The following is a 288,358-nucleotide window of genomic DNA, read 5'->3' on the forward strand; positions in this document are numbered from 1 at the left end:
ATTCTACACATACATCAAGGAGGATGACTAGAGTGAGGGTAGGACTGATCAGGGACAGAAGAGGAAATGTGCTAGGAGGTCCTTAATGAAAATTTGCTTCAGTATTTATCAAGTGAGGTCAGCAAATGTGTTTGAGGATAACGAAAGTCGGTGTTGGAGCTTTTGCAAAAATTCGGATAGATAAGTACCTGAAGCTGGGTGGGATATACTCAAGTTACTACAGGAAGGGATTGCTGGGGTAATGGCAATGATTGTTGCATCCTACCTGGCCATAGGAGCTGAACCAGATGTTCAATAAACATGGGAATTATGAACAAGTGAGTTTTGTATCAGTGGTGAGCAAACCAGAGAGGTTTTTTTACTAATAGGATTTATGAACATTTGGAGAAGCATGAGGAGATAAGTAGATAGATAGAGTGTAGATTTGTTAGCCCGCTACTCTACTCTCCCTACACTCATCACTGTGTGGCTAGTCACAATTCAAACACCATCTATAAATTTGTCATGAACAGATAAAGAGGCATACAGGAGAGAGGTAGATCAGCTGGTTGAGTGGTGTTGCAACAACAATCTTGCACTCGACATCAGAGAGACCAAGAAATTGTGGACTTCAAGAAGGAGAAATAGAGGGAACACACAACAGTCCTCATCAAGGGGTCAGAAGTGGAAAGGGTGAGCAGTTTCAAGTTCCTGGGTGATAATATCTCTGATGATCTATCCTTGGTCCAACATACTGATGCAATCACAAAGAAGGTATGCCAAAGGCCATACTTCGTTAGGAGTTTGAGGAGATTTGGTATGTCCCCAATGACTCCAGCAAATTTCTACAGGAGTACCATGGAGAGCATTCTAACTGGTTGCATTACTGTCTGGTATGGAGGGGCCACTGCACAGGATTGGAAAAGGCTGCAGAAATTTGTAAACTCAGCTAGCTCCATCATGAGCACTAACCTCCCCAACATAGCGGGCACTTTTAAAAGGCAATGCCTCAAAAAGGTGGCATCCATCACTAAGGACTCCCATCACCCTGTACATGCCCTCTTCACATTGCTACTATCGAGGAGGTGGCACAGGAGCCTGAAGAGAGACACTCTATATTTCAGGAACAGCTTCTTCCCTGACAATGGATAGTGAGCTCACAAACACTTCCTCACTCTTTTGAACTATTTATATTTTATATTTCTTAATATAACCTATTGTAATATTTTATATGTTTTGTTGAACTGTTGCCATAAAACAAAGAAATTTACGATGTATGTCAGCAATAATAAAACTAATTCTGATTCTTAAGGGTCTGTGTTCATTTCTGGTCGCCTTATTATAGGAAGGATGTGGAAGCTTTAGAGAGGATGTAGAAGAGATTTACCAGGGCTTTGCCTGGATTAGAGAGCACATGTTATGAAGAAATGTTGAGCAAGTTAGGGCTTTTCTCTTTGGAGTAATGGAAAACGTGAGTTCTACTTGATAAAGGTCTGTAGGTTATGAGAGGCATATACAGTGGACAGCCAGTACCTTTTTCCAGGGCAGCAAAGGTCAACACTAGAGGACACCCATATAGGGTAAGTGGTGTTAGCGGAGATGTCAGAGTGGTGGGTGTGTGAAAGACAGTACCATGGTTGGTGGTAGGGCCAGATATAATGGGGACATTTAGATATAAGGAAAATGGAGGGTTATGGGTTGTGTAAGAGGGACGGGTAAGATTGATCCTTTATGTACTTCAGTTGAACATTGTGGGACAAAGAGCAGGTATTGTACTGTACTGTTCAGTTCTATGGTCTAAATTGTGTGCCACAAGGATTGGTGCTGGGAAGTTTGTTGTTTGTAATAAATAACTTGGATAAGAACATACAGATGGTGGTCTCAATGGTAAGTTTGCTGATGACATTAAATGGAGTGGTAAGTAATGAAAAATGTTGTCCAAGGATACAGAGGGATATCCAGCTACCAAGTTAGGTGGGCCAGTGCCAGATTGAATTTAATCCAGGCAAGTATGACATGATGTATTTTGTGATGTCAAATTCTGGTAGGACATAAATGACTCATTTTGGGTGTTGCCGTAGAGACCCGCGGCTGAAAGTTCATAGTTGCATGAAAGTGGTGACATGGGCAGAAAGGATAAGTGAAGAAGCGATTTGACATGCTTGCCAAGGCACTGAGTACAAGAACAGGGACATTGATTAGACTTTACTTGAAATATTGTGCAGAGTTCTTGTTACCTCAGTATGGGTAGCATTAGAAAAAGTGCAGAAGAGATTCACCAGGATGTTGCCTGGAATGGAGTGCTCTGATCTTAAGGGGTGATTGGATTGGCTGCTGTGTTCTCACAGGAGTATAGGACATTTGGGGGGGGGTGACCCTAGTGCAGTTTATAAGATCGTTGGGGAATAAATAGGGTGCACAAAAATAAAATAGAGTGCAAAGACTTGACCCAAGGGGAGAAATTTAAAGGAAGTTTGAGGGGCAACAAGAAAGCAGCATCCATCATCAAGGACGCCCATCATCCAGACCATACTCTTTTCTTGCTGTCACTGGGAAGGAGTTACAGGAGCCTTTGGACCCACACCACCAGATTCAGAAGCAGTTATCTTTCAACTATCAGTCTCCTGAACCAGTGTGGACAATTTCACTCCCCTCAACTCCGAACTGATTCCACTACCTATGGACTCACTAACTCACGTTCTCTGTGTTATTATTTGGTTCTTTTTTTTGTATTTGCAGTTTATTTTCTATTACACATTGGTTATTTGTCAGTCTTTATGTGTAGCTCTTCATTGATTCTATTGTATTTTTGTTCTACTGTGAATGCCTGCAATAAAATGTACCTCAAAGTATTACATGGTGGCATACTGTATCTAATTTGATAGAGTCATAGAACACAACTGCACAGAAACAGGCCCTTTTGCCCATCTAGTCCATACCAAACCATTATTCTGCTTAATCTGCTTAACCTCAACCTGCACCTGGACCATAGCCTTCCATACCCCTCCCATCCATGTACCTACCCAATTTTCTCTTAAATGTTGATATTGAACCTGTATTCACCATTTGCGCTGGCAGCTCATTCCACACACCCACCACCCTCTGAGTGAAGAAGTTACTCCTCATGGTCCACTTAAACATTTCTCCTTTCACCCAACCTCAGTGTAAAAGCCTGCTTGCATTTACACTATTGACAGTATATCCATCATAATTTTGTATACCTCTATTAAATCTCCCTTCAATATTCCACATTCTAGGGAATAAAGTCCTAACCTATTCAATCTTTCCTTATAACTCAGGTCTTCAAGTCTAGGTAACATCCTTGTAAATTTTCTCTGTACTCTTTCAATCTTATTCACATCTTTCCTGTAGGTAGGTGAACAAAACTGCATCATCCTTGCTTGTTTGCTCTCTTCAGTTACCTGGTGTGGTAACCGTGGCCTTTGACCAGGAGCAGATATTGTTGAGTTGTGTCCAACCTTCACAGAGTATTTCAAGCCTTGACCACTAGATTCTCCAATAGGCAAGTCAACAGTCACTGCCCATCTGCTTCTGACTTCCAGCTCAACTCCCCTTGCCTACTCCATATCCAGAAAGAGGTTCTTTCTGTTTCTTCCTCCATCCTGGACTGCAGAAGGAAAGAAATGTGAAGGGCTCCAGTCTCCAAAGCTCTGCCAAAGTGATCTTGCGCTTGAGAAAATCCCATAATGTCCAGGCGCCGTGTGACCCCCAACTCCACTGCCTTCAATAACTGCCTTTAGTTCTCATGGTTCTGCACCTCTGCCTGGACCATGTCATGCCTATCCCTGGCACTTACACTTTCACCCCCATCGTTTGAAGTGTGCCAAGCCATCCCTGGTGTGGATTGCCTATGATATCTCTCAGTTGCAGGGAGCTCACTGCCTTGTCTATGGCTGAGTTGACGGTCCACTTTCAGCTCAATCTTGTGACTCCTCCTTGGTTTATTCGCTTGTCCCTCAGTGTTAACTCTTCACTTTTCCACCTTGAAGTACAGTTGACAACAGTAGCTGTAACTGGCCTGATCTTATGTAGAACCCCCCAAAAGGAAAACTTGGGGGTTCCCCAGCCACCTCCACAGGTATTTGTTGACTTTCCTCTTGATGCCTTCTACAGCGATCATGGGGAGCTTATACACTATGAAGAGCCAGACCAGCCTTGGTAGAAGACCATGTTGGTACAACCATATCTTAAATTTACCAAGGAGACCAAATTTGTTGATATTCAACCACGCTTCAGTCTGCTTTACAATGTTGGTGATGTTGGCGCTGTCCATCATTGATGCATTAAACTACTTTCCAAGACACATTACTGGGTTGATCTCTATGGAAGGAATGACTTCTCCCTGTACTTGAAGACTGAACTTGGTAGTAACCTTGTCCTTTTTGATCTCTGTGCTTCTGGACTTCCTGGCCTTGAAGCACATCCTAGCCCTGGTAGCTATGTTGTCCACAGTTTCTAATAGCCTACTTGCTTGGACATGGTTACTGTGTTGTCATCTATTACAGGCTGTCAGATCCTGGGCTCCAACACTGGGCCTCGGGTTATGCCTGCTGCTGCTAATATGAAGAGGTTTGTAGCCATGACAAACAAAATGGGGAATATGACACAGCAGGTTAGAATCCATTTTTGGAGCTCTTGGTTGTGAAGTGAGCTGAAGTGGAGCATAGCGTGAATCCTCCTAGGTAGCTGGTGATCACACCTTGTGTTTCTGGTGGGATAAGACAGAGGTCCAGGCCAACCTGAATGAGGACTTGTGCAATTCATCTGTTGGCATTGACTAGGCCTAACCAGACAACTGTTAGGTTGCCTTTCTTCTGTCTGGCCTTGTGGATCAATTAGCTGATTATTGAGGAGTGTTCAAGGACCTAGAAAAACCCAGGATGCCTCCTTTCTGGATGATGTGTTGATATAGTGGTTCTCCATTAAGTAAGAGATCAGCCTGAGAAGAATATGTTGCACGCCACGTTGAGGAAAATTGCCCTAATCTCAATGATTGTGGAGGAATCTTCTTCCTTGGGAACAAAGCATCTTCAGCCATTTTCCCGCTTGGTGGGATAGAGTCTTTGGTCCAAATCTTCCTCATTATCTTCCACAATCTCCCAAGGAGTTTTGGGCATCTTGTTGTGTATACCACCTGGTCTAGAGGCGGCAGATGACTTTGCTCTCTTGATGATATCCTGAACCTTCTGCCTTGTGGGCTCTGCCATGTTCAGCTCATTCGCTGGGATTCTGGGACTTCTGGATTGAATTCTAGTCCCTGATTCCTATGGGGATTACTGTGTGATTTCAAGGTCTTTATCTAGCTTCTCAGGTGGCAAATCTCCCTTTCCCTCCTGTTTTTTTGCCATGGTGGTTTAAGATCCTCTTTCTTCTCCATTGGGCCAAATTGCTCCTTAGCAAATTTGAACACAATGGCTGTGAGGATGATGATTTTCCTGTAGACAGGTCCTGCCAATGTAGCTTCCAAGATGCAATCCAGGTCATCATCAAACTGATTCCAAGATACATTGTCTGATTATCTAACCATCTGATCCTCTCTTTCCTTGATGAATGGATTAGGCTGTTAGAGGGGGCACTCACTTGATCCCTTCTTTGGGGCTGCTCAGGTGCGGAGAGATCTTCAGCTCTGTGAAGTGCTTCCTGGCTGGAGTTCCCCATCGGCTCACCAGGTGTTGAGCCCGTGCGTTGCATGAGTCACCTTTGTTCCATAGCTGGACCTGCTTTGGTGTATCTTGAGGCCTTTGATGTTTTTGCAGATTTTGCCACTATGACAGTTTTCAACGAATGTCTCTCCAGTCAATGTTGTTTGCTTGAGCCTCCTCGTTATCGTATTTCCAGTCCTGGCTGTTGCTGTTATGTCTGTCCTATTGAATCTCTCATCCTCCCCCACTCTCGGGGGCACTGCGTATTGAGTACATCTGTAGCTTGTACAGTGCCCTCTTGTGAGTGCTGCACACAAGATTGCTAGCCTTGTGTGTCCGTACCAGTCTTTCCTGGAGGTCAGCTGCCTTTCTAGCATCACCGACCTTTCTCAGATGCCATCCAGTCTTTCCTGGAAGTCATTTACATCATACACTGCGGTGCTCTGTTCAGTTACCTGATGAGGTAACTGATGAGCTTTTGGCCAGGAGCAGATGTTGTCAGTTGGTGCCCAACCTTCTTAGTGTTTTGACTCTTAACCACTACACTCTCCAGTTGGTGGGTCAGCAGTGGTGACCAAGTCACTGCCCATCGGCTCCGAACTTCCAGCTCAACTCCTCTTGCCTGCTCCATGTCCAGCAAGAGGTTGTTTCCTCCCCCATTCTGTGAGCTGCTGGGTTCTTGCTCTTTTCATCAAAATACAGCGCAAACAGCAACCTTCATGCCCACCTTGCCAGGAATCCTCTACAACCAATCTCCACTGGAAATAGCCACGTCTGCAATCTTTTGTTCCTGCACTCCTGGACAAAGCACCAGTACTTCAGCCCCTTCCTCTCATGAGCCTCCACCCATCCTTCCTCCCATGGTACTGTGAGCTCCACCAGGATGACTTTCGTGTCTTCGGTGGACCACAGTACAAAGTCTGATCAAAGTGTAACCTCCTCCCCATATCAACCCTCATCCCCAATGATTTGGCAGTTTGGATTTAGACCTCTAGCATGGCCCTCTCCTTGATGAAAATGACTGCCCTATTTGCCTCTCTGCCAGCTGATCTTTTTTCTTTACACTCCTACTCAGCAAGGGACAGCAGTAACTTGTTGTGGCACAACCTCTAAAGTCCTTGTGTTAAAGCTGTTTTGCATCCTCACAGTATGTATGCCAGTGAATCCCGCTGACCACAAACCTTGCAGTTAGGGTCCCAAGTGAGGTGCTGTGGTGGCATAGGGACAGTGTTATACATGGACCGCAAGACGAAAGAAATGCAGAAGGACTCCAGTCTCCAAAACTCTGCCCGAGTAGGTGAACAAAGCTGCACACGATAGTCCAGATTAGGCCTCACTAACATTTTATACAATTTCAACAAGGCCCATCAACATCATATACAATTTCAACTTAATATCCCAATTCCTCTGCTCAATGCATTTGATTTATGAAGATAAATGTGTTAAAAGCTTTCTTTATGACCCTATCTATGATGCCACTTTTAAGGAATTATGGACCTGTATTCCCAGGTCCCTCTGTTCTACTACACTCCTCAGTGCCCTACTACTCATTTCCAAGACCTACCATCATTGGTCCTCCCAAAGAGCAACACCTGTCTGTATTAAATTATATTCCAGCTGGTCCAGATCCCACTGCAAGTTTTGATAGCCTTCCTTGCTGTCCACTAAAGCTCAATCTTAGTGTCATCCACAAAGTTGCTGATTCAGTTTACCACATTATCATCCAGATCATTGACGTAAGTGACAACCATGGACCCAGCACCCATCCCTGTGGCAAAGCACTAGTCACAGGCCTCCATCCACTACCACTCTCTGGCTTCTTCAATGAAGCCAATGTCTAATCAAACCGACCGAACCTACCAAGCAGGACCTTTGCAAATGCCTTGCTGAATTCCACTGCTGTGCCTTAATCAACTTTTCTGCTAACTTCCTCAGATTTACCACATTCAAAGCCATGTTGACTATCCCTTTCAGTTCCTATCTAAACAATTATATACTATTTCCAGTCCCTTAGAACACCTTTCAATAACTTCCCCCCTACTGACGTCTGACTTACCAGCCTATAATTTCCTGTCTTATTCTTAGAGCCTTTCCTAAACATCTGAACATTAGCTACCCTCCAATCCTTCGGTACCTCAGGTGTGGCTAAGCTATCCCTGCAATTTCTGCACCTGCCTCCCGCAGAATCAAGCCCTTGGGAATCTATCCACTCTAATTTGCCTCAAAACAGCAAACACCTCCTCCTTTGTAATCTATATACGGTCCGTGATCTCTCTGCTGCTTTGCCTCACTTCTACAGACCCAGTTTTGTCCCTTGCTATCCTTTTACTCTAAATATATTTGTAGGAGCCCTTGACCTTGTCTGTTAGAACAAACTCATGTCTTCTTTTAGCCCTTCTGATTTTCTTGCATTTCCTATACTCCAGTACCTTATTTTTTTGTTACTTGTCAATACCTGCTATGCACCTACTTTTCTTAACCAAGGCTTCAATAGCTCTCGAAAACCAAGGTTCTCTAAACCTGTTGTCCTTGCCTTTTATTCTGATACTTTGAAATTGCTGTCTGCTATGGTAGGGCCACTGCAGAGGATCAGAAAAAGCTGCAGGAAGTTGTAAACTCAGCCAGCTCCTTATGGGCGTTATCCTCCCCAGTGCCTCAAAAAGTTCAAACAGAAGGAAATCTGCAGATGCTGTAAATTCAAGCAACACATACAAAATGCTGGTGGAACGTTGCAGGCCAGGCAGCATCTATAGGGAGAAGTACAGTTGACATTTCAGGTGGTCCAGACTCTTTCTTCAGGATGAAGGGTCTCGGCCTGAAACGTTGACTGTACTTCCTCCTATAGATGCTGCCTGTGTTCCACCAGCATTTTACGTGTGTTGCCTCAAAAAGTTGACATCCATCATTAAGGACCCTCATCACCCAAGACGTGCCCTCTTCATGTTGCTACCTTCAAGGTGGTGGTACAGGAGACTGAAGACACACACTCTGCATTTCAGGAAAAGCTTCTTCCCCTCTGCATCAGATTTCTGAATGGACAGTGAACCGATGAACAGGACCTCACTTTTTTTCCATTCAATTATGTTATACAAGATAAACAGTTGCATCTTGTATTAGCTCAATGTACTGTTGTATTAATCTGTACAAACAGGCAAGTCATGTTTTTCCATTGTGCCTTGATACTTGTGATGATAATAAACTGTTTTTAATTCTACCCTCATCCCACGTGCATTCTTCTCCAAAGATTAACAAATACAGTACTTTCTCCAGCACTCTGTGGAGATACACACCATCAACATTGTCTCACAGGCACACAGGTGCGTGTGCTCTCCATCCTCGAGGCAAGCTCACTTCATTCAGAAATGCAAGAACATTTTATTAACATTCCACTGTAAGTCAGGACCTTTAATACAGTACATGGCAAATGAAAGAAATAAAAAAATGACATCTGAGCAGAACTTCTATCATCTGCAGCTATTACTGCAACAGAAAACTATATGGGTTGTGGTGTTGCAGGTAATATTGGGCAGCAATGCAGAGAAGCTCTCTCTCAAATTCTGGCCAGTAAGCTTCATTTTTTCTCTTCCTCCTTGTCCTTCTTACTATCTTTCGACGTTTGTGATTGCAGAGAGCCCATGGCATTGCGAATAGCTTCGTTGTTAGGGTCAACCCCAGGCAGATTTTCCAACACACTTTGCAAGAACTCTGGGTCCTCCATGACATTGTAGTTATCTTCCTCCTGTTGGGAGATTTGGAGTAGGGTGAGATGGTTTGTGGAGTTAAATATCACAGTCCAAATCCTGCTCGTAAGGACAAAGGCTGAAGCCACAGGCATCAAGCTGGGTGCCAAAATGTGCACGGTAATCAATTAATGGTTCATAGTTGTGATCTGGGCTGGAAGATATGTCTGTGTGTGGAGTGAGAGCGACTAAAATAATGAAATCACCGGACAAATAACTGAGTAAGATGAGTGTTGACCAGCGGTGACCTGACATCAACTCGTATTGGCTGCACTAAGAATCAGGCACCAGGAACTATTTAATGGTGGACAATTCAGAAACAAAGACAGCAGATTATTTGTCACAGCCATTCCCAGTCAATTTACATTTGGAGTTGGGAGTAGAATTGGGGTTGGAAGTTGGCTTCTGGGCTGCAGCATGGGGATGAGGTGAGAGGTTGCACGTACCTTGGCTGTAGCTTCTGAGGTGTCCATGGCGGTACCAGCATCCATGCCCGATAAATCGGCAGCACTCCCAAAATCTAAAGGAGAACAGAAGTTACCCACAAGCATTTTCACAAGCTACTCCTTCCCCTCCGGCACCTTTTTATCCTGGTATCTTTCCTCTTCCCTTCCAGCCCTTAAAGAGGGTCTTGGCCTGAAATGTTGACTGTTTATTCATTTCCATTGATGCTGCCTGACCCGCTGAGTTCCTCCAGCATTTTATGTGTTACATTTACAAAATGTTCCTTGCCAGCTTACAGCAGAGAACAGCTCTGACAAACATCAGGAAAGAGCTCCACATCTAGCTGAAGAGTGTGGCCTCCCTCCGGGGACTGTTTTGAAGAGAGCAGTTCTTCCTGGTGACTTGGAACACTATTTATCCGTAAGACAGTAACAAAGGATAAGGATTGCCTGTTACTCCAGGTGGTTTTGATACTATCTATCTGGGGCAAGCTGGCTATATCATTTCGTACTTTTGATATGCTTCATGGACAGTGAAGTACTTGGCAAAATCCTGAGGTTGTGAAAGGTATGGACAAATGAGGATAGGAATGGGTGAGTTGTAAATGAGACACCATGCTCAGTAAGAATCAGAGTCAGGTCTACATTCAGGGCTCAGGCTCCGATGGATTTGGTAGGACTGGATTGCACGTGTCAAGTGAGGTTAAGTGCTGCACATCATCTTGCACTGTGGAGTTAGAGGCTGCGGCGATTGGGTAAGCGTGATGGGGTGAAGATGTACCGGGTGTCTGGAGAGACATCTGCATGGCGTAGGCAATCTGCTCATCCTCAGTCATGCTGCTTATATCTGGCAGGCCAGTTTCCGGGGACTCCTGCTGGGTTACTGACATCTTCAGAACGGTATCATCTGGCTCTGAAGAACAACAAAGTGCTTCACTATAAATCTTATTCAGTCGTGCGTGCACACACACACATACACACAAATAAAGGAGTGAAAACCCAAGAGAGTGAGGGGATGACAGCAGAAACACCAGTCTTCACAAATGGCTGTTTATTAGCTCCCCAGGACATATCTACTCTTGATCACCCATTAGACACACTGCTAGAGTGTATGCCCTGAGGATTCTGCCTTGCTCTCCTCCTGCAGTGTGGCTGCTAAGAGATGGGCTACGCAACTCAAACCAAATCAGCATATCAACACGGTTCAGAGAGCCACAGAAACTCCACTTACACAGGTGGTGGGAGACGTTTCCAGAAACTATCCTAGACGCCATTTGGGCAGAAGTTTAGAAAAGTTAGATCAATAGCAGAGGGAGGGAGTGGGACTGTGCGACAGCATGCCCCTCCTGCACTGTAAAATCACCAACAATGAGACAAGGAAACAAGGGTAGGAGCTGCTTTCTATGGCCCTGGAGAAAAAGCTTCAAACAGCAGAGAACGAAGCTGGGTTTAATGTTTCATCTGGCTCAGGAAGAGAGACAAGGACTTCTGACTCTATATCAGCATTGTGCAACGGGGGCAACTGACAGGATCAAGAGCAGGGGGCTTTGTCTTACACACACAGCAACGGATCACTGGTGGAGAGCTGCCAACCACCTCCATCAGCAGTGAAAGGCCCCACCTTCACCAGTAGGAGTGACAATTCCTGCCTCCACGGCCGACACAGCTGCTGCTCTCCTGGCCTCCTCCTCTTGCCGCTGCCGCTGTTCCTCCATGGATACACGGAGAGCCTATGGATGGAAAGGACAGGATTTACATTCATGCCTCAGCCTGCTCTTCAAAAGTACACCGAGCAACGTGGTTCTTCTGCAAACAAGCTCTGGCACCAATCTCTTCCTCCCCGGCAATCACAGCCAAATAGAATTAATTTGAGGTATGTAGCACAGGACGTAGAGTAACTCAGTCAGATCAGAATTTATAACTGACATGGAGCAGGAAAGGACGAAGAGCAGGCAGACGCTGGAGAGAGTGTACAGGAGTTCACCTCTTCCATCAGGGACTGCAAGATACAAAGGGCAGAAGAGACTTTCAATTTAATTGCATGAAGAAGAAGCAATCTTCCTTTGTATGACACTCTAAACAAGCCACTGCTCGGAATCCACTTTCGAAGCATTGCTTGGCCCTGCAAACAATGTTCGCTGCAAATCCACATTCTGGGCTGCCCAATCACCACACTCAGGGATAGAGGGAAAGAGCAACACACAGAGAACCTGAAGTCCTGCGTGCAATATTCATTCCCTTACCCATTGGAGTGTAAAACATTCTGACTAGCCTTTCAGGGTGTATGAAGAGAGGATGTTTCTGTTGTCTGAAGTGTCCAGAACAAGGGATAACACAAGATATTCAGAAAGAGATGAGGAGAAAGTTCTTTACTATGAGGGTGGTAAACTTGAGAAATTCCACACCAGAACATCACAGGATAGGGCAAAAACACAGGAATGCCCTACTTAGGTACAGGATAAGCCATGTCACTGATGATAAGTCAAGGATTGATGGTCCATTCCTGCTCCAACTTTGTGTTCAACCAAAGAAAAACAGAAAATAGCTGGTGCTTACCAGGGCCAGTTCAGGATCTGCACTGGGGTCCACACCGAACTCAAAGTCACTGGCTCCAAGTCCCAGCATGGTGCCCCCTTCCCCAGCGAGGATGGGGGAGCTGATGAGCGCATCTGCAAGGCTGGGACCTGGAGGTACCGTCACCAGATGTGAGCCTGTTCCATCCTTTCCATTCAGTGCATTGATAAAGGCTGTTAACTTATCTGTGTTTGCTTCCTGGTGGACAGTGTTGAGTTATTCATTGAGTCATAAAATAAGGAAACAAACTCTTCAGCCCAATTCCCCAATGCTGACCACCATACCCATCTAACCTCGCCCCATTTCCCAATGTCTGGCTCACCTTCCTTTAAACCTTTCCTATCTAAAAGTATTTAGACCCTCTACCACTTCCCCCGGCAGTGACACAGTCATCACCCACTGTGAGGAAAACCTGCGCCTCAAGTCCCACTTCAATTTTTCCATTACCCGGCAAAAAGGACTGGGACTAGTCTACTCTACTATGGCTTATTTTCTCCCTATATTCCACCATGTAGCAGGAACCCAAGGAAAATTAAAGTGCAGAGGGATCTTGGGAATATATCTCCCTCCCAAGCCTCCAACGGCCACCACCTCCCTCAGCAGACACCAGTTTTCCACATTCTCTTCACTGAGATATTGGAAGTTACTCAGGAATTGGAGCTGTCTCCTACATCATTGGACCTGCAGTACAGTTGAAGAAGGAGCAGGGCAGTTTCATTCACGGGCAGGTTTCCCATTGCCACCTTGTGCTCACTGTCGCTATTGTCCCATGCATACACTGACCACTTGTCCTGAGTTAACACGGAAATGATTACATGGGTTATGGTTAACTGAAATGATTTCGTGCAGCAGTGCAGTGGTTAGTTCAGTGTTTCACAGCATCAGTGACTGGGGGTTCAATTCCTGCTGTCATCCGCAAGGAGTTTGTATGTTCTTCCCGTGACCACATGGGGCTCCTGTTTCCTCCCACATTCCAAAAAAGTACAGGTTAATGTTGGCAAGCTGTGGGTGTGTTATTTTGTGCTGGAAGGGTGGTGACACTTGTGGAATGCCGCCCCCCCCCCCCCCCCCATTCTCGGACAGTGTTGTTCGTTGATGCAAATGATACATTTCACTGCATGTTTTTATGTACATGTGACAAATAAAGGTAAGCTTTATCGTTTCGGCATTCCACTCTCTTCTGCCCCAGTAACCTGCCTCCATCCTGAGTTTGAGGCACCCAACAAGAAACCAAAATCCCGTAAAGTTTTCAAACATTCAAATAGACATTACATTCCACCTCCCAGGAACTACAAACCATTTTCTTCTCTGGGTTACATGACTCTCCTTGTTTCTAAACTCCTTGCCCCATTGCCCTTGGCCTAACTCTTCCTCACTTAGCTTTTCCATTCTATCTCTCTCTGCATGCTCTTACGTCCCACAACTCACCTCTTCTCCAAAGTTCACAATATCCACGTTTACTTTTTCCTTCTTCAGTCTCTTGGCCAATTTGATCAACTGCAAGGAGTAGACAAATACACAGCCTTGGGTGAACATTACACTGACAGCGGTCACACCTACAGGGACAGAACTTGTCAAAAACATTGTGCTTCCTTTCTCTCACCCGTCTCAATTTTGCCCTCTCCTGCCTTTTAGTGATTCATTTAGTGTCCACTTGACCAGTGTGGGCTGTTCACAAAGGGACAGAATCACTATGCTATGAAGCAGGAGGCAGCGTTGCAGTTACCTGCCTCAATTACAATGTTACAAGTCCCGTTGTCACTCGGTTAGGGTGACTGGAAGTCCACTCAACCCAGCATCACTGACGTCAGAAGGGGAATATGAGGGAGAAGGCATGCTCATCATGCAACAGTGACACCCACCAGAGAAAGCAGAAGGGGCCTTGGTTTAATGTGGGAAAATGACACCCGAAAGTGCCAGGTCCTCTGTGTTGAGCTGAAGTGACAGGCTGTTTACAGCATCGCTTTTGTGGCAACTGAACTTAGAGACTTGAGGCTAACAGCCAAAAGCTTGCTAAAAAGCTCAGTATCTATCAAACACCAGAATCCACAGGATTCCGTGTAAAGTACTGATAACCAATCACACCTAACCTATCTAGTCATTACTAAAATAGATAATATGAATTTCAGGGAAAAAATTAGGAAGGATTAAGCTGAAGGGAATGAAAATAAACGGTTGGGGAGGCGGAGATAGAGCAGCAGAAACAAGCATGTGGTCACTCACGTCTTTCTCATTGTCTTCAACTGGGCTTCCAACAAATACAATTATCCGTGTTTTGTGGTTTTTCCCTTGACGATGTTTAAGTGCTAACTGGAAAAGAGTTCACACAGAATTACACCACAGATTAAAAATAGTAGATAAAGAGATTAAGATTAGCTCTATTTGGCACACGTGCAGTGAAATGTGTCAACAATCAACACAGTCCAAGGTTGTGGTGGGGGCAGCCCATGAGAGCTGCCATGCTTGCGGTGCCAACAAAGCATGCCCACAAATCACTAGCCCTCACTCATATATCTTTGGAATGCGGAAGGAAACCAGAGCACCCAGAGGAAAACCATACAGTCACGGCGAGAAAAGATAAACTCCTCGCAAGAGAGCGGTGGGAAATGAACTGATTGCTGTCACTGTAAAGAGTTACACTAACCACTAGGCTACCGTGCCACCCAATTCACCATTCAACCCCTCTACTTTGGGCTCTCTTGTGAACCGGACAAGCCTCCTCTCATTACTGTATCTCCCCACTCTATTCATTTCTGCCACTCCAATAGATGACAATTACCAATAAACTCAATTAGGTAGGTGGCAGGAACTCCTTTTGTCAGAGAGCTGAGAATACTAAACCCTCTGCCACAGTGAATATGTTCCATGCTCTCTACATTCTGGCAAAAGAATTGCACGGTCACAGTTGTACCAAATAGAACCTGCCCCTTTGGCCCACAATATCTATGCTGACCTTAAGGACGATCTAACTAATCCCATCTGCCCACATTAGGTCCATATCCTTCTAACCCGGCCTATTTATGTGGCAAAGTGTTTCTAATATATGACCATACCCAACTCCATCAGAATAATGCAGACATCAGCACTCTGCACAAAAAAAACTTTCCCTTTAGACTTGCCCCAGTCGTGTTGAGGGTCTCGGCCCCAAAATGTCGACTGTTTACTCTTTTTAATAGATGCTGCCAGGTGTAGCAGAGTGCAAAGACAAACTTGAGCAGCATCACGGGCAGACAGCATCAGGTAAGCAGCAATTCACAAGAAAACAACTCATAGATAATTATCACAAGAAAAACAACAAAGTCCTTTGGCCACAGACTTATAAAACTGAAGTGATTAGGGTTGTGCTGCTTGGTTTAAGAATGGAATGGCTGGAGGGAAATAGCGGTCTCTCAGCCTGTACCTCCTGCTCATTGGGAACTGTGAGAAGATGGCATGGTCGAGATGGTGGGGATCTTTGATGATGGAATTTGCCTCCTGTAGATAATACTGATGGATGTACTGGGCTGAGTTCACTGCAGCATTCTACATTCCTGCACATTCAAACTGCCATACCAGATCATGGTGCAACTGGTCAAGATACTTTCAACACTGCATCTGTCGAAGTTTATTGAAGTGTTCAGTGACAACCGTAAGAAAATGAAGACAATGGTGTGCTTTCCTTATGACTGCATCTATGTGCTCTACCCTGAATAAGTTGTCAAGACACGTTAACACCCAGGAATTAAAGCCACTGACTCTCACCACCACTGATTCTCTCAACGTAGATTCCTTTCCCTTCCTGAAGTCAACAATCAACCGCTTAGATTTTCTAACACTGAATGAGAGGTTGATACTGTGGCACTACACAACCAGGTGGCTGATCTTACTCCAGTAAGTTAACTCACCACCACCTGTGATTCATCCAACAACATTCGTATACCTGGCAAATTTGAAGATAGTATGTGTGTACAGAGAGAAGAACAGGGAGCTAAGCATGCTGCCTTGAGGTATCCAGGCAGCATTTTGGTAAAACTCTTCTGCACCTTCTCTCATGCCCTTCCTATAACTGACCATAACTGCACAAAATACTGTGTTCTAACCAGTTTTTTGTAAACTTTCAACAAACATCCTAACTCTTAATCGACCTGTCCCAACCTATGAAGACAGCAATGCCAAATATCATCAACTTATCTACCTCTGTTGCACTTTCAGTGAACTCTGCATTTGGACCCCAAGGTCTCTCTGCTTACCTACTGTGCATTTCCTTCCTCTACTTGGACTTTTTTCTTCCCACATTCTTGATTGAATTTATCCATAATTCTAGTTTCTTGGTGTTTGTTTATTCTGGCTTCACCCACAAGTGAAAACATCTCTGAACATACCTTCTCTGTTCCCAGATTACCCCATTCAGTAATTTTACCACTTTTGATACCAATTTAAATCTCACATGTTCTCCACTTCAGAGAATCCAATGGCAACATTCAAATACAGAATGAATGGCCCATGTCTTGGAATAGTCTGCTAAGCATGGGATGAACACCGAACAGCAAATTCATAATGGGGTGCTGGACAATGGTCCAGTGTGTACGTGCACTTTCAAACTGAATGGGTCAAGCCACATGTAGAGTACGGTGAGTTTAACTCTTCCCCCTCCTCCCCTATGTTCAAATCTACAGACTGAGGGCTGCTCTAATACAGCTGTTAAAACATCTGAAGGAACAGGTAGGATAATGTCACATCAGATCCAGACTGGACAGCGGGCAGCAAATTAATCCACTTCCTTTAATGGGATACGAGGATAGTGAAGGGAAGCCAGGACAAACCTAGGCTGTAGGGTGGGAACAGTTCCTCATACAAAGTGTGGGAAATCAAGAACTTTTTTCACAAAAAAGTTGACACTGTGTCAACTGGGAATATTAAATCTGAGATAAAATTTAGCTATTCTGAGGTAAAATGGATCTAGAATGAAGGTGACACTGGGGAGAAGATAGAGCGGTCACAATCAAGTTGAATTGTGTAACAGCCTTGGTGTGGTGGGAGGAATCAAGGAATTAGGCTCCTGGTTTTTCCTTTCCTGATATCACATGTAAACAGTGATCTGCTCTCTGCAGGAATTTGATTGTTGTGTTTCCTACATTAAGAGAGAGCACAGTATGAATGTACCCTGTGATGCCTTGACAACTATTGGAACTGTGGCAGTCTAGAAAAGACTGAGGGTTTGTTCCCCAGTTCGATCACTTACGTGGGCAACCCGGATGCCAGTACAGAAGCTGATTTTCCCAGTGGGCTGGACAGCGTGAAGCTTGGAGAGAATCCGACCTGTGTCAGGGGTCAAGGTCGTGAGCACTTCACAGTTACTGCAAGTAGACCAAGACAGAAAGCTGTTAAAACAGAATGCTGCAGCATTAGCTATAATACCACTGACTCTGAAGTAAAGTGCACCGAGTCAAACGTGGTATACTCACTGTATAACGGAGCTATCAATTGAAAAACCGAGTCCATGAAGCAATGGCGTTAAGAAGGGAATGACAGGATGTAGTGGTGTGTGTGAGATAGCAGGATACAAAGGACTAGCAAGCAGTGCAGCATGTAACAGGTCACTTATAGGGAAGTGGTTTTCAATTTATGCTGGATATTTAATCCTTGGAGCATACAAGAATGACAGGTGACCTCATACAAGTTTATAAAAGCATGAGAGGTATGGATAAGATACTCCATTACGGTCTTTTCCCCAGAACTAAGGAGACTAAAACTACAAGTTTTACACAGATAGAGAAAAGAAATTTAAAAGAGACCTAAGGAGTAATTTCTTTATAGAGATAGTAGAGAGTACCTGGGATGATATGTCAAAGGAAGTGGTCCGGGACAACTGCAATATTTTAAGAAGTGTTACGTCCGTAGCCCCCTCCTCTGTGAGAATCGCAAGATCACCAGTGGGTTGGGTCAAGGGGCCCAGGAAATTAGAATGGGACGTACAAAATGTCTCATTTCCCCGGCAATGTAAAGCTACGGGACATGGCTGTGTCTCCAGAAGACCAAGTTGTGTATTGAGTACTGTACTATTCATTGAAGCCCCTCAGGGGATGACCAGAGTGGGCTGGTTGAGGGATTGCATCATCCCAACCTGATTGACATCGGAGACCCCGTGAGGAACTATAAAAGAGGGTCTGGGGAACAACCCCTTCAGACGCATCAGAAGAAATGTTAAGCGACCACGTAACAGCAGGAAGTCATCTGAAGGAAGCCACGTGCGTTCGATTCTGTGGCTGGAACCACGGGAAAACAGCTTATAGCTAACAACGGGGAAGCCCGCTCCCCTGACTCAACGGATCGGCATCTTAAAAGACCTGGGGCAAGTTTAAACTGCATCACTTTTAAACCCAACAACGCTGCAGCTTGGATGAACTGATAGTGACTGTTACCTTTCCATCGGACAATACATTAACCCCTAGACAACGATAGAGCTATTTCTTATTGGTTATTATTATACCCGCGCTTAGATTTAGTATTGACGATGTATATTATCTGTATGTTTGCATTAATCTTATTTTTGTGCCCTTTATCAATAAATACTTTTAAAAATAGTACCATCAGACTTCAACGGACCTCTCTATCTTTGCTGGTAAGTGATCCAGTTATGGGATTTCGTAACAGAAGCATTTGGACAGGTACGTGGAGAGGAAAGATTTAGAAGATTATGGATCACACACGGGCAACTGAGCCTAGCAAGTTGGATGCTGTGGTTGATAAAGACCAGTTGGGTCGAAAGAAATCTTTCTGGTGCTGCTAGAGAAATTAATGGTACTGAAAGCTGATAGATCCCCAGAAATTGATGAACTTGAATCCTATAGTTTTGAATATAGTTGCTGTTTTCCAAAACTGTTACCACAGCTTAGAAGGAACCACTAAAATGCTGTTATTAAAATAAAGTGGGGTGAAGTAGGTGAAATTATAGAGCACTTAGGATGATGCAAGTAGCATTATAATTCTGGAAATTATGAAGGGTAATGAGGCACTTTGAAAGTAATAAAGGATTAATATAATCTTTTACACCTTTAAGTCAGCACATCTTAGAAATCCTTTACCAAAGAGGACTTGGATATTCATGTAGTTGAGACAGATCAATGCATCTTTAGATATGACAGGAATAGGGGGTGGGGGTAGGGGATATATGGGCTACTCAGGATTCCAGTGCTGAAATTGCCACGATCTTCCTGAATGTCGAATCAGGAATGAGTCAAAAGCTCCTCCTGCTTTGGGCTTTGCTGTTCAATAGGTCTATGATGGGGGTTGGTTCTGTGATACTGTACAAATAATAACTAGCCCAGCTCAAACCAGTTATGTGACAGATTAATCTTAGCCTGAACCTTCAACTCAGGGAAAACCTGTCCAATGGCGGGTGAACAGCAATGTGCAAACTCAGCTGTAGGGCATCAAACAGTACGAAATAACAGCACCCAGTCTGCTGAGCAGCAGAAATGGACTGTAGGTATATTTGTCAGTGAAAAGCTGAAGCACTGGATGCTCAAGGATGGAGGTGCAGAGTGATCACTGTTTGAGACTTCAGGGTTGATAGGCCATAAGACAGTTTGGATTTTGCTGCTGTGGAAAAAGAATTCGCTATTGAGTTGGACAAAAGGTAGCAGAGAGACAGTTACACTTGCTGTCACTCAGTTGTACCGTTGACTTCAGGAGAGCACGGAGCGACCACTCTCCGCTGAACATTGACGGCTTCTCCGTTAAGAGCACCAAATTTTTTAGTGTTCACCTGGCGGAGAATCTCACCTGGTCCCTCAACACCAGCTCCATAGCCAAGAAAGCCCAGCTGCATCTCTACTTTCTGCGAAGGGTGAGAAAATTCCATCTCCCACACCCTCCCATCCTCACCACATTCTACAGAGGATGTATCAAGAGCATCCTGAGCAGCTGCATCGCTGCCTGGTTCGGGATTTGCACTGTCTCGGATTGCAAGACCCTGCAGCGGATAGTGAGGTCAGCTGAGATCATCGGGGTCTCTCTTCCCGCTATTACAGACATTTACACCACACGTTGCACCCGCAAAGCTAACAGTATTGTGAAGGACTACACGCACCCCTCACACAAACTCTTCTCCCTTCTGCCATCTGGCAAAAGGTACTGAAGCATTCAGGCTCTCATGATCAGACTGTGCAAGTTTCTTCCCCCAGGCCATCAGACTCCTCAATACTCAAGAATCTAGACTGACACCTACATCATTTATTATTATATTGTAATTTGTCCTCTACTATGCCTATTGTCTTGTTTATTAACTATTGTACTGCCCTGCACTGTTTTTGTGCACTTTATGTAGTCCTGTGCAGGTCTGTAGTCTAGTGCAGTTTTTAATGTTGTTTTTACGTAGTCTAGTGTAGCTGCTTGTGCTGTCTTACATAGTCTAGTGTAGTTTTGTGTTTCATGTAGCACCAGGGTGCTGGAGGAACATTGTTTCATTTTTACTGTGTACTGTACCAGCAGTTTATGGTCGAAATGACAATAAACCTGACTTGACTTACTGACTATAGCCACAGCATTCAAGTGGCATGTTGGGTTTTTGAAGCAGGCTGGGCCTTGATGCTTATTTTGATGCTGCTGCCAGCTTTCTGCCTCGCTTTGTGCTTTTCCGTCAGATTTGTTGTTGGATTTAATGAGGCCAAACTTGATTTTTCTAACACTGAAGCCTGCTCCATAGATAATCTGGCTGCATATATTCTTCCTGGCAGAATTTCCCAGCGATTTTAGACTAGGTGTGGGCGCAACTCCTGTATCAGGAGCTCCCACCCAGAAACATTGGATGCTCAGTCCCACAAAGGCTCCCTCTCATTGGCTGCATCAGTTCCACAAAGGCTCCCCTCATTGGCTGCATCAAAGCAATGAATCATAATGACTGAAATAACATCAAAAGATATTAGGACAAGACCAAAAGCTCAGTGCAAGAAAGTGGAGAAGTTTAAGGATTGGTAAACTGGTGGTGAAGTGACTGAAGAAGAAACACTTACTTGGCCAACGTGATGAGCCCAACATTGTTCTCCGGATTGCTCCGTGTTTTGGAATGGCACACGATGTTGACGGCATCCTGCTGTGCCTGCAGTCGGGTTGGTAGGAAGTCTCCATTCCTCATATATTCACTATTGTCAACACTGCAATGAACCAAAGGAGATGGTTCTCAGTAAGCAGCAGGTGGTAGTGCATGCTAAGCTCAAAGGATCACCCACTCACAACCCACAATAGTTCGTGTCTCTCTATGTATACCCAAGTATTCTCATTGCGCTGCACCTCCACCCTCTTACAACTTCTTGTATATGGTAGATATCCAGACCCTTAGAAGCAGGAATGACAGAGGATCTTCAAGTTCATGTACATAGCTCCCTGAAAGTAGATCACCCTGGGACAATGAGCTGTAAAATCAGGAAATCTGGTCACAGCTGCCTCAAACATTGGTCTTGCCACATTTACACAGAGCCAGTCACGTTGACAGGGAGGATCTGAGAGCTTTGGAGAGAGTTCAGAATAGCTTCACCACGGTGTGCGTGAATTAAAGGGCATGAGCTACAAGGAGAAGCTGGACAAACCTGTACTGTTTTCCCTGGAGTAGTGAGGCTAAGGAGTAACTTGATTGAAGTGTATAGATAGGGTAGATGTCTCTCACCCAGAATAGAAATATCACACACCAAAGAACAAATCTTTAAGGTGAGAATGGGAATGTTTAAAGATTTACAACAGAGTGGTGGGTGCCTGGAAAGCGTTGCCAGGTAGTAACTGTAGCAATGTTTAAGAGGCAGTTAGTCAGGCTCATGTAACAGATAAATGGGAATGGGTTGGTACAGGCAGGACCGGTCAAAGGGCCTGCTTCTATGTAGCCTAAAAGAGAAAGAAGCTGCACAGGCCTAGAAAACTGTTTTACCGATCTGAGGTCATGGACAATCTTTACCCAAATTTCATCAGTCCACTTTTCCTCCTAATCCCAAGAACTATCGCAATGTTCATTGAAGCCCATGGTCCACTGCCAGTCATCACAGGCAGATCTCCATACTTCAAAACCAATGTGAAATATCACTTCCTGACTGCACCAGTGGCTACAGCAAAATGAAACTCCATATAAACAGTTTTTATGAAACATCTGATCCCACTTCTCAAAGTAAAACAAAATGGCATCCACCTTGATGTCCAGTTTCAATTCCTTGGAATCAGGACCTTTGGCTCAACTCATCCATAACAACTAATCTGTCTTCCTGAGCTCATCACATGTGTCTGCATTTGGCACACATCCTTCTAAACCTTTCCTATCCATGTGCCTGTCTAACAGTCTTCTAACACTGTAATTTTACCTGCCACCAGCAGCTCGTTCCATATACACACCATTTTATGTTTACCTTTAAATCTTTCCTTTAATATATGCCCTTGAGTTTTAGACTCCCTACCCTGGAGAAAAGGACAGTGACCTTATCTATGGTCTCATGATTTTATAGGTCTCTCTAAGATCACTCTGCCTCCAATGCTCCAGGAAAAGAAGTCTTAACTCATCCAGCCTTCTTTAAACTCAAGTTTTCTGGTCGCAGTAACACCTTGTGAATCCTTCTGCACTCTTTCCAGCTTAATAACACTCTTCCTATACCTTAACAACCAGAACTAAGGACAGTACTACAAGTGCAGTCTCACCAGTGTCCTGTATAGTGCCCTGCCTTATTGGTAAAGAAAAGCATGTCATCCTGTGTTGGCACTGTCAACCATGTATTGTACCCCTAGGTCTCTTTGTTCTGCCACATTAGGTTCTGACCTTTTAAGCTACACTAAGATTAATCTAAGCCTTCTCTCCCACAGAGCTCTCCATTTCTCGATCATCCATGTGCACATCTATAAGTCTCTTAAATGTCCCAGGATTTCCAGTATTCCAAAGCCCTAACCAGCTTTGGTCTTTCCCAATGCTGGTAGATCCAATCTCTCAGAATCCCTTCCAATAACTGATGTTGGGCTCACTGGCCTCCAGATCCTTGAATCAACCTTGCAAACTTTCTTAAGTAAAGGTAAACACTCACCATCATCCAATCTGCCAGATCTCACCTGTGCCCAATGACGATGCCACAATCTCTGCCAGGGTCCTAGAAATTTCTTCCCTGGCATCCTTGGTCAGGCTCCAGAGGTTTATATACCTTTATGTGCTTTAAGATCACCAGCACCTCCTCTTTTGTAACGTGGAGATGTTTCAAGACATGCTTACTCTCTTCCCTAAATAGCCTCAGATCAATAACCTTCTCCACAGTCAATGCAAACAAGGAATATGCATCCAAATTCTTGCAGCAGGTTAGTAAAATAGATGTTCACCTGTCAATGCCAGTGTAAACATCATGCATAAAATCAGTCCAGTGTATCCAGGAATTCTGGAAACAGTGTGTACTGAACATAACTAATACAGAACAATTCAACAATACAGCTCTGACGGAAACCTGGTGGTGTCGGATTAGAGATCAGCTGTTACTTAATTAATACCTCAACAGTGTTTGCTGACTTGATTTTACACTCCAGTGAAGCTAGCAATTTTGAAAGAAGGGCAGATAATAGAATCAGGCAAGTTTAACGACAGCATGGAACCGGGTCCTGGAAACTGAGCTGAGTGCTGGAAAGAGGGTCCGACAAGTATTAATTCAAATCTCAGCTAGTGAGTCAGATGCTTATCATGTCAGCTTTAAACAAGGGAACGGGAAATTAATAGGACCATCTCATAAATTAAAAAGCTAGATTATTGCAAGCAAATTTTGGAAGGCGTTAGAGAGGGAAAGGCTGATTTAGAGAGTCTGTGGAGGGGGAGTGGGAGTGTGGAGAGCTGAGTGGGGGGAGGAGGAAGTGGGATGTTGTGGGAAAGGGGGACAAGCGGGCGGGTGTTGGTCCGAGCCTTAACCGACTGTAACCCAATCCACCGTCTACGAACTGTTGTGGCTCGGCCCCGGGCCCAGATTCTCGGTGCTGAGTCATGGGCCGAGCCCAAGATGAGCGGCGGATCGGAACGAGGAGGAGCCGGCGGGCCTGCCGGTACTCCCTTCCCCATCCCGAAGCCCGGCACCTACCCCCACCCCCAAGACCAAACCCGGAGCCCAACCGCCCTCACCAGACCATCGTGCTCTCCAGAACCATCTTGACGCGTCTCCGACAGCCGGCCGTCGGCCTTCACCCCGAAGCCCATTGGTTGAAGCTCTCACCAATCAGCGCCCGCCTGTACCTCGGGCCAGCAGACTCCGCCCACTGGTGACGCATGATGGGAATTGTCTGCGAGTCGGGAATATCAGTGCAGCGCTCTCGCCTCACCACAGCGAGGCGCTCCCTCTTCGTACTCCTGCATCAGTACGATGTTTTCGTGTCGGCTCTGTGTCACAACATCGTAACGGGGAGGGTGAGCAGCCTCACGTTGGTACCAACGACAGAGATAGGAAACAGTTTGAGGTCTTGAAGGGAGAATTTAGGAAGTTGAAAAGCAGGGCCTCAGGGGTAGAGGTCCATGAACTGCTGCCAGTGAGGACAAGAACAGGATGATTTGGCAGATGTCTGAGATATTGGTCCAAAGGACAGGGTTTCAGATTTGTGGATCATTGGGATGTCTTCTGGTGAATGTATGACCTATACAAAAAAAAAGCCGGATTACACCTGAACTTGAGGGGAACCAATATCCTTGCAGGCAGACTTGTTAGAGCTATTGGTGAGGATTTAGTGTAGTGTGGCAGGGGATGGAGCAGTTAGTCTACAGGTAGATGCAGCATGTAAAGTGTGATGGATTCAAGTATGTCTATTTTAATGCAAGAAGTATCAAGAACAAGTGTGATGAACTTGCTTTACCGGTACCAGTATGCTTTGGTACATGGAACTATGATGTGGCCATTACAGAGACTTGGCTGTCATAAGGGCAGGATTAGTTGCTGGATGTTCCAGGATTTAGATGTTTCAAAAGGTATGGGGAGGGAGGTCAAAGAGGTGAGGGAGTAGTATTGCTAATTAGGGATAATATCAAAGCTGCAGAAAGGGGGGAGGACGTCCTGGAGGGATTGTCCACTGAGCCAGTGTGGGTGGAAGACAGAAGGGAGAAATCGCTCCCTGGAGATTTCTATAGGTTTCCCCTCCCAATATCAACAGAGACACTGAGGAACAGATGGGATTGTAGATTTTGGAAAGGTGCAAAAATGGCAATGAAGTTGTCAAGACTTCAACTTGATTAACTCGTCCTTAGTGCAAAAGGTTTGGATAGGGCAGAATTTGCTAGGTGTGTCCAAGGAAGGACTCTTGACTCAATATGTGGACAGACCGACTAGAAGAGAGGCCATACTGGATTTGGTGCTGGGTGATGAATTAGGTCAGGTGTCAGGGTTGATTGGCGGAGGGTAAATTATGATGCCATGAGGCAGGAGTTTGGGAGCATACATTGGGAACAGCTATGCTCAGGGAAATGCACAACAGAAATGCAGACATTGTACAGGGAGCACTTGCTAGAGGTTCTGGAAAGGCTTGTCTCATTGAGGCATTGTGAAGGAACTTTGGGTGATGAAATGTGGAACATCTGGTTAGGAGGAAGAAAGAAGATTCCTTAAAAGTTTAGAAAGCAAGGATCAGACAGAGCTCTAGAAAGTTATAAGGTAGCCAGGAAGGAGCTAGATTTACGAGAGCTAGAAGAGGGCATAAGAAAGCCTTGGTGAGTAGGTTTAAGGAAAACCCCAAGGCATTACACTTATGTGAAGAACAGGAAGATGGCTAGAGTGAAAACAGGGCAAATTGGATAAAACAGGAAATATGTCTAGAGGTGAAGGGAGGTAGGTGATGTCCTTAATTAATACTTTGCTTCAGTATATACCAGGAAGAGGGACCTTGACAAATGTGAGGAAGGAATGAAACAGACTGAGATGCTGGAACATGCCAACATTAAAAAAAAGAGGATGTGCTGGAAGTTTTGAACAACATTAGGATAGATAAGTCCCTAGGGTCAGACAGCATATACCCTAGGTTACCATCAGAAGAGATTGCTGCACTTTGGTGATGATCTTTGCACCCTCACTGACCACAGGAACAAAACAAGATAACAGGAAGGTGTAAAATTTTATTCATTTGTTCAAATAAGGGAGTCGGGATAACCCTCGGAATTACTGACCAGTGAGCATTAGTGGTGGGCAACGTGTTGGAGAAGATTATTAGATGTGACCAATGAGCATTTGGAGAGGCATAGTTTGATCAGGGATAGTCAACATGGCTTTATGAGGGGCAGGACATGCCTCATAAGCCCAAGTGAATTCTTTGATGATGCACATTAATAAAGGTAGAATGGATGTTGTGTATGGATTTTAGTCAGGGGTTTGATAAGCTTCCTCATGGTAGGCTCATTGAGAAAGTCTGGAAGCATGGGATTCAGGGAAACTTGGCTGTGTGGATTCAGAATTGGCTTGCCCACAGATGGTGACCAGTGGTGTTCCACAAGGATCTGGTCTGGGACCCCTACTCTTTGTGATTTTTATAAATGGCTTGAATAAGGCAGTGGAATGGTGGGTTAATAAGCTTGTAGATGACAAACAGGTTGGTGGAGTTGTTGACAGTGTGGAGGGTAGTCCATAATGGGGCATTAACAGGATCCAGTGCTGCACTAAGAAGTGACAGATTGAGTTCAACTTGGAGAAGCACGAAGCGATTTATTTCAGAAGATTGAACTTGAAAGTACAACACACAAAATGCTGAAAAGGTTGACTATTTACCCTCTTCCATAGGTGCTGCCTGGCTTGCCAAGTTCCACCAGTATTTTGTGTGCATTGCTTTGAATTTCCAGCATCTGTATATTTTCTCATGCTTTTGAAAGCAGAATACAGGATTTATGACAGTGTGGAAAAATAGTCAGATATTGCTGTCCACATACATAGATGCCTCAAAGTTGCTGCGCAAGTTGATAGGGTGGTTAAGAAACATACGGTATATTGTTGGCCTTCATTAGTTGGGGAATTGAGTTCAAGGGCCACAGGGTAATGTTGCCGCACTATAAAACCCTGGTTAGACCACACTTGGAATATTGTGTTCAGTTCTTGACATCTCATCATAAGAAAGATGTAATAGCTTTAGAAAGGGTGCAGAGATTTACCAGGGAGCTGTCTTGATACGACAGCATATAAAACCATAAGACAGAGGAGCAGAATTAGGCCACTCAGCACATAAAGTCTGCTCCATTATTCCATCATGGCTGATTTACTATTTGTCTCAATCCTGTTGGCCAGAAAGAATGACAATCTTCAAATCAGTGAATTCAAATGAATCAAGGACAGTGGAAGCGGTCTTTGTTCTTGCCGTGTGCTTGGGGGATGGAGGCTGCCATTTTGTGAAGACACTTGTTACGAACCCCGTAACTGGGTCACTTACCAGCAAAGATAAAGAGGCCCGTTGAAGTCTGATGGTACTATTTTTAAAAGTCTTTATTTATAAAGAGGTTATAAATAAGATTAATACAGACATTCAGATAATATACGTCGTCAATACTCAATCTAAAAACGCGGGTATAATAATAATCATCAATTAAGCAATAGCTCTATCGTTTGTCTAGGGGATATTGTATTGTCCGATGGAAAGATAAAAGTCACTGTCCTTTCAAGCTGCAGCTCTTTGGGTTTAAGAGAGGCGGTTTCAAACTTGCCCGGGTCTTTTATGAGGCCAATCTGTTGAGTCGGGGGAGTTGGTTCCCCGTTGTTAGTTCCGAGTCATTTTCCGTGGTACCAGCCACCAGCCCCCAGGCAAGGGAACCGAACACACGTGGCTTCCTTCAAAAGGCTTCCAACTATTACGGGATCGCTAGCGTTTCTTCTGGTGCATCTGAGGGGCTGTGCCTACAGCCCCTCTTTTATCTTAACTCGCCGGGTAGTAGATGTCAATCAGGTTGGGGTGATGCAATCTCTCTCTCAACCAGCCCACTTTGCCCGAGGGCTTGCACGTAGCATAGTCCCCAATCCACAAACGTTGTCTCCAGGAGACAATGGCCATGTCTCTCTCTCATTTCCTGGGTCCTCTGACCCAACCCAATAATGCTCTTGCGATTCTCACAAAGGAGGGGGCTACCCCTCACCCTTCGGCCCCTCAGAGCTGTGGTACATTCATAACACACTCAATTCTCCATTTTGTGAGCTTGACATGCTGGACTTGATTAGTGTTTTAGAGAAGGCACAAAGACTCTTCAGGTAATCTGCTGGACTGGAGGTCATTTCCAAATAAGTCGTCATTTGTGAGGTGTTCTTTAGTTGGCTATAACATGCAGGAGTGTGAATGCCTGAGGCGATACGAGCTCATTGCTGACTGAGAACAAAGAGCCATGAGTCAGCAACAGTCCCTTGATGGGAAGAGGACAATAGAACCAATGACCAGGTGTTAAAGGCCAGACACATGACCTGCGGCCAATGACATGGGAATGCGACATTTGAATTGATAAGAAATGGATATAAAAGTAGATGCTTTGTGGGAGCTGGTGGCGGTAACTTTGAAGAATAACCATCACAGATACAAGCGAGAAGAACCCTGCGTGAAGCACATGGAGAGTGAATCGGGACCACGAGGAACAAGGAACGCCTGGTCAGCGTAAATTCCTCCGCCCGATTAATACCTTTGCTATTCTTTGACTATCCAGGAGAGTCAGGGATACTTAGCAGGTGTGCGCACAAGGTATTTAATGTATGAATTCACGTACTTGTTAGCTTGAACAATAAATTGTCAGTAAATACAGATCTCTCTGTGCCTCTCTTTTTTCCAACAACCCCATTCTCCTACCGTTTCCCCAGAGCTTTTGACACCCTAATCAAGAACCTATCAACCTCCACTTTAAATATAATCAATTGTCGGGCTTCAGAAGTAATTTGTGACAATGAATTCCATAGATTCACCACCCTATGGCTGCAGAGACTCCTTCTCATCTTTATTCTAAGTGGACCTCCCTCTATTTTGAGGCTGTGGCATCTGGTCCTAGACTAACCCTCTATAGGATACATCTTCTCCACATCCACTGTAGCTAGGCCTTTAGATATTCAATAGTTTTCAATGAGATACACCCTCATTCTTTTAAACTCCAGCAAGAACAGACCAAGAGCTGTCAATTGCTTCTCAAACATTAACTCTTTCATTCCTGTGAATCTCTTCTGGACCCTCTCCAATGCCAGCACATCATTTCTTAAATAAGGTGCCCAAAACCGCTTGCAATATTTCAAGTCTGGTCTGAACAATTCCTTATAAAACCTCAGAATCAAATCCTTGCTCATATATTTTACTCCCCTTGAAATGAACGCTCTTGAATTGCAGTTGCCTTCCTTACCACCAATTCAAACTGCAAGTTAACCTTTAGGGAATCCTGCACAAGGACTCCCAAGATTTTTGCCCCTCCAATTTTTGAATGTTCTCCAAGTTTAGAAGCTAGTCTACACCTTTATTCCTTCTACCAAAGTGCATGATCATGTATCATCTGCCACTTCTTTGCCTATTCTCCCAACCTGTCCAAGTCCTTCTGCAGCCTCCCTGCTTCCTCAACACTACCTGCTCATCCACCTAAATATGTATAATCTCCAAACATGTCTGCAAAACCATTAAATCTGTCATCTAAATCATTGACTTGTAACATGAAAAGAACTGGTCCCAACAGAGACCCCTGCAGAGCATCACTAGTCACTGGCAGCCAACAAGAATAGGCTCCCTTTATTTTGATCCTGCCAATCAGCCAATCTTCTATCTTTCCTGTAATATCATGGGTTCTTATCTAGTAAAACAGCTTCTTGTGTGGCACCTTGTCAAAGGCCTTCTGAAAATCCAAGATCACAACATCCACTGACCCTTATTTGTCTATCCCGCCTGTTATTTCTCAATGAATTCCAACAGATATGTCAGGCAAGGTTTTCCCTTAAGGAAACCATGCTGACTTTCTCCTATTTTAGCATATGCCCCAAGTACTCTGAAAACTCATTCTTAATAATGGACTACCATATCTTCCCAACCACCGAAGTCAGGCTAACTGGCTTATGATTTCCCACCTTCTGCCTCTCTCCCTAGAGTAGAGTGTCATTTGCAATTTTCCAGTCTTCCAGAACCATTCCAGAATCTAGTAATTCTTGAAAGATCACTACTAATGCCTCCACAATGTCTTCAGTTGCCTTTTTCATAACCCTGGGGTGTAGTCCATCTGGTTTTGTTGACTTATCTACCTTCAGACCTTTCAGCTTCTCATGCATCTACACTCAGTTCTGCCCCTGACACATTCAAGTTTCTGGCATACTGATAGTGTCTTCTATAGTGAAGACTGACAGAAAGTATTTATTAAGTTTGTCCTTCACTTCTTTGTCTCCCATTATTACCTCGCCTCCCTTTTATTCTTTATAACTCTGAAACAACGTTTGGTAGCCTCTTTGATATTGTTGGTCAGCTTAGCTTCAAATTCCATCTTACCTCTCTTTATTTTCTTTAGTAACTTCCTGCTATTTTTTGCTATATTACAGAATACAACATCACTTTGGCTTTTATGTTGGCTTTGATGTCCCTTGTCAGCCATGGTGGTTTCATTCAACCTTTACAATACTTCATCTTCTTTGTGATGTATCTGTTCTGCACCTTCCAAATTGCTCCCAGAAATTCCAGATTTTGCTTTTCTGGCATCACCCCTGCTAGTGTCCCCTTCCAAATAATTTTGGCCAGCTCCTTCCTCATATAATTCCCTTTACTCCATTGTACTACTAATATATCTAACTTTAGCTTCTCCCTTTCAAACTGCAGGGTGAATTATATCATATTATGATTACAGCCATGGTTGCCTCATCCTCCCTTAAGAATATTTCTTCATCTTTGGGATGCATCTATTCTGCATCTTCCCAAGGGCTCCTTTACCTTAAGCTCCCTAATCATATCTTGGTAATCACATAACATCCAATTCAGAATAGTCTGTCCCCTAGTCGGCTCAACTACACACTGCTCTAAAAAGTCATCTCATAAGCATTCTTCAAATTCCCTCTCTTAAGATCTGACACCAACTTGATTTTCCCAGTCTACCTGCATATTAAAATCCCTAATGACAATAGTAACATCACCCTTTTTACATGCCTTTTCCATCTCCTGTTGTACTTACTCTCCCTGACTCCCTGTTCGGGCACCTGTATATTACTCCCTTACAAAGATTGGCTGAGGGAGCTAGGGTTTTTCCGCTTTGCAGCGAAGGAGGATGAGAAGTGACTTGATAGAGATGTACACATTGATACTGTAAGAGGCTATGGCATATTAGATTTTGTAAAACAATGAATGTACGTCTGTCAGGTCAAACGACAACAGCTGTTTCTGATCTTGCAGCATGCGAGGTATATATATTACTAAATGTTATTAATGTCTGTAGAATGTTGGCTTAAAGCTGGATTCTTCTGGCTAACACGCGGAAATCTGCAGATGCTGGAAATTCAAACAACACACACAAAATGCTGGTGGAACACAGCAGGCCAGGCAGCATCTTTAGGGAGAAGCGCTGTCGACGTTTCGGGCCGAGACCCTTCGTCAGGACTAACTGAAAGGAAAGGTACTAAGAGATTTGAAAGTAGTGGGGGGAGGGGGAAATGTGAAAATGATAGGAGAAGACTGGAGGGGGTGGGATGAAGCTAAGAGCTGGAAAGGTGATTGGCAAAAGTGATACAGAGCTGGAGAAGGGAAAGGATCATGGGACGGGAGGCCTCAGGAGAAAGAAAGGGGGAGGGGGAAGCACCAGAGGGAGATGGAGAACAGGCAGGGTGATGGGCAGAGAGAGAGAAAAAAAACAAACAACCAAATATGTCAGGGATGGGGTAAGAAGGGGAGGAGGGGCATTAACGGAAGTTAGAGAAGTCAATGTTCATGCCATCAAGTTGGAGGCTACCCAGTTGGTATATAAGGTGTTGTTCCTCCAACCTGAGTGTGGATTCATCTTGACAGTAGAGGTGGCCATGGATAGACATATCAGAATGGGAATGGGACATGGAATTAAAATGTGTGGCCACTGGGAGATCCTGCTTTCTCTGGCGGACTGAGCGTAGGTGTTCAGCGAAACGGTCTCCCAGTCTGCGTCGGGTCCCACCAATATATAAGAGGCCACACCGGGAGCACCGGATGCAGTATACCACACCAGGTGAAGTGTTGTCTCACCTGGAAGGACTGTCTGGGGCCCTGAATGGTGGTGAGGGAGGAAGTGTAAGGGCAGGTATAGCACTTGTTCTGCTTACAAGGATAAGTGCCAGGAGGGAGATCAGTGGGAAGGGGTTGGGGGTGGGGAACGAGTGGGCAAGGGAGTCGCGTAGGGAGCGATCCCTGTGGAAAGCAGAAAGAGGGGGGGAAAGCAGAAAGAGGATGCTTGGTAGTGGCATCCCATTTGAGGTGGTGGAAGTTATGGAGATTTATACATTAGACCTGGAGGCTGGTGGGGTGGTAGGTGAGGACAGCAGGAACCCTATACTGAATGGGGTGGTGGACGGATGGGGTAAGGGCAGAGGCGCGGGAAATAGGAGAGATGCATTTGAGAGCAGAGTTGATGGTGGAAAACGGGAAGTCCCTTTGTTTAAAAATGGAAGACATCTCCTTCATCCTGGAATGAAAAGCCTCATCCTGAGAGCAGATGCGGCGGAGATGGAGGAATTGTGAAGAAGGGATGGCATTTTTGCAACAGACAGGGTGGGAAGAGGAATAGTCCAGGTAGCTGTGAGAGCCTGTAAGCTTATAGTCGATATCAGTAGATAAGCCATTTCCAGAGATGGAGACAGAAAGATCAAGAAAGGGGAGGGAGATTTTGGAAATGGACCAGGTAAATTTGAGGGCAGGGTGAAAGTTGGAGGCAAAGTTAATGAAGTCAACGAGCTCAGCATGCGTGCAGGAGGCAGCACCAATGCAGTCATCAATGTAGCAAAGGAAAAGAGGGAGATAGATACCTGTATAAAGTTGGAACATGGACTGCTCCACACAGACAACAAAAAGGCAGGCACAACTGGGACCCATGCCAGTGCCCATGGCTACACCCTTGGTTTGGAGGAAGTGGGAGGAGCTAAAGGAGAAATTATTGAGAGTAAGAACTAATTCCGCTAGACGGAGGAGAGTGGTGGTAGAGGGGAATTGGTTAGGTCTGGAATCCAAAAAGAAGTGAAGAGCTTTGAGACCGTCCTGGTGGGGGATGGAGGTACATAGGGACTGGTCGTCCATGGTGAAAATAAGGCGGTGGGGGCCAGGGAACTTAAAATCATTGAAAAAGTTCAAAGCGTGAAAAGTGTCACGAACATAGGTGGGAAGAGATTGAACAGGGGCGGGGGTAAGACAGTGTCAGGGTATGCAGAAATGAGTTCAGTGGGGCAGGAGCAGGCTGAGACAATAGGTCTATCTGGACAGGCAGGTTTGTGGATCTTGGATAGGAGGTAGAAATGGGAAGTGCGGGGTGTGGGAACTAGGAGGTTGGTGGCAATGGATGGGAGATCCCCAGAGTTGATAAGGTTGGTGATGGTATAGGAGACAATGGCCTGGTGCTCCTTAGTGGGGTCATGATCAAGGGGTAAATAAGAGGAGGTATCAGAGAGTTGTCGCTGTGCCTCGGCCAGGTAGAGGTCAGTACACCAGACAACAACAGCTCCCCCCTTATCAGCGGGTTTTATAGTGCAGTTGGGATTGGTGCGGAGGGAGCGGAGAGCAGAGCGTTCGGAAGGAGTGAGGTTGGAATTGGAACAGGGTGTGGTGAAGTCAAGATGGTTGATGTCCCGTCGGCAATTAGCAAAAAAGAGATCCAGAGTAGGCAGAAGACCAGAGGGGGTGTCCATGAAGAGGAGGAGGGTTGAAGACGGGAGAAGGGGTCATCGGTGGGGGTAGGAGAGTCCTTGTCAAGGAAGTAGGCTCGGAGACGGAGCCAGCGGAAGAAGAGTTCAGCGTCATGGCGTATGCAGAACTTGCTGAGGTGTGGGCGAAGGGGGACAAAGCTGAGGCCCTGACTGAGGTCAGAGCGCTCTGCCTCAGAGAGTTGAAGGTTGGAGGGAATGGTGAAGACCCAGCACGGATGAGAGATGGGATCAGAGGGGGGAGGGAGGCTGGTAGTGTCGGTGGAGAGGGAAGGGTTGGGGGGAAAGGAAGATGGAGCCTCTGAGGGCCCAGGAGCTGACGAAGGGATCTGAGGGAGAGGGGATTGCAGAATGGTGGTGGGGGAAGGGGAGACGGTAGTCACAATCACAGCCTGTGAAGACCCGGCCTGGAGTTCAAGGCTGGAGTCGCAGTCAGTGGTTGCACAATCGCTTTGAAACTGTCTATGGTCGCTGGAACACACGGTGATGGAGCTGGAGTCTGGGTTTTCACAATGCCCTGGGTTGCTGGGGCAGCCGAGATCAACGGCCGAGGCCAATCCATGGTCGCTGGAACCCGCGTTGATGGAGCTGGAGTCCGGGTTTTCAATATGCCCTGGGTTGCTGGGGCAGCCGAGATCAACGGCCGAGGCCAATCCATGGTCGCTGGAACCCGCGTTGATGGAGCTGGAGTCTGGGTTTTCACAATGCCCTGGGTTGCTGGGGCAGCCGAGATCAACGGCCGAGGCCAATCCATGGTCGCTGGAACCCGCGTTGATGGAGCTGGAGTCCGGGTTTTCAATATGCCCTGGGTTGCTGGGGCAGCCGAAATCAACGGCCGAGGCCAATCCATGGTCGCTGGAACCCGCGTTGATGGAGCTGGAGTCCGGGTTTTCAATATTCTGGCTGATCACTTATATGGAATCATTAACGCCCTTCACAAGTCCATGGAATGTTGCATCTAGACATTGGCGGACTAATGAACGAGGGGTGACCATTAAAATATTTAATAGATTTATGAGGGTATGGGGAACACTGTGTTAATAAGAGAGATGTTGTTTGATTGAAAGAAATGAGACTGAGTTAATGGTATGAGAACAGAAAATAAATCAAACAGCTTGTCTGTCTCACCATTGCTTCATGCTTGTGAAACTTGTGCATATATCAGGCTGTGTTTTGGATTTTATTTGTGATCAAACTGGGGCTGCAGATTGAGATGAAGGCTGTGCCCAACAGGTGGTTTTACAGGTTGAGTCAGAAATTAAAGTTCCTCCGACAACAGCAACAAGCACCTGTTGACTGAGAACTGAGAGCCCAGAAATCTTTGGAAAACATTGTGACCCACTACATCATATTTTGTGTGGTTTATTTGTATTTTCTATTGTCATAATAACTTAGGCTTAAGTTACTTGGTTCTGCTTATACACTTATTACCATATTTTCTGGGCAACCGAAATGTTTATTGTGATTAACCCAACTCATTACACTTTGGCACTGCGAGTAGGGTACAAGAAAGTGTGGAGGTTGACAAGCAAGTCGAGTGACCTGTACCGAGACTTATTAGGCCCCCAGTTGGATGGATAACTGGGGGGGTTTGGATCGCTGTTCTGAGTAAATGGGGTTCTCGCAGATGTTGGGAGAAAGCTGAATTATCTGACGTTACGCTTCCGTGTGTAATATCACAATGCCTTAAGCACCTAGCTTTTCCCACTAAGAGGGATTCTCTGCCTCAGTTAGGGTGGGTTTTTATGTCTGTATCGCTGCTGTTGAGTATTGAAAAAGTTGAGCTATCTGAGGGAAAACAAGCGACTGCAGCACGAGTTGGTCTTTGAGTTCCCAGAACAGTTTACTAAGTGAAGTCCCGTGGGCGTGGCAAGAGAGCATCCCGCCGTGGTTGACGGGGGTATCTGGTATGATGATGATTCGATGGGGACGAAAGTAATGCAATCTAGCTACGACTCTCCGGCATGTATAAGTTAAACAGGAACGCGGAGCTGACGTAGAACATCAAACTCCAGCAGCCGTCCCTATCAGTATCCGTGACCACCGAGTTACAGGATTTAGCCCAGCAGCAGTGTCCGCGACTGGGGAGTCCTTGACCGGCCGGCTCACCCGCCTATGGAATTTAGGAGACTCCCAACTGTTTTTTTTAAAAAAATGCGCATGAATTGATTCATTTGTGGTTATTAACCAGGGACCCACTGGTGCTGGGTGAATTGCGGCCGCTCAGGCTGACGGAGCTGTGGGTTGTGGTCATACGAGCTGTCCATACTCAATACGCGACCCTGTTCCTCTGGGATGCGTCTCCCAGACCATGGATTCTCCCCACCCTCCCAGGTTATTTCACGCCTCCTCGATAGGTAGCCCAATCTGCCATTTATAATACTACCTGTAACAACCCCGAGGCTGTCTGTCCCCTCCCCCCCCCCACACACACACGATTGGTGGAATGGAGAGGCATCTTGTTGGCTCTGTTAGCTGAGTGTTGGACTGTTGCAGAGAGTAGCAGTCTACAGTCTATTGGCCCAACTTGAAGGGTCAGATGTAAATTGAGACCAGGTCCAGGTTAGAGCTGCGTTTAAATCTCAGCAGCAATGGAACTAGGATTACCTCAAAACAGCCGATGACTCTGCCTCGACAGTCGGAATCAGAAGCCCCTCTTCCCGTCGTAGTAGAAGGGTGTTGCAAGGACGAGGCACGAGGCTGAGGACGAGCCCAAGTGCAGGACACAGGCACGGAGGCAGAGTCGTGAGGCGTTAGCACCGGCGCGAACGGGGAACTGGTATCCAGGAGAGACTTTACATGGAGACAAGGTTTACGTAGAGTATCCAGGAAATGATGCGGAGCTCAGAACTGCCAATCCCAAGGAATCAGGAAATGAGGTTTACTCACACTAGAGTCGACCAACGAACTGGCAAAGCGTGGCTGTGATGCCCGAGTTTTATCCCATGTTCGTTAATGCGAACCAGGTTTGCTGTAATTAGTGGAGCTGGGAATGACTGGAAATCAGACGAGGGTATAGCAAGATGGGGAATTGCCACCCCAATGGAAACCTCCAGGCGATCCTCCTGGGTTGTCTGGATGGTCCCGATGGAAATCTTGGATGAGGAGAGGGTCCAGGATGAAAGAGTGGGGAACCCAGGGACGCTCCTCTGGGCCGTACCCTTCCCAGTCGAACAGGTATTGGAGACCCCTGCCCCAACAGTGCACATCTGGTAGCTGCTGGATAGTGTATGCCAGATGGTTGTCGATGATCCGGGCGGGTGGAGGGGTTTCGGTTGGACGACACAAGGGGCTGATGGAAAGCGGTTTTAATTGGGAAACATGATAAGTAGGTGGATGTGCACAGAGCTTGATAGACTGCTGTGGGGTTGAGGACACCTTCGACCTTGAACGGTCCCAGGAAGCGAGGAGGGAGTTTCTTAGGCTTGTTTTTGAGAGGGATGCCTTTAGATGAAAGCCACACCATCTGCCCCGGTTGATACTCAGGCGCAGGAGTCCAGTGTTGATCAGCAATCCTCCTGTTGCCATCAGCTGATCTGAGCAGGACCGTGCGTGTGTCCTCCCAAACCTTGTGGCACCGATCAACATGGGCCTGAACGGACGGCACTGCAATCTCCTCTTCTTGCACAGGGAACAGTGGGGGTTGGTACCCAAGGGAGACCTTCCGATGGCAGTGCTAACCAGAGAGTTGTGGGCGTACTCTACCCATGCGAGGTGGTCACTCCAGGTAGACAGGTTGTTGGTTGTAATGCAATGTAGTGTCGCCTCCAAGTCTTGGTTGACCCGTTCCATTTGCCCGTTCATCTGGGGGTGGAAGCCGGATGACAGGCTGACCGATACACATAAGGCCTGACAGAAGGCCTTCCATACCTGCAAGATGAATTGGGGACCTCGATCGGAGACAACGTCTGCTGCGATTCCGTGGAGGCGGATGAGAAGCTCTGTGGTTTCCTGAGCAGAAGGGAGTTTAGGGAGGGCTACAAAGTGCACTGTCTTGGAGAACCGGTCTACCATGGTGAGTATGGTGGTGTTTGCGTGTGAAGGGGGTAGACCAGTGACGCAATCTAGGGCAATGTGCTCCGGGCACAGATGGAACATGTAGAGACATAGGAACAAGTATCCGCCTCCACGGAAGGCCACCAAAAGTATCTTTTCAGGAGAGCCAGGGTCCAATCACTCCTGGGGTGGCAGGCAAACCAAGATGTGTGCCCCCACTGGAGAACCTGAGATCTGATGGAATCAGGCAGAAAAAGGCAATCGGCAGGTCTGTTGCCGGGGTCAGGGTCATCCCGTTGGATTTCCTTTACTATGGACTCAATCTCCCAGGTGAGGGATGCCACCACACAGGCTGGCGGGAGGATAGTCCCTGGGCTGGAAGTGTCCTCTTTGGAGTCATATTGGCGGGAGAGCGCGTCCGGCTTCCCGTTCTTGGACCCTGGACGGTATGTGAAAGAAAACTTGAACCGTCCAAAAAATAATGCCCAATGGACCTGGTGGTCTGAATATATCCCAGGTTCTTATGGTCAGTCCAAACAATAAACAGGTATTCCGCCCCCTCCAGCTAGTGCCTCCGCTCCTCCAAAGCTAGCTTGAATGCCAGGAGTTCCCGATTCCCCATGTCATAATTCCACTCGGCAGGGGACAGTCACGAGAAAAGAAGACACAGGGATGAAGCTTTTAGTCTGGACTTGATCGTTGGGACAGGACTACTCCTACCTTAGATTCAGAGGCATGAACCTCAACAATGAATTGATGGGAGTGGTCGGTTGGACCAGGATGGGAGCGGTTGTGTCAGGTCAGTGAATGCCGAATCAGCCTCAGAGTCTCAACAAAAAGTTGTTGCAGGCGAGGTCAGTCGGGTAAAGGGCGCCACACCTGACTGTAATCCCTGATAAATTAGTGATAAAAGTTTGCAAACCCCAAGAACCGCTGAAATTGATTGCGGGTCATGGGACTGGGCCATTCTTCCACCGCCCGGATCTTCCCGAGATCTGCCCTCACCTGCCCGCTCTCGACGATGTGGTGAATGTGTTTCTGGGGGCTGCTGGAAGATATGATATTATCTAGGTTGACAAACATGAAGCAATTAATAAAGTCCCTCAGCACATCATTGATTAGGGCTTGAAAAACATCAGAGGCATTGGTGAGGCCAAATGGCAGGACTAAGTAGTCAAAGTGGCCCAAAGGTGTATTAAAGGTTGTCTTCCACTCGTCTCCCTCCCTCATCCTGACTCAATGCTAGACACTACGAAGGTCCAATTTCGTGAAGATGGTGGCTGCGTGAAGTGGTTCAAATGCCGAGTTAATGAGGGCTAGTGGGTACTTATTTTTAACTGTTACTGTATATTGTTTAGGCCTCGGTAATCAATACAGGGATGAAGCAACCCATCCTTCTTCTCTACAGAGAAGAAACCGGCGCCCACCGGGGAGGCCTCCAGAGGAGGTTATTGGCTCCCAATGTATTCTGGCTGGGGAGGCTATGTCTTCGTCCAGCAGATTTCCCTTGGCACCGGATAGGGACAGGGACTGTTGTTGATCTGCATCCAGGTCTGGGGGACTGAAGGGAGTGTCATCCAGCTCACCAGGATCCCCCTTTCTACTGGTGAGCCCTCCCTTTTGGCCACAGAGGACAGGTATCCTGGTAATCTCCCACTGGCTGCAATAGTAACAATCCCCAGCTCTCCGCCTCCGAAGTCGTTTGGCAGGAGAGAGACGGTTCCGTCCCAGCTGCATCGGCTTCTCCCCCAGGGTAGTGGGGATGGTAGTGGGCAGGAGCTATACTTGGAGCGGCTGGGGAAGGGAGGCTGGCTGAAGATGGTAAGGTAGGATATGGGCTGACCTGAGGAGCGGGGCGACTGGTCTTTTCTCTCAGATGCTCTTGAAGTCAATTATCTAGCCTGGTGGCTAGAGAGATCAGAGAGTCCGGGCTGTCCGTGACATCCCTCGCTCCCAGTTCATCTTTTATCTTATCTGAGAGGCCCTGTTGGACACTTCCCGTAGTGCCTTATCATTCCACCCAGAGTCGGCCGCTAATGTTCAGAACTCGATGGAGTACTTTGTGATGCTCCACGAACCCTGGCAGAGAGTTAGTAAGCGCTTACCAGCATCCTTACCGCAAATGGGCTGTTCAAGGACCTTCCTCATTTTGGAAATGAAGGAGGGGAAGGAGGAACAGACCTCTGGTCAGTTGTCCTAGGCCGCGGTGGCCCATGCTCGGCAGCCCCATGATGCATGTACGTGGCTGTTGCTCAAAGACCAAACAGCATGTAATAAGAAGGCCCGGTACTTCCCTAGGTCCCCAGCGTAGGGTTCTGGTTCAGGTACGTACGGCTCCCGAGGGATTGTGTTGCCCATCCAAGGGGCGTAGACATCCCAGGCTGTGTGGTTTGGTCAGTCGGGGTTCTTGGAAGGGCAGAGTAAGGGAAGTGGATACCCCGTCAACCTGCTCACTGACCTTCCTCACATTCATGGACAGCACACGAAGGTTTTCTGTAACCTCTCTGAGCAGTTGGTCGTGGGTGGCCCTGGCTGGCTAGGACCTGTTGCACGGGGTGTGCCCGCTGGGTTCATTCTTGGCCAGTTCGTTCTGTTTCAAGGACGAGGCTCAGGACGAACTCAAGTGCAGGACACAGGCGCTGAGGCAGAGTCATGAGGCGTTAGCACCAGGAGAGTCTTTACACAGAGACAAGGTTTACGTAGAGTATCCAGGAAATGATGCAGAGCTTAGAACTGACAGTCTCAAGGAATCAGGAAACAAGGTTCACTCACACTAAAGTGGACCAACGAACTGGCAAAGCATGGCTGTGATGCCTGAGTTTTATCCCATGTTCACTAACGGGAACCAGGTGTGCTGTAAGTAGTGGAGCTAGGAATGACTGGAAATCAGACGAGGGGATTAAGGCCCAATTAAGAAGGTAATAGCAAGATGGGGAATCACCAGATGGAATCATGACAAAGGGAAAAGTTTCTGTCCCTGCTGAAGGCAGTGCTGGATAAGGAAAAAATTGCCGGTGTATAGACTTATGTGTTATACCCCATGAGCACTGTGACCCTGGTGTGACCCAGAATTCAAAGTACACACAGCATGTCACCATATACAACCCTGAGATTCATTTATTGGGTATACCCAATAAATCTAATGACCATTATAGAATCAATGAAAGACCACACCAACATGGTGGACAACCAGTGTATAACAGTCCAAAAAGAAGTGTGCAAATACATAAAGAAGAAAAAAGGAATAAATAAATAGAAAAAGAAGCAACACTATCAAAAACATTTGATGAAGAACCCTTGAAGATGGTCCTTAGGTTGTGGTAACAGTTCAGTGATGGGGTAAGTTGTCAAGGTCCAGTCCGTTGATTTCTCATTTCAGTTAATTTCCTTTTCCCCATGTTCTACCGGGCTCCTTGATTAGGGCACCTGATCCTCATCTGAACCGACAGCATAAAAACTCCGGCTTACAACTACTCAGTTACAAGGGAGCGTTGGGAGCAGACCCAAGTGCAGGAATAAACAGAACTATTGTTTATTGATAGTTACTAGGAAGACCAGGGAGCCAGGACTAAATGTTAACGTGGACGTAAACTTTGGATAACAAACCGGTAAAACCTGGACTTCACCTGGACTCGGACCTGACACTCGGAACTGGAACACGGGGCTTGGAACTGGAACACGGCTTGAAGCCTAACTGGTCACAACTCGGAAACTGGACTTGGACTAGGACCATGAGGAGACAGAATATCCAACTCGGAGTAGCGACAAACGGCCGGACCTACTCAGCTGGACTGCAGGCTCTTGACTCAGGCTTGGAACTAGATTTGACCCCACAACTCGACTCAGGCTTGGAACTTGACTCGACTCGGACTCTGGTTAACGAAGACAGCGTCTGTGTTGCTGGAGTCTTTGTTTGGCTGGTCCGTACTGTTACAAGGGAGCATTGGGAGCGGATCCAAGTGCAAGACTCAGACACGGAGGTAGTATAAACAGAACCACATTTATTGATAGTTACTAGGAAGGCCAGGGAGCAAGGACAAAATGTCAACATGAACGTAAATGTTGGATAACAAGCTGGTAAAACCTGGACTTCACCTGGACTCGGACTTGACTCTGACTTGGAACTTGGGTCTTGACTCAGACACAGAACTTGGAACTGGAACACGAAGCTTGGAAATGGAACATGGCTTGGAGCCTGGACTTGGACTAGGACCACGAGTAGACAGAATACCCAACTCGGAGTAGTGGCAAACGGCCGGACCTACTCAGCTGGACTGCAGGCTCTCGACTTGACCCCAGGAACTTGACTTGGGCTCAGAACTTGACTCGACGCAGGAACTTGACTTGGGCTCAGAACTTGACTGGACGCGGGCTCAGAAGATGGTCCCTTATTCCCAGCGGCTTGGAACATGCATACCGCACCAGCTACAATGAGCAATTCTCAGATGGACATGAAAACGACAGGATTCACATCCCGACTCGGAGTTGCAGCAAAATGGTTGGCAACTCAGCTGGATACATAAACGAGTGAATTCACTAAGCAGTCACAGGCACCGAAGCAACTTGGAGTTCACAATTCTCAGCGGATGGTACAGAGTTCTCGGCAGCCTGCACCGTGGATCGCCAGACTGGCTTCTGGTGAGGGTCCAGCAATGAGTAGTTGTAACCCGGAGCCTTTTATGTTGCTGGTTCGAGATGAAGATCAGGTGCCTTAATCAAGGAGTCCAACGGAACACGGGGAAAAGGAAATAACTGGAATGAGGAGTCCATGGATTGGACCATGACATGCTCAGTGCTGGACCGTCACCTCAGCCAGAGCGGCAATGCACGTTCTGGGCTGCCGAGAATAGTGGACTGTAAGTTGCTTTGGGAATTCTGTCGTCTTGTGTCCAGCTGAGGATTGCAGGCCGTTTGCCGCTCCTCCGATTCAAGATATGAATCGTCTGTCGTTGTTTGGTTTTGTCCGAGTCCTGGCTCCGAGACCAAGTCAAATCCGAGTCCGTCTCTGTGTCCAGCTCCCTCCTGGTTGCTCTGCAACGTTCAAATCTGTGTAAGTATCCTAACCCAATCTCCATGTCTGTGTCCTGCACTTGGGTCCACTCCAGTCGCTCATTGCAACAGAACGGTCCAGCCAAGCACTGTGTTACAAATTCTCACTAACCAGAGTCTCCTCCTGCCAAACCAGCCCCCCACACCCGCCTGGGTCGTTGAAATTCCGGTAAGCCTGTTGGGTCGCCTGGAGGCTCCCATTGAGGGGGGGGGGGTATTGTCGCGGTCCGGTCCATTGATTCCTCATTTCAGTTAAATTCCTTTTCCCCATGTTCTACCAGGTTCCTTGATTCAGGCACCTGATCCTCATCCAATCCGGCAACATAAAAACTCTGGCTTACAACTACTCAGTACTGGACCGTCACCCCAGTCAGAGCGGCAATGCACGTTCCGGGCCGCTGAGAATAGTGGACTCTGTTGCTTTGGGAATTCTGTCGTCTTGTGTCCAGCTGAGGATTGCAGGCCATTTGCTGCTCCTCCGAGTCAAGATATGAATCACCTGTCGTTGTTTGGTTTTGTCATTATAAGTCCGAGTCCCGGCTCCATGTCTAAGGTTTGAATCCCGGCTCCATGTCCAAGGTTTGAGTCTCAGCTCCATGTCCAAGGTTCGATCCCAGCTCCACATCCAAGGTTTGAATCCCGGCTCCTTGTCCAGGCTCCGAGTCCAAGTCAAGTCCAAGTCCGTCTCCGTGTCCAGACTCCGTGTTAAGATCCCTCCTGGTTGCTCTGCAATGTTTAAATCTGCGTAAGAATCCTAACCTGATCTCCGTGCCTGTGTCCTGCACTTGGGTCCACTCCAGCCCTCATTGCAACACAAGTGAAATTATCCCATATAGCTTAAGAGCCAGATGGTGAAGGTATAATAACTGATCCTGGACCTGATGGTGTGAGTCCTGAGGCTTCTGCACCTCCTTCCTGATGGCAGTAGGGAGAAGAAAGCATGATCTGGGCAGTGGGGACTGCTGATGATGGATGCTGCTTTCCTGTGATAACCTCCATGTAGATGTGCTCATGGTGGAGAGAGCTTTACCCAGGATGGACCGGGCTGAATCTGCTACTCTTTGTAGGATTTTCCGTTCAAGGACATTGGTGTCTCTGTACCAGACTGTGATGCAGCCAGTCAATATACTCTCCAGCACATATCATAGAAGTCTGCCATAGTTTCAGATGTCATGCCAAATCTTTGCAAACTCAAAGTAACAGATGCACTGTCATAATTGCATTTATGTGCTCGGCCTGGGGCAGGTTCTCTGAAATGGCAACTGGAGGAATGTAGATTACCCTTTCCACCTTTGATCCCTGATGAGGACTGGCTCACAGACCCCCAGTTTCCTCTCCCTGAAGTCAATGATCAGCTCCTTGGTCTTGCTGACATTGAGTAAGTGGTTGTTGTTGTGGCACCACTCAGACAGATTTCAACACCCCCCCCCCCCAATCCTGATTCATCACCGCATTGGATTTGGCCTAGGACTGTGGTGTCGTTAGCAAACTTAAACGTGGCATTGGAGCTGAGGTTAGCCACACAGTCACAGGTGTAAAGTGAATACAGCAGGGGGGCTAAGCACGCTGCTTTGTGGTGGAGATTATGGAGGGTACGTTGATGCCAATCTGAATTAACTGGCGTCTGCAAGTGAGGAAATCGAGGAGGCCAAGTTTTTGAAGCTTATTGATTTGTTTTGAGGAGGTGATCATATTGAATATCGAGCTGTAGTCTCAGACAAAGGGACAGGTTACTCTGAGCTGTAATGTTAATACCAAAAAGCAGAATGTTCCTCAGCTATAACCGGACTTGAACAAACTGGACCCTGGATGGCGGCTTACCCAGCCCATCGCCAACTCTTATTTCCAGCGTCCAGGAGATCTGAGGCCATAAGTACCTATTGGTGGTCACATGACAATAAGTAGCGGTGAATTGCCCTGGTGGGAAGAGGGGCTGAGGTTGTAGGGTAACGTAATTGGGAGGAATGCACATAATTCACAATAACTGACATTGAGTTGGGGGTTCACTTTAAGAGGCTGGTCTGATGGCATGACGTTGTTACGTAAAGATTTTTAGCGTGCTTTTGTGTTTAGGTTTTGGAGTTCAATAAAATGCGTTACGGGTTTCATTAAACAAAAACGCCTCACTTCGTTCTATTTGCCAAAACCAACTTTGGTGACGTCGATGCTCTAGATTCCAAGAGTTATTGAACATGTTGGCCTCAATGGTTGCTTTGAAAGTGCCGGAGTTTTGAGGACAAAATGCTGTCACTTGAACTGTACAAGTTGAGGCCGGTTTTGCGTTGCGAGAAATCACCACCGACGACACCAAATTCTACTACGTGGTAATGTCGCCCGGGAACTCCACGGCTGCGAGAGTGGTGCAGCTACTAGACCACCCACCCGAACACGATAAATACTGATTGCTGAAGATAGTCTTCTGGACTATCGCCTTCAGTCGGCAGCTCTGCAGGAAGTACAGCGCGTTTGACCGGGAGCTTCTCGGTCTCTATCGTTTTCTATTACAACGTCGCCGATTGCCTCTCACAGTCAGCCGCTCCTACGCATAGGAGTTGACTATGCCGGCATGGCAGCCGACCTAACTACCGACCCAGAGGTCCGGGCTTACCGAGTAGCAGTCACGGGCTTGCGGTTGTCTGTTATTAAATTCGGGGAAGCTGGGATTCCTCTCCTGTGCGATGAATCAACCTAACGCCCTCACCTTATAATGCCCGTAAACATGGCCTCAGAAAGCTGGTGCGTGACAGGAGAGCCAGCAGGCAAAAACTAACGTTCACGCTCGGGCGCCATTGTTACCTTTTGAGGTCCCTGAGCGACGGTTTGACGATGTCAAAGTGGACCTTTCAAGGCTGTTCTGAGGACTTACCTGACTGATGAGAGTTGGCCTAAGTGTTCCCCAAGCTGGTGCTCAGAACTGCGCCAAAAGAGGACCTGCAGTAGTCCGTGGCAGAGTTGGTACGCGGCAGCCGTTGAGAATGCCGGGTGATTTCACTGCTGAGGCCACGACCACCTGGTCGGCCTCTCGGCAGCGTTCCACCCTCCTCAGTACATTCAGTTCCTTTTCGCCCATTCCTACCTCCCATCATGGCGTGCAGCGCTCCTCGGCTCCTGCTGGCCTACATTCCTTCTCACGGTGGCCCGATCTGCGTTTCGTAATGGAGAGAAAAGCTTTTATCATAGATAAGAGGGGTGAAACAGAACATATTTCAACCGAGCCACCAAGATTTGGAGTATCCCTTTGCCATGCCCCTGGCGTCTTAACATGACAATGGGCGAGTCACCGCACCTCTGGGCGAGTCAGATACGCTTGCGGTTCCTCTACCCATTGAACACAGGACCCAAGCTGGGCGCTTGTCCCAGCTTCAGAAAGGCTCAAGATGCTGGTTGTAGTGAATTGTGGTGGGGTTGCTGTGTAGGGTGACGTAATTGGGAGAAATGTACGCAATTCACAACTACTGCTGTGAATTGAAGATCTCTTCTGCTGTAATTGTTGGGGTTTCGCTTTAACAGTCAGCTGTGATGTGATGACGTTTTACGTAAAGATATTTAGCACGCTTTTGTATTTATGTTTTGGAGTTTAATTAAGGGTGTTACGGGTTTCATTAAACATAAAACGCCTTACTTCGTTTTATTTTGGAAAGCCTACGAGGTTACCTTATTATGTGGGAATCCGGATCTATATACCAGGGAGTGAATGTGTATTCAGGGACATGGGGATCGGTCACGATGTGTACGAACAAAGGCCCGTCTTGCTTCAGGCAAGGGACCTCCTTGGTTTGTACTGGGCTCATCTCCACATTTTGGGAACTGATTTTTTAACGAGACTTCTACCAAGACACCCTTTGATAAATTTGCTATTGGTATTAGGAAGCTGTCCATTCTGGCAAAAATGGGAACTCTCACCATCGTAAATAGTAATTGCCAAGCAACGTTGTATCTTGGGAGAGCATCAGAAAAATCGATGTGCAGTCGAGTCCCTCCTAAACTTTGGGGGGGGGGGCGGTCCTCATTCTGCCTTATTCCTGTATAATAGCTCCCTTTGGGCGGTTTGTAAACCTGATGGCGAATGACCATTAATTATCGCCAGACCGATTAACTCACGCTGATTTGAATGTACTCTATATTACATTGACTGTTCTGTTTATTTTAAATTATTATAAATTACTCTGATTGTTACGTAAAGATTTTTACTCCTCATATATGTGAAGGATGTAAGAAATAAAGTCAATTCAATAAAATCGGTTTGTCCCTCCACTGGCCATACCAGGCCTGTAGACCCTGACTGAGTGCCTTTCTAGCGGGACTGACAGTTACTATGCTGCTGTTATTGTTTTGGCAAATGCTTTCTTCTCAGTCCTCCATTGCGGAGCGGTCCCAAGATCACATGGAAAGGCGTCGGTGTACTTTTATACGGCTTCCACGGGGTTATGTCCACAGTCCTATTGTTTTTTATAGTGTGGTGGCACGGGATTTGCATGAATGTGTCCTCTTCCCCAGCGGGAAAGTAGCCCACTATATAGACCATGTACATCCTCTGAAGAGATTTCGGAAGTTCTTAATGCTTTGATCGATCACAGGCAATCGAGCGGCTGGGAAATTAATACCGATGAAGCACAAGGCCCTGCTACAACTGTAATTTTCTGGGAGTACTATGGACTAAGGGCGACAGGATAATTCCCGACAAGGTTGGAAGAGATATAGCACCCCCGAATGACTGCACATGAAGCCCAACGCTTTGTCGGACTTCTGGGAGACTGGCGGCACATTACACTCCGTTCGACAACCACCCCCGAAACCTGAACGCTGTGATTAGAAAGAAATTTACTTTTGTATGGGGCCCGAGCGACAATCAGCTGTTGGAGCTGCGAGGGAGGCCTGATGCCTGTTGAGAGGGCCTCCCCTTTCAACAGCAAGTTTCTGTTAAAGAAACTTGTGTCTGTCTGGAGCCTGTAGCAGAAGTAAGGAGGATGGAATATGTGCCCGGGTTTCTGGCTCCGAACGCTTTCTGCTGGCTGCCACTAGATACACTGCGTTTGACAAACAACTTCTTGCATGCTACTGGAGACTTAAATACAGACTGTGTTTCTCGTCTTTCTCCACCCTGATCTTCCCCTCTGACACACACGCCCATAAGGTAGGGCGTGTACAACAGAGTTTAATTGCCAAGTGGAAATGCTTTATTTCTGAACGAGCGTCAAAGAGACCAGAAGGAATTAGTACATGAACTGGTAGCTGAGTCCCCTCAGCCTTCGGCACCCACGCCTGAATTTATCCTGTTATAGAAACATAGAAAGCCTACAGCACAATACAGACCCCTCGGCCCACAATGCTGTGCCGAACAAGTACTTTAGAAATTACCTAAGGGTACCCATAGCCCTCTATTTTTCTAAGCTCCGTGTACCTATCCAGGAATCTTTTAAAAGACCCGGTTGTATCCGCCTCCACCACTATCGCCGGCAGCCCATTCCACGCACTCACCACTCTGTGTAAAAAAAACTTACCCCTGACATCTCCTCTGTACCTACTTCCAAGCACCTTAAAATTATGCCCTCTCGTGCTAGCCATTTCAGCCCTGGGGAAAAGCCTCTGACACTCCACACGATCAATGCTTCTCATCATCTTATACACCTCTATCAGATCATCTCTCATTCTCCATCGCCCTAAGGAGAAAAGGCTAAGTTCACTCAACCTATTCTTGTAAGGCATGCTCCCCAATCTAGGTAATATCCTTGTAAATCTCTTCTGCACCTTTTCTATGGCTTCCACATCCTTCCACATCGAGGCAAGTTCTGGTGAGGCCAGAACTGAGCACAGTACTCCAAGTGGGCTCTGACCAGGGTCCTGCAACATTACCTCTCGGCTATTGCTGTCATAAGGGGACAGGAGGCTGGACCCAAGTGCAGGATGTAGGCACTGAAGTACTAGGGGCAGGACAGGAACAACTAAATGATAGACAAGATGTGGTGACTGTGGTGTGCGTGAGGAACAGGACATTCAAGGTGATTCTGGGGTTCTGGGAGAGTCTTAGAGTTCAGGCAGGCAAGGCAGGATCCCGGAGTTCACTGGGAGGGCCACATAACTCCTGGGCAAGGCCCAGTCCTCCCAGGCAGGAACACAGGGGCCTGAGCAGGTCATGGGACACCTGGTTAGGTAGCGGGGCACAACCCGTCATCAGCAAGGGATACGTAGGGGCAGAGACCTCTGAGCAGGCCACATAACTCCTAGGCAGGGCCCAGACCTCCCAGGCAGGAACATGGGGGCCTGAGCAGGTCAAGGGGCACCTGGGTAGGTTGCATGGCACAACCCATCAGCAGCGAGGGATGGAAAGGGGCAGAGTCCCCCACCAGGCAATGGCAGTCCAGCCAGGCTTGCCCAATGAAGGCAAGAGATAGGAAGGGAACTCCAAGCCAGAGAGACCAGAGGAGCAGGACATCCAACTCCACTCAGTCCCAGAGCCCCCTATATACACCGCCAGCTGATGGGCATCAGGTGCGCCTTCTTGAGCCCCAACAAACACGATGATCCACAGGTGTGACTAAATGGGCTCAAGGGTGAAAGGAGGGATGGCTACAAGACCCAGAGTCCGGAGTCCGCGGACCGGATCAAGACCTGGAATGTGGGCTCCGGACCCGACCATAACAATTGCACTCAATCCCACGATTGATGAAGGCCAATACACCTTCTTAACCACAGAGTCAACCTATGTAGCAGCTTTGAGCGTCCTATGGACTTGGTTCCCAAGATCCCTCTGATCCTCCACACAGCCAAGAGTCTTACCATTAATAGCATATTCTGCCATCATATTTGTCCTACCAAAATGAACCACTTCACACTTATCTGGGCTGAACTCCACCTGCCACTTCTCAGCCCAGTTTTGCAGCCTATCGATGTCCTGCTGTAATCTCTGAAATGCCCTCCACACTACCCACAACACCCCAACCTTTGTGTCATCAGCAAATTTACTAAGCTATCCGTCTCTCATCCAGATTATTTATAAAAATCATGAAGTGTCATGGTCTGGTCCGTGAAGTCCGCATTCTGATCCATTGTTCCTTATTCCAGGTTTTCTGGTTTTCCCTTGTTCTGTTAGGTGCTCTAATTGAGGCACCTGATTCTCATTTCAAGCTGGATACATAATTAGCTCCTGGGTTCAGCTTCATTTGCTGGACTGTTCCCTTCCCCCTTTGCCTGAATTGCCGTCAAGTTCTATTGCCAGAGCAAGACTGGAGCCTTGCTGTGTCTAGATAAGAAACTGTCTATCATTATTTGGAACTGTCTCTATGTCTGTGCCTTTGCTGGGTAGGACTGGCTGTTTGCTGCTACCTTGTGTTGGGAACTGTCTCTCTATATTCTGTGTACAAGTCCTGGCCCTACCTCCTGCTCCCTAGGAAGGGTCCTGACTCTGTGTAGAGACCCGGCCCCAAGTCCTGTTTCTAAGGAGGGGTCCCGGCTCTGTGTTCCTGTATCTCTAGGCTCTGTGTTCCTGTTCTCTCAAGACCAAGGCTCTGTGTTCAGTTGTCCCAAGATCGCGTCAAGGTTCTTATCCTGTCCATGTGCCTCGTCCTGTGCAGGAGTTCCATGTCTAGTCCTATAGCCAAGCCTCTAAGAACCCAAGCCCTGTCTAATCCTGCAAGAACCCAAGCCCTGTCTAATCCTGCAAGAACCCAAGCCCTGTCTAATCCTGCAGCCAAGCCTTGAAGAACCCAAGCCATGTCCAGTGCAGAGAGAAGGAAGGCTCTGATGGAGTCACTACGCAGAGCTTGTAGAATTGCATACTGTCACAATACAGTACTGTACATGAAACCGAAGAACCACCATATTTATACTGATTCTTGGGCTGTTGCTAGGACTTGTTCTCTGGTTTCCTTGGTGGACCAGCAGTCAGATACTGTTGTGGGCCATCCCTTATGGGGAGCGGAGTTATGGAAGGACACTTGGAGCCGATCATTGCATGTTGCCTTTACAGTTTATCATGCTTACTCCCATTTGAAAGATGCCTTGCCGATGACAAGATTTAACATTGCTGAGGAACTCGCTTGTGCTAAGAGGTGACACCTAGCCCTCAGCCTCAAAAACCACTTGCCACTTTCTTGGTGGGCTTATAAGTCTTCTGATTATTTGGGAGCACAGGCTACAGTGGAGTGGTCTGGGCAGCGGGGATTATTCCTTCCCACCGATATAGTTTGCACCATGGTAGGGGATGGAATTGTTAGAAATTAAGGACCAACAGCTTTTAAAATAACCCGTGGCTGCTTTTTGCAGTGCGTGTGCTCTTGCACAGAATTAGCAAAGATCATGTTGGTTCCCTTCCAGCCCATACCTTATCTGGATGGTTACCTGTTCTTCTCTCTGTGTTGTAGAATTTGACCAATCGCACTTTGATAGGAGGCATTCACTTTTGGTTAATGACAAGGAAATCTATTCTTTTTGTTCCTGATGGACTGACTGAACATGCTGATAAGGAGCTGATTCAATTCTACAAGAGGGACATACTCGTCTTTCCCTCTAGTGGAGGGTGAAATTATAGCCAGTGGACAAGGAAATACATTCTGGGTATGAGGGCAGACCCATCCTGTGTGTGGAGAAGTGCCAACTGACTAGGGGACTGAAAGCATATTTCTAACTACCTCCACTTCACTTTATAAAGGTTCCTGATGGAGTGTTGCTTTGTTGGGTCTGAATGTGTCTTATGTTTTGTCTCATGCCGGACTTCTATCGAGACCCGATAAACCTTGTGACTTGTGAGTTATATTATTGTTTCAGGAAAAATATGTGCATTATGTGATAAAACAAGAGAAATTCTGCAGATGCTGGAAATCCAGAGCAACACATACCAGATGCACGAAGAATGTGGCGTGTCAGATAGTACCTGTGGAAATATAAAAACAATGGACGGTTCGGCCCACAAACCTTCTTCCTCCAGCATTTTGTGTACTTTATGTGATATGTGCTAACTGGAAGTACAGAATGTTGTACAGCTACAGTGACTGGTCTCAGACGAGTATTTCTGTGAAACAGATTGCAACTTAACTCTTGCATCTTCGATCACAATGTATTATTTGTAAATCTTACTCATCCTGTTCAAATTGCTAACAAGATATTCTGAACGACCCCCCCCCCCTTTAGTGATAAGGACATATATTTTAATATGAATGGTGAGGTTAATTTTTGGATCTGTATAATTTCTCATATTTCAATAATCATGATAATTTTAGTTTTAATCATTCAATAGATATATGCATTCTTCGTTTTAAGTAGAAGGAAGAGTTCAGTGTGTCTAACCTAAACAGACATTCAAGGGGAGAATGGAAAGGAAATGGGCAGCCAGTGCTGAGTGCCACATTGTCCATTCACTTTAATAAGTACTGTATACTGCTTCAGTCTCTGGCACGAGGCCTGGAAGGGAAGAAGGAGAGGGGAAAAGAGGACTGCAATAGTGATAAGGTATTCCATAGTTAGAAAAGTAGACATGAGTTTCCGTAGACGCAATACACACTCGGATGGTATGTTACTTCTCAAATGCCAGGGTCAGGGATGTCCTGGATCAGGTCCACGACGTTCGAAGGGGTCAGGCTGAGCAGTCAGAAGTCTTGCTACATATTGGCATCAATGATATAGGTAGGAAAATGGATGAGGTCCTGAAGAGAGAATGTTGGGAGCAAGTTAGAGAGGAGAAATGCAGGACTGCACGTAGTAATCTCTGGATTGCTGCATGTGCCACCTGCTAGTGAAGTTAAGAATAGGATGATTTGGCAATGAACGTGTGGCTGAGGAACTGGCGCAGGGGGTAGGGTTTCAGATTTCTGGACCATTGGGATCGTTTCTGTGTAAGGTATGGCCTGTACAAAAGGATGGTTTACACCTGAACCTGAGGAAGACCAATATCCTTGTGGCCAGATTTGCTCGAACTGTTGGGGAGGGTTTAAACCATCTTATCAGGGAGATAGGAAACTGATGGTGCCAAGGATGAGGCAGTTGGTATGCAACTAGATGCACTGTGTAGTAAGGAAGGACATGCAGATCGGACAAAATTGCAAATAGTGCAATATGTTGCAGTGTAACGGGGGACAACATTGAAAAGGGTGAGGTATACGGGACTGAAGGTATTATATTTCAATGCACACAGTATATAAAATAAGGTAGATTATCTTGTAGAACGGTTAAAGATTGGCAGCTATGACATTGTGGGCATCACTGAGTCATGGCTGGAAGATTATAGTTGGAAGTTTAACAACCAAGGATACATAATGTGTCAGAAGGACAGGTAGGTAGGCAGAGTGCTGTTGGTAAAAAATAAAGAAATTAAATCCTAGAAAGCGTCACATAGGATTGGAAGATACAAAATCGTGGGTACAGTTAAGGAACTACAAGGGTAAAAAGACCCTAATGGAGTTATATAGCAACTTTCGAGCAGCAGCCAGGATGTGGGCTACAATAGTCATGAGGGCTTTCAAAATGCAGGTAGATTGGGAAAATCAGGTTGGTGCTGACTTTGGATCCCAAGAGAGGGAATTTGTAGAATGCCACAAAATGGCTTTTGAGAGGATCAGCTACCCTTTATTGGGTGTTGTGTAATGAACCAGATTTGATTACAGAGCTTTGAGTAAATGAACCCTGAGGCAGTGATCATATGATAGAATTCACACAGCAATTTGAGATGGAGAAGATAAAAGTCAGATGTATCAGTGTTTCAGTGGAGTAAAGGGAATTACAGAGGCATCAGAGGGGAGCTTTGCCAAAGTTGATTGGAATGGGACTGTAGCAGGGTTGACGGCAGAACAGCAACGGCTGGAGTTTCTGAGAGCAATTCATAAGGGGCAAGATAGACACATCCCAAAGAAGTGTTCGAAAGGCAGGATGACCATAGCTGATAAAGGAAGTTAAAGCCAACTGAAAAGCAAAGGAAAGAGCATATAATACAGCAATACTTACTGGGAAGCTTTTAAAAATTAACAGAAGGCAACTAAAAAACCTGTAAGATGAAACATGAAGGTAAGCTAGCCAATAATACAAAATAAGATACCAAGTCTTCTTCAGATATATAAGCAGTGAAAGAAAGGTGAGAGTAGATATTGGGCTACTGGAAAATGTTGCTGGAGAGGTGGTAATGTAGGACAAGGAAATGACAGACAAAATGAATAAATTATTTTGCATTAGTCTTTGTCGTGGAAGACTAGCAGTATGGGACCACTGTTTTTACTAAGGCTTCATCATGCACTGGTGAGGCTTCACTGGAGTACAGTGAGCAGTTCTGGATTTTCTTGGTGGTGGCTGATGGAGTAACAGCAATCTGCTTTTGCTCCAACTCTAATTATCTTACTATTTCCAACCTGTCTTGAAACTTTTTTAAGTGTGCTATTCTTTCATTATGGCTACAAGGGGTGCCAGAGGTACTAAAAGGGATGGTCTCCCTGCTTCTTTGGATTCTATTATGGATTTGTTGCAAAGTAATACATGAGAAGACTGAGAAGTTACAACAATTCAGCTCTGAATTTAAACAAATAGATGGTAAATTGGATTCTATTCAACAAACTCTTAATGAACACGATAAACGTATAAAAAATAATGAAGCAATTTTGTTGTCTCTGGAAACGGAATTGCAAAAACTTTGTGAAAAGCAATTGAAGTCCAACAAAAAGTGAAGACAGAAGAATATCAACCTAGAAAATAAAAGCAGAAGAAACAACCTACAGGTTCTGGGTCTTGAAGAATTAAACAAAGGTAATCATCCTATGGAAGTTTTTGCAAACATTTTGCAAGAATTATTTCTGGAAATGTTGGTGTCTTTGACTATGATTGATCGAGTTCATGGGTCTCCCGTGTTTAGATCTCCTAAGAGACAGACCAAGATCAGTAATAATCTGTTTTCATGAATTTAAAACAAAAGAACTGTTAATTTGCGAATCTCTTTGAAGAGGCATGATTGACTATAATGGTTGCAAGATTAGAATTGTCGAAGATTACTCGGCTGAGGTTATGCAGGAACGTGCTAAGTTCAAAGAAGTTGTGCCTGAGTTTTTTAACAAGGGGTTCAAACCTTCCCTTTGCTACCCAGCTTGACTCAGAATCACATTTAAAAATGGATGTTTCGAATGGTTTTGTTCGACTGTTGAAGTACAAAGGTTTTTAAAATCTGAAGGATGGCAGTTTAGTTTGTCCTTGCATGAAGACACAAGATTAAATGAGAAACTTTTAATTCGCAAATCCCATCAAAGGGGCATGATTGGTTATAGGGTAGAACATTAATATTCTTGAAGACTTCGCTTGAGGTTGTGCAGGAATGTGCTGAATTTAAACAAGCTTTATTTGGAATTTTTTAAACAAGGGTTTCAACCCTTCCTTTGCTACCCAGTTTGACTGAGAATCTTATTAAAGATGGATCCTTTGAATGGTTTTGTTTGAATGCTGAAGCACAATTTTTTTTTAAATTTGAAGGTTACCTGCTTAGTCTGTTTTTTTTCATGGAGATATGATTAAATGTTTAATGTCTTTCTGTATGAATAATTGTATCTTTCACTTTTGGTAAACTGATTTTTTTGTATTTTTGATGTGTGAGAATTGAATATCTTGTTTGGATATTGTTTATTCTAGGTTGGAATGCAAGTAAACCTTGAAACTAATTGGAGCGATCAACAGGTTTTTTGGGGGGTTGTCTGTAGTTGTAGATGCCGACTTTCTATTGGTCAGTCTTCTTTCTTTGGGAGGTGGGCAGGGGTATGGTTTTTTCTCAGAAACTATTTTTGAATGTTTAGCCAACTTGTTGCTTGGTTACCATTTTTCAAGGTTTATGGGTTGGTTTGAACTTACATTTTAACCCTTCCTTTAAATAATATTAAAAATGGACCAAACTATTAATTTACTGTTTAACGTGAGAGAGTTAAATCACCCTGTTAAACATAATAAGAATTTTGTTTATATTAGGAAATTTGAGGTCCCTATTACTTTCTTACAAGAAACTCACATACGCAAATATGATAATCGATGTTTTATTAGCCGTTGGAATGGACTTTGTTTTCATTCTTCTTTTCCGGCCAAATCTAGGTGTTTTGATTATTACAGATAATACTTTGTTCAACATAAAGTAGTGTCTGATACTAATGGATGTTTTGTCATAGTTTCAGGAAAACTAGATAATAAATTAATAGTATTTGCCAATGTGTGTGCTCCAAATGTAGATGATCCAGGATTCTTTGAGCATTTTTTAAATCAGATCTGAGTCTTTATTCTTTGGTGATGGGAGGAGATTTTAACTGTTGGCTAGACCCAGTTTTAGACCGATCATCTTCTAAACCACCATCTCTTAATAAATCAGCTTTGTTTATTCAATCTTTATTGAAGTGTGGTATTGTTGATGTTTGCCGTTTTTTACATCCTTTAGATAGGGAGTACTTGTCTTCCCCCATGTTCATCAAATATATTCCAGGATTGATTACTTTTTTATTGATAGTCAACTGATTTCATCAGTTTGTTCCTGTGAATATAAAGAGACTGCTGTTTCAGATCATGCTTCTGTATTTCTATCTTTAAATCTACCTGGTCTTCCTCAAACAGATTTTGGCATCTTAATACAACTTTGTTATCTGTTAAGGAATTTTAAAAATTTCTAGAGAGGCATATTATTTTCCTTTTTGAAGAGAATAAAAAGGTAGACTTCGAATCTTATTGTATGGGATACTTTCAAGGCCTATATTAGAGGACAAATTATTTCTTACACTGTGAGTGTTAAGAATAAAGCTAATAAAGAAAGAATTAATTGAAACAATTTGATCAAAAATATGCTATAGCTCCAGATCCTGTTTTATAAAAGATGTGTTGAAGTTAAAACTAAATATGATCTCCTGTTAACATATCCAATTGAAACTTAACTTCTTAAAGATAAAACTCAATTTTACATTCATGAAGATAAATCAGGCAAGGTGTTAGTCAACCAATTAAAAACTTCTATAGTTAAAGGACAAATTAAAGAAATTTGCAAAACTAATGGTGATAGGACAACTGATCACTCTGAAATAAATGATACCTTTAAAGAATTCTATTCTAAACGTTATAGTTCTGATTCCCCTAAAGATAATACTGTAATGAATAATTTTCTAGATCAATTAAATATCCCTGCACTTTCTGAAGATAATTGCAAACAGATAGATCAACCCATTTCTTATGAGGAAATTGCCGAGGCTGTACGTTCATTACACTTGGGGAATGCTCTGGGTCCAGATGGAATTTCTGGAGAATTTTATAAGGCTTTTTTCTTCATTAATTATATCATAGTTACACTTAGTCTTTCTGGATTCTTTCAAATTGGATTCTTTCAGATTGCCTCAATCTTTCTATGAAGCCTCTATTTCACTTATCCTAAAAAAGAACAAGGACCCAGCTGAATGCTCTTCACATAGGTCAATTTCATTACTCAATGTTGATACTAAAATCCTTTCTAAAGTTCTGGCTCGTCGGATTGATAATATTTTACCTTCTATTATTTCTGATGATCAGACTGGATTTATTAAAAACCAACATTCCCATTTTAATATAAGCCATGTATTAAATGTTATTTACTCTCCTTCCCAGGAGATATCGGAATGTGTGATATCCTTAGATGCTGAGAAGGCCTTCGATTGGGTTGAATGGAATTATTTATTTAGAACCTGAGAAAAATATAATTTTGGACCAGATTTTATTCAATGGATTAAATTACTTTATCTATCTCCTTCTGCTCGGGTTCTTACTAATTTTCAAAATTCCAAACTTTTAAACATTTAAACTTCATCGCAGAACTAGACAAGGAGCCCTTTGCTCTTTGATCTAGCTTTAGAACCCCTTGCCATTGCTTTTCGAGAATCTAATGCTATCTGGGGTACTTTAAGGAGAAGTATTACTCACAAAATCTTGCTTCACACTGATGATGTGTTGCTTTTTATCTCTAATATTGAGATCTTGTTACCTTGCGTACTTTCTTTACTCTCCTGTTTTAGCCAGTTTTCAGGACATAAATTGAACCTACATAAGAGTGAATTATTTCCTTTAAATAGACAACAGGTGCAGAATAATTTGGTATCAATTAATATAAATCTCCCTTTTAAAGTTGTAAGGAATCAATTTACTTATTTGGGTGTAACAGTCACTAAGAATTACAAACACCTGTTTAAAGAAAACTTTCTTACTTTACTGAACCATGTAAAAAGGATATCATTAAAGTGTTCACCTCTTTCAATATTGTTGATTGGACGAATTAATTCCATTAAAATGAATATTGTACCTAAATTTATATATCTTTTTTCTGGCTTTACCTGTTTTTATTCCTAAATCCTATTTGATTCTATTTTATCCTCCTATATATGGAAAAATAAATGTCCTTGTTTAAATAAAGTTCATTTTCAAAACTTCTGGAGGTTTAGCCTTACCTAATTTTAGGTTTTATTACTGGGCAGTTAATATATGATATCTTACATTTTGGCTATATTATATCAATCATGTAGACTGTCCAGTATGGGTCTCTTTAGGAGATAACACTGTTAATACATTTTCTATTATTTCTCTTCTTGGATCCAAACTTCCTTTATTTGTAAGTCAACTAACTGATAATTTAATAGTTAAACATACTTTGAGGATCTGGATACAATTTGGAAAATACTTTGGTTCATTGAGATTTTCCCTTTCAAGTCCCATTATAATTTTTTTAAACCCTCCATGATTGATTTAGTTTTTAAAGAATGGGACAGGTTGGGTATTAAGTGTTTTTTGGGATCTGTTTGATTGAGGAAATCTTTTTTCATTTCAGCAATTGTCAGCTAAATATAGCTTACCCAAAATTCACTTTTTTAGATATCTATTGAGACTTTCTAAGATCTCAATTATGCACATTTCCTATAACCTCAGATAAGAACTTACTAGACATAATTTTTTATTTAACACCTTTTTATAATGGTTCAATATCTAATATTTATGGTATGTTACTGGAGATGAGGAACGTTCCTTTAGACAAAATTAAGACTCTCTGGGAACAAGATTTACAGACATCAATATCTGAGGAAACTTGGAATGAAATCTTTAAACTGGTTAATACTTCATTGCTATGTGCTTATCATTCCCTCATACAATTTAAAGTGGTACATAGAGCTCATATGACTAAGGATAAGCTATCTCGATTTTATTCGGATATATCTCCCTACTGTGACAGATGTAATAATGGAGAAGCTTCATTAATTTATATGTTTTGGACTTGTCCAAGTCTTGAAAAATATTGGAAGAAAGTTTTTCAAACATTTTCCTTACTTTTCAAAGTCAATTTTAAACCTAACCCTCTGACGGCCCTATTTGGTATTGTTGCAGGACTAGATATTAAGCTGAAAGCATCCGATTTACACATTTTGGCCTTTAGCTCTCTTATAGCTAGGAGGGTGCTTTTGTTTAAATGGAAAGATGTTTTTCCTCCTACTCATGCTCAAAGGTTATGCTACGTTATGTCATGTTTAGATTTAGAGAAGATTCATTGTTCAATTTCTGATTCTCGTCAAGACTTTCAAACAGTGTGGGGACCTTTCCTGAATTATTTTCAAAACCTTCAATTTGTTGTTTAAATTCAGATGTTGGCTATTATTAATTTTTATTATATGAGAAGGCATTCTACCTTTTTTCTCCTTCATCAACAGCTTCAGTCTTGGTAGGGGTTAGATTCTTTTTTTGTAATAAATTAGTATATTTCGATATAACTATTGATGAACTTACATGAATATGGAGTAATGAGTAATTGTATAGATATAATGTAATTGGTAGTTTTAAAAAAATCTTTTTTGACCTTTTTATATATACTTTCTTATACTCTGTATTCTTCTATGTAGGAAACTAATAAAAATATTGGAAAGAGCAATTCTGGGCCCCTTATCTAAGGAAGGAAGCTGGCATTGGAGAGGGTTTGAAGAAGGTTCATGAATATGATTCTAGGATTGAATGACTTTTAATCCTCGCACTTGATGGCTACGGGTGGAATTTAGAAAAATGAGGGATCTCAATGAAACCTATTGAATGATTTAAGGCCTCAATACAGTGGATGCAGAAAGAATGTTTCATATGGTAGGGGATTCTAGGACCAGAGGGCACAACCTCAGAATGGAAGGACATCCATTTAGAATGGAGATGAGGAGGAATTTCTTTCACCAGAGGTGATGGTGAATCTGTGGAATTCAGTGGCTGTGGATGCTAGGTCATTGAGTGCACTTAAGGTGGAGGTTGATAAGATTCTTGATAAGTCAGGGCATAAAAGGTTAAGTGGAGAAGGAAGAATAGGTGTGAGCAGGAAAAGGATCAGTGATGATCAAATGGCAGAGTAGACTCGATGGGCTGAAAGGCCTAATTCTGCTGCATTGTCTTATGGGTGGAAAGTGGCTTATTTGACTTTATACACCAATGAATGTGTCTTTCAGATCAAATGACAACTTATCTCTTTTTGATCTTGCAGCATGTAAGGTCTATTAGTGATGAAATCTCTGTTGAAGGCTGGATTTTTTTTCTTCAGGATCATCTCTTGTATGTAATCATTCAAGCCCTTTTTAAGTTCAAGGAATGTTGCATCTGGACTTTGGGGATCTAATGAATGAGGAGTGGTCACTAAAATCTCTAATCCATTTAAGAGTGTTTGCTGAACACTGAACTATTTTGCTGTTTTGCACTTGTGAAGCTTGTGCATATATTGGGCTGTTTCTTTGGATTTCAAACAGGATTGGAATTATGATTGGTGCTCATGACAAAGGGGTGTTTGTTGAGCAAGTTGGAAATCTGTGTTCCCTCGACAATGGCAACAATCAAATGGTGTCAAAGAATCGTGAGCTCAGAAATCTTTGAATTGCTGCATAGTATTTTGCGTGGTTTATTTATACTTTTTTTTGATAGTACATTAGGCTTGTTACTTTGTTGTGCCTGTACGCTTATTACCTCTCCTAGACTCTCATATTGTTTGGATCTGAAATACCTATCCCATTACAGAGGCATAGATAGAGTGGATAGCTCAAGACATTTCCCCAGGGCAGAAATTGCTAATACAAAATCGCGTAATTTTTTCACATGGGGCTGCTGGGTATATGCAATGAATTGTCAGGGGAAGCAGGAGCCACAAATACATTTATGACTTTTCAGTTCATTTGGACATCAGTAGGGAAGGTTTAAAATGGGGGTTCCCAATCTTTTTATGTCGTTGACCTCTACCTTCAGCTAAGGGGTCCACTAACCCCAGCTTGGGCACTGGTGGTTAAGAGAGATAGGGATTAAATGTGGACCAACAGGACAGCGACTTAGGCAACTTGGTGGACATAGACGAGTTGGGCGAAACCACGCTGTATGGTATGAATATGAATCAGGTTTAGTTGGCGAGAAATAAGCAGCACGACAATTCAGAACTGTTTTGCTCATTGCGGTTTCAAGCATTCCATCTTAGAAATGGCCAAAAGTGAAAATAGAACAATTTCATTACTTCAACAAGTTAGGAACTATGAAAAATTTGAAGGATTGACAATCATTTGGAATGCTACAATAAAAATGAAGATTTGGAGGATGCAATTGGCGATAGCAGTGTATGAGGGCAGTCCATTATATGCTGTAGGTATCTGCCCTGACTTTGCTCATTTGGTGGTTCTTTATAGTTTGCTGAATCTGACCTTTTGAACTGTACAAAATTCTTAATTCAGACTAGGTGCCGAAACCATTATTTCTCTGACTGAGAGGACTGGCACAATTTGAGAATAAGGAATAGGCTGTTAAAGAACTGAAGCCAAGAGAAAATTCCAAGGATGATGAATCTTTGAGGTTCTCCACCCTGAAGGGCCACAGAAGCTCAGTTTTTCCCAAAGCAGACTGATTTATGCTGTTGAGAAATCTATCAAAGGCGATGTGGATGATAGTGGAAAACAATGCTCAGACAGAAGATCCAATGTGGTCTTCGTGAAGACACGACAGTCTTCAAGGGCCATATCTATTTGTACTATTGCTTACAATCTCACAAAAGAGAAGCTAAACAAAATAAACAGAACAAAAACAAAAGCAGTCATGGACAAAAATTACTGATTGACACAATTAAAGTGTATAATATAATTGGTATGATGACCAAAATTGGGAGCTAAATGTTCTAAGCTACTCAACATTTAGAAGGGACAGGCAAAATGGAATTGGGAATATTGTAACACTAGTTCTCAAGGGAGGAGATTAGTGCAATGATGAGATATGATCTTGATAGAATACAACATTGAACCAGAAACTTCAAATAACTTTGCATCAATTCAAAAAAATAGCAACAGCAGAAAAAATTTCACAAGAAGTTAATTATACAGATCAGCAAAAAGGAGTGGAAATGTTGAGCTTGGGAAAAATAAGGACTTTAGACAAGCAGAGTAGAAATTAGGAGGGTCTTTAAACTACTTGTCAATCAGACAGAGGTAAGATATGGAGGAAGAATTTATCAATGTATACAAGATGCTTTCATAGATCAATGTGAAACCAACCATATCTATTTTGGATCTTATTTTGTGCAATATGAAAAGGGTTAATAGATTAGATTCAACTTTGTCATTGTGCTGAGTACAGATACAAAGCCAAATGAAATGCAGTTGGCATCTAACCAGAAATGCAAAGAATAGTGTTATTTACAAAATAACTGCAAATAGAAAGTAAGTGTTACAGCACACAAATATTCAAGTACTGAGACAGTCCAATATGGGTGCAATACTGCTTAGCGCTGTGATGTGAGGTTCAGTATGGTCACAGCCTCAGGGAAGAAGTTCTTCCTGTGCCTGCTGGTGCGGGAGTGGAGGCTCCTGTAGTGCCTACTGGATGGGAGGAGAGTAAAAAAAGTCCATGGTTAGGGTGAGATACATCTTCATAATGCTTTTTGCCCTGCCCAGGCAGTGTTTATGGTAGATGTTCTCAATGGTGGGCAATTGGGTGCCAATAATCCGCTGGGCAGTTTTCACCACACACCAGAGTGCTTTGCGGTCTGATATAGGCCAATTGCCATACCACACTGAGATGCAGTTGGAGAGTATGCTTTCAATGGTACAGCAGAAAAAGTCCATCAATATCCTGGGACAGAGGTGAGCTTTCTTGATGCTTCGCAGGAAATAAAGGTGCTGTTGCACCTTTTCGATCAGAATGGTGGAGTTCAGGGACCAGGTGAGATCCTTGGAAATGTGGACATCAAGGAATTTGAAGCTTGATACACCCTCCACTACAGCTCCATTGATGTAGATGGGGACATGAGTGTGGCTCCTAGCACGCCTGAAGCACACAATGATCTCCTTAGTCTTCTGGGTGTTAAGGGCCAGGTTGTTATTGGCACACCACATGTCCAGGTGCTGGACCTTGTCCCTGTAGGCTGTCTCATCATCCCCTCTGATCAGGCCAATCACTGTGGTGTCATCTGTGAACTTGATTATGGTGTTGGAACGCAGTCACAGGTGAAAAGGGAGTATGGAAGAGGGTTCAGCACACGGCCTTGAGGCACGCCGGTGTTCAGGGTGAGAGTGGAGGAGGAGAGTTTGTCTAACATAACAGATTGGGATCTGTTAGTCAGAAAGTCCAACTGCAGAGGGATGAGCTGATACCAAGCTGGCAAAGTTTGGCGATCAGCTTGGAGGGTGTCACAGTATTGAATGCCGAACTAACGTCAATGAATAGCATCCTGACCTAAGAGTTGGGGCTGTCCAGGTGGGTCAGGGCAGTGTGAAGTGCCGTGGAGATGGCATCCTCTGTTGACTTGTTGGTGAGATAGGCAAATTGATGGGGGTCCAGGGTAGTGGGCAGACAGGATTTCAGATATGATAAAACCAGTCTCTCAAAGCGCTTTGCAATAATGGGGATGAGTACAACTGGGTGGAAGTCATTTGCCTGGAATGTTTTGGCACTGGCATGATGGTGGCAATCTTGAAGTCTGTGGGGACAACTGCCTGGGCCAGGGACAGATGGAAAATATCTGTGAAGACTCTGAATACATGGCCAGGTATTCCATACGGACTAGCTGCTTCCGTATGTTCACCCTGCTCAGGGTGGCGCAAATATTGGAGGTGGAAAGTGAGAGAGGCAGTTCACCAGGTGGGAGACCCACTTTAAGGGTGACCTCCTTGTTCTCTCGGTCAAAGCAAGTGTAAAAGTAATTGAGCTCATCAGGAGGGAGGCAGAGCTGAAAGGGGGCACAGTACTAGGTGGTTTGAAGCCTGTAATGGCCTGTATGCAATGCCACATGCACCGGGGGGTCCAAGGAGTTGAAATGCTCCTCGATTCTGTTTGTATATGTTTAGTCTGAGAAATTCCCCTTCTCAGGTTGGCCCTTGCTGAGCTGTAAGCCTCCCAGTCTCCAGACCTGAAGGCTGAATCTCTGGCTTTGAGCAGGAGGCAAACCTCTCTGTTCATCCATGGTTCCTGGTTGGGGAATATACAAGTCAATGTCAATCTGAGAGTCTGTGATGGCATGCGCAACAAACGTGCTCCAGTCTGTGTGCTGGAGTTGGTGCTGAAGAGCAGAGTCAGCACCCTCCAGCCAGATCTTGGTGCCAAACAAGATGAAGTTTGACTACTTTGTCACAGAATCTGAAATTGGGTTTGAAATAGTTCAATGCAAAACTAGGGTCTTAACCCTCAAAGCATTCATTATAGACTCTTCAGCCCAAGATATTGTGCCGACCTATATATCTTATCACCATCAAACGAGGTTCACAAAAATGATTCCAGGATTGAATGGATTGTCATATGAAGACCTTTGGATGGCTCTGAGTATGTAGCTGCTAGAATCCAAAAGAATTCAGTGACCGAATTGAAACCTATTAAACGGTGAAAGGCCTTGATAGAGTGGACATGGAGAGGATGTTTCCTGTAGTGTGAGAATCTAAGACCAGAGTACACAGCCTCAGAATAGAGGGGTGTTTTTTTCAGGGCCTCAGACAGTCCTTCCAGGCAAGGCAACACTTCACTTGAGTCTGTTGGAGTAATCTATTGCATCCGGTGCTCCTGGTGCAGCCTCCTATACATCGGTGAGATCCGAAGCAGATTTGGGGACCGCTTCGTCAAGCACCTCCGCATCGTCTGCCACAACAGACAGGATCTCCGAAATGTTGACTGCTTGTTTCCATGGATGCTACCCGACCTTCAGAATTCCTCCAGCTTGTTTGTACGTGTTGATTTGACCACAGCATCTGCAGTTTACACTTCGTGTTTGATAGATTCTTGATTGGTCAGAGCATGAAGGGATGCGGGAGAGGGGAAGGAGATTGAGGCCAAGAGGAAAATTAGGTCAGTCATGATGAAATGTCAGACTCTATGGGACAAATGGCATAATTCTGCTCCTATATCTTATGGTCTTATAGACCTACTCCACAATCAATCAAACCCTTCCATAATACCATAAAACACAGGAGAATTAGGCCATGTGGCCCATCAAGTCCGCTTTGCCATTCTATCATGACTGATTTATTGTTGCTCTCAACTCCATTTTTCTGCCTTCTCCTTGTAACCTTGACTGACACACTGACTAATCAAGAACCTATCACCATCTGCCTCAAATATAAATTAATGAATTGGCCTCAACAGCCATCTGTGGCAATGAATTCCACAGATTCACTACCCCCTCTCAGTTCTAAATAGACATCCCTCTATTCTGAGGCTGTGTCCTCTGGTTCTAGACTTCCCCACTATAGAAAACATCCTCTCCACATCCACTCTATCTAGGACTTTCACAGTAAATTGTTTTTAATGAAATCCCCTTTCATTTTTCTCAACTCATTCATCATATCAACCCTTTCATTCCCAGAATCATTCTTGTGAACCTCCTCTGGATCCTCTCCAGTGCCAGCACATATTTTCTTACATAAGGGTCCCAAAACTGCTCACAATACTCTAAGTATGGTCTGACCAATGCTTTATAACTTAAATTCAATGTAGGTTTCCTTCAGGTGCTCTGGTTTTCTCCCACATTCCAAAGAGACAAGAGTTAGGGCCAGTAAATTGCGGACATGCCACATTGGCTGCCCCATTACATTTGCTGTGCATTTCAGTATATCTCGATGCTCTAATACAAGTGTGACAAAACTTATTTTTTCCCCTAAAGGCTTGAAAAATGTTGAAGGACATGAGAATAGAGGTGTTCATAAACATGGAAGGGAATTTCTTAACCAGGGCCAACTTTATATCAGAGAGTGTGGCAATGATATGTGATGGAGAAATGGTTTTGATTTAGGGAATGGGTAGTGATTTACAAAGACTCAGTTTATCATATGCCTAGAAGAGCATTGGTGTATCCTTGTCTGGAGATGACATAACATATGAATTAGAGACAATAGTTCCCTCCTACACAACCTAATTAAACCTGAATTTTTCTTAAATCTATGTGCCCAAGAGCCTTTATAAAATGCTCCAACTGTACCAGCCTCTACTACATTCCAGACACCACATACTGTGTAAAAGAACCTACCCCTGACATCTCCCTTAAACTTTCCTCCACTCAACTTACAGATGTCTTCTAATATTTGATTCCTTTTGCTCATCTGCACTGCTAAAGATCCTCCCGTCAATCCTGTACCCAGACTTCAAATGAATCACCTCACATTTTCCCAGATTGAATCCCATCTGCCACTTCTCAGCCCAGTTCTGCATCCTGTCAAGGTTCTGCTGTAATCTATGACAACCTTCAACACTATCCACAGCTTCTTGGTGCCATCTGCACTTATTAACCCACTCCTCCACTTCCTCATCCAATAAAAATCATACACAGCAGTAGTCCCAGAACAGATCACTTAGAAACACTAGGTACAGACCTTCAGGCACAATACCCTTCACCGACAACCACCCTCTCAGCTTTCTGTGGAAAAGCCAATTCCGAATCCTCCTGACTTTCTGGATGATCCAACATGGAGAACCTTGCCAAACATTAATCAAATCATATATACCACATCAAACAATCTACATCAATTTATTTATTTTCTCAGAGGCACAGTCTGTACTTCACAAAGCCATGTTGACCATCACTAACAAGATTATGCTTCTCCAAAGGCTTGTAAATCCTGTCACTAAGAATCCTCTGCCATAGTTTGTTGATGTTAGACTCACTGGCCGAAAATTCTCAGGATTATCATATTACCCTTCTTGAACAAAGGAACATTTGCCATCCTCCAAACTACTGGTACCACACTTATGGCCAGGGAGGATGCAACAATCATTGTCAGAGGTGCAGCAGTCTCTTTTCTTGCTTCCCCCAGTAACCAGGGGTATATCTTATCTGGCTCAGAGATACATCTATCATAATGTTTCTCACAAGCTTCAACACTACGTTTCTAATCTCAATATTAGCCTGTTTTACACTGACCTCAGTCATCAAGGTCCCTCTCTTCAGTGAACACTGAAGCAAAGTATTCATTAAGGAAAGCTGCCACCTCCTCCACTTCAAGGCATGTTTCCCTCTATGCCTGATCAGTCCTACCCTCACTCTAGTTATCTCCTGTGCTTCATATGTAGAATGCCTTGGAATTTTCCTTAATATTACTTGCCAAAGCCTTCTCATGCCCCCTCAGGCTCTACGGCCCTTCCTGGCCAACTTATAATTCTCAAGACCTTTGCTGACTTTTGTTTCCTAACTCTTTAAGTAAGTTTCCTTCTTTTTCTTGACTAAATGCTCCACCTCTATTGTCAACCAATGTTACTTCATGTGGTCATCCTCTCCATCCCGGACTAACCTACCTCGGACACCATGCATGTGGCTCCTAAACAACCGCCACATTTCTCTGTTCTTTGAGAACATCTGCTCCCAATTTATACTCCCATGTTCCTGCCTAATACCCTCATAATTAGCCTCCTCCCAGTTAAATACTTTAACCACAATGTCTCCTCCTATCCTTGTCTAAGCCAATTCTAAAGGTCAGGAAATTGTGGTCACAGTCTCTGAAATGCTCACCTACCAAGAGATTTGACACCTGAGCAGGTTCATTGCCTGGTACTGGATCCAGCATGGCCTTTCCTTGGTCAGCCTGTCCACATATCGAGTCAGGAATTCATGGACACACCTAACAAACTTTGGTTCATCCAAATCTTTTGCACTAAGGAGGTGCCAATCAATTATTAGAGAAGTTGAGGTCACCCATGACAACCACCATAGAAATTTGCACCTTTCCAAAACCTGCTTCCTGCTTTGTTCCTGTCTGGTTGGGGGGGGGGGGGGGGGGGAGAGATGAGGGTCTACAGAATACTCCCAATAGCGGCTGCTCCCTTCCTTTTTCTGACTTCCAACCACACTGACTCAGTGAATTTGAATGAATTGACTATTTCTTACATCCTTCACGTACATGAGTAAAAATTTTTACATCACGACAATTCCTCCAGGATGTCCTCCCTTTCTGCAGCTGTGATACTATCCCTGATTAGTAATGCCACTTACTTACCTCTTTTACTCCCCTTCTTGTGCCTTTTGAAACATCTAAACCCCAGAATATCAAAATCCCATGTACTGATCCAAGCTCACTCTTATTCTTAATGCTATTCACATTAAACAAATTTCAACCCATACTATTGACTACACACTGTCCAAGGAAACTTTCCTGAACACACTTAAACTTCACTCTATCTAAACCCTTTGCTCCATGGCAGTCCCACTCTACATTAGGAAAGTTAAAAATTACGTACAGTACAATGACATCCTATTACCCTTACAACCTTCTGCCATTTACCTGCATATTGTTTCCTCTAGTTCCCATTGCCCATTCGGAGGTCTACAGTACAATCCCAACAAGGTGACCATCCTATTAAGTCTCAGCTCCACACATAAAGCCTCACTGGATGACGTGTCCATAATTTCACCTTGGACAATTGCTATGAAGTTCTCTCTCCTTCAACAGTAACTTGGAGCATTTAGATGTTAGTTTTGTCCCTCTCTTAGTCATGTTATCTGATCCAATTTTCAAGCACCTCCTTATTTGAATTTGACTATGAAGAATCTATTTCTCCAAGTACCCCAGATTCAATATCACCAGAGCAAGAACAAACTTGCAGGATTTTTGAGCACTGATATGCTTGCAATGAAGGCAATCAGTCCATTCAACTGTTGAACGATTGGGGAGCAAGGTGATTGGAGGGGGTTTGAAAAGATCCCAAAGGACAATGGCTTTACTGAGAGGGCAAATATGCATACATGGACTGAGTTGCCAGAGGAAGTGGTTGGAGCAGCTATTATAGCAACATTTATTTGGATAGGAGGGGTTTTATATGCATAATGGACTAGCTTGTAGTGCATCATGGCTGTCATAGCTGAGTCAAACCAAAGGGTCTGTTTCTGTGCTCTATTACTCTGTGACTCTGACAGGATGATGGAAAAAGAAACAGCACGTGCATAAGTAAGGAGCAATGGGAGAAATAGCCCTTTGCTGCTCCCAACACCACCTTAAAATAATAAACTTTTACTGAAGTCAGAGGCCTCATTTTCTTTGGCAACTTCACTCTAAAGTACTCCAGTTTGTTGTATCCCCATTAAAGTCACACAGACACAAATATTTGGTAAACTTTCCATTTATATACAGATAGATACAAAGTTGATGAAAAGTTAGATATTTCAATGTTCAAAAACTAAACAAACAGTACAAATTAAATATGCTTTGCTGTTGTCTCACTGTTGAGGAATTGGGCGGTGGAAAGAATGAAGGAAGCCACATACTGGCCCAAGTCAAAGACAATTTTCTGTTACTTAGAGGCACTGTTCCTCAAGCCACACGGGCACCACCGCTGCAACATTCACTGTGAAATGAAAGAGGGCCCCACAGTTACGGCCCCTGACCAATGCTTCCCTCCTCCTCCAGGTTAGCTTAGACATTGGACACTGAACAAAAATGACCCTTTTCCCCCTTGAATTCAGGTGCATACTGATCATTTCCTCTCTCCAGCCTGCCCAGCAGAAGCCAAGTTTGGTAATGACAAGGGAAAAGGAAGAATCTACATTTCAGAGCTTACTTGCAGGGCTGAATTAGAACCCTATCCAGCAGGGTTGTCAGGTTCAGACCCTGGCTCTGACAAATATTCCAAAAGCTCCCCACTGACATGTTATTGATATATTTCATCCATAGCACACAAACTAGGACTTTTCACATGGAGGTGAGAAACAGAGTCCCTTTCTCCATTCCCGGCAAGGTGGTGGTCAGGTGTCCGGTTGAGTACCCCCAATCACCATTCCATTAGTAATAGCACCTTCTGCAAAATCTCAGAACTCCAGATTTACTTAGCTGCAATTAACTCTAGTGTTCCACACTGACATATCACAATACCTTCCGAGTAGAGAGCTGACATCAATCTGAGCTGGAGATGAAAACCTCCCCCTCTTCTCATTAACTGGGTGAAAAAGATAATTCTCAACAGCTGCCAAATATCTAAAACATCCCAGGAAATACACAAGTGTTAAAGTAAAACATTCATAACCAACACCATCACTGGAGTTTGTTACATTCATAAAGTGGATAGAACGTTCTGAGTTGTGAAGATGTCCTCATGCCAAACCACTCCTCCAGTGCATAGCCAGAGAGGCAACGCAGCTTCCTCTGTAATCTAAACTGCAAAGGCACTCTGCACAACTTGTATACCAGTGGCTACAATTTGGTGCCATGTGTTAGAACTAGGCAGAGTTCACAGTTTATGGAATGCTGTATTACAGGGGCCATTCAGCCCATCATGCCTACACTAGCTCCCCCAAAATACTGATAGAGCATCTGGGAAAAGGCAATACTAGAAAACATGTCAGGCATCCCAAAGGCAGGTGGGAACAGTTAAATGCTACTGCTAACCCAGTAAGATTAGCCAAACTCTCAACCCTGCATCGCTGGGATGTCTCAGATCTGTGAAGTCACTGAAATATTGTAGGAAATTGTAACAGACTATTTTTGCATAGCCAGATCCCAATAGCAACATTGTGATGAAGGGCAAGTAATAACAAATCAACACTCCCTTTTGTGCTCAAAGTGTTTGATCAAGAAAGGCATATGGTCCAGAGTTGCCTGATCTAAATCCTCACATTCATCCAGAAGTTTGAATAGCAACTCTATCACACCACAAAGTGCAAGTGTGAGTCTGACTGAGGAACTGAGATGTAAATGTGTCAAAACCCCAGCATGTGTGCACCCTTTGGAATAATTTAAAATGTGAGGGGCAACTGCCATCTATACATTGGTCTTCAAGAAAATACCTAGCCTGTTGCCAGCTTTGCTACCTTCTCCATACTACTGTAGCTGAGGTTTGGCAGACATCTTGAGCTTCCCACCAACACCATACTGGCCAGGTGACTAGCCAGCCAGGTAAAGCTCAAAAAGAGTCCCAGGCCAGGACTAAAAACCCATATTCCAGTGTTTCAGGTGATTGCCAAATGACCACTCTGGAGCAAACCATGATCAGTTTGTGGAGACCAGATGGCCAGAGGCCAGTCTCGGCAAACCCTGGTGGACCAGCACATCAGATTAACAAGGATTCTAGATTGGACTGGAAATGGTCTTCATCTAATTAACCTGATGCAAGTTTAGACTTTTCACAAGCCAGTTCAGTTATGAAAGTCCAGCAACCATGAGGTTAAACTGTGATTCTGTTGACAATAAAAGCAAAAAGAGTCACACTCCTGCAACCAGTTACCACCCCTGCACCCGAAGATAAATAATGGCACAAAAGCAGGACCTGGCACCATACTGGAATCAACACCACACAGGAAGTTGCTAAGATTTTGAGTACAGAATAGTTACGACAGCTAGTTTACCCAACAGCAGCTCCTTCACGTTCAGAATACACCAGTGGGCTCCACAATATCCCTTCCACTCAGTGCAGAAAGGATGATCAATCAGCTGCTGCTCTACAGCTAGGTGTTTACCTGCAGCCAAGGAAGAGGAAGGTCTCAACTAGGTCAAATCCCAGGTCCTCCAGTCTGCCCTTTAAAATAACAAGGTGCTGGTTTGAAACCTTGGCCACAATAACAGCACCTGAAGTTCAGTATTCTTTCACAGATGGCCACGACACTAGCCCATTAATAACTAAATCTATATGTAACACACTTGAGCACCCTGGGCTGGGGTGGGGGTGGGGGAAAGGAGAGATTAATTGCTTCTCAGTGCTGGATGGCTTGCGGCAAACAGCTGACAGGCCAGCGTGAAAATTATTTGATAGCGGCAACAAGATAATTCCTTCACAAGACAAATTGGCACCAACACAGTCCAAAAGGTTTTACAACTTTTGCATATATAATCGAGAATACTGCAGCAAGTCAGTACATGTAGGAAAATACACTGGATTCCACAATGTCCACTCTTTCGTTTTCAGGCACCCAACAATTTCCTTTTCCATTTAACAAAAAGGAACTATTAAAAGTCTTCTAAAGGCAAATTTCTCTCTGGCTCAACAACTGAAAAACAGTTTTTTTAAATATGATGTCCATAAATATTAATTCAGGAAAATGCACATACACACACGTCTGTAAAATAAGGCAGTAGGGGACTGTGGGGTTAAAAAAGTGTCTAATATAGACATTTGAACAGGAAAAGAAGAGATTTTTGGCAGGGGTAACCCAGCAGGATAATAAATCTTGGCTCCTTCCTTTGTTCAATTAGTAAGGAGCAAAATGTCCCAAGCAATCCTTCACCAGCATCTGGAAAAAGGAATTAAACTGCTTATACAAAGAATTCTTACTCACTGCTACCCCCAACCCTAAAGCTGAGCTGCCTGCTTTAGCAACAAGAGCACATGGTGCCAAGGCTGCTCTGACTGGCATCAAGGCCAGGAAGGTAGGGGGTGCTGTGTATAATCTCACCTCCCCCATTAGAAGTGTCCTTTAAAGCCTCCCTTAGTTCTGTAGTTTCTGGGCACTTGCTGCGATATATAAGAAGAACTGACCCAGGCAGATGGGAATTATTAGATGTAGTTCATACTCCATCCAGATCACTGAAACAGAATAAATAGAGAATTAGTTTATTAGAAAAGGGCATTTCTACCCCACCTGCCAAAATACAGACAGTAACTCTAGTGCTTCATTTCCCTTAAGTGTCTAGCAATAACCCCAGACAGAACACTTATTTGCAGTCTACACACATCACCTGCCAACACCAAGACACATACTGAAGGCAGAGGTTAAGATGCTATTGACCTGTCTTTTAAATTACACATTTCAATAGTTCACCAATTCCTAGTAAATGGAATAAAACTGCTTTTCACCAATCACCCTTCAGTAACTACTGCCATGACTCACTGCCCTTCACCCAATAACCCACAATGGACCATTTAAGTAAAATGAGCTCTCTAACTCTGGTCTCTAGATCACCAGGATCTCCACGGCCAATTGTAACTGCTGACCTGGGATTTCCTGCTTAAACCTTTTGGCTCTTTTACAATGCTCCATGAAATTCCCTCTCTGCACAAGCTTTTGGGTTACCTGTCATATTTACATTTACAGTTCACTTCTTCGAGAGTTCCTCAAAAAATGCCTTGGTAAACTTTTAAAAAAGGTGTATGATTTGAGGCTGCAGGTGTTGCATGTGCTACGGAATTTTGCCATGCAGAAATGCAAAGACTTTAAATGAAGACGTATAAGCAGTGGATTGGGCTTTGTGTTAATGGGCTTTGAACAAAGAGTGATGGCTAGGGCAATGGTGTTAGTGTATGGAATGGTGGCCAAGGGACCTCTCAATCCTTGCCCTAATGGAATGCTTCATCCAAGGGAAGGCAGCTGCACAGCAAGCAGAGACTTGCTCAAAATCTTTGAAATGACATTGCCCAGAATATAAGCAATTTCCCAACATGGTGACCAGCTGAAAATGGATGTTGGGAGAGGGAGGGTGGGAAGTGGGATTGGGAGGGGACAGCCCAAATGGAGCAACTCTACATCAGGGTGGAGTTTTACAGGAGAAAACTTACTTTGACATCCTTGCTATTAGCCTCTGGAGGCTTTGGAAGACATGGGGGCCGGGGAAGTATGGGTGATGAGCAAATCCAATACCTTCCCTCCAAGAACTGGTGCAGAGTTAGCACAGCGAGGCAAACCACCAAAAAGAAAAAAGGGCAGCATGGAAAGCAGCAGAGAGAAGAATAGTTAGATGTTAAGGCAATTTATAAGCATCAGCAAGGTCACAATTAGGAAGTCATCTTTTCATTCATTATTGAGGAAGTCACAGAGTTTATGCAGACAATACCACACATAACATGCATTGTAACACTGCAGAACCACAAAGGATTATCCTTCTGACATTACTTTCTAGTTAGTTAAAAAGAGAAGCAAGACTGTTGTTACACATCTAGATATTTATCAATGCAATGCATTGTAAAATGCCAAGAATGTAGATGGACGACAAGAGGGTGACTGCCACGTCAGGTTAGGGACAAAGAAGAATAATACATGGTTGAAAATACCAATAAAACACAAAAATACAATCCACTTAGTCAATTGCATTAAACAGTGAATACACAATGAGTTATTCACTAATCAAAACACAGAATGAGGACCCATTGGGTAACCAAGAGGTCATTCCCAAGACTACAAATTAAATTCTCCACATCTTTGGAATATAAAACAAATCTGAAGCTTGTGTTCTCCTAAAACCTGCTGACATTTAACAGATTCAATGCACAAGGACAGACAGTTAGGTTTAGCTTGTACAGAAGAGAGTATTTACATGTCTGTGGTGAATTTATGCCCTACACACATCCCTTCCAAACCCAGTTAGTGCAAGCTGCTCTTAAAACTTTCCACTATTCTCAACCTCAACCACCCTGCTGGAGACAAGTTAAAGACTTACTCTTGAATGAAGAAAGATTATCCGTGCATTCCCACCTGTCAAACATTTATAGCTGACAGATTGGGAATTTCTCAGCACCCCTTTACCCATTGCAATACTCCAACTTTAAGGCTTCAGCTACAGTACATCCAGATAAACACCAACTGCCTCAGCGTAATAGCTCAGGAATTTTTGGGGTACAGTATGGTGCAGAGGGGGAAAGAGATGACAAATGCTATGTGGACAAGAGTAGAGAAATCCACTGCTCCAATCCTTTCATGAGGGAATACCCAAGACTGTGGGGACATAAAGGCCAGGGACGGGAGAGCTGCTGAAGGCCCTGGTTCCAATGGTGGAGTCAGCAAGACCTGTGGATGGATATACAGGTCACTGTATTTCACCAATTTCTTCAATAACTGACCAGAAGAAACTGACTGCAAGAAAGATGTAGATAGGTTACACCAGTTACACAGGGCCTAGATAAGATCATATCTGTAAAACTGTATATAGTGATGGTTTCATTTAAAGAAAGATGTTAATATATTGTAAGCAGTTAGTGAAGATGTATTTGATAAATAACCAGTCTTGATGAGATGCCTGCTGAGAAAATATTGGGAGAGGCTATGTTTACATTCTCTGGAGTTTAGAAGAATGAGCAAGTACTGATTGCTCCCTTACAGACAGGATGTGAAGGTTTTGGAAAGAGTTGCCTGGATTAGAGTGTATTGGTTATAAGGAGAGATTGACATACATGGATTGTTTTTGCTGCAGCATCAGAGGCTGAGGGAAAACATGGAAGGTTATCTGTGCTGTGGAGACCAAGTCACAGAGTACATTTAAAGTGGAGGTTGATAGGTTCTTGACTACATAGAACACAAGAAATAGGAGCAGGAGTAGGCCATCTGGCCCATCGCGCCTGCTCCATCATTCAATAAGATTGATCTAACCATGGACTTATTTCCACCAACCTGCCCTCAATTCCCCTACTGTATAAAAATTCATGCAACCTTGCCTTAAATATATTTACTGAGGTCACCTCTACTGCCTCTATTAGTCAAGGCATCAAAGGTTATGGGGAGAAGGCAGGCAAATGGCATTGAGAGGGATAATAAATCAGCCATGATGGAATGGTGGAGCAGAGTCAATGGGGGTAAGTGGCCTAATTTTGCTGTCTTATGGTCTTGCAATAGAGGTGTAGTCAGGGTAGACCTGTCAGATACCAAAGAACATAGCTTAAAGGTGAGAGGGGAAGTTTAAAGGATGTGAAAGGTATGTTTTTCATTTTTTAAAAAAATATACCCACAAGAGATGTAGGTGCCAGCAAGTAGGGAATAGTGATGTTTAAGCGACATTTAGACAAGGATCTGAACATATAGGGAATGGATGAATATGGATCATGTGCAGGCAGATAGCTTTAAGAGATTAGCCACCCTCAGGTTGGCGGAGCAACACTTCATATTCCATCTGATCAGCCTCCAACATGAACTTTGATTTCTTCAACTTCTGGGAATTTTTCCCTCCTCCCACTTCCCACTCTGGTCCCCATTACTCTATCACCTCCAGTTTCTTACTTCACCCACTTTCCTGCATCATCTATCACTTTCTATCTTGTTCTGCTTTCCCTCCCACCACTTTATTGCTCCAGCCACTTCCCCCTTCCTTTCCAGTCCTGATGAAGGGTCTTGGACCAAGACATCAACTGTTTATTCATTTTTATAGACAGATGATGCCTGACCTGCTGAGTTCCCTCAGCTTAACTTGTCACCATGGTCAGCACTGACAGCATGGCTGAAGGTCCTGCTGAGTTGTACTGTTCTAGTTGTCTTGTGGAATGAAGTAGAACTGGGTGGTGGGGGTTCATTACTTAAAAGAAAGATAATAATTTTTTCTCTTAAGATTGCAAGACTTTTGGGATACTTCCTCAAAGATTGGTGGAAGCTGTGGCTTGCTACATTTTAAAATTCATGATAAGGATTACTGGGGAATGCAAGGTAGGGTCACAATTTGATCAGCAATGAACTTAACTGGCATTGGGAATTTGAGTGACTGAGTGGACCATGTCCGTTCGTAAGTGATGCTGCAACTCTTTATAGGTCATTAATGAAATGACTGTCAACAAATGTGGGAGCTTGGATAAGTGGACTTTGCAAGTAGAACATTACAAGAATACAACTTCCAAAGCTGAGAAACAGCAAGATGACCATGATGATATGAGTAAAGTACAGTTTGTGCAATGGGAAGGAGTGGGAAATTTTGACCAACTTTGGGAGATCTAATTCTAAAGCTTTGTTAACTTTTAAATGAAGATGAAAATGTCACCCAGTAAAGGACCAATCTCCCTTTCATTTGGGATCCAGCTACTTGCAGTGCACAGGCGCTCAAAACCAAACAATTCTGTTGTCTGCTAATGAACAGTTGCTCTCTGAAAAGCCTATGTCAGGAAGCAGCCCCTCACCTCACTGCTAAAGCCAGCCACCCTCTCCATTCAACTCCACCATGGTACTTACGAAGCAGATTTCAGTTTCTAACAGTGTGTCATGACACCGGTTGCCTTCCTCTGCTTTTGACGCAACAGAGAGCTCTGAAAGAGGGGTCCCCGAGGCTGGCTCTGAAATAATTGGAGGTATACTGTGGAAGGGGAGGAGGGAGTGAAGAAGTGGAGGAAGAAGAAAGACAGGCAATAAATTCCTTCAAGATTCCATTCTTTCTACATGAAGGCTGGAATAATAGGACCAGTTTAAGAGCTGACCCTACCTGACGTTGGCAACACTAAAGACTGTAGTCAGTGTGAAATAGAAGCTGGATCTCAAAGTGCGAATGCAGAAATCTCACCATGCAGGTAAAGCTTTGAGAAAGTGCCCAACCCACTGAAATAGCTACTGGCAGGGCAATGTACTGTGCTGACACCAGATAGTTACAGCACTCTACCTCAGTGCCCTTTGCACAGACAGGCTCTTCTGGGGGAAGGCTGGAATTTAAAGGAGCAGTTTGGACCCAGTTCTGGTCTCAGGGCACAAGGACACAACTTTGGAAAATTTACTTTGACCCTTTACTTCAATTCACTCCCATTTTTGAACCCCATTGACTCCTTTTCCAAGAATTGCTCTATAAGTGATGAGCACAGCTCCCCAAGTGAAGGGAGTGAATGCATGTTTCTCTCCAAGAAATTTCTCATCATACAGTCACACAAAAGTACAGCAGAGAAACAGGCCCTTCGGCCCATCCAGTCCACCAAGCAATTTAAACTGCCTAATTCCATCAACTGCATTGGTATCGTTGCCCTCCATACCCATGTATCTACCAAAACTTCTCTTAAACGTTGAAATTGAGCTTGTATGCACCACTTGTGCTTGCAGCTTGTTCTACACTTTCACGGTCCTCCAAGTGAAGTATCCACTTAAACATTTCACCTTCCACCCTTAACCCGTACCTCTCGTTGTAGTCCCACCCAATCTCAGTGGAAAAAGCCTGATTCCATTTACCCTATCTATACCCCTCCTAATTTTGTATACTTCTATCAAATCTCCCCTCAAACTTCTATGTTCCAAGGAAAAAAGTCCTAACCTATTCAATCTTGCCTAATAATTCAGGTCCTCCTGAATTTTCTCTGTACTCTTTCAACCTTATTTACATCTTTCCTGTAGATAGGTGACCAAACCTGCACCAACACTCCAAATTAGGCTTCACTGTCTTATACAACTTGCAACACCTCCCAGTTTTCTGCATTAAATTCCATCTGCCATTTTTCAGTCTAATTTTCCTGCTGGTTCAGATCCTGTTGAAAGCCATGATGGTCTTCCCTCGCTCTCCACTGCATCCCCCATTCTTGGTGTCACCTACAAATTTGCTGATCCAGTTAACCACATTATTATGCAGATCATTGATATAGATGATAAAGAACAACTGACCCAGCACCAATCCCTGCAGCACTCCACTCTATGAGGCCACCATCTACTACCACTCTTTGGCTTCACCAACAAAGCCAATGTCTAGTCCAATTTACTACCTCATCTTGAATGATGAACAACTGAATCTTCTTGACAAACCTCCCATGCGGAACCTTGTCCTAAATGTCTCACCTTACACCAAACTGTCCTGGTTAAGTTCACCAGCTAGGAGGAATCTTCACGTCAAGCCCCCTCTAAATTTTACTCGGCATGATTAATGGGATCACCTGCTAAATTACACTAATGATACAGGCAGATTTCAACAATCCTCAAAACCAGGAGTTTGCCATGCCAGGACCAGTGCTGTTAAACCCATAACACCTTGAAGCAGAAAGAGGTAGTGAATTTTTGGTAATTACTCCCAAGCAAATGAAGGCATTAAAAATAGATATCGCCATCAAAAGAGCAATTTCAACACAGACATAACACCCAAATCACCAAAATCCTAAGACAATGGTGGGAGATTGGATCTTCCATTATCTCATCAACATCATGCATCAACCATTCAAACAATAGGCAAATACCACCAAGAGACAGATAGGTTAACTATTTCAATCCATTTGTAAAACTTGGAGCACCCCATCTCTCCAATCCTAATTGCACAGGAGAAATAATAGTTGCACCATCAGCAATACAGTGCAGCAACTGTAGATATTGCCACGTTTAGCTGAGCTTTCTCCCTATTCAGGTTTGATGCTCCACAATGTACCATGGCATCAGTCTTGTTCTATCCCTGTACTCTCACCTTTCTACGCTGCTGGCAACTAGTTCATTTGGATGCTGTTCAGTCTCATCGGTGGTGTGCTCGTCCAATCCTATAGGCCTGCAACAAGAACAGGATCCAAGGTCTGTACTCATTATAAACCAGATATTGAGTTACACAAATCCTTTCGCAATTATACTGGATTAACTTCACAAAAATACCCAAGGTCAGGCAGAATTCTCCAGTGACTCGCATTGGGAAATCAGGCCACGTCACCACTAAAAGCTCAAGGGTGCTGGAACTGAATGTTTAATTGTAATTTCCTTTGCAGTTTAACAATTACCTGCTTGTATATTATATAATTATTTATATACTTAATATGCTTCTGGTGCCCTTAGTATGTATATGCAAGTTCAGTGTGTTGCCCTAGTGGTTATACAGAATATAATTCTGGAAAGTTCTGGAAGCATCTTTGTTCTGCATTATTTGAATAAGAGGTATCTCATTGGTTAGCTCTCATCTACAAATTTGAATGGAATAGTATAAAAGCTGCTCCATGCTGGGTGCTATCCTTTTAGATCTTTTTGTTTCATTATCCCTTTGCTTAGCAGACCTCTATCACTGTCCGTATCAATTTTTCCTTTGTTCTATCAATCCCTAATAAAACGACTGTGAAGCAAAAACTTTTGTGTCTCTTTCCTGGCTTCTGAAAGAACCTCGGATTAAAACATAGAATCCAACAGGAAGAAGCTTTAAGAAGATGGACGAGGAAAGCCAGAAGCGAGTCCAGGGGCCAGGGTTCAGGCAGATGTTGGAAGAGCTGCCAACGAAGCAGCAAATATTTTAAAACCAGCATCATTGGACTGCAAAGTGAGGTAGGTCAATGAATACATGATGATAAACCGATGCAAGAACACAAACTGAAATTTGTGTAACTTTTATGAAGTGTAAGGCTGGTCAGGAATGACCTTTGACTGTCGGATGCTGAAGCATCAATACATTGACCTTAGGAAAATATTCCGATAATCACTACTTATGGGATTATACTGAAAGAACAGGGCAGGTATCTAGCACAGACACAAAAGGGCCAAACCACCTCTTTCTACAGTATGTAATTCCAACAAGAATTGACCTTGTATCTGGGGAGTTAGTTCCTGTGCCATCCAGTGCTCCAGGTTCAGCAAGGGAAGAACTGGACAAAGTTGTGGCAGCTGAATCACTAGCAGCCTCATCAAGGGGTGGGGTTCTGGGTAGGATGTCAGGCCGACCTTGATATGCTCCTGAAATAAAAGACAAACAATGTCATAAATTAATGCTACCTTGAGCAGAAAGAACCCAGAGGACAGTGAAAGTCAAACTGCTCTTACTTCCCCATTCTTCCTCTTTTATTCAGACAAATACAAGTGTTATCAGCCTCATCTCAGTGGCTGCTACAGCACAATTAACCTGTCAGTGAATAAGCATTAAGCATTAAGGCTGAGAGTTCAAATATCACCAAGGAAGTTGGGAAATTTAAATTTAAGTAACAAACAAATCAAGAATTGAGAACAGTGAATCTCAGTTTGGTGACCTTGAAACCATTTGACTGTCACTGAACTCAGCTGGTTCACTAACGTTCTTGAAAGAAGGAAATACGCTGAAAATAAAAACTACACATGCTGGAAATCCAAATCAAAAACAAGTCAGATTGCATCCAGAAAGAGAACCAATTTAGGGTTCAGGTTGAAGAGACTGTCAGAAAAGAAGACATGTTAAGGTGCATGGAGGATGGGAGGAGGAAGATGTTTCAGAGGATCAAATCGATATGCTGTAAATAAAGTGATCTGATCAATGGGTGAATGGGAGCTGTTAAAGAAAATGTAAATAAAAGAATGTAGGAGTTGTGAAATGAGGAAATGCAAAAGGAGAAAATATCCAACAAGCTGAGTGAGTATCCCCAATGGATAACTGAGATAGACCGAAATCAACCCATCTGAAATTGCAGAATTCAATTTTAAGTACAGGACTCCAATCTGGCAAGATGAAGCATTGCACAACCTCTGATATAGCATTTCGTCAAATGCTTTTGAAAATCTAAATGTACTACATGTACAGGTTTCCTTCAATCAACATTCCCTGTCACATCGTCAGAGTTCAAATCTACATAATTATTTTTCTTCAAGCCACCTTGACCAAGTTTGATCATCTTCACCTTTCCAAAATAATTAGTATTTTCTCCTTGTTTGGGATGTCATTCACAAAACTATGAGATCAGAGGCATGTAAGAGAACAGAAATAGTGCTGAGTGTGACTGTTTTTGAGCAAGACATTTTTCAAGATGGCGGGCTAAGCCATGAAGGAATTTGAAAAAATTACCTGGTTCTATTATTGCTTGAGTGATCTCCCTGGTAGGCACCTGGCCTTTACCTTCCTCATTCAAGGATGAGGGTGGCTGCCCAGAGCCACCTGTCGTAGGCCGCCTCATTGATGTCATACCGAGCCTACTTTTCTTTGACGGGGAAGGTTTCACTAAATTAATTAAAAAGCAATAGTATTAAAGGCACAAACTAGCACACAAATACTTATCACTTCCACCTCTATAACACATAGATTGGATATGCAGGATAACTTCCTACCAGTAGCCCACACTGCCTGAACAATTTTGTTTTCTTGGTTTTAAGGTTGGAAACAGCTTGAATTCCACCATAAAAATAGAGAACCTTGACTCGAGTGACAACAAAACTTCCTTTTCTTTCTTTATTCACAGATGGCAATTAGACTTTCATAATAATCTACTGGCTTCCAGGCAATTGTTACTGAGAATAGCTCAGAGTGCAACAGAAGAAATTCTCTGATTTCTGTATCTTAGCTTGTGATTTCAGGATTACAGAATAAACTGGCTGTACCAAGTGTGGTGTTAAAGTGTCAACCTGTACACTATTAACATGCCTCAGAACTTCTACAGCACCTTAAGGATATGGTACCTCTAGAGAAGCACTTTGCAAAGTAGGGAATGCAATAAATACTTCAAGTACACTAGCTCCCGGAGTCAAATGGCAATGAACAGAATAAGTATCAGGACTAGTGGCTGAAAGTTAAACATTAGCACCAGGATACTGAAGGGCCAGACACAAAAACTGAGTTGAAGAAAAGGGTGAACAGGGAAAGTGACTTCTTAAGACATAAATAGGACACGATTAAAACTGAGGGCAAGCACTGGAAAAATAGCTAAAGCGCCTGGAAAGGAGCTGCACTCAGTGGTTTAAGTCAAGGGAAGATGAGATTACTACAATTGGTTACTTAGCTTACTTATTCCAAGTGATTCAAGGATCAAACTATTCAATGCTGGCTCATCCTTCTTGCACTAAAAGGGACACTAGGAACCTAAACCATCTCCAGGCTACTGCTATCACTTAATATTTACAGTGGTAAAACTCAAACTTGATATCACCTACTTGCTCTATCTTATCTCCTTTCCTACTGTTCTCAGAAATGGTGCTGCCCTACACTTAAGAGCTTGGACCCATCCCCTAGGTTATTCAATAAAAACATTTAACAGACAGAAAAGTAGTAAAGGATTGCATCTCTTTACAGCCCTTTACATCTTCCCAACATCCCAACTATAATTTAGAAAATACAACAGTTAATTGATATGAGGTGGACAATTTTAGTAATATTGGTTGATGGATAAATACTAGACCCAAGCATTTTTTGTTTGCATTACTCCCCTCACATCTTTTTATTCCTTCCTTTCCCAAGTGATATCCAATATTCTCAAATTCATCTCTATTTGCTATAACCATCCTAGTACTCAATGGGGAATGACATTTCCAGTGCTCTATGGGGAATAATATTTCTTGCAAAGTTATTAATAGATCCCACAAGTAGTGTTTTATGCTTATGTCCCTAGACCTGATCTTCCCCACCAAACTTTCTTCATTTACAAACAAATTATTTACTGAATCTTTTATCAGATATTCAGAATGACTGCGCCTTTGTGGTGACATCAGGTTGTGTCTCACCAAATGCAGACAGTACAGAAGGCCCTGGAAGTGTTTCATTTCAAGGAATTCAGAAATGAGAAATCGCGTTGAACTCCAAACTAAATTTAACCTTCTGTCCAGTCAACCTGTTGAACGCCAACTTCTCGAAAGCAAGAGTCGCTTTTACATTCATGGGGATAAGTCTGGTAAATTCCTAGCCAATCAGCTGAGGCGTTCCAAAGCCAAACAACATATTACAAAGATCCAGAAGGAGAACGGAGACTTTACATCGGATCATTTAGAAATTAATGACTCATTTAAAAATTTTTATTCTCGGCTTTATTCCTCTGAATCTCTGAATGACAATATCTCTGTTGATCAATTTTTACAGAATCTGAATATCCCCTCACTTTCATCTGATTTCAAAGCCAAACTCAATGTGCCTATGTCATTAGAAGAAATATCTACTGCAATTTCTGCACTGTCCTCAGGGAAATCTCCTGGACCTGATGGGTTCCCTCTAGAATTTTATAAACCATTCTCTTCTTTCTCCTCAGTTACTTTCAGTATTATCTGACTCGTTTAATTACGGCAAATTGCCACTCTCTTTCAGTGAGGCATCTATTATTCTTCTTTTAAAAAAGGGCAAAGACCCAACAGAGTGTTCCTCGTATAGGCCGATCTCTCTGCTCAATGTTGATGTAATGATCTTAGCTAAAGTTTTGGCTCATAGATTAGAAACCGTCATTCCCTCCATTATCTCTGATGACCAAACAGGCTTTATTAAAAACCATCTCCCTTTTTTTAACATTTGGTGTTTATTTAATATCTTATACTCACCTCCAACTGGGATTCCTGAATGTGTTATTTCCCTTGATGCGGAGAAAGCATTTGATCATGTAGAGTGGAACTACCTTTTTGCAGTTTTAGAAAAATTTGACCTTGGCCAAAGTTTCATCTCTTGGATCCATTTGCTGTACCTGTGTCCTACTGCCTCTGTTTTAACCAATTTTCAGAAATCCCAAGTATTTAATCTCAAACGTGGCACCCGCCAGGGATGTCCCTTAAGTCCCTTTCTCTTTGATTTGGCTATGGAACCTCTGGCGATAGCATTTCGAAACTGCCCTGAATTGACTGGGATTTGGGGAGGGGGTGTTGAGCATAAAGTTTCTCTCTATGCTGATGACTTATTACTCTTTCTCTCAAATCCGTCTACATCCTTACCTCTAATGTTTTCACTTCTTGACCAGTTTAGCCAGATCTCTGGCTATAGACTTAATTTACATAAGAGTGAACTTCTCCCAATTAATAAAGAAGCACAAGAACTAACATTTCGTGATCTCCCTTTTAAAGTAGTCCATAATCAATTTACTTATCTCGGAATTACAGTCACAAGGAAGTTTAAAGATCTCTTTCGTGAAAACTTTGCCAATCTTTCATATGCTATAAAACAGAGTCTGGTACAATGGTCACCTCTATCTATGTCTTTGGTAGGTCGTATTAATGTTGTTAAAATGTATGTTCTCCCAAATTTTTATACCTATTTCAATCTATCCCAATTTTTATTCCTAAATCTTTTTTTGATTCCTTAGACTCTATTATTTTGTCATATCTGTGGCAGAATAAGCGCTCTAGAATTAATAAAATCCATCTTCAAAAATCTAAAAAAGAGGGTGGCATGGCTTTACCTAACTTTCGCTTATATTATTGGGCAGCTAATATACGTTGTGCTACCTTTTGGTCTTTCTTCCATGGCCAACCCGAGTGCCCTAACTGGGTGGCGATGGAGCTGAGCTCCATCAAAGAATTATCTATCTCTGCACTTCTTGGCTCTGCACTCCCTAGTAGTCTGCCCAGATCAATAGCTAATCCTCTTGTTAGACACACTTTGCGTATATGGGCTCAGATCAGGAAATGCTATGGTTTCCAGGGGTTTTCCGTGTCCAGCCCTGTTGCTCATAATCACCTTTTTTTTTACTACATACGATTCAGCATTCCAGGTTTGGTATAGGAAGGGCATTAGACATTTTGAAGATCTTTTCATTGATAATCGCTTTGCTTCTTTTCAGCAGCTCTCTGTTAAGTTCAATCTGCCCAATGCTCATTTTTTCAGATATCTCCAAATACGACACTTTATTGCTCCTTTAATTCCTAACTTTCCTGAAATGCCTGCGAAAAATGCTATGGACCTATTTCTTTCCATGAATCCATTAGGTAAAGGCTTAATATCAATCATCTGAGATAAACTAGCAGCCTTACGACGGGCCCCCATGGATAAAATCAAAATGGCCTGGGAGCAGGATTTAAATATCTCCTTATCTGAGGAGAGCTGGGATTCAGTTCTCAAATCGGTTAACTCAACCTCTCTTTGTGCTCGCCACTGCCCTTTACAGTTTAAGATTGTTCATAGAGCCCATATGTCTAAATCTAAACTATCTCGATTCTACCCTAGCGTTAGTCCGCTCTGTGATAAATGCAAGAGGGGCGTGGCCTCTCTCATCCATATATAGTGGTTCTGTCCTAGCTTGGAGAAATTCTGGAAAGATGTCTTCACTACTTTATCGTGTATTCTGAATCAGCACCTAGAACCAAACCCCTTAATTGCTCTGTTCGGTTTTTGGGGCGAGACAGATTTATGTCTGGGTCCGACCAAATGCCGAATATTATCCTTTGCCTCTTTCCTGGCTAGACGCTTGATCCTCCTCAGATGGAGAGATGTTGCCCCGCCCACTCATGCTCAACGGCTTAACGACATCATGGCCTGCTTGGACCTCGAAAAAATTCATTATTCAGTTCTCAATTCGGATCTAAAGTTCCATAAGGTCTGGGGACCTTTTATCGAGTACTTTCATAACCTTCCTCTTGACTAGGGTTTTTTTTTTCTCTTCGGTCCCTTGCTTTCAGCTCCTTTTTTTTCTGGTAGAAGGCATTATTATCCTCTGTTGCTGAGTGTATTCACAGTCTGGGAGTTTGGCTGTCCTGACTTATACACTCTATATTGTGTTGTGGTTGGTCTGGAGTTGCTGTTGTTTTTTTTCTTGTGTTGTGGGGCTTGGGGAGGACACTAAGCCTACTTGTCTTTAATTTAGGTGCTTTTTTTTTGTTAAATTCTCTTCCTTTGTAGCATATTGTTATTGTATGCTTCATTTTGCACTGTTTTAATGTTCCTCATTGGGATTTGGGGTTTTTAATTTGTAAAATGTTTTGAAAAGCTAATAAAAAAATTAAAAAAAAGAAATGAGAAATCTTCAACACAAGCCATCTAAAGCAATAATAACTGGATACTTACGTGGTATTTTTTTGAAAACTGTGTTGCACATAAATCGTTGAAAACGCTCAGCATAGAAACCAGGTCTGTGCACAGACACTGTATCCTGTGGAAGATAAAACATAGATTTGCATTTACACTGGGGAGCAGCAAATATTCAAAAAGCACACTTTAGCTCTATTCTACCAGGCTCATTAATCACAACAGGGGGAAAGAGCCCTCTAAGCCTACACCACCATTCAAAACCATAATCTCCTCAGTACTAATCAACGAGCTTCAAAAATTGGGCCTTTGTACCTCCCTATGCAACAGGATCCTTGACTTCCTCAGCAGACCATAGGCAATGTGGATCAGAAATAACATCTTCTCCTTGTACACCTCAAGGATGCGTGCTTAGCCCGCTTCTATACTGCGTACAACCATGACTGCGTGGTTAGGTGCAACGTAAATGTCATCTCTAAATTTGCTGATGAGACAAAATAAATCAACTGGTTGAGTGGTGTCACAACAACCACCTTGCACTCAACATCAGACATTTATTGAGGACTTCAAGAAGTGGAAGTAGTCAAGGGAACACACAGCAATCCTCACCAAAGGATCAGCAGTGGAAAGGGATAGCAGTTTCAAGTTCCTGGCTCTCAACATCTCTAATCATTTACTGTGGATTCAACATACTGATGCAATTACAAATGCCAGCAGCTATATTTAATTAGGAGTTGGAGGAGATTTGGTATGTTATCAATGACTCTAGTAGAAATCTGACTGCTGGCTCTGTAGGGTCTGGAGCACAGAAACTGCTGCTTCAGCTTCCCCCACCCTACCTGCCATGTCATTGCAGATCATCATTACACATGCCATTTACTAGTGGAGATAGCACAGGGTGTGAAGGGAAAGACTTAGGACTTGAAAGCAGGTATCAGACTGGTGAATTTCTCCAACTTCTTCTGTAGGGTCTCAGCATTTGTCCTTGCAGGACTTGACACAGTAAAGGAGATAGATGTCTGCCCAGAAGCATGCAAACAGCAAAGCTCCTTTCACTAGTGCAACACCCTATTCTTTGTCTTTGTACAAATACAAGGTTCTTGGTAATAAATAAACTTTTCAGTGTCAACACAAATTTAACAGGGGGAGAGGAGATTTTTGTTTTGTTTTAAATGCAGCATTTTGTAATGATCCAGATTGAGGTGTCTGAAATGACAGCTGAATCAGATTCAATGGGGCTTTCAACTGTTCTTAATTAAAAGCCTTGAGCTTCAAATACTGCAAAATGACCTGAGGCTCCCCTGCAACTCTTGCCTCTACAGTCTCAATATTTTCCCATGTTCTGGTAATCAGAACTGAACACAGTACAGCCTTTTATTGCACAACAAATTAAACTTGATAATGAGCACCCAACAGCTACCTTGTAAGTGGTCTAAAGGCTGATCAAAGTGAATGGTAAAGAGTTGGAGGGCAAAGAGCTCAGGACCCATACAACTGAGGTTACAGGCTGCTAATGGCAAAATATAGGACTCGTAGATAAACAATACGAATAAAAGCAGGTGGCTACATATTTGGCCAAAGAGATTGATTTTAGGGAATGTCTTAAAACAAGCAGTGGTTTAGGGAAGCAGTTTCACAGCTCAAAGACTGGGCTGCTGAAGGTATAATCACAAATGGCTGAAATGAAGAGAATGGCAAGTTGAGGGAACACACCAGTCCTTGTCAAGTGATTAGCTGTGGAAAGAGTGAACAGATTCAAGTTTTAGGGTATCAACATCTCTTAAGGTCTATCCTGGGCTCAACATATTGATGCAATTACTAAGGCGACAAGACACTGGCTATATTTCATAAGGAGCTTGAGCAGACTTGGTATGTCACCAAAAAACTCACTGTTTTCTACAGATGTACTGTGCAGAGCATTCCAATTGGTTGCATCATTGTCTGGTATTGAAGGGCCACTGCACAGGATCAAAAAAAAAGCCGCAGAAAGTTGCGAACTTAGTTAAGTGGTCTTCAAGCACCTGTACCAATGAGAAGAGAGCATGTCCTCCATCATGGGCACTAGCCTTCCTGAGGATATTTCAAAAGTGAATACATCAGTAAGACAACATCTATCATTAAGGAGCCCCATCACCAAGGATGTGCCCTCTTCTCATTGGTACAGGTGCTTGAAGACACACACTTAACATTTTAGGAACAGCTTCTTCCCCACTGAATGGACACTGTACCCATGTACACAATCTCGTTTTTTTCCCCTCTTTTTGCACTACTTAATATAAATTTCTTTTTGTAATTTATAGTTTTAAAATTATATATTGTAATGTACTGCTGCCACAAAACATTTCACAACATATCCCAGTGATATTAAACCGGTTTCTGATTAAATTTAGTGATGTGCTAAGCAGCAATTTAAAGGAACAAAGGTGGAAGAGAAAATATAAATAATAGAACTTATTCAAAAGAATAACAGGATTAAAACAGAGCAAATACGGATGTGAAATATTAGCTTGCTTTTTCTCTATCTTCGTACTGATGAATGGTCTTTGACCTGAAATGCTAACTGTAAACATCTCCATCGAGACTGCTGAGCTGTTTACAATTCCTATTTTCAGTAAAGGACTATGTTGGACTAATCTATAAAACTCTTTGAGGATGTGGCTAGGAGATTTATGGGGAAGTTGGTGTCCAGTCAATATATTTTGATAACCATTTTTGATAATGTCCTCCACAAGAGATTGGCTAACAAGGATGGGAGAAAACTGAATTGAGGATATTGCTGAGAAGTGGTTAGATTGAGAAACCAGAACAGATCATGTCCTCAGAGTTACACTGAGATAAATGCTTGAGTCATAGCCATTTCACAACCTATATCAACACTGTTAAGGCCGCATTGAGAAACTGCACAGTTCTGGTCAACCTGCTATTTAGAAAGATGTTTTTAAACTAGAAGAAGGAGTACAATAAAAATTACAAAGATGTTACTGGGAATGGAGGACTTTAGATACACAAACCTGGATAGGCTGGGACATTTTTCAATGGAGTTAATGTGATCTTACACAAACCCCATTTCCAGAAAAGTTGGGATATTTTCCAAAATACAATAAAAACAAAAATCTGTGATATGTTAATTCATGTGAACCCTTATTTAACTGATAAAAGTACAAAGAAAAGATTTTCAATAGTTTTACTGACCAACTTAATTGTATTTTGTAAATATACACAAATTTAGAATTTGATGGCTGCTACATGAAAAGTAAGACTTTCTTTTATTAACAGGAAAGGACCTCCCAAACTATAACATGTTTAAAATTGGAAAACATTAGGAGCGGAACTATCGACCCTTCGGTTAAATTTCAAGAAACTTGGAGGCCATTTATTCAACATTTTTCATATGATGTAAGCTGACCTTTTCCAAATCCTTCTCAATAACTTTTTGTTCATGTATAGAGGAGCAGAGTTAATGACAAACAAATTTTAACCAATGAAACATGGCAACCCAGGTTTTGTTTTGTTTGATTTTTATTTTTTAGTTTAGGGGGACTTTTTTTCTTGTAAAAAAACTTTTTTCTTTGAATCTTTATCATGTTTAGTTACTAAGAGATTGGGAGGTTTAGATTACACGTTACTCGGAGTCTGTTTCTGTATACGTTAACCGTTATTAATGTAATCCTGATCTCTTTGTATCATTACCATTATTATGTTTATCTACTCGAAACTCAATAAAAAAGATTGATAAAGAAAGAAAGGAAGGAAAGGACCCTGTAATTCCCAATCTCTGTCTCCTACCAGTCAGCCAATTTTCTCTCTATGTCAGTATCTTTCCTGTAATAATATGGGCTCTAATCTTATTCAGCAGCCTCATGTGGAGCACATTCTGATAATCTAAGTACACAACATTGTTATTTCCTCAATGAATTCCAACAGATTTCCCCTTAAGGAAACTATGCTGACTCAGCCTATTATATCACATGCCTCCAATATCATCTTCAATAATGGCTAACTGGCCTACAATTTCCTTTTATCTGGCTCTTCTTAAAGAGTGGAGTGATATTTACATTTTCTCACTCCTCTGGAACCATGCCAGAACATGGCGTTTCTTGAAGGATCATTACTAATGCTTCTGTAATCTCTTTAGTTACCCCTTTCATAACCCTGGTCCAGCTGACTTATCCACCTCTAGACCTTTCAGCTTCCCAAGTACCTTCGAATCAGGTTTAATATCATTAGAAGTCATGAAATTTGTTGTTTTGCAGCAGCGCATTGCAATAAAAGCAATAAAAACAATAAAATTAAAGTACTTATCAAAAAAATTAGTGCAAAAGGAAAAATACTGAACAAATGCTCATGGATTTATTTACATTTAGAAATCTGATAGTGGAGAAGAAGCTGCTTCAGAATTGCTATATGTGTGTCCTTAGGCTCCTGCACCTTTTCCTTGAAGGTAACAATGAGAAGAGGGCATGCCTCGGGTGATGGGGATCCTTAAATGATGGAACTGGCTTGAGTTTACAACTTTTCTGCTCCAGAGCAGAGGACCCTTCATATTAGATAGTGATGCAACCAGTTAGAATGCTCTCCATAGTACATCTGCATAAATTTGCTAGTGTTTGGGAACATACCAATTTTCCTCAAGCTTTTAATGAAATATAGCTGCTTTCACTGGTTCATTGGTAACACCGAATTTGGAGTATTGTGTACAGTTCTGGTCACCGAATTAAAGGAAAGATGTCAATAAAATAGAGAGAGTACAGAGAAGATTTACTAGAATGATACCTAGGTTTCAGCACCTAAGTTACAGGGAAAGGTTGAGCAAGTTAGGCCTTTATTCTTTGGAGCGTAGAAGGTTGAGGGGAGACTTGATAGAGGTATTTAAAATTATGAGGGGAATAGATAGAGTTGACGTGGATAGGCTTTTTCCATTGAGAGTAGGTGAGATTCAAACAAGAGGACATGAGTTGAGAGTTAGGGGGCAAAGTTTAAGGGTAACACGAGGGGAAATTTCTTTACTCAGGGAGTGGTAGCTGTGTGGAACGAGCTTCCAGCAGGAGTGGTAGAGGCAAGTTTGGTATTGTCATTTGAAGTAAAATTGAATAGGTATATGGACAGGAAAGGAATGAAGGGTTATGGGCTGATTGCAGGCCAGTGGGACTAGGTGTGAGTAAGTGTACGGCATGGGCTAGAAGGGCCGAGATGGCCTGTTTCTGTGCTGTATTTGTTATATGGTTAAATGATAGTGGGGGAGCTGCATGCCCTCGATTGTTGAGTGGACCAGGCCCTCATGCCCTGGGATTGCCTGTTGTGGCTGCCAGGAAAGGAGACACTACAGCTGGCTATCTGCTGGGCTGGAGGTTGTGAAGTGTAAAGAGTGAGCATTTTCAAGTTTCGAGGTGTCAACATCTCTTGAGGATCTATCCTGGGTCCAACATACTGATGCAGTTACAAAGGTGGCACAGGAGCATTAGGAGTTTAAGGAGACTTGGTATGTCACTGAAGACGAGCAAATTTCTGCAGATATATCATGCCGAGCACTGACTACAGCATGGTCTGGTATGGAGGTGGGGGCTACTACACAGGATCGAAATAAGCTGTGGATAGCTGTAAATTTACTCAGCTCCATGACAGGCACTAGTCTCCAGTGTCCAGATCATCTTCAAGGAGCGATGCCTCAAAAAAAGGTGACATCCATAATTAAGGACCCCACCACATGGCAAGCCTGCTTCTCACTGTTACCATCATGGAGGTGGTACAGGAGCCTGAAGGCACACACTCAACAATTCAGGAACAGCTTCTTCCCCTCTACCATCTGGTTTTTCAAGGGACATTGAACCCATAAACACTACCTCAGTAGATAAATTTTTTTTTAATTTCTATTTTTGCAATACTTAATTAATACAAGTACTTATACAGTACTTGTAAAAGGTATTCCCCCCCCCACCTTGGAAATTTTACAACAATGAATCACAGTGGATTTAATTTGACTCTTCTGACACTGATCAACAGAAAAAGACTTCTGTGTCAAAGTGAAAACAAATTTTGACAAACTGATCTAAATTAATTACAGATAAAAAATGCAAAATAATTGACTGCATAATTACTCACCTCCTTCGAGTCAGTATTTAGTAAATACACTTTTGGCAGAAATTACAGCCTTGAGTGTGTGGACAGGTCTCTAACAGCTTTGTACATCTGGACACTGCAATTTTTTCGCACTCTTCTTTACAAAACTGCTCAAGCATGGGGCTCACATGGGGATTGTGAGTGAACAATCTTTTTCAAGCCAGTCACAAATTCTCAATTGGATGACAGCCTGGACTCTGACTTGGCCACTCCAGGACATTAACTTTGTTGTTTTGAAACCATTACTGCGTAACTTTAGCTTTATGCTTGGGGTCATTGTCTTGCTGGAAAACAAATCTGCAGACTGCATCAGGTTTCCCTCCAGGATTTCCCTGTATTTTACTGCATTCGTTTTACCCTCTACCTTCAAAAGCCTTCCAGGGCCTGCTGCAGAGAAGCAGCCCCCACCACACTTCACGGATTTTGATGATATGCAGCGTTTGGTTTATGCTAAACATAGCATTTAGTCTGATAGTCAAAAAGCTCAGTTTCAGTTTCATCAGATCACAGAACCTTCTTCCAGCCAACATCAGTCTCCCACATTCCTTCTGGAAACTATAGCCAAGATTTCATGTGGGTCTTTTTCCCAACAGTGGCTTTTCTCTTTGCCACTCGCCCATAAAGCTGTGAATGGTGAAGCGCCCAAGCAACAGTTGTTATGTGCAGTCTCTCCTAGAGCTGCCACTGAAGCTTGTAACCCCTGCAGAGTTGTCATAGGTCTCTTGGTGGCATCCCTCACTAGTCCCATTCTTCACAGTTACTCAGTTTTTGAGGACTGCCTGCTTTAGGCAGATATACAGCTATGCCATATTCTTTTTGTTTCTTGATGATTGATGGAACGACGGTGCCTAACAGCAACTCTTTTGCTTGCACCTACGGAAACAGCTCTATTTCTATCTTTAATATCTCTAAGCTTCCTTTCAGGCTTCTTTTGAAGACCCTGATCTGGAGTTACAAGCTGACTTAGGTTCTTTGTGGGACCATGACCTGTTCTCGGGGTCTCACAACTGGCTGCTATTCCATATGCCAAGGACATGGCCTAGAAGACCAGCACACCTTCAGGGTTCCAGGAATTTGTGGCTCTGGAGGTGGGCGGTCTCAAAGTCGGTGCCACTACAGGAAACTGGTGTGTCGTGGGAGATGGAAGATCGAAAGCAGCAAGCTAGCTGCGTGCCCAGAGACCCGAGTTCTTTGGGCACAGAGCACAGAAGAAGCGACGTAACAGACTTTTAACACTGTTAACCAGCGGATTGTTTGTCACTTATGGGGTGGGGGAGCAGGAGAGAAGGGGCGAGCCTGTAGTATGTTGAATTACCAGGTGAATGAGTAGTCTTTGGGGGTACTGCAAGTCTGTGTCTTTATTGATGCTTTGCTGCAAGCTCGAGTGCTCAGTGGGGGGTATAGATGCTTTTTTGCTGGTGGGGGGTGTCGTTGCTTTGCTGCTGCCTCTGCGTGGGTGGGGGAGGAGCTGGGGCAGGGACTTTGGGATTCTAACATTTAACTACATTCATTATTTGGGGCACTGTTTTCGTGGACGTTTGTGAAAGAGAATTTCAGGATGTATCTTGTACACATTTCCCTGACATTAAATGTACCTTTGAAACTGTACTCCGAGGGATATGCAGTGACTTGGAAATTTTCTTGGATCCATCTCCTGACTTGTACTTTTTAATAGCCTTTGCACAGAGTTGCTTGAAATGTTCTTTTGTCTTCATGGTGTAGTCTTTGCCAGGATACTGACTCAGCAATTGTACCTTCCAGATACAGGTGTATTTTTACTACAATCAATTGAAACACCTTGACTGCACACAGGTCTCCAAAAACAGATCTCAATTTAATCATGTGACTTCTAAAACCAATTGGCTGCAACAGTGATGTCATATTCAGGTGGGGGGTGTGAGTACTTATGCAATCAATTATTTTGAGTTTTGGAAGCATTAGTTCATCCATCATTTCTTTATCCCCCATTACTACCTCTCCAGTGTCATTTTTCAACAGTCTGATATTGTCTTACGTTATTGGCTCACTCACCTTCATATTTAAAATTTTCTCTCCTTTTTGCTTTTTAGTTGCCTTTTTTGTTTTTAAAAGCTTTGCAACGCTCGAGCTTCCCACTAATTTTCCTATATTGTATACCTCTCTTTTGTTTTATGTTGTCTTTGACTTGCCTTGCCAGCCAGTTACCCCAACCTCCCTTTAGAATGATGCTGATTCTTTAAAATTAGGGTGACAAGATGCAGTGAGAACAAATTCAAGGGTTTGAAGAGGGAAACAAGTGATTCTGGGAAAGAGTGGGGAGATTGAGAGGACCAATGTAGAACTATTCAGCTGCTTTGTTCAAATTTAGTGGACAGACAGACGGGTTGTCACAAAGCAACAAGAACTCAACTTCACACTTAGACATTCAGAATAATCAGATGTGACGCAGTTGAAGACCCCACGCCAGTGGTTCCCAACCCTTTCTATGCCCCACACCCCTAGGAAATGTTTGATTAATGTTCGCACCCCCTACAAAAGTAATATCACATTTGAAGATGAAGTCGAATTTCTAATTTTTGAATGCAGAAATTGAACCGAATACAATACCGCGGGTGAACAAATTGAACTTAAAAAAATAAGCTTTTAACTCAATGCATAAAATGCAAATATAAATTGAGCAATTAGATTCTAATTTATTCAGAAAAAATTGTACGCAGTAAAAATCAATCCCAACTGTGAACATAAAATTCAAAGACTTCTTTGTTCCTGATTCTCATTCATGATTTTGTCAAAATATGTAACTTTCTTGCTGTCTGTGATCCGCAGGTCTGCCTGTGGATTCAGGCGATTCCTAGATTTTGTCTTGATTGACAAAAGAGAACTGAATCCAGATTCACACAAGTATGTTGTTGCAAATGGAGTGAGGACATGGTGTCTTGGGAACATATCCAGTGCTGCACACCAAAACTCCAAAGTCTTGCTTTCAAATTGCATTTCAAGAGCTTGATTTGTCCACAAATCAATAAGATCTTCTTTCAGCTCTTCATCATCTGACATTTTCTCCAAATTGTAGGAATATGGATTCATGTTCCATTCTTCTGAAATCTTCAGGTCTCCAGCAGCAAAATATCCATCGAACAATTCTGACAGCATTTCCAAATGAGCCACAATTTCTTCATGTACAACAGGAGTTATGGATCCAGCATCATCAACCATCTCTTCTAGTGAAGGAAAATTTGAGAGACTGCCTCTTTCCATCCTTCGATGCCAAAGACTTAACTTTTTTTTGAAGGCATTCAACTTTTCTCAAGCCTTCAATATGTTTATCCCTTTTCCTTGAAGAGCAACACTCAGGTCATTCATATGAGTGAAAATGTCAGCTAAGTAAGCCAGCATTTGGGCGAATTCCTGTGATTCCATTGCCCCAACCAGATCATGTTCATGCTCCTCCAGAAAAACTTTGATTTCTTCCTGCAGTTCAAAGAAGCGGGTTAAAGCTTGATCTCGTGACAACCAACGGACTTCTGTGTGGAAAAGCAAAACTGAATGCTCACTTCCCAGATCCTCACAAAATTATTTGAAGATGCGATGGTTCAAAGGACGCCTCTGATCCAGTTATGATCTTCACACAAGTATCAAGGACTTACAGTTTAAAATTTGGAGGCAATGTTTTTGATGCCAAAGCATGCCAATGAAGAAAACAATGGGTAACTTGCAAGTCTGGAATCTCCTTTTTCATTAACGCAGAAAAGCTGGATATATTTCCAAGCACTGCAGGTGCCCAGTCAGTGCACACAGAACCAATGACTTTGATATCTAAATCATGTTTGGCAAAGAAGTCTTTCACCAGCTGCATCACATCCTTTGCAGTTGTGTTTGTTTTCAGATCTTTACAAAACAGGAAATCTTCCTTCGCAGCACCATCATTGACATACCTCACTAATGTGATGAGTTGACTACAACTGGAGACATCAGTTGACTCATCCAACTGAACAGAGATTTTAAGAGGACTAGCACTGACATCTGAGATGACCTGGTCCAAAATATCTTCACTCAAATCACTGATTCGGTTGTGAATAACAGTATTTGATATGGGTACCTGTTCAAATTTTTTTCGTTTCTTTGCCCAGGATAATTGTTGCCATTTCCAGTGCACATGGCTTGATGAGATCTTCCGCAATTGTACGGGGCTTCTTGGATTTGGCCACTTTATATGCCACTTGGAATGAAGCAAGAAGTAGTGGTTTTTCAACAGAAACGAAACCTAATTTTGTAAGAGCTCCTTGTGAATCAAAACGAGCTCTTTTGATTTTCAATGACCCAACATCATGTCCTTCAACATCCTTGTAGCACATGGAGTAAGTCGCATTCCTAGCGGCTCTCTCTCTTTTAATATATTTTATATCCCACTAACATATCCTTTTTAGTTTTGATGATTTATTACTTCTACTGAAGGATTTACGACTTAATTACAATGGCCGAGAAAAGTCGTTCAGGTGGAAATGTTACAGGGACGCGACATGACTCAGGCTACTCTACTGAATTTACACCCCAATTTCTGATGATTACCTGAGATAATGAACTCCCATCACATGATTCAAAGGCCTCAGTGCTATCCATGATACCACAACTAACTCAATTCAAAATTATCAACGATTCAAGAAAAAAACCTTTTAAGAGAAAAAAAACCTTTGAAATTCAAAAACTTCTTCAATGCATTGAGACAATTACGAATGAGTGACTTCAGCTGCTTTTTATCAAAATGCAGCTTTAAAAATTATAATTGAATAATTTACCTACTGTCTGCGGGTTTAGTTTTAATGCAAAATCGTTACTCGATGGTTGATTTGGGATGTATATTGATTTTGGCATTAAGAGATGATTTTTAACTCTGAGATGTAACCTTCTAGCTGACATTGATGAGACTCCTCAACTCTGAGGTGTAACTCCCAGGTAACACTGATGAGAATCCTCAACGCTGACTCGAGCAGCGGGAGACTGCAGTGAGTTTACGTCTCTCTCAACTTGGGCAGCAGGAGACTGGAGTGTGCTTGGGACAAAAGTTACTACCACTTCTCAAGACACTGGCAGCTGGCTGAGTGATGACTCGTGACTCGTCACTCAAGGACACAAGCCACTCTTTGTCGCACCCCCTGAAATTCCATCTCGCACCCCTGGGGGTGCGGGCACCCCAGGTTGGGAACCCATGCCCTAAGCTATGTGGACACAAGCTGTCCTTGTTACTTACTCCATCGTGCACAAGGGCCTTCCAAGAATGTTCCAACCTCTTTATAAACCTAAAACAGAAGTGAAAGAATGTTAAACAGGCATTAAAATTACACCCACATACTGGCATTTCTACATGTCACTTAGGCTATCTACTGCATGGAACATCAAATTAAACTTGGCAACAAATGTTACAGGCAGCTAACTGTAGGGAAGGCTGAAGGGATGGAATCTCAGAGCTCAGGGCCCAGTCTGTAAAGGGAACTGCTGTAAAGGGAAATGCCAGAATTGAAAGATGTACAAGAATGGAGTTTGGAGATCTGAGACGGGTGTAGCAGCAGGGAAGGAGCATACAAAGATGTGAAGGTGTTAGGGTTAGGCGACAGAAAGAAAAGGTAAGTTACCCAAGCACGTAACATGTCTAAGAAGTGGTCAATATTATGCAGAGTAGGAACTTTTCTGAAAATAATTCACTGGAGAGAAAATCTTATCAAAATCTGCCACTGAGTGAATTAAACAATAATTGGATAGGAAATCAGAAGCAGTGGCAAAAGGGGAAGTTTTGAGGAAACTTTTTTTTTAAAAAGGGAGAAAGGTAACAAGGTTTATGGAGGGAATTCCAGAACGCAGGATTAGAATGATGCAACCAACAAAATTGGAGAGCCATGGGAGGCCACAGAGAGAAGTATGGCAAGGTCATATGGAAATTCGAACACAAGGGTAAGAATTTGAAATGGATGCAGAGCCAATTCAGGATGCATGCAGATTCAAGTAAGCAGAAACATGGTACGAATTAGCAGTGTTTTACCTGTAGGACTGCAAAATGTCTATAATGCCAATGTACAGCATGAGGCGTTCCCCCTTGGAGTTCCGAGCTGGAATACCTCCCATCCTAAAAGTGAGCACATAAAACTGTATTTATTTATTTATTAAAACAGCCCTCTCCTGACATCTTGCTGTTTCCTGGGCACCAGACACAGGGAAAACACTGGATCAAATACATAGCTTTTCAAGCATTACTAAAACCTTGTATGAGAGCGAGACTAGGAGTGAGAAACAGAACATTTTCACAATACCTCAATGTACTTAGTAAAGCACTTTCACTGTTACACTGGGATCATTTAATTGCGACCTTAACACCAGCTAATGGACAAATATTGTGCAGAACACAAAAAACACTTCCCCAGAAGTTAAATGTTGTTGAATTCAAACTGAAAGAAAAAGGACTTCTTTTCCAGAAGTCAGCATGCCAGCCTGGATTTCTGTACACATCCATAATAGACTCACTTGTTACTTGTTCAGAGGGGATGGGTGTCATTAACATGACTAGCATTTACTTCCCATCCAAAACTACCCTCTTAAGAGAATAGTTACCTCCATTTCAGAGGGTAGTTAAAAGTCACACTGGCTTTGGACAAGCAATGGCCATGTTGGATTTCACTTCAATCTATTTCACTGTCATTATGACTGTTCACTACTTTCAAATTTACTGTGTCACAGTGACCTTATTTAATCCAATTCCTGAGTTGATATGATGGGTTTTACAACCCAATAATCCAGCCCATCTGAATCAGTCCCATAACTACGGGGCTACCAATACATTAACCCACAAGCCTGTCATTTAAGAGTACTTGCTGTATTTTTGAGGTGAAGCCAACAAAATATTGTCCAATGCCAATACATACAGGTTACACGGTCAAACCAGACTTACTGTTCATCAGTTTCACTGGTTGCTCCAAGGCGTGATTCACCTTGGATGGCCTCCACCGCTGTTGAGTAAAGGGAGCGCTGGCCCATTGGTCTTCGTGCATCTGATGGTCCAATGCCATCTATGCTAGGTTGCTGACCCTCAGTCTCCCGCTCCCGGCTGGCTAGATCCATATTATGAATTCCTACCAGCAAACTGTAGTCCATGATTTTAAAACTCTGTAATACCTATGCAGTAAACATGAAGAGGATCAATTTTCTGCTCAGATACCAGCTGCATTTTAAGGTAACATGCAGAATAAAAATGTAAAAACAAAAATGTAGGCAATATTTGTGGAGTAAATATGTGGAATCAGATATCTCCCTGTAACTATGTTGTTTTCTCTAGATGCTCCTGTTCCCTCACACAATACAAATTGTGAATGGGTGATAGTATCTGGAGAATAGAATGGATGTGGAAAAAGGTTACAGGAAAGTAAGTAGGGGGAATGCAATTGCTTTGACCTTACTTCGTATTTGTACAAAGATTCCAAGGCAGGGGAGTTGATGCAGGGACTCATCCAGAAACTTACTGAATGACTAGAGCACAGAAAAAAAACTGATTTACTGAAAATGCAAGACTAGAGCCACTTTACAACAATATTGGACAGATGCACAGCACATCAGTGATTAAATGCATTTTGTGCAGCACCTGAGATGAAGGGTGGAGAGATTCTCAGAGCCAAACTTATTAATTGACCCACAGACAACATAGCTGTCAACAGCCATTCAGTTGCAAAGCCTGCGACACAGGAACTGAAGGGATTCAGTCTCTGAAGCTGTGTACACAGAAACAGCAAATTAGAAGAGGAAGTGGCCACGTGAAATTAAGCCTGCCCATTCAGTAAGATTGTTGCTGATCCAAGTTTTAACATCAACTTCACTTTTCTGTCCACTCCAGCATCACTCAATTCCTCGGGAGCTCAAGCATTAACAACAAACTTAATTGCTCAGCAATTCATTGTGCACACACACCTGGGAAAGAATTCAAAGGATACATAACCTCAAGAAGAAATTTCACCTCTGGTTCAGTCTGAAGTGGGAATCCCTAGTCTGGATTCTCAAAATTGAAACACATTCTCAGTATCTATCCACCTACACGAGGGCAATCTATCTACCGATGTCTTTGGATCGTGGAGGGAATATGGAGCATCTGGAGGAAACCCACACCATTTCAGAAGATGCAAAATATACACAGCAGAGCCAGAGAGCACTACAATACAGAAACAGACCCTTCAGCCCATCTAGTCTATGTCAAACTAATTCTGCATGGTACCACTGACCCGTACCTGAACCACAGCCCTCCATTCCTGCACATCCATGTACTTATTCAAGCTTCTCTTAAATGTGCAATTGAACCTGCATCACCACTTCTGCCAGCAGCTCATCACATATACACCACCTTGAGTCAAGTTGTTCCCCCTCAGGTTCCTCTTAAATAGTTCAACTTTCACCCTTAACCTATGACCTCTAGTTCTAGTCTCGCCCAACCTCAGTGGAAAAAGCCTGATTACATTTTTCCGATCTTAACTTGCCCCATCACTGGAATGTTCCTATAACCCATGGACTAACATTCAAGGACTCTTCATCTCATGTGCTCAATACTTATTGCACATTTATTACTATTTTTCTTTTTCTATTTGCACAGTTTGTTGTCCACTGGTTGAATGCTGAAGTTGCAGTGGTCTTTTAGTGATTTTATTATGGTTATTATTGAGTATGCCTGCAAGAAAATGAATCTCAGGGCTGTATATGGTGACATTGATATCAAATTTATTTTGAACTTTAATCAATCTTTCCCTATAACTCAGGTTCCTGGCAACATCCTTGTAAAATTTCTCTGTTCTTTCATCTTGTATCTTTCCCGTACATAGATGATCAGAACTGCATGCAATACTCCAAAATTTGGTTTCACCAATGTCTGATACAACTTCAACATAATATCCCAACTCCTGTACTCAATACTCTAATTTACGGAGTCAAGTGAATCCAGGATGCCCTTATCCTCCTATGCTCCAGGGAAGACAGTTCCAGTTTATGTCTCCTAACTGAAGCAGTTCAGTGCTGGCAACATCCTTGGGAGTGAATCCTTTTTGCACTATCTGTCCTGTAGCTAGGTGACCAGAATGACACTCCAAGCCTGAGCTCACCAATGTCTTGCATAGTTGTAATATGACATCCAGTCTCTTGTACTAAATGTTGTGTACCTGTGTCACCATTTTAAGGGAATTATATGTGTACCCAGGGTATATTATTCTATAGTATCCCTCAGGATCCTGCCATTTACTGTGTGTACCCAGCCATGGCTTAATCTGGGACAGTACAGCACAGGAACAGGGCCTTCAGCCAATGGTGTCTGTGCCAGATTAGACCAAATCTTTACTGCCTGTATATGACCCATATCACTCCAATCCCTGCATATTCAGGTCTATCTAAAAGCTTCCCAAATGCCACTATTGTGCTTCCACTAGGAACCTGCCATTCTGTGTAAACAAAACTTGCTCATATTTGTCCTTTAAACTACCCTCGCCAAGCATGTCCTGAATACTGATTGTAATCCTCTTCCCTGGGATAAAGATTCTGATCATCCACTACATCTGCCTCCTTTAGTTTTCAGATCTCTGCTTTTGATACTCGAGAAAACAACCCTAGATTGTTCAACCTCTCTCTCTTTATACCTCATACCTTCTAATCCAGGTAGCATCCCAGTAAATAACTTATGCACCCTTTCCAAAGACTCCTATAATGGAGCAAACACAACTGCAAGCAATACTCAAGACAGTCGGCACACTCTCTTCCATAATCTGAATATGATCCATGACTTCAATATTTTAGCCTCAGTTTTATATATTTGCTTTGCTGTCGCTTAAGTAAATACAGATGCAAAAAATTAATTTAAGACTTCCCCGTCTTTCTTGGCTCTGTGCATAGATGACAATGTTGATTTCCAAGACTAATTTTGTCCCTTACTATCTTTTTCCACTTAACATATTCACAGAAGCAGTTGGGTTCTCTTTTACTTGTCGGCCAGAGCAACCTCATGTCCTCTTTTAGCTCTCCTTTTAATTATTCTCTTGCATGTCGTATATTCTACAAGTGTCTCTTTTGATTCTAACTACCTATACTTGCTTGTGATGAGACTTGGGCGAGGATGGTAAGGACCCAAGGGCCAGAGTATCAGACTAGAATTGAGGCACAAATTCAACACTGAGACAAGAAACGGGGTTCTTGACTAGATGCTAAATGAGAAGCCAAACGAGACAAATCCAAATCACAATTGCAAACTGACCAAAGTTGAGCTGGCAATTGAGCAGCAAACCCGAGTTCAGGTGCTCTTTAAACATCCAAATACTGGTGCCACAACATGGCCGCCAATTTGTGGAGCAGGCCAGAACCTTTAAAGGGGCCGTGTCAGCCAGGCACACTGAAGAATTGGATTGTTTAAACCCCAGAAGGTGGAGTGGTTGGGTGCATAGTGCAAGAGGATCCCTTCCCCTATGGCCAACTCCTGATGGATCTGGCTTGGGGTGATATTGAAGGTAGTCTTGGATCAGAGCTAGGTCCAGGATGCCCTTTTCTGGAACCCAGCGCTGTTCCTCCAGTCCAAACCACTCCCCCCGCAGTCAATGAAGAACTGCTGAACACTGAACAGTTCATGAATCCAATAGTTTCCTTTTGGTTAAAACCTGTTCCCCATCGAGGGGTGGCAGTGGGTCGAAAAGACTAGTACTCACAGGTTTCAACTTGGATACAAGGAAAGTGGGATTGATTACACGTATGCGTATACACAGATTTACTTTAATTCATTTCTCGACATATGCAGATGATATCAAAATGTGATTCTGATTGAACCGGTTGAAGAGAAGAGACCACCTGACCTGCCTTTTGGTCTCCTGAATACAAGCCACGTTTCTGTAGCCCGTCCACACAATAAAAAAGTTCTTGGCTTCCTCAAGCCAATGATTCCTTCAAGGCCAACTTGACCATGAGGAGCTCTCCATTTCCAACATCATAGTTTACATAGATGCCTGGAGGAGAAAACATGTGGTTGCAGCTTATTGTCCGAGGGTGTCTGTTGAGACAATACTGTACCCACTCCGATGGCTGAGTCGTCCACCTCCATGAAGAAGCTGGGAGCTGTTGTGAATCACTTTTTTTTCCTTAGTTCTGCAAAAGCAGCCTATGCGTTGGTAGTCCAAACAAAAGGGCCCATGGATCATCTTAGTACCATCAGCAGAGCCACCACTGAGCTGAAGTTTATGAAATTTTTGTAAATGCCGGCAAATACCAGTAATCGTTGGGATTTGTTTCATACTGGATGGCTGTGGCCAATCTCTACTTGCATTTCAATAGGGTCCACCTTGAGAACGTCATTAGAGATGATAAAACTCAAAAATTAAACTGTGGTCATATGAAATTCAGATTTTTCAATATTCACCAAGTCAATGATCTAGAAGCCTGTTTAAGATATCTCTGACGTGAGCGATGTGCTCCACCACAGACTTGGAGAAAATTAGGATGTCGTCTAAGCAGACAAAGGCATACTTATGGACAGCATCCTGGAGTATGTCGCTTATGAAGACCTGGAAAACTACTGGCACGATAGCAAGGCCAAAAGGCTTAACCAGGTACTCAGTGCCCTGTTGGTACATTGAATGCAAACTTCAATTTTTCACTCTTCTTTATGCAAACCTGACTCTACACACTCCACAAGTCTAGCTTCAAAAACACTATTGTCCCCTGGAAGGCAGCAGAAGGGGGTAACAATTCTTGGCCATTATGTGTTTCAGCTCTCTATATTCAATGCAGGGCCTCAGCTTCTTTCCCTCTTCTGTATGATGAAGCCTTTGGCAGCTGGTAAAGTGTAGGAATGAATGAATCCCATAGTAAGTGGCTCTTCTATGTACTCCTCCATAGTACGTCTCTCTGGGCCACAGAACACATACAACTGACCTCCATGGAGGACAAGTACCAGGCAATAGGTCTATTGCATTTGCGGGTCAGTGCGGTGGAAAAGTCGGGGCTTTTCCTTGCTGAAGACCTCTTCCAAATCCTTGTAGGAAGAAGATACTTTGACTAGCTTGGGTGTTGCAACTACCCCGGAACACCCCTCTGAGGGTGACTCCGGAGGCTCGTTAGTTAGCAGGGGCAATTCAGCAGACCCCAGAGGTTCACTAGAATCCTTTATCAAAACAGAGTCCAAATCTTCATTTGTAACCTCAGACAACAGCAACGAGGCACTACGAATTGTCTTTGTCCTCCTGAGACTAGGTTCCATGTTTAGGAGCCTTTCCATTAATATGGGACATAGCGACTGGCTCACTTATGCTTTGCTGCTGGGGCTCCAGAATTGTTGGGCACTTCCCTGGCAGCTGATGGACTGTCCACAAGTCCAGGAAATTACCAGCTGACCTAGAGTCCACAAAGGCATTCACTCTTCGTCAGTTCTTTCCCCAAGACATGTCTTCAGCATTACACCACAATCTGTAGGGATGGGAGTAATGGCTGCTACAGTCACCAGTCCTCCTAACACTGGCCAGTCTTAGTTACCCAACAGCTGCAGCTTTGGACATTAGGCACATAGTAGCAGTAGCAACCTCGGCTCCGATGCCAGGACTTCTCATTGGCGGTGTACTGTCTTGACAGGATCCTGTGCAGGAGATGGGATGGTCATTGTCCGAGGTTGGGAAGTGGAACTATGATGTGATGAGGTTGGGTTTAGGCTAGCCTTCTTCAACCTCTTGATACTCCCACTTTTGCTCCGCCAAGCAATTGAGGCAGATGGACTGATCAATCAGCGCCTAAGTTCTCTACCAGCTCTCCTAAAGTAAGGGCATCTTTTAATTCGCCTCAAAGTCTGTGGCAGTACAGAGTGGCCAAGGCCTCCTCATTTTAGTCGCACTCCTCAGCGAAAGTCCAAATCTGAATTGCATAGTCAGCTGCTGACTTGACACACCTAACATCTTGTCAGAGCTAACAGATCCTCAGATCCCCGTCTTCCCAAACATTTTACCTTTCACCCTTGACTTAGTAACTCACAGTCCAGACTCACCCAAACTCAGTGGAAAAAGCCTGCTTCCATTTACTTTATCTACACTCTTCTTAATTTTGTATAGATCTATCAAATCTCCCCTTCATCTGCTATAGTCCAGGGAAGAAAGCCCTAATTTATTTATCCTTTCCCTATAACTCAGGTCCTCAAGTCCTGGAAACAAGCTGGTAATTTTTCTCTGCACTCTTTCAATCTTACTTACATCTTTCCTGGGGGTAGGTTGGCTGCTGGTGACTAGTGGTGTTCCACAGGGATCTGTGTTGGGACTGTTTTTTACGTTATACATCAATAACTTGGATGATGGAATTGATGGCTTTGTTGTAAAATTTGCAGAGGATCTGAAGTTAGGTGGAAGGGCAGGTAGTTGAGAAGAGGTAGAGAGGCTACAGAAGGACTTGGATTAGGAGAATGGGCAAAGAAGTGACAGACGGAATAGAGAATCGGGAAGTGTATAGTCATGCACATTGCTAGAAAAGTGAAACGTTTGATTATTTTCTAAATGGAGAAAAATAATCAAAACTCTGAGGCACAAAGGGACTTTAGCAGGATTCCCTAAAGGTTAATTTGTAGGTAGAGCTGGTTGTGAGGAAGGCAAATACAATGTTAACATTCATTTCAAGATGACTAGAATATAAAAGCAAAGATGTAATGTTGAAGCTTTAAAAAGCACTTAGGCCTCACTTGGAGTACTGTGAGCAGTATTGGGACACTTATCTTAAAAATGTTTGTGCTGTCACCAGAGAGGGTTCAGAGGAGGCATTTGAAAATGATTCCAGGATTGAACGTCTGTCATATGAAAAGCAGTTAATGGCTCCGGGCCTGTAATCACTGGAACTCAGAAGAACAAGGGGATGACCTAATTGAAACCTATAGAATGTTGAAAGGCCTCGACAGAGAGCATGTGGATAGGATATTTCTGATGGTGGGAGAGTCTAGGACAAAAGGACACAGCCTCAGAATGGAGGGGCGTCCTTTTAATGGGGGGGGGGGGGGAATCATCCATCTTTAACCAGACAGTGGTGAATCTGTGAAATTTGTTGCCGCAGGCAGCTGTAGAGGCCAAGTCTATGTATATTTAAGGCAGATTCTTGATTGGCATGAAGGCAGGAAAATGGGGCCACGGGGGAAAATAGAACAGATGTGATAAAATGAGGAAGCAGAGTCAATGGGCCAGATGGCTTAATTCTGCTCCTATATCTTATAATCTTAATATAAATGCAGAAGCCCCTAGGATTCTCCTTCACCTTGTCTGCTTTAACAACCTCATTACTCCTTTTAGCCCTCCTGATTTCCTTCTCAAATGTTCTCTGGCATTTCTTCTACTCAAATACTTACTTTTTTCATGCCTGCCTATACTGGTATGTATCTCCTTTTTCTTAACCAGGGTCTCAATATCTCTTGAAAACTAAAGTTCCCTAAACCTGGTTTTTATTCTGACAGAAACAAACTCTGCTCTAAAATTTCACTTTTGAGAGCCTACCACACTTACCAAGTACACTTTTGCCAGAGAACAACCAACCCCCATCCACACGTGCCAGTTCCTTCCATCAATTTAGAATCTCAACCCAAGGAGAAGGAGACCTATCCTTTTCCATTATTACCTTGAAACTATGTATTATGATCACTAGATACAAAGTGATCCCCTACACAAACTTCACATCCCCCTTCACACACACTGTCACCTGCTCTATCTCATTCCCTGATAAAAAGATAAAGTTTTGTACTTGCTCTAGTTGGCACCTCTATGCACTGATTAAGGAAACTTTCCCAACACAGTTGACAAACACTTTCCTATCCAGCCCTTTTACAGCATGGGAGTCCCAGTCAATGTGAAAGTTAAAAATTACCTACTATCACACATTCTTATGTTTCTTGCAACAGACTGTGATCCCTCTACAAATCTGCCCTTCTAAATCCTGTGGAATGTTGGCTGGTTTATAATATAATCCTATTAATGTGGCACACCTTTCTTATTCCTCAGTTCCATCCATAAAGCCTTACTAAACAAGCTCTTCAGTCTGTCTGACTGAGCACTGTTGTGACTTTTTCCCCTGACTAATAACGTCACTTCTCCCCTTATAATCCCTCCTGCTCTATCACATCTAAAACAAGGGAACCATGGAACATTGAGCTGCCAGTCCTGCCCTTCCTGCAACCAAGTCTCACTAATAGTTACAATGTCATAAGTCCACGTGCTGATGCATACCCTAAACATGTTTTTTGCAATACTCTTTGCATTGAAATATACACAGCGCAGACCATTAATCCCAACATCCTTGACCTTTCAATCGCTGACTTTGTATGCAGGCATAACAGTATCTATCTCCACAGCCATTCCAGTATCTGTTTTGCTGCTCTAGTTACACCCCCCCCCCCCCCACCCCACAGTATAGTACCAGCAAACCTTCCTGCTAGGATATTAGTCCCCCCCTCCCCACCCCTCAGTTCATGTGCAAACCATTCATTTTGTACAGGTCACAACTTACTAGGGCTTAGATATTTGTTGATAACCAAGGTTCTAGTTTAGTCTTGCCTTTTATTCTGCCAGGAACATACAATACTGAACTCTCAATATTTCGCTTTTGAAGGCCTCCCACTTACCAAACATTGCTTGGCAGTAAAGAGTCTATCCCAATCAATACCTCAAATGGTATATCTGAAGCCATCAAAATTGGCTTTTCTCCAATTTAGAATCTCAACCTGAGGACCAGATCTGTCCTTTTCCTTAATCATCTTAAAAGTGATGGACTTGTGACCACAAGATCCAAAGTGCCCCCTTCACACTCTTCTGTCACCCGCCCCGTCTCATTTCCTAATAGATTCAGTATTGCACTCTCTGGTTGAGACCTCTACATTAATGAAATTTTCTCAGACAGATTTGACAAACTATTCATCCAGTGTTGTTTTTTTTTTAAAAGTATGGGAGCCCCAGTCAATATGGAAAGTTAAAATTACCTATCACAACCTTATGTTTCTTGCAACAGTCTGCGATCTCCCTGCAATTTTTTTCTCTAAATTCTGGTCTGCAAAATAGTCACTCCTCAGTTTCACCCAACCTCAATGCTATCCCTTCACTGATGTTATGTCTTAACCCCAAAGATCGTTAAGAAACAGCTCTGAAGTATCTTCAGAGGTTATGTAGTTAATGAAGGGTAATTACCATATTCAAGAAATAATGGTAGATAATAAATGCCAACCTATCACAAGAGATTAAAACTAAAAGAAGCTTGTTTTAGTAGGTCTATGATATAATTCTCTAAGAGCCAAATAAATTCTGTGAACAATTTGACTTGACTGGTGCAAGTAAAGATTCGAGGATCTCAATTACTGCATTACCAGTCTTCTAAACCCCAACTTCTGATTGATCCTGTGACCAACAAAGATGCAGGGCATTAACATAGTCAGCACCCCTCACTTATCTTAAAATTTATCACAGGAGAGGAGAACACATTTAAATGTATGAACCAAGTATACTGCCATTTCAATAAAAGATCAGAAAAGATACTAACCAAACAGTCTCTCTGAATTGTTTTACATAAGGCACTATGCATATCAGCATCGAGGAAAAGACCATCGGGAACATCATGCAGGAAATCCAGATCTTTGAATGTAGGCCGTGACTTCTCACGTTCTTTCTGAGAGGCTCTGCGCTTGTACGTTGAACCTTTCAAGTCATACTTCAGGTGCATTTTCATTACCCGAGGCAGAAGGTTGTTCATCACTACCAGTCGAATATTGTTGCCCCCAGATTGGATGCAATAGAGCCCAAAGAACTTGGGCAGCAAAGTCCGTGGGTTCTGGTTTAAGTTCTGAGGGCAAGACAGAGAACAAGAGGCAATTACCAACGAAGCAAACTAACATGCTTTAAAACAACTTTCACGCACCCATTAGGCACATTTAAAAAGGTCAGAATAAGAGGTGTGTCAAAGGGGTTTAAGGGAAGAGGATGGTTTTAAAAAAAAACTGCTCCCTCTGGCGAGTTGGTCAGTCACCTAGATTTAAGACCATTTCTTCATGACCTTAACATCTAGAAAATGTCCCTTGAAAATGTGGCAGAAACCAATTCTACAAGTTTTAACAATGTCAGAGCATTCACAGCAGACAATAAAGCAGTAGTGGGTGGGTGGGTAAGAATGACTAAATGTGTGAAGATCTATTGTGGCAACAATGGAACAAATGGCATCCTTACTGTCTTGTTTCAAAACATTAAAAAGTGCAGATTTCAAAGTTCCCAGGTAACTGGATCCAAAAAAAATGCAATAACAGGAAAAGTGTTGGAAAAGAATACCAGATAGCAATGGAGATGTTTCGTGGGAGAGGGAGGATTTATGGGTGGTGGAAAATGTGGGGAAAGTGTCAAGAGGTACACAAGTTATCAGATTTGGATATCAGTTTGAGGTTACTTGATTTCTGACCAAAAGAAATAAGGGATGGGTAAGATAGTGAAAGGTAATGAAAACAATCATTAAATAAACCTTTGCTACACAAAGCAACGAAACTGATGAAATACAGTAGACCACAGGATAGGCCTTTTGAGCCACCATGTCTGCGCCAACTACAAATGGAAACTTAAAACTAATCTCAGTTGCCTGCACTTGTCCTGAATCTCTCTGCTCCCGATCTGTCTAAATACCTTTATCATTCACCATTCTATCTGATTCAACAACCTCCCTGATAAAAAGTTTAAGCGTAGTTTTTAGGAGGAAATGATGAGGCAAGAGAGGTTATAAGATGGATTTGGTAAGTAGCATTAAAGGTAATTCAAGAGTTTTTTCAGTTGTGTTCACAGTGAAAGTGTAAATAGACCTCTGGGCTGTTTCTATCTGGTACTACAGGTTATGGACAAGATTTATAATGCACATTCAACTCACTGCTTACTAAGGAGAAGATGCTAGGGCATTAGGTTGAAGGGTCTCGAAGTCAAATGTCTACCGACCTAGCAGATTAGAAGAAACAAGAAACAAAGCCATTCCCCTTCTACCAGCTTTTACACACAATACCAGTAGAAAACAGAGTGGGCTTCAATGCTTATGCTTCCCACAGTCAAACAACATACAAATAAAACGGCACAAGGTAACACCATTATGAGAGGAAACCTCCCAGACCTGGGTGAAAGCTTAAAATATTAATGAACCCAGAATTGCTTGGACTTGTTGGTTCCCTTGCTAAATAGTTTGGGACTATGGGACTATGAAAATATAACAGGTTGGTGCTTTGATGATCAAATGCAAAGAGATGCTAATGAAAACCAAATACAAAGGAAAATCCTGTTTGGAAAAGTACTAGTGACTGAGAGAAAAAAATTGATGAATGAAATAAGACTCACCATGTAATATCCAGGGAGCAGCTTCTGCAAGAACTCTGCCTCCTTGTGCTGAACCGTTTTAATAATAAACTCATCGTCAGCAGACACATAGAAAACAGAACCGCTAGCACCTGGGTTACTGAGCTCAAACAGTGGTTCGTTACACAACGAATACTGCAGAGCAGAGAGAGGGAGAGAAAATGGGGGTGGGGGTGGGCAAAGGGAGAGAATTTAAACACATACAGTAATGTAAATTTCTGAATCCATATGTATTGGAAGATTACCAGTGTCACAGACCTATCATCACTGGGCCTAATTGCTGGAATTCCTTTCCCAACAGAATCATGATTAAACCTTCGCCTGAAGGCTGCCTTTTAATATTTCTTTCCAAAGGCCAAGTGACCTTGCCAATGATACCATTATCATGAGAAATAATTTAAAGCTGTGAAAAGAAAATCTAGTCAATTTACCACTGAGGCTCACTGCAAAGCATATTAAACAGGTCATTAATCATGTACATAAGAGGTAAACAGCAGAAGGCTGATCAGCTCCTTGGAGTCCAGTCTCACTACTCAATGAGCTCACAGACAATCCAGCCTTAAACCCCAGCACTTACTTTTCCGCCCTTCACATATTTCATGAATCACTTCCAGTTTAAGTGTCTGCATTGCACATATTCAATGATGACAATACCTCTCTATTTGGAATACAGAATTCCAAAAATTCCCAACTTCATGCCAAGTCGCTTGTTTGAAGCAGGTAACCCTTCATTCCAAAGCAATGCCCCTTAGTTTTATATAATCCTACTAAAGAGGAAAATTCTCAGCACTGACCCATTTCAACATCCCTCAATCAGATTTCAGTAAATTCATCTCACTTATCAATACTCCACTAAGGAAAGTAGGCACAACCTTTTCAGCTTTTTTTCATTTGACAATCCCCTTCATCGCAGGAAATCAACTTAATCAACCTCTCTGCACTGCCTCCAATGCAAGAATATCCACTAAACAGTGGGGCACTGTAGTTTGGAGTTCAACCCCAGCGTCCTCTGCAAGGAGTTTGTGAAAATTGTGGATTTCCCTGTCCCAGCTAGTAGGTTAATCAGTCATTGCAAATTGTCCCGATTAGGTTAGGGTTAAGCCGGGGGTGGCTAGATGGTGCAGCTCATTGGTTGGAAGGGACCAATTTGCATTTTATTCCTAAATAAATAAATAAATTCTCTCGGGCCCTCAAAACCCAAGAAACTTTGATGGATTACGATCAGTGAATGCACCATCTCTGAAGCCAATTTCTTCTAAATCTGAGCACAAGGCCTAGGTAGACCTCTTTTCAACTAATTTTAAACTATCTATCGATGTCACATTACATTCCTTCTTGCATCGTATTTTGCCTCAGTAAACTATTGCGGTGTTAAGAGTTTCTTCTTCCTATCACCAGAGATATTTCAATCATCCAGCCAGTCAAAGTTCAGAACAACCAACAGACTTACCAAATAGTCATCTGGTCGAATACCAAAGAGCTCCCGAAAATACCGGAATGCCACAGGAGCGTAGGTTTTAAATCGGAAATCCGAGTAGTGATGGGCTGGTGTCAAGTTACTCCCTTCACTAAGAATCAAACAAACAAGATTTTATATGAACAGCTGAACACAAAAGAGACAAGGGATTGTGAGAATATGAAGAGAGAAGTAAGCATTCTGCAGGAAAATAAATCAACTTATAGGAAAATAATCACAGGGCTGCCATTCCCCAATTCTCCTTAATAACAAGTACAGTATACAGACATACTTTATTAATCCCGAGGGAAATTGGGTTTTGTTACAGTCGCACCAAGAATAGTGCAGAAATATAGCAATATAAAACCATAAATAATTAAGTAATAATAAGTAAATTACTCCAAGTGGAAATAAGTCCAGGACCAGCCTATTGGCTCAGGGTGTCTGACACTTCGAGGGAGGAGTTGTAAAGTTTGATGGCCACAGGCAGGAATGACTTCCTATGACACTCAGTGTTGCATCTCGGTGGAACGAATCTCTGGCTGAATGTACTCCTGTGCCTAACCAGTACATTATGAAGTGGATGGGAGACATTGTCCAAGATGGCATGCAACTTGGACAGCATCCTCTTTTCAGACATCACCGTCAGAGAGTCCAGTTCCACCCCCACAACATCACTGGCCTTATAAATGAGTTTGTTGATTCTGTTGGTGTCTGCTACCCTCAGGCTGCATACTGCTTTTTGTACTGTGAGATGAGCTATCAGAGGAAAGCCACAGTGGTCAGGTCTCTGTGGCACAGACAGGATAATCTGGGGTGTGACAAAGACTCTCAGGTGGCATGTTGCCTTCCAGGTTCTCGGTCAGAAATGTCTCAGATCAGGTCCACAGCATTCTTAAAGAGGAGTGTGAGCAACCTGAAGTAATGGTATATATAGTAATGACATACCTAGGAAAAGATACAAAGTATAGGAAATATAGGAAGCTAGGTGGGACACTGAAAAGCAGGACCTCAAGCATGGTAAACTCTGGATTGCTGCTTATGCCACACACCACTGAGGGCAAGAAAAGGGTGATTTGGCAGATAAATGCATGGCTGAGGAACAGGGACAGGGTTTCAGATTTCTGGATCATTGGGATCTCTTCTGGGGAAGGTACAACCTACACAAAAGGTAGTGGCCAGACCTGAACTTGAAGGGGATCAATATCCTTGTGGGCAGGTCTGCTAGAGTTGTTGGGATGGGTTTAAACTAGCTTGTCAAGGGGATAGAGCTAATGATAGGTCATAGGATGAGGCAGTTAGTGTACAGGTAGATGTGGCATGTAGAAGGATAAGCAATAAGAAGAGCAATCAATTAGACTGATCAAATGTGTTAAATGTGAGAAGTATCGAGAGCAAGAGCAATAACTTACAATCTTACGAACACTTGGTTGTCACAAGCGCAGAAATGCCTGCAGGATGTTGCAGAGTTTAGAAATTTCAAAAAGCACAGAGTGAGGTAAAAGAGGTGCGCAGTGTCATTGCTAATCAAGGCTAGTGTCCACTGATACAATGACAGGATCAGCGACCCACTGAGTCAGTGTGTGTGGATAGTCAGTGATCTATCCCCAGAAGATCAATCACTCTATTGGGGATATTCTATAGATACCCCCAAAAGTAGCAAAGACACTGAGGAACAGAACAGGAGACAGATTTTGTAAAGGTGAAAAACTAATAGGATTGTTGCGGTGGGTGATTGGGACATTTTCAGTGCAAAAGGTGGAATTTGTTAGGTCTGACCATGATGTATTCCTGACACAGAATGTGGGCAGAAAACCTGGTCAGGTGACAGATCTCTCAGTGGGTAAGTAATTCGGAGACAGTGACCACAACTCTCTGACCTTTACCATGGTCTTGGACAGGGATAAAAGTATGGAGAAGTATTTATTTAGAGGGGGGTGAATTATGATGCTGTTAGGCAGGAACTTGGGAGCATAAATTGGGAATGGAAATGTACAGTGGAAATGTAAAGGTTGTGTAGGGAACACTTACTGAGGGTCCTGGGTGGGATTGTCCTATTTAGGCAGGGAAAGGATGACGGAATCATGGTTGATGAGAGATGTGGAACATCTAGTTAAGATGAAGAAAGAAGTATGGTTAAGATTTAGGAAGCGAGGATCAAGAATCGAAATACCAGGAGCTGAAAAATGGATTTAGAGCTAGAAGAGGACATGGGAAGGCCTTGATGAGGACTAAGGAGAACCCCATTGTATTCTAAACATGTGAAGAACATCCTTCTCTCACCCTACCATCCCTGAATACCCCAAACTTCCCTTCACTTCAGACACTACCAACCTCCTTCCAATCCCAGCTCTCATTCATGCTGGGTCTTCACCAGCCCTCCGAACATTCTGTCCTCAGTGAGGGCCTCATCTTTGTCCCGTGCCCACACCTCAGTGTCTTCCGCGCCTGCAATGACACTGAGCCCTCAAATTTATTGGGTACATTTCCAACACCCCTTTCCCTTTTCTCAATCTCTGGAGACAGCTTATCTACTGATGTCTATTATAAATACACACTCTGACAGCTACCCACCCTGTTACTTGCAAAAATGCCAACCCCTTCTCTCAATTCCTCTGACTCCACTGCATATGCTCAGGATGAGGCTTCTCATTCCAGAATGATGTCGTCCTCCTTCTTCAAAGAAAGGAATTCCCTTCCTCCACCATCAATGCTGCCCTCAACTGCATCTTTTCCATTTCATGCACATCTGCTTTCACCCCATCGTCCTGCCACCTTACCAGATAGGGTTCCTCTTGACCTCACTTACCACCCCACCAACCTCCACGTCCAGTATGTAATTCTCCGCAACTTCTGCTATATCTAATGATATCCCACCACCAAGCACATCTTTTCCTCCCCCCCCCCCCACTTTCTGCTTTCCATTGGGATAGCTCCCTACACAACACCGTTGTCCATTCATCTCTCCCACTGATGTCCCTCCTGGTATACACCCTTGCAACTGGAACAAGTGCTACACTTGCCCCTACACCTCCTCCCTCACCACCATGGAGGGCCGCAAACAGTCCTTACAGGTTAGGCAACACTTCACCTGAAAATCTATTGGAGTTACATACTTGTGTCCGGTGCTTCCAGTGTGGTCTGTATATTGGAAAGACCAGACACTGAGCATCTATGCTAGAACAAGTGGGATCCCTTGGCCACCCATTTTCAGTTCTACTTCCCATTCCAATATGTCCATCCATGGCCCCTTCTACTGTCATGATGAGGCCACACTTGTGTTGGAGAAACACCACCTTATATTCCGCCCTGGTAGCTTCCAACCTGATGACATGGATGCTGATTTCTCGAACTTCCAGTAAAGGCCCCCCCCCGCCCCCCCACCATTTCCATCCCCTTTTCCCTCTCTCACTTTATCTCCTTGCCTGCCCAATTGCCTCCCTCTGGTGCTTGTTCCCCTTTTCTTTCTTCTATGGGTTCTGTCCTTTCCCATTAGACTCCTCCAGCCCTGTATCTCTTTCACCAATCAACTTCTCAGATCTTTACTTCACCCATCCAACCCCCAGTTTCACCCATCACCTTGTGTTTCTCCCTCCACTCGCCCCACCTTTAAATTCTACTCATCTGTTTTTCTGCAGTCCTGCTGAAGGGTCTCAACCCGAAATGTTGACTGTACTCTTTTCCATAGATGCTGCCTGGTCTGCTGAGCTCCTCCAGCAGTTTGTGGGTGAAGAACAGGGAGATGACTAGATTGTGGGTAGGACTGATAAGGGATAAAACAGGAAACATGTGCCTGCAAGTGAAGGACATTGAGGAGGTCCTAATGAATAACTTGCTTCAGTATTCTTGAGGAAGAGGGACATTGATGAATGTGAGGTCAGTGCAGAACAGGCTGATATGCTGGAACAAGCTGATGTTAAGTAAGTTGATGTGCTAAAACTTTTGAGAAATGTAAGTGAAGGAAGAGATTGCTGTGCCTTTGGCAATGATCTTTGTATACTCAATGGCCACAGGAATAATGACAGAGGATTGGAGGGTGGTAGATAGTATCAATTTGTTCAAGAAAGGGAGTAGGTATCATCCTGGAAATTATAGACCAGTACGCCTCATGTCAGTGGTGGTCAAACTATTGGAGAGGATTCTTAGATTTGATTTATGAGCACTTGGAGAAGCATAGTCTGATAAGGGATAGTCAACATGGCTTTGTGAGGGGCAGGTTGTGCTTCACAACCCTGAATGAATTTGAAGATGTGACAGAGCACAATGATGAAGGTACAAAAGTGAATGTGGTGTATATGGATTTTAGCAATGCATTTGACAAGGTTTCCCATGGTAGGCTCATCCAGAAAGTCAGGAAGCATGGGATCCAGGGAAACTTGCCTGTGTGGATTCAGAATTGGCTTGCACACAGAAGGCATACAGTGGAAGCAGATGGAGTGTTGTCACCCGGTGGTTAGTGATCAGTGGTGGTTCGTAGGGATCTGTTTGGGGACCCCTGCTCTTCGTGATGTTTATAAATGACTGCGATGAGGAAGTGGAAGAATGGGTTAGTAAGCTTGCAGATGACAAAGGTTGGTGGCGTTGTGAATAGTGCAGAAGGATTCAACAGAACACTGACAGGATGCAGAGTGTGGCTAAGAGGTGACAGATGGATTTCAATCCAGGGAAGTGTGAAGTGATTTACTTTGGAAGGTTGAACCTGAAAGCAGAATACAGGGATAATGGAAGGATTCTCAGCAGTGTGGAGGAATAGAGGGATTTTAGGGTTCATCAGTAAATCCTTCAAAGTTGCAATGCAAGTTGATAGGGTGGTTAAGAAGGCTATGGTACTTTCATGAGTCGGGGTGACTTGAGTTCAGGAGTTGCAAGGTAATGTTGTAGCTCCATGAAACCCTGGTTAGGCCATACTTAAATAATGTTTTCAGTTCTGGCTGCCTCAGTATAGGAAGGATATGGAAGCTTTTGAGGGTGGAAAAGAAGATTTACCAGGATGCCTGGAATAGAAAGCATTCATCAATAGGTTTCAATAGGTACATTTATTGTCAGAGAAATGTATACAATACATCCTGCATGTCGTATGAGGATAGGTTGAACTAGCTTTAGCCCCTCTCTTTGGAGAAGAAGGAGGATGAGATGTGATAGAAGTGTATAAGAGGCATAGATTGAGTGCATAGCCAGAGACTTTTTCCACAGATGGATATGGCTAATGCAAGGGGGTATAACATTGTGTTAGAAAACTACCTCTGACATCCCCCTATAATTTTCTCCAAGCAACTTAGGGTGCTAGGTATATGGAATGTGCTGCCAAGGGTGGTGGTAGAGGCAGATACACTTGGGACATTTAAGAGACTCTGAGATAGGTACATGGAGGGTTATGTGGGAGGGAAGGGTTTGATTGATCTTGGAGAAAGTTACAGGATCGGCACAATATCATGGGCCAAATGGCCTACACTCAAACCATTTCTATACATGAGAACATAAATTGGAAGAAGCCAGTCAGTTTTGAATATAAACAAGTGTAATTATGCTGATGATTTAAACAATAGCCACCGAGATGGAGGAACTGATTATGGAGGAGATGCAGAAACAAGGGCCATCAGTGTGAGAGACACACTTCCTTAGTATTGATTGCAACTTCCTTAATACAAAATGCTTTAGGACCAGGATTTATTTCAGATGTTTTGTTGGACAGTCCAACTACAGGTGAACATATTGAACACAGTAGCTTTGGGAAACGAGCTAGATGAGGACAGACCTCATAGTGCGTGAACATTTTGGGGACGTGACCACAACTCATGTTTTAAGACATTTATGAGCAAGGATAATATTGTATCTTGCAGGAAGGTACTGAACTGGAGCTGTGCAAATTATGAAAAAATGCAGGAACAAGTATGTGTTGATCAGGAGCAGCTTCTGTCAAACAGGCCCATACCTGACACAAGGAAGTTACTTAAGGCCAAGCTGATCGAAGTTCAGGATCTGCATGTTCAATAAGTAAGGAAAAGGATGGCAAAGTGAAGTAAACTTGGATGACCCAAGTAGTCCTACATTTAGTCAAGGGACCAAAAAAAAAGCATAGGCAAGATTCAGTAAGGTAAAAATCAGACTGGGCCCTTGTCGGATATAAAGATAGCAGGATTGTGCTGAGGCCGTCAATTCGGGAGGCCAAAAGGGCTTATGAAGTGTCCTCAGTGAATAGAATGAAGAATCCTATGGCAATTTATACTTACATTAAGAAAAGGGGGGGGGGGGGAATAATGAAGGAGAGGAGATGGATAAAGAAAGGTGCTTGGAATCACTGGAAGTAGCTGAGATGTTAAATGAGTACTTTGCATCTGTACTTCCCAAGAAGGATTTGGAGGTCCTCTGTAAGTATCAGTACTGGAACCTCAATTTTTTGTGATATAATCAATGATTTGGATGGAAATGTAGATATGTAGATTAACAAGTTTGTGGATGTGATCAAGACTGTAGTACACCAGGAATATAGAGCAGTTACAGATTTGGGCAGAGAAGTAGCAGATGGATTTAATTCAAGCAAGTGTGAGGAGATGCCTTTGGAATGTCAAAGGAGAAAGCATATCGTTAATAAAGGCTTCGTAATAGCACCGAGGTACAGAGGGGTCCTGGGGTTCAATAACTCACTGAAAGCGTTTTCACAAGTGGACAAGGTGGTAAAGAATGTGTATGATGGTAAGCATTCTATTGGTAGGAGTGTCAAGTGTACGAGCGAGACAGTCACGCCACAGCTACATAAAACTTTAACTACACCACTTTTGGGAGTAGTGTGTGCAGTTCTACTCACCCCATAGTAATTATGTGAAGGCTTTGGAGAAAGTGCAGAAGAGGTCTCCAGGATGCTGCCTGGATTAGAGGGTATGAACTGTGAGGAAAGTCGGCAACCCACTCCACTTCTTTAAATAAGTAAGTGGAGTGGGTTACCAGGGATAGTAGTGAAAGCATGCAGTTTGGTGGAGTTTCAGATGCTTTTAGACATATGAATATGAAGAGAATGGAGTGATATGGATGACACACTAGAGGATATTTAATATAAATTAGCACCAAGGTCAGCATAATACTGTGCTGCTGCTTGTCTGGTGATATACCTACTGCTCTAAGCTCCATTTGCTTCAGCACATAATCTAAATTATTCCACAGACTGTCAAGACTTCAATAGGTGAGGAAGGAGTCTGCAAGTATGAGTGGGAAAGGCACAAATACCCTCCCCGTTGGTCAATTTTTGCCGCTCCTCTGCTTTAAAGAATGAATCACAAATGTTTCTTCATTAAACACCAACTGTCTGGGTGACAAAGTGGATTCTTAGATAGTCAACTCCAAGGTATAACAGCCAAAAAAAAAATATTCAGTGGGCTTAATGTTTAAAGTGGTTTAATGATGAGAAATGTAGGTTAACAGGAAGAACAACTGAATTTGTAAACCTGTGACAGAATCTTACCCTGGGAAGAAGATGCTTTCCACTACATAGAAATCCTGCATAAGGACATCTCGCTCAGGCTTGGTACTGAGGCTTCCCACTGTGTGAGTAATCCCTAGCTGGATTGCACCTCTGAGGGCAGAGGAGGTGGTCTGAACAAAAAGCAAACATAGACAAGGTCACAAAATGAGACAGTAATTCAGGATGTGTCAAAAACATAGCCCTCCATAAATAGTTTGAAACTTCAAAGTACCAAAGCAGAGAACCTCAGTGGTCCCGGTTGTAAAAGAGGGGTTAAATAAAAGGTAGTAAGCAGAAAATGGAGTGCTCCAAACATCGCACTTTGCTATTAACTGAATCACAATCAACAAGTTGTCCAACTTCCCTGCTTCTTCCCAAAGCTATGCACATACTTTCCCCTCTTCCAACTCACAAGCTACTATTTTACCACACTTGTGCAGAAGGAGGAATGTTTGCAGGTGACTATAAAATGTTCAATTTCATTTACAACTCTTCAGCCTATACTTATACCACCTAGACCATCTTCAACAAGATTCTATTAACAGAAACACCTTCCTCTTCCCTCCATTTACAGCCTTTCAAAAAGGACTACTGCACTTGCGACTGCCTCGTCTACTCCTCCAATTCTTTTTCATGACAAGAGATGCAACAACTGTCGTCTCATCTCTTCCCTTCCAACCATCTGAAGAGCCGCCAAGGTGGCGCAGAAAAGTGGTGCTTTTTGCATGTTGTTCTGAAGTGAATCATCAAAGCGTTTGGGATGACTACAGCTACAGACTACTAAAACATTTGTTTAAGGTGAATCGGTCTCAGCAGATAGGGGACAGCAGACTCAGATCAAGAGAGCAGTTTCCCTTTAAGAAAAAGGAAATGCGGAAAGTATTGCAGAGCTCAGAACAGTGATCAGTAATCACAAAACTGTGCACCCTGATGCACTCCCAGTCATTGTGGGGGATTTCAATTAGGCCAGCTTGAAGAAATCTCTGACCAACTACCAACATATCAACTGTGGAATTAGAAAAGCATACACTTGACCACTGCCACACCACAATCAAGAACGCTCAAGGTGCCATTCCATGCCTGCACTTTTGGAGTAATAGTACAGCCAGGTGATTTGACTTGTCAGTGTACAGGTTGAAACGGAGGGCCACAGCACCAGTGGTGAGGGCCATGAATGTATGGTCCAAGGGAGGCAGAAGAGCGCTTACAGGACTTCTTTGAATCTGTGGAGTGTACAATATTCAGGGATTCAGGTTCAAATCTAAATTAATATAACATAGTTGTCACTGACTTCAAGATGTGTGGCTGGGTGTGTGCTTTCAAGAACATGCTAGAGATACCACAACCAGAAGCCGTGGATGAACCAGGAGATTTGCAGTTTGCTGAGAGCAAGATCTGTGGTATTCAAGACCGATGATCAGGGCTCAACAGCTAGTCCAGGCATGACCTACGGAAGGTTATTTTAAGGTTGAAAAATCAATTCCGATTGAGGTCACAGATGGAATTGGATGTGTGTCAGCACTGGCTGGGTTTGCAGGCCATTACTTTTTACAAGGTGAAACTTATCATAGATGTGATGGGACTCTCCCAGATGAGATCAATGCTCCTTCTAATTTGTAATGACAAGTGTGCACAAAAATCTTGTGCTGTGCAATTTTTTTGCCCAGAGACAAAGTGTGCACTGAATAATTTCTTCAATAAAAGCCGTATAAATAAGCCAGTTCTAAAATCTGCAGACAAATGATCACAAACTCCACATTGTGAATGTGTACATTAGTGAAATTTACTTAACATGTCAATGAGGCAGAGGGTGACAATCTTTTGCATGCAGTTTATATTCCTTTGTGATCTAGTAGCAAAAGATGTGCACACACACAGCCTTAAGAGGGAACATTGGAAAGATCCACAGCTTTTACACATGCTTTGAAAGGGAAAATAAAACTGTGCCTCTGTGAATCCCTGTAGCCTCTGGGGACCCTGTGTTATCGGTCTCAGAGGCCAACATCACAACACATTTCAAGAGGGTGCCAGGCCCTGATGGTGTACCTGGTAGGGTATCAAAATACTGCGCCAATCAATTGGCAAAAGTGTTCAAGGACATATTCAATCTCTCACAGCTACATTAGAGTTCATAGATTCCCACCTGCTTCAAAAGGGCATCAGTCATACCAGTACGCAAAGCAGGGCGAGCTGCCTCAACAATTATTGCCTGGCTGCATTCACAAGTGCTTTGTCCTGTAATTAGACTAGTATATGGATTAGTAATGGACAGAAGTACCTTCTGCCTAAGCAAGGATCCAGACCCACTGCAATTTGTCTACCACCCCAATAGGTCTACAGCACGTGCAATCTCATTGGCTCTCCACTTGGACAATAGTAATACCAACTTCAGGCTGCTGTTTACTGTTACAGTTCAGCATTCAACACCATCAGGCCCACAGTATTGATCAAACTTCAAAACCTGGACCTTTGTACCTCCTTTTGCAATTGAATCCTTGATTTCCTCATCATGAGACCACAGTCAGGGCAAATAGGAAATAACATCTCTTTTTCGCTGGCAATCAACACTGGCGCACCTCAAAAATACCTACTTAGCCCACCATCTACAACCATTGGGTCCCATGGCACTGCAGCAGTTAAGGCTATTACAGCAAAGGGCGCTGCAAAATTCAGTTCCAGTGCTGCCCGTAAGGAACTTGTACGTTCTCTCTGTGAACTGCATGGGTTTCCTCCCAAAGCCCAAAGATGTACTGGTTAGTAGGTCACTGTAAATTGTCGTGTGATTAGGCACCGTGGTCAAGAGGAACATTGTTGTGTTTGATCGCATATACGTAGTCAGATGGCAGTAAATTTGAAGTTAATGTAATTTATAGATTTTTATGTATAGCAATGTACAACTGCAAAATAAAATTCACACCATACAGTACTGTGCAAAAGCGTTAGGCACAGTAAAAAAAATTCTGTAAAGTGAAGATCCTTTAAAAAATAATGAAAAGTTTCTAATTATCAAAAAAATTACTATAAAGAGCAGTAAACTATAAAAAACTAAATCAAATCATATTTGGTGTGACCGCCTTTGCCTTTAAAACCATTCTCTCAATACACTGTCATGCAGTTTCATCAGAAAATTGGTAGGCTGTTCCAAACGGAGAACTTGCCACAGTTCTTCTGCTGACTTTGCTTGCTCTGACTCTCCAGATAATCCAAGACAGCACCAATGATGCTGGGCTCTGGGATCAGGGCTCTGAAGGCCATGCCGTCTGAAACTGTATAAAAGATCTAGGGTGCTCAAGACTTTTGCACAGTGCTGTATGTCAGTGACATTAAATCTGATTCTTATTCTGACCCTACAGCTTTCCCAATTGAATACTTTTTCTCTGGATGAGTGCAGTGTGAACAACTTACAAAAATCTGAACAGCAGTATCAATGACTTCATAACATTCATTCACTCCACTACTATTTCACAACAGCTGCCACATGTAACATCAACAAAAGGCACCATAACTATTTACCCAAACTACTCCAACAATACTCCAAACCTTCATACTCGACCACCAAGAGCAGGGGCTTCACCCCTGTAGGTTCTTAAGTTGTACATCGCCACAACTTGGAAACACTGTTTTGGTCCTTCGTTGTCACAGGGTCTAAATTCTCAAACTCCAACATCACTGTGATGCATGCTCACCAGAATGACAACAGATATTCAAGGCAGCGCAATAAAAAATGGCTTTGTTAGCAATACCCAACTTTTAAAAGAATGAATCAAAATCTAAAAGCTGAATTCCACAACCCAAGTCAGAAAATGTGCCAGGTAGAAAGGGGAGAATTTTCTTTAGTAAAATGGGTGACACAAATGCTGGAAATCTTGTCAGATGTGTTTCCTAAGGAAGGACAGATAATGGCAATCATGTTAACAGGCACCAGTACAATGAATAAAGACTGATCTTTTGATGGCCACATCTACTCCTGCCTTCCTTGGCTCAGAGAGGTCACAGAATCATTGCCACTCACCTTCTTGTATGTAGTTTCACCAGTAGAATCCACTCCTCGGTGACCTATCTTTTTCAACTGCATGCTATGGGAAGAGCCAGCCATCTGTAAACAGGAGATAAGCAACTGAAGGTCACCTCTCGGGCTTTGTGGACATTTATTTCACAGAACGCAGAACAGACTAGCGCCAAATGGCCCAATTCTGCTCCTACGTCTTATGTTCTTATTAAGACAAAAGCTACAAATCCAGATGCCAGAAATTGCAAGTTCATTCAACATGTTACTACCACTACTGGGAAGTCACTCTCTACTTAGCTAGACTTGTTAAAACAAGAATCTCATCAATGAGGTCATTCATTCAGGTTCGCTGATCTGAGTGGAAATGGCAACAACCTGCAGTGGTTTTGGAGCTTTAAGCAGCAGCCAATCAGCATTCAGGATTGGTTAGCAAGAGCAAATTAAAGTAAGGTAGGGGCAAGCAGAGCGGCCCATCGGAGTGGAGATTTTGCAGCATTAGTTCTTTAAGGCTTCAGTCAGAGAATGCCAAAGAACAGCAGGTAGGGTCTTTCCCCTATTTTTTTCCGATTTTTCCATATTTTTTTCCGATCCCAATCCGCAGTAACCTATGCACATTCTCCTGTATACTTTAAATCATCTCTAGATTACTTATAATATCTAATACAATGTAAATGCTATGTAAATAGTTGTTATACTGTATTGCTCAGGGAGTAATGACAAGAAAAAAATGTCTGTATATGCTCAAACAACAAGCGCTGCAGAGAGAACTTCCGGGTTTCCCCGATCCGCGGTTGGTTGAATCCATGCATGAAGAACCCGCGGATAAGTAGGGCCGACTGTACAAGGCCTGATTCTGGATAGTTGGCATGGCTTCGTGCATGATAGGTTATGTCTAACCAGAAAGTTATCAGGAAAGTGGATGAAGTCAAGGCAGTAGATATTGTCTACATGGACTTTAACAAGGAATTTGACTAGGTCCCACATAGGAGGTTGTTCAAGAATGTCCAATGTCAAGAATGGCAATCAAGATGAGGTAGTAAACTGGATTATACACTGGCTTAGTGTTAGAAGCTACAGCGTGGTAGTAGATGGTTGCTTCTCTGACTGGAGGCCTGCAACTAGTGGAGTGCTGCAGGGATCAGTGCTGGGTCCATTGTTGTTTGTCATCTATATTAATTATCTGGATTACAATGCAGTTAACTGGATCAGCCAATTTGAGGATCACACCAAGGCTGATGGTGTAGTGGACAGCTAGGAAGACTATCAGAGCTTGCTGCAGGATCTGGACTAGCTGGAAAGATAGGCTGAAAAATGGCAAATGGAATTTAATGCAGAAAAGTACAAGGTGTTGTAGAACAACCATATCTGGGAAAACAGGTCCATGATTCATTGAATGCAATGTCACAGCTAGACGGGGCCGTAAAGAAAGCTTTGGCACAGCGGCCTTCATAAATTAAAGTATTGAATACAGGAAATACAATGTTATGTTGTATTTGTACAAGACACTGGTGAGGCCTAATGTGGAGCATTGTGTGCAATTTTGGTCACCTTCCTATAAGAAAGTTGTAAACAAGGCTGAAAGAGTACAAAGAAAATTTACAAGGATGTTGCCAGGTCTGGAGGACCTGAGTTATAAAAAAAGATTGAATAGGTTAGGACTTTCTTCCTTAGAATAAGACTGAAAGGAGATTTGATAGAGGTATACAAAATTATGAGGGGTGTAGATAGGGAAAATGCAACCAGGCTTTTTCCATTGTGAAAGGTGAAAAGTTTAGGGGGAAATGAGGGAAACTTCTTCACTCAGAGGGTGGTGTGGTGCAAGCTCTCGATCTCCATAAATCTATTAATTTGTGTTTAATGAATTAAATGACCAAGTTTTCAGAGCTCTCTAGAGCAGTCAGGAAAAGGAGAATTCAATTCTCCAAAGATTCACTAGCATTGGCTTTAGTATCAACAGATCACAAACAAGAGAAAATCTGCAGATCCTAGAAATCAAAGATCACACACAAAATGTTGTAGGAACTCAGCAGGCCAGGCAGCATCTATGAAAAAAAGTACTGTTGACATTTTGGGCCAAGACTTCTCAGCAGGACAGTTTCAAGAAATTTCTCCTCACTCAGTCCTAAATGGCTAAGCCTTCATATGTTGAGACTGGAAGCCAACGCTAGACGGTTCCACTGAGGGGGTAATATTTCCCTGCACCACACTTATCAAACCCCTGTAGCATTTTGAGGTTCAATGATTGTGCCGTGGGTTCAGCCAGACCACTTGCTCGCTCAAGGCTGTGACCATTAGACCATCATCACATCTGGGCTAGGAAAAGAGAGTGGGGAAAGGGGAGCTTCATAATGGAGAATGAGGATTCTGATCCTCAGATGGGCTATATATCCCAACACTAGGGGAAAACAGAATCAACCTCTTCCAATAAACGCAATGTTGCAGTCATTTGGTCCAATGCCGACACGCCAAATTGTGAGCAATAGTGAAATGGTCAACAACTCCATAGAATGCACAATAAATACTTGACAGCCACATTTCAAAGAATAAATAACTACAAAGCCCCAAGAGAGGAAGCGAATTACAGCAAAGCCTTGGACAATATGCTTCCATTTGAAGGCTACACCCATGCCTTGGCTGTCCAACACAAGAACAATTAGCCAATAGATTACATTAAACAATTCCACACTATCAGATTTCACATACCTCAGAAGATGGTGTCCTTCTGGAAGTTAAACCTGCAAAGGAGAAAAAAAACAATCAGTACACCGATCTGATGGCTTGCCTAGAAAGGAATTATTTGCAGATTATTGCAATATCGTTTAAAGTCCTTGTACATCCCAGCAAAGACTGATTGCCAATTTACTTAGCATGCACAAAGCAGTCAACTACTTCTCCAGTGCGAGAGACATATTGCTCGACGGCAACATACAACTACAAACAGGACTTCACTGAATTAAAGATTCAGATCATAGACTTGATCTGCGTATATCCTAGGAGCTTCAAAGTCAGTGCTAAGGGGTATTCTGGTCTCCGGGTCCCTGCAACCAACCAACCTTCACTTTCTCGCTCACCAAAAGACACCTGGAAAATACGATGGAGGTTAGCTGGGGGAGGTGTGGAGGGAAACAAGGAACAGAAGCAGTGAATACAATGGTGTTTTCATAAAAACGAAAGTGGAGTATATGCAGAACAAAACTCAATTATTATTGTTTAAGTGCAGACATAGCTGCATACAGCAATGCACTGAATAAATCTGCACTATTTTAAACAATGTCCAAGATAGGGGCAGATGCACTATAAACTAGAGGTTCAAAAACCTGTTTGATTATTATACTTTACACTGGAACCTAAATTCAACTCAGCGAACAGACTGCAGGGGTAGAGGGACTTATCAACTTACAGTGCAATTTACATTTAGCCTTATAATGTAAGGGTTTTTTCCTATCTCTTTAATTTTTAAGGATGCAAATCCCATGCTTAATCTTAGTGGCAGAATTGGTAGGAGTTATATGACAAGACTTATTTCATGTCTTGGTTCCACTGACCCGATAATAAGATCAAATTTCAGCATGGTGATCCGAGATTTATAAATAAAATTAACTAAACAAAACCAGAATGAGAAACTAAACCTACTAAAAGCGAAACTCCCAATACATCAGAGAACCCATTTCATAAATATCTTTCCAGGCAAAAAATTCAGTTTCTAACCCAATTTGAGGATACATGCAATTTCTAACAGTCGGGCAAATTCTTCAGTTCAATAAATTAATAATGGAAAATAATTGCTATGAACCTAGGAAGGCCCAGACCCTGAGAAGGAATACAGAATACAAACAATCTGGATCCTGACACTGGCTGTGAAATAAATTGCCTTCCAAGTAAATTCTTATTTAATATGCATTTAAATTGCATCACTGAACTGAAGCATTAAATTCAACTCCATACGTTAATTACATCTGAATATGATTAATCCAGGTTAATTACTGCTGGCCATGTGCTGATAATCAATTAGGCAACAATGTTAATGACATGAAACAACGCAAGCAGGAAATAAGCTACAATTTTAGAGGAACATGGTCCCTTCACATCTCTGCTCAAATTTTCTTAGCTTTGTGACAAGTGTGACATATTTGAATGGATCTTTATCACTTTCCAGGCAGTCTAGATATACAAGGACGAAGATTCAGTAGTGTACTAGACAACGGGGTGACCCATTGAGGAACCCTTTCAGATAAGGGTAGTGCAGTTTGATGTGACCAGAATGAACATTTAATTTTCCTGAATGCTATTAGTATCACTTTGCTTTGGAAATTGAAGAAAACAACAGTTTATTAAAGAAGAATGATGTGTAGCAAGGCAAATATAACTCCTCCTCGTTTAAAGGAGGACACTTTTGATGACATCATTTTTGATTGATCTGCCACCTTTGTGCCTCTCGTTGTCATTCTGGAGACGTGCAGTCCTTTCATCCGCCGTCTCTTCATCTCTTCTGCTGTTTGTTCTTTGTCTCTGATCCTGGAGAAGTGCATTTCTCAGCTCCTTTGTCTCTTCCTCTCTCCTCCTTCTGTGCCTATTGTTGTCATTCTGGAGACACACCACCCGTGCATCCCCCATCTCTTCTGCTGTTTGTTGTTTGTCTCTTACAGCTATTTTTGGGACTATTTCATTGGAAGCAGGATATATTCCTGCTTCCGCTCAGCTGATGATAGCTTTTTCAAGCTTATTGGCCAGGAAAGTCATTTTACTTAAATGGAAAGACCCTAACCCTCCTACCACCTTTTATTGGCTTTCCTCTATCATGTCCTGTTTAAGTCTAGAGAAAATAAGTCGTCGGACATTGGATACATCCTTTAAATTTGAAGAAATCTGGTGACCTTTTATTCAATATTTTATATGATCTGGCTTTTGGACTGATTCTCTTCCAGCTATTTTCTCAGAACCTTGGATTTGATCAGAGAGGGTTTTTCTCTCCTGAGGGTTTTTCTCTCAGGATGAACTGCCCAGTCCTTTTTTTTTCCTGTTTGGAATAGTTTCCCCCCCCCCGCTTTTCTTTTATATATAAAAAAAATTCTAATAGTCCTTCCTTTATTTATAAATTGTTAAGAGGAGAATTATACATTCTATATCAAATTTGTACTTTGTAGATCAACACTATGTGTGATTCTGGTATTGTTTATTTTACCTACTGTATGTACTGCTATTGACATATATACCACAGGTATTCTCTAAAAAGTTTGAAAAAAGTAAAAAGTTGTTTGTCTCTGATCTTGGAGACGTGCATGCCTCTCCTCCTCTGTCTCTTCTTCTCTCATCTTTTTTGTCCTGACTCTTTGATCCTGATCGTGCGGCCCTGGCCTCATCCGATTCTTGTTCTCTCCCTCTCCTTGCTGCTTCCCGACAACGTGTGGCGTCATCTCTTGACCATAATGTCCACCTTCTCTTTCCACACTGCATGATTACAAACCCCATTTCCAGAAAAGTTGGGATATTTTCCAAAATGCAATAAAAACAAAAATCTGTGATATTTTAATTCACGTGAACCTTTATTTAACTGACAAAAGTACAATGAAAAGATTTTCAATAGTTTTACTGACCAACTTAATTGTATTTTGTAAATATACACAAATTTAGAATTTGATGGCTGCAACATACTAAACAAAAGTTGAGACAGAGTTAAAATAAGATTGAAAAGTGCACAGAATATTCAAGTAACACCGGTTTGGAAGACTCCACATTAAGCAGGCTAATTGGTAGCAGGTGAGATATCATGACTGGGTATAAAAGTAGCGTCCATCAAAGGCTCAGTCTTTCCAAGCAAGGATGGGTCGTGGCTCACCCCTGTGTGCCAAAATTCGTGAGAGAATTGTTAGTCAGTTCAAAAGGAACATTGCCCAATGCATGATTGCAGAGAATTTAGGTCTTTCAACATCTACAGTACATAATATTGTGAAAAGATTCAGAGACATCTCAGCGCGTAAAGGGCAAGGTCAGAAACCACTGTTGAATGCACGTGATCTTCGAGCCCTCAGGCGGCACTGCATAAGAAACCGTCATGCTTCTGTGACAATTCTAGTCACCTGGGCTCGGGAGTACTTCAGAAAACCATTGTCACTTAACACAGTCCATTGCTGCATCCAGAAATGCAACTTGAAACTGTATTACGCAAGGAGGAAGCCATACATCAACTCCATGCAGAAACGCCGGCGAGTTCTCTGGGCCTGAGCTCATCTCAGATGGACTAAAAGACTGTGGAACCATGTGCTGTGGTCAGATGAGTCCACATTTCAGATAGTTTTCAGAAAAAACTTGTGTCGAGTTCTCCATGCCAAAGATGAAAACGACCATCCTGATTGTTATCAGCGAAAGGTGAAAAAGCCAGCATCTGTGATGGTATGGGGGTGCATCAGTGCCCATGGCATAGGTGAGTTGTATGTATGTGAAGGTACCATTGACTCTGAGGCATATATTAGGATTTTAGAGAGACATATGTTGCCATCAAGGCGACGTCTCTTCCCGGGATGTCCATGCTTATTTCTGCAGGACAATGCCAGACCACATTTTGCACGGGCTGCAACAGCGTGGCTTTGTAGACACAGAGTGCGTGTGCTTGACTGGCCTGATGCCAGTTCAGATCTATCTCCTATTGAAAATGTATGGCACATCATGAAGAGGAGAATCAGACAACGGAGACCATGGGCTGTTGGGCAGCTGAAGTCTTATATCAAGCAAGAATGGACAAAATTTCCAATTGCAAATCTACTACAATTAGCTTCCTCAGTTCTAAAACGATTAAAAAGTGTTATTAAAAGGAAAGGTGATGTAACACAATGGTAAACATGCCTCTGTCCCAACTTTTGTTGAGTGTGTTGCAGCCATCAAATTCTAAATTTGTGTATATTTACAAAATACAATTAAATTGGTCAGTAAAACTATTGAAAATCTTTTCTTTGTACTTTTGTCAGTTAAATAAAGATTCACGTGAATTAACATATCACAGGTTTTTTGTTTTTATTACATTTTGGAAAATATCCCAACTTTTCTGGAAATGGGGTTTGTAGGCTGACCATATTTTTTTTACCCTAATGCTGGATAGAAGATACAAGGCCTCCATGATGCCGATTATTCTTGATGTGGTTGGCACTCTCCTAAATGGACGTGATATAGTCACGGTTGCCCTTTGACTGCAGCAAAGGGTTTGATGGGTGCCTGGAAGTACATCATTACAATAAGATTTAATTATCTCTTATTGATGCGTGGCAGTTAGATCTGTCCCAATCCTGCACATGCTGATGGTGCTTAGCAGAATGTGACCACTCGAAATAGAGCTGCCCTCCCCTTTCGCTCCAGTTGATGTCACTGGTGTGAGCATCGTGAGTTGTTTCTGAGGCTGCCCGTGCGCATACATTGCGGTGTCACGTTGCGGTTTCCATCATAGTGGACATCGGCTCTCGGGTGAAAGTGGGGCTGTTGATGTTGGCAAGCGTGCAATTTTATACATATAACCCCAAACTTTGCCTGCATTCTGTAAGTTAGCGTATTGATTTAGCCAAAAATAGTGCTGTTGTAATGCACCGTTTGTGCTAATTGGAGGTCACAAACAGACAGAGCATGAGATTTTAGTAGTATATAGATTGTGTTTTTATCTGGTATAAGATCACATTTGCCCTTTCGTGACAATCATTGGACACAATATATAGTGAAAATTAGTATTCTGGTGTTGGATGGGTTGCCAAGTGGGCTATCAGGCTGCAGATAACTGAATGGAATACAAGGTGCTGTTTTTCTGGACTCTTTTGCCTGGATGGTCTATAGCACGGACATTAATTTCTCCTGCTCCACCCATTTCTTCTACAGTGACTTCAGCACCCCCCCCCTCCATTTCCTGGTTCTTTCCCTTTCATCACCCCATTCTGTTTGTCCCTCTCCCTTGCATTCCTCCCACTGCGCCCATTTGTCCTTTCTACATCCTTCACTTGATTCCACATTCCATTTTTTCCCCTATCAGATTCCTTATATTGAGTTGTCAATTCCTCCTAACACAACTTTTGGTGTGACTTCCCTCATCCATCTGATTATACCTCCACACAAGAATCCATCTACTGCTTGCCAGCAGTATCTCCTTTCCATCTTTTGATCCCAAAAAAAAAGAGTCTTGACTCAAAATGCCCACGACCCATTTCTTGCTACAGATGTTTCCTGACCTACTGGGTTCCTCCAGCATCTTGCCAGTTACTCCAGATTCAGCATCAGCAGACATTTGTGCCTGTTTTAGAATAGTTGAGAGGAAGAAGCAACAGTTCTACCCACAAGTTAAAGTCTTAAATTGAGGAGGAATTTATTTAGCCAGAAGGCGGTGAATTTGTGGAATTCTCTCTCACAGACAGCTGTGGAGGCCAAGTCATTGGGTACATTTAAGGCAGAGGCTGATGGGTTCTTGTTTAGCAAGGGTGTCAATGGTTACAAAAGGTGGCAGGAGAATGGGGTTGAGAAGGATAATAAATCAACCATGACAGATTAATGGAGTAAATTCAATGGGCCTAATGGCCTAATTCTGCTCCTATGTCTTATGGTCTTAAATTGGGTCAAGGCTATTCCTGAAGGCATCAGACAGAAATTTGCAAAATTTGACTGGGTAACACTGTTTGGAGTAAAGAGACAATTGGCAAGTGGGAGACACAAGATTGAAAGTTGAGAGATTTAGGAAGCAAATTCCTGTCAGTGACAGCAAAGGATAGCAGGACAATCTATTTGATCAGGGATATTAGGGCTCTTGGTATTAAAAAATTAGGCATATTTTGGGTATAACCAGCTGGAATCAAGAAACTTCCTCGATTACAAGAGATGCAGGAGGGCATTTGAGGGAAACTGGGAAGTCAAAAATACACAAGACATCTGTGGCAGACAGGGTAAAGAAGAATCCCAAGAGATTTTGTAACTATTATGAGGGAAAGGGAGAGAACACGTCCCTTAAGGATCAACATGATCATCTATGTGAGGAGCCACACAAGGACAAGGTCTTAACATATTTTTATTTTTGCGTGTGTATTTGATACACAGAAGATTACTGAAACTAAGGAATTGAGAATATGGATACCAAAGAACTGGAACAGATCCACATTATAACACAGATGGCAGTCCTGGCAATCATAAGGCATAGCAAGATGGATAAATCTGAAGGGCCTGGCAGAGATTTAAAAAAAAATCATTTGGCACAGACATGTAGGTAGTTGCAGATGACACCAAAACTAATAATATAGTGGATGATTAAAGTTATTTAAGATTATAACAGATCTGGATCAACTGGGAAAGTGGGCCAAGATAGAAAATGGAGGCATAGATAAGGCAGATGATAAGTCATTCCTCCAGGATAGAGGAAGCCAAAACAGAGGCAAAGATTTAGGGTTTGAAGTGCAACTTCTGCACTCAGAGAACAGTGAGCATATGGAATGAGGTAGGTATATTAGTGTTATTTAAGTAACACTTGGCTACATGGGGTTGGGGGGTGGCTTAGAGGGATATGGGCCAAAAGCAGGAAATTGGGACTCGCTGAGTGAGCATTGTGACTGGTATAGATTTGTGGGGCTGAAGTATCTGTATCTATGCTGTACTGCTTTATGACTCTAAGAGCAGGTAAGCCATATCTTTGGTATACAAGATGTTGGTTGGTAAGACCACACCTGCAGCACTGATTGCTGTTGAAGTCACCTAACTTTAGAAAGGATATGATTTCAGCTAGAGGGTACAAGAACAGATTCACAACGATATTGCCAGGTCTGGACAGAGATCAAGGTATTTTCCTTGTGCAAGTATATGAGGCTGAGGCTGAGGTATATAAAATCATGAGGGGCATAGCTAAGGTGGATGTGTATCCTTTATTGCCACAAGATACATAAAATCTAAAAACTAAGGGTATAGATTTAAGGTGAGAAGGAATAGATTGAAAGGGGACTTAAAGGGCAACTTTTTCCAACAAAGTGGAGGGTGCAAGGAATGAGTTGCCAGTGGTGGTAGAGGCCAGTACCATTACATTTAGAAGACATTTAGTCAGCTACATGGAGGGATATAGGCTAAACACAGACAAATGGGACTAGGTTAGTGGAGATAAATTGATTGACATGGATAAACTGGGATGAAAAGCCCGTTTTGTGACTGTGATAACTCAGGCTAATCTTCACACATGCAATGGGGAACTTTGACATCTCCACCCTTGCTTGGATATGTTTAGTTCGGCTCACTGAAGCAACAAGGAGCATTCCAACAAGTCAGTGCAGACTAAAAATATCCAGTATCAAACAGTCTAATTAGCAGGGAGTGTCCTGAGTGCGGCACCCAGAGGGTTGAGCTGCTTTTCAATTCAGAATTCCTTTTGTTCTGCCTTACTCTTGGTTCCTTCAGGTTGTCACAGCCGGGGGGTGGGGGGTGGAAATGGGGAGAAGCTACTACTACCTATATTAAATGTTCCCAATGGCATGCACCTCAAATAGCCAAGTCCACCTCCTCGCCTTCATGTGTGGCTAGCTAAGCCTGGCAGAACCATTTCTACTGAAAGGAGAAGAGACAAAGGTGGTTACTGGTGCCTTAAAACCAGTCGCTTTGGTCAGCCATGGTTGACAGCTCATCCAGGAGAAGGAAAACTCTGATCTCAAATCTCTGCTGCCTTGCCGCTATACCCACTCATGGGGAAGGCTTTGGAAAATCTGGAGCTGAAGTCCCCAAGACAATCCTATGTTGAGTTCAAGATTGACTGGCAAGTTCTGCGATGCTGCTCGTACCAAACTATATCAGTTTCTGCTGTTCTTTTGGGTTCATCAGATGCATGGAGACAAGGAGCTTGCTATATGGGCAACAGCTTGCTTATAATGTTCAGGCATGAGTATGCTAAGATGAAACATCCAAGGTTGACTTGGTCTGATGGAGGCCTCCACCACTTGTCTGCTAATATCAGTTTCATCCACCCCATATCTATCCATTTTTGTAGGAGTAACTTCATTCAATACACAATATCTTCCCCTCAAATTGAGGTCCTGCAGACCAAATAATAGTGTGAAGTTGCTGCCAGTACCAGGGGTTGGTGCCCAGTCTAGTAAAGCCTTAGCTTACAAATTTATTTTTAAAATCTCTTCTATGAATCCATCCTTCTGTGCACCTTGGAGATACAGGAGGTTGCAGATACTAGAATCTGGAACAACAAAGAACACTGGAGGAAATCGGGAGGCAAGGCAGCATCTCTGAAGGGAAAAGGATAGTTGACGCCATCCAATCCATTTCCCTCCACAGGCCCTTCTTTCAGCGTTTTGTGTATTGTTTCATTGAATCCTTCCTTCTTTCCTTAATTCCAGTGTTGCCCCTCTCATGGGTTCCTTCAGATGCTACATCCTGATCTCTGCAACTTTCTGCTTATTTTTCAGCTGCTTTTTGTAAACCCTTCCCAAATTGTGCACTCAGCAAATAAATGGGATCAGCTATTTATGACATATTTATAATTATATTTAAGATCTCAAGTTACAGCCACAAGTATACATTCTGAGTGGTCAATGTTGTACTGAACAAAATTCCCACAAGGATCAGCACAATAATCTATCTCAGTAACATGAGTTGAAAAATACAGGGCCAGGATGCCAGCAGAACAGTTTTCCACCATTAGCAGCCATAGGATTTTTGTTTACTTGCACCCAGTAATAGCTCAAGATAAATATGCAGTTTTATTGCTTGTCAGGAGCAAGGCAGATCTGTGTCAGCAGCCAATTCAAAACCTGATGAACTTGTCTATCTTCAATTCAGGGTGATTATGTTAACAACTCAGCTCAGAATAGGTAATGACGCAGTTGAAATAACAAAATTCATGTGAGGATAATGGTTTTTCCCTTGACCCAAACTTTAATTGTTGATCAACAATCATTGTCATCACAGACTGATAAATATCTGGAGCAATGAGAAAAAATGCAGAGTATGCAATGAAACAAATCTGAAGTATTACACACGCATTAACTTTGTAAAACAAAATATAGTTTGCAGAATCAGAACTGACAATATTATGCTAAATTCACAAAGGCCACACACTTATTATGCAGAAATAAGTTTCTAAATAAAGTTAATCAAGCACAGATGCAAAAACATTTATCTAGGTAACATCAGAACAAAGATTAAGAACGCTGAAAAGCTGTTTGCACCAACGGAGAGGGCCTCAGACAATGGGTCAGAGATTTAGGAATAATGATTTGAACAGAAATGAGGGGAAAGGATCTCCACCTAGACAGAGGTGGCCAGCTGAACATATTGAGAGCAGAAATCAATAATTGGGGAAATACTGGATCCATGTAGCGTAGTGAAGAGGGATAGAATCACCATGATTTTCTGGAAGGGCAGTACATCAGTAATTATATTTTATATTCTTATAAGCATTACGACAAAACAAGCTTGGGCTCTTTTCTCTACAAAGGGAATGGCCAGAAAGGTTAAGTCTTTGCAACTGCTAGGCCAGCAAGGCATTTCCATTTGTGGGGGAGACAAAGACTTTAATGCTACACAATCACTAATAAGTATGACAGATTACAGAAATTCTTTCCCCAATGAGTGGAAATGTAGAACTCGCTCCCATGGGGAAGGGTCAGAGAGAAAGAGGTACAAGAGGAAGGAAGGCTGGTGACTGAAGGAGATGACGGTGATTTTTTTTTGGGAAAAGCAGATCTGTTAGGATGAATGATTTGGTTCTCTAACATCAATTCTATAGGAGTACTTGCAATGTCACTAGCTAAGAAACAGGAAGCACTCAATATTTCACATTTTGTATATAAAAAAAAGTCTACTTGGCAAACAGCTACTCTACAAATCAAAAGCACATTAACATAGCTAATAAACCACACCAGTCACGACCAAAGCAGTTCTCAACAAGCAACCCAAAAGCTAGTCCTGTATCAGTGCACTGGCTGCAACATGCTCTATACACTCTACCACACAGCAGGAGCACCTCATACATTACCTCGTACTCGCTCCAGAAGCTGCCAATACCAAAGGCGCAGCTCTACGCCAGAAAAGAAAGACCCAGTGAAAGGCAGCACATTAAACCAGAGATGACTGTAATAAGAAAGGTTAGAGACCACCCAAACAGCCAAAGCTTTCACATCTTTGCACTTTTTAAAAAAAAAACACACACTCCCTTCTACAGTTTCCAGTTCAAGAGTTGCAAACACTCTGGAATGTTTTGACCTACTAACATCATATGGCACTGTAGCAGGTTCTGAAAGACTTATTTTTCCTTAACCAGACTTACAAAATGATGTACTATCCCTCAGAATTAATGTTGAATGAAGGTTTGATGACGAAACTTAAGGCGTAGGTGGTGATAATGCAGCCCAAAGTAAATTTATCTTTTTGTTTATTTATTTAGTGATACAACATGGAATAGGCCCATTGAGTCACACCAACCCAACAAGGCACGACAAACCCTAACCTAATCACGAACCAATTAACCTACCCAGTATTTCTCTGAAGTGAAAAGGAAACAGATGACCTGGAGAAAACACACACATTCCATGGGGAGGATGTAGAGATGCTTTACAGAACGGTGCTGGAATTGAACTCCAGAACACTCCAAACTGTAATAGCATCGTGTCAACTACTATGCTACCATGCTGAGCCACACAGCTTAATCCCATTTGCTAGCATTTGGCCTGATGTTTGTCATGGCTCTTCTAAACTTTCGCATGTTTTTAATTTGATGAGGCTTTCTGCACTTACCACTTACTCAGCCAGTCAGCTCCTGCCAGTCAAAAAAAAAAGTCTCCTCATCATCTTCTAGTCCTTCCATAAATTACATGACATGGCTCTGCCAAGGTAAACTCATCCTATGTTTGTCATTTAGGCTCTGTTCCAAAAAAACAGGTTATTTAATCTTTTCTCATTTTTCAATCTGACATCCATTCTCCTTTGCAACCTCCTGAGAACAAAGTTTCATAAAACTGAATGCAAGCACCAAGTGTTTATACTACTCTAGTTTCAACTATTCTTAAAAGCAAAATAGTGCACATGCTGAAAATCTGTATTAAAGACAGAAATACTGGAAGTATCAAGTCATTAACAACGATGGACAGCAATAAACCCTACTCTCGCACAGACCTCAGAACCATGGGCACACTACATTTCAAAGCACTGTAGAACCACCAAAGCAAAACAAACACCATCTCTATTGAATCTTCCAAATCTATTGTCAGTACAAGCAACTAATGTCCATATTTTGACATGACCTTGCATTTGGATCAATTAATCGGCATGGAAGCTCCAAAGAACCTCCACTACATCAGGCAAGGCCCATGGCTCCCAAAAATCACAGTCTAATTTAGTCTAAAACTAAGTGAACAGAGTTCTTAAAGCCTCCATTTAAAGGAAAAAAATGTATTATCTTGACTAACTAGTGGTGCCTTCATACATGCTCAATTGAAACAGAGCAGCAGTTTCTGGAATGGGGCAGAATATCAAATTGCTTGATGGAAACACAAAATTACAGATGAGAAAAGTCTTAAGCAAAGTAACTGGAAGGAGAATAGGAATGATCTGTGACAGCATGGGCTGAAAGAGGGTAGTTATGTTGAGGGGTGTGAATAAGAGACACATCAACACAGCAATGGAAATCTGAGATAAGAAATTCAACTGAGCCCTGAAGATTTTATCAAGATTTAAGGTGAGATGTTGACTCTTGAGCTTATAGCTGACTGGTGGTGTAATGGCATCTACACCGGACTTCGAGGCAAGTGCTGCCAGGTTTGAATCCAGCTGGCTCCTTGCACATTTTCCACCCAAGTTGGGTTAAGTGTCAAGCTAGCAACTTGGCCTCGTAACACAAACAGAGAAATGCTAAAGAAAATGGCAAGGTTGTCACCTGTTACACCACAAGGCGCAGAGAGGAACAAAAATTTTATGCTTACAGATGGCAAATACGCACAGACCCTTCTGTTTCCTTGGTCAGTTTCAGAATTAGAGCCAGGTTTAGTATCACCAGCTTATGTCATGAAATTTGCCTTTGCAGCAGCATTACAAAGAAATTCAAACAGATGTGAATTAAGTATATATTAAATAGTTAAATTAGTCCAAAAATGTAGTGAGATAGTGTTCATGGGTACAATGTCTATTCAGAAGTCAGATGGCAGAGGAGAAGAAGCTGTTCCTAAATAGTTGAGTGTGTGCCTTCAGGCTTTAGTACCTCCTTCCTAATCGTAGCAACGAGAAGAGGACATGTCCTGGGTAATGGGTTCCTTAATGCCAGGTGCTGCCTTTTTTGACAGACAGACATACTTTATTGATTGCACCAATCAAGAATAGTGTAGAAATATTGCTTCTCGAAGATGTCCTGAATACTATGGAGGCTAGTGCCTATAATGGAGATGACCAAGTTTACAACTTTCTGCAGCTTATTTGATCCTGTGCAGTAAACCCCCACAGCAGATGGTGATGCAGCCAGTTAAAATGCTCTCCAGATTACATCTGTAGAAATTTGTGTCTTTGGTGACATACCAAAGCTCTTTAAGCTCCTAATGAAATGTAGCCACTGTCGTGCATTTTTTTTTAGCTGCATTGATATGTTGAGTCTAGGATAGATCTTCAGAGAAATTGATACCTAGGATCATGAAGTTGCCCACTTTTGTACACCTTCTCGTCACCATCTGAAATTCTATCAACAGTCATATAGTCATTTGAGATGTGTCTGGCTACACAGTCATGGGTGTAGAGAGAACAGAGCAGTGGGCTAAACACACATCCCTGAGGTACGTCAGTATTGATTGCCATCAAGGTGAACATGTTATTTCTGCACAGATTGTGCTCTTCTGGTAACGAAGTCAATGATCCAGTTGCAGAGGGAGGTAAAAAGGCCCAGGTTCTGGAGCTTTCGACCAGAACTGTGGGAATGATTTGACTGCACTTGGCCCATATGTTTCTAAGTTATGGGTTCCGAACCTTTTTTATGCCATGGATCCATAGTATTGACCGAGTGGTCTGTGGACCCTAGGTTGGGAACCCCTGCTCAGAATCTTTCTATTCATGATCCCGTCTGAATGTCTTCTAAATTTCGTAATTGTACCCACCTCTACCATATCCTCTGGCAGCTTGTTCCAAATATCCGACATCTTCCTACACCCAAGTTCTTTACTCTTAGACATCACTACACTGGGACAAGGATTGAATAACCACATTATCTATCCCCCTCATGATTTTATATGCTCTACACTGTCTCAGCTCATCATCCTTCATTCCAGGGCAAGCCACCCCAACCTATCTGATCTCTTCCCATAACTTAGTCACATATTTCTAATAGCACGACAACCAGAACTGCATACAATATTTTAGATGTAGTCTCACGAACTCCTTACTCAGCTGTATCATGACTTCTCATTTCTTTTACTCAGTGCTTGTCTGACGAAAGTAAACATGCCATTTCATTCACCTTCACTACCATCCATCTGTGCTGCCACTTTCAATTATTTACTTGCACCCCTAGGGCACTCTGTTCTGCAACACATCAGTCCCCAATCATTGACTTGCCCTGATTTAACTTTCCAAAACGTATCCCTTCTCATCTGTTAAGTTAAACTCCATCTGCCATTCTTCAGTCCACCTGTCCTGTTGATACCTCTGGTCGCCTTAAATTTTGGTGTCATCCTCAAAATATACCTACATTCCTATCCTAATCATAAATATATGAAACATTGCAGGGTACTAAGCACCAATCCCTGTGGCACACCACAGGCTCCACATATCCAATCTGAAAATACACCTTCTGAGGTGGTGAGAGTGCAAGTGGGTAATAGTCACTGAGGCATGGTGAGCTGCCTCAATGACCATCACTCAGCTGCACTCACTATTCTATGATGAGTGCTTTGAGGGGTTAGTCATGGTTAGAATTAACTTCTGAATAAAGAAGGACTTGTACTTGCTGTGATTTCCCTACTGCTACAACAGACCTACAGTTGGCTCTCCTCAGCCCCAGACCACTGGAAACAGCAATACATATATGAGACTGGCTGTTTATTGATTACATTCAAGGACATTCCCTCTTCTAATTGCTGCTATCAGAGGTGGTACAGGAGCCTGAAAACATACACAACGTTCTAGGAACAGATTCCTCCTCTCTGCCACCAGATCTCTGAAAGGACAATAAACCCATAAACTACTTATTTTTTTTACAGTACTGTGCAAAAATTAAATAAGCAACCAAATGTAACACCCTGGCACAATTATTTTTACTACTATGCTGTTGGTATTTCATTTTAGTGGTTCTGTAAAAGCAGTCTTGTTCTGCTTTTGGGCCGTTTGGGTTTGAGTTGAGATAAGAGGTTGAGGAATGTGGTGTCAGCCAATCAGGATGGAGTAATTGGGACAATGTTCCGGAGAACGCTGGGTGGAGAAGTTTTGTGAGGGCCACAAAACTTGTTATGGGTTGAGGTCCTTTTATGACGGAAGCTGGGAAAAGACAGGAGGGAAGATTCTGAGGATGTCATTCCTGTTGCACAAGGTGCTTCAGGGAGAAAGGATCAATGATCCTGTGGGAGAGCCTATTTTTTCGAGATGGATTTCAAGTAACATTTGGAAGGTGGTGTGTGCTTTTTACGCAGACTGATGGTCTGGCGAGCGAGTGACAGACAGTACAGAATGGGAAGCAACAAACATTGCCTAGAACAAGACTTGTTACCCTGAAATCAAAGCAGAAGATTTCTAAAATTTTCACTACTAAGGATGTACAGTCAAAGAACTTGGAAAATCTCAGGATGATAAGGAGTCAGAGTTCATACAGTGGAAATGGCATTTGACAAGCATAGCCATTTTCTTAAGGTTGCAAATGCTGGGGATATGAAGCATTTAAAGAAAACGCTGAAAATAATCTGCCTGCTGCTTCTGAAGGCAGAACTCATCACAAGTGATTAAAATTTTAAACTACACTTATTTTCAATAGCAGGGAAGGAGTAAGGATTAAGAGAGAGCAAAGAAGTATCTGTGTTGGGAACAATGATAATGGCAGTAGGGTTGGGAATTGTGTAACAGGTAAGTAAAATGTGAAACAAGAGAAAATCTAAAGATGCTGGAAATCCAAGCAATACACACAAAATGCTGGAGGAACTCAGCAGGTCAGGCAGCATCTATGGTAAAAAAGTATAGTCGATATTTCAGGCCTAAACTCTTCGGCAGGACTGAGGAAGTAAAAGCTGAGGAGTAGATTTAAAATGTGGTGGTGGGGGGAAGCTACCAGGTGATAGGTGAAACCTGGAGGGAGAGGGATGAAGCAAAGAGCTGGTAAGTTGATTTGTGAAAGAGACAGGCCAAGGAAGAAAACAAAAGGGGAGGGGGAGCACCAGGTGATGGGAAGTGGGTGGGGGTAGGGGCTGGTGGGCATCACTGGAGGTTTGAGAATTCGATGTTCATGTCATCAGGTTGGAGGCTACCCACCATCATCTACCATGGATTACTCCCTGGGCTCCTCCCCCAATAGTAATCACATGATATTTTTAGCTCTGTTATTTGCGAACAGGATAATTATTCACATTGAAGAACAGATGCCTGTACTAAGAGTAAACTGGAACAACTTGGTGAGAAGTAAAGCTCGTGATGGAGCTCAAGACTTCCAGATTAATGTTCCATTATGAATCATACCTCCTTCATGTCCCTTGATTCATCTTTCCTATTCCCACCCCACCTGCTTTCATTTATCCATTATTTCCTCCTACATCTATTCCCACACACTAACTACCATACACACAACCTTATTCCATCTGCCCATCACTACCACCCCCCCAAATCTGGTTCCACCTATTGCATGCCAGCCTGTTTTATCCCTCACTCCCACTCCCATAAGTTGGCCTCTTCCCTCTATACTCCAGTCCTGATGTCTACTTAAAATGTCGACCATCTCCTTGCTTGCACAGATGCTGCTTGACTCAGTTTTTTTGGCAGTATTTTGGTTTACAACCAAGATGATGCCTTCCCACAGTTATTAATGCACTTGTGCTCTCAACATTTTCTTGATATCAGATGATTAAGCTGGATTGTGTGCTGATAGGGATTTCAAGAAATCAAATTTGGTTGCAAATACTTCAGCTTTGCTTTTAACAATGTATTCCACCTTGAAGATATATGATCTTGGAAAACCCCATTTCATTAGGTTGTCAAGCAAACCAGCAACTGGACTTGAGTCTCAGGATCAGGGTTGCTCTGTAATTGCTTATCAATGAGAACTTTTCAGTCCTTTGCATATGAAGAATTTCTGACATACAAGTTTTCAAAACCTCTGCTTTTACAATTTCTTGATATACTTTTAAGCAATGACCCTCAATCTCCAAATTCTCCCACAAAAGGAAGCAGCTTCACATACCTTAAAGTCCACGGGAACTTACATGTATCAATCAAACCTCTTTTCAGTCTTCTCAATTGCACCATATACTGTCCAAACCTTCTTCATAAGACAACACATCCATTACAGGTATCAATCCAGTAAACTTACTGTCAACTGCATCCAGGAACAATTATCACCCTACAACCATTCAGCTCCTGAACCAATGTAGATAATGTCACTCACAACTCTGAACTGATTCAACCTACAGGACTCGTTTTCAAGGGCTCATTACAACTCATGTTCTCAGCATATTTTTTTATTTGCACAATTTGCCTTCTTTTGCACATTGGTTTAATGCCATTGTTTATGTATAGTGTTTTTCATACATTCTATTGTATTTCCTTACCTGTAAAAAAAAATGCCTGGAAGAAAATGAATCTCAAGGTTGTATATGGTAACATATACATACTTCCAAAAACTTTGATTTTAATATGTCTTCTTTACCACCATCAACCTGTGCAGCCACTTTAGGGAGCCATATACCTGGATTTTTAGATCCCTCTGTTCATTAATGCTATTAAGGATCTTACCATAAACTGTATCCCGTCCCTTTAGGTTGCATTTTACACTTGCTCAGACTAAACTCCATCTGCCACTTCTCCACCCATATCTGCAACTGATATATAATCACACTGTATCCTTTAGCAAGCTTCTATGCTTCCTTTTTCTAAGAGCTGACTGTTGAAATAATCTAGTATAGGTGGTTATCTCAAATTGCCGAATTCATTGTTATGTACTTAGGGCTGTAATGTCAATGAAGCACATGAAGTTCACTAGAACTTTGAAAATAAGAGAGTGCAAAAGTTTATCACATGAAATATGATTGAGAATTGGTGGTGATATATAAACAAATTAATTTACACAAAAAAATTCTAGACGATCTTAAGTCTAACTTGTGGGGTGCTGCAAAGATGTGTTGTGTTGCACAGAGCTTTTTTACAGCCCTTACCAATAATTTAAATAAGTGGTTGGTTGTAAGATCAGTTTTTGCTTCTGTTATAAAGCTAGGTGAGAAAGTGAGAATGCAGAAAACCTGAAGAGAGATGGGTTAATTTAGTTGACACAGATGTGGCAGATGGAGTGTAATGTGTGAAATAGTAATGTTATTCATTTGCGCAGAACTCTAAAAATATTTAGGCCAGATGGTAGATGTATAGAGAGGAACAGATAAAGTTTCAAATTAATCAGAATCAGGTTTAATATCAGGAGCATGTGTCATGAAATTTGTTAACTTAACAGCAGCAGTACAATGCAATACATGATAAATAGAGAAAAATAAATAACAGTAAGTATATATATATATATATTTATAAAATTGTTAAATTAAAAATAGAGCAAAAACAAATAAGAAAAAAGTGAACACGAGGAAATCTGCAGATGTTGGAAATTAAAGCAACACACACAAAATGCTGGTGGAACGCAGCAGGCCAAGCAGCATCTACAGGAAGTAGTATAGTCGACGTTTCGGGCCGAGACCCTTCATCAGGACTAACTGAAAGAAGAGACAGCAAGAGATTTGAAAGAGGGAGGTGGAGGGGGAAATCCGAAATGATAGGAAAAGACAGGAGGTGGAGGGTTGAAGCTAAAAGCTGGGAAGTTGATTGGCAAAAAGGATACACAGCTGGAGAAGGAAGAGGATCATGGGATGGGAGGCCTAGGGAGGAAAAAAAGGGGGAGGGGAGCACCAGAGGGAGATGGAGCAGGCAAGGCGTGATTGTGAGGGGCAGAGAGAGAAAAAAAAAGGGGAGGTGGGGAAATAATAAATAAATGAGGGATGGGGTAAGAAGGGGAGTGTGCATTAACGGAAGTTAGAGAAATCAATGTTCATGCCATCAGTTTGGAAACTACCCAGATGGAATATAAGGTGTTGTTCTTCCAACCTGAGTGTGGCTTCATCTTGACAGTAGAGGTGGCCAAGGATTGACATATCAGAATGGGAATGGGACATGGAATTAAAATGTGTAGCCACTGGGAGATCCTGCTTTCTCTGGCGAACAGAGTGTAGGTATTCAGCGAAATGGTCTCTCGGTCTGTGTCGGGTCTCATCAATATATAGAAGGCCACACCAGCAGCACTGGATGCAATATATCACACCAGCCAACTCACAGGTGGTGAAAAAAGTGAGGTAGTGTTCATGGGCTCAATGTCCATTTAGAAATCAGATGGCAGGAGGGAAGAAGTTATTCCTGAATTGCTGAGTGTGTGCCTTCAGGCTTCTGTACCTCCTTCCTGATGGTAACAATGAGAAGAGGACATGACCTGGGTGCTGGGAGTCTTTATTAATGGCCGCTGCCTTTCTGAGGCACCGCTTCTTGAAGATGTCTTGGATACTACGGAGACTAGTACCCATGATGGTGCATGAACTTAAAATTTTAAGTTCTCAGAAATTGTTATCAATCCAAAATGATCAGTTTTTTTTCTTACCCCAAGCACAAACATTTATTTAAAAGGTGTGCGCAAGACATTTTCCTAGGATTTGACAGAGGACAGAAAGGATGAATGAATGAAATAAGCTTTAGCTTAAATTACCAAGATAAATTATATAAAGGAACAGCCATGATTGAATAGAATGGAGTGGCCTACTAGTGTTATCTTCTACCTCTCCATCTCTTTGACACACATTAATGGCTAATGAGGTAGATACTGAGAAGCTGCTTTCTTGACTACAGATTTTAAAGGACAAATTCCATAGATATTGAAAATCCACAGCAAGACACATAAAATGCTGGGAGAACTCAGATGATCAGGGAGCAACTACGGAGAGGAATAAGCAGTTGACGTTTCTGGCCTAATGAAGGGTCTTGGCCCAAACATCGACTGTCTACTCATACCTATAGATGCTGCCTGACCAGCATTGTGTGCAGGTTACTACGAAACCTAGAACCAAATTACTTAAAAACTTGAAAATTAGGTGGTTGACCTAAAGAAATGACAAATGCCTTTTAAATACTTAAATGATTAATTGGTTCAATATCTTCTAATCTTACGGCCAATACACATCTGTGGTAGAAGTTTTAAGCAGTATTTTACACAATTCTAAATTTAATTTAAAGCAAAGAGGATATTCTCAGAATTCTGATCAATATTTATTACAAACCCCATTTCCAGAAAAGTTGGGATATTTTCCAAAATGCAATAAAAACAAAAATCTGTGATGTGTTAATTCACGCGAACCTTTATTTAACTGACAGAAGTACAAAGAAAAGATTTTCAATAGTCTTACTGACCAACAATTGTATTTTGTAAATATACACAAACTTAGAATTTGATGGGTGCTACACACTCAACTAAAGTTGGGACAGAGGCATGTTTACCATTGTGTTACATCACCTTTCCTTTTAATAACACTTTTTAATCGTTTTGGAACTGAGGAAACTAATTGTAGTAGATTTACAATTGGAAATTTTGTTCATTCTTGCCTGATATAAGACTTCAGCTGCTCAACAGTCCGTGGTCTCCATTGTCTGATTCTCCTCTTCATGATGTGCCATACATTTTCAATAGGAGATAGATCTGGACTGGCAGCAGGCCAGTCAAGCACACCCACTCTGTGTCTACAAAGCCATGCTGTTGTAGCCCGTGCAGAATGTGGTCTGGCATTGTCTTGCTGAAATAAGCATGGACATCCCAGGAAGAGACGTTGCCTTGATGGCAACATATGTCTCTCTAAAATCCTAATATATGCCTCAGAGTCAATGGTACCTTCATATACATGTAACTCACCCACGCCGTGGGCACTGATGCACCCCCATACCATCACAGATGCTGGCTTTTCACCTTTCACTGATAACAATCAGGATGGTCGTTTTCATCTTTGGCATGGAGAACTCAACACAAGTTTTTTCTGAAAACTATCTGAAATGTGGACTCATCTGACCACAGCACATGGTTCCACTGTCTTGTGGTCCATCTGAGATGAGCTCGGGCCCAGAGAACTCGCCGGCGTTTCTGCATAGAGTTGATGTATGGCCTCCTCCTTGCGTAATACAGTTTCAAGTTGCATTTCTGGATGCAGCAATGGACTGTGTTAAGTGACAATGTTTTTCTGAAGTACTCCCGAGCCCAGGTGGCTATAATTGTCACAGTAGCATGACGGTTTCTTAGGCAGTGCCGCCTGAGGGCTCGAAGATCACGTGCATTCAACAGTAGTTTCTGACCTTGCCCTTTACGCGCTGAGATGTCTCTGAATAGTCTGAATCTTTTCACAATATTATGTACTGTAGATGTTGAAAGACCTACATTCTCTGTAATCTTGCATTGGGAAATGTTCCTTTTGAACTGACTAACAATTCTCTCACGAATTTTGGCACAAAGGGGTGAGCCACGACCCATCCTTGCTTGGAAAGACTGAGCCTTTGATGGACGCTACTTTTATACCCAGTCATGATACCTCACCTGCTACCAATTAGCCTGCTTAATGTGGAGTCTTCCGAACCAGTGTTACTTGAATATTCTGTGCACTTTTCAATCTTATTTTAACTCTGTCCCAACTTTTGTTGAGTGTGTTGCAGCCATCAAATTCTAAATTTGTGTATATTTACAAAATACAATTAAGTTGGTCAGTAAAACTATTGAAAATTTTTTCTTTGTACTTTTGTCAGTTAAATAAAGGTTCACGTGAATTAACATATCACAGATTTTTGTTTTTATTGCATTTTGCAAAATATCCCCACTTTTCTGGAAATGGGATTTGTATTTAACCCGACATTAACTAAAACTGACATTTTTTATGTTGTACTCCAACTAGTTCCTGTATTTGCAACATTACAAAAGTGAATAAGCTTGAAAAGTTACTACCTTGCTTGTTTTATAACATCCTGAAGTATGTTGTGGAAATGCAAGTCTATTAATTATAGGTTATGCACCAAGAGGCAGTTAACAAGAAACTGTGCCCACCCAATTTCACTTTTGTATGTCAAACCTGTTTCAGTCATTCCCAACTCCTAGAACAATTGCTCCCCACACCCAACCAAGTCTGTATTGCTATTGTTGATAAGCAAATCTAATTGACGTCTTCATCTTAAGCAATATGTTTACACAGCAATTGTAGCATTTCAATTCTTAGCTGAAATAAAAACAATTCTGAATGTCTTTTCCCCCCACTTACAGCACCCATATTTCTATAATATCTCACCAGTTCTCAACATCCTACTGTGACCTGCCCCAGTTTGTTCAGATGAAATTGACCTGTATCTATTTCTGCACCAGAACGAAAAATACAGATGACAACTTGGTGAGCCGGAAGTCAAGAAACAGAGAAAGACACAAGGTCTCCAATCTAATATCCAATACCCTATCCTCCTGAGTCAATGTGAGTAAGTAACTATGGCAAACATTTTTTGTTCCATTCAAAGCTAAAATAAACTTTGTATGTGGAAGATTAACTGTACATCTTGCTCTATTCATTACTCTAGGAGTTTGATACCAAGGTACTTATTAGCTGAGGGCAATTTAGGATGTCCTGATTGTTCCCCTCTTGGCCAAAGAAAAAAAAACTTTCTGAAGTGCAGTCACTAAAAGTTAGACCTGGCAGCCTGCATATTGATCTTTTTACCAAGATAGAACACCCATTCTCTACTGGTTTTAAGGGCAGAGAGACATGAGGTCACCAGGACAAGACAGGAACCTGCAACTAAGAATGAAAATTTCATTTTCTATTTATATACTCCCCCACCCTAGCACGAAGACTAATGGTTGCTGCTGCATTTTCACTCCTCCTTCAGGATGATTTCAATACCCTTGTCATGGGACCTTACCCATTATTCTATCAACAACGCCTAAAGGGACGGAGATCAGCTGCAGAAAGCACACAACTGGTTAGCTTTCAGCACGAGTTTTGAATAATACAGAAGCTGGCCATCATTCTAAATAGTTCATGCTCACATGCAACCCTTCAACACTTCTTAATTTAGCATACCCTCTTAAATTAACCTCTGCTAAGGCCACAGCAACACCATATGTACAAAGGTCCACATTCTCACCAGTGACTAGAAAATCCAGGATCTTTCCTGATACGTTAATTATAATTAATCAATAAAGCATTTAGTTTTAGTTTGTTTAATCTATCCCATCACAATTCTTCACATTAATCTAAGCCACCAGTTAACAATAAACAAATAATTAAATTTAGGAACCAGACACGGTGAAAAAGGGACAAAATTAAAACTACAGACAAATGGATGTAAAGTGAATGGAAGTGTTCAGCAACAGGAAGAGACATCAGCCAGAGAAATATATCCTTGGAAATGGTCCTTGCATTTCCTGTCATCATACTGATGAAGTAGAGAGCCTTATCAATCGACAGGTGTGGATGTAAAAAGAACAAATCTGAGACATTTCTGTTATTCGGTTAAGAGGATGATATGCAATATATTCAGGATGAAGTAGTTGCCTAGTGTGGTAGTCAATGTCAATGTGAGGAGCTTAAAGGGAGGATAGATACAGTATGAATGGGCAAGGACACAGCAGATAGATTATACAGGAAAAATGTAATGTCACCCATTATGCTCTGAAAGTAAAAAAAAACAGAACTAAAAGGTGCTGGTATACTGAGAAACTCATGTCTTGGTTTATAAATTACTCAAAGTTGACAGACAGGTGCAGCAAGCAAATGGAACACAAATGGCACAATAGGCTTTATTACAAAGTTAAGCATCCTGCTCCAATAATATGGAACATCAGAACACATCTGGAATAGAGTGTCCAAAGTTGGTCTCCCCACCAAAGCAGATACACTTAACTTCAAATAAAGGCATTGTATTTAAATTTATCAGATCGTTACTAGAATAGGAGGAACTGCTGGAAGACTCAACCTATACCTTTGAGTTTATGAAAACAAGAGGCGATAACATTAAAATATATATTCAGTCCTTCTTATCCACGAAGGACTTTGATCATCTGCTATGTAAAAGGATTTACATGTGAGATCACATGCTCCCTAATCTTAGGGCTGGAAGCTGTGAACACTGATGGTACTGGGAGTGAGAATTTCTATAAAGCACATTAATGATATCTGTAAATCAAAGGCTTCTCAAATCCCACAGGACCAATTCATTCCTGTGACAAGTTGTCACTGCTCATTTACTCTTGGAGTTGAAGCCAAGACACTGTGACTGTCACTCAGAAATCAATCATACTCACAGCTACCTATCTAGGTCTGCTCCAAATGCGGGAGGCTAGACACATAATCCTGTTTCCTGAGGAATCTCAGGCAGAAGTCACACTAATTCACCCACACACAGTAGATTTCACTGTATATTATATGTTTACCGATATTCCTAGTCATATATGGGACACCTGGTGTAAACTGAGCAGTTAATGGGGTCTCTGAATGTATATATAATTGATATACAGCATGCCAAACTGGAACAAAGCTACTTTCCATAGCTGGCTGTTCAGAACTACAAGGCTGGAATCTAGAATTCTCTACCTAATGAGTTGTGGAGGCCTAGTCATTTAGAATGATTACATTCATGGATGTTATGGAACCAAGGAATGCAGGCTTAGTGAAGGAAAATGACACTGAGGTAGATCAGCCACAATCTTATTCACTGACAGAGCAGACCAAGGAGCTGAATACCTATTCACCTTTCTGTGTGCCCTCACAGATGGTTACAAGAGCTGGTCAAACTGACAGAACAGGCCATCATTTCTTACAGAAAACAGGATGGCAAGAGGTGTAGTCAAAGTAGCCATGGAATAAATGAACATTAATTATTAATACTTCCTAAGATGGAAGTATTATTTGATGGAAAGGGTAATATTATCGACCCGAAATGTTGACCGCACATTTCCTTTAACAAATGTTGCCTGACCTGCTGAGTTCCTTCAGCAAACTGGTTTTCTCCAAATTCTGCCACCTTATCTCATCTCCAAAACAAAAGAGAATGCCAGAGATAGACTGCTAAAGGGAGAACAAGGAAGACGTAGATAGGAAAGATAAAGAAAATTGAGCTCCTAAAAAGAGTATCTAGCAATTGAGTCAGTGATGTACTGTAAGAGATCAGTGTAGGGGCCTGACATACTGATTGACACACCCCATGAAGATAAAGGATGATATGGGGTCCCATAGCTACACTCTTGATTTGAAATTAATCCATGTAGTTAAGAAAAATGTACACCACTTCAGGCAAACAAAAGATGGTGCTTAAGTCTTCAGTTTATCATAGGAAGGGATGTAAAAGGACTGGAAACTCACAGTAAAAATAAGCCACATGGGACCAGCAAATTGCCAACAAGATGCAGACGAAGTGAGAATAGACTTACTTTCACCAGAAATACTGTCTGTAGCATTTTTAAAAAGATAACATTAACCAAAATTAACAAAGTCGCCACATTAAGTTGCACACTAGACAAACAGATTTGCTGCATGCTATCTCAGACACCAGAATGTGAGAAGATCCCTGACCAAAGGGAATCGTTGGAATGCTCAACCTTAGAGGGCACTAGAAGCTTCCCCCTACCATAATCTTATTTTAAATAGGACAAACTAGAAATGGAGGTTATGTGGCGATCCATTTCCTAGCGTACTTGAACCGGCTCACAGATAGCCAGCTCGCTGGCATAAAGGCCAGTCCCAAAAGGGCACCAGGTCTGCTTCACTAACAAAGGGAAAAGCCTGCGCGGGACTGTGAATACGTGCCTCCTACAGCATCCGCGCCCGGGGAGGGCGGGATCAGGGAGGCTTTAAAGCGAAGCTGTGAAGTTCGAATAAAATCTTCTTTAACTGCAGTTTACTGATTCAGTGTCGTTATTTCAGCGCTGCGTGTAGAACACCGCTACAGTTAGCCCATTTCTGTGTGTTACCTCTGCTCAACTTCACAGCTGACCTACACATGTTGAATCTTCAGACATTCTTCACTACCTGCAACTTCTTTGTTTGTATAACCTCATGAAGGCCTGTGATTAACACAATTTTTCTTCAAAGAATCATACCACACATACCACTGTTCTCCATTCCATTATTGACAATGTACAGTAATCCCATCTGCCTGCATTAAACCCATATCCTTCTATGCCCTTCCTATCAAACAGATTTGCTGCATGCTACCTGACCTTTCAAATACCATCTCCTTCTACCTTGTTTTTTGGCAGCTGTTTCCAGTAAACTGCTCCCTTGATGTGGAAAACTCTTTACTTGGATCTTCTTCAAATTCCTTCCTGTTCATGATAAAGTTATACCCTCCAGTTATAGACTCCTCTGTCCCGGTGAAAAAAGACTGCCACCGTCTACCCAATCTATACCCCTACATTTGGTAAATATCTAAGAAGTCACCCCTTAGCCTCTGACATAAGAGTCATAGAACAATATAGCACAGAAAAAAAGGCCCATCTAATCTGTGCAAAACAATTAATCTACCTAGCCCCATCAACTTACACACAGAACACAGCCGTCCATACTCCCCACTCCCCCATCAATGTACCTATCCACCCCTTGCACAGGGAGCTTGCTCCACACAGTCACCACTCTGAGAGGAGTTCCTCTTTAAACTTTCCACCTTTCATCCTTACCCATGACTTCTGGTTGTAGACTGGCCCAACCTCTGTGGAAAAAGACTGCTTGCAATTACCCAATATATACCCCACAATTTGGTATCTGTCTGTCTAGGTACCACATCCGATGCAGACGTTGGTGACTGTGGTTTTCAAATACAGATTTGTCCCTTGTTCTTTGGATGACTTCCATTTCCTCTATGTGTAGCCACCCGGCTAGGCATTTGATGTACATAAGCTGAGGTCTTCCTCTAGGTTTGCTCCCTTCGACCTTTCCAGAGTGTATGAGTTTTTCTAGTTTATCTTTCCACATGATGTGTCCTAGGAATCTGAGTGGTCTTTCTCTTATTGTTGGTATGAGTGATCTAACTGCTTGGGCTCTTCTGAGAACTTCTTCATTTGATGTGTGTGTAGTCCATGATATTTTTAACATTCCCTGTAGAACCATAATTCAGCTGCTTCTCGTCTCTTTTCCATTGCTGGGGAAGTGGTCCAGCAATCACTTCCATAAGTCAGGATAGAGTAAATGTAGCACTGCAGTATTCTGTTTTTAGTGTACATGCTCATCTTTCTGTGTTAATATGGTCTTCATTTTCTGGAAAGCTTCTTTCGCCATTGCTATTCTGTATTTGATATCTGTGTCACACCTACCATCACTTGTTATTTGGCTGCCAAGATATCTGAATTTGTTGACTTGTTTGATGTTTTGTATTTCCAATCTTGATCACACATTGTGGGATATTTGACCATGCTTTCTGTCTTCCTGGTGTTAATTAAGAGGCCTCTGTGATTACTTTTTGCTGCCATTATAGTGAGTAGTTCTTGAAGTTTTGTTTCTCAGTCAGCCAATAGTATGATGTCATCAGCATATGTGATGGTATTTATATTATGACCTCCAATTGTGAGTCCTTTGATACTTCTCAAGATATTTTCACTATACAGGTTAAATAAGTCAGGTGAAAAGACACAACCTTGCCTGACTCCTCTCATGATATTCACATACTCACTCACTTCTCCTTCTATTCTGATAGATGCTGTCTGGTCCTCGTATAAGTTTCTTAAGAAACATATCTTTCCCATCTATGTCAAGATCTTGAAATTTTTCCAGGACATCTTGGTGTCCGACAGTGTCAAAAGCTTTTGTATAGTCAATGAAACATAGGTAGATGTCTTTTTGTACCTGGATGGCTCATTCATAGATCATCCATAGCATGAAAATTGCGTTTCTAGTTCCAGTGTTTTCCATAAAGCCGCATGTTCTTTTCTGATATCTGGTTTTATAAGCATCTTACTCTAATCATGATTACTCTGAGAATAATTTTTGCCACGTGGCTCCTCAGGCTTATTGTACAATGAAACTCACATTCTGTTGTTCCCTCTTTCTTTGGAAGTGTGATGAACACTGAATTACTTAAATCATCAGTATCTCCCCATGATCGTAGATTTCATTTGCTATTTCTGTTATTTTCTCTATTCCAAAATCTTCTAAGGCCAGTATAATTTCAACAGTGATGTTGCCTGGACCAGTTGCTCTGTTATATTTTGTTTTATTTACGGCTGCTTGAGTTTCTGATTTTAGAATATCAGGTCCTTCAAGATTCTTCATGTTCAGTTTTTCTCCTCTTTGGTCTTCAAAAAGTTCTTTTATATATTCTATCCATCTGTTTAGGATTTCCTCTTTGCTCATAATTAAGTTGCTGTCTTTTGCCTTGATACATCCCAATTCAAGTCACTATTTATTGTAATTTCGACCATAACTGCTGGTGCAGAACGCGGTAAAAAAGAGACACCATTTTTCAGGACCACGGTGCTACATGAAACACTGAAAACTACACTGAACTACGTAAAAACACAGAAAAAACTACACTAGACTACAGACCTATTCAGGACTGCATAAAGTACACAAAACAATGCAGCCATTACAATAAATAATAAACAAGACAATAGGCACAGTAGAGGGCAGTAAGTTGGTGTCAGTCCAGACTTTGGGTATTGAGGAGTCTGATGGCTTGGGGGAAGAAACTGTTACATAGTCTGGTTGTGACAGCCCAAATGTTTCAGTGCTTTTCCTAGTTGGCAGGAGAGAGAAGAGTTTGTATGAGGGGTGTGAGGGGTCATTCATAATGCTGTTTGCTTTGCGGATGCAGCATGTAGTGTAAATATCTGTAACGGCGGGAAGAGAAACCCCGATGACCTTCTCAGCTGGCCTCACTATCCGCTGCAGGGCCTTCTAAACCAGGCAGTGATGCAGCTGCTCAGGATGCTCTCAATGCAACCTCTGTAGAATGTGATGAGGATGGAGGGTGGGAGATGGACTTTCCTCAGCCTTTGCAGAAAGTAGAGATGCCGCTGGGCTTTCTTTGCTATGGAGCTGGTGTTGAGGGACCAGGTGAGATTCTTCACCAGGTGAACACCAAGAAATCTGGTGCTCTTAATAATCTCTACCGAGGAGCTGCCGATGTTCAGTGGAGAGTGGTCACTCCATGCCCTCCTGAAGTCAACAACCATCTCTTTTGTTTTGCTCACATTCAGAGACAGGTTGATGGCTCTGCTTCACTTGCTGAGCAAGGTAATTTCCCCATTAGCTCTTTAATCTTATTGTGCATCATTTTTGTTCCAGAGTTAATGGGTTTGTAGCATTTCTATCTCTGAGCATTTCTCATTTAGCCATCTGTTTTCAGCTTCTCTGCATTTTCTTTTTATTGTCTTATCAAGTTCTTTGCTGTCTCTTGGTTTGATGGGCCTGTTTTTGTTGTATCAATTGTTTTATATCTTCAGTTATTCACTTCTTCTTACTTTTCCACTCTTTTCGTGGGTTTGTCTTGGAGCTTCAATCATGGATTCCCTCAGTATGCTCCAGGAAGATTTGCCTCCTTCATCCCACAGCAATTGAAAACTGTTTTTCACTTTGATTGTATATTCTGTTTTCAGATGAGGGTTGTTTTGTAGTTGTTGATAATTCAGTGGTTCTGATCTTTTTGGTTTCTTTAATTTTCACATCTTTATTTTCACTTTGCAAATGACTGGTATGTGGTTGCTCCCATAGTCTGCTCCAGGGTAGCTTTTGGATTGAGTTATCTAATTTTTGAATCTGTTATTGATTGGTTTGATTTTTGTCATTCCCATCTGGGCTTCATCATGTCCATTTCCTTCTTGGATGTTGTTTAAACCAAGTGTTGGCGATTATCTGTTTGTTTTACACCAGGATATAAGCTTTTCTCCTCTTTCGTTTCTTTCTCCCAATCCCTGGTCTCCAACAACATGGTCTTCTCTTCCCTCACCAACTTTTGCAATGAAGTCACCCATGACTATGATGACTTCTTGTGATTTGCATTGTTCTAGTGCTTTGTCTAGGGAGTAGCAGAAGGTATCAATTTCTTTAAGCTTGTCGTTGTGGGTGCATATACTTGAATGATACAGATGTTGTTTTGTTGTCCTTTTAGTTTGATTAGCATCATTCTGTCTGAGATATGCCAATATCCTAGCAGGCTCCTGGATGTTCTTTTTTTTTTGTCTAAGATGACAGCAACATCCTTTTCATGTTTATCTCCTCCACGCAATATCATCCTGGGTATGAGGATAAACTACATCTGGCTGTGAAGCATTTGCTTTGGGTAACGAGGTTACCATTAACCACAGCTACCTCCAGGACACCCTTATGCAAGGTGTAGCACCTGTCAGCCTCCCTTCTTGGGTTACAGTGAAGCCACTGAATCCAGATGGTGGATGAATCAGAAGGCAAGTTGTGAGTAACACAATCAATGGTTCCTGCTTCACAGACGCTGAGCAGAAGATCCTTTTAATACAACAATGGTCAGGGTCACCCGTCCTGTAAAGACACCGCATCTGAAGCAAGCATGGGGAAGCTACTTCTTGTATTTCATCCCTAGTACAACCACGGTTAATACGTACACAAATGTAAAAGACAACAGCGTAAATGGGAGCCAACTACCAAAGAGTGTGGACACCTCACTCGGTAAGGGATATCATATAAACAGACAGGTAAGCCCGGATTGTCTTATCACTGCTGTCTGCAAGAACAAGAGACTGCGAATTGCCACTTGGAATGTATGAACCCAGCACCAAGCTGGTAAGCTAGAAAACAATTTGGTATACCTATACAAAATCTCCTCTCAATCTTCTATGCTCCAAGAAATAAAACCCTAACCTATTCAATCTTTCCTTACAACTCAGATCCTCAAGTCATGGCAACATTCTTATAAATTTTCTCTGCGTTCTTTCAATCTTATTTGCAGTGGGAGATAAGGAGTGGGACAGCTATAGTGATAAGGGATTCGATTGTAAGGGGAATAGATAGGTGTTTCTGCAGCCGCAAACGAGACTCCAGGATGGTATGTTGCCTCCCCGGTGCAAGGGTCAAGGATGTCTGAGGGGCTGCAGGACATTCTGGAATGGGAGGGTGAACAGCCAGTGGTCGATGTGCACATAGGTACCAATGACATAGGTAAAAAAACAGGATGCGGTCCTACAAGGTGAAGTTAGGGAGTTAGGAGATAAACTAAAAAGTAGGACCACAAAGGTAATAATCTCTGGATTAAAACCAGAGCCACGTACTAGTCAAAGTAGAAATAGGAGGATATTTCAGATGAATACATGGCTTGAAAAATGGTGCAAGGGGGAGGATTTAAATTTCTGGGGCATTGGAACCAGTTCTGGGGGAGTTGGGACCGGTATAAACAGGACGGTCTGCACCTGGGCTGGACTGGAACCAATGTCCTAGGGGGAACATTTGCTACTGCTGTTCAGGAGGATTTAAACTAATGTGGCAGGGGGATGGGAACAAGGGCAGAGAGGCAGAGGGATGTAAAATGAGGGTAGAAGCAAAAAGTATGAAGGTGAAAAGTAAAAGTGACAGGCAGGCAAATCCAGGGCAAAAATCAAAAAGGACCACTTTTCAACATAATTGTATAAGGGCTAAGAGTGTTGTAAAAACAAGCCTGAAGGCTTTGTGTGTCAATGCGAGGAACATTCGTAACAAGGAGGATGAATTGAATGTGCAGATAGTTATTAATGAATATGATATAGTTGGGATCACAGAGACATGGCTCCAGGGTGACCAAGGATGGGAGCTCAACATCCAGGGATATTCAATATTCAGGAAAGAAAAGGAGGTGGAGTAGCATTGCTGGTTAGAGAGGAGATTAATGCAATAGAAAGGAAAGACATTAGCCTGGAGGATGCAGAATCAATATGGGTAGAGCTGCATAACACAAAGGGGCAGAAAACGCTGGTGGGAGTTGTGTACAGGCCACCTAACAGTAGTAGTGAGGTTGGGGATGGCATTAAACAGGAAATTAGAAATGCGTGCAGTAAAGGAACAGTAGTTATAATGGGTGACTTCAATCTACATATACATTGGGTGAACCAAATTGGTAAAGGTGCTGAGAAAGAGGATTTCTTGGAATGTGTGCAGGATGGTTTTCTGAACCAACATGTCGAGGAACCAATTAGAGAGCAGGTCATTCTAGATTGGGTATTGAGGAAGGATTAGTTAGCAATCTTGTCGTGCGAGGCCCCTTGGGTAAGAGTGACCATAATATGGCGGAATTCTTCATTAAGATGGAGAGTGACATAGTAAATTCAGAAACAAAGGTTCTGAACTTAAAGAAGGGTAACTTTGAAGGTATGAGACATGAATTAGCCAAGATAGACTGGCAAATGATACTTAAAAGGTTGACAGTGAACATGCAATGGCAAGTATTTAAAGATCGCATGGATGAACTACAACAATTGTTCATTCCATTTTGACAAAAGAATAAACCAGGCAAGGTAGTGCACCTGTGGCTGACAAAAGAAATTAGGGATAGTATCAAGTCCAAAGAAGAAACATATAAATTAGCAAAAAAAAAAGCGGCACACCTGAGGACTGGGAGAAATTCAGAGACCAGCAGAGGAGGATAAAGGGCTTAATTAGGAAAGGGAAAAAAAGATTATGAGAGAAAGCTGGCAGGGAACATAAAAACTGACTGTAAAAGCTTTTATAGATATGTGAAAAGAAAAAGATTGGTCAAGACAAATGTAGGTCCCTTACAGTCAGAAACAGGTGAATTGATCATCGGGAACAAGGGCATGGCAGACCAGTTGAATAACTTTGGTTCTGTCTTCACTAAGGAGGACATAAATAATCTTCTGGAAATAGTAGGGGACCAAGGGTCTAGTAAGATGGAGGAACTGAGGGAAATACAAGTTAGTAGGGAAGTGGTGTGAGGTAAATTGAAGGGATTAAAGGCAGATAAATCCCCAGGGCCAGATGGTCTGCATCCCAGAGTGCTTAAGGAAGTAGCCCAAGAAATAGTGGATGCATTAGTGATAATTTTTCAAAACTCCTTAGATTCTGGATTAGTTCCTGAGGATTGGAGGGTGGCTAATGTAACCCCACTTTTTAAAAAAGGAGGGAGAGTAAAACCAGGGAATTATAGACCGGTGAGTCTGATTTCGGTGGTGGGGAAAATGCTAGAGTTGGTTATCAAAGATGTGATAACAGCACATTTGGAAAGAGGTGAAATCATCAAAGTCAGCATGGATTTGTGAAAGGAAAATCATGTCTGACGAATCTTATAGAATTTTTTGAAGATGTAACTAGTAGAGTGGATGGGGAGAGCCAGTGGATGTAGTATATTTAGATTTTCAAAAGGCTTTTGACAAGGTCTCACACAGATTAGTGTGCAAGCTTAAAGCACACTGTATTGGGGGTATGGTATTGATGTGGATAGAGAATTGGTTGGCAGACAGGAAGCAAAGAGTGGGAGTAAACAGGACCTTTTCAGAATGGCAGGCAGTGGCTAATGGGGTACAGCAAGGCTCAGTGCTGGGACCCCAGTTGTCTACAATATATATTAATGATTTAGACGAGGGAATTAAATGCAGCATCTCCAAGTTTGCGGATGACACGAAGCTGGGTGGTGGTGTTAGCTGTGAGGAGGATGCTAAGAGGATGCAGGGTGACCTGGATAGGTTAGGTGAGTGGGCAAATTCATTGCAGATGCAATTTAATGTGGATAAATGTGAGGTTATCCACTTTGGTTGGAAGAACAGGAAAACAGATTATTATCTGAATGGATTAGCCGATTAGGAAAAGCGGAGGTGCAACGAGACCTGGGTGTCATTGTACACCAGTCATTGAAGGTGGGCATGCAGGTACAGCAGGTGGTGAAAAAGGCAAATGATATGTTGGCATTTATAGCAAAAGGATTTGAGTACAGGAACAGGGAGGTTCTACCGCAGTTGTACAAGGCCTTGGTGAGACCGCACCTAGAGTATTGTGTGCAGTTTTGGTCCCTTAATCTGAGGAAAGACATTCTTGCCATAGAGGGAGTACAAAGAAGGTTCACCAGATTGATTCCTGGGATGGCAGGTCTTTCATATGAAGAAAGACTGGATCGACTAGGCTTATACTCTCTGGAATTTAAAAGATTGAAGGGGATCTTATTGAAACGTATAAAATTCTAAAGGGATTGGACAGGCTAGATGCAGGAAGATTGTTTCTGATGTTGGGGAAGTCCAGAACGAGGGGTCACAGTTTAAGGATAAAGGGGAAGCCTTTTAGGACCGAGATGAGGAAAAACTTCTTCACACAGAGTGGTGAATCTGTGGAATTCTCTGCCACAGGAAACAGTTGAGGCCGGTTCATTGGCTATATTTAAGAGGAAGTTGGATATGGCCCTTGTGGCTAAAGGGATCAGGGGTATGAAGAGAAAGCAGGTACAGGGTTCGGAGTTGGATGATCAGCCATGATCATACTGAATGGTGGTGCAGATTCAAAGGGCCGAATGGCCTACTCCTGCACCTATTTTCTATGTTTCTATATCTCTCCTACAGGTAGGTGGCCAAAACTGCACAAGACTCCAAATTAGGCCCAACAACATCATTTACAATTTCAATTTAACATCTCAACTTTTGCACTCAATACATTTTATTTACAAAGACCAATGTGGCAAAAGCATTCTCTTTGACCCCCATCTACTCGTGACGCCACTTTCAAGAAATTATGGATTAATATTCCCAGATCCCTCTGTTCTACCACTTTCCTCAATGTCTTACTACTCACCGTGTACAACCTACCCTGGTTTATTCAGAGCAACACCTCACACTTGTTTGCATTAATTCCAAGTGTCATTTTCAACCCAACTTTTCCAGATCCCACTTCAAGCAGTCTTCCTCACTGTCCATTACATGGCCAGTCTTGATGCCATTGCAAATTTGCTGATCCAGTTCAGCACATCATCCGAATCATTGATATAGATGACAACAACGGACCCGGATTTGATCCCTGCTGCACACTAGTCACAGACCTCCAAAGAAGAAGCTATCTACTACCACTCTCTCAAAATGCTGGTGGAACGCAGCAGGCCAGGCAGCATCTATAAGGAGAAGCGCTGTTGACGTTTCAGGCTGAGCCCCTTCCCCTTCGTCAGTCATTTCTATACTAGTTTCCCACAGGGTCAGAGGGAACACCTTGTCAGGCCCTGGAGATTTATCCACTAATTTGCCTCAAGACAGCAACACCACCTCCTCTAATCTGTATGACCTTGCTGCCATATTGTTTCACATCTGCAGACTGTGTCTGTCTCCCGATTAAATACTGTTGCAAAAAATCCGTTTAAGATCTCCCCCATCTCTTTTGGCTCTACTCATAAGTTACCACTTTGATCTTCCAGAGGACCAATTTTGTCCCTTGGTATGCTTTTATCCTTCTTCTAGCCCTCCTGATTTCCATCTTGTGTTCTCTTGCATTTCTTGTACTCAAGTACCTCATTTGCTCCTGCCTGCCTATACCTGCTATGTATCTTTTATTTCTTAACCAGGGCCTCAATATCTCTCGAAGTCCAAGGTTTCCTAAACCTGTTAGCCTTGCCTTTTATTCTGACAGGAATACACAAACTCTATACTCTCAAAATTTCACATCTTTTCTGATATCAACAAAATTAGTCTTTCACCAATTTAGAGTCTCAACCAAAGGACCTGACCTATCCTTTTCCCTAATTATTTTGAAACTAATGGCATTATGATCATTTGATGCAAAGTGTTCCCCTACACAAGCTTCTGTCATCTGTCTCACTCGAACTAGTGTTGTACACTCTCTTGTTAGGACTTGTATGTACTGATTAAACAAACCCTCCTGAACACATTTGACAAACTCTTTCCCATCCAACCCTTTTACAGTATGGGAGTCCCAGCCAATATGTGGAAAGTAAAAATCACCTATCACAACCTTATGTTTCTTGCAACAGTCTGTGGTTGAGCACTGTTGCGATATTTTCCAACTAACAGTGCCATCCCTCCCACTATCACGTCTAAGACAACGGAACCCCAGAACATTGAGCTGCCAGTTTTGTTCTTCCTCCAACAAAATACACTAATGGTACAATATCTTAATTCTACATGCTGATGCATGCCTTGAGATCTTCTGCCTTTTCTACAATACTTCTTGCATCGAAATATACACATTAGTCCCACATTTCTCGACCTTTTTGATTCTTGACTGTATGTAGACTTAACAGGATCTTTCACCACAACCACTCCATTAGTTCAGGTGTGCTGATTCCCAAACCCATGCAGCACCAGCAAATGTTCCCACTAGGAGGATATCAGCCCCTTTCCAGTTCAATGTCAGAGAATGTTCGCAGTATACAACCTGAAATCCTTTCTCTTTGCAGACATCCATGAAAGAGATTTAAAAAAAAACCCAAAGAATGAATGACAGAAGAATATTAGAACCTGAAAGCCCCCCCTCCAACGCAAAAACAGCTGCAAAACATCAACCTTCACGCCCTCGCGTGTTCCAACAAAAAGCATCGGGCCTCCCCCCCACCCACCCCAGCAATAACAAGCCCCCAGAGACGATCAGAACTACTGTCCATCCCAACACTTCGATAGCTCAACAGCTCTTCTCCTACTAACGAGGGAAAGAGATATTGCTCCTGCCACAGCAAGAGGAGAGGCCAACAGCTCGCTGTTTCCATGTTACAATCTACAGCTTCGCTTATTTTGAGTTCCCCCTTCTGTATGGATCCCACATTCCCTGGAAGAGAGCCCAATGATACAATAACCTGAAGCCCTCCCTCCTGAACCACTTCCTTGGCAACATGTTAAACTGTATTATCTTCCAATTTCTGGGCTCACTGTGATGTGGTATTGGGAGCAGTCTTGAAATTACAAGCCTGGAGGTGCTAACTTAAAGGACAGTACCTAACTCCCTGAACTCACTTTGCAGGACCTCGTAACTCTTCCTATCTGTGTCACTGGTAGTGACACGGACCATAACTTCTGGGAGCTCATCCTCCTACTTATGAATAAATGTTCCAGTAAGAATAAACCCAATATACAACTCCATCTCTCTATAGGTAAAAACATCATAGTGAACCTTTTCTGCACTCTTTCCATTGAACCACAATCTTCCTTCAGTGTAGTGATCAGAAATGTATGCAACACTGCAAGCGTGGTCTAACCAATGTTATGTAGTGCTTCAACATTGCATCCCAACTCTCAGCCTATAAAGGCAAACATACCAAATGTTTGCTTCACTACCGTATTCACCTGTATTGTCACTTTCAGTGAGATATGGACTTGCACTAATTTCTCTATCACATCAGTACTGCACCTTGGCCCTGGAGCTATGCTGCTTCCTTTGACCGAACTATGTACAATAATTAAACTCCATACATCCTACTAAAATCTCACTTACACCTCTGGATTAAACTGTATCTGCCGCTTTTCCACCTAACTCTCTAGTTGATCTGTACCTACTGTATCTTTACTTCACTAACCGTAATCTTTTGGTTCATATAATTTTAGTACACTTACTAGTGCTAAAACAAGAAAACAGCTCAACATATTCAAATACACCTGTAACACATAGAGTTAAACAAAGGATTCCTGTTGAAATGTGACCCTAATATGCCAGAAGAGTTGTTTCTTTTCCCTTGAGGCATGGTGGAGATTCAGCTACAGGAACACTTCTCTTATATAGTTAATTACCTCTTGGACATTTGTGTCAAACCTGGTATTTTTGTTACTGGAGCTTGAGTGGTTATTCACCAGTGTAAAGATCATTTTGTAGAAATGATGTTGGCATCTCTCTTAAGCTTTACGATATCAGATATAGGTAGTAGCTGAAGGACGTCATATGGCAGAAATCATTACTGCCTGGTAAACCCCAAGTTTTATATATATAAAAAATAACTTGGCACGACTATCAAACATTCATTTTCATCCAGCATTGCCCAGCTGTGGCTCATGACATGCGAGAATGCCGTTAGTAGAGAAGCTTTCTTCCAACAATTTTGAGGTACATCCCATCATATCCACCCACCCTGCCCCAAAACCTCAACTCTACTCCCACTCCACTCATTTCCCCCGTACCCCCTCCTAACTCTACGCCAACTCCAATTAATTCCCCTTTATCCCCTCCTCACGCTCCCCCACCCAATTCCCCCGACTCCCTCCTCACTCTCCCTTCCACTCCACTCAATTCCCCCTTACTCCCTCCTCACTCTTAACTCCCACTCCAGTCACTTTCCCCTACTCCGCTCATTTCTTCCTCACTCTTCCCCCACTTCACTCATTTCCCCCTACCCTCCTCACTCCCCCTTCCCTCACTAACCTGCCGCTGCGCCGCTCCCCTCCGCCGCCATCTTGCGCCAAGGCCCAGACGCCGACTCCGAGACCGCACTCTACATGAGTTGCGCCATAGGCGCCCACCCACTAGCAGTAGAAGGGATCAACCGTGGATGAGAGATCGTTTTCTGGTGAGCTCCAGTAATGGATTGCAGCAAAGTGGCGTTGGACTCGGACCCCAGGCGGCCGCCTACTCAGCTGCCTCTCCCAGACACCGCCATAGAACCATCACGCATGCTCCGACTCCACAGAAGCCGGTTCTGCCGGCACGCCAACACTGCGCATGCTGCAAGCTACTGTTCACGTGATCACAGTCAAGGCCGGCCGTTAAAGAATCGCCTACTGCGCATGCTCCACCATCCAAAGCGGCAAAACTCCGCCTTTTCCCTCAGACGCCAGCGCTGCCCTGCTGAGTGGGCAGGGCTTTGTCCAGCAGAATGGACGAAACGTAATCAGTGAGGGATGTTGCGGAGTGACGCCCGTGTCCCACAAGAAAGCGTCTAAACACACACAGTGGATGTTCAGTGACATCGTTATGGCTGGCGACCGCCTAAGCAGTCTTGCGACAAGAATTTAGGGAGCTAACTGGCAGATTGAGGGGCAGGACCACTTAAAGATTCAAGATTGTTTATTGTTATTTCCTGTCCACAAATGCAAGCACAACAAAATAATTGTTACTGCATATCTGATGTAGCACAAAAAAACCACAAAAGATAAAGAACACCATAATAATAGCAAAACCACAATAAATATAAATACGTAGATTGATTGTATGCCCATAAAGCGACAGCAGGCTGTACATAAGGTGACTGACAGGAAATGACAAAGTACTGTAATGGTGAGACAGTGGGTGGAGGTGCTGATCAGCTCGTGGAAAGTAACTGTTTTTGAGTCTGGTGGTCCTGCAATGGACGTTAGGTAGCCTCCTCCCTAATGGGTGTGGGGCAAGCAGTCCATGAGCAGAGTGGGCACTATCCTACAATACGTTGCGCTCCCTTTTCTGATATTGTATGTATGTCCTTGTTAGCAGGTAGGCTGGTGCCAGTGATGCATTGGGCAGTTTTGACAAGTGCAGTTCCTGTACCAAGCAGTGATGCAGCTTGTTAGGGTGCTGTCTGCCGCATGATGGGAATATAGATGTGCACAGACCAGCTCTCCTGAGTCTCCTCAGAATGTAGAGGCATCCTTGACTGTGAAGGATGTTTAGGGTGCTAGCGACGTGCACTCCCAGGAGTTTGAAACTGCTCACAATTTCCACTGTTGTGCTGCCGATGTAAAGTCGGGTGTGAGTGGTGTGAATTTTCCTGAAATTCATAACCACCTCCTTTGCCTTGTTAACATACGGGAAGCGGTTATTTGCCTGGCAGCAGGCCTCAAGCTCTTCCACCTCTGTAGGCCATCTCATCATTGTTGGTGATGAGCCCCACCACTGTTGTGTCATTGGTGAATCTGATGATGTGATGGCTTGGGTGTTTGGCCATGAAGTCATGTGTGAGTGGAGTGTACAGCGATGGGTTCAGCACACAGCCCCCGGGGGCACCCGTGTTGATAGATGATGCGGAAGGAGGAGTGCTTGTGTATTCTGAATATCTGAGGTCTGTTTGTTGGGAAGTCCAACATCCATTTGCACAGTGGTGTATTTAGACTTAGGAGTAGGAGTTTGTTCAGCAAAGTCTGTGGGACAATAGTATTGTATGCCGAACTGAGATCCAGAAACAGCATTTTGACAAGTGACTTTGTTTTCTCGGTGTGTCAGGGCCAGGTGCATGGCAGATGCTATGGCACCTGTTCTATAGTAGTTGTGTTGGTAAGAATGCTGGTGAATGTCCAATGATGCAGGAGTGGAGTTTTTGATATGTGCCATTATCATCCATTTGAAGCACTTCATGATCAAGTTCAAGTTTAATTGTCCTTCAACCGTACATGAATACTCATTGAAACACCCTGGTTTCCTTGGCTACAGAAGTGTAAGGAAGGCCTCAAGTGCCGCCAAACTTGTGAGATTGAGAAAGCTCACTCACCCCAAACTCTGGTTTGTGTGGATGCTGCGTAATTTGCTACCTTGTTGCAAATTAGTGCATGCGATTAAAGGAATTATATTTATGAATTGTAATTTCTCTAAAGGGTTAGTAAAGAATAACAAAAAGAAAAGGCCCATTCTAATTAAACAGTCAAATGTGCACAAGTTGGAGCACATCTTGAACTTCTCTGTCACTCACTCGCTGGGCCCTCGGTCAGTGTGAAAGCACACACCACCTTCCGAGTGTCGCTTGCAATCTGCCTCAAACAAACGGGTCTCCCACCGGATCGTACGCTATGACCGGTTCTCCCCAGCGCTCCTCTCTCCGTCTGCTGCCAAGCACAAGCCCAAGACCAACCTTCGTGTCCCTCGCCAGTGAAACCTCCCTAATTCGACCATCCTAATTGGATGGCATACATTTTTCACAACAGTACCTCTTTCACCTCAGATGGTTGAGGAAGTTTGGCATGCCCCCCCCCCCCAAAAAAAAATCCTAAGAACTTTCTACAGCTGCACAATTGAGAGCATCCTGCCTGCTATGGGAACTGTACTTCCCTTAGTCGCATGACTCTGAAGAGAGTGATGCCCAGCGCATCTGTAGTTGTGAACTTCCCATGGTTCAGTACGTTTACAAAGACAGGTGTGCAAAAAGAGTCATTAGGTCACCCCAACCGCAATCTATTCCAGCTGCCACCATCTGGGAAACAATACCGCAGCATGTAAAGGGACCAACAGGCTCCAGGACAACTCCTTCCACCAGGCCATCAGACTGATTAACTCATGCTGATTTGAGTGTATTTCTATATTACGTTGACTGTTCTGCTTGTTTTAGATGACTATGATTGCACATTGTACGTTTAGATGGAGATGTAACAAAAGATTTTTACTCATGTATGTAAAGGATGTAAGATATAAAGTCAATTCAATTCAACAATAACCCAAACAAACATGAAAACAGAACAGACTGCTCTTACAGAACTGCTAAATGAAATACATAGATCATAACAGTAAAAATATGAACTAGGGCATTATATCATGAATACAGGCAAATGAAACAGTGTTACTATGAGGCCAAAGCAGAGTACCAACGGTCCTATGCAGCACAAGCACACGCAGGGTCAAAATCACTTTATTGCCAGTATGTGAAACATACCAGAATCAATTGTGCTTCAGTGCCAAGCATAAACCACAGGGCAATACCACAACAGACAAAACAACAGCAACCAACAATCTAGAAACATAGAAAAACTACAGCACAATATAGGCCCTTCAGCGCATAATGCTGTGCTGGACATGTACTTACTTCAGAAATTACCTTCTATTTTTCTAAGTTCCATGTACCTATCCAGGTGTCTTTTAAAAGACCCTATCATATCTGCCTCCACCACCATCGCCGGCAGCCCATTCCACGCACTCACTACTCTCTGAGTAAAAACTTATCATTGACATTTCCTCCGTAGCTACTTCCAAGGACCTTAAAACTATGCCCTCTTGTGATCTTTAGTCAAATCCTCAAAAAATTCAATCAGGCTCAATAGGCAAAGCCATGCTGACTATTCCTAATCATATTATGCCTCTCCAAATATTCATAAATCTTGCCTCTCAGGATTTTTTTTCATCTTTTCCATCAACTTACCAACCACAGAAGTAAGACTCAGTGGTCCATAATTTCCTGGGCTATCTCTACCCCCTTTCTTGAATAAGGAACAACATCCGCAACCCTCCAATCCTCCGAAACCTCCCCTGTCCCCATTGATGATGGAAAGATAATCGCCAGAGACTCAGCAATCTCCTCCCTCGCCTCCCACAGTAGCCTGGGGTACATCTTGTCTGAATCCGGAGACATATCCAATTTGACACTTTCCAAAAGCTCCAGCACATCTTCTTTCTTAATGTCTATATGCTCAAGCTTATGTGCTGTAAGTCATCCCTACAATCGCCAAGATCCTTTTCTGTAGTGAATACTGAATAAAAGTATTCATTAAGTACCTCAGCTATCTGCTCTGGTTCCTTATACACTTTTCCACTGTCCCACTTGATTGGTCCTATTCTCTCATGTCTTATCCTCTTAGTTTTCACATACTTGAAGAATGTCTTGGGGTTTTCTTTAATCCTGCTTGCCAAGGCCTTCTCATGGCTCCTTCTGGCTCTCCTAATTTCATTCTTAAGCGCCTTCCGGCTAGCCTTATAATCTCATAGATCTCTATCATTGCCTTGTTTTTTGAACCTTTCATAAGCTCTTCTTTTCTTCTTGACTAGATTTACAACAGCCTTTGTACACCACAGTTTTTGTACCCTACCATCTTTTTCCTGTCTCATTGGAACTCCAATATGCAGAACTCCATGCAAATATCCCCTGAACATCTGCCACATTTCTGCTGTACATTTCCCTGAGAACATCTGTTCCCAATTTATGATTCCAAGTTCCTGCCTGATAGCTTCAAATTTCTCCTTACTCCAATTAAACACTTTACTAACTTGTCTCTTCCTATCCCTCTCCAATGTTATGGTAGATAGAATTGTGATCACTATCTCCAAAATGCTCTCCCACTGAGAGACCTGTCACCAGACCAGGTTCATTTCCCAATACCAGATCAAGTACAGCCTCTCGTCTTGTAGACTTCTCTACATGTTGTTTCTGCTTTCCACAGGGATTGCTCCCTACGCGACTCCCTTGTCCACTTGTCTCCCCCATCCCTTCCCACTGATCTCCCTCCTGGCACTTATCCTTGTAAGCAGAACAAGTGCTACACCTGCCCTTACACTTCCTCCCTCACCACCATTCAGGGCCCCAGACAGTCCTTCCAGGTGAGGCGACACTTCACCTGTGAGTCGGCTGGTGTGGTATATTGCGTTCGGTGCTCCCGGTGTGGCCTTTTATATACTGGTGAGACCCGACGCAGACTAGGAGACCGTTTCGCTGAACACCTACACTTGGTCCGCCAGAGAAATTAGGATCTCCCGGTGGCCACACATTTTAATTCTACGTCCCATTCCCATTCTGATATGTCTATCCATGGCCTCCTCTACTATCAAGATGAAGCCACACTCAGGCTGGAGGAACAACACCTTATATACCGGCTGGGTAGCCTCCAACATGATGGCATGAACATTGACTTCTCTAACTTCCGTTAATGCCGCTCCTCCCCTTCTTACCCCCATCCCTGACATATTTAGTTGTTTGTTTTTTTCTCTCTCTCTCTGCCCATCACTCTGCCTGTTCTCCATCTCCCTCTGGTACTCCCCCCCTTTCTTTCTCCCGAGGCCTCTCGTCCCATGATCCTTTCCCTTCTCCAGCTCTGTATCACTTTCTCCAATCACCTCTCCAGCTCTTAGGTTCATCCCACCCCCTCCGGTCTTCTCCTATCATTTCGCATTTCCCCCTCCCCCCCACTACTTTCAAATCTCTTACTATCTTTCCGTTCAGTTAGTCCTGCCGAAGGGTCTCGGTCCAAAACGTCGACAGTGCTTCTCCTTATAGATGCTGCCTGGCCTGCTGTGTTCCACCAGCATTTTGTGTGTGTTGTATGTATTTCCAGCATCTGCAGATTTCCTCGAGTTTCCTCTCTACATATTGTGTCAGGAAACCTTCCTGAACACACTGACAAATTCCACCCCATCTAAACTCCTTGCTCTAGGGAGATGCCAATCAATATTTGGGATATTAAAATCTCTCACCACAACAACCCTATTATTATTACACCTTTCCAAAATCTGTTTCCCTATCTGCTCCTCGATGTTCCTGTTACTTTTGGGTGGTCAAGAAAAAACACCCAGTAGAGTTATTGTTCCTAACTTCCACCCACAGAAACTCCATAGACAATCCCTCCATGACTGCCTCCTTTTCTGCAGCCATGACACTATCTCTGATTAGCAGTGCCATGCCCCCACCTCTTTTGCCTCCCTCTCTGTCCTTTCTGATCATCTAAAGCCTGGAACTCCAAGTAGCCATTCCTGGCGCTGAGCCATCCAAGTCTCTGTAATGGCTACAGCATCATAGCTCCATGATACTCATGATACTCCTTGCATTAAAATAGACACATCTCAAACAATCAGTCTGAGCATAACCCTTCTTTATCACCTGACTATCCTCCCTCTCACACTGTCTCCAAGCTTTCTCTATATGTGAGCCAACCACCCCTTCCTCCGTCTCTTCAGCTTGGTTCCCACCGCCCCAGCAATTCTAGTTTAAACTCTCCCCAATAGCCTTATCAGACCCCCCCCCCCCGCCAGGATATTGTGCTCCCTCGGATTCAAGTGCAACCTGTTCTTTTTGTACAGGTCACACCTGCCCCAAAAGAGGTCCCAATGATCCAGAAATCTGAATCCCTGCCCCCTGCTCCAATCCCTCAGCCTTGCAGTTATCCTACACCTCATCCTATTCCTATACTCACTGTCGTGTGGCACAGGCAGTAATCCCAAGATTACTTTGAAGTCCTGCTTCTCAACTTCCTTCCTAACTCCCTGTAGTCTGTTTTCAGGACCTCCTCCCTTTTCCTACCTATGTTGTTGTTATCAATATGTACACAACCTCTGGCTGTTCACCTTCCCACTTCAGGATATCGTGGACATGATCAGAAACATCCCAGACCCTGGCACCTGGGAGGCAAACTACCACCCGTGTTTCTTTTCTGTGTCCACAGAATCACCTGTCTGACCCCTTAACTATAGAGTCTCCTATTATTGGACAATAGTGCAAACAGCCCTGAGCAATCAACAATCAGCAGAATGGTCACATGTGCAGACATCGATAATCAAACTTAAATAAATGTGAACATTTGAACAGACTCAATGATTATCAACAGAACAAGGAGACAGGAAGCACTTAACAGATGTTGTGCTGGGACCGTTAGGGTATTACACCTGAGTGAGTTCTGTTGAGTAGATGGGTAACTATTGGAAATAAGCTCCAGAAATGCTGTATAGTCCTGGTGGTGATAGACTTAAGCATCTCCCTGATGGCAATTTGGCAAATAGGTGACTGCTAGGGTGGGTGGAATCGGCAGTAATTTTTCATAGCATGTATAAAACAGCTGTTAAATATAGTCACACACAAAAAAAGTAGTCCAAGTCACTGAGCCCATGAACATTACAGCGGTCTGCAGTTGAACACGATACAATCTTGTCTTGATGATTGATGTCAGTGCCACTGGGTAGAAGATGGAAATGGAAGTCCATAGGAGCAGAATTGGGCCATTCAGCCCATTGAGTTGGCTCCACCATTTGTTCTGGATGATTTATTTTCCAATCAACCCCATCTTCTTGGCTTCTCCCCATAACATGTGACACCTTTCTTAATCAAGAACCTATCCACTTCCACTTTAAATATACCAGGTAACTTGGCCTCCATAGCTGTCTCTGGCAATAATTTCCACAGATTCACCATCCTCTCCCTAAAGAAATTCCTCCTTATGTCTGTTCAAAAGAGATGCCTGTTTTTAGATCAGGATTTTGCAATCTAGTGTCCATAGACTCTTTGGTTAATAGCAATGGTCCATGGCATAAAAAAGGCTGTGCTCCCCTCAGTCCTGGACTCTCCCATTGCTGGAAACATCTTCTCCACATACACTCCATCCATGCCTTCCAATATTTGATAGATTTTTATTAGTTTCTCCCCTGATCCTTCAAAGCTCCAGTGAGCACAAGCCCGGACACATCACTCACTTGCTAACCCTTTCATTCTAAAGCTCATTTAGACCATCTTCAATGCCAGCACATCCTTCCATCTGCTCTGGTTTCCTGCCACATTCCAAAGACGTAAGAGTTATTAAGTTGTGGGCTTGCTATGTTGGTGCAGAAAGTATAGTGACACTTGCGGGCTGCCCCAGCACATCCTCAGACTGTGTTGGTTGTTGATGCAAATGATGCATTTCACTGTGTTTGATGTAAATGTACAAATACAGCGTATCTTTAATATCACAGGTAAATGAGAATAAGAAGTCACAAACATTTTATATTCAGAGCAAGACAGTAAGCAGGTTAAGAATAGGGTCCATTAAAGACTAAGCCACACATTTATGCATGAAGCCTTAGGACCCCCAACCACCTCCACACTAACTTTTCTTGCCAGTGACTTTATGTACAGACATTCCTGTGCTTAGAGTCACTCTGTGGATATACAATCAGTCTATGTATAAGTTATCTTATGTACCTATATTTATTGTGTTATTTTTTTGTGCTGCATCGGATCCAGAGTAACAATTATTTTGTTCTCCTTTGCTGGAAAAAGACATTAAACGATGTTGATTTTACGTGACATCTTTAATCTCATCTGATTCCTTAAGGAGATCATTGTGGTGGTGGGAGGGGATTCACGTTTCACATCAGAAAGGAAGCAATATTAGAGGTCTTTGTGAGTTTATCAACCCGCAGACCCATTGAAATGTAACCTATGCTGTAATAAGAGGCAAGGGAGGAGACTGCTGGGATCCTGACAGAGATTTTTAAATCTTTGTCAACCACAAGTGGTGACGAAGATAGCCATCACTAAAAGGGCAGCGAGATAAACCAGAGAATTGTAAATCTGTGAATGTGTCAGGGAATTTAGAGGGTTAATGATAATGTGTGACTGCTGAATGTTCTAGTGGAAGGGAACAGAAGATGTCGGTAAGATAAAAAGGAGTGTGGAAAACCAAGTATTATTAAAACATACCAGCAAGTCGTTGAGCTAATTGCTAACCACCTTCCCCCAGTTGCGGGGCTTATTGTGAAAAGCTACTTTTATTCAGTCTCACAAATGCTTGGATTGTTACATCTGTTTACCTTATTAGGAAACCTTGACTTGAGGCCTGTAGACAATGGAATATCTGGGTCCGAGCATTGTTTTGAATTCCCCGTCAAAAATTAATATTTGAGTCCGAATGTTATTTGATTTGCTCTGACAATATTGGCAACGAGGATTGGATCCCTTTAAATGGGATATAACAAACCCCTGACAGAGAAATTGGCCCCTCAGAAGGGAAAGAGGCCCCTGTGAGATAGCCCTGAAAGACGGGATTCAGGACCGGGACTGTGTCAGACAAGGTTGACACTGTGCCTTACTGGCCGGTGACCTCTATTCCTGAGTTCTGGTAAGAACAAGACAGAAACTGGGAGAAGGGACAGGGAACCTTGAAATTTAAAATTGTATTAAAATAAAACTGATCCTTTTTGGGACCTAGATGTTCACTGTCATAATCAGCTGATTTATACACAGAGACATGGGAATATATCAACAACTGTTAAGTAAGATTTAAGACTGAAAAAGATGGGCCATTGTCCTGGTAAGTTGGTGGTGCCCTCTAAAGGTAAACTGACAAGAAAGGTGCCCCACGTGCGATGCCCGATTGATCCTAAAACGAAAATACCGGTAACGGACACCACGACGAAGAAAATTGAAAAATACAAGAACACTAAGAAATTGCTGGACAACCTTCTGGTTCCTCCAGGATCACCCGCCGATAAGGTTTGTTTTGTAATAGGACAGCAGGTACTCTGTTGCATTTTCCAGTGATTTGTATGGTTGGAGTCAAGGGGAGGTTCTTTCAACGTGGTAAAAATAAAATAGTGGAAGGGGACGACTGATTCAGGTAGCGGGTATCCTATTTGGGACTTCGGTTACATGATGCGGTGTTTTAACAAATGGGAAGAAGTGGCCAAGTGACACCAACCACCTAAAATGAATCCTAAGAAAGTACCACCCACAACTCAGCAGGCCAGGCAGCATCTTTGGAAAGCAGTACAGTCGATGTTTCGGGCTGGGATCCTTTGGCAGGACTGGAGATTCTTCCAGAATCACCGTTACTCGCTCGGTGTAAATTGAACGCCGTAATCCACTGGACCCCCGAAGGCTTGTTTGTGAGTTATCTGATAAGAAGGTCCCCGAGCTTCGCACTATGATGTACCAAACAATAGGGGCCCCTTCCTACTAAGGGTGCATTATATGCCTGACACGTAGAAGGTCTCCCATGGGGAAATTGGCTGTGGCAGGATATACCAATGCAAAAAAAAGGGAAAGGGCATGGAATTTGTAAATCCTTGACCTGAAACTCCCATTTTCACCCAAAGACCTGGGGCCCACGGTTAAGGGAGTGTGAGCCGGCATGTCGCTCGGCCATCACCTAGGAAGCAGAATTCCTTACTCCATTTTCCGGAATCATAGTGACAACTATGAGGTGTGGGGGGGGGGGGAGAAGGAATATTCTTACCTTGTCAGCCCCCACCCCCTGACCAGTGGACGGAGCCAACAGACCCCAGTTGTGTAGATCCAGAACTTTGGGCAAAACACAAAAATCATGCTGGACTAGTCAAGACCGTGGCCCCTCATCAAGTAGTCCTCAAGCGGAACTGCCGCCTGCCTTCCATCCATCAGTATCAGTTGTCGCCATAAGCCTTGTTAGGAATTAAACCAGTGGTGGAGACCCTACTCCAATACAAAGACCCTGCAATACACCCATTCTGCCAGTGCCGAAACTGGGGTGACCTGAAGAGTGGTGCTTCGTCGAAGACCTGCGGCCCATTAACCAGACAGCACAACCCATCTCGCTGGTGGTGTCAGATTTCAATGTTCTACTGACTTATGCTCCCTCGCAGAGTCACGAGTAGATGGTGGTTGACTTGTGTTCTGCCACTTCTCCATCCCCTTGCACGAGGATAGCCAATATCTTTTGGCTTTTACCTATAATGGACAGTAGTACACCTGGACACATCTACCCCAAGGATACACAGAAAGTCCAGCAGTTTATGCGGCAGCTGTTCATGATGACCTGGCTGATACGCCCCTTTAGGGGGAAACGGTGTTGTTGCGGTAAGCCAATGACCAGTTGCTGGTTTCCACGTGCCTGCATGTTTGTAGACAGGACTCAGTCGTTCTTCTGAATCACAAAGCTGCAAGAGGTCACTGTGCTTCTCTATCTAAACTTCAGTACTGCCAATCAACGATTACGTAGGCTACATACTCCAGAGAGGCTTCAGAAAACTTGGGCTGGAGTGCACAGTTACTATCACCCAGGTACTTCAGCCCTTGACAAAGAAGCTGGTAATGACCTTCCTGGGCATGACTAACTATTGTCGTCAGTGGGTCCGGGAGTATCGAGCCCTTGATGCAATCCTCCGAGGGGTATTGGCTCAGGAGGTGCCAAACACCATTCAGTGGTCTGAGGAAAGGGAGCCTGTTTTCACCGCACTACACCAAGCCCTGCTTCATACCCCCCACGGTTGGTCTACCAGACTACACAGAGCCTTTTCAGCTTTATATGAATGAAAAGGAGGGTTTTGCTAGTGCTGTCCTCAAGTAGAAACATAAAGGACTTCGAAGACCCATTGCCAATTACCCGACGCTCCTGCCCCCTGTAGTCTGCGGAATGCCCAGATGCCTCTGAATGGTGGCCACCATGGTGCTGATAGTTGAGAAGGCAATTTTGTTAATCCTTGACCACTCTTTCATGGTTTTGGCACCCTAAGTGGTGCTGCTACTACTCAATTCAGCAGCATCCCCACATTTCACCACAGCCTGCCGGATGGGCTTGGAGGTCATCATGCTCTTCAGTAAATCCAATCTCGCATTTAAGCATGCCCCAGCACTTCACCTTTCTACTCTGGTGCCCTATCCTGAACTAATTGAGCCCCACAATTGTTTGGAGGTAGTTGAGAAGGTAACCTCACCCCAACCAGACCTCCACTCCACTCCATTAGACAACCCAGAGCTGATTTTTTTACAGATGTGTCCTCTTATAAGCCTAACGACAGATCTATTCTGGCAGGGTATGCGATGGTAACGTTCTTTGAGATGCTAGAGACTGCACCTCTTCTCCCAGGAACATCTCTCTCTCTCTCTCTCTCTCTCTCTCTCTCTCTCTCTCTCTCTGTATATATATATATATATATAGCAACTCAGACAGCAGTAGAAGACAGCTGCATTTCATAACGCTGTATTCAGTCTTTCTCTCTCTCTCTTTCCTTAAAGGCATAGTCCATAATGAATGAAACTTAAGATCCCATCACACCTCCCTCCTTTCGGGAAAAAATTTGATCAAGAAGCAAAATTTTTTCCAACTGTAGATTATAAAGCGTGAAGCAATACATATGTAATTACCAGGTGACATAGCAGAGGCATATACAAACTGTAACTTAACACCTGGACCAACAATCTGCTATAATGTTTTTGGTATCTTTTACATGTTTTATTTCCATGTCATATTCTTGCAAGATCAGACTCCAGCTTAACAACCTCCTACTCTTATCCTTCATCTTACTCAGAAACACTAATGGATTATGATCAGTGTAAATCACAAGTGGTTTCTGTGCAGGACAAATACAGGCATCAAAATGTTGCAAGGCCAAAGTGAGTGATAGCAACTCTTTTTCAACAGTGAAATAATTCTTCTGATACTCATTAAATTTCTTTGAAAAGTAAGCTACAGTATGTTCAATATCATCACCCTTTTGTAACAACACTGCCCCGGCAGCTACATCACTGCATCTACAGCTATAGAAAATGGTTTTGTAAAATCAGGTGCTTTGAGCACAGGTTGATAACATAGAATAGTTCTCAGTTGTTCAAATGCCTCCTGACAAGGCTCTTTCCAAACCAATCTTTCATCCTTTCTTAGTAGTTCTGTTGGGGAAGAGCGATATCCACAAAGTTTTTACAAAACTTATTATAGTACCCAACCTTTCCCAAAAACCTTAGAGCTTTCTTGCCCTTCAGAATGGGAAACTCAACAATGGCCTGAACGGGAGCCAATTAGCCCTGACCTACTATGTAGCCAAGATAAGTAATAGTGGCATGGCCAAATTCACTTTTAGCAAGGTTGACAGTATGGTTGGCCTTGGAAAGCCTGTCAAACAGCTTTTCTACTGCCGAGATATGTTCTTCCCACATGCCACTCCTTATGAACAAATCATCAATATAAGCCTTTTTATTTTCTTATCCTCGACTCACAGAATGGCCACAGAATCACAGAATCTTTGGAATGGCCCTGGGGCATTTTCCATTCCAAAGGGTAAAATGTTATACTCATACAGTCAAGGATGTGTTACAAATGCAAAGATTTCTCTGGCCCTCTCTGTCAAGGGAACACACCAGTATCCTTTCAACAGGTCAATCTTCATAAGGAATTTAGCCTTTCTAACCTTATCAGTACAGTCATCCACCCTAGGAATAGGGCAAGCATCTGTCCTTGTCACTGCATTTACTTTCCTTTAATCAGTACAAAATCTCACGCTGCCATCAGACTTAGGCACAATTTCAGAGGGTGAAGCCCAATCAGATGTAGATGGCTTAATGGTACCATTTTTCAGCATGTATTCAATCATTTGTTCAGCCATTTTATTCTTTTCTGAATTCATCTGATCAGGGTGCTGCTTAACGGGGTCAGCTTGACCTACCTCTATGCCATGCACAGCAGCTGTGCATTGTTTAGGTACATTGGGAAACAAATTCTCATACTTGAAAATTAATCCCTTCAATTGTTTTTTGCTGCTCAGGCTCCAAATGATTTACCTTGTTATCAATGTTTTTCAAAACAATAGAATTCATGAGCCTTGTAGGGACTATGGCTTGTTCAAATTGTCTACTACCCCTTCCTCAGACTCCTCGGCCTCATGTGTTTTCATAACAATACTCATAGGTGCTGTCTCTGGACCATAATAACACTTTATCATATTGACTTTAACCACTTGAGTGGCCTTCCTGCGATCGGGTGTTCCAGTAACATAATTCAAAGAGTTAATTTTTAAAATTATCTGGTTTGGTCCACTAAAATTCGCTTGAAGTGGGTCGGTCAAAATTGGAAACAGAACCAAGACCTTATCTCCTACATGATATGTTTGTTCTCTGGCTCATTTATCATACCAGACCTTCATCCGTCTTTGAGAACTCTGAAAGTTCTGCTTTGCAAGGTCACAAACCTTGTTAAGTCTATTTTTGAATTCCAAAACATAGCTTAGCACACTGACACATACTTTCTGATCAGACCACCCTCCCCTGAGCAAGGTTAAAGATCCTCTGGCCCTGTGAGTTCAAACGTGCTAAACACCAATGATTCTTGGATTGAGTCCCTTACAGCAAACAAAAGCAAATACACCCCCTCATCCCAGTCTCTTTCATTCTCAACACAGTATATTTTAATCTTTGTCTTCAAGGTGGAATGAAATCTTTCTAATGCTCCTTGGGATTCTGGGTGATATGCAGATGATACAACTTGTTTAGCTCCCAGTTCATAAACTATCTGCTGGAATACCCTTGAGGTAAAATTACTGCCTTGGTCAGATTGAATCTCTTTGGGCAGACCAACCACAGTAAAAAACTTGATGAGAGCTTTCACTACAGTTTTAGCCTTAATATTTATGAGAGGGATCACTTCGGGGAACCTAGATGCAGCACACATAATTGTTAACGATTGAAGTACATACACAATGCCAGACCTTGGAGAAAGGTTTTTTGTCAGTCGAGAAATTAAGTTGGTACCTCCTTGCTGCCATCTCTTCCTCTCGAACTCTCTGTTTTTCTGCCTCTCTAGCATTATACTGCCTCTGTCTTTCTGCTTCATCAGCCTCAAGCTGTTTTAGTTGCAACTCATGCTCCCTCTTTAATTTTTCTAACTGGAGCTGAAGCTCAATCTCAGTAGGTTTACTTTCAGCAAACATTTCCAACACATCCTTTTCAAACTTTCCCTTGGATATATAATACTGTGCTATTAGCATCTGTTTCTGAGCTTTCCTCATTTTAGTGTTCACCTTAAATGTTAACTTTTGAGCAATTCCCAACAGCACAACCCTCTTAGCGTCATCCAATGCTTCAGGGGTTGGTTCTGCCAGAAACCTTTCAACCTTCATCGCTGCTTATTTTCTACTCAAACAAATCATAAGGGGATTTCCCCAATCAGATCGATCATTAATCGATCAATTAAGCCCCCAAACAATTTAAAAATGGCTCCAAACAATATGTTCATATCCCAGACAGGCCCCCAATTATGTTACATACATGCAACCCTGTAGAAGTATGGCAGAAATAGAACACACCTGGAGTCTGGTTTTGCTGTTAACAATCATTGTTTTATTAGTAACGACATAATATAGTACGTAATATAGTTATACCATGTAAACCAAGTGTTAGCAGTGTTATGTATATGTAGGTGTAAAAATAAAGTTTCCAAACTCATTCAAGCTCAGGTGGCAAGAGTTACAGTCTTACAATGGTATGCAAGAAAGTTCAGTTCAATCCATGGAATTGAAGTGAGAGAGAGTTATTTGTAATCCAAATAAACAGGTGTCGTCGATCTTCCCATTGTCCTCCAAATCCTTCACGTTAGTCAAATGTGACTACACTAAGGGTACCATCTTCAAGTGGTAAATCTACCTACACAGGTGAGGGTTAGACACACCAGTAGTTCCCACAGGGTCACCCTTTCACACACTGTGATAGCCACTAATCGATCTTCCTTGATCAATCCTCAACCCACCCTTTTGGGCACACAAAGAGCTCATTCAGTGACTCTTTCATTACCAGCCTCTGTGCGTCTGTGAGAAAAACAGTTGACCTTGTTTAAATACTCACGCGCTGGACACCAGCTGCCCATCATGTAGCTCCTCCTCTCTCTCTCTATCGCAACTCAGACATCTAGCAGTGGAAGACAGCTGCTTTTCATAATGCTGTATTCAGCCTCTCTCTCTCTCCTTAGAGGCGGAGTCCATAATGAATGAAACTTAAGATTCCATCACAGTAGAAAGAATGAATGGTGTATTAAAAGAAACCTAGACAAAAACCTGTCAGGACAATTGACTAAAATAGCCTAAGGCCTTACTGGTAATCGTCAATACCTTGGGAAAACATGTCAACAGGACCACTAAATTAACTGCATTTGAAGTCCTTATGGAATGACCCATGCCTGAAGGTCTCAACCCCCCCATAGGAGGAGAAAATACACCCTTACTCTGAACTGACAAGGAAACTTTAGAAATGGTAAAGGCCCTTGGAGAGGCAGGCAGGGAGAACCAAAAGCAAGTAGAAGCAGTCTTACCTCAGCCGGGTGAGGGAAACACCCATTCTTTTAAGCCAGGAGACATGGTGTATGTAAAGATGATGAAAAAGAATTCTTTCTCCTAGGTGGAAAGGGCCGTTACAAGTGCTGTCAGTCACCGGAACTACACTCAAACTTGAAGACCTGATTGGATCCATGGCACCCAATGCAAGGCAAAATACCCATTGATTTCCAGCCAGAATCAGGATCCACCTGCTGATACTGACTTGGGGGGAAGTGGGGTGGAAAAGGGAAACACAGCACACCCACTACCTAATATGTTCATGCTTATACATGTTGCAAAAAATTATTGAGTTGCTGGATCTGCATGGTCAAATACACCCACTCTGGTTCTGCCATACCATTAGAGCTCATCCCATTTAATCAAAATGAGACTAAAGACTATCAGTCCCTTATGAAAGAGTATTTTGGAAAAAAACAGGAATGCATCACATTTTGGGACATAATATCAACCTCCAGTATCCCCACATCACCTACAAGGACCCAGTAATGCAAATGTTAGCCTTCCCCAAGACAATCAGTTTGAGGGATGGTGGTTTCCCCTCTATAATCTGACTAATCCCACACCCTGATGTGTTACATACCCCGTGGGTATCTTGTGACTGTCTTATGACCATGATGTAATTGAGTATCTTGTGAGCATGATGTAATGGTCTTTAGATGGTGGGGTGATGTAATTTTCCCGTTGGTGTAAGGTCATATGATGGCCTGTTCCAACAGGTATAAAACGAGAAAGTCCTGCTGTGCTGCAGGAGTTTTTGTGTTGGTTGGTTCATCAGTTACTCTGTTAGTTTTTAGTTTTGCTGCTCATGATGCAGTTTTGTTTTAAAACGGAGTTTTACTTTAAGGTGCAAAGATCGGTGCTGGTAGTTTTGCCAATCGCCGCCAGTTGTGTGTTGCTTGTGTGATTTTTCCTTTACAGTCCAGGATTGGAGAGTGAAGAAAGAAGTGGGGAAAGTTGATGTTGTTCAGCGGTTTTAGAAAGGATCAACCTTATTGAATCTTCGTTCAAGAATAATGGCCTGCATCTGAGATAACCTCTGCAAGAGCAGGAAGGTTTGGTGCAGTGTCTATCCTCCAGAATAAAAAGGTCATTTCCTTTAGACAGTTTTATTTCCTTCATCGTGAATTCTTCAGACAAGGCATATTTCACTTGGGATCAGCAGTAACATCACTTCTTTGATGAATTCTTTACTAATTGACTGAATAAATCACTTTGACTTTCAAATTTACCACTTTAAGACTGTGTTTGAATTTACCACTTTGAGAACTGTTCTAGATTGACATATAGCAGTTAACTTCCAGTTAAGTTAGTTTTTTGAATACTTCTCATTATTGTTGAGCAGAGTTTAATAAATGTTTATGTTTGTTTATAAAATCCTGATGAAATTCTATATTCTATATTCATTGTTGCTGATTACATAACAGATGTTACACATAATCCTGCAGAGGGTGGCCATTGTTGGTGTAAGGGAAATGGAAGCAGTTTTATGGGCTGAAGTAAATGTGCTCTGCAGAGTACCAATTGGGTTGATGGATCAATACTTCCATGTGGGTCCCAAGGGCTTTGAATAGTACTCTTTGGATATGTGGTGTTTGGGCATACTCTTGGCTTCCATGGAAATGTGGGGTTGGTGCTATATTGGGTATGTGGTACCCTATCTACATCTAGCCACCTCCCTCAAGCACAAAGACCACCACGATGAATGGAATCACCTAAACAGATGGGGAAAGAGGAAGAGGGCTATTTCAGAGGCTGAACAATTTTAATGATTATGCTCCCCCCCCCCTTGGGAAACAGGACAAATAGCCTCAGAAGTTATAAAGTTAGTCACAGCCCTAGAGAAAATAGCTAATGATACCACCTCAGCCTTGGAGCAAACACAGCAACAAATCGGGGAACTTATGGCCGAGGCAGTAGCAGTATGAGAAGTCGCCCTGCAGCGGGATGGCCTTAGATTTTATACTAGCTGAGAAGGGGGAAGTGCGCACCCTTCTAGTTCAAGAGTGCTGCATTTACATCCCAGATGAATCTGAAAAATATTACTCATTTAACAGACCATATACAGTAAAGTGTAGAACAATTCCAGTAAACAGAAACAATTTTTATGTGTCAATCATTCCTGCCCTCATCCACAAAGGGGGATGGTGGCCTTTTGGAGGAGTGGTGGGCCATGATAGCACACAATGGGTTAATTCTACTTCTAATAATCCTGGTAATAAGGCTACTGTGGTGCCTAGGACCTTCCCTTGTTTCCTGCCTTTTCCTGCAAACCGTCCAGGGCACAGATGTTTCCCCAAGGTACCAAAGTTCCCCGGATAGAGAATGAGACGTATGACTTTGAATATGATGAGGAAGCTTGTCTTCCTATGTGACCTTTCCCCACCTCTTACCCACCCTTTCAAAAAATTGATCAGGGTGTTCAAAAAAGAAAAGACTATGAGGTAATTTAGAGGGTTAATGACAATATGTGCCTGCTGAATGTTCTAGTAGAAGGGAACAAAACAATGTTGATAAGATAAAAGGGAGTGCGGAAAATCACATATTATTTAAACATATCAGCAAGATACTGAGCTAGCTGCTAACACCTTCCCCAAATTGCAGGGCTTGTTGTGAAAAGCTACTTTTATTCAGTCTCACTAATGCTTCAATTGTTACATCTGTTTACTTATCAGGAAACCTTGACTTGAAGTCTGTAGCTGTCTTAAAAGGGAGAATTATAGACTGTACAATTCTGAATCGTCGCTCTCAGAGAGATGATTCTCATGTGGCCACAGAAGTAAAAGACAATTGAATATCTGGATCCGAGTGTTGTTTTGAATTCCCTTACAATGTCAATATTTGAGTCCAAATGCCATTTGATTTGCCCTGACAATGTGGAACATCAGTGCTAGGGAAGCCATTGGAAAAACTGAGGGCTTGAATGATTGCACATGAAAAGGTAAGGATTAACCAATGAGAGTTAGTATTGCCATGTTAGGACATGATCCTCAATGACCAATTTGACTGAGTTTATTGATGAGTTTAGAAAGAAAGTGATTGATAAGCAGTGCAGCTGATATTGTCTCAAGTAAGCCAGTAGGATTGGAGCTCAAGAATTAGGGCAAGATATGTAAATAGATCAACTTTTTGGGGTTAATTGGAGGCAAATTATGATGGTGGAGAAATGCCTTTGTGGTTGGAAGCTCCTGGTGAATAGTGAAGCATAGGGATGAATCCTGGCATCTTTACTGTTTCAGTGTACATTCATAGTTTAGGTACAAATCAAATGTTATTCAACATTAGAATCAGGTTTAATATCACTGGCATATGTCATGAAATTTGTTGTTTTGCAGCAAGAGTACATAGCAAATAATTCATAATAAAAGCTATAAATTACAATAAGTATATATAAAATAAATTAAATAAGTATTTAAAAGAGAGAAAATAGAGAGATAGTGTTCATTGTCCATTCAGAAATCTGATGGCAGAGGGGAAGAAGCAGCTCCTAAAATATTGAATGTGTGTCTTCAGGCTCCTGTACCTCTTCCTTGATGGTAGCAATGAGAAGAAGGCATGTTCTGGGTAGTGGATGCCACCTTTTTGAGGAATTGCCTTTTGAAAGTGTTCTTGATGTTGGGGAGGCTGGTGCCTATGAAAGACCTAGCTGAGTTTACAACTTTCTGTAGCTTTTTCCAATCATTTGCAGCGGCCTCCATACCAGCCAGTGATGCAAGAAGTTAGAATGCTCTCCACTGTACATCGTAGAAATTTTTAAGTGTCTTTGGTGGCATATGAATTCCCCTCAAACTCCTAATGAAGTATAACTGCTGTTTTGCCTTCTTTGTAATTACATCAATATGTTGGGTCCAGGAACTTCAAACTGCTCACCCTTTCCACTTCTTTTCCCCCGATGAGGACTGGTGTGTAATCCTTCAATTTACCTTCCTGAAGTCCATAATTAAACCCTTGATTTTATTGACATTGAGTGCAAGGTTGTTCCTGAGAGACCACTTAATGAACTGATCTATCTCACTCCTGACGTCTCCTTGTCACCACCTTAAGTTCTGCTACCAATAGTTTTGTCATCAGTAGATTAATGGATGGTGTTTGAGCTATGCCCAGTGTTACGAAATTCCCGTAACTAGATCACTTACCAGCAAAGATAGAGAGGTCCGTTGAAGTCTGATGGTACCATTTTTAATAGTATTTATTGATAAAGGGCACAAAAAGAAGATTAATGCAAACATACAGATAATATACGTCGTCAATACTAAATCTAAGCGTGGGTATCATAATAACTGATAAGAAGTAACTCTATCGTTGTCTAGGGGTTACTGTATTGTCCGATGGAAAGATAAAAGTCACTGTCCTTTCAAGCTGCAGCTCTTTGGGTTTAAGAGAGACGGTTTTAAACTTGCCTGGGTCTTTTATGAGGCCAATCCGTTGAGTCGGGGGAGTTGGTTCCCCATTGTTAGTTCCAAGTCGTTTTCCGTGGTACCAGCCCCCAGGCAAGGGAACCGAACGCACGTGGCTTCCTTCAAATGACTTCTCGCCATTACAGGATCGCTAGTGTTTCTTCTGGTACGTCTGAAGGGGTTGTTCCCCAGACCCTCTTTTATACTTCCTCAAGGGGTAGTAGATGTCAATCAGGTTGGGGTGATGCAATCTCTCTCTCAACCAGCCCACTTTGCCCGAGGGCTTGCACGTAGCATAGTCCCCAATCCACAAATGTTGTCTCCAGGAGACAATGGCCATGGCTCTCTCTCTCATTTTCTGGGTCCTCTGACCCAACCCAATAATGCTCTTGCGATTCTCACAAAGGAGGGGGCTACCCCGCACCCTTCGGTCCCTCAGAGCTGTGGTACATTCATAACACTAGATATGCAGTCATGAATGTAGAGAGAGCAGAGCAGTGAGCTAAGCACAAATCCTTGAGGTGCATCTGTGTTGATTGCCAGCGAGGAAGAGATGTCACTTCCAATCTCCACAGCCTGTGGCCTCCCGGTGAAGAAGGATCCAATTGCAGGAGATATAGAAGCCTAGATTCTGGAGCTTTTTGACCAGAGCTGAAGGTATGATTATGTTGAGTGCTGAGCTGTCATCAATAAGCAGCAGCTCAAGATGATGCCAATAAGGGGCAACTTGTTGCATGTTTCTCTGGTGGGAATGATCAAATATTCCTATTTGGGACTGCTACATTTGAAATCCATAGTCATACACACCGATACTTCGGTAAGCAACACCGTTTTAAGATGTTTAAAAAAATCTATTGGTACTCAAAATCGACGGATCCTGGACTGCAAACTCAGGTTGCAAGTGCAATTTCCCTTTAACAAAGAGGAAGTGAGGAGAGCAAGCTGGGCTGCAAGTAAGATTGAAACACGAAGGCTTTAGACCCCTACTCTTGACTATTGTTCTGGCTAATGTCCAGTCTCTGGAAAATAAGTCTGAAAACCTCAGAGCAAGATTGCTGTGCAGAGGGACATCAGGAACTGTTGTATACTTTGCCACTCCCTTGCACTTTCGGATGCAGTGTTGCAGCTCAATGGCTTTACTGTTCACCTTAGAAACAGGACAGCTGAGTCTATTAAAGGCCCAGGAGGTGGAGTATGCTTTATAATTAACTCAGCGTGGTGCAGAGATGTGGCTCTCTTAGTCCTGCTCATCCAACCTGGAACAACTAGTGACCAGAAGCCCTCCTTTTTATCTGCCAAGGGAGGTTTCTGCCATCGTCCTGGTAGCAGTGCACATTCCACCTCAGGCCAGCATCAGGCAGGCACTGGAGGGGTTCCATAATCAACAGGCATGAAATTACAGACCCTATGCCTTCCCTGTAATTGTGGAGGATTTCAACCAGGCCTGTTTCAAGTCTCTGAACAACTACCCCCCAAAAAATCATCTGTGGAACCAGTGGCACCAACACATTTGACCAATGTTATACCAGCATCAAGGACACTTACTGTGCTATCCCTTGCCTACAAAGTCCAATCACCTGTCAATATTTCTACTGCCTGTGTAAAGGCAAAGACTAAAGACCAGTGGCGAGGACCAAGAAGAGAGTCAAGGAAGCAGGAGGAGCACTTACAGGACTGTTACGAGATGGTGGACTGGACAGTATTCAGGGATTGATCTTCAAGTCCGAATGAAAATGCCACAGTTGTCACTAACTTCATCAAAACCTGTGTGGATGCCTTCAAGAACATACCAGATGTACCCAAATCAAAAGCCATGGATGAACAAAGAGATTCGTAGTCTGCTGAGGGCTAGCTCTGTGCCATTCAGGATCGGTGATCCAGAACTATACAAGAAATCCAGATTCGACCTATGGAAAGCAATCTTAAGAGTACAAAAATCATTCCGATTGAGGCTAGAGATAAAATTGAATGCATGTCAGCTGTAGCAGGGTATCAGACCATTAGTTCCTTCAAAGTGAAACCTAACATGAATGGCTGTTGTGCTCTGCTCCCATATGAGCTTTTATGCATGCTATGCTCCAGTTTAAGATGGCACTGGTGAAGCACAGTGATGACTTGCTGGCAGCAAACACAACCATGAATGACTTTATGACTCACACTTTTTCTGGTAAACAATCACTGCAACCAATAGCCTGTAATTTCCTTTTTTTGGGGGATAAAGCTTTTGAACTGCCTGTACAACCTGGCATTTTTGCAGTATGAACTGAAGTTTCGAAGGTGTAGGACGGTTGCAGCATGGTGTGCGTGGGCCCAGTCGAGGCGGCAGGTCCCAGGCCTGAGCACAGGTAACGAGCCAATGTTTGGTCATTGCTGAACTGGACTTTGAGGCAATTTAAAGCAGCAGCACTGAGGTGAAGCAGAATCGAGGTGGTGGGGCACAGGCCTGACAGCGAGGAACAACCCATTGTTTGACCAATTCAAGTGCCAGGTCTGATTGGCAAGGTTGGGTATGGGCCAAATCAAACCAACAGGGCCCAGACCTGAGGGTGCATTGAAGTGGCAGGGGCCTGGTCTGAAAGTGAGGTATGACCCGAGGTCTGGCCGATTTAAGTATCAGGATATTGTTATCCCCATTTCTACCTCCCAGTATCATTTTCCAGCAATCTGTATCCACTCTCACTTCTCTTTTCCACCTTATGTATCTGAAGAAACTTCTGGTATCCTGTTCAGTTTTACTGGCTGGCTTACTTCTGTATTCCATCCTTACCTTTTTAATTGCTTTTTTAGTTGCCTTCTGTAGTTTTTAAAAGCTTCTCAATCTTCGAACTTCCCTTTAAATTTTGCTCTATTAAACACCCCCTCTTTTGCTTTTATGTTGGTTTTGACTTCTCTTGTTAGCCACAGTTGTGTCATCTTGCCTTTAAAATACCACTTCCTCTATGGGATGTATATATCCCATTCCTTCCGAATTGCTTCCAGAAATCCCAGCCATTGCTGATCTGCTGTCATCCCTGCCAGTGTTCTTTTCCAATCAATTCCTTCCAGCTTCTCTCTCGTGCCTCTGTAATTCCCTTTACTCCACTGTAATATTGATATTTCTGACTTAAGCTTCTCCTTCTCAAATTTTAGGTTGAATTCAATTGTATTATGATCACTTTCCCTGAAGGGTTCTTATACGTTAAACTCTTTAATCAATTCCAGTGCATTGTACAACACCCAGTCCAGAATAGCTGACCCTTAGTGGGCACAACCATGAGCTGCTCTACAAAGCTATTTCATAGGCATTCTAGAAATGCTCTTTTTGGGAATCCAGCTCCAACCTGATAATTCTCCATGACCATTGAAACATTGCCCTTTTGGAATACATATTCTATCTCCCTTTGTAGTTTGTAGACCATGTCCTTACCACCATTTGAAGTTCTGTGTACAACTCCCATCAGGTTCTTTTTACCCTTGCAGTTCCTTAGCTCTATCTACAATGATTCAATACCTTCCAACCCTATGCTACCTCTTTCTAATGATTTAGAACATAGAACACAGAAATTTACAGCACATTACAGACCTTTCGGCCCAGAGTGTTGTGCTGACCATGTAACCCACTCTATAAAATGTCTAGAATTTCCCTAGTGCATAGCTCTCTGTTTTTCTAAGCTCCATGTAACTATCCAAGAGGCTCTTGAAAGACTCAGTTGTATCTGCTTCCACCACTATCGCTAACAGTGCATTCCACAAACCGACCATTCTCTGTGTGAACAACTTACCCCTGATATCTCCTCAATACCCATTTCCAAGCACCTTAAAGCTATGCCTTCCCATGTTAGCCATTTCAGCCCCAGAAAAAAGCGTCTGGCTAGCCACACGATCAATGCTCCTCATCATCTTATACGTTTCTGTCAGGTCACCTCTCATCCTCTGTTGCTCCAAGGAGAAAAGGCCTAGTACACTCAACATATTCTCACAAGGTACGCCCTCCAATCCAGGCAACATCCTTGTAAATCTCCTCTGCACTTTCTCTATGGCATCCACAGCCTTCCTGTAGTGAAGAGTCCAGAATGGAACACAGTATTCCAAGTGGGGTCTGACCAAGGTCTTATATAACTTCAACATTAACTCATGGCTCTTGAACTCAATCCCACAGTTGCTGAATGCCAACACACCGTGTGCCTTCTTAACAACACTGTCAACCTGTGCAGCAGTTTTCAGTGTCCTATTGACATGGGCCCCAAGATCTTGCAGATCCTCCACACTACCAAGGGTCTTCAAATTGGACCTGCCAAAATGAACCACTTTACACTTATTTGGGTTGAAGTCCATCTGCCACTTCTCAGCCCAGTTCTGCATCCTATCGATATCCCGCTGTAGCCTCTGACAACCCTCCAGACTATCCACAACACCCTCAGCCTTTGTGCCATCAGCAAACTTACCAACCCACTCTTTTACTTCCTCATCCAGGTCATTTGTAAAAATCACAAAGAGGAGGAGTCCCAGAACAGATCCCTGTGGAACACCGCTGGTCATCGAACTCCATGAGAATATGAACCATCTACAATCACCCTTTGCCTTCTGTAGGCAAGCCAATTCTGGATCCACAAAGCAAGGTATCCTTGAAACCTCTAACTCCTTACTTTCTGAAGGAGCCTTGCATGGGAACCTTATTAAATGCCTTACTGAAATCCATATACACTACATCCACTGCTCTACCTTCATCAATGTGTTCAATTTCATTTTTTTTTTACTGACAGAGCCATCCCCACTGCTTCCTTCCTGTCAGTTTGATATAATGTGTATCCTTGGACATTAAGATCCTAGCTATAGTCTTCTTTCAGCTATGATTCAGTGATGCCTACAACACCATACATGCCAATCTGTAACTGTGCTACAAGTTCATCTACCTCATTCTATATGCTTTGCATATTTAAATACAACACCTTTAGTCCTGTATTTGCCCTTTTCGATTTTGTCCACCTATTACATTGTAACTCATTCTGTTGACTACAATTTTGCCCTGTCATCAGCCTCTCCTCACTGCACATTGCCTCTGTAAACCAATTACCTCATTTTCAGTACTATCACTCTTGTTCTCATCTTCCTGCCAAATTAGTTTAAACACTCCTAGACAGCACTAACCAATCTGTCCGCAAGGATGTTGGCCCCCCTTGGGTTCAGGTGTAACCCGTCCCTTTGGTACAGGCCATCCTTTCCTCAGAAAAGATCCCGATGATCCATAAATCTGAACCCCTGCCTCCTGTACCAGTTCCTCAGCCACATATTCACCTGCCAAATTATCCTAATCTTCCCCTCACTGGCACATGGCACAGGCAGCAATCTAGAGATTACTACTCTGGAAATCCCGTTTCTCAGCCTTCTATCTAGCTCCCTAAAATGTCTTTTCTGGACCTCTTCACCATGTCTAGCTATGTCATTGATGCCAATATAGGACTTCTGGCTGCTCAGCCTCACCCTTGAGAAAGCCACCCTATCCGAGATATCTCTGATCTTGGCCCCAGGGAGGCAACGTACCATCCAGGACTGCCTCAATCACACCCACAAAGCCTTGTCTCTGTTCCTTTGACTATGGACTTTCCTATCAAATCCGTGGTCCTCCTCACCTCTCTTCTCTTCGGTGTCACTGCTCTAGACTCAGTGTCAGAGACCCAGTCACTGTGGCTCATCACTGGTAGGCCGTTCCCCTCAATAGTATCTAAAGTTATGTAGATATTATTGAAGGGAATCGCACAGGTGTACTCTGTATTAGATGTGCATTTTCCCTCCTTCTGACGGTCACACATTTACCTGTCTCTTGCAGTCTAGGGATGACAACCTCACTGTAGCTCCTGTCAATCACCTCCTCATTCTCCCGTATGAGTTTGAGGCCATTGAACTGCAGCTCCAGTTCCTTAATACGTTCTCATAAGCTGCAGCTTGGTGCACCTGGTGCAGGTGTGTTTATCTGGGAAGCTGCAGGTATCCTAGACTTCCTACATATAATACAAAACACTGCTCCTGGAGCTGTTGTCACTGTACTCTGCACTAATAGACAAGTAATGAATAAATAAGAACAGAAAGAGAGTTACTTACCTCACCCAAGCCTTATCTTGCCTAAGCCTGATGAGCCAAAGCCTCCGTAAAGTCTGACACACTCAAAAGAATGGCCACTTCACCTGCACTTGAATTATTCTTAACGGTCTTTTCTAATAAATCCCTGTCATTGCTTGGTCGCTCCTCAAGTCAGAGAGACTGGTGTGAAGCTCTACCTTTAAAATCTCACTCACCGCCCTGATTAAAAACGAGCTCTTTTTTGCACCACTGATGTTGATTGTCCAACTCAGAGAAAACTGCCTCGAAGTTCTGCTTTTGAAATCTTAAACTCAGACCTGACTGAAAGGTAGCTGTCGTTTTGCACCATGTCTTGCTAATTGGTCACCCCTGAACTCAGAGAAACTGCCATGAAGCTCTGTCTTGAAGGCCATCCTGATTGAAAGCTGGCTCTTTATGTGCACCCCTGACTTTGATTGTCTAATTATTTTATTGTTAGACTGTGATGTTTGGGAACATTGTGCCTACATCTAATTTTGCATAGACCTGTTAAAACTTTGTAGGATTCAGTGAAACCCTCCCCTTCCCCACACACATCCTTCTGAATATATTAAATCCTAACTGAAACAGGCCACTGTATCAGTCCTGCCATCCCAGGAATTAGCCTGGTAAACCACAGCTGAGCTCTCTTCACACTAGAACATAGAACATAGAAATCTGCAGCACATTACAGGCCCACAATGTTGTGCCGACCATGTAACCTACTCTAGAAAATGTCTAGAATTACCCTCCTGCATAGCCCTTTATTTTTCTAAGCTCCATGTACCTATCTAAGAGGTTCTTAAAAGACTCAATTGTATCCGCCTCCACCACCATCACTGGCAATGCATTTCACGCACCCACCACTCTTTGTGTGAAAACTAAGAACATCCCTCTTCAGATATGGAGGAAGAATACACAGTACTCAAGGAGCGGTCTCACTAAGGCCCTGGCACAATTGTTTGTATTGACTAATTACCATGGGGATGCAGGGAGTGACTGAACTCCCACAACAACCATTGAGAGGAGAGGTGCATGTGAATCCAGCCACTGATGGGTTTCCTTTCAGACTGCATACCATCCTGACTAGTAACTTCTTCCAACCTCCTTTATTCCCTGGGTGTAAATTCTGAAATTTCCTCCCTGGCAGTGTGGTGATATTCAAGATCGAAGATTGTTTAATTTCAGTTCCTGTGAACAAGTGTAAAGGAGAACAAAATAATTGTTACTCCAATGCAGCGTAAAAAAACAACTCAATAAGCCAAGGAACACAATAATAATAAATACTGTAGCCAAAAATATAAGAATGTAAGATAGCTTGTATACATAGACTGATGGTATGTCCATAAAGTGATGCTAGGCACAGGAGTGTCTGTGCATAGGGTGACTGACAGGAAATGATGAAGTAGTGGTGGTTTGGGATGTGGAGGGAGGGGTTAGTAGGTGGAGGTGTTGATCAGCCTCACTGTTTGGGAAAAGTAACTTTTTTTGAGCCTGGTAGTCCTGGTGTGGACACTACATAGCCCGCTCCCTGATGGGAGTGGGACAAAAAGTCTATGAACAGGGTGGGTACTATCCTCCATGACATTGTGCTCCCTATTTCTGATACTGTACGTATGTCCTTGATGACAGGTAGGTTCGTGCCAGTGGTGCGCTGGGCAGTTTTGATGTCCCATTGTAGAGTCTTCCTGTCCATCACAGTGCAGTTTCCAAAGCATGCAGTGAGGCAACATGTTAGGATGCTCTCTTCTGCACATCTGTAGAAGGGTATGAGTATGGATGCACATAGTCCAGCCCTCTTCAACCCCCTCAGAAAGTAGAGGCATTGGTGAACTTCCCTGATTGTGGATGATGTGTTCTGGGACCACAAGAGGTTGTTTGTGAAGTGTGCTCCTAGGAGTTTAAAACTGCTTGCATTTTCCATTGCTGTGCCATTGATATAAAGAGGGCTGTGACATCAATAACCATCTTTTTTGTTTAGCTGACATTGAGGAAGAGGTATTTGCCTGGCACTAGGGTCTTGAGCTCTTCCACCTCCTCTCTGTAGTTTGTCTCATTGTTGTTGGTGATGAGGCCCTTCATTGTTGTCATCATTTTATCTTTACCAAAGTGGCTAGGGTTGTTCCAGGACACAGCTCACCAGCACTTTCAACTTCAATTAGAGATAGGCAATAAATGCTGGCCTCATAAATGAAGAAAGGTCTTTATTTGGGATGCTGAATATGGCCCTAACATCCTTGGGTAAAGCAGGTTCCTTCTGGGAGTTGCCTGGTCATCATGCAGCTTATCTGCTGATATCCTGTCCATCCTCAAGTAAACTGGCTAGAGATTCTGGGGAATAAGTCTATCTTCCCAAGCATTTGTTTCAGCAAGGAAAAGTGAGAAAGCTACATTGATTTAGTTATCTCAAAGTTCAATGGAATTACAGCCTTTATTATCCCTTTATTATGCTTTTGCATCCCCTTTCTCAACTTTATGTTTGATAACTCCAAAAAATAAAACTAATTGAAAGCAAGAACACGGATCTGGGAATGCATGTCTTAGTTTCATTTTTACTTTAACGAGACGTGCACTTATTATGTGGTGGTGTAATAACAGATGCCATTCACAGACTTTTACATATAACCCATTAATCAAACAACATAACATATTTACACTGTTACTGCAATATTAAATGCACAACACACACCTTGGGATAGTTTTGTCAAAACAGCATTGCAAATACGAACAAAATAAAATAACAAGCAGCTGGAGGAACTCTGTGGTTCAGACTGCATCTGTGGAGACAACGGGATATCTGCCATTTGGGTCGAGACCTTTTGTCAGGACTGAGAATGGAACAAGAGAGATAGCAGTTTTAAAGAAGAGAGAGGGAGTAGAAAGGCAAGAGCAGGCAATTGACAGCTGGATCCATTTGAGGAGAAGCTGAGAGATGGAGTCATCTGACCCGAGGAACCTGAGGCATCTATCCGAATGGTGTCACTGGCCATGTCTTTAGATCCATGTTTCATTTTTAAGTTTGAAAGTTTTAACAGAGACATTTTTTTAAATTTTTTAGAATCTTTTTATTGATTTATAATCTTCCACAGCCACAAAATGATACAAGACTTCAGCAAATTGATATATATACAATCAATAAAGCTGAAAAAAAGCTGATTGTAATATATGAAAATGAAAAAAAAATTTGTAAGGAAAATAAGGAAAAAAAGAGAACCCCAACTAAGTGAAAAAACCCCACTAACTACAAAAAAAAAAGAAAAAAGCCAAAAAAAAAACATTAGGAATCAACCCCCGGAGCGATATGTCTTACCATCATCTAAATAAATAAAGCAAAAGAATCATCAACCACCAATTCATGTTTATATACAATAAAATTGGAAGGGAACCATATAAAATAATACAAATTAAATGATAATATTTGGCAAAAGATCCCCATCTTCTCTCAAAATCGAATCGAGGATCAAAAGTTCTACTAATTTTTTTCCAAACTGAGACTTAACATTACTTGAGAAAACCATTGGGTTAATGTAGGGACAGAGGTATCTTTCCATTTTAATCAAATAGCTCTTCTTGCCAACAATGTAACAAATGCAATTACATGTTGATCTGAAGATGAAATATTCTGAATATGATACTGAACTATTCCGAATAGAACAGTCAATGTATTAGGTTGTAAATTAATTTTCAGAGCTTTAGAAACTGTAGAAAATAAAGATTTCCAAATAGATTTTAATGAAGAACATGACCAGAACATATGTAACAAAGTGGCTACTTCAGTTTTACACCTATCGCAGTAATTGCCTATGCCAGGAAATATTTTGGATAGTTTCTCCTTTGTTAAATAATAACGGTGAACAATTTTAAATTGAATTAAACAGTGATTGGCACATATTGAAGAATTTACCATTTTCAGAACTCGCAACCAATCTTTATTAACAAAGGTCATATTAAGTTCTTTCTCCCAATCTTGTTTAATCTTTAATGAGAGGTTATCTATTTGTAGTAAAATAAATTGTAAATTCTACCAATGGAATCTCTTACTAAAGGATTCAAAATGGTATCCAACAAATCAGATTCTTGCATATATGGATACATAGATAAGTATTGTTGTAAGAAATGACTAATCTGAAAATATTGCAGAAAGTGTGTATGAGAGAGAGGATATTTGCTAATTAACTCTTCAAGTCATCAATTGACCTTTACAAAATAAATTTGTAAAAGAACGGATCCCCTTATTTCTCCATAAAAGAAAAATGGGATCCGTTATTGAAGGTTTAAATAAAAAATTTTGATATAGAGAACTTAAGTTGTTTAAAATTTAAAAAATTGCAAAACTGAAACCAAATCCTTAAGGACTGTTTAATAACAGGGTAGAGATTTAAATTTGGAAATTTAGAGAGCTGTAAAGGTAATGGAGCTCCTAATAATGAGGTTAAATAAAATTGTTTGACAATTTTTAATTCCAAATCAATCCAAACTGGGTTTTGACTCTTGTCAAGCCAATATAAACAAAAACATAATTGTCAGATATTAACAGCCCAATAATACAGTCTTAAATTAGGAAGTGCAAGTCCACCATCTTTTTTAGATTTTTGTAAATGATACTTATTAATTCTTGGTCTTTTATTGTTCCAAATAAAGGATGAAATTATAGAGTCAATTTGATCAAAAATGTTTTAGTTAAAAAGATAGGTATATTTTGAAAAATATATAAAAATCTAGGTAAAATCATAATTTTCATGGCATGGATATGACCTATTAAAGAAAGAGTAAGTGGATTGCATCTAGAAAATATTCCATTAAAAGAACTACATTAGCCTTATAAAGATCTTTATATTTTTTAGTAATTATAAACCTAAATATTTAAAAGAATTAACAATTCTAAATGGAATATCATTATATATAAAAACAGGGACATTTAATGGAAACAATTCACTTTTATTCAAGTTAAGTTTATATCCTGAAAATTTTCCAAAAGCTTTTAGTTTTTCCAAAAGATTAGGAATTGATTCCTGAGGGTTCAAAATAAAAACCAAAAGATCATCTGCATAAAGAGAAATCTTATGTATGGCCCCATTCATAGAAATACTATGAATATTTCTAGCTTCACGAAGTGTTATGGCCAAAGGCCATACGAGATTAAATAATAAAGGGCTTAATGGACATCCCTGTCTAGTACCACGTGAAAGTGAAAAAAAGAGGACCTGAAATGTTTAGTAATAACTGTAGCAATAGGATTCTTATAGATCATTTGAATCCACCTATTGAAATTATTACCAAAACCAAAATTTTCTAATACTTAAAACAAATATGACCACTCAACTCTATCAAATGCCTTTTCTGTGTCAAGAGAAGTAACAAATTGGGGTTCCTTAGATAATGATGAATATATAATGTTCATCAATCTCTGAACATTGGAGAAAGAGTAATGGCCTTTAATAAAGCCTGTTTGATCCATAGATATAATTTTAGTTAACATATTTTACAAACGGTTAGCCATTATCTTAGAGAGAATTTTTGCATCCACATTTAATAGTGAAATAGGTCTATATGATGAACATTCAGTAGGATCTTTATCTTTCTTAAGGTTTAAGGAAATAGAAGCTTCATAAAAAGAAGAAGGTAAACTACCCTTCTCAAAAGATTCATGAAATATTTCCAAAAGGTATGGAGAAAGTAATCTTTCAAATTATTTGTAAATTCCTACCAAATAACCATCAAGTCCAGGAGCTTTGCCTGATTGCATTGACAACATAGCCTTCTGAATTTCATGCTCAGTAATTGTAGCATCAAGCAGCTATTGACCTTTAACAGTAATTTGAGGAAATTTAATCTTTTGTAAAAAAGCCTTCATTTTGGAGGAATCTGCAGGAAATTGAGATCTATAAAGATCAGAATAGAAATCCTGAAAAATATTGTTGATGTCTTCATGATTACTTGCTATATATCCATTTTCTTTTTTTAAATTCAGAATTGACAATCTTTATTTACATCTGGAAGCCATAATGACATCATAACATGGAATCATCTTCCACTGTCTTCCTGGCTTGCTGACATCACAATCCAAAAATAAAGCAATGCAGATGCTGGAAATGGGCTGCCCTTCCACATTCTGTCTCCGGGCGCCTGCCAAATGCTTCATTCGCCGATCCTGAAGCCTCAGCTCCCTCCTAGCAATGCTGCAGGCTCGGCCATGATGCTCCCTCAAAATGCGTGCGCAGCCGCGTTGGATTCTGGATGTCATATATCCATTTTCTTTATGAATCTTTAACATTTGTATTTTAGCTCTATATGCCTTTAATTGGGACGCTAGGAGCTTATTATTTTTATCCCCAAAAATACAAAACTGATTTTTCAATTTAAGCAAATATCCTTCAACAGGATGTTAATAATAAAATATATTATGATTGTAGTTCCACTCTTCTTTTAAACACATCAACATTTGGAGAGGTTGCATTGATGTTATCTAAGTCTCTAATTTGTTTAGAGATTTTATCTAATTCCATTCTTGTCTGTTTCTACAACTGAGCTATATATGAAGTAATCTGACCACGTAAATAGGCTTTTAATGTATTCCAAATCACTAACTTTGAGACAGTTTTGTATTCTGTTATTGTATGGCCAGACTACCCTGAGCACTGTGTAATGAATTGATGTATGAACAGTATGAAAGATGAGCATTTAATTGTACCTCATTATGGGTGTGAATAATAAAGCAATTCCAATTTCAATCCCACTTCCATTTCTAGGCTCAGCACATATGCAGATGGATCCATGAGGGAAACATGCAAATACCTGTGCTAGAAATCAAATCAGGTTTCAATCGAATTGTATTGAATTGACTTTATTTCTTAATCCTTCACATATATAAGGAGTAAAAATCTTTATGTTATGTCTCTGTCTAAATGTGAAGGGCAATCATAGTAATTTATAATAATCTATAATAAATAGAACAGTCAATGTAACATAGAAATACACTCAAATCAGCACAGGCTAATCAGTCTGATAGTCTGGTGGAAGAAGCTGTCCCAGAGCCTGTTGGTCCTGGCTTTTAAGCTGTGGTAACATTTCCCGGATCGTAGCAGCTGGAATAGATTGTGGTTGGGGTGACTCAGGTCCCCAATGATCCTTCGGGGCCTTTTTTCACACCTGTCTTTGGAAATGTCCTGAATCATGGGAACTTCACAACTACAGATGTGCTGGGCTGTCCACACCACTCTCTGCAGAGTCTTGCGATTAAGGGAGGTACAGTTCCCATACCAGGCAGTGATACAGCCAGTCAGGATGCTCTCAATCGTGCCCCTGTAGAAATTTCTTAGGATTTTGGAGCCCATTCCAAACTTGCTCGGCCGTCTGAGGTGAAAGAAGTACCACACAGCTGGTGTGTACAGACCACGTGAGGTCCTCGGTGATGTGGATGCCAGGAATATAAAGTTGTTCACCCTCTTAACTCCAGATCCATTGATGTCAATAGGGTTTAGCCTGTCTCCATTCCTCCTGTAATCCACAACCTGCTCCTTTGTTTTCATGACATTGAGGTTGTTTTCTTGACACCACTGTGTCAGAGAGATGACTTCTTCACTGTAGGCCACCTCGTTATTGTTTGAGATTAGGCCAATCAAAGTAGTGACATTGACAAATTTAATTAGCAGATTAGAGTTGTGGGTGCCGACACAGTCATGGGTATACAGGGAGTAAAGGAGGGGACATAGTACACAGCCCTGAGGAGCTCCTGCGTTGAGAGTGGGAGGGGTGAAGGAGTTGACTGTTCTATTTATTATAAATTATTATAATCTTAACACTTGCCTGCAATCTGACATGAAGTCCAGGATCCAGCTGCACAAGGCAGGGCCAAGGCCAAGGTCTCTGAGCTTCCTGTCGAGCCTGGATGGAATTATGGTGTTGGATGCTGAACTGTAGCCCAAGAACAGCAATCTCAAATGGTATGTAGACCTGTGGTTATTGCGTCATCTGTTGATCAGTTGTCAGTAGGTGAATTGTAGGGGGTCCAGTGTGGGTGGTAGCAAGCTGCAGATGTAGTCTCTAACCAGCCTCTCAAAGCATTTGCTTATTATTGAGGTGAGTGAGACAGGATGCCATTCATTCAGGGATGTTACCTTGGTCTTTTTTGGTATAGGGACAATAGTGGATCATTTGAAGCAGGAGGCACTCTACACTGGGAGAGGGAGAGATTAAACATGTCTGTGAACACATGTGCTGCGCACATCCTGAGTACCCGCCCTGGGATGCCGTCCGGTCCCGCAGCCTTGCGGCTGTCCACACATTGGAAATATTTACGTACTTCAGCCTCAGAGATGATCAGGTTGCAGGTTGTAGTGGTGGCTTTCCTCGGAGATGTCAATCCGAACGTAAAAGCCATTGTGCTCATCTGGGAGGGAGACCTCTACGTTTCGCTTTGAGGTCTGCGATGGTATGTAACCTTCGCTACAAGTTACTATTCGTTATGAAACTTGACTCAGTCTTGTTCCTGTATTGTTTTGCAGCTTTGATAGCTTTGTGCAGATCGTAGCTGCTTTTCTTGAGCTCCTTCTGATTGCCAGCAGGTCCCGGGGTAAGTGCTGCTCGCACGGAACTATTGATCCAAGGTTTCTAGTTCAGGAAGACCCTGACCGACTTCTGGGGGACAGTATTGTTGATGCACTTCTGGGTGAAGCACATGACTCCACCCGTAAACTTGGAGACATCCACATCGTGGAAGACGTTCCAGTTGACATCGTTAAAGTAGTCGTGCAGCATGAATACGGAATGGTCGGAATGATAGTGGATTGTTTTAACTATGGCCGTCTCTTGCTTCAGCTACTGCCTGTACGTCGGCAAAGCAGGATCAAAGATTGATTTGATTTTCCAAAAGCTGGCATATTGGTATATGTCATGAAATCTGTTGTTTTGCAGCAGTGAAAAAATCCTCCCCTCCCCCTACTTGCAGCAGCAAAAGCACCCCCTTCCCCCCTCCCCCCAACTAAGGAAGCAATAGCGTAGCAAAAGCCCCCAAAGCAGCTATCCCAGTTAGGCGAAGTTTCATGGAAGTAGTTAGAGAATAAAAAAAAGACGAACTACCATTTAACAGAGTAACACATTATGTATTTAAATTAAATACAGAACAAATTAGAACACTACCAATACTACTCCAGTAGTATAAACAAGTGTGAGACATCAATTCCTAATAGTTATCAATGGAGTAATTCATCCAGTGTATGTGTTCTTTTGATTGATAAACAAAATCAACATGGACTCCTAGTATAGATAGTGGACTGGCTGCATACAATGCAATTGATGTTTGCTGCTCCAGATCTTCATTTTCATTGCAGCATTCAAGGTGATTGTTGATAATTGATTAACTGATGGTCCAATCCACTGTGCAAAGTATAAAGATTAATTAGGTAGTGCAAAAAGAGAGCAAACATAGTGAGGTAGTGCTCATGGGTTGGTTCATTGTCCATTCCCCTCCAATATGATAGTGGAGGGGAAGAAACTATGCTTCAAACTTTGAGTGTTTGTCCTCAGGCTCCTGTACCTCCTCTCTGTTGGTAGTAATACAAAGAGATAATTTCCTGGTGATTGCATTCCTTAATGAGCTTATTGCTTAGTACTGAGGGGATGGTAGTGTTGAACACTGAGCTGTAATCAACAAACATCAGCATGAGTGAGGTATTGCTATTGCCCAGGTTGCAAGGCAGTGGGGAGCCTATTGTGATGGTAGGCAAATTGCAATGGGTCCAGGTCCTTGTTTACTTACTTTCTTTTAGTGTCTCCAAGACTACCAAAGACAAACAAACTTGTACAGGTGTACAGTAGGAATGAATCTGCTGGTTGAATTATGGTCTGGTATGGATAGAAGATTGGCTGACTGGCAAGAGGCAAAGAGTGGAAATAAAAGGGTCCTTTTCTGGTTGACTGTTGGTGACTAGCGGGTCATGTTGGGACTGCTTCTTTACATGTTGTATGACAGCGACTTAGGCGATGGAATTCATGGCCTTGTGCCCAAGTTTGCAGACAATACGAAGACAGGTATAGAGACAGGTAGCGTTGAGGAAGCAGGGAGTCCTAACCCTAACTTCTTCAGCCATAGTGTGGTGAATCTATGAAATTCTTTGCCATGGACAACTATGGATGCCAAGTCTTTGAATATATTTAAAGCGGAGTTTGATAGGTTGTTGATTAGTCAGGTCATCAAAAGTTATGGGGAGATGGCAGAAGAATAGAGTTGAGAGGGACAATAAATCAGCCATAATGGAATTTCAGAGAGATCTGATGGGCTGAAATCTACTCCTATGTCTTATGGAAACTCCAATGGTTCAATGGGCTGAATTCTGCTCCTATGTTTTATGGTCTAATGGAAATTCCAATGCACAAGAAGTGACAGAGCGTGGTGGATTTCACAAGAACAGCTCTCCTCACCAGTGAGAGCAGAAGCAATGTCCTCATTATTAAGGACCCACTCAATCCATTAGAAGCCTTTATTTTGATGCTGCTATCAGGCAGGAGGTACAACAACATGACGACCTGCATCTCAAGGTTCAACAACAGTTTTCTCCCTACTGTCATAAGTTGTTTAAACCCAACTGAAAACCCCTACACTTTCTCACAGTAACTTTTTCCGCAACTTTCCTGAATGTCATTATGTTTATTTTAGTTTATTTTGTTGTGTGAGTTTGTGCAATTTATGTTAATTTTAGTTGATATTAACTCATGTTTGCCCAACCTTGGAATGTACTGTTCTGCTGAAAAAAGCAAACTGTCATTGCATTTAAATTCCAGGTATATACAGTACACTCTATGGTTATTTTCTTAGATACGCATGTACACCTGCTCATTAATACAAATATCTCATCAGCCAATCATGAGGCAGCAACTCAATGCACAAAACCATGCTGACACGGTCAAGAGTTTCAGTCGTTGTTCAGACTAAACATCAAAATGGGGAAGAAATGTGATCTAAATGACCTTGACTATGAAATGATTGAACTTCCAGATGAGCTCAAAGCCTTCCATGCTTGCTTTGACAGTCAAAAAATGTATGAAACATCACCAGCATCTAGAATCCCCAACGATCCTGTGATTTCAGTCTCTGAGACTGATGTACAAGCAACCTTCAGGAGAGTGAACTCACAAAAGTATCTGACCAAAACAGGGTACCTAGCCAAGTACTAAAGACCTGTGCTGAACAATTGGCTGGAGTGTTCACTGAGATCTTTAACCTCTCACTTTGGCAGTCTGAGGTACCCACTTACATCAAGGACGCTTAAATTATACCAGTGCCTCAGGCATTGAAAATGAGTCCATGGCAGAAGGAAAAAAGAGAGTATAAGGGAGCAGTAGTGCTAGGGGACTCAATGGTGAGGGGAATAGTCAGCGGATTCTGTGGATGTGATCAGGACACCCGGATGGTATGTTGCCTCCCAGGTGCCAAGGCCAGGGATGTCTCAGATTGCATCCACAACATTTTGGAGAGGGAGGGAGAGCAGCCAGATGTCTTGATACATATTGGTACCAATAACATGGGAAGGACAAGAAAAGAGGTTCTGAAATGAAAATTTAGAGAGCTAGGAAGAAAGCTGAGGAGCAGGACCTCCTGGGTAGTAATTTCTGGATTGCTGCTTGTGCCACGTGCCAGTGAGGGTAGAAACAGAATTATTTTGCAGATATATACGTGGCTGAGAAGCTGGTGTGGGGGCAAGGCTTCAGGTTCTTGTATCATTGGGATCTCTTCTGTGGGAGGTATGCCCTGTTCAAAAGCGATGGGTTGCAGCTGAGCCCGAGAGGGGACCAATACTTTTGTGGGCAGGTTTGTTAGAGCTATTGGGGAGGGTTTAAACTGATTTGGCAGGGGGGTAGGAAGGGACTCAGGATAGGATGGATGGTAAAAAAGTAAAGATAGCTTGCTTTCAGACTGACAAGAAGGGCAGGCAGGTGATGTGATTTAGTTGCAGCCAATAGGCTGAGTATCAAAACATTAGGGATGCAGAATCAGAAAGGATAACAAATATGGTATTCAAGGTGTTGTATCTAAATGCAACATAGTATAAGAAATAAGGTGATGTTCTTGTTGTACTATTACAGATTGCCAGGTATGATGTTGTAGTCATCACTGAATTGGGGCTGAAGGGTGGTTGTTGGGAGCTGAATGTCAAAGGTTACACATTATATCAGAGGGATAGGAAGATAGGCAGAGGGGGTGGTGTGGCTCTACTGGTAAAGAATAGCATCAGATCAGTAGAAAGATGTGACATAGGATCGGAAGGTGTTGAATCCTTGTGGGTTAAGTTAAGAAACTGCAAGGGTAAAAAGACGTTGATGGCAGTTATATACAGGCCTCCCAACAATTGCTGGGAGGTGGACCACAGGTTACAACAGGAAGTAGAAAAGGCGATGTCAAAAGGGCAATGTTATGGTAGTCATGGGAGATTTTAACATGCAGGTTGACTGGGAAAATCAGGTTGTTAATGGATCTCAAGAGAGAGAGTTTGTTGAATGCCTAAGAGATAGCTTTTTAGATAGCTTTTCAGCCTACTAGGGGATCAGCTTTTCTGGATTGGGTGCTCTGTAATGACCTGGATGTGATTAGTGAGCTTAAGTAAAAGAACCCTTAGGAGCCAGTGATCAGAATATGACTGTGTTCAACTTGAAATTTGATAGGGAGAAAGTAAAGTCTGATGTTGCAGTATTTCAGTGGAGTAAGGGAAATTACAGTGTATGAGAGAGGAGTTGGCCAAAACTGGAAGGAACTGCTGGCAGTGATGTCAGCAGGGCAGCAGCAACATGTGCTTCTGGGAAAAATGAGGAAGGTGCAGGACATATGTATTCCAAAAATGAAGAAATACTCAAATGGTAAAATAGTACTACTGTGGCTGACAAAGGAAGTCAAAGCTACTGTTAAAGCAATAGAAAGGGCATACAACAAAGCAAAAATTAATGGGAAGATAGAGGATGGGAAGTTTTAAAAAACCTACAGAGAGCAACTAAAAATCATCAGAAGGGAAAAGATAAAATATGAAAGCAAGCCGGCAAATAGCATCAAAATGGATAGTAGAAGTTTTTTCAAGTACATTAAAAATAAAAGAGAAATGAGAGTGAACATAGGACCGCTAGAAAATGAGGAGGGAGAAGTAATAACAGGGGACAAGCAGATGGCTGATGAACTAAATGAATATTCTGCATCAGTCTTCACTGTGGAAGACACTGGCAATATGCCAGGTGTTGTAGTTTGTGAAGAAGAGAAGTGTGTGCAAGTACTATTACAAGAGAGAAGGTGTTCAAAAAGCTGAAAGACCTAAAGGGGCATAATTCACCTGGACCAGATGAACTGCATCCTAGGGTTCTGAAAGAGGTAGCATTAGAGATTGTGGTGGTATTAAAAATGATCTTTCAAAAATCATTAGACTCTGGCATGGTTCCAGAGGACTGGAAAATTGCAAATGTCACTCCACTCAGTAAGAAAGGAAGAAGGCAGCAGAAGGGAAATTATAGACCAGTTAGCCTGACCTCAGTGGTTGGGAAGATGAGTCAAGTGTTAGGGATGTGGTGATGGAGTACTTGATGACACAGGATCAGATAGTACAAAGTCAGCATGGTTTCCTTCAGGGAAAATCCTACCTGACGAACCTGTTGGAATTCTTTGAGGTGATTACAAGTAAGATAGATAAAGGGGGTGTAGTGAATGTTGTATATTTGGACTTTCAGAAGGCCTTTGACAATGTGCCACACATGAGTTTGCTTACCAAGTTAAGAGCCAGTGGTATTACAGGAATGTAACTAACATGGTTAGAGCATTGGCTGATTGATAGGAGGCAGCGAGTGGGAATAAAAAGATCCTTGTCTGGTTGGCTGCTAGGGGCTAGTGGTGTTCCACAGGGGTTGGTGTTGGAACCACTTCTTTTTATGCTGTATATAACTGATTTAAATGATGGAATAGATGGTTTTGTTGCCAAGTTTGCAGATGATATGAAGATTGGTGGAGGGGCAGGTAGTGTTGAGGAAACAAGTAGGATGTACAAGGACTTAGACTGATTCGGAGAATGGGCAAGAAAGTGGCAAATGAAGTACAATGTTGGAAACTGTATGGTCATGCACTTTGGAAGTAGAAATAAATATGCAGACTATTTTCTAAACAGGGAGAAAATCAAAAAATCTGAGATGGAAAGGGACTTGGGAGTCCTTGTGCAGAACACTCTAAAGGCTAGCTTGCAGGTTGAGTCAGTGGTGAGGAAGGCAAATGCCATGTTAGCATTCATTTCAAGAGGTCTGGAATACAAGAGCAAGGATGTAATGTTGAGCCTTTATAAGGTATAGATGAGGACCTGCCTTGAGTATTGTGAATAGTTTTGAGGAGGTTCACAAAGGTGATTCCAGGAATGAAAGGGTTATCATACAAGGAACGTTTGATGGCTCTGGGTCTGTACTCGCTGGAATTCAGAAGGATGAGGGGGTATCTAATTGAAATCTTTCGAATGTTGAAAGGCCTAGACAGAGTAGATGTAGAAAGGATGTTTCCCATGGTGGCAGAGTCTAGCACAAGAGGGCACAGCCTCAAGATAGAGGGGCCCCTTTCAAAACAGAGATGCGGAGAAATTTCTTAAGCCAGATGGTGGTGAATTTGTGGAATATTTTGCCACATGCAGCTGTGGAGGCCAGGTCATTGGTTGTAGTTATGGCAGAGATTGATAGGTTCTTGACTGGACATGGCATCAAAGGTTACAGGGAGAAGGCCGGAAACTGGGGTTGAGGAGGAGAGGAAAAAAAGGTCAGCTGTGATTTAATGGCACAGCAGATACAATAGGCCAGATGGCTTAATTCTGCTCCTATGTCTTATGGTCTTAAGAATGTGGTGATCTGCTTCAATGACTATCGTCCAGTAGCACTTACATAATATCATAAGACATAGGAATAGAATTGGGTTATTCAGCCCATTGAGACTGCTCCATTATTCCATCATGGTTGATTCTAGATCCCACTCAACCCCATACCCTGTGCTCTTGCCATAACTTTTGATGCCATGACCAATGAGGATAGCTATCAATTTTTGCTTCAAATATACTCATGGTCTTGGCCTCCACAGCTGTCTGTGGCAGACCATTCCACAGCTTCACTACTCCCTAGCTATGAGGACAAATCCTCCTTACCTCTGTTCTAAAGGGTCATCCCTCAATATTGAGGCTGTGCCCTCTAGTTCTGTATACCCACCACCATAGGAAACATCCCCTCCACATGCACCTTATCTAATCCTTTAAACATTTGGTTTGAATGAGATCCCTCCACATTCTTCTATGTTCTACTGAGTACAGGCCAAAAGTTGCCAAACACTCCTCATATGTTGCAACACATATGAAATGCTGGAGGAACTCAGCAGGCCAGGCAGCATCTATAGAAAAAAGTACAGTCAACATTTTGGGCCAAGACTCTTCGAAATGTCGACTGTAATTTTTTTCCATAGACGCTGGCTGGCCTGCGGAGTTCCCCCAGCATTTCATGTGTGTTGCTTGGATTTCCAGCATCTGAACATTTTCTCTTGTTTGTGATTTGCTCCTCAAGTGTTAACCCTTTCATTCCCGGAATTATCCTTGTGAATCTCCTCTGGGCTCTCTCCAATGACAACACATCCTATCTGAGATATGGGGCCCAAAACTGTTGGCAATACTGTAAGTGTGGCCTGACTAGTGTCTTATAAAACCTCAACATTATCTCCTTTTTTTATATTCTATTCCCCGTGAAATAAATGCCAACAGTGCATTTGCTTTCATTACCAGAGTCAACATGCAAATTAACCTCCTGGGAGTCCTCCTGCATGAGGACTCTCAAGTCCTTCTGCACCTCTGATGTTTGAAGTTTCTTTCTATTTAGATAATAGTCTGCACTTTACAGTGAGAGGTTGCCGATGAAACATACCAATTTCTGCCTAAGAAGCAACCTGGATCCATTCCAATTTGCCTACCAGAGTAACAGGTCCACAGCCAATGCCATCTGTTTGGCTCTTCACTGAGCCTTGGAACATCTGGACAGCAAAGGTGCATATATCAGGATGCCCTACATCAGTGGTTCCCAACCTTTTCTATGCCCCACACCCTAGGAAATGTTTGATTAATGTTCGCACCTCCTACAAAAGAAATATCACATTTGAAGATGAAGAAGTCTAATTTCTAATTTTTGAACCACAAATTGAACTATATACAATACTGCGGGTGAACAAGTTGAAATTAAAAAGTAAGCTTTTAGCTCAGTGAATAAAATGCAAATATAAATTGAGCAATTAGATTCTAATTTATTCAGAAAAAATTGTAAACAGTAAAATCAATCCCAATTGTGAACATAAAATTCAAGGACTTCTTTGCTCCTGCTTCTCATTTGTGATTTTGTCAAAACGTGGAACTTTTTTGCTGACTGCGATCCACAGGTCTGCCTGTGGATTCAGGCGATTCTTAGATTTTGTCTTGATTGACAAAAGAGAACTGAATCCAGATTCACACAAGTATGTTGTTGCAAATGGAATGAGGACACGGAGTGCTTTTCCACCAAGTCTTGGGAACATATCCAGTGCTGCACACCAAAACTTCTCCAAAGTCTTGCTTACAAATTGCATTTCAAGAGCTTGATTTGTCTGCAAACCAATAAGATCTTCTTTCAGCTCTTCATCATCTGACATTTTCTCCAAATTGTAGGAATATGGATTCATGTTCCATTCTTCTGAAACCTTCAGGTCTCCAGCAGCAAAACATCCATCAAACGATTCTGACAGCATTTCCAAATGAGCCACAATTTCTTCACGCACAGTAGGAGTAATGGATCCAGTATCATCAGCCATCTCTTCTAGTGAAGGAAAATTTGAGAGACTGCCTCTTTCTATCCTTTGACGCCAAAGATGTAACTTTTCTTTGAAGGCATTCAACTTTTCTCAAGCCTTCAATATGTTTATCCCTTTTCCTTGAAGAGAAACACTCAGGTCATTCATACGAGTGAAAATGTCAGCTAAGTAAGCCAGCATTTGGGTGAATTCCTGTGATTCCATTGCCCCAACCAGATCACATTCACGCTCCTCCAGAAAAACTTTGATTTTTTCCCACAGTTCAAAGAAGTGGGTTGAAGCTTGTCCTCGTGACAACCAACGGACTTCTGTGTGGGAAAGCAAAACTAAATGCTCACTTCCCAGATCCTCAGAAAATGATTTGAAGATGCGATGGCTCAAAGAACGCCCCTGATCCAGTTATGATCTTCACACAAGTATCAAGGACTTTCTTCAAATTTGGAGGAATATTTTTGATGCCAAATCATGTTGATGAAGAAAGTAATGTGTAACTTGCAAGTCTGGAATCTCTTTTTTCATCAATGCAGAAAAGCCAGATTTATTTCCAGGCATTGAAGGTGCCCCGTCAGTGCACACAGAACCGATGACATTGATATCTAAATCATGTTTGGCAAAGAAGTCTTTCACCAGCTGCATCACATCCTTTGCAGTTGTGTTTGTTTTCAGATCTTTACAAAACAGGAAATCTTCCTTCGCAGCACCATCATTGACATACCTCACTAATGTGATGAGTTGACTACAACTGGAGACATCAGTTGACTCATGCAACTGAATAGAAATTCTAAGAGGACTAGCTCTGACGTCTGAGATGACTTGGTCCAAAATAGCTTCACTCAAATCACTGATTTGGTTGTGAATGACATTATTTGATATGGGCACCTGTTCAAATTTTTTTCCTGCTTCTTTGCCCAGGATAATTGTTGCCATTTTCAGTGCACATGGCTTGACGAGATCTTCTGCAATTGTATGGGGCTTCTTGGATTTGGCCACTTTATATGCCACTTGGAACGAAGCAAGAAGTAGTGGTTTTTCAACAGAAAGGAAATCTAATTTTGGAAGAGTTCCATGTGAATCAAAACGAGCTCTTTTGATTTTCAATGACTCATCATCAATGTCTTTCAACATCAGCTCTGCCATGCTTGTTCTTGAAGTGCTCTTGAAGCTTTGATGGCTTGGAAAACACAACGCTACAAAGAATGCATTGGGGTTTTTGCAAGCCATCATTTCCTGTTGTGCAAGTGAAACCAAAGCACACATAGTCATCATTCTACTTCCATCTTTTTGACACGATGAAGGGTTAATGAAGGGTTAAGGGTAAAGAGAAAAATATGAGCTAATATGAGAAAAACTATCTGAGTAAGTCAGGGATGACTGCTTTACTCAACCAGACATGCCTATAGCAAAGTAACACGAGAAATACGCTTTTGAATATTATATTACGATATTATCTGTGGTTATGCCAAGATAAATCGTCAGGTGGAAATGCTACAGGGATGTGACACGACTTATTAGGCTACTCTCTACTGAATTTACACACCCATTTCCGATGATTACCGGAGATATGAACTCCCATCACATGATTCAAAGTCCTTGGTGCTAACTATGATACCTTGTCAACTAACACAATTCAAAATGATCAACGATTCAAGAAAAAAAGCCTTCTAGGAGAAAAAAAAACCTTTGAAATTCAAAAACTTCTTTAATGCATTGAGACAAATATGAATGAATTGCTTCAGCTGCTTTTTATCAAAATGCAGCTTTAAAAATTTTTATAATTGAATAATTTACCTACTGTCTGCGGGTTTAGTTTTAATGCAAAATCGTTACTCGATGGTTGATTTGGGATGTATATAGATTTTGGCATTAGGAGATGATTTTTAACTCTGAGATGTAACCTTCTAGCTAACATTGATGAGATTCCTCAACTCTGAGGTGTAACTCCCAGGTAACACTGATGAGAATCCTCAACGCTGATTTGGGCAGCGGGAGATTGGAGTGAGTTTGCGTCTTTCTCAACAGGCAGTGGGAGACTGGAGTGTGCTTGGGACAAACGTTACTACCACTTCTCACGGTACACTGGCAGCTGGCTGAGTGATGACTCGTGACTCGTCACTCAAGGACACAAGCCACTCTTTGTTGCACCCCATGAAATTCCATCTCACACCCCCTGGGGGTGCGGGCACCCCAGGTTGGGAACCCCTGCCCTATATCAACTACAGCTCAGCATTCAATACCATCATCTTCTCAAAGCTGATCAATAAACTCCAAATCCTTGGTCTTAAAACCTCCTTGTGCAATTGGATCCTCAATTTCCTCATTTGCAGACCCCAGTCAGTTTGGATTGGCAACAACATCTCCTCCACGATCTCCATCAGCACAGGTGCACCACATGGCTGTGATTTTAGCCCCCGGTCTACTTGCTTTACACATCTGACTGTGTGACTAAGCACAGCTTCAAGTCCATATTCACGTTTGCTGACACCACAGTCCTAGGCCGAATCAAAGGTGGTACTGAATCAGTTTATAGGAGGGAGAATGAAAATCCAGTTGAGTGGAGCCATAACAAAAATCTCTTACACAATATCAGTAAGACAAAGGAGCCAATTATCACCTTCAGGAGAAGGAAGCCCAAGGGCTATGAGCTAGTCCTCATTAGGGGATCAAAGATGGAGAGGATCACCAATCTTAAATTACTTGGTGTTATTATTTTAGAGGATCTGTCCTGGGTTCAGCAATTATGAAGAAAGCACAACAGTGCTTCTACTTCCTTAGGAGTTTGCAAAGATTTGGCATGACATTTAAAATTTTGACAAATTCTATAGATGTGTCATGGAGAGAACACTTACTGGCTGCATCACAGCCTGGTATGGAAATACCAGTGCCCTTGAATCCTGCAAAGTGTCGTGGACAAAAAGTAGTAGATGGCCCAGTTCATCACGGGTGAAGTCCTCCCAACCACTGAACACATCTACATGAAATGCTGTCACAGCAAAGCAGCTTCCATCAGCAGGGACACGTTCTCTTCTCGCAGCTGCAATCAGGAAGGTTCAGGAGCCTCAGAACCCACACCGCCAGGTTCAGGAACAGTTATTATCTGTCAACCATCAACCTCTTGAACCAAAGGAGATAACTTCATTCAACTTCACTTGCTCCATCCTATGTTCCCACAACCTATGGACTCACTTTCACGAACTCTTCATCTCATGTTGTCAATATTTATTGCTTATTTATTTATTATTATTGTTTCTTTCTTTTAGTATTTGCATAGGTTGTTGTCTTTTGCACACTGAGTGAACACCCAAGTTGGTGTGGTCTTTCATTGATTCTGTTATGTTTATTATTCTACGGATATATTGGGTATGCCCACAAGAAAATGAATCTCAGGGTTGTATATGGTAGCATATATTGCTACACTTTGTCACTTCAAAACATTAAACTAATTCAAAGAAAGGCACAGGAGTCAGGGGATATGGTCTAACTTTAAGTTTACTTTAAGTGACTCTCATATGTATCACACAGTAACATGATAATGTATGCTATTCACGCATTTATACATACAGTATAACCTGCAATCAATTCTTTAAAAGAATGCTTAATCAATCAATACATTTATGATTACTCAAATATTACTGAAATATTAAATACATGACACTCCTTCCTTCTGAGCTGTAAACTCCAACTCAATGTAAAATGCATCTCAATTACATACATAGTATATTACTTTAAACAACAACCACAGCATAGTAAATTTTAAATTCTCCCATTCTGGTCTAAAGATTTAATCGTTGTGTAGGATTTCTTCTCTTGTGGGATAACATCTTTCCTGACAATTGTGCTTGGCAGGAAAAACTTGTAGCTGTGAAAACAATCGCAGGTTCTAGGGTCCCTTCTATGGAGGTTGTCGGAGTAGTGTCTGAGTCTGCAGAAAGTGGTTCTGACAGCAGTAGCCACCTTTCTTCTTCTAGTTTGTTGATCTTGATCTTGGGAAGGTTCACTGGCGTATTCTCTAATTAATGTTTCTATTGCTCCCTTTACAATTTGATCTCTCCTCTTGGTTTCCTCATCCACAATATCATCTGACAAATCCCCTGTTTTCATAGCTCCATTAACTCCTTTGAAAATTAATGGAGTTTGAAAGTCTCATTGTGCTTCAACAGCTTGGTAGCCATCTTGCGATCATTTTAAAAATACCTTGTCACCAATGTTATGTTTGTCACTTCAAAACATTAAACTAATTCAAAGAAAGACAAGGGAATCCAGGGATGTAGATCTAACTTTTGGTTTACTTCAAGTGAGGCATGTGATGACATATGCAATTCACATATTTATACATATAACCTGGAATGAATTATTTTAACAAACAGAAATGCTTAATCAAACAATATATTTACAAGATTAACCAAATATGACCAAAATATTAAATACACAACATATATGTACTTTAGTAATAAATTTACTTTAAACTTTGGTGCCAGATGGTGTGGTTTGAATATCTCAAAAAGTGCTGGTCTTCTGGAATTTTCACACACAACATTCTTTAGAATTAACAGCGAATGATGTAAAAAAATCCAGTGGGTGAAAATACCTTGTTAATGAGAGGTCAGAGGAGAATGGCCAGACTGGTTCAAGCTAACAGAAAGGCAACAGTAACTGAAATAAATCACAGTACAATGCAGAAAAGCATCTCAAAGTGCACAACACTTCAAACCTTGAAGGAAATGGGTTCTAGCAGCCGAAGACTACAGACATGCACTCAATTCAGGAAGTACCTAATAAGGTGGAACATAAACATGAATGTCACTTGGAAAAACACTCAGATCCATGAAACATGATTTCTCCATGTATGATCCTATGCAAATAATCCCTAAAAAGTCTCTTCCAAATTCAGATAGATCTTTATCTTCAGATTTCCTCCAGTAACTTTCCCACCACTGATGGTAGCAGGTCTGTAGTTCTTTGACTTATTTTGTACCTCTTCTTAAATAAATACAACCCACTGTGGAAGACACTAGCAATATACCTGAAGTTACAGTGTCGGGGGCAGAAGTGAGTGGAGTTGTTATTATGAGGGAGGAGGTGCTTGGGAAGCTGAAAGGTCTGAAGGTAGATAAGTCATCTCGACCAGATGGACTATATCCAGGGTCCTGAAATAGGTAGCTGAAGAGATTATGGAAGCATTAGTAATGATCACTAGATTCTGGGATGGTTCCAGAGGACTGGAAAATTGCTAATGTCATTCCGTTCCTTAAGACGTGGGGGAGGTTGTAAACATAAAAGATGGTAGCTGGTGGAATTTGAAATTAATTCAGAAAGGGTTGAGTGCACTCTGCTTGGCGAGCAGTGTGTGTGGAAAGAGGAACCTGACATCTTTCTGAGAATAATTCTGAGGAAAGAATTCTGTCCTGAAACGTTAGTGAGTTTCCCTTTCCACAAATACTACATTCCTTGCGCACACATATTTCCTATTCTTGTTGTATCCCTCTGCTGTGTATTGTGTGCACTAACGACCAACGCGACTAAAGCTGACGTCCTGCAGACAGTTCATGAACCAACTGCTTCTAATTATACGTCTACTGCTAATCTGTTATTTGAGCATGTAAATTACATTTTGATCATGCGTTTTGAGCCGGCTGAGAGATATGGCGCTTTTTGCTCTCTCCAAGGGAATTTGGTGTGGTTGAGAGCGAGGTTAGGAATAGAGTGTGCAGCTTAATGGTGGAGTGCAAACTCATAATATGCCCCAACACTTGATCAACTTGTCCGTTAAAGCTTCGAGCAAGACTGAAATCAATAAGGATGAGAATGGAAGGTGAGTGGGTGTTGAGCACCATCTGCCTGGGTTTGACTGGTCTCACTCTCCCTATCCCTCTCAATTGTTGTTGCTGGAAGAAGGTGCAGGAGTTTTGGGTCATGGGCAAGGTTTGACCAATGCCGGTTGTGGACTGGACTTGTTTTTAGAGGATCTGGTTTCTGGTTGGTCCATTTTTGTTGCTATTTTGAGCAACTTTAATTGGGGTTCCCTGGTCTAATGCTTGCAGTCAATGAACAACACAGCACTAAACTGAAATGAGCTGAACGAAACTGAACGTTCCCAGACTCTGCAGTTTGATGTTTAATATTCCACTGATGTTATTTGCATTGGTGTTTTTTGGCATTTGTTTTGCCTGTTTGAAGTTTGAATTTTTTCTCTGTAAGGGTTCCATGATGTTTCTTTGTTTTGAGGCTGTCTGTGGGGAAGTCGAATCTCAGGGTTGTATACAGCATATATAATTTGACAGTAAATGTTATTTGAATCTGTGAATCATTGATCTCTCACAGTCAGGGAGCAGCGAGGATGCTGGCTATAGAGTCATGGAGCAATGTTGTCTAGAAGAGCCAGATTTATCCCCACAAATTGCTAAAGGAAAAGCTAATACATCCGTTCTTGGTTCTAAGGAAATCGATACCCAGATGGTCCATCTCTGCCAACTCCAATTTCTCCAATTTCCATCAACAGGGTACTATCCTTCTCCAGGCATGGTTAAGTTTGTATGGCACTAGAAGCCTCATCTATGCTTCATCTGCACTGTTCCTCTCATGGCCTTTTGCATGATAGCATGAGACAATATTTCCCAGAGAAAGGCAGCTGTGATTATAGGGACACTGAATGTTCTTGGCTGTTTAGAAAGGGTTGCATGGTACTTTACATACAGACTTTGTGAGATAATTTATAATGTTCTCTAAGATTGCAAGATTAAACTGAACCAAGTATATAACTCACTTTTATGCAAATTTAATTTATATCCAGAAAAACTACAAAATTCAGAAAATGTATATAACAAAGCAGGAATCGATTTCTTAGGATCTGAAATATATACTAACAAGTCAGCTGCATGCAACGAAACCTTATGCACTTTATCTCCTCTCTTAATACCTAAAACCTCATTGGAGTCCTGAAGAGCAATAGCAAGAGGTTCTAGAGCCAGATTAAATAACAACGGACTAAGAGGGCAACCCTGCCGGGTACTGTATATAACCTGAAATAAGAAGATGTTTGAGTATTAATTATAACTGCTGCCAAAGGGGCTTGATAAATCAATTTAATTTAAGAAATAAAGAATGGACCAAAATTAAACCTCTCCAAAACCTGCAATAAATAGGGTCATTCTACCCTATCAAAGGCTATCTCTGCATCAAGAGAAACAACACATTCAATTTTTTTAGATGGAGAGGAATGAATGATATTCAGTAATCTCCGAATATTAAAATATGAATATCTATTCTTAATAAATCCAGTTTGATCCTTAGAAATAACCTTAGGTAAAACAATCTCAAGCCTGTTAGCCAAAATCTCAGAAAGAATTTTGGAATTAACATTTAATAAAGAAATTGGTCTGTAAGAGGCACATTCAAACAAATCTTTTCCTTTTTTAGGAATTAATGAAATTAATGCCTCATAAGAAGTTTCTGGGAGGGTCCCAGAAGATATAGATTCAGTGAAAAACTGGCAGAGATGACGTGTAAGAATATCCGTAAATGTCTTAAAAATTCTACTGTAAATCCATTCAGTCCCAAAGCTTTACCTGATTGAAAAGAAGATATAACTTTTACTATTTCCTCTCAATTAATGGGTGCATCTAAAGTATTCATATCTTGGGTAGAAATTTGGAGTATATTCAATCTTTGCAGAAATTCATTCATAGAAGTAGAATTGTCTGGAAAATCAGATGTATAAAGATTAGAGTAAAAGTCCAAAAAAAACCTTATTCATTTCATGACAATCAGATGTTTCAGTTTTGACAGATCTTTGTACTTTCAAAATCTGCCTTCTATCCATAGTTGCTTTGAGTTGAGCAGCTAACAGTTCACCTGATCTATCTCCATGTATGTAAAACTGTCTTTTCGATTTTAAAAGTTGCTGCTCAATGGGATAAGTCAATAGCAAGTCATGCTGCGTTTGAAGTTTCACCCTTTCCTTATATAAATCTTCAGTAGGTAATACTGAATAAACTTTATCTATTTCCTTAATCCTGTTAGTAATCACTAAAAGCTCCGCTTTAGTTTTCTTTCTTAAAGCTTTTATAAAACTTTGAAATGTTGAATCATGGAGCAATGCAGCATTAAATCTTCATTGAGCTGCCTTCCATAAGTTATCAGAAAGCTTCAGTGTAAGTTTCATGGGTGCATGATCCAAGAGCGCAATAGTGTCAAACGCACAATCAGCAATAGGGGATACTAATCGCGTAACCAACAAAAAAAAATCAATTCTTGAATATTTATGATATTACAGACGGTAGTGCAGAAAATAACCTCTTATAAAATTCAGGAATATCGACATTAGGTGCGTACATCCATACCAATGCCACCTTTTGACCACATAACAAACCAGTAACAATTAAGTATCTTCCAATTGAATCAGTAACAGTATTAAAATGTACAAAAGAGACTTTCAAAATTAATAAAAATACGCACTCCTCTACTTTTTGAAATTGAGGAAGAATGATACTGAAAACCCTTCCAAAATTTAAAAAAAAGATTTTCATCTTCCCTACGGATGTGGGTCTCTTGTGCAAAAATAATATTGGCTTGAAATGTTCTCAATATCTTAAAGACCTTTCTGGTTCCAGGAAATTGTATTAATTTTATTAACATCCATACTGAGACTTTAATTTAAGGATTAATAAAAAGAATTAGTGTGCCGAGACAAACAAAACCCGCAGGGAAGAACAGAATGGATTCGATCAGAAAGAAAAAAAGAACAACCTGATTGACAAAAAAACCTCTCAGGACTGTCCAATCGAAAAAAACCCAAATTACTAGTCCCACCCCTCCCCTAAAGCCTGAAAAAACATCCAATAGGCAGATAGCATTCTAGCTACACACCCTAAACCCTTTGTCTCTAATAGGCAGAGTCTTTTTAAAAAAAGTTATATACTAACACCACTGACTCAAGACACAATATCAGATGCGTAGAAAAAAGTCGAAAAATTCCAAATATGACACTATTATGTCTAACAGTTTAAACCATAGTTAACAGCAGCCATCTTAAATTCATTTGATCATATGTTCAAAAAAAGAAAATCTAATCGAGTAATATGATATGACTAATATTAAACTCTTACAGATCCTAAAAGAAAGCAGAAGGAAAAAGTATAAAACCGGCAGACGATGTCTGGACCAACAAAAAACGTAAATTGAACTTCCAACGATTGAGCTGTAAACGACTCTCGACTAAAGATTGAATTCAATATTATGTCTAATAAATGTTAGCATGTAATTAACAGCGGCCATTTTAAATTCATTTAATAAAAATTGCTCATATATTCAGAAGAAAATAGATTCAAGCAAATATTATGTTGTGACTTATGTTAAATTCATACAAATCTTAAAAAAAAACAAAAAAAAACAAGAATCAAAGCAACACACACAAAATGCTGGTGGAACGCAACAGGCCAGGCAGCATCTATAGGGAGAAGCACTGTCGATGTTTTGGCCGAGACCCTTCATCAGGACTGACTGAAGGGAAAGATGGTAAGAGATTTGAAAGTAGTGGGGGGAGGGGGAAATACGGAATGATAGGAGAAGACCAGAGGGGGTGCGGTGAAGCTGAGAGCCGGAAAGGTGATTGGTGAAAGGGATACAGAGCTGGAGAAGGGAAAGGATCATAGGACGGGAGGCCTAGGGAGAAAGAACGGGGGAGGGGAGCACCAGAGGGGGATGGAGAACAGGCAGAGTGATGGGTAGAACGAGAGAAAAAAAGGAGGAGGGGTGAAAAACTAAATATATCAGTGATGGGGTAAGAAGGGGAGGAGAGGCATTAACGGAAGTTAGAGAAGTCAATGTTCATGCCGGTATATAAGGTGTTGTTCCTCCAACCTGAATGTGGCTTCTTCTTGACAGTAGAGGAGGCCATGGATAGACATATCAGAATGGGAATGTGACGTGGAATTAAAATATGTTTACTTCTTCCTATAGATGCTGCCTGGCCTGCTGCGTTCCACCAGCATTTTGTGTGTGTTGCTTGAATTTCCAGCATCTGCAGATTTCCTCGTGTTTACTATCCCCTGTAGGGTTGTGTGTTCAATTCCTTGCAGATTCTGTATCACAAAACGATGCAGCCAGGCAGGATACTCTCGCTAGCGCTCTTGTGAAAAGTTGTTAGAAAGCTGCTGGCAGGGAGCCTTGCACGTTTCAGTCTCCTCACAAAGTGTAGATGCTGCTGAGCCTTCTTGACCAGTGAGGAGGTGTTGCGGGTGCATGTTAGAACATCTGTTATTAGCACGCCGAGGAACCTTGTGCTCTTCACTCTCTCACTCTCCCCCCCACCCCCTCAAACCGGCACGCAGAGCCATTGATGTGTAATGGACAGTGGTCAATCTGCAGATTTCCTCGTGTTTGCACAAGAATCAAAGTGATAGCTATACAGACGTAGAACCTAGATTAAACTTTAAACGATTCAACGATTCAACACGATTGTCAGCTAAGGATTAAATGTTAGTGTTGCTTGCAGAACAGCAATGAAGGAGTCGCTTACGCGACCGACTTAAACTTATTGAGAAACTTTCTAGCTTCCTCAGGAGAATCAAGACATTTAGGACGAATGTTAGGCGGGAAAATTAACAACTGGGCAGGATAGCGCAACGATGGACGAAGGTTTTTCTTATACAATTCTGCCATCACTTCCTGATATTTAATTCTTTCTGCGTAAACTTCAGGGGCAAAATCTTCAACAATAGGAAACTCCACAACGTGGTAAGTTAACTTCCCCCACTTCCTAGCATCACGAAGAATTGCTTCATTAGTAGCAAAATAATGTAAACACAGAATCACTGCCGGTGGTTCCATGGCTGTCGAGGGGTTCGGTGCGCCCTGACTATTAACGCAGAGTTTTCAAGGATCTCACTAAGAAGTGAGTATAACATACTCGTAAAAAATGTTAATGGCTCACCAGTTTCCATATTATCAGGCAAACCCAGTATACATAAATTCATCCTTCGGCTTCTACTTTCCAGATCGATCGTTTTTTTAAAATTAATTCTTGATAATTCCGACGAAACCTCAGCAATTTTCTTTTCCATTGTAGAGGACTTTGATTCCTGCTCTTCAATCACTTGATGTATTGTCTCTTGTTGTCTTCTGATTTTATTAGTATGCATTTTAAGCGTTTGATATTGAGATTCCAGATTCCTCAAATATTCTTGGATGGCAGATACAGGTTTTTCAAGCTTTTCATTAGCATTCGTCAGTTTATCAATTTTAGAATCTACCATTCCAATTTTGCTATTAGTATCTTGCATCAATAAGAACATTCTTTTAGGAGTATACCTTGCTTCTATCTCCCTAGTAAATTCGATTTGTTCAGTTTCAGAAACAATTTTGCCACGTCTTAATTCCTTTCTAGTTCGGGTTCCAGCCATCGTAATTAAGTTGTAAATCCTTCACTAAAAGTAATGAATCTTCAAAGTTTAAACAAAAGTAGCATGTAAAGTAGGTTTAAAAGGATAGAGAAGAGTCAACAAGCTTCTCAGTCCATGAGCTGGCCAGAAGAGACTCTCGGCTGCTCTGTTTTTGTTTATTTTTTTGTGCGGAAGGAGGGACTTGGGGGTGCATTTTTGTGTAATTTTTGTGCGGCGGGGGGGGGGGGAGTTTTGGTGGTTGATGATCATGTTGGCTTTCTTTTCTTTCTTGGCTTCATGGCTACCCAGAGAAGAACAATTTCAAGTGGTATACTTTGATAATAAATGAACCTTTGAATCTATGAAAGCATCTCCACAATCTCCATCAGCACAAGAGAACCCCAGGGATGTGTACTTTGCCCCCTGCTCTTCTCGCTTTACACCTCTGACTGTGTGGCTAAGTACAGCTCTGATGCTATGTACAAGTTTGTTGATGACTTCTTGTCAGCTATATCAAAGGGGTGGTCAATCAGTATACAGGAAGGAGACCGTAATTTAGGCTGAGTGGTGAAACAACAACAACCTCCCACTCAATGTCAATAAAACCAAAGAACTGATAGTAAGCACCAGGAGAGGGAAACCAGAGGTCCATGAGCCAGTAATCATCAGAGGACCAGAGGTGGAGAGGGTCAGTAAATTTAAATTCCTGGGAGTCACTATCTCAGAAGACCTATACTGAATCCATCATATAAATATAATTGTGAAGAAAGCACGACGGCACCTCTACTTCCTCAGGAGTCTGTGAAGATTCGGCATCAAATTTCCATAGGTGTGTGGTGGAAAGTGTGCTGACTGGTTGCATTATGGCCCGGTATGGGAACACCAATGGCTTTGAGCAAAACATCTACAAAAGTACTGGATTTGGCCCAGTACATCACGGGTAAAACCCTCCCAACCATTGAGCACATTTACATGAAACATTGCTGTAGGAGAACTGCACCCATTATCAAGGATCCTCACCATCCAGGTCATGCTTTTTTCTTGCTGCTGCCATCAGGACTTGCACCAACAGGTTCAAAAACAATAACTATCCCACAACCAGGATTGGTGATTGTAGTGATCCAGGACATTTCTTGGTAGCATGTCTCAAGCGTCCAGTAAAAGAGGATACCAATGAGCAGGGAGGGGAGTCCTTATGGGTCATTTCTCTCTGCAGCCTGCTTTCCCCAAATTGTGTAATGTTCACAGCTTCTTTGTCATGGGGGTGGGTCTCAGACCCAAGAACTTAAGGTGTTCATTAATTCCGGTGCAGTAGAGCATCTCATGAGCATCTCTAGCTTAAAGATGTGGAGCTCCAACTCAGGAATTGAGAGAAGCAATCATGTCATGGCCTTGGACGGTCAACCTGTGGGCACCGGCCAGAATCACCTTGGCTTCTAACTCCTTCAACTTGTACTCAGAGGCAACCATAGTGGAGAACTCTCCTGCTATCTGGTTGATTCGCCTGAACTGCCACTGGTGCTTGGTCTCCCTTGGTTATCCCGATTTAAATCCATTGATATGATATCCATCATAGAAACATTGCTACAGGGCGGGGCGGCACTCTGGGGCCAATGCCCCAGACTACAGGTTATTTTGATGGGAGAGCAAAATGAAATGGAGACATGGGAAGGTCCGTAATCCCCTTAAGCACCGCTGCTTTAGATGAGATAGATTTGGATGAATTTGAGAATGGAGGTGCATTTTTGTTCAAGAGGAACCGAGCAGTATTCAGATATGAAAGTACTGAAGGATTATTCAGAGATGCCGTATGGGTGTAGCTGAGAAATAGACAGGGGCTCATCATCTTGTTTGTATTTTCTTATTGATGCTCCAAATGGTGCACATAAATGAGAAGAACAGGAGTTATGGAATGTTGAAAGAACAATGGGGTTGTCATAGTAAGGAATGTTAACTTTCCATAGACTAGGGCTGCCATGTTCAGTGCTTTCATGGGGCAGAATTCGTTACGTGCGTTGAGCAAGGTTGGGTAAGCTGGAAAGAAAAGTGAATGTGCTGACAGAGATTGAGCTGTCTAGGATGTCACGTACCCTGTGACTGGGTTACTAAACCAGCAGAAATGGAATGATACGTTGGAGTCCGGTGGAACTGTAACTAAAAGTGTTTATTAGTAAACTAAGTAATACAGTATCAAAAATGCAAATGTACATATAAAACAGGTTAGCAACGATATATATAGAAGTGTGGAAATATAAATCAAAACCAAGCTCTATCAAAGTCTAGGCGTAAATGAATAGTCTTAAGATAATGCAGAGTTCAGTTCAGTTCAGTTCAGTTTGGGTTGAGGTAGTTGCTGTTGTGACGTTGGAGAGAGAGAGAGAGAGAGAGAGAGAGAGAGAGAGAGAGAGAGAGAGAGAGAGAGAGAGAGAGAGAGAGAGAGAGAGAGAGAGAGAGAGAGAGAGAGACTGAGCGAGACTGAGCGAGAAATGAGCAGCTGCAGCAGGCAAACCTTCCGTTGTCTTCTTCTTCCGTTGTACCGTTGTGGTAACCGATTAAGACCTCTCTGTTCCAAGCCAGACCGTTCTTCAGTGGTGGGCTCATCACCCAGGCGTGTGTGGACACACACACAAGCCCCCACGGGCCTGGTTTCTCATACTGTGAGCCTTTGACCGATTCCCCCGAATTGATCCTCCAAACCCTTACCTACCTGTGGGTGTACAACACTCTTTCAGTGTCCAGTGGTGTGTCTGCCTGTGTCTCAGCAGACTCGTCTTTTATCTCCCCTCCCGGGGTACCAGCCATCCATCTACTCCATGTCCATCAAACCGAGCCACTCCCTGCTGTCTCAACAAGCAACGGGCATCACTATGCTGTATCAGCAAGGATTTATACAAGCAGGCGAAGTGACAAAAGTCCTTGGAAGTAAAGTCAACAATCAGTGAAGAAGCCATAATTTTAAATCCTTGTGTCTCTCTCATTATCAGCATGTGTAGCATGGCACCTCTCCCCCTCTTTATCTCTCTCTCTCGTTAGTAGCATAGTTCGGGGGGGGGGTCAACTCTGGACCCCATCTCCCCATGGTTTTCTCATCACACATAACAGGGACGACTGATCATAGTTCTATTCGTTTTGAACTGGTTATGGCAAGGGACCAAACTTATCCACAGGTTCAAGTTCTAAACTGTAGCAGGGGGATTTATGCCAGTATGAGGCAGGGTTTTGCAGAAGTTGATTGGAATGCGTTGTTTGCGGGCAAGGGAACATCTAGCAAGCTGGACGCTAATAAAGGTGAGATCGAGCGAGCTGAATATTAAATGTTCCTGGTGTAACTCTCGCTTGGGCTAGTGGCTTAATATATGGGGTAATAGCCCGCAGCCTGGCGAAACTTAAGAAATCTCGTTTGGGTAGATGCTGCGCAATGTGTCCCCCGTTACAAATCAGTATACCGAAATAACAAACAGTACACAATATGCGATTAAACGATTCAGCTTTATACTTCTTACTTTGACTATATGGTTATTAAGGAAACAAAAAAAAAGTACAAAAGGGCCCAACCTTATTAAACAGTCTGTTGTGCTATGTTGGAGCTCACTGATAGGTCGATTGTCCACCATTGACATCCTCCGATTGTTGCTACTCTTCGAATCCTTGCTTCAAGTCCACCCCGCCTGGCAGTCTACCAAATCTCTCCATCGGTGTCTTCTTTCCTCATCTCTCCCCAGCAAAAGACTGGAAAAACCTCTCTTCCAGCTGACAAGAAAGAACAACAGTATTCCAAACCCTGTCGTGTTCAGTCATAACCCAAACATTGCTGCTACAGAGAAACCATTACATTAACAGCGAAACCTTACAGCATGTTACACAGCATTGAAACCCTACAGCATATTAAACTGGTAGAGGTTGGGAGGAGTAGGGGTTATTTGATGGTGAGTAACATTTGGCTGGGAATTCTGAACAGCAAGTGATATTGGTGAGATTGTGCAAACCGATTGTTAAGTGTTCCTGCAAAAGGGTGGGAGGGGTGGGAAACACTGGATGGCGAGTGATATTGAGGTTGCGCCTGAAAAAAGAAGGAAACACGGTGAGGTATTGGCAATTGGAATCAAATGAATCCCTATGTGAGTATATGAGATGCAGTAGTGTACTCAAGAAGCTATCAGGAAGGCAAAATGTGGTGCGAAAGGATGGCTGGTGGGGGGAGGATTTATTGAAAACCAATGAACTGTTATTCCAATTAAATGTTATACCAATGGAAAACATAATTAGAGAGAGAATAAATCCTCTTGTGGACATTTTGTATAGTGCCAATGGAAATGTGCAAGATCCTTCTTGAATATTTCACCACAATTTTTTATTGGGGGGGGGGGCATCCGGGAATACAGATAATAGTTCCTTGAAAGTCAAAGGTTGATAGGGTTGTGAAGAAAGCCTTTGGCACATTGGCCTTTATAAATCATGGTATTGAGTGCAGGAGATAGGATGTTGTGTTGAAATTGTATTGGACATTGGTGAAACTTTATTTGGAGTATTTTGTCTCCTTTTGGTCATCAACCTACAGGATTGTGGTAAATAAATTTGAAAGAGTTCAGAGAAAAGTTAGAAAACTATCACTGGGACTTGAGTTTTAGGGAAGTTTAAATAGATTAGGACTTAATTCCCTAAAACTTTTAAGATCGAGGGGAGATTTGATAGAGGTATACAAAATTATGACAGACATAGATATGTTAAGTGCAAGTAGACTTTTTTTTCCACTAAGGTTAGGTGAGATTAACATTATCTGTCATAGGTTAGGGGTGAAAGGTGAAATGTTTAAGAGGAACATGAGGGTTAACTTCTTCACTCAGAGGGTCGTCGGAGTATGGAACGAGATGCCAACACAAATGTGAACATGAGTTCAATTTCATTATTTAAGAGAAATTTGGATAGGTACATGGATGGGAGGAGCATGAAGGTCTATGGTTCGGGTGCAGGTGAATGGAAGCAGGCAGATTAATGGTTTGGCACGGACTGGGTGGACCAAAGTGCCTTAGTGCTTTATGGTTCTATGACACATAAATTTCAGGACTCGGGAATGTAAATGGGTATAGCTTGAGCATAGTTCATGTTAGGGAATTTAGTACAGATAAAACATAAATGTTCTGTTGAAAAATTTGTTAGCGATCAAACACAAAGTAGGCAAGACCTCGAAGCTAGTCACTGCCTTTATTTCGCGAATTCACGGGGAGCTGTCCAAGGAGCAACTCCACCAATGCAAGGTTACAGTTCAAATTCATACAGCAAATCTAATCACACCCGGTCAGCAGGTCTCAAGACACTATTTCCGCAGCTATCGTCGGCTCTGCCTGTTCTCAGGAACGAAGCCCACTTCTGAAGGGGAAGAGGAGTAGGAGACTTAGGCCAGGCAGACCTCTCAGTTGTTAGATGTGTGGCAGTGTTCTGGTGACGTAATACAACAGCAATTGGTTGGAAGTTTGTGAGAGTGGGCTGCTGATGTAGTGAGAACTGTAAAGGTACAGAACCCCTCTGCCACCGCTGGCCGACATGCAACCACTAGAAAATTTGTTTGGTGCAATTGGAAACCCAATGGAACTCATGACGGGGTTTTACAACATATGTCAAAGAGGAGCGGGAGAAGCTTTCTGCCTACATTTTTCAGCTAGAGAGGCAGCTAAATTGCTTGCAGCTTAGGGAGGACATTCAGGCGGCTGGGGTGGATCAGTTAAAAAAGGACCAAATAGCGAAAGGCGCCCGGTTTTAGAATTTGATCACCTGAGGTCTCCGACTGTCTTGTAAGACTGTCTTGTCTTCCTCGTTTGTTGAGATGATCAGAGAAGTACGAGAGGAGGTGAATGCGTCGGAGGCATGGGAAGCCTCTGATAGGAGGGTCCATTCCGTGGTAGGTGGTCCCCTGCATTGCACTGACCATGGATAGTCCAGTCCGGGGAGTGGGAGAGGAGTTCCAGGCGTTGTAATTGGCTGTGGTGGATAAATTGAGTGTCTACCTCTATGGTGCCAGATTTGAGGTGAGGATGGACAACCATCTCCTAACTTATATCCTGACCTTGGCGAAATTGGATGCCACAGACTACTGGTTATGAGGGTTATGGGGTAGTGTGGGTTTAGTACTTTTTTTAAAGGAGTATATAGGTCGGCACAACATGGAGGGCTGAAGGGCCTGTACTGTGCTGTAATGTTCCATGGTTCTATGGTGGTTGGTGGCTTTGTCTCCCTATGGTTTTAGCCTGAAATCCCAGCCGTGAAGCAGGAACATTGATGCTGATGCTTTGCCCTGACGTGCGCACGAGGGGCTGGACAGGGATGAAGAGTGGGCGAGTGTTCCAGTCCCGGGATTGAAAGCAATGTGCTAGTTTTGCATCACAGTGAAGGCAGAGGGAAGGCAAAGGCAGGATCGTGCGGTAGATCAATTGGCAGCTTCTAATGATGCCACTCCACAAGCTTACTGTAACCTGACTGTCATGGTTCGGTCCGTGAAATCCGCATTCCGGTGCATGGTCCGTTCCAAGTTCCTTATTCCAGGTTTTCTGGGTTTCCCCAGTTTCTGTTGAGGCAGCTCTTTCTTGTTTGGGCTGGCTTCATAAATAGCTTTAGGATTAAGTTTCTGGCTGCTGGATTGTTCCTGTACAAACACCCTGCCTGTATCTCTTCCCTTCACCTTCCTCCTGGAGCCTTGCCTCACCCTGCCTGTGTCTGGAGCCTCGCCCTGTTTGCAACTGTCTGTCTGTGTCCACACCTTTGTTGGGTAGGTCTGGCTGTTTTGCTGCTACCTAGCATTGGGATCTGCCTCTCCCTGTCCACGCCTTTGCTAGGTAGGTCTGGCTGTTTTGCGGCTATGTAGAGTTGGGAACTGTCTCGTAGTGTTCAGCATTCTGTGTAATGAGTCCCGGTCCTATGTCCTGTATCCAAAGAGGGGTCCCAGCTCTGTGTTCCATGTTCCTGTTTCTCCCTCGACTCAGTGTTCTGTGTTCCTGTCCTTCCTCGACCCAGGCTCAGTGTTCTGCATTCTGGTTCTCCCTTGACCAAGGCTCTGTGTTCTTGTCTTGTCGATGTGCCGCGCCCAGCCCAGGAGTTCCTTGCTCAGCCCGGTGCTGAGATTTCCTCGTCCAGTGTTGGGGTGTCCTTGTAGCCACGTCTTGTCCTCACCGGGTTCTGGAGTCCGAGGCTGAGTCAATACCCAGGTTCTGGGTCCTTGCCCAGTCTCTGGTTTGGAGTCCAAGCCCAGGCTCCTAGTTCCCAGTTCCATGTCCTGGTTCTGCTATCCTTGTCAAGTCCTAGCCCTGGCCCGGAATGCTTGTCTTGTCCAGGGCCTGTGTCATGTTAGTGTCCTCTCTTCCCCACTTTCCTTGCTTCCTTCTCATGCCTAGTTCTGTTCTTGGTAGTTCAGTGTCTGTGTGTTGCATTTGGGTCCATTCCAAATGCCCCCCTTATGACACCTGACTGCTCTAAAGACAAACCATTTACCAGAATTGAGTCCTGGGGAAGTGGCAGCTGCTCAGTGAGATTACCCGGATATCAGTACCATTTGGTTAGCGGTTGATAAAGGAGACAGGGCCCAAGCAGAGAAGACGAAACAAGCTGTGGTGCCTCCATTACTGAGAGAATGGCCAAGATTGGAGTTGAGGAACCAGATCCTATACTGGGTCACATTGCATCTGGACTGGCCTTGGCGTTCCCAACTGGTCCTGCCTGAGAAGTATTGGAGGATTGCGTTGAAGTCTCTTCATGATGATTCTGGACATCTGGGGATGGAAAAGACTTATGTTTTTCTCAGAGATCAGTTCTACTGACCCCAAATGAAGCCGGAGTTTGAACAATACAGCAAGTCATGTATATGATACATATGGAGGAAGACACTGCCTAAGAGGGCCACTCTGTTTTCCAGCTTGTAAAGTGCAGGGCCCCTTTACCTGGTGTATATGGATTTCCTGTCAATAGAGCCAGATGCCAGCAACATGGCGAGTGTCTTAGTCATCACGGATCACTACACCAGATATGCGCAAGCTTTCCCTACCAAGGGAATGGTCGGTGCTGATTATCTTTGATTTGATGCCATTATGATGGGGAGTACATTAATACCCAAGGAGGAGATGGAGGAGTGTGTAGGGACATCACGGTGCTGCTCTGGAGGAGTGGGAGAGCCTGTCAGTGCCCAGGAATGGGGGAATTTGTGAGACCAGTCCTGGCAGGAGAGAATTTGTCAGTTGGCACCTGGAGAGCAGAGGAAATGCAGAGAGCAGGGAGGAGAGGAAATGTGTGAGGATGGACACCGAGGGAGGGAGAGCGTTCAGTGAGGTGGAGGGAGGGGATGGAACTCCCCATGATGTTCATGGAGGGTAAAACAGAACATGTTGGAATTGGGAGGGACTATACAGCTTAAACATAAGAGATTCTGCAGGTGCTGGAAATTCGGAATAACACACACAAAATGCTGGAGGAACTCAGCAGGTCAGAGAGCACTGATGAAGAGGAATACATGGTCAACGTTTCAGGTCAAGACTCTTCATCAGGACTGGAAAGAAAGAGGGAAGAAGCCAGAACAAGAGGGTGGGGAGGGGAAAGATGACTCCCTGACAGGTGACATGTGATTCCAGGAGAGGGGGAAGATAGGTGGTTCGGGGAAAGAGGGGACGAAGTGCGATGCTGGAAGGTGATAAGTGAAAGAGGTACAGGTCTGAAGAAGAATGTATCTGATAGGAGAAGAGAGTGGGTCTTGAGAGAAAGGGAAGGAGGGGCATCAGAGTAGGTGATAGACAGGTGAAGAGAAAAGAATGGGTGAGAGGGGAGCCTGAATGGCGAATGGAAAAAGAGAGAAAAAAGGAAGGGGAGAAATTACCAGAACTTAGAGATATTTATGGTCCTGCCGTCAGTTTGGAAGCTACCCAGAGTGAACATAGAAACATAGAAAACCTAAACCACAATACAGGCCTTTCAGCCCACAAAGCTGTGCCGAACATGCCCCTACTTTAGAAATTACCCCGGGTTACACATAGCCCTATATTTCTAAGTTCCATGTACCTATCCAGGAGTCTCTTAAAGACCCTATCGTATCCGACTTCACCACTATCGCCGAAGGTCCATTCCACACACTCAACACTCAACGTAAAAAAGTACCCCGACATCTCCTCTGTACATTATGAGTTGCTGCTTCTCCAACCTGAATGGCCATATCGAGGCAAAGGCAATGGAATGATCGTAATGGCGATTGGAATTAAAATCGTTAAAGTTACAGTGGAAGTAAAATATTTTAAGTTGTTCCTGGTGTGTGTTATCAATCTGCTGGCGCCTTGACCAAGTTTTTGTTTCCCTCTCTAGCCACAGACAAGGTCCTTGAGAAATGGTGAGTAGCTAATGTTGTTCTATTATTCAAGAAGGAAAACGTGAATAATCCTAGATTTATGATAATCCTGTCCGTGGCAACATACTATTGGAGAGGACATCGAGGGATCGGGTATATAGGCACATGCCTAATTAGAGACAGTCAGCAGGATTGTGCAGGGCTGGTCAGGTCTTACTGGTTTACTTGTTTGAGTGTTTTCTGGAGGTGATGAAGATGACTGATGGATGTACAGCTGCGTATTTTGTCTGCATGAGAGTTCCTAACGCTCCTTCTTCAGAGAGAAAATATTTTGCTTCATCTGGGCATTATTTTCAAGCAGTGACCCCCTATTTCCAGGTACTTCTTCACTCTCTGTATACCCACTCTGTCAATTTTCTCGGGATTTTCCATGTTTTAATCAAAATTTCACTCCCATTCTCACTCTCAAACAGGTCGAGATCTGTTGTTCTCCTGTTTCGGGTGAGCGAGCGTGTGAAGAGCTCTTCAGGTGCGTGCGGAGAGTTGAAGAGCTTTGGGTTCCAAGGTTTTTCAAGCACCCGATTTGCTTAAATGTTGTTCAATAAGAATTGTTAATCATTTAGAGTTCATTGTACTTATTTTTCGAGCGATTCACTCTACGTATTGCGGTCCTGAGGTGCTTCCTAAGTAAACTTGTGATGTTTACTTTGAAATGTGTGGGTACTCCGTGTCACTTGTATTACTTTATGGATGCCCTATTAGCACGAATCGGGAGGTTCTAATTTTCAGAATGTTAGGTTTTATGGAGTCACTGGACCGAATCACCGATTTTTTTTTTGGAATTATGAACAAATTTTGATCGCCTTCTCTACATCGGATTCTGTCGTTTCCTCCGCACCTGGGTTCTGGCATTCCCAGCGCACATGGTGACAAAACGAAAGCAAGGGAGCGAATGAGCAAACACAGTACCCTTGCCGAGTTCTCACCAATGTCGCCCTTTGGAGGCTCAGTGCATTACAACTGCCTCATCCTTCAGCACCCTGGAATCTCACCCTACAGCCTGGCATTGCCACTGCAGCGTATCCCACTGAAACTGGGAAGAAACCTCAACACCAGTTATAAACTCACGCTAGTGAAACCCAGGGTCAAAGATTGAACGATAAGGGAAAGTTAATGGAGGAGTTCCAAGAGAAGTGGATTAGCTTTAGAAGTAAATGAGGAATTCAAATAATGATGATTGATAGGGGTGAAGATAAGCCTAGATTTATCGAATATCTTAGCTCCCAGCTGGGGGCAATTTTACTCCTTCTCATTTTAATTTTGTTTTACTTTCATATAGAAAGAAAGTATGAATCATCCTCAGACAGACTGCAGATTGAGTGTGGAACAGATATTGCCATTAATCTGGCTTTCCAGCGCTATGTTCAATTGCTTTTACACTTTATTAACGTGAACCAAAAAGTAAACAAATATTTCACTGCATTCTTAACTTCATTTCTGAATTTAGCCTGGGTCACTGCATAAATGCTGGTGTTTGTACAAGAACTGAAAACTTGGAGCATTGATCCGGCTTGTTGAACCTGAAATAAAGGATCTTGCAAACTAGTATGATAAAAAGTCTTTGTAATCCGCACATACAGAAAGTACACAACGTATGTTGTCCACAGCAGTATAAAACTGCCAGATATAGTGAAGAGTAAAGTGATAGATTTGTTGCGGTTGGCCATCTCAGGATCATGGTGATTGTCACCGCTGCTGGAACCCCTGAGCCCTTTGCGAGCCTTACTTGCTATTAAAATATTCCTGACAATCAGGACATTGAAGAGTAGGATTAAACCAAACGGGACCAAAGGCGTGAAGATGCTATGTTGCCAAGCAAAAGCAGCCCATGCGTTGGATGAATGGTAGTTTGTTGTTAGCATACAATCCCACTGGACATTGTTGGTAACGTAACGAGGTCCATATGCAAAGAACCAGGGAATGGATTTTAAAAAGAAGATAGTGCACACGACTACTATCACCATCAGTGCCGTTGTCTTGGTGCAATATTTTGTTTTCAGCTGTTGGCAACAAATGGCAACAAAACGATCAAAAGTGAAAGCCACTGTTAAACAGATAGCGCAGTCCTGGCTTGAGCCGTACAGAACAATAATGGAGCGACATATTATTGTAGTGTTCAGGAAAGACTCTCGAAAATAGTAATAGACAATCTTATACAATATTACGTTAAAGATAATGACGAACAAATCTCCAACTGCCATCGACACCAGATAGTAAGTGATGCATTTGGTGAGTCCGCATTTCCCACAGGACAGGATCACGATTGCCAGTAAATTCACTGTAAATTGAGAATAAAACATGCTTATTGAGCAGGTTGTGACAAAAACAATCTAAACACATTTACAACGATTTGGCCAACAAATCTAGGGGTGAGGATGGGGAGGAGTGGACAGGGAACTCAAATCAACTGATCTGAATTAGAAACGGCGGTTGTAAAATAAAGTAAGGTTTAGAAATGGATGGGACAGATAAGGATTGTCCAAACCAGTTGGCAAAGGCAGGTTACATATTCCAAATGAGATCAAATGTTTGGAATAATGCTGCCAAGTATGTGTTTTGTGTAGCTACTCAAACAGCGAATTGCAAGCCAGCGTAAAAGAAATAGGCCGGTAAATTACATATATTTAGCCCTGCAGAAGGAAGGAGAAACGATTGATAGAAAGACAGGAAAGGAAAGATTGTAAAAGATCAGAAAATGATGAATGATTAGAACAATGAGCTGAGGGATTTTCAAGCTGAAGCATTAATTGCCAATGAGCATTTCCAGCATCTTCAGTCTATATTTTAAGTTCCAACAAAGTGCCGCCGTTTTGGGGTTTTTAGCCACAAGTGGAGGAAAACTGAATTGCTCCACGTTGAGGTATGTACAACACAATGGAGAACACAATGCACTGCAACAGAAAACTCGGAAATTCTCGAAATCAAGGAAGATTTTTATCCGCAACGCGCCCGAGGTCCGGAGATTTGACCTACGGCGAAGGGTTCCTCGCATGATTCAAATATTTTGCTTCTCTCTTTGTACATACAGTCTGAATTTTACATCAGTTATCGAATTCTAATATCTGAATAGCAACCATCCTTACGTATTAAAGAAATCCATCACTTCAGCAGAGTACATATACGACAGTATGGTCCAGTGAAAAACAAGTTTACATAACTAACAGTGACTTACCGGGAATACCATAAACTGCAAGCATCGGGTAGTAAACAAAATCAAGTGGATGGATCAGTTCTTGTCGGTGCATTTCGAGTGAGCAGTAACAATTACTGAATCACACCAGTGCATTGAGATACGATGTTCAATGATCCCTGCACTTATATACAGAAGTTTCTCCCATAGGGGCCATTGGACTGTCTCAGCGCTAGCAATAGTTACAATTATCTGAACAAACACATTACCCAAATGATTATGCAAGTATCATTTGGCTAATGTGTTTGTTCAGATAAGTAGGTTTCTGAAATAAATCTTATATTTGAAATTCAGACACAATACTGCTCGTTTTCTTCAGAAAAGCAACTAAAAGAAAACGGCACTGGGAAATCTACATCAAGACAATTTTAAGGATCCTATTATACTATATATGTTAAATTACTGGTGGAACATGTGAAATTTGTTCGTAGGTTAGGTTCTCCGGTTTACACCCCCATATTGTTAATCTTCAATGATTTATTGCATCGTAGCCTGGGTCCGATATTCGGCAGATTTCGGCAGATGCAAATTGGCTCTTCAGGGCAGTGCTGAGGGAGAGCTGTGATGCGCAGTGGTGATAGAGCACTGCGATTCCAGAGGCGCATCGAGAGGGACATGCAGTGATGGAAACAGGGAGGTCTGTAGCTTCTGATCCCCTCCTCTTCCCTTCTCTTTAAGAAGCTTAGTAGGTTGGCACAACATCGAGGTCCAAAGGAATGTAGTTTGTTGTACTGATCCATGTTGTATGTACTATGAGGAGCATAGACAGGGTAGATCACAGCCATCTTCTTCTAATGGTATCGAAGTATAAAACTACAGGGCGTACTGTATATTTAAATAAGAGAGGAAACATTAAAAAGAGATCTTAATTCGTAAGTTGATAAGTTATCCACTGATAGGCCAGTGGATATATGAAACAAGATTTCAGAGGAGGCGACAGAGTCAGGTACAATCACTAAATTTATAAGGCATTTGGACAGCTACATGGATAGTAAGGAATAGGAGATGAGGGCACATGTAGGAAAGAAGAATTAGCGTAATTAGACGTCTCAGTCATCATGAACAAGTCGGGCTGAAAAAACTGTTCTAAGCTAAGAACATAAGATAGTCATTTGGCCCTTCACATCTCCTGCGTGTTTATCTCAAAGGCACTGTAAATAGGAAGAAATCCAATTACATTAAAGTAAGGCCGAATTTGGTAAAGGTAGTCCTTGAAGATGTACTTGCAGGTAAGTCTACATCATCATAGTGAGAAGGATACAAATGAGAAATAACAAAAGTTTAGTGTCATCATGTCATGTTCCTGCAACGGTAACAAGTGTAGAGAACCCTGGGTGTGAAGGAACATTGAGGGTTGGATAAAGAGAAAAAAAGGGAAGCATAAGCAAAAATAAGGAACTAAAGAGAGAGAGGCGTTCCAAGATGACAAAAGAATATACATATTGCGAGCTGATTAAAAATAAATTACAAAGAATATCACGTGCAGAAGGGTTAAATCTGAAGACAGTTCATATGTTTATCAATCAGTATTGTTTCTTTGTTAAGAAGATAATCCAGAAAATTATTGACCATGGAGGAGAAAAGGTCATGGCGCAGAGTCATATTCTGAGTAGAGGTTTATAACTAGTGGTGCTTCACAAGGGTCAGTGTTGGGACCTCTGTTGTTTGTAATAAATATAACAAACTTAGTCAAAATGTATAGATGTCTGATTTAGTTAGACTGTAGATGACACAAATATTGGTGGAGTTGTAATGAGGAAATTTGTCAAAAGATACACCAGGATATAAATCAGTTGAATATATAAATGGAGAAATGGCATATGAAGTTTTATCGTGCGGTATTGCATTTTTGGAAGTCAAATATAAGGGGAAGGTAGCAAATAAATGGTAGGACGCTAAACAGCCTACATATCTGTTGCTCTATATCTCACAGGCTATTTGGGGACCTACATTATAATCCCAGAAAAGTGATTGCATTGTTCTGAATCAGGTTTATTATCACTCCAGTTACCAAGATGAAAACATAAAGTGAAAATATTTTGTTTGCATGCCATTCAGACAGACCTTTGCAAACATATGTATATTGAGATAGTAAATTAAAAGCAAAACACCAGAATAGAGTGTTACAGTTAGAGAAAGCGCAGTGCATGTAGACAAATAAAGTGGAAGGACCATGATGAAGTAGATCTAGATATTAAAAGTTCATCTGTATCACATGATGTTCTCTGAAGGGTTATAACAGCAGGATAGAAGCTGTCCTTAAACCTGGTACATGTTTTCAAGCGTTTGTACCTTCTGCCCGATGGGAAGTGGGAGAAGAGAATATAACCGGGTTGGAGTATTTCAGGCAGTAGGAAGTGTGGTCAAAGTCAATGAAGTGAAGCAGGTTATGTTCAGAACTCTGCAATTTCTTGCAGCGTTGGGCAGAGAAATTGCTACATCAAGCTGTGATGTACCCGGATATAATGCTTCCTTTGGCGTATCTGTAAATATCGACAAAGGCTCATTGGGGACATACAGAATTTCCTTCGTTTTCTGATGAAGTAGTACTGATGATGTGTTTGCTTGCCGTAGCATCTATGTGAGTGAATCAGGACAATTGTTAGGGATATTTACACCTTGGAATGTGAACTTGAAGCTCTCATCCATCTATACCTTAGCGCCATTGGCACAGACAGGGGTGGGTACTCCACCCACTTCCTTAAATCAATAACCAGCTCTTCAGCTCTTTTGTTTTTTCACAATTAAGGACAGGCTAGTGTCTTAACATCACGACATTAGATTTGCTATTCAGCCCAGTCTTCTGCAAACTTGTAAATTGAATTAGGTCAGTATCTAGTAACACAGTTGTGAATGTATAAAGTGTATTCTCGAACAACACCTATATTGCCTCACTACATCAGCGATCTAGGATGTCCTACATGACATTGAGATATTCTTCCTGCTTAGTAGTCACCCGCCCCCCCACATATTTTCCATTCCTTTCTATCGCATCTTGAACATCCGAACCCTCAAACATCGATCTGCCAGTCCTGCTCTTCTGTCCACTAGACCTCTGGAATTGCTGCAACATATTATTTTCATGTTCTACCTGGGCCCCAAGTTGATTTGTCTCTCCCGTAATACTCATTGCATTGAAGTAAATACACTAGTCCAAAGGCTTTTTTCCTGTGCAGTATTCTTCTCCCTTCTGTATTCCACTCTTACTGTGAACCATCTCAACTTGGTCTTCGGTAGCATTTTTACTCAAAAGGCAAACTCTCCTTGGTGGTAGGAATCCACTGGTTCTGTTAGAGAGTTGCTTTTTGGATTGGAGGACTGTGACCAGCAGTGTGCCTCAGGAATCGGTGCTGGGTCTGCTGGTGCTGTCTGTCATCCATATTAACAATTTGGTTGAGAATATAGATGGCATGTTTAGTAAGTTTGCAGATATAGGGACAAGATCTTTTCCCCAGGATGGACATGTCAAATACTGAAGGCTAAGGTTGAAGGTGAGAGAGGAAAATGTTAAAAGAGATTTGTTTTTACTGAACTAGTTTAAAGAAAAGCAAATGTCCAATTTTAGAAGATTTGATATGACACCAAAGTCCCTTTCAAATTTCCATAGCTGTATTGTGGAGGTCATTCCGACTGGATGTTTCACAGCCTGGTATGGAGGTTTCAATGCAGAGGATTACAGGAGGCTGCAGCAGGTGTAGACTGACCTGTTCCTCACCGGCACAACCTTCCTCACTATCAAAGGCATCTTCAAGAGGGGGTGCCTCCAGAGGCAGCATCCATCAATAAAGAAGTTCACCATTCGGAACGTGCCCTCTTGTTGCTACCATCAGTAAGCAGGTAAAGGAGCCTAAAGGACCACATTATCTTTTAGAGACAGCTTCCTACTCTCCACCACCAGATTTCTGACCGGTTCATTCTTACAACAAGTAATTTTATGTCTTTTCATTACACTGCTGCCACAAGACAACATATTTGACGTCACTTCAGTTGGTGATAATAAACCTGATTCTGATTGTGAGTCTCCACCCGGCCTTGCTTCTATGACAAAACAAAATACAGAGATAATGCCCATTCACCGCCTCTCCTACCTGCACTTACGGCCCCAAACAGTCCTTCCAGGTGAGACAACACTTCAGCTGCGAATCTGTTGAGGGTCATCTATTGTATCTGTTGCTCCCGATGTGGCCTCCTTTCATGAGAAATGACTTAAATTGGAGGACCGCACTACCGTGCAGCTCTACTCCTTCTGCCGGAAGTAATTTCCCGGTGGTCACCTACTTTAATTCCTGTCCTCATTCCGATTCTGATAGGTATATGGAGGAATTTAAGGTGGAGGGTTATATGGGCGGCAAGGTTTAAGGGTCGGCACAGCATTGTGGGCGAAAGGGCCTGTACTGGACTGTATTGTTCTATGTTCTATGTTTAAGTCAGTTCATCTCCTCCACTTTTTCCACGATGAGGCCGTACTCATGTTGGAGGAGCAACACCTCATATTCCGTCCAAGTAGCCTCCAACTTAAAGGGATGTCCATCAATTTTTCCTTCCGGTAACTTCCCCCCTCCCCTCTCCTTTTCTATTCCTCACTCCGGCTCCTTACTTCTTATCCTCACCTGCCTTTCATCTCCGCCGGTGTCCCTCCACCTTACATATATATCGCATGATCCATTCTCCTCTCCTATCAGATTCCTTCATCTCCCATTCTTAATCTTTCCCACCCACCTGGCTTCACCTATCACCCGCCAGCTTGTATTCTTTCTTCTTCTCTACCTTTTTATTCTGGCACCCAACCCCACCCCCTCCCCGCTCCCCCACTTCCCAGTCCCGAAGAAGGGTCTCAGTCCGAAACATGATTTCCACAGCTGCTGCCTGACCTGCCGAGTTCCCCGATCATTTTATTTGTGTTGCCCTGGATTTCCAGCATCTGCAGAATCTCTTGCGTTTAACATTTCTTTCATGATGGTGCTCCTCTAAGATATTCATAAAGGCTGTCTAACTGTTTTTTAAAAAATCAGATGACTGGCTGAAAAGGGCCATAAATTGTCCGTTTTCAATCCCATGATATTCAGCTTCTCATCTTTTAAACCTAATTAACAATCAAGTGTAAACGTGCAGATTATGTTGCTAATTAGTACACAGGTAAATGAATATATGGGGAAATCCTGTCTATTGCAAGTCAGAAAAAGTCTGTAATCAATAAATTTGGAAATTTTAGGAGATTACTTTTAATTGTTTTGTCCACTTAGTTGTTGATGAACCACTGCTATATTCATTGTACAACATGCATTTTAAATTGAGATGAAAATGTTACGGCGAGCCGAAACAACCAGTTCCAGGCTGACGTCCACTGATTGTTCGTTGTTCGTAATAACGTCTCGAATGCTCTTTGGTAAACCATATAAATTGTCATGCAGTTGATTTTTGAGATTTTTTGTAGTTGCGTGGTTTAACCGAATAAAGGTTTATTCGGCTTATTTAGGTCTCCCGGCTTCGGGTCTCATCACCAGCATGCGAACGTAACTAATTAGCGATGAGGTGCTATATTATATGGGCATGGCAATTTCAGTTGAAGACTTGCGTGCAATTCTACAGCAGCAGCAAACCCAACTAAGGCGGCCCAGCTGGTTAACCGAAACCTTGACCAATATGTTATCAGTGAGCCCAACGACTTCGGTGTCAAACGACCGAACAGAACTCAGTTGTCGCGTCCATTACCAACTTCCTGTTCCACGCCGCATTGGATCTTCATCCTCTCCTGGAACGGATCGATTTATCGGACCGAACCAACCACACGCGCCAGCAGAACCGGAAACAACAGGGCGACAAGGAAGTGAGAGCCTGGAGCAGCGAAGATCGCCAGCGTAAGCCGGTAGTTCCAATCCAACTCAACCCTTAGTTCAAATCCTGCAGGCAATCAAAAGGGAAGTGTCATGGCGGCCGAAACAAGGCAAGACTTCCACGATCGTTGTTGCAATTATTTCTCGAACGTTCTTGGATAAATAATTCCAAATAGTCGAGCTTTTGGTTGAATTGTTGAGTGCTGAAATTTTTGTAGTTGCTTCGTTTATTTTTACTGACGTTCTTTCTTCGCTCTATCTCCTGGCTCTGGAGCCGCATCAGTCGTTCCAGACAAGCGATCACAACAAAAGATTAACCTCACAGATTGCATTCCTTCCACAGCACTTTGACTTATGGTCATAGAAATTAAGCCAGTTTTCATACAGAGTTCAAATATTATATCAATTAAAATATGGTTGTTTACTATTTCGCTGTACTGAACTAACAATCTCTTTAACATTATAAATACAGGAGATCCTGCAAATTCAGGAAATCTTGAGTAACACGCAGAAAATGCTGGAGGAATTGTGCAAGCCGGGCACCATCTGTGTGTGTGTGTGGGGCGGGGGGGGGGGAGTAAATAGTGGAGCGTTTTTGGCCGAAACCTTTCATCAGGACAATAAGATTACAGGACCCGCGAGCAGGGTGGGAAGTCCTTGTGGGTCATTTCTCTCTGCAGCCAGCTTTCCCCTAAATGTGCAATGTTCGCAGCTTCCTTGTCATGGGGGTAGGTCTCTGACCCATGAACGTAAGATGTTTATCAACTCCGGTGCAGTAGGGAATCTTATGGGCATCTTTAGCTCAAAGATGTGGAGTTCAGACTCAGGAATTGAGAGGAGTAATTACGTCATGTCCCTGGATGTTTGACCCGTAGGCACCAGCCAGAACCACCTTCGTCCCCAACCTTTTCAACTTGTGCTTGGAGGTAACCATAGTGGCAACTCTCCTGCTATCCGGTTGATTCGCCTGAACTGCTACTGGTGCTTGGTCTCCCCTGGTAATCCCGATTTAAACCCACGGATCGCCTGGTCTCTTAAAGCACTATAAGAGTGGGGACCAACATGACTGTCTACCTGTCTGGGTCCAGACCAAGCTCCGTTCGATGAATCCCCTCCCGTGCCAGCTAAGGATGTGGACCTGTCTGGGATTCCAACTGAATATATGTATTTTCTTGAGGTCTTCAGTAACAGGAAGTCCACCTCCCTGCCCCCACACCGGCCATACGACTGAGCCATAGACCCGGCACAGGTCCTCCCCGGGGACGGCCCTTTTTCCTCTCTCGTCCTGAAACCATGGCCATTCAGAAATTCAGCAAGGAGGCATTTGCAATGGGGTTTATCCGTCCGTCAACCTAGATGGCAGGAGCGGGCTTTTTTTTTTGGTGAGCAAGAAAGATGTCAAGCTCCCTCCCTGCATTGATGTTCAGCCCCTAAATAACATCACCGTGAAGAACGGCTACCCTCTTCCCCTGCTGGCGTTCTGCGTTTGAACGTCTTCAGGGAGCACCCATTTTTCCAAAATTGATGTGCGCAAAGCTTACGGTCTGGTTCGTGCGAGAGAAGGGGATGAGTGGAAGGCAGCTTTCAACACGTCTAATGGCCACTGAGTACCGTTGGTCTGGCCAACGCCCCCGCTGTTTTCCAGGTCTTAGTTAACAATGTGCTCAGGGACTTGTCGAAGCAGAGTGTTTTGGTTTATTTCGACATCATACTTACTAACTTCCGCTCAATCGGCATGTCCGGAGGGTTCTCAGACGGATCCTCGGAAATAACCTGTACGCTAAGCGCGAGAATTGTGTGTTTCATAAAGACCAGGTGTTGCTTTTGGGTTATATACTTAACCCAGCCAGTGTTCAAATGGACCCTAGTAAAGTTCAGGCAGTTAGAGCGGTCAAACAAGTACGGCGCTTCATGGGGTTTGTGAAGTTTTAACGTCGCTTTATCCGGAATTTCGCCTTTATCTCCCTAAGTGCAGTCACCAGGAGGACCTCGGCACGATTCCATTGGACAGACGATGCAGACGACGCATTTTCGGAGTTCGAGCGACCAGGCGCACCACAGCCATTCATATTTAAGGTGGATGCATCCGATGTCGGCATTGGAGCAGTCCACACTCAGCATTCTTCTGGGGATAGCCGACTGCACCCTTATGCCTTTCCTTCCCATCGCCTGACTCCGGCCGATAGGATCTACGATATTGGGAATCGGGAATTTCTGGCTGTCAGGTAGGCCTGGAGGAATGGAGACAACCATATGCTCCCTTGCCTCTTCCAAACCCACATCCTGGAACTTCCAATGGTTTGGGTAGAGATCGCCTAGACAACCTCCAGTCGTCCTCCACGGGCATGTCCCCCTTTGAATGCCAGAATGGATTCCAGCCAGCGTCTAACCTGACGAGGAGATTAATGTAGGCGTTCCTGCTGCTGGGCACCTGGAGACGAGTCAGGGCTTCTCTGTTGCGCGCCCAGAAGCAACATGCTCAGCGGGCTGATCGGCGCCGAAGGCAGGTAAAGCCAGGAGAGGAGGTCTGCTCAGCATCAAAGGATTTCTCCTTGAAAGTTGAGAGCCGCAAACTGGTTCCACGCTACGTGGGACCATTTGTAGTGGAGAAAGCTGTGCATTAAGTCTCATATAGTTTGTGTCTACCAGCATCACTGAAGATCCCACTTAATATTCCATATTTCCCAGCTCACGCAGGTTACTACTTCTCCCCTGGCCCCAGTCATCCTATCTGTCCCTCCTCCCGACTTGGTAGATGGATCCCTGTTCAATACACTGCGGCGCCTCCTGGCATCTCGCCAGGTATGTGGTAAGGTCTAGTACCTTGTGGATTGGGAAGGGTATGGTCCTGAAGAACGTTGTTGGTCCTGGCGAAGGACATTTTAGACAAATCGCTCATCCGGGACTTATAGCAGGTTCAGGTCTGTGGCGCCTCAGGACCTACACCTACACCAGCGCTCCATACCTCTCCCATCTATGTACCAATCGACATTTCTCTTTAATATTGAAATCATACCCGCATCTACCACTTGAGCTTGTATCATATTTTCACTACTCTCTGAATGAAGTTATCACGAGGGCAAAATGTGGGTCGAAAGGATAGGTGGGGGTGGGGGGAAGGATTTAATGAGAATCCAATGAACTCATTCCAACAAAATGTTATACCAATGGAAAAGCATAATTAGAGAGAGAATAAATTCTCTTGTGGACATTTCCTATAGAGCCAAAGGAAATGTGCAAGATCCTTCTTGAATATATTTCCTCAAATTTTTAGTGGGGGGCATCCGGGAATACAGATAATAGTTCTTTTAAAGTCAAATGTTTCATAGGGTTGTGAAGAAAGTCTTTGGCACATTGGCCTTTATAAATCATGGTATTGAGTACAGGAGAGAGGATGTTGTGTTGAAATTTTATTGGACGTTGGTGAAACTTAATTTGGAGTATTATGTCCCATTTTGGACATCTGCCTACAGGATTGATGTAAATAAATTTGAAAGAGTTCAGAGAAAAGTTCGAACAATATCGCCAGGGCTTGAGTTATAGGGAAGGTTGATTAGGACTTTATTTCCTAAAATGTTTAAGATCGAGGGGAGACTTGATAGAGGTATACAAAATTATGACAGACATAGATATGTTAAATGCAGGTATACTTTTTTCCACTGAGGTTACGTGAGATTACAACTATACGTCATAGGTTAAGGGTGAAAGGTGAAATGTTTAAGAGGAATATGAGGGTTAACTTCTTCACTCAGAGGGTCGTGAGGTTATGGAACGAGATGCCAGCACAAATGTGGGTGTGAGTTCGATTTCATTATTTAAGAGAAATTTGGATGGATACATGGATGGGAGGAGCATGAAGGTCTATGGTTCGGGTGCAGATGAATGAAGCAGGCAGATTAATGGTTTGGCACGGACTGGGTAGACCAAAGTGCCTTAGTGCTTTATGGCTCTATGACACATAAATTTCAGGACTCGGGAATGTAAATGGGTATAGCTTGAGCATAGTTCATGTTAGGGAATTTAGTACAGATAAAACATAAATGTTCTGTTGAAAAATTTGTTAGCGATCAAACACAAAGTAGGCAAGACCTCGAAGCTAGTCACTGCCTTTATTTCGTGAATTCACGGGGAGCTGTCCAAGGAGCAACTCCACCAATGCAAGGTTACAGTTCAAATTCATACAGCAAATCTGATCACACTCGGTCAGCAGGTCTCAGGACACTATTTCCGCAGCTATCGTCGGCTCTGCCTGTTCTCAGGAACGAAGCCCACTTCTGAAGGGGAAGAGTAGTAGGAGACTTAGGCCAGGCAGACCTCTCAGTTGTTAGATGTGTGGCAGTGTTCTGGTGACGTAATACAACAGCAATTGGTTGGAAGTTTGTGAGAGTGGGCTGCTGATGTAATGAGAACCGTAAAGGTACAGAACCCCTTTGCCACCGCTGGCCGACATGCAAGCACTAGAAAAGTTGTTTGGTGCAATTGGAAACCCAATGGAACTCATGACGGGGTTTTACAACATATGTCAAAGAGGAGCGGGAGAAGCTTTCTGCCTACATTTTTCAGTTGGAGAGGCAGCTAAATTGCTTGCAGCTTAGGGAGGACATTCAGGCGGCTGAGGTGGATCAGTTAAGAATGGACCAAATAGCGAAAGGCGCCTGGTCTCAGAATCTAGTCACCTGAGGTCTCCGACTGTCTTGTAATATGTCTTGTAAAACTGTCTCTTCCTCGTTTTTTGAGCTGATCAGAGAAGTACGAGAGGAGGAGAATGCGTAGGCGGCACGGGAGGCCTCTGTCAGGAGGGTAAAGTCCTCTGTAGTGGTCCCCTGCATTTCACTGACCATGGATGGGTTACCCCGGGGAGTGGGAGAGGAGATCCCGGGGTTGAAATAGGCTGCGGTGGATAAATTGAGTGACTATCTCTATGGTGTCAGATTTGAGGTGAGGACGGACAACCATCTCGTAACTTATATCCTGACCTCGGCGAAATTGGATGCCACAGGCCACTGGTGGTTGGTGGCGTTGATTACCTATGATTTTAGCCTGAAGTGCAGGAACATTGATGCTGATGCTTTGTCCTGACCTGCGCACGAGGCTCTGGACAGGGACGAAGAGTGGGAGAGTGTTCCTGCCCCAGGAGTGAAAGCCATGTGGCAGTTTTGCATCACAGTGAAGGCAGAAGGAAGGCAAGGGCAGGATCAAGCTGTAGATCAATTGGGAGCTTCTGATGATGCCATTCCACAGCTTACTGTAACCTTACTGCTCTGAAGACAAACCAGTTACCAGAATTGAGTTCTGGGGAAGTGGCAGCTGCTCAGTGAAATGACCCGGATATCAGTACCATTTGCTTAGTGGTTGAAAAGGGAGACAGGGCCCAAGCAACGAAGACGAAACAAGCTGTGGTGCCTCTATTTCTGAGAGAATGGCCCAGATTTATGTTGAAGAACCATTTTCTATACTGGGTCACATTGCATCCGGACTGGCATTGGCGTTCCCAGCTGGTTCTGCCTGAGAAGCATTGGAGGACTGTGTTGAAGTTTTTTCATGATGATTCTGGACATTTGAGGATGGAAAAGACATATGAAATTCTCCGAGAGTGATTCTACTGACCCCAAATGAAGCCAGAAGTAGAAGAATACCGTACGTCGTGCATTTGATACATATGGAGGAATACACTGCCTACGAGGGCCGCTCCGTTTTCCAGCTTGCAGTGCGCGGGGCCCCTTGACCTGGCGTGTACGGATTTCCTGTCAATAGAGCCAGATGCCAGCAATATGGCGAATGTCTTAGTCATCACGGATCACTACACCAGATATGCTCAATGGAATGTTCGGTGTTGATTATGTTCGATTTAGTGCCATTATGACGGGGAGTATGTTGATGCCCAAGGAGGAGCTGGAGGGCTGTGTAGGAACATCACGGTGCTGCTCCGGAGGAGCGGGAGTGCCTGGCACTGCCCAGGGATAGGGTAATGTGTGAGACCAGTCCTGGGGGGGGGGAGAGAGAATCTGTCAGTGGGCACCTGGAGAGCAGAGGAAACCATGGTGGTGCGCAGGGAGGAGAGGAAATGTGTGAGGATGGACATCGAGGAAGGGTGAGAGTGTAGTGAGGCAGAGGGAGGGACGGAATATTCCATGATATTCATGGAGGGTAAAGCAGAATGTGTTGGAATTGGGAGGGACTACACAGCTTAAACATAAGAGATTATGTAGATGTTGGAACTTCAGAGTTCAGAGTTCAAAATGCTGGAGGAACTCATCAGGTCAGACAGCACTGATGGAGAGGAATACATGGTCTACTTTTCTGGTCGCTACCCTTCATCAGGACTGGAAAGAAAGAGGGAAGAAGCTTGAACAAGAGGCTGGGGCGGGGAAAGCGGACGCGCTGGCAGGTGATAGGGAGTCCAGGCGAGGGGGAAGACAGGTGTTTCGGGGAAGGAGGGGAAGAAGTGTGAAGCTGGAAGGTGGTAAGTGAAAGACGTATAGGGCTGAAGAAGAATGTACCTGATAGGAGAAGAGAGTGGGCCTTGAGAGAAAGGGAAAGAGGAGGCGATAGACAGGTGAAGAAAAGAGAATGGGTGAGAGGGGAGCCTGAATGGCGAATGGAAAAAGAGAGAGAGACAAGGAAGGGGAGAAATTACCAGAACTTAATGGTCCTGCTGTCAGTTTGGAGGCTACCCAGAGTGAATATAGAAACATAGAAAACCTACAGCACAATACAGGCCCTTCGGCCCACAAAGCTGTATGAACATGTCCTTACCTTAGAAATTACCCAGGGGTACCCATAGCCCTCTATATTTCTTAGATTCATGTACCTGTCCAGGAGTCTCTTAAAAGACCCTATCGTATCCGCCTCCACCACCGTTGCCAGCAGCCCATTCCACACACTCACCACTCTCTGAGTAAAAACGTACCCCTGACATCTCCTCTGTACATTATGAGTTGCTGCTTCTCCAACCTGAATGGCCACATCGAGGCAGAGGCAATGGAATGATAGTAATGGCGAACTGAAGTAAAATAGTTAATTAAAGTGGAAGTAAAATATTTTAAATTGTTCATGGTGTGCGTCATCACTCTGCTAGTGCCTTGACCAAGCTTTTGTTTCCCTCTCTAGCTACAGACAAGGTCCTTGAGAAATGGTGAGTAGCTAATGTTGTTCTATTATTCAAGATGGAAAATGTGAATAATCCTGGAAACAATAGACTTATGATAATCCTGTCGGTGGCAGCGAACTACTCGAGAGGACATCTAGGGTTTGGATATATAAGCACATGCTTCATTAGAGACAGTCAGCAGGATTGTGCAGGGCTGGTAATGTCTCACTGGTTTACTTGAGTTTCCAGAGTATTTTCTGGAGGCGATGAAGATGGCTGATGGATGTACAGCTGCGTATGATGATTAATGATGTTTGATAGGGGTGAAAATAAGCCTAGAGTTTATTGAATATCTTAGCACCCAGCTGTGGGCAATTTTACTCCTTCTCATATTAATTTTGTTTTACTTTCATATGGAAAGTACATATGAATCATCCTCATTCAGACTGCAGATTGACTGTGGAACAGATATTACCATTAATCTGGGTTTCCAGTGCTATGTTCAATTGCTTTTACACTTTATTAACTTGAACCAAAAAGTAAACAAATATTTTACTGCATTCTTAACTTCATTTCTGAATTTAGCCTGGGTCACTGCATAAATGCTGGTGTTTGTACAAGAACTCAAAAGTTGGAGCATAGATCCGGCTTGTTGAACCTGAAATAAAGGATCTTGCAAACTAGTATGATAAAAAGTCTTTGTAATCCGTACATACAGAAAGTACACAACGTGTGTTGTCCACAGCAGTATAAAACTGCCAGATATACTGAAGAGTAAAATGATAGATTTGTTGCGGTTGGCTATCTCAGGATCATGGTGATTTTCACCGCCGCTGGAACCCCTGAGCCCTTTGCGAGCCTTACTTGCTATTAAAATATTCTTGACAGTCAGAACATTGAAGAGCAGGATTAAGACAAACGGGACCAAAGGGGTGAAGATGCTATGTTGCCATGCAAAAGCAGCCCATGCGTTAGATGAATGAAAGTTTGTTGTTAGGATACAATCCCACTGGACATTGTTGGTAACGTATCGAGGTCCATATGCAAAGAACCAGGGAATGCATTTTAAAAAGAAGATAGTGCACACGACTACTATCACCATCAGTGCCGTTGTCTTGGTGCAATATTTTGTTTTCAGCTGTTGGCAACAAATGGCAACAAAACGATCAAAAGTGAAAGCCACTGTTAACCAGATAGCGCAGTCCTGGCTTGAGCCGTACAGAACGATAATGGAGCGACATATTATTGTAGTGTTCAGGAAAGACTCTCGAAAATAGTAATAGACAATCTTATACAATATTACGTTAAAGATAATGACGAACAAATCTCCAACTGCCATCGACACCAGATAGTAAGTGACGCATTTGGTGAGTCCGCATTTCCCACGGGACAGGATCACGATTGCCAGTAAATTCACTGTAAATTGAGAATAAAACATGCTTACTGAGCAGGTTAGGCAAAAAACAATCTAAACACATTTACAACGATTTAGCCAACTAAGCTAGAGGTGAGGATGGGGAGGAGTGGTTAAGGAACTCAAATCAACTGACCTGAATTAGAAATGGCGGTTGTAAAATAAGGTATCGTTTACAAATCGATGGGACAAATAAGCTTTGTTCAGACTAGTTTGCAAAAGCAGGTTACATTTTTCAAATGAGATCAAGTGACTAGAGTAATGCTGCCACGTATGTGCTTCGCGTAATTACTCAAAGAGCGAATTGCAAGCCGGCGTAAAAGAAATAGGCTGATAAAATAGATATACTGAGATGGGAAAATAGGAAAGGAAAGATTGTAAAAGAACAGAAAATGATGAATGATTAGAACAATGAGCTGAGGGATTTTCAAGCTGAAGCATTAATTGCCAATGAGCATTTTCAGCATCTTCAGTCTATATTTTAAGATCCAACAAAGTGCCGCCGTTTTGGGGTTTTCAGCCACAAGTGGAGGAAAACGGAATTGCTGCACTTTGAGGTATGTACAACACAATGGAGAACACAGTGCACTACAACAGAAAACTCTGTAATTCTCGAAATAAGGGAAGATTTTTATTAGCAACGCGCCCGAGGTCCGGAGATTTGACCTACGGCGAAGGCTTCCTCGCATGATTCAAATATTTTGCTTCTCTCTCTGTACATACAGCCTGAATTGTACATCAATTATCGAATTCTAATATCTGAATAGCAACCATTCGTACATATTAAAGAAATCCATCACTTCAGCAGAGTACATATACGACAGTATGGTCCAGTGAAAAACAAGTTTACATAACTAACAGTGACTTACCGGGAATACCATAAACTGCAAGCATCGGGTAGTAAACAAAATCAAGTGGATGGATCAGTTCTTGTCGGTGCATTTCGAGTGAGCAGTAACAATTACTGAATCACACCAGTGCATTGAGATACGATGTTCAATGTTACCTGCACTTATATACAGAAGTTTCTCCCAAAGGGGCTATTGGGCTGTCTCAGCGCTAGCAATAGTTACAATTATCTGAACAAACACATTACCCAAATGATTATGCAAGTATCATTTGGCTAATGTATTTGTTCAGATAAGTAGGTTTCTGAAATAAATCTTATATTTGAAGTTCAGATACAATACTGCCCGTTTTCTTCAGAAAAAGCAACTAAAAACAAAACGGCACTGGTAAAACTACATCAAGACAATTTTAAGGATCCTATTATACTATATATGTTAATTTACTAGTGGAACATGTGAAATTTGTTCGTAGGTTAGGTTCTCCGGTTTACACCCCCATATTGTTAATCTTCAATGATTTATTGCATCGTAGCCTGGGTCCGATATTCGGCAGATTTCGGCAGATGCAAATTGGCTCTTCAGGGCAGTGCTGAGGGAGAGCTGTGATGCGCAGTGGTGATAGAGCACTGCGATTCCAGAGGCGCATCGAGAGGGACATGCAGTGATGGAAACAGGGAGGTCTGTAGCTTCTGATCCCCTCCTCTTCCCTTCTCTTTAAGAAGCTTAGTAGGTTGGCACAACATCGAGGACCAAAGGAATGTAGTTTGTTGTACTGATCCATGTACTATGAGGAGCATAGACAGGGTAGATCACAGTAATCTTTTTCTAATGGTATCGAAGTCTAAAACTAGAGGGATACTGTATATTTATCTAAGAGCGGAAACATTAAAAAGAGATCTTAATTCATAAGTTGGGAAGTTACCCACTGATAGGCCAGTGGATATATGAAACAAGATTCCAGCGGAGGCGATAGAGTCAGGTACAATCACTAAATTTATAAGGCATTTAGACAGCTACATGGATAGTAAGGAATAGGAGATGAGGGCACATGTAGGAAAGAAGAATTAGCGTAATTAGACGTCTCAGTCAGCATGGACAAGTCGGGCTGAAGAAATTGTTTCAGGCTAAGAATATAAGAGAGTCATCTGGCCCTTCGCATTTCCTGCGTGTTTGTCTCAAAGACACTGTAAGTAGGAGGAAATCCAATATCATTAAAAGAAGGCCGAAGTTGGCAAAGGTAGTCCTTGAAGATCTACTTGCAGGTAAGTCTACATCATGATAGTGAGAAGGATAGAAAGGAGAAATAACAAAAATTTAGTGTCATCATGTTCCTGCAACGGTAACAAGTGTAGAGAACCCTGGCTGTGAAGGAACATTGAGGGTTGGATTAAGAGAGATAAAAGGGAAGCATAAGCAAAAATAGGGAACTAAAGATAGAGAGGCACTCCAAGATGACAAAGGAATATACATATCGTGAGCTGCTTAAAAGATAAATTAAAAAGACAAAGAACATCACCGGCAGAAGGTTTAAATTTGAAGGTATTTTAAAAGTATATTAGTCAATTAGTTTTGTTACGAAGGTAATCCAGAAAACTATAAACAATGGAAGAGAGAAGGAAGTGGCGCAGGGTTATATTCTGTCTGGAGGTTTATGACCAGTGGTGCTCCACAAGGGTCAGTGCTGGGACCTCTGTTGTTTGTAATAACTATAAATAACTTAGACAAACGTGTAGATGTCTGACTTAGCAAGACTGCAGATGACACAAATATTGTTGGAGTTGTCATGAGGAAGTTTGTCAAAAGATACACTAGGATATACATGAGTTGAATATATGTATGGAGAAATGGCATATGAAGTTTACTTCATGCAACTGTGAAGTATTGTGTTTTTGGAAGACGAATATAAGGGGAATGTATCCAATAAATGGTAGGATACTAAACAGCCTACATATCTGTTGCTCTATATGTCAAAGGCTATTGGGAGACCTACATTATAATTCCAGAAAAGTGATTGCTCTGTTCCGAAACAGGTTTATTATCATCCCAGTTACCAAGAAGAAAACATACTGTGAAAATATTTTGATTGCATGCCGTTCAGACAGATCTTTGCAAACATAAGTATATCGAGATAGCAAATTAAAAACAAGACACCAGAATAGTGTTACAGTAAGAGAAAACATAGTACATGCAGACAAATAAAGTGGAAGGACCATGATAAGTAGATTCAGAGGTCAAAAGTTCATCTGTATCACATGATGTCCTCTGAAGGGTTATAACAGCAGGATAGAAGCTGTCCTTAAACCTGGTACATGTTTTCAAGCGTTTGTACTTTGTACTTTCTGCCCGATGGGAAGTGGGAGAAGAGAATATAACTGGGTTGGAGTATTTCAGGCAGTAGGAAGTGTGGTCAAAGTCAATGGAAGGGTAGCAGGTTATGTTCAGAACTCTGCAATTTCTTGCAGCCTTGGGCAGAGAAATTGCTATATCAAGCTGTGATGTACCCGGATATAATGCTTCATTTGGCGTATCTGTAAAAATCGACGAGGCTCATTGGGGACATGCAGAATTTCCTTTGCCTTCTGATGAAGTAGAAATGATGATGTGTTTGTTTGCATCTATGTGAGTGGATCAGGACAGTTGTTAGGGATATTTACACCTTGGAATTTGAACTTGAAGCTCTCATCCATCTATACCTTAGCGCCATTGGCACAGACAGGGGTGGGTACTCCACCCCACTTCCTTAAATCAATAACCAGCTCTTCAGCTCTTTTGTTTTCCCACAATGAAGGATAGGCTATTGTCTTGACATCACGCCACTAGATTCGCTATTCAGCCCAGTCTTCTGCAAAGGTGTAAACTGAATTTGGGCAGCATCTGGCCACACAGTTGCGAGTGTACAAAGTGTATTCTCGAACTGTACCTATATTGCCTTTCTACATCAGCGATCTAGGATGCCCTACTTGACATTGAGGTATTGTTCCGGCTTAGTAGTCAACCCCCCACATATTTTACATTCCTTACTATCACATCTTGAACATCCGAACCCTCAAACACTGAGCTGGCAGTCCTGCTCTTCTCTCCACCAGACCTCTGGAATAGCTGCAACATGTTATTTCCATATTCTAATGTGAACCCGAAGTTCATTGGTCTCTCCCGTAATACTCCTTGCATTGCAGTAAGTACAGTAGCCCAAAAGGTCTGTTTCTGTGCAGTACTCTTCTGTGTTCTATATTCCAGTCTTACTGCGAACCATCTCAACTTGGCCTTCTGTAGCGTTTTTAGTCAAAAGGCAAAATCGACTTGGTGGTAGGAATCAGTAGCTGCTTTAGAGAACTGATTTTTACATCGGAGGACTCTGACCAGCAGTGTGTCCCAGGAATCGGTGTTGGGTCTGTCATCCATATTAACGATTTGATTGAGAATATAGATGGCATGTTTAGTAAGTTTGAAGATATAGGGACAGGATCTTTTCCCCAGGATGGACACGTCAAATACTGGAGGCTGAGGTTGAAGGTGAGAGAGGAAAATGTTAAAAGAGATTTGCTTTTACAGAACTAGTTTTAAAGAAATTAAATGCACAATTTTAGAAGATTTGGTATGACACCAAAGTCCCTTGCAAATTTCCATAGCTGTATTGTGGAGGTCATTCCGACTGGATGTTTCACAGCCTGGTATGGAGGTTTCAATGCAAAGGATTACAGGAGGCTGCAGCGGGTATAGACTGAGCTTGCTCTTTACGGGCACAACCTTCCTCACTGTCAAAGACATCTTCAAGGGGAAGTGCTTCCAGAGGCAGCACCCGTCAATATAGAACCTCAGCATTTGGAACTTGCCCTGTTGTTGCTTCCATCAGGAAGGAGGTAAAGGCGTCGAAATAATTACGTCATGTTTTAGAGACTGCTTTTTACACTCCACCGTCAGATTTCTGACCGGTTCATTCTTACAACAAGTAATTTTATGTCTTTTCACTGCACTGCTGCCACATGACAACACATTTCGCGTCATTTCAGTCAGTGATAATAAAACTGTTTCTGATTCAGGGTCTCCACCTGGCCTTGACTCTATGACAAAACAATATATAGAGAAAATGTCCACAAAGCAACGGCGTTAAAACATTTCTTTCACCTTTATGCCCTTTCCACTAATCTTCCCTCTGTCACTTATCCCTGTAAGTGCCTGAAGTGCGACATCTGCCCATTCACCACCTCTCCTCCCTGCACTTATGACCCCAAACAGTCCGTCCAGGTGCAAACACTTCAGCTGCAAATCTGTTGGGGTTGCCTATTGTCTCTGGTGCTCCCGATGTGACCTCCTTTCATGAGACACGACATAAATTTGAGGACTAGCTCCGCTCCTTCTGCCGAAAGAGTAATTTCCCGGTGGTCACCTACTTTAATTCCTGTCCTCAATCCGATTCTGATAGGTATATGTAGGAATTTAAGGTGGAGGGTTATATTGCAGGCAGGGTTTAAGGGTCGGCACAGCATTGTGGGTGAAAGAGCCTGTATTGTTCTATGTTCTATGTTTATGTCAGTCCATCTCTTTCACTTTTACCATGATGAGGCCGTTCTGAGGTTGAAGGAGCAACACCTCATCTCCCATCTAAGTCACTTCCAACTTGAAGGGATGACCATCAATTTCACCTTCCGGTAATTTCCCCCCTCCCCTCTCTCCTCTATTTCTCACTCTGGCACCTTACTTCTTATCCTCACCTGCCTTTCATCTCCCCCGGTGTCCCGCCCCCTTAGCTATATCGCATGAGCCATTCTCCTCTCCTATCAAGTTCCTTCATCTCCAATTCTTCATCTTTCCCACCCACCTGGCTTCACCTATCAGCTGCCAGCTTGTATTCTTTTTTCTCCTCAACCATTTTATTCTGGCACCTCTCCTCCTCCTTCCCAGTCCAGAAGAAGGGTCTCGGTCTGAAACATCATTTCCACAGCTGCTGCCTGACCCGCCAAGTTCCTCCATCATTTTGTTTGTGTTGCTCTGGATTTCCAGCATCTGCAGAATCCCCTGCGTTTAACATTTCTTTCATGTTGGTGCTCCTCTAAGATATTCATAAAGGCTGACTAACTGTTTTTTTAAAAATCAAATGACTGGCTGAAAAAGGCCATAAATTGTTCGTTTTCAATCCAATGACATTCTGCTTCTCATCTTTTAAACCTAATTAACAATCAAGTGTAAACGTGCAGATTATGTTGCTAATTAGTACACAGGTAAATGAATATATGGGGAAATCCAGTCTAATGCAAGTCAGAAGAAGGCTGCAATCATTAAATTTGGAAATTTTAGGAGATTACTTTTAATTGTTGATGAACCACTGCTGTATTCATTGAACTACACGTATGCTAAATTGAGATGAAAATGTTACGGCGAGCCGAAATGACTATTGAAACATAGAAAATAGGTGCAGGAGTAGGCCATTTGGCCCTTCGAGCCTGCACCGCCATTCAGTATGATCATGGCTGATCATCCAACTCAGAACTCTGTACCTGCTTTCTCTCCATACCCCCGATCCCTTTAGCCACAAGAGCCATATCTAACTTCCTCTTAAATATAGCCAATGAACCGGCCTCAACTGTTTCCTGTGGCAGAGAATTCCACAGATTCACAACTCTCTGTGTGAAGAAGTTTTTCCTCATCTCGGTCCTAAAAGGCTTCCCCTTTTTCCTTAACCTGTGACCCGTCGTTCTGGACCTCCCCAACATCAGGAACAATTCTCTTGCATCTAGCCTGCCCAATCCCTTTAGAATTTTACACGTTTCAATAAAATCACCCCTCAATCTTCTAAATTCCAGCGAGTATAAGCCTAGTCGATCCAGCCTTTCTTTATATGGAAGTCCTGCCATCCCAGGAATCAATCTGGTGAACCTTCTTTGTACTCTCTCTATGGCAAGAATGTCTTTCCTCAGATTAGGGGACCAAAACTGCACACAATACTCCAGGTGTGGTCTCACCAAGGCCTTGTACAACTGCAGTAGAACCTCCCTACTCCTGTACTCAAATCCACTTGCTATGAATGCCAACATACCATTTGCCTTTTTCACCGCCTGCTGTACTTGCATGCCCACTTTCAATGTCTGGTGTACAATGACACCCAGGTCTTGTTGCACTTCCCCTTTTCCTAATCGGCAACTATTCAAATGATAATCTGTTTTCCTGTTACTGTCCGGGCCTCTGCTGAGAAGAACAGGCTCCCAGTCCTCGGGGTCACATTGCCGGTGGCCGTTGGCGGGGACACCTTAATACTCTCGGCAGAGGGTGGTGCTCGGAGAAGCTGTACCGGAGGGGATGGTCAGAGGCTCAACGGACTCGGAGTCCACTGCGGTCGGGGCGCTTTCACTGTGTGCTGTGTCAGCGAGGCTGAGACCGGCGGCACCGTGGAAGTCCATAGCGGGGGTATTCCCTTTTGCCGCCTGCGTGGGTTGAAGAGCCTATCGGGACCCTGAGGACTTGTGGAAATTGTGTGGTGGTTTCTTTCGAACTTATAGTCTTTTAACATCTTTGGACCATTTTTACTGTGCCCATGGTCTGTTTTTTTTATATCAATTCTGCTATTGTTTGCACTGTTGTAACTATGTGGTTTTGTGCAGGTCTTGTAGCTTTAGTTTTTGGTCTTGTTTGTCTGGTGGATTTGGAGCTCCTTTCTGGGGAACGCGCTAGACGGTAGCGCGATATTAATACGCAGCAGCCTCTCCGGACTCTGGATTGGGGATTGCCAAACGTTCTGTGGATTTTCTGGTGTAGTCTGTTTTGTCATGTGTTTTTGTGATATCATTCTGGAGGAACTTTGTCTCATTTTTTAACTGCATTGCATTTGTGGTTTTTAAATGACAATAAACTGAATCTGAATCTGAAAATGGATAACGTCACATTTATCCACATTAAATTGCATCTGCCATGAATTTGCCCACTCACCTAACCTATTCAAGTCACCCTGCATCCTCTTAGCAGCCTCCTCACAGCTAACACCGATGCCCAGCTTCATGTCATCCGCAAACTGGGAGATGCTGCATTTAATTCCCTCGTCTAAATCATTAATATATATTGTAAACAACTGGGGTCCCGGCACTGAGCCTTGCGGTAACCCAATAGTCACTGCCTGCCATTCTGTAAAGGTCCCATTTATTCCCACTCTTTGCTTCCTGTCTGCCAACCAATCCTCTATCCACATCAATACCATGCTCCCAATACAGTGTGCTTTAAATTTGCACACTAATCTCCTGAGTGGGACCTTGTCAAAAGCCTTTTGAAAATCCAAATATACCACATCTACTGGTTCTCCCCATCCACTCTACTAGTTACATCCTCAAAAAAATTCTATAAGATTCGTCAGACATGATTTTCCTTTCACAAATCCATGCTGACTTTGTCCGATGATTTCACCTCTTTCCAAATGTGTTGTTATCACATCTTTGATAACTGACTCTAGCATTTTCCCCATCACCAATGTCAGGGTAACCGGTCTATAATTCCCCGGTTTCTTTCTCCCTCCTTTTTTAAAAAGTGGGGTCACATTAGCCACCCTCCAATCCTCAGGAACGAATCCAGAATCTAAAGAGTTTTGAATAATTATTACTAATGCATCCACTATTTCTTGGGCTCCTTCCTTAAGCACTCTGGGATGCAGACCATCTGGCCCTGGGGATTTATCTGCCTTTAATCCCTTCAATTTACCTAACACCACTTCCCTACTAACATGTATTTCCCTCAGTTCCTCCATCTCACCAGACCCTCGGTCCCCTGCTATTTCCGGAAGATTATTTATGTCCTCCTTAGTGAAGACAGAACCAAAGTAGTTATTCAATTGGTCTGCCATGTCCTTGTTCCCCATGATCAATTCACCTCTTTCTGACTGTTTCTGACTTTTTTTCTGATTGTTTCTGACCAATTCCAGGCTGACGTCCACTGATTGGTCGTTGTTCGTAATAACGTCTCGAATACTCTTTGGTAAACCATATAAATTGTCATGCTTTGTGATGTACTGTTGATTTTTGAATTGTTGTAGTTGAGTGGTATAACCGAACAAAGGTTTATTTAGGGTTCGGCTTTTTTAGATCTCCCCGCTTCGGATCTCATCACCAGCATGCGAGTGTAACTAATTGGCGACGAGGTGCTATTTTATATGGACATGGCAATTTCAGTTGAAGACCTGCGTGGAATTCTACAACATCAGCAAACTCAATCTAAGGCGGTCCAGCCAGTTAATCGAAACCTTGACCTTGGTTAATCGATAGCCTTGGTTATCTGTTAGTCCAACGACTTCGGTGTCAAACAACCGAACAGAACTCAGTTGTCGCGTCCATTACCAACTTTCTGTTCCACGCCGCATTGGGAATGATGGAAACCAACACTGAGCTGGATTTTCATCCTCTCCTGGAACGGATCGATTTACCGGAACGGATCGATTTATCGGACCGAACCAACCACCGGCGCCAGCAGAACCGGAAGCAACAGGGCGACAAGGAAGTGGGAGCCTGGAGCAGCGAAGATCGCCAGCGTAAACCGGTAGTTCCAATCCAACTCAACCCTTAGTTCAAATCCTGCAGGCAATCAAAAGGGAAGTGTCATGGCGGCCGAAACAAGGCAAGACTTCCACGATCGTTGTTGCAATTATTTCTCAAACGTTCTTGGATAAATAATTCCAAATAGTCGTGCTTTGGGCTGAATTGTTGAGTGTTGAAATTTTTATAGTTGCGTCGTTTATTTTTACTGAATAAAGGTTAATTTCAGGTTCTTCCTTTGCTTCTGGTTTGGGAGTCGCATCAGTCCTTCTAGACGAACGATCACAACCGAAGATTAATCTCACAGATTGCATTCCTCCCACAGCACTTTGACTTATGGTCATAGAAATTAAGGCAGTTTTCATACAGAGTTCAAATATTGTATCAATTAAAATATGGTTGTTTGCAATTTCGCTCTACTGAACTAACAAACTCTTTAACATTATAAATTCAGGAGATTCTGCAAACTCAGGAAATCTTGAGTAACACGCAGAAAATGCTGGAGGAACTGTGTAAGCCGGGCACCATCGGTGGGGTGGGGGGGGACTAAATAGTGGATCGTTTTTGGCCGAAACCTTTCATCAGGACAATAAGATGTGACAGATGTCATTCTGAAGTCGCTTCATTGACCCTCATGTTTTGGGCTTACCCCTGTTTGCAAAGTTATTGGAAAGATATTTTTGTTATTATTTCAAAAGTTCTGAATATTAAATTGCAACCGCGTCCTATTACTGCAATTTTCGGTTTACCAATGGTGGATAATAATCGTTTATCCCACTCAGCTCGGCGGATGATTGCATTTGTCATATTAATGACTAGAAGATCTATCCTATTGAACTGGAAAGAAATGAATCCTCTAACTATATTTCTGTGGTTTTCTCAAACTATTTCTTGTTTGAGTTAAAAAAAATAGAAGTGTTGTCTTTGACCCTTCAGTTAAATTTGAAGAAACTTGGAGACCATTTATTCAACATTTTCATATGAGCTAAACTGACTTATTCTAAACCTTACTCTTATCATCCTTAATTATCTGGATGGAGGTGCGGAGTTATTGACGCTACTGTGTATAATTCATATAATGCAATGGCCCATGTCGGTTAGGTTTATTTTCTCTTTTTTTGGGAGGGAGGTTCTCTTATTTTCTCCATTTTTTGTATCCACTATGAGATTGGGAGGTTATTATATATGGATTATCATCTATTTGTATTTAGAGTTTAACCTATTAATTACGTACTCTCAAGCTCTTTGTATTCATGTTTCATTTATGTTTGTTTAAGATCAATAAAAAGATTTAAGAAGAAAGGACAATAAGACGATAGGACCCACGAGCAGGGTGGGGAGTGTTTGTAGGTCATTTCTGTCTGCAGTCAACTTTGCCCTGAATGTGTAATGATCGCAGCTTCCTTGTCATGGGGGTGGGTCTCGGACTCATGATTCCGACGTAGGAATTGAGAGAAGCAATCACGTCTTGGCCCTGGATGGTCGACCCGTGGGCACCGGACAGAACCACATTGCCGCCCCCCCCCCCAACCACTTCAACTTGTGCTTGGAGTTAACCACAGTGGAGAACTCTCCTACTGTTTGGTTGATTCGCCTGAACTGCTACTGGTGATTGGTCTCCCCTGGTAATCCCGATTTAAACCCACGGATCGATTGGTCTCTTAAAGCACTCTAAGAGTGGGGACCAGCATGACTGTCTACCTGTCTGGGTCCAGACCAAGCTCCGTTCGATGAATCCCCTCCTGTGCCAGCTAAGGATGTGGACCTGTCTGGGATTCCATCTGAATATAAGTATTTTCTTGAGGTCTTCAGTAACAGGCAGTCTACCTCCCTGCCCCCACACCGGCCATACGACTGAGCCATAGATCTCCTACCTGGCACAGGTCCTCCCCGGGGACGGCCCTTTTCCCTCTCTCGTCCTGAAACCATGGCCATTCAGAAATTCAGCAAGGAGGCATTTGCAATGGGGTTTATCCGTCCGTCAACCTAGATGGCAGGAGCGGGCTTTTTTTTGGTGAGCAAGAAAGATGTCAAGCTCCCTCCCTGCATTGATGTTCAGCCCCTAAATAACATCACCGTGAAGAACGGCTACCCTCTTCCCCTGCTGGCGTTCTGCGTTTGAACGTCTTCAGGGAGCACCCATTTTTCCAAAATTGATGTGCGCAAAGCTTACGGTCTGGTTCGTGCGAGAGAAGGGGATGAGTGGACGGCAGCTTTCAACACGTCTAATGGCCACTGAGTACCGTTGGTCTGGCCAACGCCCCCGCTGTTTTCCAGGTCTTAGTTAACAATGTGCTCAGGGACTTGTCGAAGCAGAGTGTTTTGGTTTATTTCGACATCATACTTACTAACTTCCGCTCAATCGGCATGTCCGGAGATTTCTCAGACGGATCCTCGGAAATAACCTGTACGCTAAGCGCGAGAATTGTGAGTTTCATAAAGACCAGGTGTTGCTTTTGGGTTATATACTTAACCCAGCCAGTGTTCAAATGGACCCTAGTAAAGTTCAGGCAGTTAGAGCGGTCAAACAAGTACGGCGCTTCATGGGGTTTGTGAAGTTTTAACGTCGCTTCATCCGGAATTTCGCCTTTATCTCCCTAAGTGCAGTCACCAGGAGGACCTCGGCACGATTCCGTTGGACAGACGATGCAGACGACGCATTTTCGGAGTTCGAGCGACTAGGCGCACCACAGCCATTCATATTTAAGGTGGATGCATCCGATGTCGGCATTGGAGCAGTCCACACTCAGCATTCTTCTGGGGATAGCCGACTGCACCCTTATGCCTTTCCTTCCCATCGCCTGACTCCGGCCGATAGGAACTACGATATTGGGAATCGGGAATTTCTGGCTGTCAGGTAGGCCTGGAGGAATGGAGACAACCATATGCTCCCTTGCCTCTTCCAAATCCACATCCTGGAACTTCCAATGGTTTGGGTAGAGATCGCCTAGACAACCTCCAGTCGTCCTCCACGGGCATGTCCCCCTTTGAATGCCAGAATGGATTCCAGCCAGCGTCTAAACTGACCAGGAGATTAATGTAGGCATTCCTGCTGCTGGGCACCTGGAGACGAGTCAGGGCTGCTCTGTTGTGCGCCCAGAAGCAACATGCTCAGCAGGCTGATCGGCGCCGAAGGCAGGTAAAGTCATTCACGCCAGGAGAGGAGGTCTGCTCGGCATCAAAGGATTTCTCCTTGAAAGTTGAGAGCCGCAAACTGGTTCCACGCTACGTGGGACCATTTGTAGTGGAGAAGGCTGTTCATAAAGTCTCATATAGTTTGTTTGTACCAGCATCACTGAAGATCCCACTTAATATTCCATGTTCCCCTCCTAATATTCCATGTTTCCCAGCTCACGCAGGTTACTACCTCTCCCCTGGCCCCAGTCATCCTATCTGTCCCTCCTCCCGACTTGGTAGATGGATGCCTGGTCAATACACTGCGGCGCCTCCTGGCATCTCGCCAGGTATGTGGTAAGGTCTAGTACCTTGTGGATTGGGAAGGGTATGGTCCTGAAAAATGTTGTTGGTCCAGGTGAAGGATATTTTAGACAAGTCGCTCATCCGGGACTTTTAGCAAGCTCAGGTCTGTGACGCCTCAGGAGCTGCATCTTGGGAGGAGCGCTCCGTACCTCTCCCATCTATGTACCAATCGATATTTGTCTTTAATAATGAAATCACACCCGCAGCCATCACTTGCGTTTGTACCACATTTTATCTACTCTCTGAATGAAGCGATTCCTGCTCATAGTCCCCTTAGACATTTTACCTTTCACCCTTAACCCATGACCTATAGTTGTAGGCTTACCTAACCTCCGTTGAAAAAGCCTGCCTGCAGTTACCCTGTCTATGCCGTTCATAATTTTGTATACCTGTATCAAATCTGCGTTCTAGGGAATAAAGGACTAACCTATACAACCGTTCCCTATCACTTGGGTCCTTATGTCCCGGCGATATCCTTGTATATCTTCTCTTTATTCTTCCAAATTTGCATCTTTCCTGGTAGGTAGATGACCAAACCAGGACAAAATATTCCAAATTAGACCTCACCAATATTTTGTACTATTTCAACTTAACGTTCAACTTCTGTATTCAATACACTGATTTATGAAGTCCAATGGGCCAAAAACTTTCTTTATGACCCTATCTACTTGCACGCTACTTTTAATGAATTATCGACTTATTCCCAGGTTCCTCCGTTCTCCACACCCCTCAATCTCTACCACTTACCATGTAACCCTGGTTGGTCTTCTCCCAAAGTGCAATACTTCACACTTGTCTGCATTGTTCCATCTATGGTCTTTCATCCCATGGTTTTGTAGGTAAGGAAGATCACCCTGCAAGCTTTGATAGTCCTCCTCCCTCTCCATTACACACCCAATCTTGATGTGAACCATTTACTGCAACTCCCTGGTTTCTTCCATGAAGCGAATGTTTAATGTAATTTACTATCTCATCTTGACTGCCAAGCGATGCAACCTTCTCAACCAACCTCCCATGCAGGACTTGTCTGATGCCTTGCTGAAATCCATATAAACAACATTTACTGCTTTGCCTTCATTCATTCACTGCCCTTCCTGAAAAACTCTGTAAGATTTGATAGACATGACTTGCCATGCACAAAGCCACGATGTGTATCCCTAATCACTCCCTGTCTATCCAACTACTCATATATCTGCTTCATTAGAATACTGAAGTTCTCACCATGACTACTAGGATAGTGATATAATTAATGCAAATCTTATGGATTAATTATAGAGTCCATTGTTCATGAGGGTATTAACTGGAGGCTGTCATCTATATTCGGAGCATACATATTGGCAAATGCCATTCGTTTGTTATTTAGTTTCCCTGATACTATAACAAAACGCCCATTAGTATCAGAAATTACTTTATGTTGAACAAAAGGAACTTTATTATCTATAAGGATCGAAACCCCTCTGTCTTTGGCCTGAAACGAGGAATGAAAAGAAATCTTCTCCATCGATTTAAAAAGGCATGGATTGTCATATTTACGTACGTGGGTTTCTTGAAGAAAAACAATTGGTACCTTAAGTTTTTTTTTAAAAAATATAGGCCAAAATCTTATTTCTCTTCACGGGGTGATTTAGCCCTTTCACGTTAAAACTAGGTAAATTAATAGTTTGATCCATTTTAAAACTATTTATAGTATAAGAAATGTTAAAGTAGCAATCAGAGAAATGTATATTAAACCCAAATAATAAACTTTGAGATATATTAGGTAAGCAACAGAAATGACTAGATTCCAAAATCAGCTTCAAGAAAAAAGAACTCCCCACCCTTTCCCTCCTCCTAAAGAGAGAAAATTGGTCAAAGAAGAACCGCTATCTACCCCCACTGAAAAAATCCCCTTCGAAACCTTGTTGGAACCGCTCCAAAGAGTTCAAGTTTATTTACTGTTCCAACCAAGACTAAATAAGAAACAGTGAAAAACAAGTCGAGACAGGTTTATCAAAAGGTAAATTGTACTTTTGCATTTATTCATACTGAAAAATATTAAGCAGTCATTTTAAAAATACATAATATTTCTATCTTTGAAAGATTTTTAATCTATTCAATATATGTATACTGTCATTTTTTTGAGTTTAAAAATTCTTGCGCCTGCTCCTTCGTATAAAACCATTTAAATGATCCGTCTTCCATTGTGGTTCTCAGTCGAGTCGGAGAACGAAGAGAAAACTTAAAGTTTTGGCTGTATAGCTCCGCCATATCTTTTTAAAAATTTAACACGTTCTGCTATAAATTCTGATGAAAAATCTTCAACAATACGAATCTTCTGATCTTGGTAGTCAATCATACCTTTTCCACAGGCAACACGAATCAGACGATCCTTTATTTGAAATTTTTGAAAACATATAATGACTGATCTTGGTTTTGATTTTGAAGTCGATCCGTAGATAGGAGATCTGTGATCTTAATCTATCAAAGACAGAGACTTGATAATATCAGGGAATAATTCCATCAAAAGGTTTGCAAAAAATTCTTTAGGATTATCTCCTTCTATTTGATCTTTAAGTCCCAAGCTGCGGAAGTCGTTCCTCCTACATCTGTTTTCCAAGTCAATAATCTTCCATCTCAGTATTTCGTTGGACTTGGATTGTTTTTCATACAGCTTTTGCAACGCATCCATTCTCTCGTCTAGTATATTAATAACCTCTTCATGTTCCTTTATCTTCTTATCATGCTCGGTTAGAATTGTTTGAATATCTTCTAATTTCATACCTATTTGTTTAACTTCAGCACTGATTTGTTGTGAATCAGCCGACGCTTCTTTTCTGAACTGTTGAAACTCCTCAATAAGCTTTTGAATTGAGCCCGTAATAGCTCCCAAAGCTGCTCTGGTAGTCATAGAAACATAATAACCCGTCTAACAGTATTTCAAAAGGTTGGAGACAAAGGTAAGTAAGTTAGCAGCTTCTGTAGAGAGCTGTTAGTCCATCAGCGGCCACCAGGCAAACCTAGGTAACTAATTTTATGCCATTTTTCAGAAGCAGAACAAAGAAACACACTATCAACTCTACCGAGTAATTTTATCATCTGTAGGAAGTAAGGGAATGGAAGGAATTCTGATAGATAAGCTATAAATGCAGCTGGAAGATTGAAGGTTGATTAGGGGAAGTTAGCACGGCATTCACAGTCTAAAAAATTGTATTTTTTTTTCTCGATGTCATGATCAAGGAGGTGGTAAGTTGGTAGAAGTGATCCATACGGAGTTCTGTAAAGTTGTAGACGAAGTTCCACATGGCAGGATATACTTTCCCTTTTCTGCCTACGTCTTTGGCGCCAGTATGCACTACAACCTCTGGCTATTCACCCTTCCCCCTGAGAATACCGGTAGCTGCTCCAATACATCCTGGACCCTAGCAGCTGGGAGGTAACACACCATCCTGGTGTCTCTTTTATGGGCACAAAATCTCTTTTCTGTCCCCCTAACTATCGTCTCCTATACTTACCACACTGCCTGCCTGATGTTTGGAATGGCTGAGTGGAGCCCCACCGGAGGGGTGCAGGACAGATGGCAGAGAAAGAGTACTAGGGTGGAGGGAGGGCGGTCAGGGTGCAGACCCACCCAACCCTGAGACACAATGCAAGGTCAATCAATTCCAAACAATTGGTTTATTGATAATTACAGAATGTCTCTTTGGTACTTTCCGCATCCTCCCCTCTCCCTTCTCCTTTTAAGCCAGCACTGCCAGGCCACACAGGTCCTTTTCCAGGCTATTGGCTGCTTAAGAGATTGCTGTACTGTGAACTACAGAAAGGAAAGCGTCCCTTGGAGGCTATAAAGACATCCTGAAATCTTCACTAAAAGCCGTTGGCATCAACCTGGACACGTGGGAACATATGGCCTAGGATTTGCGTGCCTGGTTCCGCTCCCTCCATTAGGTGCAGTGATGCACGAGGCAGAAAGGACAATTCCAACAGGAAACCCCAAGCCAGTGACCTCCAACCGAACATGACTGCCATCTTTTGTCCTCTCTGAGAAAGAACCTTTCGAGCATCGACTGTCGTCTCCAGCCATCTGCGCACCCACATACCAGTGCAGTCCCTACACACCGTGGATGACTAGAGTGGTTCTCACCGTTGCACGATGGATGAATGAACATAAATCATGGAACTGTGATGGTAAAGAGAAAGGCTATTTGGCCCATCAACTCTATGTCAGCTGCTTGTAGAACAGTCCTGTCAGACCCATTCATTTGCTAATTATAAGCAGCATTCACTTTATGGAAACAGATCCTATAGCTCAACAGAACCACGCTAGTATCACTTTTATTGGGAGAAGAATGCCAAGGATAGAACTGGTAAATTGATTTATTATTTCCGCATGTTCTGAAATACAATAACATCTTTTGTTTTGTGTGCCACCCAAACAAATCATTTCATTACAATAGCGTATTGAGGCAGTACAAAGGGTGGAGGAATAACAGAAATGAAGCATTGCAGAAAGGGTAGCATAGGCAGACAATAAGGTGGCAGGTCCTGATGATGCAGATTGTGAGATCAAAAGTACATCTTATAGTATCAGGGAACTGTTCAAAAGTCCTATTAGAGTGGGACAGAAGCTGTCCTTGAATCTGTTGGTATGAGCTTTCAGGTTTTTGTAGCTTCTGCTTAATGGGTGGCTGGGGCTGTGGGAGAATGGGGCTGGGGAACAAAGAGTGTGTGGAATGCTTGGGGTCTTTGATTTTGTCGGCTGCTTTACTCAGGCAGTGAGAAGCGTGCCTGTAACTTGTGCCTGGAATGCACTGCCTGGACTGATGTACAGGCTGATGAAAGAAACATTTATACGATTCTTAAGCATGTGGATGTAACTAAAATGGTGATTATGAGCTGTGTGAGAGGGAAGCATTAGATTGATCGTGGAGTAAGTTCAATTGTCGGCACAACATCATGGGCCGAATGGCCTGTATTGTTCTATGTTGTATAACATTCTGGGAAAGTTTTCACTGCTAACGTAATGGTCTTTCTGTAGAAGCAGTGTCTAGGTTATGGTTAGAGATTGCGGGTGTTTTGGAATGTGAGCCATCCAATGAAGAGATTGTGTTTTCGTTTTGTCTGCCTGACATTGGTGTGAGCTGGGCCTTTTGTTCGGGGTGAGAGATGAAGGGAGAAGATGCCGGAGGGGACTCGACCCGGAATGAGGCCATGATTCAACAAAGCCCGGGGAGATCAAAGGAGATTGGCGAAAGGGAAACCATGAGATCCGACTTGTGCATATTAGACGGTCTCATTAAAATGAGCTTTTTTTTCTTTGTTTTTGCTTTTTCTTTAATAATCATTTAGTCAAATTAAGAATTATAAAGCCAAGTCGTTTAAATGTATGCCGTGTACTGTCTGTTATTTGTAACAGGGTAACGCATCACGCAGCATCAACACACACGGGGTTTCGAGGTGGGCTGCACCTGAATCTCACATGTTTGGCAGGGCCGGTGATTGTCTTCTTTAGACCTACGTAGCCGACAGAACCAGAGTGTTTCAATTGTAGGGGCTCGTCCGCAATCGATGACATTGGTTGCCCTGAGCGTTGAGCCAGTGGGTTGTGTGCTTAAGTCCATGCTAAACTATTGTCTGGTAAAGCGATTACGTTACATGGTTATGGATGCTGCTGGGGTTGAGCGGTGCTGCGAATCCAAGGGGTTACTGGTAACAAATGCGTGCATGTTGAGTGGGGTAGACATTCGTATCCTGGATGAACTGTTAATTCAGATTTTAAGTACTGTTAAAGCTGCTGGAAATGTTACGATTGTGGGGTGGAGGTTTGATAAAATGGCGAGAAGACTTTGCTTTAGTCCAAACTAGTGATGACATAGCGGCTGTGGAACTGTTTGGTAGTATCGGGACCCCGGGAGAGGGGGGCTATGGCTGTCAATACTTTCCGGGAGGTGGAGAGTGTAGGAGAGGGGGCCTAATCGCAAGTCGAGTCTCCTGTAGCCGCGGGTGGAGACTTCAAAGACAGGGTACTCTCGTTTTTGCGGGTCAAGAGGAAAGAGTGGTCTGATTTGGAATGTCTAATGAGTTTCCATCGAGGAGTGAGGATTCTGAGTTTGAAGCGTCCCTTACCTCCCGGACGAATAAATGGAAAATTCCCAGGTTCAAAGTCCCAGCTATCATAGCCTCTGCCTCTTCTGAGGAACGAAACCCACCCCTGAAGGGGAAGAGGAGTATGAGACTTAGGCGAGCCAGACCTCTCAGTTGTTAGATGTGTGGCAGTGTTCTGGTGAAGAACTACGACAGATATTGGTTAGAAGTTTGAGAGAGTGGGCTGCTGATGTAGTGAGAAACGTAAAGGTACAGAACCCCTTTGCCACCGCTGGCCAGCATGCAAGCACTAGAAAAGTTATTTGGTGCAATTGGAAGCCCAATAGAGCTCATGACGGGGTTTGAGAACATGTGCCAGGAGAAGGGGGAGAAGCTTTCTGCCCCTAAATTGCTTGCAGCTTAGAGGGGCCATTCAGGTGAGGTGGCTCAGTTAAGAATGGACCAAATAGCGAGAGGTGCCCAGTCTCAGAATCTGATCACCTGCGGTCAGCGACTGTCTTGTACAAGGCGCCCCCTCCCCCTCTTTGTTGAGCTGACCAGAGAAGTACGAGAGGAGGAGAATGCGTCAGAGGCACGGGAGGCCTCTGTCAGGAGGGTACAGTCCTCTGTAGTGGTCCCTGGCATTACGCTGACAATGGATAGCCTAACCTGGAGAGTGGAAGAGGATTCCTGGTGATGAAATGGGCTGTCGTAGATAAATTAAATGCTACGTCTATGGTGCCAATTTTGAGGTGAGGACGGACAGCCACCCCCTAGCTTATATCCCGACCTTGGCGAAATTGGATGCCCCACGCCATTGATAGTGTCTGCCTTTGATTTTAACTGGATGTACCACCCGGGAACATTGATGCTGATGCTGTGTCCTGAGATGCGTATGAGGGTCAGGACAGGCATGAAGAGTGGGAGAGCGTTACTGTTCCAGGAGTGAAAGCCAGGTGCTAGTTTTCCATCATGGTGAAGGCAGATGGAAGGCAGGGGCAGGATCGAGCGGTGGATCAATTGGGAGCTTCTGATGATGCCATTCCTCAAGCTTACTGTAACCTGACCATTCTGAAGGCAAACCATTTACCAGAATTGAGTCCTGGGGTAGGGGCAGCTGCTCAGTGAGATTACCCGGATATCAATACCATTTGGTTAGCGGTTGATAAAGGAGACAGAGCCCAAGCAGAGAAGACGAAACAAGCTGTGGTGCCTCCATTACTGAGAGAATGGCCAAGATTGGAGTTGAGGAACCAGATCCTATACTGGGTCACATAATCTCCGGACCATCCTTGGCGTTCCCTGCTGGTTCTGCCTGAGAAGTATTGGAGGATTATGTTGAAGGCATTTCATGATGATTCTGGATATTTGGGAATGGAAAAGACATATGGATTTCTCAGAGATCGGTTCTACTGACCCCAAATGAAGCCAGAAGTAGAAGAATACTGCACGTCGTGCATTTGATACATATGGAGGAAGACACTGCCTACGAGAGCCGCTCCGTTTTCCAGCTTGCAGAGTACGGGGCCCCTTGACCTGACATGTATGGATTTCCTGTCAATAGAACCAGATGCCAGCAACATGGCGAATGTCTTAGTCATCACGGATCACTATACCAGATATGCGCAATCTTTCCCTACAAAGGGAATAGTCCATGTTGGTTGTCTTAAATTTGGTGCCGTTATGAAGGGGAGTATGTTGATGCCCAGGAAGGAGCTGGAGGGGTGTGTGGGAACATCACGGTGCCGCTCTGGAGGAGTGGCGGTTTCCAGGGAGGGGGAAATGTGTGAGACCAGTCCTGGAGGGAGAGAATATTTCAGTTGGTGCCTGAAGAGCAATGAAAACCATGGTGGTGCGCGGCGCGGAGAGGAAATGTGTGAGGATGGGCCCTGAGGAAGGGGGAGAGTGATGCAGAGGGGGAGACGAAATACCGCATGATATTCATGGAAGGTAAAACAGAATGTGTTGGAATTGTTAGGAACTACCAGATGCAGCTTAAATGAACAGTTAAATGTTTAAACAAAAAGAGATTTTGCAGATGCAGGAAATTCAGAGTAACACACACAAAATGCTGGAGAAACTCAGCAGGTCAGAGAGCACTGATGGAGAGGAATACATGGTCAACATTTCAGGTCAAGATCCTTCATCAGGACTGGAAAGAAAGAGGGAAGAAGCCAGAATAGGAGGTGGGGAGGGGAAAGAGGACGCGCTGGCAGGTGATATGTGAATCCAGGCAAGGTGGAAGATAGGTATTTCGGGGAAGGAGAGGAAGAAGTGTGAAGCTGGAAGGTGATAAGTGAAAGAGGTATAGGGCTGACGAAGAAGGAATCTGATAGGAGAAGAGAGTGGGCCTTGAGAGAAAGGGAAGGAGGGGCATCAGAGTAGGTGATAGACAGGTGAAGAGAAGAGAATGGGTGAGAGGGGAGGCTGAATGGCGAATGGAAAAAGAGAGAAACAACGAAGGGGAGAAATTACCAGAACTTAGAGAAATTGATGGTCCTGCTGTCAGTTTGGAGGCTACCCAGAGTGAGTATAGAAACATAGAAAACCTACAGCACAATACAGGCCCTTCGGCCCACAAAGCTGTGTGACCATGTCCTTACCTTAGAAATTACCCAGGGGTACCCATAGCCCTCTATATTTCTAAGTTCCATGTACCTATCCAGGAGTCTCTTAAAAGACCCTATCGTATCCGCCTCCACCACCGTTGCCAGCAGCCCATTCCACGCACTCACCCCTGACATCTCCTCTGTACATTATGAGGTGCTGCTTCTCCAACCTGAATGGCCACATCGAGGCAGAGGCAATGGAATGATAGTAATGGCGAATTGAATTAAAATAGTTAATTAAAGTGGAAGTTATATATTTTAAATTGTTCCTGGTGTGTGTTATCAATCTGCTGGTGCCTTGACCAAGATCTTGTTTCCCTCTCTAGCCACAGACAAGGTCCTTGAGAAATGGTGAGTAGCTAATGTTGTTCTATTATTCAAGAAGGAAAACGTGAATAATCCTGGAAACTATAGACTTATGATAATCCTGTCAGAGGCAGCAAACTACTGGAAATCAGATATATACAGCAAGCACATGCCTAATTAGAGACAGTCAGCAGGATTGTGTAGGGCTGGTCCTGTCTTACTTGTTTGAGTGTTCTCTTGTATGTTATTTCTCGAGCGATTCGCTGTTCGTAATGCGGTCTTGAGGTGCTTCCTGGATAAACTGGTGATGTTTACTTCGTGTCACTTGTATTATTTTATGGATGCCCTATTAGCACTAACCGGGAACTATTTTTGGGAATGTTAAGTCTAATGGCATCACTGGGTCGAATCACCGATTCCTTTGAATTATGAATAAACTTTGATCGCCTTCTTTACATCAGAGTCTGTCTTTTCCTCCGCACCTGGGTTCTGGCATTGCCAGCGCACATGGTGACAAAACGAAAGCAAGAGAGCGAACCAATAGTGCCCTGTGGAGGCTCAGTGCATTACAACGGCCTCATCCATCAGCTCCCTGGAATCTCACCCTACAGCCTGGCATTGCCAGTGCAGCGTATCCCATTGAAACTGGGAAGAAACCTCAACACCAGTGTTATAAACTCACACTAGTAAAACCCAGGGACAAATATTGAACGATAAGGGAAAGTTAATGGAGGAGTTCCAAGAGGAGTGGATTAGCTTTAGAAGTAAATGAGGAATTGAAAGAATGATGATGGATAGGGGTGAAGATAAGCCTAGATTTATCGAATTTCTTAGCTCCCAGCTTGGGGCAATTTTACTCCCTCTAATTTTAATTTTGTTTTACTTTCATATGGAAAGAAAGTATGAATCATCCTCAGACAGACTGCAGATTGAGTGTGGGACAGATATTACCATTAATCTTGCTTTCCAGCGCTATGGTCAATTGCTTTTACACTTTATTAACTTGAACCAGAAAGTAAACAAATATTTCACTGCATTCTTAACTTCATTTCTGAATTTAGCCTGGGTCACTGCATAAATGCTGGTGTTTGTACAAGAACTCAAAAGTTGGAGCATAGATCCGGCTTGTTGAACCTGAAATAAAGGATCTTGAAAACTAGCGTGATAAAACATTTTTGTAATCCGCACATACAGAAAGTACACAACGTATGTTGTCCACAGTAGTATAAAACTGCCAGATATAGTGAAGAGTAAAATGATAGATTTGTTGCGGTTGGCTATCTCAGGATCATGGTGATTTTCACCGCTACTGCAACCTTTGAGCCCTTTGCGAGCCTTACTTGCTATTAAAATATTCCTGACAGTCAGAACATTGAGGAGCAGGATTAAACCAAACGGGACCAACGGGGTGATGATGCTATGTTGCAAAGCAAAAGCAGCCCATTCGTTGGATGAATGGAAGGTTGTTGTTAGGATACAGTCCCACTGGACATTGTTGGTAACGTATCGAGGTCCAAATGCAAACAGCCAGGGAATGGATTTTAAAAAGAAGATAGTGCACACGACTGCTATCACCGTCAGTGCCATTGTCTTGGTGCAATATTTTGTTTTCAGCTGTTGGCAACAAATGGCAACAAAACGATCAAAAGTGAAAGCCACTGTTAACCAAACAGCGCAGTCCTGGCTTGAGCCGTACAGAACGATAATGGAGCGACATATTAGTGTAGTGTTCAGGAAAGACCCTCGAAAATAGTAATAGACAATCTTATACAATATTACGTTAAAGATAATGACAAACAAATCTCCAAATGCCATCGACACCAGATAGTAAGTGACGCATTTGGTGAGTCCGCATTTCCCACGGGACAGGATCACGATTGCCAGTAGATTCACTGTAAATTGAGAATAAAACATGCTTACTGAGCAGGTTGTGACAAAAGAACAATCTAAACATATTTACAATTTGGCCAACAAAATTAGAGGTGAGGATGGGGAGGAGTGGATGGGGAACTCAAATCAACTGATTTGAATTAGAAATGGAGATTGTAAAATAGAATGGAAGAGAGCACATTATACTGGAAAGAGACAATGAAAGGCCAGAGCAGATCTGACACCGTATATTTTCCAAGCATCTTTTAGCAGTGAATAAAATGTTACGTACTTTATGTAATGAGATCTACAGCTTCCAACAGACGTTCTTTGAACATCAGTGATCAAACAGAAAGTAGTAACTGTTGGAAATACTAAGCCTGTTGGTTACCGATCACTATAATCAGGTTTTGATCTGGTAAATTGTGCGGACCAAAGTTGGAGTGATATTCAGACAGTTGCAGGACTTTTAATGTCCAATTTCTCTATCCCTTTATTATGGCAAAAGTATTATCTTCACCCTTAATGAAGACAAAGAATTTATTTAGTATCACAGCCATATGCACCACCTCTACAAACAATCCAGCCTTACCTTGATGGCATTTTGAACGTTTCTTTCTTTTAGCTTGTCTAAATTGCAATGGCGATCTGAACTGTGGAATGAGCACGGTTTAGAAATCGACGGGACGTTAAAGATTACCCAGATCAGTTGGCAAAAGCAGGTTACATATTCCAAATGAGATCAAATGAATGGAAAAAAATTCTGCCAAGTATGTGTTTTGTGTAGCTACTCAAAGAGCGAATTGCAAGTTAGCGTAAAAGAAATAGGCTGGTAAATTACATATATTTAGCCTTGCAGAAGGAAGGAGAAACGATTGATAGAAAGATAGGAAAGAAAAGATTATAAAAGATCAGAAAATGGTGAATGATTAGAACAATGAGCTGAGAGATTTTCAAGCTGAAGCAGTAACTGCCGATGAGCGTTTTCTGCATCTTCAGTCTATATATTACGTTCCAACAAAGCGCTGCCGTTTTGGGGTTTTCAGCCACAAGTGGAGGAAAACTGAATTGCTCCACGTTGAGGTATGTACAACACAATGGAGAACACAGTGCACTACAACAGAAAACTCGGTAATTCTCGAAATCAAGGAAGACTTTCATCCGCAACGCGCCCGAGGTCCGGAGATTTGACCAATGGCGAAGGGTTCCTCGCATGATTCAATTATTTTGCTTCTCTCTTTGTACATACAGTCTGAATTTTACATCAGTTGTCGAATTCTAATATCTGAATAGCAACCATTCGTACATATTAAAGAAATCCATCACTTCAACAGAGTACATATACGACAGTATGGTCCAGTGAAAAACAAGTTTAGATAACTAAAAGTGACTTACCGGGAATACCATAAACTGCAAGCATCGGGTAGTAAACAAAATCAAGTGGATGGATCAGTTCTTGTCGGTGCATTTCGAGTGAGCAGTAACAATTACTGAATCACACCAGTGCATTGAGATACGATGTTCAATGATACCTGCACTTCTATACAGAAGTTTCTCCCAGAGGGGCCATTGGACTGCCTCAGCGGTAACATTAGTTACAGTTATATGAACAAACACATGATTATGCAATTATATATGTAAATAGGTTTCTGAAATAAACCTTATATTTGAAGTTCAAATACAATACTGCCCATTTTCTTCAGAAAAGAAACTTAAAAAAGGCACTGCTGAAACTACGCAAAGACAGTTTGAAGCATCCTATTATACTATATATGTTAATTCACCAGTAGAATATGATAAATTTGTTCATAGGTTAAATTCTTAGATTTACACCCATATATTGTAAGCTTCAATGATTTATTGCATCGTAGCCCGAGTCTGATATTAGTGGGAATTTGGCAGATGCAAATTGGCTCTTCAGGGCAGTGCTGAGGGAGAGCTGTGATGCGCAGTGGTGATAGAGCACTGCGATTCAGGAGGCGCATCGAGAGGGACATGCAGTGATGGAAACAGGGAGATCTGTAGCTTCTGATCCCCTCCTCTTCCCTTCTCTTTAAGAAGCTTAGTAGGTTGGCACAATATTGAGGACCAAAGGAATGTAGTTTGTTGTACTGATCCATGTTGTATGTACTATGAGGAGCATAGACAGGGTAGATCACAGCCATCTTCTTCTAATGGTATCGAAGTATAAAACTACAGGGCGTACTGTATATTTAAATGAGAGGAAATACTAAAAAGAAATCTTAATTCATAAGTTGGTAAGTTATCCATTGATAGGCCAGTGGATATATCAAAAAAGATTCCTGAGGAGGCGATAGAGTCAGGTACAATCACTAAATTTATATCGCATTTGGAAAGCTACATGGATAGTAAGGAATAGGAGATGAGGGCACATGTAGGAAAGAAGAATTAGCGTAATTAGACGTCTCAGTCAGCATGGACAAGTCGGGCTGAAGAAATTGTTTCAGGCTAAGAATATAAGAGAGTCATCTGGCCCTTCGCATTTCCTGCGTGTTTGTCTCAAAGACACTGTAAATAGGAGGAAATCCAATATCATTAAAAGAAGGCCGAAGTTGGCAACGGCAGTCCTTGAAGATCTACTTGCAGGTAAGTCTACATCATGATAGTGAGAAGGATAGAAAGGAGAAATAACAAATTTTAGTGTCATCATGTCCTGCAACGGTAACAAGTGTAGAGAACCCTGGCTGTGAAGGAACATTGAGGGTTGGATTAAGAGAGAGAAAAGGGAAGCATAAGCAAGAATAGGGAACTAAAGATAGAGAGGCAAGCCAAGATGACAAAAGAATATACATATAGTGAGCTGCTTAAAAGATAAATTACAAAGACAAAGAACATCACTGACAGAAGGGTTAAATCTGAAGGCATTTTATAAGTTTATTAGTCAATTTTTTTATTAAGAAGGTATTCCAGAAAATTATAGATCATGGAAGAGAGAAGGTAGTTGCGCAGGGTCATATTCTGTCTGGAGGTTTATGACCAGTGGTGCTCCACAAGGGTCAGTGCTGGGACCTCTGTTTATTTATAATAACTATAAATAACTTAGTCAAAACGCGTAGATGTCTGATTTAGTAAGACTGCAGATGGCAAATATTGGTGGGGTTGTAATGAGGAAGCTTGTCAAAAGATACACCAGGATATAAATCAGTTGAATAAATAAATTGAGAAATGGCATATGAAGTTTACTTCATGCAATTGTGAGGTATTGCACGTTTGGAAGTCAAATATAAGGGGAATGTATCCAATAAATGGTAGGACGCTAAACAGCCTACATATCTGTTGCTCTATATCTCACACGCTATTTGGAGACCTACATTATAATTCCAGATAAGTGATTGCACTGTTCTGAAACAGGTTTATTATCATCCCAGTTACTAAGATGAATGCATACAGTGAAAATATTTTGTTTGCATGCCATTCAGACAGACCTTTGCAAACATATGTATATTGAGATAGTAAATTAAAAGCAAAACACCAGAATAGAGAGTTACAGTTAGAGAAAACAAAGTGCATGCAGACGAATAAAGTGGAAGGACCATGATGAAGTAGATTCAGAGGTCAAAAGTTCATCTGTATCACATGATGTCCTCTCAAGGGTTATAACAGCAGGGTAGAAGCTGTCCTTAAACCTGGTACATGTCTTCAAGCGTTTGTACCTTCTTCCCGATGGGAAGTGGGAGAAGAGAATATAACCAGGTTGGAGTATCTCAGGCAGTAGAAAGTGTGGTCAAAGTCAATGAAGGGAAGCAGGTTATGTTCAGAACTCTGCAATTTCTTGCAGTCTTGGGCAGGCTGTGTCATAGTCCGGATCGGTTCCCCTTTGAATTTAGTTAGTTTGCGATCCGGACTATTGACTCCTTGTTCCCTTCGAATTCCGTTTAACGTGTCCCTTGAGTTTGGCAATCAAGGTAATCTACCCGCGACCCGAACCGGCAGCTTATAAGCCTCTGGCTTTAGCCGTTCGTGTCGAGAGTGTTAAGAAGCCTTCGCAAGTTGCTGCTGCTACGCCAAGCCAGAGTCACCCAGCCCGCATCGGAGAACCAGCAATTCGCCTTCCTGCGCCAAAGTGCAGTCCAGGCTCCTCAGCGAAGGGAAAGGGAAGCAGAGGCTGCCCCCAAGTAATGAATGGCTTCCGATGCCGTTGCTTGCGCGAAGAGGTCGTGCCCCAGATTCTGCTGCAAGGTGTAACTCGAGATCACCAGGAAACAAGCTATTCACCAGCGTTCCTCACTAAACTGGAAAATACTTCCCCAATGGAGAAGTCAAAGAAACAGGGGATATTTCGAAAGCTGAATTCCTGTGGCGGCGGGGATTCTGACATTGCTAATGCCCAACCTGGGACTGAGATATTTAACCTTCCTGCGGTTACTACATCAGGTTGGTTTCATACAAGACAGGCGGAGTCCTGACTCGACGTTCATGCCCCTTGTCCATATCTACATCTCGAAGCGTCCCGGCTCGGTCAATGAGTGGAAGGCGGAGTCCTGACTCGACGTTCATGCCCCTTGTCCGTGTCTACCCCTCGAAGAGTCCCGGCTTGATGCCTCATCTGAAGGAGGAGTCCTAGTTCAAGATTCCTTGTCCTGTGTTTTTGGCGTCCACGTTTCTGGCTGCAGCGATCCATGGTGCCCAGGTGTCTGGTGGCGGTGAATCAAGGTCCTAGTCCAAGGTCCGCGGCTGTCCATGTTCCCACTGTCCAAATCATGGCCGTGGCGAACCCAGTTCCCCGTTTCCAAGTCCCGGGTCCGCGGCGACCCAGGTCCCTAGTCCCCTAGGCAGAGGTTCGTGTTCCTCCTAGTCCTCCTTGATGACCCGATTTTGTGCAGCGAGCAATAAACGCTATTTTATTTAACCTAAGGAAGACGTGTTTGTGTCCTGCGTGTGGGTCCTCTCTCAGCACCCTTGTCCCCACCTCGTGACACTAATGTACCCAGATATGATTCTTCCTTCGGCGTATCTATAAAAATTGACAAGGCTCATCGGGGACATGCAGAATTTCCTTCGCCCTCTGAAGTAGAAATGATGTGTTTACTTGCTGTAGCATCTATGAGTGGATCAGGAAAAATTGTTTGGGATATTTACACTTTTGAAATTGAACTTGAAGCTCTCATCCATCTAAACGTTAGCGCCATTGGTACAGACAGGTATGAGTACCCCATCCCACGTCCTTAAATCAGCTCTTCAGCTCCTTTGTTTTGCTCACAAAGAAGGATAGAGTAGTGTCTTGACGTCACACCACTAGATTCGCTAATCAGCCCAGTCTTCTGCAAACTTGTAAATTGAATTTGGGCAGTATCTGGCCACACAGTTGTGAGTGTATGAAGTGTATTCTGGAACTGAACCTATATTGCCTCACTACATCAGCGATCTAGGATGTCCTACATGACATTGTGATATTCCTCCTGCTTAGTAGTCACCCGCCCCCCCCACATATTTTACATTCCTTTCTATCACATCTTGAACATCTGAACCCTGAAACATCGATCTGCCAGTCCTGCTCTTCTGTCCACCAGACCTCTGGAATAGCTGCAACATGTTATTTTCATGTTCTACCTGGGCCCCAAGTTGATCTGAATCTCCCGTAATACTCATTGCATTGCAGTAAGTACATTAGTCCAAAGGGTCTGTTTCTGTGCTGTACTCTTCTCTGTTCTGTGTTCCACTCTGACTGTGAACCATCTTAGCTTGGCCTTCTGTGGAGTTTTTACTCAAAAGGCAAACTCTGCTTGGTGGTAGGAATCCACTGGTTCTGTTAGAGAGTTGCTTTTTGGATTGGAGGACTGTGACCAGCAGTGTGCCGCAGGAATCGGTGCTGGGTCTGCTGGTGCTGTCTGTCATCCATATTAACAATTTGGTTGAGAATATAGATGGCATGTTTAGTAAGTTTTCGGATAGAGGGACATAATCCTTTCCCCAGGATGGACATGTTAAATACTGGAGGCCATAGGTTTAAGGTGAGAGGGGGAAAGTTTAAAAGATTTGCTTTTACAGATCTAGTTTAAAGAAAAACAAATTTACGGTTTTAGAAGATGTGGTATGACACCAAAGTCCCTTGAAGTTTCTATAGCTGTATTGTGGAGGTCGTTCTGACTGGTTGCATCACAGCCTGGAATGGATATCTCAATGCACAGGATTACAGGAGGGTGCAGAAGGTGTAGACTGACCTGTTCTTCACCGGCACAACCTTCCTCACTATCAAAGACGTCTTCAACAAGTAGTGCCCCCAGAGGCAGCATCCATTAATATAGAACCTCAGCATTTGGAACCTCTTGTTGCTACCATCAGGAATGAGGTCAAGGAGACTGAAGAATCACATTATGTTTTGGAGACAGCTTCTTGCGCTCCATCAGAATTATGACAGGTTCATTCTTACAAGTAATTTGTCTTTTCACTACACTGCTCACAAGACAACACATTTCACGTAATTTCAGTCAGTGATAATAAACCTGATCCTGATTCAGTCTCCACCTGGCCTTGATTCTATGTCAAAACAATGTACAGAGATAATGTCTACAAAGGCATTGCATGCCAATAGCAGCAGTGTTAAAATACTACTTTCATCTTTTTCCCCTTCCTACTAATCTCCCTCCTGTCACTCTTCCCTGCAAGTCCCGGAAAGTGCTCTCTTACCCGCACTTACGACCCAAACAGTCCATCCAGGTGAATTGAGAATCTGTTGGGCTCGTCTATTGTATCTGTTGCTCCCGCTGTGGCCTCCTCTCTGGAGACCCGACATAAATTGCAGGATTACAATATCGTGCAGCTCTGTTCTATCTGCCGAAAGTGTAATTTCCCGGTGACCATCTACTTTAATTCTCATCCTTATTCCCATTCTGATAAGTCAGTCCATCTCCTCTTTTTCTACGATGAGCCCATTCTCAGGCTGGAGGAGCAACACCTCATATTCTGTCTAAGTAGCCTTCAATTCGGAGGCATGAACAGCAGTTTCTCCTTTTGGTAATTTCCTACTCCCTTCTCATATTCCCCACTCTAGCACCTTACTTCTTATCCTCACCTGCATTTTATCTCCCTCTGTTGTTTCTCACCCCCCCTTACCTATATCGCACGATCTACTCTCCTCTCCTATTAGGTTCCTTCATCTCCAGGTCTTTCTTTCCCACCCACCTGGATTCACCTATCGCCTGCCAGCTTGTATTCTTTTTTCTCCCCTACCTTTTTATTCTGCATCATTCCTCCTTCCCAGTGCCAAAGTAGGGTCTCGGTCCGAAACATCACTTACACAGATGCCTCCTGACCTGTCGAGTTCCTCCATCATTTTGTTTGCTCTGGATTTCCAGCATCCACAGAATCTCTTGTGTTTAACATTTCTTTCATGTTGGTGCTCCTCTAAGATATTCATAAAGGCTGCCTCAGAAGATACTTTATTAAAATCAAATTACTGGTTGAAAAGGGGCATAAATTGTCCGTTTTCAATCCCATGACATTGTGCTTCTAATCTTTTAAACCTCAATAACAAGCAAGTATAAACGTGCAGATTATGTTGCTAATTAGTACACAGGGAATGAGCTAAATTAATATCTGGGGAAATCCTGTTTAAAGAAAGTCAGAAAAAGGCTGTAATCATTAAATTTGGAAGTTTATAATATCAAAATGGACATGAACATAGAATAACAAATCCTTCTTGGACACAGGGCTGGGACCCTTCTTGGACACAGATAATGGTTCAGACTTACCACACTGGCTGAGATCACATGTTTCTGGTAATGAGCGTCTTGGTGTGGGTGTCTGACGGGGACGGTCCAGCAAAGCAATAGCTGGACCCTGAGCTATTTATGTTGTAAGTCTGAAATGCTTATCAGCTGCCTCAATTAAGGCGCCCAACGGAACAAGGGAAAACAGAAACAATTGGAGTACGGAATCCACAGACCGGACCGTGACACTCCCCTGATTTTCAGACTGAGAGAAAAAAAGTCTTCAAAAAAATCCTCTTTGGTCAAATCTGTCAGCTACTTGGAATGACTGTTCTGAGCTGAAATCTTCCAAATCAGGATTATCATGTACACTGATTGTTAATGCTCCAAAACTGGGATTATCATGTACATGCCAATGTTGATAATCTTCCTGTTTCTTCCCCCCACCAATTTCAACTGGTTGATATGGTACCATTTGCTTTTATCTTGAGAAATCAGTACCCTGTACACTGATGGGCTTGCTTTGTCGATAATTTCATAGGGCCCTACAAACCATGGATTTAGAAAATGTGGTGGGTTAGTGTATTCCAATCATCATTTTGATCCGGGCTTAATTTATAGGGAATGACTTTTGAGTCAAAGTAGGCTTTACTCTGTTGCCTTTTCTTTAATTGTTGATGGGTTGCCACGTAACTGACCTCTTTCAAAGTTCAAAGTTTGAAAGGTACATTCAATGAGAAATGTCAGAGAAATGTGTACAATATACATCCTGAAAAGCTTTTTCTTGGCAGCTATCCACAAAAACAGAGGAGTGCCCCAAAGAATGAATGACAGTTAAATGTTAGAACCCCAGTGCCCCGCCCAGCTCCTCCCTTCCATGTGAAAGCAGCAGCAAAGCAACGATCCCCTCTCTCCCACCAGCAAAAAAAACATCGGCACTCAAGCATGCAGCAAAATATCAATAAAGACACAGATTTGCAGTACCTCAAAGACCACTTGTTCACACAGTAATCTCTCTCTCTCCCTAATAAGGGAAAAAGGAGTGTCTCCATTTCACAGCAAGAGGGGAGCCATAACAAACAACTCATTGATTTACGATGTTAAAAGTCCATTGCATCGCTTTTTCTGAGCTCTGTGCCCAAAGAACTCGGGTCTCCCATGATCTTTCATCTCCCACGACACAATGATTCTCTGCAGAGGCACTGACCACGAGTCCGTCTGCCTATAAAATGTGAGCCTTAATTTGAATTCTATACTCTAGGTAATCCCCAGTGAATGAAGACCCTTTCCAATAAAAGGTTTGCAGTGGCTTTTGTTGTCTTTGTCTTAGTTGGGAAAGCTTCCACCCACTTGGCGAAAGTATCTACCACTAAAAAATATATATATTTAACCCTCCAGGGGTAAGTGACAAGGATCCACAAAATCTATCTGTAAATTAATCCAAGGTCCCCCCACTGGTCTGGTATGTCAGAGAGCTCCTTTCTTTACATTCCTTTTTATTTCTGTATCTTCCTGCTGTTCCTCGGTTAACTCCATAACCTTAATATGTTGCACCTTCTGCGTTCCCATCTCCTCAGTCTGCGCTTGCCATTCCAACTCATTCACCGCATCTTGCTTCACTAATTCAGCTTTCCTATTCCCCACAGGGAATAATTTAGACTGGGCTTTCACCTCAATGACTCTGTATTCTTTCCCCTTGCTTCTTCTTGCAGCAGAGCAGCAGATCAGAGGGGCTTTCTGTTGCCTGAAACAAACCCTCTGACTTCCCAAAGAGACTAACATTCTGCAAGACTATTACAGATGTACATACTATCAGAATGTACGACAGATCTGAGCAGCAAATATTCTTGGTGCCTAACCACATTTACAACTGCTGCCCCTTCTGATGCCTGTGCACTCATGATGTTCAGTAACATTAAAGTTATACTCTTCCTTCCCTGGCCATCTTCATCCCCTACATATATACTGCATCCAATTTTCCTCTCACCTATCCTTACCAATGAGGAACCAGCTGATCTACAAAAATGTTAAAATAGGGGTTTTCCTTTGTTTGCGTGTTTGATCTTGGGTATTCCTTTCTAATCTCCTTCTACCTCCTCCCCTCTTATTATTTTGATAATAATAGTCCCCTGGGATCATTTGCTATCATTTCCTGACACCCATACAGTTTTGCAGGACAATACAGATTATCTGTAAGGAAGGTAGAAACTTGAATTCCATTTAGAGGTACATCTCAACCCTGCTGTACCAAGGCTGACTGACTAAGACATTTTAATTCAAACATCCAGCAGTAGCTAGATAAATACTGAAATGCTATTTGGACCAGTTCAAAATTTAAAGTGAACTTCCATTTACAATGTACATAACAAAACACTGGTTGCTTCAAAACAATTTTCCAAGGGATCTCAAACTCAAATCAGTATGTTAAAAGTCTTAAGCGACATCTTTTACATTCTATAAAAGAAAGCAGTTTTGTGGGTAAAAGGATTGTTTAGGATTGTTCCAATCTTCCAAAATGATAATCTTGTCAATCTTCCCAGATGTTCCAATTTTCCCAAAATGTTAAATACAGATTCCAATCTGTCCACTAACGAGCAAATTCCCTGAATGTCAATTTCCCTCAGAAATGTGGACATTTCATATCCAGAATAGAGATACACAAATTTCATTCTCAGCACTGATTATAGTGCCCAGCGTGGAATCTGAGTTTCACTAAATTCAAACAAAGATCACGCTTGCACTGTTTTTCCTTTAGAAACTTCCGCAAGTAACAGCAAACCTCATAATAAACAATTAATCACCTCTGAAAAGTTTTCACATGTTTTTTCAAAGAATCAATGGAGAGAGGGAAAAACTACTGGGTTGGGGGCCCGACACATTTATGCAACCTCTTAAAGGCACGATCTCTTAAAACAGCCTTCTCTCACACTCTTACAACACACGCATATGTGCATGCATTTTCTGTTTCCTATGTAGCCACACTCTACACACTTGAAACATGCAAACAATTTCAGAAAATCTCTTGTTCCTCAGGATTAAACCGTTAACAAATATTCAGTTGCAATTCAATACCATTGAGGATGCTCTGCTGACAAACAAACCTAATATCAAACCATGATCAAACTAATATATCCCCTGTATCCTGCACTGCCCATAACCCACCATTTTTTTCATGCTTATACCTAATGAAGTGTCTATAAATGTCCCTGTTGAATCAGCCTCCAGCACCAACTCCAGCAGTGTGTCTCAGACACTCATTACTCGCTGGGTTAAAAAAAAAACATACCTCTGATATCTCCCCAATACATTCCCCCAATGACCTTGAAAGCATTCCAATATTCTTCTCTACTATTAACTCTAAATGTCCTTATTGTAACAGTCTCCTGCAACATCCTCCACTATTAACCATTACTGCCATGGGAAAAAAATGCTGGTTGTCCACCTTAAATATGCTTCTTATCAATCGTCCCCTCTCACCCACCTTTGCTCCAACGAGAAAAGCCCTAACTTGCTCAAAATTTCCTCATAACAGGCGCTCTCTAATTCAGGCATCCTGGTAAATCTTCTCTGCTCCCTCTATGAAGCTACCACATCTTTTCTGTAATGAGGCAAACAAAATTGAATATAATACTCCAAGTGTGGAGAGGTAATAATGGGGGGCAACGAAACAATGGATGAACTGAATAAGTATTTTGCATCAGTCTTCACTGTGGAAGACACTAGCAGTGATCTAGAGAGATTTCAGATTCTTGGGAAGCTGAAAGCTCTAGTGGTAGATAAGTCACCTGGACCAGATGCTGTGCAGTCTAGAGTTCTGAAAGAGGTGGTTGAAGAGATTGTGGGGCATCAGTAATGATCTTTCAAGATCAACTAGATTCTGGAATAGTTCTGGAAGACCAGAAAATCGCAAATGTTATTCCACTCTTAAAGAAAGGAGAGAGGCAGAAGAAAGGAAACTATAGTCCAGTTAGTCTGACCTTAGTGGTTGGGAAGTTGTTGGAGTTGATTATTAAAGATGAGGTCCCAGGGTACTAGGAGGCACATGATAAACATTGCCGTAGTCATTATGATTTCCTCAAGGGAAAATTGTGCCTTACAAATCTGTTGGAATTCTTTGAACAATTAACAAACAGGACAGGGAAAGGAGAATCAGTTGATGTTGAGTACTTGGATTTTCAGAAAGTCTTTGACAAGTGCCACATATGAGGCTGCTTAACAAACTATGAACCCATGGTATTACTGGAAAGACTAGTGCACATAAAGCAGTGGCTGATTGGCAGGAGGCAAAGAATGGGAACAAAGGGAACCTTTTATGACTGGCTGCTGGTGACTGGTGTTGTTCCACAGGGGTGTCAGGGTGCTGGAACAGGGATCCAATCGCAGACCAAATACTGTGCACACAGTGATATTAATTGAGTTACAAATCCCGCGGTGCAAACAAAGTCGGTCTCAAAGTTCAGGCAGAGATCAAAACATCCAGAAAAATCAAAAAACCAGAATCAGGTAACAGGCAGTGTTGATATTCAGATGGACAGAGTACAGATACAAATGCTGGAAAGGCTCAGGAAACTTCACTCGCACAATCTGGCAACAAACAGGTGAAAACACAGGACTGTATTACACTGAACAATAAACAGAGAGGCAGGTGATAGGTGGAGCACAATGAGACACAGGTGGCAGCAATACAGGTAATAATGAGAAACAGGTGAGAGATGGAGTACTCAGTAATACAGGGGCCGGAGTAGAGCAGGAGCACATGGCAATACAAAACGACAGGCTGATGGCTAGGGGATATCACACATAAAGACAAAGTTCAACTGGAGGTACTGACAAGGGGACTGTGTTGGGATTAATTCTTTTATCACTTCTATGTCAATGATTTGGATGATGGAATTGATGTTTTTTTTGCAAAGTTTGTAGCCATTATGAAGATAGGTGGAGGGAAGATAGTTTTTAGGAAGTAGAAAGGCTACAAAAGGACTTGTAGGAGAACAGGCAAAGAAATAACAGATGGAATACAGTGTCAAGAAGTGTATGTTCATACACTTTGGAAGAAGAAATGAAAGAGTTGACTATTTTTTAAATGCAGAAAAAAAACAAAAGTGCAAATGGATTTGAGAGTCCTTGTGTAGGATTCCCTAAAGATTAATTTGAAGGTTGAGTCTTTGATGAGGAAGGCAAATACAATAAAACATTCCTTTGAAGAGGACTAGAATATAAAAGCAAGGATGTAATGTTGAAACTTTATAAAGCACTGGTGAGGCCTCATGTGAGCAGGTTTTGGCCTTTTCCTTGAAAGGATGTGCTGAAACTGGAGAGGGTTCAAAATGATTCCAGGATTGAATGGCTTGTTGTATGAAGAGCGTCTAATGACTCTGGGCCTTCAGAAGAGTGAGGGGTGGCCTTATTGAAACCTATCAAATGGTAATAGGCCTTGATAGAGAGGATGTGGAGAGAATGATTTCTATGGTGGAAGAGTCTAAGAACAGAGGGCACAACTGCAGAATTGAGGGTCATCCTTTTAGAATGATGAAGAAGAATTTCTTTAGCCAAAGGGAGGTGAATCTGTGTTTCCACAGGCAGCTGTGGAGGCCAAGTCTTTATGTTTATTTAAGGCAGATTTTGATAGATTCTTGATTGGTCAAGGCATGAAGGGATACAGGAAGAAAACAGGAGATTGGGGGTTGAGTAAAAAATTGGATCAGCTATGATGAAATAGCAGAGGAGACTTGATGGGCCAAAAGTCCCAATTTTGCTCCTATGTCTTATGGTCTTAACAATTTGTAGATTTTCTCATGTTTGTGTCCTTGACAATAGACTCCAACATCTTCTCAACTACTGAGGTCAGATCAACTGGCCTATAATTTCCTTTCTCCTGCCTCTCTCCCTTCCTGAAGAGTGGAGTGAAATTTACAGTTTTCCAGTCTTCTGGAACAATTTCAGAATCTAGTTATTCTTGGAAGATCATTACTAATGCCTGTACATTGTCTTCATAACTCTGTCATGTATACCTTCTGGTCCAGATGACCTATTTACTTTCAGACCTTTCAGTTTCAAAGAACCTTCTCCCTAGGAATGGCAACTTCACACATTTCTGATCCTCAGTGCTTTTGAAATTCCACCATACTGTGAGTGTCTTCCACAGTAAAGGCTTTTGCAAAATATTATTCTTTTCATCTGCCATTTCCTTGTCTCCTCATTAATTCATCTCCAACGTGTAGATGCATGTGCAGTAGTGATAGGGGATTCCAAAATTAGAAGAACAGAGAGCAGAGTTTGTGGATGTGACAGAGGTACCCAGATGGTATGTTGCCTCCAAGATGCCAAGGATAGGGATGTTTCAGATCAGGTCCACAGACTGTAAAGGGAGAGGGTGAATAGCCAAAGGGCAGGACCTCCAGTATAGCAATCTCTGGATTGCTGCCTGTGGCATGTGCCAGTGAGGGTAAGAATAGGATGATTTGGCAGATGAATGTGTGTCAAAATAATTGGTGCACGGAGCAGGTTTTCAGATTTCTGGGTCATTGGGATCTCTTCTGGGGAAGGTATGATGTGTAGAAAAAAGGCTGGTTACACCTGAACACAAGAGGGTCAATAATCTTTCTGGCAGTTTTGCTAGGGCTCTCAGGGAGATGGGAACTGGAGTGATCAGACTAAAGATGGGGCAACTCCATACAGTGTTCAGTGAGACTGTGATGAAGGACAGGCATTTGATAGGGCAAAATTGCAATTAGTGGGATGAGTTAAGGTGCAACAGTGGGCCAAAATCAAAAAAGGGTGATGAGTACAGGACTAAAGGCGTTAATCTTAATTGCACACAGTATATGGGATAAGGTAGATGATGCTGTAGTGCAGGTGGGGGAAGCAGGTATGATATTGTGGCATTACTCTGTCACAGCTGAAATAAGATCATGGCTTGGAGCTTAACATCCAAGGATACACATTGTATTGAAAATGCAGATAGGGAGAGAGAAGGGGTGGGGTGTCTGGTTGTAAAAAATGAAAAGAAATCTTTATAAAGAGGTATCAAGCGTAGGATTAGAAGATGTAGAATCTGTGCAGATTGACTTCAGAAACCTCAAAGTAAAAAGACTCTGATGGAAGTTATACACAGGACCCTGAACAGTAGCCAGAATGTGGTCTACAAATCACAATGGGAGATAGAAAAGGCATGTAAAAAGGGTTATGTTGCAATAATAATGGAGTATTTCAATAAGTAGGTACATCGCAAAATCAGGTTGGTGCTGGACCACAAGATAGGGAATTTGTAGAATGCCTATGAGATGCCATTCTAGAGCATCCTGTTGTTGTGCCTACCAGTAGAACAACAATTCTGTATTGGGTGTTACTTAATGATTAGAGAGTTTAAGGTAAAGGAACCATTAAGAAGCTGTGATCATTATGTGATAGATTTCATCCTGCAGTTTGGGAAGGGGAATCTAAAATTGACTGTGTCAGAATTACAATGGACTAAGGGGAGTTACAGAGGAGCTGGACAAAGTTGATTGGAAGGGTCACTAGCAGGAATGACTGCAGAACAGCAATGTATGGAGTTTCTGGGAAGAATTTGGAAGGTGGAAAATAGATACATTCCAAGGATGAAGAAGTTTTCTAAAGGGAGGATGAGACAACCGTGGCTGACAAGGGAAGCAAAGACCATATAAAAGCAAATGAGAGGAAATATTGTATTGCAAAAATTAGTGGGAAGGTAAAGGATTGGAAAAATCAACAGAAGGTAACTAAATAAGCCATAAAGAGAGTAACGATGAAAGATGAAGGGTAGCTCACCAAGAAAGGTTCCTTTACCTTAAACTCCCTAATCAAATCTGGGTCACAACACAACACCCAATACAGAATTTCAGTTCCCCTAGAGGGTACAACCATAGGCTGCTCCAGAAAGCCATCTTATAAGCATTCTACAAATTCTCTCAGGATCCACTACCAAACAAAAGTAGATACAACACATTTTTCAGATATATAAAGAGTAAAGGAGAGAGGAAAGTGCATATCAGACCTAGTAAAGGGGGCAAAGAAACAACAGGGGACTTAATAAGTACATTTGTATTTTGTGTCAATTGTCACTGTGGAAGACACTGTGGAATGCCAGAAATTTGAGAGTGTCAGGGGGCAGAAATGAGCATCATTGCTTTTAATAAGGAGAAGGCGCTTGGTATGCTGAGAAGTGTTAAGGTAGGTAAGTCACCTGGACCAGATTGACTCCACCCCAGGGTTCTGAAAGAGGTAGCTGAAGAAATTGTGGATAGTGATTGATCAAAAATCCATTGATTCTGCAAAGGTTCTAGAGGTCTGGAATACTTCAAATGTGATTCCACTCTTTAAGAAGGGAACAAGACAAAAGAGAGGGCATTTTAGGCCAGTTAGCCTGACTTCAGTGGTTGGAAAGATATTGTAGTCTATTATTAAGGATGAGGTTTCTGGCTACTTGATAAATTCAACCAAAGTCAACATGGTTTTCTAAAGGCAAATCTTGCCTGATAAATCTGCTGGAATCTTTTGAGGTAGGAACAGGCAACAAAGACAAAAGAGAGGTAGTGAACATTGTTTACTTGGATTTTCAGAAGGGCTTTGACAAGGTGCTGCAAATGAGGCTGCTTAATAATAAAAGAGCCCATGGTATTACAGTAAAGTTCCTAGCATGGATATCAGATAGGCAGATTTGCAGGATAAAAAGAGTGTAAATTCAGAGAATCTTTTCTGGTTGGCTGCCGGTGAATAATGATGTGTCACAGGAGTCGATTCTGGGACTGTTTCTTTTCATGTTACTGTAGTGTAGGAGAGTGGATGATGATGCATTTTGGTAAAATGTATAAAGGTGTGGATTATTTTCTAAATGGGAGAAAATTCAAAAATAAGAGGTACAATGAGACCTAGGAATCCTCATGCAGGATTCCCTATAGATTAACTTGCAGGTTCAGTCCGTAGTACAGAAGGCAAATGCAACGTCAGTTTTCATTTTGAGGGGACTGGAATTCAAACACAAGGATGTAATGCTGCGATTTTGGGCAGATTACACTTGGAATATTGTGAACAGTTCTGGGTCCCTTATCTGAGAAAAGATAGAGTCATAGAGCACAAAAGCACAACAGAGAAACAGGCCCTTCAGCCCATCTATCCATGCCAAGCCATTTAAACTGCTTACTCTTATCGGTGTGCATAGGGACCATATCCCTCCATACCCTACCATCCATGTACCTATCTAAACTTCTCATAGATGTTGAAATTGAACTTGCTTGCACCAATTGTGCTGGCAGATTGCTTCACACTGTCATGAACCTTTGTGTGAAGGAGTATCTCCTCATGTTCCCCTTAAACTTTTAACCTTTCACCCTTAATCCATGACCTCAGTGGAAAAAGCCTGCTTGTGCCTGTCATAACTTTGTATCCCTCTATCAAATCTTCTCTCAATCTTCCACATTCCAAGGATTAATGTCTTAATCTAATCAATCTTTCCTTATTACTCAGGTTCTCCAGACCCAGCATTATCTTTATGAATTTTATCTGTGCTCTTCAACCCTATTTACATCATTTCTGTAGGCAGGTGACCAAAACTCCACATAATACTCTGAATTAGAGCTCACCAATGTCTTAAACAACTTTAGCTTAACATTCCAACTCCTGTACTCAGTACTTTGATTTATGAAAAGCTTTTTTTATGATCACTTTCAATGAATCATAGACCTGTATTCCTAGATCCCTTTGTTCTACTGCACTCCTCAGTGCCACACCGCTCAATGTGTAAGACCTTCCCTGGTTGGTGTTACCAAAGGGAAATATCTTGCACTTGTCTGCAATAAATTCTATCTGCAATTTTCCAGCCAATTCCTGCAGCTGGTCCAGATCCCGCTGCAAGCCATGGTAACCTTCCTCGCTGTACACTATACCCCCAAATGTGGTGTTGTGCTGACATTGAAGAGGGTCAAGGGGGAGTGCATGAAAATGATCCTAGTAATGAAAGAGTTAACATACAAGGGTTCTGGGCCTGTACCCATTGGATCTAATTGAAACCTATCAACCTATTGAATATTGAAAGGCTTAGATGGAGTGGATGCGGAGAGGATGTCTCAGATAGTGGTGGTGGTGTGGGGGGGGGGGGGGGTATTGAGTCAAGGACTAGAAGGCACAGCTTCAGAATTGAGGGATGTCTAAACAGAGATGAAGGAGCATATTTTTAACCTGATGGTGGTGAATCTGTGGAACTCATTGCCTCAGACAGGTGTGCAAGCCAACTTATTGGGTATATTTAAAGTGGAGGTTGACAGGTTCTTGATTAATCAAGGCGTCAATGGTTACAGGGAGAAGGCAGGAGCATGTCGTTGACAGCAATAATAAATTAACCATGATAGAATAGCAGAGCAGACTCGATTGGCTGAATGGCCTAATTCTGCTCCGGCATTAATACCACATGATGCTGTCTCCAAACAAGAGACCTTCAGATCAGATTTGGGGTCATCAACCAGGCTTGTTTGAAGAAAACCCTGCCCAATTAACATCAGCATATAACTTGTGGCACCAGAGGTACCAACACACCTAACCACTGTTATGTAAGGATAAGGAAATCCTACTGTTCCATGCTCAGACCGCATTTTGGTAAATTGGACCACTTGGCTGTCCTTTTATCTGCATCAGGCAGAGGCTAAAGAGCAAAGAGGTGGTCCAG

The 288,358-nt window shown here is 42.6% G+C and overlaps 1 protein-coding gene across 1 annotated transcript; it reads right to left on the reverse strand.

Annotated features, from left to right (window-relative positions):
• Positions 1 to 8,997: 8,997 nt before the first annotated feature.
• Positions 8,998 to 164,964, reverse strand: LOC132400102 (putative PIP5K1A and PSMD4-like protein). Its single transcript, XM_059981177.1, has 28 exons — positions 164,712 to 164,964; positions 126,925 to 126,956; positions 124,225 to 124,308; positions 120,213 to 120,343; positions 112,751 to 112,868; positions 111,283 to 111,435; positions 109,466 to 109,765; positions 99,870 to 100,093; positions 98,967 to 99,050; positions 98,181 to 98,229; positions 86,876 to 86,960; positions 81,980 to 82,132; positions 80,757 to 80,904; positions 79,667 to 79,744; positions 77,478 to 77,602; positions 71,974 to 72,084; positions 39,192 to 39,253; positions 37,654 to 38,141; positions 24,497 to 24,553; positions 21,393 to 21,533; positions 17,621 to 17,735; positions 14,623 to 14,709; positions 13,828 to 13,896; positions 12,382 to 12,597; positions 11,447 to 11,555; positions 10,607 to 10,738; positions 9,829 to 9,902; positions 8,998 to 9,381 (listed from the first exon to the last, which is right to left on the reverse strand). Exons 1-28 carry the CDS (start codon positions 164,740 to 164,742, stop codon positions 9,214 to 9,216), a joined length of 3,624 nt encoding a protein of 1,207 aa, XP_059837160.1. The 5' UTR covers positions 164,743 to 164,964; the 3' UTR covers positions 8,998 to 9,213.
• Positions 164,965 to 288,358: the final 123,394 nt, after the last annotated feature.

The sequence above is a fragment of the Hypanus sabinus genome, chromosome 9 (genome assembly GCF_030144855.1).
Source record: "Hypanus sabinus isolate sHypSab1 chromosome 9, sHypSab1.hap1, whole genome shotgun sequence".
Lineage (NCBI taxonomy): Eukaryota > Metazoa > Chordata > Chondrichthyes > Myliobatiformes > Dasyatidae > Hypanus > Hypanus sabinus.

Excerpts from the sequence above, each read along its gene's own strand:
- LOC132400102 (XM_059981177.1), bottom strand. The coding sequence starts at position 164,742 with ATGGCGGCGGAGGGGAGCGGCGCAGCGGCAG. Across the intron at positions 124,309-126,924 it reads GAAGGACACCATCTTCTGAG|ATGGCTGGCTCTTCCCATAG; the intron begins GTATGTGAAATC and ends TCCTGTTTACAG. Across the intron at positions 77,603-79,666 it reads GTTGCCAGCAGCGTAGAAAG|TATACCTCCAATTATTTCAG; the intron begins GTGAGAGTACAG and ends CCCCTTCCACAG.